This window comes from Haemaphysalis longicornis, unplaced genomic scaffold (genome assembly GCF_048455015.1).
Source record: "Haemaphysalis longicornis isolate Haplotype H1 unplaced genomic scaffold, Haemaphysalis longicornis Haplotype H1 scaffold_9, whole genome shotgun sequence".
Lineage (NCBI taxonomy): Eukaryota > Metazoa > Arthropoda > Arachnida > Ixodida > Ixodidae > Haemaphysalis > Haemaphysalis longicornis.
The window spans coordinates 17,720,562-18,008,919 of NW_027526460.1; the positions used below are offsets into that span (position 1 = coordinate 17,720,562).

A 288,358-nucleotide genomic window follows, 5' to 3' on the forward strand; every position below is an offset into this window, starting at 1 on the left:
ACGGAATCTACATGATCTACATCCACCTAGTTCAGGATCTTCTTCCTTGGCGGGCCGTTTTTATTTTCCCTGTTTAATACCTACATGCACTCACCCCCCCCCCCTCCCCCCAATTTTTTTTCTGGAATGGGATTCTGCCAGTAGGGGGTAGAGAGAAAGGAAAGCGCTAGCAAAATGTCACCGAGCTACCCTTTTCCCGTGCCGGAGGACTGATTACAACCCACGGGACGAGCACGCTTACCATCGGAAATACAGACGCCGGAAGCAAATAATACTCCTCTTCCGCCGCCTTCTTGCACCGCCCTCCCCTCATTTCACAATGATGTAAGTTACCAGAATATTCAAGTTTATTCACTTTTTCTCCAATCTGTGGAAAGCGAAGCAAAGCTAAAGGCTACGGCCTGACAGAGGCCACCTACATTCGTCAATCCCAAACAAACTCTCTGACTGGCGATTTTTCGACTACCGATTACTCATCCCTCCCGGGCCTCCCATACTGTTAGGTATGTGGCGTATACCCCAACGTATAAACATACACATTGGTCCTGTGACTCGTGCTTCTCAATCGCTTGAGTACCTCTGCACCGGCACTATCCCCCTCAAACACCCTCTATTTGCACCACATGTTTCCCACTCAATTTCCCGCCCGATGCACTTTTAACCCGAAAGTGTTTTATTCCCGGATACATCAAGAATTCTCTGACGTCATATCCGCCACGGAAGTGACGCCAGTACAACGAAGCAAGCGGCCTCTAAAGGGTGCACCCCTGAACACGGGGTCTTCTTGTGGGGTAGGAACCTTTAGTACTAAAGAGTACTTTGTACTTGGGGTTGTTCGTTTTCGGGGTTTATTTTTTAACACGAAAGTGTTTTATGCCGCAATACCCCACGATTTCACTGACGTCATATTCCTCACGGAAATTACGCCAGTACACCTTTGTTGAAGCGATCCGCCAGCAGGACGTCGCTCGCCAAGCACACCCACAAGACAGCCGCCAACCGCAAATCATACTCAGCTGCAGATTTCGCTCCACATTTCACTTTCGTGTTTTAGTGATTCCTATGACAGAGAAATCAACCAGTTTTTTTTGTTTTTTTTTTTGCTGTGAGCCTGGCACACTTGCCCACATTTTATTACAGAGTGCGCTTAACCCCGACCTCCCACCCTTTCCTTCCCCTCTCCCCCTCCATGAGCTGTGGGAGAACCTGATTACCAGCGACCACCTGGACGCCCAGCAACTACTGGCATCTAGGGCGTCGGTCGCCCGGACATCACTTGGATTCCCGGACTAGGGATCCACTACTACTTTACGGCTCATTGATGTTTCGTACTACTACGACTCGGGATATTTGGGTCACTCCGCCTGGGAATCTCCGTGGGACGCTATGTCCCCAACTCGTGCAGCACATCAATTTTGTGTTGGACATACGGAATAATTAACGAAATTTCCACTATTCGGACGTGAATCGTGTAGTAAAGTTTTGTCTCCCCCCTCCCTCCCTACTTTATAAAGAGTCATTCCAACCCCGCCGTTAAATAGTCCGTCGTCACAGAACCAGCCCAAGCCTTCCTGACAAAAAATTCGGCTGCCCTGCTGAGCATGCCAGGTGCCGGTTTATCGAACGAATGTATAATGTCCAGGAGGATGGCCGAGCTCAGGTGCTCAGCGATGTTTCATTTTGTTGCAACTTTGTTTTCTGTTTAAAGCTTTTTCTGTATTTTGCATTTGTATTCCCGATGTTCGTGTTTTACTCTTTCTGTGAAGTTTTATAACTGCCCGTTGTACGCAATCAGTCTGTGAAACCATCGCTGCTGCAGGGCGTCGCCACACAAGCCTACTGATAGCTTAGCCTCTCCCGCGTCGATATTGCTGTATATCGATGAGTTGAATAAACCTTATCTTATTTTATCTCATGTTATCCAGTCCATACGCCTCTCATTTGTTCGTCGGCGAGAGTCGGCGGCAACATCCCGTTGGAGTATAGATATGGTTGACCAGAACAGCGCGCCGGTGGTAACATCTGGTGACCTCTGCTGCTCGGGCGTGTATCCTCTTTGTCACTACTTCCTGATGTCCTGTTGTTCATCCAAATCGATTTCAAGCGTGGAGAACCTCGCCAAGTCACTGACTCTCCCATCTCTCCCGCCCAACTCTCACAAAATTCCTCTCCGCTCTTGGTCCTGCCATGACAAACGCATTGAAGGTTTTCTAAATTCAGATCAATTTTCCCGTATTCGCGCTGATGGAGCGTCTTCTGTTGAGACCCAAAAAAGGATGTACTGAAAGGCTTGTTAGTACATTATATCGTTTAAAAACAGCACGGCAGACGGGACTATAGGAAGGAACAGAGCTTTTCTCGTCTGTTCCTTCCATAGTCCCGTCTTCCGCGCTGTTTGTTTGTTTATTTATTTATTTATTTATTTATTTATTTATTTATTTATTTATTTATTTATTTATTTATTTATTTATTTATTTATTTATTTATTTATTTATTTATTTATTTATTTATTTATTTATTTATTTATTTATTTATTTATTTATTTATTTATTTATTTATTTATTTATTTATTTATTTATTTATTTATTTATTTATTTATTTATTTATTTATTTATTTATTTATTTATTTATTTATTTATTTATTTATTTATTTATTTATTTATTTATTTATTTATTTATTTATTTATTTACCTTAAGGGCCCAATAGGGCATTACATAAGGGGGGTGACATACAGCAGTAATGAAAACGAAAATTGCTTCAAATATGCAGGGTACAGCAAAATAATCAGTCGGACTTCCAAAAAAAAAATACAGAAAAGACCACAACAAATATTCACAGAGCAAACACACTGGGAAAGCCGTACTTATCGTTTTACACAAGCAAGAGATTACAATGACTAAAATTGGTTATCGGTTTCAAGAAAAGCAAGTAACGCAGTTTGGAAAGTTGATTGCAGAGTGTGTGCGACATGAAAGACTTCCAAAACCAAACCAAAAAAGACTTCCGCACAAGCCTGGCGCTCGTGCCATGACACCAACGCTCGTACGCGAGCCCTTTCCTGTAGTTGGTGGATAAACTATTGTTTTGGTCGTGTTTTCTTTTTGTTTACTACAGCAAAAATTGCGCTCTGGTCTAATAAAAAAAACATTGCATATGTACCGGTCGTATATTTACGTTTTACCTCAAATATCTGCATTTTTTATTGTTGTTGTTGTTCAACAATGCCCCGTAGTATGAAGCATGCTTCCAGATTCGGTTCTTCGGATATGTTTTGATTATATAAACGCCTCGTTCAAGAGTACTTCCAACTTCTAAACGGGCGGCTGAATCGAGGGACGGACGCACAGGCAGACAGTCCAAAATTTTCGCGTAGTGCTGACAAGGCTATTCGGTGATATAGGTTACGGTAAATGGCAAACGCAGTCACGGAACACAAAGCGCAACAATGTGCGCAAAGTTCACACAGAAAAGTCTTGCTATTTCGATTGATTGATTGATTGTAGAACACGCCGACGTAACGCAGGCTGCGAGGCGCGCCGTAGTGAAGGGCTCTGGATTAATTTTGACCACCTGAGGATCTTTAACGTGCACCGAAATATCGTACACACGGGTGTTTTTGCTTTTCGCCTCCATCAGAAAAGCGGCAATTTCGCTATTTCGCTTGGTATTTCGCTCACCCGTTTGCCGTAGCTATCTTGGTTATTACTAATTTCCCATGAACGGATTATACAGTGTTCCCGTTTAGGGGAAAATGAAGGTTCAAAAAGTAAGCTTACCGGTTTTCTTGGTTCCGTGCTGATCCATCCTTCGAGCCAGCCGCCGGCACGCAATTTCCGCAGGAAACTCTTTGCATCATCATCATCATTAGTCAACGCCCGACTCTTGGCGACAAGTCACCTATGTTGCTCCTCACCTGCAGTCTCCTTCACCACCACTGTGACTCACACAAAAACAGACCTTACACTCGCTGCAGCCCCCGCCATGGAATTTTTTTTGCGGCCAATTTGCTCACCATCATCTGGTTTGTACACGGTAAACCTAGCCAGACTGTCACCTTTTGGAGGCTCCAAACAGCAAGAAAGTTGTTTTCACCGCACTCTAGAGGGAAGCAGCGAAAACCGATGGAAAATGCTAAGGGCCGTCGACGGATATCAGTCGTCGTTTAGTCCACAGGGAACGGCCTGAACAACGTCTTTGTCACTGCTTCACACACCCTCACGATTCGCACACTTATCGAGAAAGGTGTGCCCAACAATTCGCACGACGTTACCGCGCAGGCACCTACTTAAAATGGCCCGAAATCCACGCACGCGATAGGGGGGTGCCCCAAGCGTACCGCAGGCGCGCATCTGAAGCATCGTCTGCGAGCGATGGCAACTGGCTGTCTAGACAGGCGTGACGAGGCGTTTTTGCGTGGCGGGCGGCGCCGCCGTCGAACAAAAAATGCAACTTCACCACGTCATGCTATCGCCAGCATTGTCGCCGGGAGCTCACGAGCACTTGCATCTAGAATTCCTGTATATAGCTCCCCTAGGGGAGCAGAGTTGCGCGTCCATCCACCATCTTGAGTTCCAGGTCGTGCGGGAAAGCCACCCTTCTCGCGTGAAAAAGCTGCCGCCGGGCCGCCGCGCCAGCGGCAGCGGCGAGGAGGAGTGGCGAGGAGCGGTCGGGCAAAAACTGGCGCACGATATTGGACCGCTTATCAGATGAGCGGCCGCCGCTGCCGCCGCTTCCACAACCGCCGATGCACAGTTGAGAAGAACTGACTGTGCGCAGCACTGAAAGCGGGCTTTCTGTCAAACTGGAACCCGCGGCATGTGGCAATCAGACGCGCAACTCTTGTGCTAAGCGATATACAGGAACTCTACTTGCATCTTAGAAGCAGTGCAAGCATCGAAGTCATTAAAATTACCGACCACGGCCACCATCACAGAACAGGGAGGGCAACCATCTCCTTGTCGAAACAAAGAACGAATCAACGGCTCTTGGGCCGCGTTTGTTAAAAAAAAAAAAAACAATGCAAGGATTGTGGACGACGGAGCAAAACAGAAAATTGTTCCCTCTCTCCATAGGAACCGGTAAATCACGAAAGGGAAATGTGCCTTCAAAGGAGCAGTTAAATGTTTATTGTGCATCGATATGAACTTGCACGTCGCTATTTATATTTCGTCGGTATGGCACCGTTAGACGCACCAACGTTCGACATTGGATTGCACGCGTAGGAGCATTGCGTAAATACGACTGAAACCACAGGTGCCCGCAAGCCGTCCGTGCGAACGAAACCAAACGGGTTTTTAGCGAATCGTTTGCTAAACACGCGGTCCGCTGCAGCGAAAGGAGCAGCGGACCGTGTCACGAGTGCGATATCCGCAAGTCATCTTCTCCGCAGCTTACGCTGCGCGTCTTCCGTAAACGTAGGCGCTGACATCGAGGTGCCAACTGTCGGCGCTTGTTAGCGTCATGATGCACTACTTGATTCGCCTCTCCTAGATGCCAGCACCATCTGAAGGGAAGGATATAAGGCGCGTATGTCGTCCTATTCACGCTCCTGTTCATAGCACAGTAGGGAACGCGTTTCGTACCTCCCGTTGCGGCGAAAGAGTTCGTGGCTCGAATCCCGGCACCGCTGCGTCCATCGAAGTTTTTCTGGCGATGTCATTTCCGTGACACATACGACGTCAGTAAGATTTGGTGGACCCCGGAAAAAAACACATTCGTGTTAAAATTGGCCGCGTACCTGCTCACTTCGCTGGAAATGTCGTTGAAACACCGCAGTCTTTCGCCGCCTCGGCTACGTAAACGCCTATCTTCTTTCGCCCGTCCACCTCCCGTGATCTTCCCCTCTTGTCTCGCTCCTATGACGATGGATACGGAGGAAGTTTGCTAAAGTCAATTGTTTTCCATCGTTCCGACGGTCGCTACATCCACTAGAACTTTTTGTTATTATTGAACGTGGAATACGGCCACGAGGTTCAGGCTCGCGGGAGCTCATTTTGTATTTTTGTGTCAAAATATTGCTTTCGACGCGTGTAGATTTATTTACTATCGTAAACATTTAACGTATGCTAACGTAAATATTTAACATAATATCGTATGCTGTATTTAACTTTTAGACAGGTGGCCAAATCGAAGGACAGCCAGATAATACACTGACAGGCAAATAGACAGGCAGACCAAAGTTTTCGGGTGTAAATTGCCGAAGAAAGACCATCGTCTTTAAAAGATGTCCTATAGCGTGTCAGTGACTGACTGAAAGAACAAAAATGAAGAAAGCTCGCTCTAACGCGTAAGACTTGGAGGTAGCGAAGCTGTACGCAACCTTCACCACCATCACGACGGTTTAAGTCGGCGATTGCAGCTGATTTGCTTCTCCTTCGCTGCCGCAACGACCTGGCTCTGGCACGAACAGTTGGATGCCTTTATAAAATATCACACTTAGTACCGCTATAGCTAAAAAGAAACATGTATTATTCTCTATTCTATTTAAAACTAACGTACGGAATCTTGGTGTGGGGAACAACCTCACGAAATAATTACAATAAGCTTGTTGTCCTGCAAAAAAAGATATTACGGTGTTTCGAAAATTTTCAAGGGAAATTCCAAGACCTGCCAACTTCACCTTCGTTTTCAAAACACTCAATACTTAGAGCTGACCAGCTGTATTACTTTAGCCTCCTGCAGATGGTATACAAAAACAAGTTATATGTAGATGGTGACGCAGAAAACCGTCATTACTGTGTACGGCGTCCAATAAGACGTACACCTAAAACTAGGACTAATTACGGCAAACAATCGGCCACTTATCAAGTACCACATGTCTTGAACATCCTAGCGGATAATTTAAATTTTAGCACCAGTGCAACCGTATTTAAGACTGAAACCAAGGTGATGTTTATAGAAAAGAAAGTGAGATATGACAATCACTAGGCGTGTCTCACTCTAAAGAATTTAAACTGTACTGTGTGAAGACGTGATTTTTTCATAGACATGAGGAACAATCAGTAAGGAAACATTTCGTGTTGTATTGTATCTGCTGGCAACAGGTATTGAAGAAAAAAGTTCTATGTATATTGTATAACTTGTGATTCTCATTATAGGAAATGTACGATTTTTTGTATTTTTCTTGATTTACTTTTTTTTTCTCTGTATTGCTGGATCTTATTGCTAAGCACGCATATTTGATTTGAACCTGTCCTCTACTGTGAACTGCTCTGTTGTGGACTCCAGAGGGTCAGGAGCCCTCGTCAGGCACTCAATGCCTTTAGCTCCTGCCCCTTCAGCAGGGATTGTAACAACGTCTGCTGAAAAATAAAGTCTTCTTCTTCTTCTTCTTCATTGTGGCTATAAGTGTGAGCTTCCTTCATTTTTTTTTTTTGGAGGTGATAATCACTGGAAGTCACCTTGGAAGTGATAATCATAGGAAGTCACCTTGAAGGGGCGTACGCTATGATGTGTCTTTCTCGTTCCGGGCAAGTGTTGCTTCGATTAGGGCGAACGCTTCAGTTTTTTTGCTTTTTATTTGGGGGGGGGGAGCAATGTTGGCCAATCTCCGGCTTGCACACCCGCGCCGGGGACGCTTGGCGGTCGCCGCGAGGCACGCACACACTAGCGCTTAGCCGGGCTGACATTGCACACATCCTGTGGGACTGTCCTCGTTTTGCCGACTGTCGCGAACAAGCCTTCAAAACCGTAGGATTGGCAATCCCACCGAGCCTTAATGATTGGCTTTATCCAGCCACTTCCAATCAGAGCGAAGAACGGCGCCTGCTCGTCGCTCTACGAAACTTCGTCGAGGACTCTGGTCTTCACCATTTCCTTTGATTCCACACCCAATTGGATGTACCATAGGATGTGTCCTACTTTTTCCCCAACTCCTATTACCTAATCCCTCTCCCGTAGACACCAAAATTCGCTAAAGCGTAACATGGCGTCTTTGTATCCCTTGTACATAAAATAAATGCGTGTTACCACCACCACCACCGGGCGATTGCCGCAATCTTGGCCAATCTGCCTATGTGGGTATGCCTCGCTTGACAAACATACGCCGGGGACGCGTTTCGAGACACGCACACACGAGCGCTAGGCATTTTCTTGGTCTTTTTAACTGCCGGATGATCGCCGCAATCTTGGCCAATCTCCCTATGCAGGTATGCTTGGTTTGACACAAACATGCGCCTGGGACGCGTCTCGAGACACGCACTCACAAGCGCTCGGCCTTTCCTTCACACAGAACACAAATAAGCCGGAATGGGAGTAAATGGCTTGTGTCATAACTCAGTACCAATTCGGAGTTTTCAAAACTTTTTCCAATGGGAGTTTCGCCTTACTCCCATTATTTCGGTAGTTTTTTTAGTAGCATATGGGAGTTTCATTTTACTGCCACTACAATGGGAGTTTCCAGGGGTACCATTGGGAGTGTATTGTTTCCTCCAACTGGGAGTTTTCAGGGGGCGCATTGGGAGCAGTGTTGACCTGCATTCGAGGTTTTTTTTGTGTGTGTTTTTGTGCGCTTCATATATATGCGCTGCAGTGGAATTTATTACTGCATTTGGGAGTTCTTAATAAGGGCACAGGCCGCATTTTTATTTTTCGTTGGGGATCACGTAATTTCTAGTCTTTTTCCGCTTCAAACGTTGAATGGCGAAACGTGAAAAGTTTGTTTTCTGCACAGTCAATTTATTGCATAAAAATTACATGGATACGATATACGTGGGAACCCGTTAATAAGACAATAAAAACACTGAATCAACAAAACACCTACATCGAGAACACAAGGTATCTTGGTAAGAACTTTATCTACTACAACACTCCTCAACGAAAAAAATTTAAGCCATTTGCAAACAATGAGGTCAGCATGTCGTCGGTGCGCTGTTTGCTTGCACCTGCCTCCCAAACGCTGACGTTGCCGCACCCCCTGGCACGTTCTTCTGGAAGCCACAGCAGCACATTCATTAGAGGGATAGCAAAACGCTTTAAATATGCGGTAACAAATACATAAGCATATTAGGCATCTGACCTGAAAAAAAAAAAAAAAAAGAAACGGCACTGTAAAGACGCTGAACTTGACACTCTTGTGTCCAACTTTCCGTAATGCCTGAATGTTTGTTTAAAGCTACTCAAAATTGCACTTCTGTCCGAGACACCTGCGCTCACTATTTCGTCAAAACGAAGTGTTCTGCTGTTCAAAAAGGTGCGCGACCCTTCCTTGTGGCGACCAACTTCTCAAAATGCTTCATTTCCCTCTTTTCCTTGCGTGTAGTGTTCTCGGAACGAGCTTCAGGTTTTACCACCCGCACTGCCCCTCTCTCCCCTCACCGAAAGTTAAGGAAAAATTTCGGTCGGTGTGACGCCTGCGCGTGCCCCCCTTCAAAAAAAAAATAAAATAAGCAGTCGTCTGTCGACTCTACAGAATGCTCCCTCGAATGGCGTTTGCTGGTTATAGTTACACGCGCCTATAGCGTACGGAGAGCTCCCACAGAGCTCCGACCTTCTCCCTTTCCAGTGAAAGCAATTAATCGCCGGCGGCACAAGGCAGTCACCCTCCTCGTAGCAGGCGCGGCTGGCACCACACCTACTTCTCAAGAAAAGCGGCTGCCCTGCGACGTTTGACCGGCCAACTTCACCCTCGCTTGCCAGTAAGTCACAGACACAGCCTAACAAAAACACCTAACAGCCGTCCAGAGTTCGGACAGTTTTCATTCTGCTTGCGAGTGTGAACCAGTGAGTGTTCTGCTCGAGACCCGCGCAAATACGCATTGCTTTCACACTTTTCGGCCTCCCCAATGACGTTCCGGGCATGGTGCCGTCTTTCACGCACAACGCTCACCTCCAGTGGCGGAGAATCGCCCGTGCAGTGGCGCGGGAAACACGTTGAGTTTATTTGACGCTAGAAGGGGCACAAGTCTGCCAAAATGTTGCGTACAATAAAAAACGTGAAAATCTTACCTTCAACCACCTCGCAGAGGCACAACCGCGTTGTTTTTAACGAGCCACTCTCAGCGATCACTGCATTTAGGCCTCGCCTCGGCTCGCTGGCGTATTCCGTCGGCTGGAAGGTCGGTGACACGGAGGCGACGTTGCAGTCCGTCGCACGTCAGTCCAGGCTGGTTCCACAATGTTCGCAACGAGCTTCGGTTGTTGGGAAGCACTTCACATCCGTTCGTCCGGCCGCAAGTTCACACTGGCAATAAATTTTCGGGGGCGCTGGAGCTCACACGACACACGACACCAACTGGCAGCCATTTTGTAAGGACGCGTAAAGGAGGAAGGGGTGAATGAGGAGGGGAAGGAAATGGAGGTGGCGTGGGAGTTTTTAATACTCCCATTAGGACAAACGCAGTAATCACAGCCAGATACTGCGTTTTGTGAAGAGGTACAACCGTGGTAAATGCGCTTATTTACGACGGCTTGTGGCCCCCGGTGTAAACTGGCAGTTTTTCCACCATCATACTACCACATGTGGGAGCAGGCCGCCTGTCGTGAGGAGTTTAAAAGACGTATTCCAGCCAAGAAACTCCCATTCAGGCTAACTTGTGTTTTGTGTGTTGGTCTTTTTAACTGCCTGGCGAACGCCGCCAGGCCTGCGCTCTAGTGCGCGCGGTTGGCAATTTCTTGATATTTTTAACTGCGGACGTGAAAAAGTACGATTTGCTAAACGGATTCGCTGTTAAAACAACAAAATCATGCGACCTTCCGTCTAATGACGACAATGGTTGAGGGCAAAGCTTTCTCAGGATGCATTCTTTGGTTGGAAAATCCCACACTGCGAAATATATACGCCAATCTGGAAGTACGCATCACTTTTATAGAATACCCATGGCGAATCTCGCGGGTGGATGCCGTAGGCCCAAAGTTTGGGTTTGACGCGAATCGGTACCGACTGCTTGGCGTTCAGTGAGCAATCTTTTTGAGTGGGTGCCGATTTGAGGGGGTAAAACCCAAGATGTGACGTTAGGCCTAACGTCCTAAACCTTAAAATGGGACTTCAGGCCTAACGTCTTGAGAATAACAGTTTTACGGCACTTAGAGCAACGCCATTCTCATCCTACGTCGGCTTGTGGGTAGCGTCTGTCGATGTTCACCTCACAACTTGACGTTAGGGCTATTTACGTCGCGCTGTCTCACGCCTGCGTCACTTCTTTCCTCTGGTGCACACCATCCTTTAGCCGACGGGCGTGACAGAGCTGTCGCCAGAGAGAGAGAGAGAGAGAGAGAGAGAGAGAGAGAGAGAGCGAGAGAGAGAAAGCGAGAGAGAGAGCGCGCGCGCGCGCGCGAGAGAGAGAGAGAGAGAGAGAGAGAGAGAGAGAGAGAGAGAGAGAGAGAGAGAGAGAGAGAGAGAGAGATAGTGAACAGACTTTATTGCCATCCCTTTTAAAGACCAATGCACCGCGAGAAAATGTCCGGTGTCTTTGCCCCCGCAGACGGGGAAAACGAACCCATAGTCCCTGGCGGCGTCATCGGCCAGTTGTAGCAGCTCGCATCTGGGGAGTATAGCGGAGCAACGTGGCCTCCCCCTTTTCATTACTTCTTATATGTATGCATGCTTCTTCAAAGGCCTGTGGCTTATTGGGGCAATGCCAGAGAACAGGCGCTGTAGTGCGGCTGCTGTAATGTTGCAACACTTGCAGCAGTCTGTGTACCTATCGGGATAGCTGCAGGAACACAGGGTGAGGAGAGGGAACGCATTTGATTGCGGCCTGCACCACGCAACTGTTTGCCATTTGTTTGACGCAGTGTGGGCAGCAGGAAATTTCAGTCGTCTCAACGCCAGGTGATCTATCGGTAAGTTTCCCGTCTGTCCCTCCCTCCGTCACAGAAGGCATGTTGTCGGATTCGAAGCCAGCCTGGTTCGTGCACCCTCGGGCTGCTTCATGTGCCGTGTCGTTCCCCAGGAGAGACGTGTGAGCTGGCGTCCATACCAGGCGGATGGGCCTAGAAACTGGGGTAGCGCTATTCTTAAGCATTTTGGCGGCTGTGATGGAGATCTTACCGCATGCATAGTCGCGCAGGGCGGCCTTGGAGTCCGAAATGATAGTAATAGGCTGCGTGCCCGTAATTGTAAAAGCTATGGCCACCTTTTCCCCTGTTTCTGGGTTGGACGTAGGGAGTTAGAAGGATGAGGTTGCATTTCCATGCTGATCTACTACCACGGCCAGTACCGCACGTTTGCCACGGTAGCCCTCTCTGTCGACGTATACCGCTGGGTTTGAGCTGTACTGCTTGTGGAGCGCTTTAGAACGAACTAGCCGTCGGTCTTGATGGTACTCCGTATGCATTTTTTTTTTTTTTGAGGAGCGGGGCGGCACTTATTTTTGGCGCATAGGTCGTCTTCAATAAGTGTCTGGTTTTTTTCTGGTCTGCGTAAGGTATGTGCAGCGACTCCAGAATGGCCAGCCCACCTGGGGTCTCAGCTAGCCTGTTGTATTTGGCAATGCGTTTGGCTTCTATAAGTTCATCGAACATGTTGTGAATGCCCATCTCCAGTAATTTTTCTGTGGAGGCAGCCGTTGGAACGCCTACAGCCACCTTGGTGACTTTGCGTATTAATCGATCTATTTTGCCTTTCCCTGCTTTCTTGAGTTTGAGGTACGGAGTAATGCAAATTATTTTGCTTATGATAAAGGCTTGAACTCACCGGAGGGGATTGTGTTTCGTTGAGGCTATGACGTTTATTGGCCATCCGGGCGATGAGTCTGCCCATCTGCACAGCTGTATTGTGCAGTGCCTGCATGGTAACCGTGTTGGTTCCTTTGTCATGTATTCTCAGCCTTATAATTCGTACGCATTCAGTCCTGGGTATTGGACTGCCCAGATAAGGATTTTTCTTACAGTCATGTCTTCGTCTTCTGCCGGGCCTCGCTGTATTGTAGAAGAAGACGTAATTTTTGTGGTGAACATGCGAGGCGTTTTGGGTAACGTATTCTTGTACCGTATTCTTGTATATCCCCATCGTTACCTCTCACGGTCCAAATTGTGATAATCTGCGTAAATGCTGTGACTTACATCCGGAATTGGTCGAAGTAAAACAGGTAGCTTCATCATCGCTACATTGAAAAGGAAGGGCGATAGGGCCTAGCCCTGTGGTGTTCCGCGGCAGTCCAAGCATATGGGGTCCGATTACTCTTAGTAGTGTGGTTAGTTGGGCTAAGAAATTCAAGCTTCGCAGGGAAGCGTTTTCATCTTCTACACTCTACCCATAAATCATCATCATCGTCAGAGAAAGTTGGCTTTCCTGTAGGGCACATTCGAGTTGCAGGCTCCACCAGAGAGAATACAAATGCTTCGCGTTAAAGGTCAGCGTTTAGGTTTGTCAGAGTTTCCATTTTTGTTTTTACCACTCATAATCATAAACGGGCTCCGTTTCTCGGAAACGACTTCTGCTTTCTGTAGTAAAGTCCCGTTTTAATAATTTTTTTCGCTATCTCTAGTAGCGCGTCCCCAGCGGCGACGCACTACGAGAGAACGCTGAGTACATCGCGTGCCTTCGCGTGTTCGCTGATGCCCCTATCACTATGTTAGACGCAGCAGGTATGCGCCGTCACCCAGAAGACTGCAGTTACCCCTGCGCACAAACTTTTTATTAGTGAGTATCGTAATCGTCACCATTTTTTTTTGTGTTTATGAATACACCTGTTAGCCATATTTTTCTTCTTTTTTTTCAGTTCATCGACGAAATTAACCCTCCATATTTTAGATGCGACGCTGAGAGCATCTCTTGTCGGCGGCCTTGTCCTTCCTGCGTGCGTGCGTACGTTGTTGTCCGCAGCACGAACACTTTCGCGAGGGGTATTGGATTGGATTGGATTGGATTGGATTGGATTGGATTGGATTGAATTGGCTTGAGTTGGGTTGGGTTGGGTTGGGTTGGGTTGGATTTGGATTGGATTGGATTAAAATGGATTGTGTTGGATTGTGTTGCGTCATAGCCGCGACAGATGCACTGGCGCCGGCGCGTGCCCAGGTGAGAGCGAACACACTCTCTCAACATCTGCGGGTGTGCGGCCCAGCGCGCTCTCACTCCGCCGGTGGGCGGCGCTGCGCGCGGTGCTGCGCATGTGCAGTACTCTCTCTCTCCACGGTCTCCTCTCCTTCGGGCGCGCTGCGCATATAACCGGTGTGCCGCTCTCCGGCGCCCTTTCGGTCGACGGTTGCGCTCCGCTTGCGCTTGAACCCCCCTCAGCGTCGCATCACACCAGGGTTCCCGCGAGGGGAGGTGGGCGTAATTTTTCAACAGCAGAGTTGTTTAAGCCGAGCGTTACCTGTCCATCGGACTCAAAAGCCTGGCGGAGCGATGACGTCACTTCGTGTTGCTTAGGAACCCCTGGCGCAGCTGTGCATAGCGTCGCTAGCCTAGGCATGTCTCGTCGTGCCTAACCGCCACCCGCCAAGCCGTGACGTCACATGGTATAAAGGCTCGTGTACAGTGGCGTCGACGAAGGGACAGGGGCCGCCAGCTCTGCTGTTTCTCCAACCTTGCACCACTAGTGCGAGCTGCGCATATTTTTTCCTACGTACCATCACTTCTTGCTTGCTTTTTTATGTCTCTCCGTTTTCCTTCTTTCCCTCCTACTCCCTTTTTTCCCTCCCTTTCTAACTTTCTTCACTTTACTTCCTTCCTTCTTTCCTTTCCTTCATCGTTCCTTCCTTCCTTCTTTCTTTCTTGGTTCCTTCCTTCCTTCATTCTTCGCTCACTTTCTTGCTCCATTCCCCTCTTTCTTTCTATCTTTTTTTCTTCCTTTCTCACCGTCTTGCTTCCTCTCTTCCTTCTCTCCTTCCTTCCTTCCTTCCTTCCTTCCTTCCTTTCTTTCTTTCTTTCTTTCTTTCTTTCTTTCTTTCTTTCTTTCTTTCTTTCTTCCGTTCTTCCTTACTTCCTATCTTTCTTTCTTCCTTTCTTCCTTTCTTCCTCTCTCGCTTTCCTGTTTTTTTCTATATTTCATGCTTTCTTTCTTCTTCCTTTTAGCTGTTTTGTTCCTTCCTTCTTTCTGTCTTCGTTCGTTTCTTTCGTTCTTTCTATCTTTGAATCCTTCTTTCTTCAATCATTTCTTTCATTCCTTCTATTTTACTTTTTTCTTTCTTTTTTTCTTCCTTTCCATCTTTCGTTCGTTTCGCCTTTCATCTTTTTGTCTTCGTTTTCTGTTTCCTTATTTCTTTTTTTCCGTGAAGTAGCAAACCGTCTAACATGGGCACAAAGATGAACATTGCGCATGCGAAACTGGACAACACCGTCTGATAATGTCAATGTCTGCATCTTGGTACATGTTGCGGGCGAAGAGGGAAAGTTGTGGGATGAGCAGGAATGCCGTACCCTGCTTCCCGCCGGCTCCATAATCACCGTCGCGGAATTCCTCCCTAGCACCTCCTCTCTTGTTCCACGGGGGCACTGAAAAGACATTTGGGCTAGTTACCACGCGTTGGCCTTCTCGAAAATTGAAAAAGCTGAGTAGAAGGACAGACACACACACAGAAAAAAAATGGCCGTGTATCTGCTCCTTTCATTGCAAATGTCGACAAATGACGATAGTCGACTGGCGCCCCTGCCAAGTAAAGGCCTCCTTTCTGTTTCCCGCTCTCCTCTCATGCTGTTCCTCTCCCGTCTCGTTCCTCCCAAGATCACACGCCAGAGTTTTGCTAAAGTCAATTTAAATTTACCGCGTTGCATGGGTCCAAGTCGGGTGCCTCGATGCCAGCGCTGCCATAAGGCGGATTCGCGCGTGAATCGAGCCACCCTACTACTACGTTTATAGATCCACGTTGCCCTATTTCACGAGTGTTCAAAGCGGAACGGGGAGCCAATCTAGTGGAACACTTCGTTACTGTTGCCGTTTGATTTCTTAAATGCCGCCACGAGCGCGAAAAACAGCAGGCGACGACTTTCAGCAATTGATGTAGTATTTCAGAAATCAAGTACCCATATTTTTTTTTTATAAACGAACACTGCAAATATCACTTATGTGTTTATTTTCTACCTTATATTTGCGTAATGCCTTGCTCATGTTCAACAATGTTGACAAGTACCAACGTTGCCACCGGACTTACACGTTTGAATTTGGCTGTGGGCATATAAGGCTATTGCGCAGCATCTATTTTACTTTGGTTGGCTGCCTGAATCGAGTGACAGACAGACAGACAGACAGACAGACAGACAGACAGACAGACTAAAATTGTTCAAGTAGCCCAAGAAAGGCTATCGACTTTAAAAAAGAGGGGGGGGGGGTGGAGACGGGACGGCACTACACTAACTAGGCTTGTAATGAAGAAGACAGGGCATTTAAAGGCTTGAATAAGAATGCGTGCGCAGCACCTTTAATAATTGCGAGAGAAAGCGAAGCACCTGGTAATAAATTATGATATGTCACAAAGTGTAACAGGAAGCATATGGAAGTCGACTCACATCCTTGCGCTGAGTAAAACTGGACCCGCCAACTCGGCAATGCCGCTTCGGTAACGCTGTCAGAATTCACGTGCATTTATCAATGTGGTCTGAGTTCGAATCTCTATAGTGGCACGCAAGTGTTTAATCTCCTAGGCATTAAAATATTTTAACCCACGCACGCACATAAGGACCACACGCGCATAATTTCCTTGATAAGCGCCGCAACCCGCCGCGGTGGCTCAGTGGCTAAGGCATTGCGCTGCTGAGCACGAGGTCGCGGGTTCGATTCCCGGCCGCGGCGGCGGCTTTTCTGATGGAGGCGAAAAGCAAAAACGCCCGTGTGTACGAGATTTCGGCGCACGTTAAAGATCCCCAGGTGGTCGAAATTAATCCGGAGCCCGCCACTACGGCGCGCCTCATCGCCTGCGTTGCGTCGGCGCGTTAAACCCCACAATCAATCAATCAATGATAAGCGCCGCAGTAACATCCTATGCCTCGGAGAGAAAAAACCGCTTTCAGGGCCCGTTAACGAAGCCAGACACCTCGCTTTTCACAAAGTTGCGCGCGAATTCCACTTCAACTGAGCCAGTCACTTGATAGGCCATTTTAAATCAATTACTAACCGTGTTCAGCTGTCATTCCGATGCAAGGGACGCGTAAGTACTGTTGCCATAATTCCCCGCAGCTCGGGTAATTTAATTACGTAATCGACATTCAAGGGTGACGAATTTAACGACGGTGACACCGAGACATCCTGTTCCGAGAGGGTGTCTAAAACGGTAACATGCTAACATTTCCCGCGCACTTTCGTCTCCACTCGAGTGAACCAAATTCCAGCGGGCGCGCGAAGCGCGCACCTTGCTTATGTCATTCGACCTGGAAACGCGTAGCTGCAGGAAGCGCAATTAAATTCGTCGTCTGGTCTGGGGGGCCTCGCGAGGAGACTCCTTTCACCCGCCAGGAATTCGCCCGCCAGCACCGAAACGACGTGAATACTCTAAAACAACGAAAAAAAAAGAGCTTAGACAAAAGCGAGGACGCAGAGGGGGCCGGGTTGCCTTAGAGGAGTTTTTTGAGACGACACCTTTCACTTTCGCATCTTCCCTCGCGCGATGTAGGCCGCCGAAAGACAAGGACGAGCGAGTTTGAAGCAGCGCGGGACAGCAAACAAAACAGAGACTCGCGGGCTACGCCAGACGATGAGCAAAAGGGTGCGGACGACGCCTCACCTGCCTCTCGTATACCTTCTAATGATGACACGTTTTCTTTTGTCTTAATTTCTCCGTCACTCGCGCTCATTTCCGCCCCTGACGTGTCTTTCTAACTTTTCCATTTTTTTTTTCGTTCGCGAGATACGTGGAAGACGAGGCGCCTGGGCAGAAAACAGCGTGCAGTATAAAAGCGCCAAGTCGCCAAGTTGTCGGCATCAGAGAGCGTGCGTGCGACGTGTTTTAAGGACTCGACGAGGGAACAACCTAAAGGATTGCAGCCGTTCGCCGAAAACAACCAATTTTGGCTTTTTTTCTTCCCCGAGTGTCTCCTGCACGACAATCAGCTTTCCCTGGTTTTAGCCCCACGCTGCGCTCCGAGCCAAGCTCAAAAATGCTCACGGTATGTAGGCAGTCTTCGAGCGTCAACGCTGCCGCTGCGCTCCTGTTTCTGCTATTTGTGTCGGAGCTGTCGCGTCTGGTTGTGACGGGACGGGAAAAGTACACGGGCCTGGGAAGCTAAGCATTCTGGTTGCTCCAAATTTTCTCTGTCACATTTTTGTAAACGACCCTTTCCGCAGAATAGCTTAGCCAACTATGCAGTTTTTTTTCCGCCTGTCTGGGTTACGTTTCCGTTTTTCTCAACTTCAGAAATTTTATTCAATTATTAGCTGCAATAAACCTGCATGTACTGGCGCTGTAATATTGCCGTAGCTTCTTGCAAGGCGGGGTTGACGAAGGCTCCTTTTTATACCTTTTTCTATGTGGAAAGGGGGTCAAGATATTCGGGCGTATTTATCGTCATACTGATATTTGTCCACCTTTTCTGAGCTATCGACAGCCCTGACATAATCATTCTTACGCACATGTCAAACATTTACCCACATGCCAAACTTCCTTCTGTCCCTTTTATTTATTTTTTTGCAAGCTCCCTGAGTCGTGCTTTGAAGGTTAGTTGGCTTAGAAACAAAGGAAGACTGACTTGGGGAGCCCGTCACAATAAATTATTGCATGCGATTGTTCGGTAATAGGGTCCATCATCTCTTGTTGCCGTAGATGGTGGTCCTCGGTGCGCTGTTGGCGACAGCGTCCAGCGACGACGGCAGGGGGGGCGAGACGCTGGACACGGAAGGACACAGCTTCGGCAGTCTCGGCCAGGCTACGACATTCCACCAAGCGGGCGTAGCCCCCGCGAACTATCTGCCGGCACCCACGTACGGACGCTCTACCTATGGCCAGGCGGGTGGACTGGTAAGTCTTAGTACCTAGACTTAAACAAACACAGATGCAGCAAGTACCGATGGCACTCAGAAATAAGGACTTCCTTTTTTTTATTTCTTTTCATTAGGTGCCATTAGCTGCAATAAATACTGCAATCACTAAGCATCAATCACTACATACATAAGCTGCAATCACCACGTACGGTAGTGACAGGCACTGCTCCCAGTGATGTTGTCACCCAATAATGTTTGTTTCAGTTTTTTGGCTGCGCTTCACTGCCTCTGTTTTTCGCACGCTTCTTCACGGGGCAGTTGTGAACAGTGTCGTCCGAAAGGTCTCCCTTGTTCTTCCCGATATCCCGCGCTCGTTATTACTCCTGTGCGGATGGGACAATTCCCAAGCGAGCTATAAAGGCAGCAATTTCTTTATCGAGCAAATGGTTCGTCAGCAATAGCCGGACACTTTTACGAGCTCTGTTGTTATCAGAATTAGCATGTTGTTTCCGTCTTCTATCTCATGAGAGCAAGATAAGCGATATTTTTTTTAACTTTTCCCCCCCATCTCGGAATATACAACTTTCTGCAGGCCTGTTAGCGAGCGCCGGACAGTTCGAACGTAAAAAAAAAAAAAAGATTTACAACAGGAGCAGAGTTCCACAGAGTTCCACAGGAGCGGAGTTCCACAGAGTTCCATACGAAATCCAGAACATGATGCATAATTGGTTCAGTTTACATACTGCCGAATGGGATCGGAAAATAATCGAATAAACACGCGGCTTACTGTGGTTACTTTTTAACACCTTATAACAAACACTCTGTGACCGTAAGGTGTTATAAGTATTTATCTAAATCATCTGTCATGTAGCTTTTTACCCAGCCCGAAATAATCGCTGAGCTCCCGAACACTCCACTGCAATCTAGCATTCAGAGGTACGGAATGCATTTTTCCGAAAATAAATCGATGTTTCTTTTTTGGTAGCCGAGTAGTCCCTGCCGCAAATAAATATCAATTCTAGTCGAATACGCAACGCGTTCGGGCGCCTTCGAGCGTTCGAACGCTTTCACTAAGTGTTATTTATCTCCATTAACCTGTGGCTAAGCTGGTAATGTTATTAAAGAACCACCGAATGTTGGCTACAATTGCACCGAATGTTGAAGAACTTGATCTAAGACTTTCCTGTGGACACCCCTGGGGGTAATTCGGATCATTTTAAAAATAGTTCGTTATGCTCATCCAACCGCAAGCTTCTGTGAATTAAATTACATCGGCCACTCCATCACATGATTGGTAACAAAGTACAAAAAGTGTTTTGCGGCCGTAGAATACACTGTCTTTCTTTTTTGTTAAGCTGATTACATGGCAGTTGAGTCCAAGTATACACAGACCAAAATATATCCCCATCCACCGACCCCACTACCCGCGGGACCTAATATTTTCAGCCCTACGTAGCCCAGTGGCTGTTTAGTTGCGGACAGCAGCAATATCGGTAAACAGCGTGCGGATTTATTTCCTGCAGATGCGACCTAATGTTTGCACCTTATTTGGCTAAAGCGTTGACTATTCACCGCTTCCTGGCTTTGCTAGCTTCTAGCCCATGGTAAATATTTTACATACTCGCCTCCCAAGGCACTCTTCCAGAGGTGGTGCGCGAAGGTGTGAGCCGGCTCAGTCCAGCTATTTCGCGTCGCTGCCTATCCAGAGCAAGATGTTCGCGTCACCCGGTCTGTGCCTCTCTATATTTGTGTTTTTTTTTTTGGTCCGCAGGACGAACAAGGCTGCTCTTCGCCTTCTGACTTCGGCACAGTTTCGCTTCCGCCACTTGTTCCCCTCAGGCGCTTCATATTTTTATATAAGGTTGAGGGTTTGGTGGGAAGCCATATTTGTAGGGTGTAACGCACCGACGGAACGCAGGCGATGAGGCGCCACGTAGTGGAGGGCGCCGGATTAATTTTGACCGCCTGGGGATCTCTTAACGTGCGCCTAAATCTCGTAAACACGGGCGTTCTTGCTTTTCGCCTCCGTCAGAAAAGCGGCCACCGCGGCCGGGAATCGAGCCCGCGACCTCGTGCTCAGCAGCACATCTTAGCCACTGAGCCTCCGTGGCAGGTGACATATAATGCCTTTTTAAAAATCTACTGGTGTTTAAAAGTGAAACCGACTTTTAAAAAATAGCTGTACGGTTTGTTTTTGGAAGCTGGCTTTCCCTTGCTGTAAGCTGCACAGTGAAGCCTACTCACAATCACCCTGAACGCTTCCCTGGCGCGACGGCGCTGTTTAAGCGGCACTTTGTGGCCGACCAATAACATAGAAACATCTCCCGCCGGTCATCGACCTTCACAGGGTGGGATGGCGCACATTTTTTAACACGTGTTTTACTCCCGGATACACGAAGATTTCGGTGACGTCATATCCATCACGGAAGTGACGCCTGTACAACGAAGCGAGCGGCCTATAAAGGGTGCACTCCTGCGCATAAGGTGTTCCTGCGAGGAAGCAGCTTTTCGTGCTAAAGAGGACGTTATGCTTAGGGTTGCTCGGTTTCGTGTTTTATATTTTAACATGAAAGTGTTTTATGCCGCGATGCCCCACGATTTCACTGACGTCATATCCGTCCCGGAAATGACGCCAGTACACCTTTGCCGAAGCGACTCGACAGCAGGACGTCGCTCGCCAAGCACACCCACACGGCAGGCGGCGACCCGCAAATAATGCTCAGCTGCGGATTTCGCTGCTTATTTAACCTTCGTGTTTTACCAATTCCCACGACGGAGAAATCAACCACAATTTTTTTCATTCCCCTTGCGCCCCTCCATTGCAGGACCGTCCCCAGCCGTTCGACTTCGGCTACAACGTGCAGGACGAGTTCGGCAACAGCCAGTTCCGCCAGGAGAAGGGCGACGAGTCCGGGTCGGTGCACGGCAGCTACGGCTACACGGACGGCCAGGGCGTCTACCGCAAGGTGCACTACGTGGCCGACCAGAACGGCTTCCGCGCCGAGATCAAGACCAACGAGCCGGGCGTCAAGCAGGAGAACCCGGCCGACGTGCAGCTCTCCGTCGAGCCCCCGCCGCAGGGCGTGTTCCAGCAGGCCCTGACGGGAGGCTCAAGGTCCGTCTTCGGCGCCGCCAGACTCCCCGTCGCGCCCGACGCCCACGAGAGATTCCCGCCCGGTCTGCACGCCTGATCGGGCGGGGCGCAGCTTCCGAGGCTTGAGGCACGCGCGGAACCCACCCCTGCGTTTGTGTGTGGGCCTGCGTCCAGGGAGCTCTGTACCCGCCTCCTGGAGTGGAAGCAACCACGTGTGTAGTGAATAGTCGATGGACACCTGTTACGCCCGCAGTTAGGCTTAAAGGTCTGGGACGTGCGATGTTCCTCGGAGTCCGTCGTGTGCTTAAAGGGTCTAACCGAATGCTCGCCCTTTTCTCGGTTTTTGTAACAGACGTTCCTTGTGTTCGGTTCAATGTTGGTGGAGGTATGGCGTACGTCGCCTACTTGCATGATCAAGAATGCTGATTCTTGATTTGTGTTTCTTTGTCTGGTAACACGCATGTTCATCGGGATCCTGGGTGGTGGCTCAATTTTCAATCCCTTCAGTTCAAATTCCGCTCACGTTTGTCGTTACGTCGCCCGTTTGCTGTTTGTCCTGCTGAAATTATGTGGCATTCATATAGCTTATTGAATGTATATCTTCCAGGTTCATCAGTTATACGTGTTTTTGCTACAACAGTTCCTTCTCCGAGTCACAGAAGCCGGCAATGAAAGCGTGGGTCCTCTGCGGGGGAAGCAGGAAGGGAAAAAATGTGGAAAACACCACTACACGGGCATTGAATGCAAAAGGATCTTCGTCGGAAGTGCCTCAGAGGCAGTTGCCTCTACACCGCAATGTGAATAGTGGAAGGCCCCTACTCCGTTTCGACTCTGCGCCTCTCTGGGCAACTACCGGAGACGGGAAGGCGTATCGTATCGTGATAGGTTCGTACCTGAGATCGAATGAAACATTCCTCCGCCGCTGCTACCGCTCAAGCCTGGCTTGTAATATTATGCAATAACCGAGTTGTTTTCCATGTCCTTATGACGCCTGAAAGCTCCCGTTTAATGTCCGGTTGACTTCACAGGCTGCGGTCCGGAATGGCAGACACGTCAGTCACTCACGCCATAAAAAAGAAAAAGAAGCCGAAAGGGGGTGGGGGAGGTGTGGGGGTGCCTTAGGAAGTATCTTTCTCTTTTTTTTACTTCAGCTTCCTCGGTTGATCGAGCTTCAGAAGCTCGCTTCATGCGCCATGTCTCATTCTTCAGGTAAAGTTCTCTTTATTTTATCTCGCGACGCTTAATGCCGCTTGTGTTTCGGTGCTCGCGCACTTCTCTATTGCTTCCCGCATAAACATAAGCATCAGTGTATAGGCTTCTTGGATAGTGCAACTTCTCGGTTGCGATCGTGTACATAGATCTGTTTTGTACCTCGGCTAATACGTTGTCATTGACGTTCGCGGCCGGGGGCCGCCTTCTACGAAATAAAGAACGTTTTTATTCCGTTGCCATGCATACGCTTCTTTCAGCAGTTTCTTGCTCTCAAGCGAACGCGTCTTCCTGGCTCTCGCCTATCTGAGCGCAAGGCGAGCCCAGGAGAACTAGAGAAACTAGGAATATCGAGACTTCTGTTTTTCAAACAGCTGGTTTCTCGCAGTGTGGCACTTTTTCGTCTTGGCAGCATACGTTTCCTTAAAGGGAGTTATAATGACGTCCTTAATCTGGCACACATCCCTAAAACATTTCAATTGCAAAAATGTCTAGTAGCCTACGCCTTAATAGTACCTCTTCAAAAAGACATAAGTGTGGACTCCGGTTTGTGAAACCAGAATGTCTACATGTATGTATGTATGTATGTATGTATGTATGTATGTATGTATGTATGTATGTATGTATGTATGTATGTATGTATGTATGTATGTATGTATGTATGTATGTATGTATGTATGTATGTATGTACGTGTGTACGTATGTATGTATGTATGTATGTATGCATGTATGTATGAATGTGCGCATGCATGCATGTATGAATGTGCGCATGCATGCATGTATGTGTGTATGTATGTATGTATGTTTGTGTGTATACCCGCCGCGGTGGCTCAGTGGCTAAGGCGTTGCGCTGCTGAGCACGAGGTCGCGGGTTCGATTCCCGGCCGCGGCGGCCACTTTTCTGATGGAGGCGAAAAGCAAAAACGCCCGTGTGTACGAGATTTCGGCGCACATTAAAGATCCCCAGGTGGTCAAAATTAATCTGGAGCCCTCCACTACGGCGCGCCTCATCGCCTGCGTTGCGTCGGCGCGTTAAACCCTAAAATCAATCAATTAATGTTTGTGTGTATGTATGCATGTATGTGCGCATGCATGTATGTATGTATGTACGTGCGTATTTATGTGTGTATCTGTACAGGTATGTGTATATGCATATGTATGTATGTGTGAAGGCATACAGGGTGATCAAAGTCAAGTCGACAGATCTTTAAAAAATTAGGCGCTTAAATGTACGTGAAAATCACCGCTACAGTGAGGTTTAGCGCTAAAGGGGGCACAGAATGAGGTGGTTACTAATGATGTCGGTGGCTTAATTAACTAAAATTGAATAATTAACTTCTTAGCGGTTGCGGTAAGCACGCATGTTTTTATTGAAGAGTTAGGCGCAATCTTGTTTCTAGCGGTTTCATTTGGCAGAATTCTTCTAGCGTATTCGTACTCCGAGATATCGAACTGCGAAGTTTAATTGCTATTCACATGATTGCGCAGGCTAGACAGTGAAGACCGGCGCAAAGCTCCTTCCTTTTGTGACATGCCTGTTGTGTACGGTGTTTAGTTTGGCAACGGGATGAAGGCATAGGCAAAAGTGATAACTGCCACCCTTTCAGTCTTGGCTGGCGCTATCACAATCTGCAGTAGGCGGAACGGCTATCAAAATATAGAACAAGTGGGAAGGGCTTCGCCCGAGTTTTCACTGTCTAGCATGCACAATCATGCGAATAGCAATTAAAATTCTCAGTTCGATATCTCGGAGTACGAATGCGCTAGAAGAATTCTGCCAAATGAAACTGCGTAGAAACATAACTACGTCTAACTTTTCAATTCAAACAGTCGTGCTTACTGCAGCCAATGAAACGTTAGTTAGTCAATTTTAGTTAATTAAGCCGCCAACATCAATAATTACAACCTAATTCCGTGTCCCCCTGGGTGCATAACATCGCGGTAAAGGCGGTCTTCACGTAAGGCTAAGCGCCGAATTTCAAAAAACCTGTCGACTTAATATTAATCACCCTGTATATGCATTTGGGTATATAAATTGATAATAGTCTCTAATGTTCATTTTACGCAGATAGTTGCAGAAAATTTGTAAGTTGTGAATCTGGTTATCTAGCCATTTTCACGCCGTTGGGGATACATGAGCAAACCAGGCTTCTTTTCTTTTTTTTTTTTTTAATTTTGCCCGGTGTCTGCCAGTACGCATGTCCGTGCGATAGGATATTCAACCCCGGCTGCCCTGCAGCATTGCCACGGCGCTGTTGACAAAAGACCAGGTATAGCCCGAAGTCCTCATTAGGGCTAATGTCCTATACTCCAACGCGCCCAAGAGCTTTGTCCGCCGTAGAGTCGCTGACGCGCGAAGCAGACATAAAACGGTTTGCAGTGCGCGCGAATACACCCTAGGCCTCCCAGAATACAACCTCCACATTTCAGCGCCGCTAAATTCATCCCTTTAATTATTCGCCGCTCGGGGTCCCTATCTTTATTTCCCTCTCGCCCTCCCTCGCTTTGCCTCCCTTTATTCGCAGTGCCAATTAATGCGACCGTTTCTGCAGCGAGGAGTGAGGCGGAAGAAACGAAAACAAATACGCCGGGGCGCCGGCTTACCGACCGCCACGACCCCGCAGCCGGCGACCGCAGCTCGCCCGCGTGTACGCCAACACTGGCGGCGATAACAGGCGAGCCCTTAAGGAAAAGGAAGCGCGCTCCTTCTCGTTCTCTGTTTTGTCCGAGGGGGGTCAACTCATTAGAGAGAACAAAGAGGGGAGGAGGGCGAGTTCCAGCGGAGTAATTTTCGCCTGAGCGCGCGCTATCTCTCGGACGCGGCGTGGCCCCTGATGGAGGCTAATAAGTCGCCAGGGTTGCCCGCAGGATGTGCGCGCAGGAATCCCATTCACACGGAGGCTTAGGCACCGACTTCTCAGCGGCCGAGGCTCTAGGTGCCGACGCTTAAAGGTTATAACGCTATTACTTCGCTCCGATTAGACGGGCGACGCCGAGCGCTGCAGTTGCCTGCGGCCGGGCTCGACGAGCTCTTTCTATTTACTGGACGGCGCGGACGAAAGCGTTTAGGCGAGTCGGTGCCAGAAGGCGTCATTCGGGAGCTAAGGAATTGTTGTGGCCCAGGTCGTGTGATGATTGATTCGCAAGCCACGAAAGGGGTGCAGATGATAGAGGCAGGCTGTGCCAGGGTGCAAGAGACACAACACTACATAAGTGGTCGATTAGACTAACCATGAAAAAAAACATGGTGAACTTCTAAATGCAAATGGCTAATCGTAATTAGTAAAGCTTGCACGAAATAAGCATTTGAATAGGATGACTGTGCTCATTGAGCTCGGTATCTGACTACCACTTTCCTTGGGCTGTATAAGGTATGGCGCGAATGGTATGAGCCCTACCTTGTGCATACCCCCCCCCCCCCCCCCACACACTTCCCTAGCCATACATTGTACATATCCCCCGCCCCCCCTTCCCTACCCGGGGCACAAGCCCAGTCACTGGGTGAAGCGGACTGCGGGATGTTCTTGGTTATAGTTACGATCATGATGAGTTGAAATTCCCGCGCATAAAATGCCCTCTTGCACCATAAAGTTTCATAACTTGCGGCTTCAGCGCACGATAAAATAACACGAACGAAGAATGTAAGGACAATTTTAACTTCCAACTGAATTATCTTGAATTAGGGCGAAATATATATGACTAAAATGACAGCTGTCACGAGATACACAAAAGATTAGAATAACGGGCCAAACTTGGGGCTGCCCAACTCATGTCAGTTACAACCACGACCAGTTCTTCCTTTTTTCTGACAAGGGTAACGGTGTCACACTGTAATTATACCTGTAATTACTGCAATTGTGTAATAATAATCTTTCGTATAACTCTTCAACTGTGTTCTTGTATATATATATATATATATATATATATATATATATATATATATATATATATATATATATATATATATATATACCCTCTTGCAATAAAATTCAGTTGAAAGTTAGCCTTCTTGATTAGTGCTCTTTTTTTCGTAGTACGCTTAAGCTAGAAATTATGGAATACCAACTAGCCCGAACGCAAGTCCTTCTGATAGTTCAATGGTGTCAGATTAATTAATAAAAATATGCCCCCCCAGGGTTCAGCCCTGAATTTACGATCATTTTTGTATTTTCCACCGTCAGCAGATTTTACTCGCCTCAAATCTTCATCGATAAATTTTGCGCGGAAATTGAATCTAGTTTAATCACAGGAGCTTTATTTTGTTTACTGCAAGACAAACTAAAGGCGAAAAATCCCACTTAAGATTTAGGCACAGCTTTTGTTACTCATTTCTCAATTTTCTGCGCTCAAACGGGTCTTTTTCAGAGCTAGTCTTTATTTAGATTCAACAACATGAAACCAATTCGTACCCACGCCAAATTCAGAAACCAGTTGCGCGATACTTGTGCTAGTTTGTAGCACAGCATTATAAACGCAACGTGTATACTCCGTACTGGGACGCATACCTACGCATCATGTTTGTTCTGACAGCGGCCTCCCGCGATGCGGTTTTCAGCCTGTTAGACGCGGCTGCCAAACGCATACTTACCGGTGAGCGGATGGTTGTTTTCGGGATTACGTTTCTTTCTGATGCCGCTCGAGATGACAGAAAGGGGACCAGCTGAAGTGGCTTACGTATCGAACAAGAGCACGGGGTCGGCCCCTGTCAGCTCCGTCGTCGCCGCTACGGCTTCCCGGTCTGTCGGCCGATCCATACGGGTCCCCCACTCCTTGGACTTTCTATAGCCCCGTCGGCTCCACCGGCGCTGCCCTTAGCAAATGATGCTTCCGCTCGTCAGCTCTGCCCCTCCGTCTACTTTATTTCATATTCGTCTCGTCCGCGATAGTCCCAATCCTTCGGAACCGGCATGGCGCTGAGACGTGCGGTCTTTGAATAGCAGCGAGGGGGGAGCCAGTGGGATGTGCTTGCGATATATAGATAGCAACGGACAAATAACCCTACCGGTAAGCTGCCCCGCTGCGGCCGTAGGGTGCGTACAAGCACGGGCAGCAGCGCTGATCGACACGTTGGCCTCGTTTTTGACAGCACCGGCGCGCAGAAAACCGATCCTCGTTGACCGGCACGCTGTGAGGTTTTTTCTTGCTTCGAGCAGTGCCGCTGGCGTGGTTGAAGAGCGGCTGCGCGGAGACCGGGCTACAGAAGCGCCGAAGTCGGACAGCGTATTTTTGCGAGCCGGACCCATTCCGTTGGATTCATATTTAACGCTGTTTGCGGGGCCGGTGGCTGCATTGCCCTCCCGTCTGCGGCGCGTCTGCTTCCTCCTGTGCGGCCGTGCGTGAAGCGTGAAGGAAGGACTGAGCGGTTCGGTCAGTAGCGGGACAGCCGCTACGTCGCCCGCTGGTTAAGGGAGACATACTGCATTTGAGCAAAAATTTTGCAAGGTCCAATTTTGGGGAAAAACAGCCGTAGAATACCGAACAGTACGAGAATGTGCGCAGATACCGCGTTGAAGGCGTTGTAAAAAAAATCAAAGCCAGGCTATACAACCTTTCAAGCCTGATGTCACAGCAGCGCTGTGGTAGCTACCAATTCTCGCTTGTGATTACATGCTCTTTCTTCATTCAAATGGGGAAGTTTCTAATTTACACTTTTGTGTAGCAGGGCGCATTAGATTCCTAACCAATCTCCCACGTGTGTACGTCGTTTGCCATTTTCTTGATATTTTTTCTGCGTATAGATGGCGCAACCAAGAGCTTAAATAGCTCTGCTGTTAAAACACTGCGTCATCATCATCATCATCATCATCATCATCGGCCTATCTATGCCCACTGCAGGGCAAAGGCCTCTACCATTATTCTCCAATTACCTCGGTCCTGTGCCAACTGTGACCAATTTATCCCCGCAAACTTCTTAATCTCATCTGCCCATCTAACTTTCTCCCGCCCCCTGCCACGCTTGCCTTCTCTAGGGATCCACTCCGTTACCCTTAATGACCAGCGGTTATCTTGCCTTCGCATTAGATGTCCTGCCCACGTCCATTTCTTCTTCTCAATTTCTAATAATATGTCCTTAACACGCATTTGTTCCCTGAGCCACTCCGCTCTCTTCTTGTCCCTTAATGTTACAAGTATCTTCAGTTCCATTGCTCGCTAAGTCGTCGTCGATTTAAGTTGAACCCTCTTAGTGAGCCTCCAAGTTTCTGCCCCGTAGGTGAGTACCGGTAAAATGCAGCTGTCATACACTTTCTTCTTCAGAGACATTGTCCCTGGAAACACTCCGTAGTTTAAATTAATTCGAAACACTTGACTAGGGCGCGGGTGACAAGCATTCCTGCGCTTAGTCAAGCTCCGAACGTTGTTTCCAAAAATGCTCAGCCCTCAACTACGGTAGGCTTATGGCTTCTTCACGTGAAGCAAGAATTCTATTTGAATGCAGTTTATGAAGATAGGTTGGCCGTTAATCGAAGATAATGATGTATATTGAATATCCCATGCAATATCGCTTATTAGAGCGCTAAAACAACCAATACCATGCCGGTGTACAGGCATATATAAAACATAACAGTGCTTTTAGTGCATCGTTGAAAGTAGACATGTGTAAACTAAATGTCAACCCTAAATCATCAATAATGTCGAAGCCTAGTTCTGACAAATAATTTAGCCGATTTCTAAACACCTGGAGGGTGCCCCGGGGGCAAAAGCTTTTTTGTAGATAAAACGCACGTACTATAAGCATGGACGATGTACTTATGACCATATTTAATTTAAGTGTGTTAAATAAAATGTTTCATCACAATTTGTGGCACAAATAATGGTTCTATCTTTGATATTTTCACTGATTGCCCGATCTTTACCAGTCACGTCCATCCATGCATGCATCGATTGAAGTCAGGATCTGTCTTCATAAGTTAAGCGTTCTCGGTTCAGGAAGGGCGCTAAACAAGAAGACACAATAGCTGGAAAATTGTTTACAGTCTGTATGCAAGGGGTATTTAGAAAGCCTGATTGAGAGAGCTCAGAGATACACGTAAATTTAAGAATATTTAAGCCTCTCGATATTTGCGGACGACATTACCTTGTACACTGAGTCGGAGACCGCCTGCAAAGAATAAATACTTCAGAAAATGTACTCGCGAAGCTTCGCTGTATACCATAGGGATAAATAAAATGAAGAGATCTAGCACCTTGCTGAACTTCTGTTTCCGCGTGTTTTTTGCGCCGAAGCTTTGACTGTGAGACTCGCCGTGATGGAGAGTAACGAATTAGTTTAGATCCCCTGGGTATAATAACGTGCGCCAGAATCTCGACCCCCGGACTGTTTTTTTTTTTTTTTTGCTACCGTCAGAAAAACTAGAGCGGTCAGGATTGAACCAGCGTCCCTTGTGCGAAGCAGCAGAATGTCATTAAGCGGCGTGGATTAGAAAGTATTGTTGCAAAGGCGTGAAGAAATTATTACCTTTAACCTACATAATGAAATGCTTATGTAGGTGAACGAATATAACTATCTTGGAAAATTTGTCACTACTCACACAAACTACGAGAAAAAAAATTCTGCTTGTAAATAGAATAGACTAAATGGCATTTGGCAAGCATTCTGCAATATTGAACTGTAGGCTACATCTAATGTTAAAAATAATGCTATACAAGCAACGCGTACTGCCGGTGACGACTTCTGAGTCAGAAACTTAGCGGCTTACTGAACATTTTGAAATAAAAATTTGGTCACCCCATTGTGTGATGGAAGAAAGGATGATGGGAGAGATGCTTAGGCATACAAAATGATTTTCTTAAATTAGAAAGCTAACTGGACTGTAAGAGAATGCTTCCTAGCCGACCGATTTTTCGAACCTGGAGGGGAACGAAATTCTCCTATGGGACAACTGGCGGTTCCTCGGGAAATTCTGAAATATCCAGCAAATCCGAATTTTCGAAGTCCTAAAAAAAGGTCGGCTACTTAGTATACTTGTTCCAAGCCGGTAATGTGGACAAGTAACAACAGGTGGCTGCCGCTGTGCCTCATTACCGCAGCCGTATGTGGCTCCGCGCGGCACAAGTAGTGCCTTACTGAAATGTTTTGAGTATGGCGCGAGGTGTTTTCGTGATATTTTGGACTCAATATGCTTACAAACGACTGCAGCGACGACAAACAAACTACTTGAGTAAATTCAGACGAATCACGCAATCATAGTAATCTACTTTCTAAACGCGCGGGCCCGCGGACATCCGGGTGCGGCGCTTAGGCGGAGTGATACCGCACATGAGCTATTGCCGTTCTTATTAACTTGTTCCCGAGTATAGGGGCCTATATGACTATAAGGATGGCGAAGACGACGACGACGACGATGATGATGATTACTGCTGTTGCATTGGCCACCCAGATACTTTTTATCGTAACATACTGCAACCCACAAAACCAAAAATAAAACGAGTAACCCTAGATGTCTACAGGTTACTAGGTTACCAGATCTAGGATTAGTGATTGAGGTAGTTATGTCACTCAAATGTTAATAACCAACTGGAGTCTCGTCGAAGCCCGCTTGCAGTGAGATAAACCGATTGGCGACAACGGCCCGGTGAAAAACAACACGTACTACAAATTTTTGCTGCAGTTCTTCCACAAGATCGGACAGGCCTGCCCTCCTACCATAGTACTCTTCTTTGTTTCCTCACTGTTCAATTTTCATGACTTCATTTTTTCGTTGCTTTCCTACCTCATTTCGCCACTCTTTTTTATTTCCTCAAACATTTATATTCCTCACGGCAAAGCCTACGCACCAAATAAAATAAAACTAGGAAATTAACGTGATTACGTTTAAAAAGTATTCATTTGTCCTTCGCTATCACGAAGCTGATTCCCATTGTTTGCAATGATGTATTTCTGAGCACAAGTCATGAAATTAAAGAAGGTTGTGATGCAGTAGGCTACCCAAGCCCAGGCAATGTTAGAGTAATAGCCTGCTACTGTGATACCCCCCTTTGATGGTCCAATGAAAACGTGGACACTATTATCATCAGCTATGATGACTCGGGTCCGCACCGGAAATTCTCACTGATTACAGGAAAATGATAGCGTTTTGTCGGATCACCTGGCTGGTATCCATCCTGATGCCTGCATTTCATATATTAGCACGTTACCTATGTAGCGAAGCCAGCATTAGCGCAAACCGTGCTTAGAGCTGATACTGAAGACTGCTGCCCTGAGTGTTGCATTATGGGGAACGGCGGGATGAGAGCAATGGGAGCGGCATCCCTTTGCATGGGAGTTGAGCTGTACTATTGCATTACAGTGGCATTAAATTACTGAGAATAGGTGCATCGGCATTAACTGGACCCAGATAGAATGCGACTTTTCGAGAAGGAAACCCCGGACCAAATTGCAACTTCAAAAGGGGGGAGGGGTGCGGTATCCATGGCGGTAACTCCCTAGAAAGATGTAGCACTGCCCACCCCTTCAAGCCTTAGCACAAGGGCTCGTGAAATTCGGTTCGAACAGAATATACGACTTCTTCTTGTCGATCTGCTAACACGCACATTGTCTATCACAAGTTTCTGGGAAAGAAACAAGCTTGGACAATTTCTGCGGCCTTCAGGGAGACAAAGAGCTCAAGAGGGAGCAAGAGAGGGGAGCTACACAGACATAGGAAGAGAATGGGAAGAAGGTAGGTAAGGGACGAGAAAGAGAAAGAGAGAGAAAGAAAGGAAGAGAGGGGAGGGAGGGAGGGAGGGAGGCAGGGAGGGAGGGAGGGAGGGAGGGAGGGAGAGGAAGAGGAAGAGAGGAAGAAGAAAGAGAAAAGGCGAGCACGCTTCATGTAGACAAGCGGGCCACGCCAAAAAACGACTGCAGCAAAGTGGTACACATAAATAAGTTTTATTGCACGAGGTTCTCGACACACTACAGCGCACCCAGACAGATACACGTTCTCAGCCACACCGCTCAGCGACGAGCATCCGCAAGTCTCATTTACAAAGCAGGCACTCACTCACGCACAAACAGGGAAAGTAACACGCGCATGCGCATGACACAGTTTGGCATTTTCATCGCGTACAGCCAGCCTATACCCCGTCACCTGTAAAACGGCTTGAGTATTGAACTACTAACAGGCGCCGTATACTCGCGGTGTTTTTCGAGCCCAGGACAAGCGTCTTGAACCGCAGGCAGAATATTGAAGACGGACACGCAGACACACAACACAGAACCGTCACGCTTCCCCGAACTATTGGCTACAGAAGCACCAAACACCCGACAGCGCACTCGTATCAGGATGAATACCCTAACCATTTATACTCTCGAGAAGGAACGATGGGATGGGTGCGGCATTCAAACGAAGTTTCCTTTACAAACACTGCAAGACACACAAGAAAAATTATAAGAACCCAAAACACGCCCTCAAACAAGCCCACAATGAAGACAACATAACCTGTCGTTGCCATTACCCGAAAGGCAAAGCCCAGCAATGCAAGGAGATTCCCGTCACAAGCGACGAGCAAGCTTGGGAAAAAACCCAATCGCTCTTTCAGCGCGGGAGACTCTACCCAGCGATGGGGAATTCTCGCGGAAGCTCCGGTTTAGTCTTAAAGGAGTGGAGGGGACAAACCTATACATACACCCTTGCATAATGAGCAATCACAGTTGGACCAAGCAACGATACCCATTCCCTTGCACGCAGGACAAGACACACAGACGCACACGTGCGAAGTTCTCGAGAATCAGTGAAAGCCTGAACGAGGCCCACCGCTCGTCGTAAGCTACGGCGCACCGCGTCGATAAAGCTTCTAGCACCCAGAAAGGCGTTAAGTGAATACGAAATAATTCACATATACCAATATAATATACATCGCCCCTTTAATGGCATCCCTTATAGCTGACGTCTCCCGTATCTTACCACAGAGCTCCCCTCCTGACGTATTCGTTAGTTCGGAATATTTAGAACTGCTTGTTTTTATTTAAAGCGGCAACATTGAAATCAAAGTAAAGTATGCTGGTTTTTCTGGGTTCCGGCAGGGAGAAATTGAATTTTTGTGACAAGCATCGAGCGTTTTCCTTTCGTACTCGAAGGCCGGTGACAAAAGCGCTGCTTAAGTGGACACAACTACGGGACAGATAACAATGGCGCTTTTCGGGGCGCATCTAGCAGAGCAGAAAGGAAGACATCTCTAGTACTTCCATGGGCCGCTTCCACCACCGGCGCCTCCTCCACCGCCGCCGTACCTGGTAGGCGGTGGGGAGTATCCGCCGCCGGATCCACCATGATGACCTCCAGCGCCACCCCCATATCCTCCCGCTCCACCGCGGTATCCACCGGCGCCGCCACCGGCGCCGCCACCGGCTCCACCATGGTGGCCACCCCCGCCGTAGCCTCCAGCGCCTCCGGCTCCACCGTGGTGTCCACCGCCGGCACCTCCGTGGTGTCCACCGCCAGCGCCACCGTGGTGTCCGCCACCGGCACCTCCATGGTGTCCACCACCATAGCCGCCTCCGCCGTATCCTCCGCCGCCGTATCCGCCACCGCCGCGAGCACCGGCGTACTGCTGTACAACACCGGCTGGCGGGGACTCCACAAGGAACTCAGCGTCAGCGGGACTTGCGGGGCCGACGCCAGGCTCGTTCGTCTTGACGGTGGCCCGGAAGCCGTTCTGGTCGGCCACATAGCTGACCTGTCGGTAGATGCCATTGGTGTCGGTGTAGCCATAGCTTCCCTTGACGGTGCCGCTGCCATCACCGCTTTCCTGGCGGTTCTGGCTGTTGCCGTATTCGTCCTTGACGTCGTAGCCGAAGTCGTATGGGGTCGGCTGCTCCTACACGGTGCGAAAACGGTACAATTACGTGAATGAGGTGAACGATAACAGCAACTGCAGCAAAGGTTAGAGGCGGATCACGAGTCTTAAAGGCGAAAAGCATGCAATGAAATATTTTTCTCCGCACCGATTGAGGTCAAAGGCTGTAAATACTTTACGGGTACTAAAACACCCACACGTTTGGGGAATAAGTGGCGCTTTCGGGGGCACTCAACTGCGGCTCAGTTTATAACTTATTTAACTGTCTCTTACTGGCTGTTTACGAAAACGGAAATGCAATACAATGAAGCAGGTATGTTTAAAGACCTTACGCTTGTTCCTGCTCGCTTCTTTCTCCGATGTCTCTGTTCCTATTAACAGCCAGTATGAACATGTGCCAGCTGAAATAAACATCCCACATCCTAACGGCATGGGTACAAAGGGCAGCGCGCGAGGTGAAAAAAGGCAGTCCCACCTGCTTTGCTCTATTACTTGTCTTTTTTTTTCTGCTTTAAAGCAGTACTCTGATCCTAGAAGCTACAATCTGTCTCCAACCTACTACTGCAATTCTGCTGTATTTAGTATTGATTTCTTGCATGTTGACCCAGGCAGTCCAAGAGCATTGGCTCTAAACGGAATTCTTGCGAAACGTTAGCATGCTTGTCCTCAAGAGAGAGCTGGAGCTTTGTGTACCTAAAATTTTGGCGTCACAATTTCTCACGCCACTACAGCAGAACCATAGGCCGTGTTCCCCCATTTGCTTTCTTATCTCTCCTTGAGGTTTTCTTCTAAGGCACACTTACGTATCCGCCACCACCGTAGCCACCACCGCCGTATCCACCACCGCCGTATTTGCCACCTCCTCCACCACCTGCGCCTCCGTGGTGACCTCCGCCGAAGCCTCCACTGCCGAGCCCGCCTCCACCGCCGTGGTGGCCTCCGAGTCCTCCTCCTCCGCCGCCGCCGCCGTGATGACCTCCTCCGAGCCCTCCACCGAGGCCTCCTCCGCCACCATGGTGGCCTCCAAAGCCACCGGCTCCACCACCGCCAGCACCACCACCACCATGGTGGCCTCCAGCCCCGCCACCGTAAGCTCCGCCGCCACCATAGGACCCGCCGCCTCCGCCACCACCATGGTGACCTCCAGCGCCTCCGCCGTACCCGCCACCGCCGCGAGCGCCGTAAGCGCCGCCGCCGATGGCCGAGGCCACCAACAGGCTTAGGCAGAGCCCCTGCACAGAGAAGAAGCATGGTGACCATCTCAGCATCTGTTTACTTCGGCGTTTTTTAGAACGAAATAAGTTGTATGGGGACCTTGTTGCAGCAAAGCGCAATTTAAGGAAGCTACGCCAAATTATGCTTCCCTTCCATAATGCTAACCGAAAAAAGGTGCTTCCGACGCAATAAATTTTGCCGCATGACCCTTAATAAACACAATTGCCACGGTAATCCCCTAGGGCACCGAAAGCTCAGCATGCGCAGTTTTTTTATCATCAAAATCGAAATACGGGAAAACTCGTTATTGTATGCCAACAATGTCTCCGTTGGCTCATCGTATCTGTTATACATAATATGAGGGTGACGATATAAAATTAATTGGGTACCTCGGTTGAAGTTAACAATACTGTGCCTCAACCATGCTGCGGGCCGTTGGGATAATATGCGCGCAAGAAATGTCAAAGGACCGTTATTTAAATATATTACCAAGCATTCGTATAATCTCGAGTACTGCGCTTACGTTACACCTGTTGCTCCTCTCATATCATTGCTGCGTCCTAGTTTGAAAACACCACATCGTACCCGGCAGGTAAACGAGGAATTTTTTCCGCGTGGGTGTTTGAACGGTTGGTACGCGTGTTACCATGGCAGATTTCCTGTGTGTCTCTTAGATAAAGCTCCCACAAAATCATGGCCCTTACTGCGTTGCTGAATTCTAATGCTCATTGTTCATCCTAGCAGTAACATCTAACTCCAGGCTCGCTAAACGTGCCCAATATAACGAAATAAATTACGCCTACAACCCGGAATCCGACCAGCTAAAGATGTACTGGTTTGTAATGCGGGTACTATTGGACGGAAACTCGCAGCTTTTTGTATATTTTCAAGGGTTATTCTTGTTTAGCAAATTACGTTACGCCATGATAAAATTTTATCTTGGAGCCGCTTTACGTTATTGATTTGATGGTAAAGGGAGAAACATTTTGCACTTAATCAGGCACGCCAGCAAATGAAGATCGTGGTGATGTTATCAGTTGAAAGAGAAATCAGAACCCTCCATTTCGTCGTACAAGCACTGGGAAAATGAGAGCCTTTAAAGGTTAGGAAAACTAGACAATAGAGCGGCAATTTCAATTCATTATCTATACAAGTATAGTGCAAGCTGAATGTGGCTAAATAGAACGCCCAGAAAGTGTAAGACACCACCAGACAGTTTAAAGCAACCCAAGTCCCCCCCTCCCAGTTCGCCCCAAACAAACTGGGGGGGGGGGGGGGGGGGCGGTATTCTTACTCTAAAGTGAAAAAATAAAAGTAGGCCTAACAAATCGCGAAAGAAGAAAAGTCACGGACATGAGAACCTACGCGGAACTGCAAGAGAGAGACAAAAACTGAGGGGAAGACGACGAGAGTGTGGCGAAGCGCGAGGCTGGGCATTTGTCGAGGTCGCTCTAAGTCACCGAGCAAAGAGCTAATCCGGTAACGCTCACAAAACTGGCACGGCCGGCGCGGCACCACGGCAACGCTATTACGGTCACTTGCCGAAAAGTCGTCCACACGACGTTGGTTGCGCACGGGGGGGGGGTCAGCGGCGAAAGTTGGGACACTCATTTTCGGGCTCATCACGGGGGCATTTGTCCGCGTGCGTTCCCAGGTTCCACTTTACTCTGCCCCTTCGCATGCTGTCCGAGTTGAAGAAGAACCGCACGAGCCGTATAAATAGAAAGGTGAACGCGGTAAGACGCACTTTGGTTCTTCCGATAGCAACTACGTTCGGAGCAGGCCACGCGAGCGGGCCCTGTCCGCCGCCGGTTGGTCACGAAAGCCTCAGCGCGTGATCCGGGAAATATGCCGGCCGCCGCTGCTCCGCTTGCTTGCGCTGATCAGGTCCGGAAATGAGTCCCGCCGAGGAAGAGCGCGCTGCCCGCGCAACTTTGACCGTCGCGCTGTGTTGCGCCTTTCAACGCCGGCTAATGGAGCAGCGTTCGTGGTTATTCCCAGCAGGGCAGTGATATAACGACCTAGTGGGAGCTACGTAGCAAGTTTTTTGTACTGAAAATTCGTTGTGGGGAAATCGGCGCTGGTACTGCGTCCCCTTTAAGCGAATATTTACTGTAGCCGAATCCACCGAAAATCTGCTTCCACAGTAGGTGCATGCGTCACCACAGTTTCCTGAGACATGTACGCATTACACATGTAGCAAAAAACTGCAATTTCGTTCGAACCTCAGTACATAAATAAGTTCATGCATTAACCGTTGTCATGTAAAGCATAGATATCTTTTAACCGTAGCGAATTTTATAATAATCAACACATACTTCCGTTAAGGTTCGAAATTCCCATAGCTTGGTTGACCTGATTTTAGCTATTCGGCAAGGTGTCCGAAGGTGGTTGCGGCTGTGGTTTACTGTTTTGGAGGCCCACTTTCTAATGGACGCAGATGGCAAAGACGCCTGTGGGTACGAGATTTTTAGGCACGTTAGTGGCCTATACAGGCGGTCTTAGTTAATCCATAGCGCTTAATCTGTTAATCCATGATCTAATTAATCCCCAGAGCCGACGTGTAGCTTGTACATGTTGCACTTATAGTCTCCATAAGGAGACCGTACGCCTTGCGCCAGCGTTATTATCCCCACCGTATAATTGCCAGGACATGCCTAATTTCGGCTTCCGCATTCTGACGTTTTTTTTTTTTTTTTTGCACAGAAGGGATAGATGCTCCACCTCCTAAAATTCTGCCTGTTGTGTGAAGCCTGCCACTCGAACTATAAATAACGCCGCTGCCGGAACAATAAAGAGTTTTGCCAAGAAGCTTCATTCTGTCTGAGTGTGAGGCCTTTCAATAAAAGAAACAAGGAAAGAATCCCCCGAGGGAAAGATAGCGCGTTGCTAGGAAACCCCTAGGAGAGTCGGTGTGTGGCACTGCAGGCACGACCGTTCGAAGCGCGTCGTCTGCTGCCGCGAATAATAAAGCGGCTTTTTAAGCTGAACGCTACCAGTCGCATCAATCTTAACGAAGCGACTTAAATTTTTTTTGGCAGATGCAACTTTTCTGGCCTTTGCCACTGTTATTATCATGAATGTGACCTCCAAATTATCATCAGCGTGACTTCCGAACAGCATCTGATGATGCTGTTATCTTATTTGATGATTAAACTCCGATTTGAAGTGATTTTAGCTGCGGATATAATTAAACACATGTTCGTCTGCAGGTCAAATTTGTTGCAATTTTAGACTGTAATAAAAGACATTAACTCCGTCGTTGTAACAGAAGTTTATATAATATCTCGTGCGCACGTGATTACGCGTTCTCATCGGGAAAAAGAAAATAAATTTCCTAAATACAGTGGTGAGTTTTCTGAATCAGCAATGATGGAGTTTGGATGCAACACTGTCTTTGGTTCCCTGACGGCGAGCCCTGTCGGTTGTCGTGGTAACTTTCCTTCTAAGCTTTTCCCGCCGCTTTCTTTTAAAATTATTCTCTCGTTCAGCTGTTCATCTACTCAGAAAAAATAACACACCGAGACGTAAGTTCCGTACTTTCGCCCTTTCAAAGTCCACTCTTGTGCCGCCTACTCTCTTAGTCACTCGAGCGCCACCGTGCGGAAGTTGGTAGCTGCCGAAAATTGTTCGGTCGGAGCTTTCAGAAGACGTAATTGATGTCTTTTTTTGGGCCATCAACATACGCTTGTGTGCAGTAGTTTAGGGCAAAAAACTGGGAGGGTAAGGTCACCGGCCGTCCCTTCCTGCATCACTGTCGATCATGACCGCTATATATAGTCGTCAGCGCGCGCTGACAATTGCTGCGGAGGCCAACAGCGAAGCTAAAATTAACGCGTGGGCATTCGGCGTGGCCGTATGTCTCGCTGAGCGACTCAGTATTCATAGCACTATCTGTTTTTTATCAATAATAAACTTTTGAAGAAAAAGTTTGGTAGCAACATCTGATAATTTTAATCTTTACAAGCCGCTTCATTTACCTCTTCTAAGTCTCATTTTCTTTATTTCCCTGTTTTTAGCTGCAGGTTTAACGTTTCGCCCTGTTACTCGTTAAAGATGTCGCTCAAACGCACATCGTAACGAGTTTTCAGTTTATACATTATGACGATGATCGCAAAACGCGCAGCAACTTTCTGTTGTAGCCACATCGTTGATGGTCGAGGTGCACGCACGTACTGGGTAACAAAATTAACTGGTTAGCTCATTTTGTTTTTCACCACAGGTGGAACCACTCCCTTTAGCAGTCTACTGTTCTCCCCAAATTTCTGTGTAAACTAAGCTTCTTCGTGTGGTATTCGTATACTAACGCTTCAAATTATATTCCAAAAACTCCCTTAATTAAAAAGAGTCAGCTGAAATTCACCGAGGTTCGCAAGGATAAAAAAAATGGCTGCATATATTCCTCCGTTCATTTGCAATAGTAAATTGTGTGCTTTAGATGAGTAGGTTGTCATTAAACGTTCCCAGCAACTCTTTTTAACTGCAGGGCTGTTTTAGCTGTTTAAGCCGAGCGTTATGCCCCCGTCTCACCAAAAAGCATGGCGGGGCGATGACGTCACCTCGCGTTGCCTAGCAACCCCTGGCGCAGCTGTGCATAGCTTCGCTAGCGTAGGCATGGCAACGCCGAACTTCACGGGCGCCCGTCAAGCCGTGACGTCACTGCGCAACTGTTCTGCTATTTCTCCAGCCTTGCAGCAATAGTGAAAGCTGCGCCAAGTTTTTGTAATGATTTAAGCGCCTCCGACATGTTTCTAGTGTAACCAATGGGTAATACGCATTAAACGTAGCCTATACCACTCCTCCAACGCTTTTTTCTGATGCCCTTCACCTCAAATGTTCATGTACTGAGTATAAGCCATGCCTCCTGTAGGATTTAGCTGATATTTAATTGGTAAGTGAAAAATTAATTGCCGATGTCTAGAGTTGTTGAAAGACTAGAAATTTTGACTTTAAAATTTCAAGAAAATGAAAGCCTGAAATTCACAATAGCTTGGAAATTTCCTCCTACTGATGTTCCTGAAGCCAAGGGATTCGAACGGAGGTCCACAGTAGACTGTCTAAACGTCACTAAATGTTGATTTTCCAGAAAAATCCCCCCTTTCTAGCCAACCAAGTAAAACCACAGCTTAGTAATCCCTTCACTTTTGCACATCTCATGTTCATGTGGAGTAGCAAGCCAAGCTCGCTGCCAGGCTGACTTCTCTTCATTCATTAAAGGCATTCCTCCTCCTCCTCCTCAATCCCACGGGTTTAAACCCCACTCGCCGGCCGACGCAGAATGTGGGTGGTAGCTCCGAGCCGTGGCACCTTACCTTAAACAGCATGGCTCCCGGTCGGATCCTCTAGTGAGGTGCAAACTCCAAGCGTGTCGGAAGAAACGATGACGGAGAAGGGTTCGAACGCCGCGCAAAACCAACTTCACTGCTGCGCTCGTGCTTCGGTCGCAGTGGGGTAGATCACGGTGTGTTTTTCGCGAGAGGAGATGGGAGAAGCTTGCGATAGGAATGATGCTCCTTGTCCAGAGCCCGAGAGCTTATATACCCACGCGACGGTTCGGCCCAGACCTCGTGCGTCCCGGTGGACCGTTACACTTTCACCCTCTCCCTTTCTCAACCACGTCCGTCGACTCAGCGTCCACGAGGGGCGGGCGAGAACCTTGCGGCAAGGGGCCCCCCTCGCGGCCCTTCCAGGAGGCGAAACAAAAGAAGAAGCAAATGAGAAGGAGAGAACCAAAGATGGACAAAAGTCGACGACGGAGGGGAGGGTAGCCAGTAGACAGACAAAGCACAGAACGACAAAGAAGGAAAGAAGTTTTCTCAGACGGACGAACGACTGGCGGCTGAATAATATCGAAATTCAGGACAGCCCTGGACGAAAGCGAAAATAATGGGCCACGAACGAGAGGTGGACGACGAGCCCTTCCGAAGGAAGAGAGAAGAGTAGAAGGAGGAGACTGCCGGAGAGGAGGCGCTAGATGCCACCGCAGGCGACAGCCATAGACGACCCCTTCCGCCCGCGCTCTCCGCCTCCTCTCACCTGTCTCTTCCCTCCTTCTTGTGAGGCGCCGCGGGACGTAACGGGAATGCCGGCTCCTCCTCGCAGCACCTTCGCTGTTGAGTGCCCTCCTCCTCCGGAAGGTCCTTTCGCTCTCGAAAGAGGAGACGACGTCACCGCCGTAGCGAGACGCCTCGGAAAGGAGGAGGGAGATGCCGACGTACGGCACAGGAAGAAGGGGGAGCGGACCGCAACAAAGCAAAGTCGTGAGAGAGTTCATTCTTTGCAAGTTTATTTATCCCGGCGCAGTAGCAAGGGCCTCCCGAGAGATGCGGCTCTCGGCGTCTTTGCATTTGTGCGTTACCTATTTCTTTTTTCCGCTTGATACACGCGACCCGAGAGAGGCAAGGGTTGAGAATCTTTACTGGGAGGTCCTGCGGAGGGTCCCCGTGGAGCATGGGTGGCGCGCGGATTGAATCGGGGTGCGGTCCAGGCGCATGATTTGTGTGCTCCATTATGCCGATAGGTCAGCCTTCACTTGAAAGTTTCCTTTCCTTTGATCTTTCCACGATCTATGATTCGCAAGGAAGGACAAGTTTCCGCGAAATGTTGCTTCTCGTCGTGTGTGCCGTAACACAGGAAGCTGTGATGTAATGTGTATGAGTGTGTGTGTCCGTGTGAGAACATGAGTTTATGCGTGTGCGCATGCGTTCGTGCGTGTATCTGTGAATACCTGTGTGTGGCCTAGTGTTTTTTATAGGATTAACATTGAGGTTGATACGATTACCAACGTTTCATATTATTTTGACTTCGCCGTCTTTTTTAATAGATCAAACGACATATTTACACTCAGAAAAATGGAATGGAAGGTAGAGGTGTGTGACTACCCCTTCCAGAATGTCTCGAAAAATTTGCTTGAAATCGCGTCTTGCAAGACAAGCCAGATCACCCGGAATACAAAACTCGCTTCCGGCGGTTGTTACGTTGATGGAGGTGAAAAACAAAAACGTCCATTTGTCTAGATCTCGGCGCATGGTTAAGATCCCCAGGGGGTCTGAGTTAACCGGTAACCCTCCCTTAGGCTTGTCCCAAGCCCAAGCATAGCTTCTGTGCGAAAAACCCAAGTTTTAGTTTTGAGACGGTCTTCTAAAATAGCACTATATGCAAAACCCCTTTTGCATTAATGGATGGAAAGCTCGTACGTCTTTCATACAGATGTGACCTAAATGAAACGAGAGTGCCAGCGGTGAGAAATTATATAACAGCCGACTGATTTCCGGGTTTTAGCAACAGTGAATGTAAAATGAACCTTCTTAGGTAATTTCATTGAATTCATTTGAGGCTATTCCTTGAATGCCAAAGCCAGTCAAGACTATAGCGAAGACTCGAGACCTGTGAACGGACCTTTCTTCTGCGCACTGTGTTTTTCACTCCGAATTGCCATTACTGCTCCCCCAAGGGCATCTTACCAACAATAAAGTTTTTACCAACCAAAAAAACCCCAAAGGCAGTGGTCGAAGTTCTTGCCAACAGTTCCCGCACTCCATCCTCAATGTTTACGCAATTGGGGTGGAATCACCGGATAAAAATTCTATTTTCTCTCGACTTCCGACGTGAGCACCGGGAAGGCGCTTGAATGACAGCGGCTTGCTGCGCTGGCATCCAAGACACTGTACCGAAGGCTTCACCTCAAAAGACGCGGTACATGTTCAGGGCAGGATGATGTTACCTATGAGGCCTTCACTCCTTTGAACTAATGTGAACCCACCTGCTAGTAGACTCAGTGTCGAGACAAGGTGAGCTTTCTCTCTCCCTGTCACCTCGCAGAGGACTCCATACCCAGTGTTACCTCAACACATTAGCAAAATAGCCCACAGAAGAGCGATGGGCTACATATCAAACAACCGAATGAATATCGCATGGGAATCAACAGGATCATCGTGAATATCGTATGGGAATCAATGAATAAACAGGCTCACGCCTGGGCTCGTGCCTCCCTTTTCCTATAGCTTGCAACACCCACACAAATTTTTCTGCTCCCGTAGTGCCCGCTCATGAGAAATCCTACGCTATAACAAAGCAACCCGAATTATATTCCAGCAACCTCATCATCCCAAATCGCAAACACACGAACAGCACTACTCTAAATTCAAATGAGCCCCTTTACCCACCTCTCCCGAAGTCGCCAAGCTTTCCATGGCATTCTTATAAGGCAGTGGCTTTCACACCTCAACCTTCACTTATTACGTACTCCTATTAGCCTAACTAGTACTAATAGTGTCAAGAAAAAGGGAAGCTTAGTAGCCAACGAACCAACTGTTCTACCAAAACACTCTAACTCTTGGATATGTCAGTGGGCGCTCCGCTCCATGCAGGAGTCATGTGACGACCATCGGAGACCTACGTCCGTTTCCTATGATTTGCAGCCGCTGGTTTAGCTTTGCGTGGTGGCGTGTCGCCGTTGTTTGGAGAAAAGCTATTTGGCATTCTCCGAGTAGCTCGTTGTTTCCTCGTTCCACCCCGGGTGTGTTCTCGTTTATGCCCGTCATTGTGGACCTGCGGTGCCCGCCAAGGGCGTTATTTCCCTGCCGACTGACGTTCTGCAGGCACGCTCTGCTTCGAAGGCGTCCTCCCAATGTGGACATCCTCGCCATGCAGCTGGCATAATAGATTATGCAAATAGCTGGCCCTCATTCCTCCTTCGTTCCAGCAACATATATCTGCGTGGGGGCTTAGCGTTGAATTATTAAGTAAACAATTTGTCGGTATTCGCAAAGCCATTTTTTAGGATGCAGTGCTCTGTCCATTGAAAACAAGGTGGAGGGGCTTCTAATTCTATTAAATTGAATGCCCATTCATTTCGCTGGCATTTATGTCAAACATGCGGGTTAAAAACCTTCGTAATCAGCTGAAAGGGTTTGTTAGGGCGAGTTAAGACGCACAACCTTAACCGGCATAGTAAACCGCGTTTTAAGCGAGAGCATTTGTTGGGATAGCTTTTTATTCCTTGACTTATTTTGTTGTTCAGAACCCTCACCGAGGAAATGCTGAAAATAGGGGGAAGCTCGAAAGCAATTAAGAGAAAGCTAGCCATCGGCAAACGCATTGAGAGACGAGAAGCGCAACATTACGCACAACTGGGATAAATTAATAAAGGTATCCGAACGATTCTACACCAGGCTGTACGCCAGAGACGTTAGACCAAGCAAAACTACTGAGAGTACAAGCTCAACTTGCGATGTCCCACTAGTAAGTAAAGAGAAGGAAAGTAGTGCTCTCAAAGGCATATGAAAACAGGAAAAGCTGCAGGTGACGACGGCATATCCGTGTACCTTTTGAAGCAGGGAGGCGATATTGTACTGCACAAGTTTGGCGTACTTATTTCGGTATGATTGAAGGCTCAAAAGTGACCATAGCCTGGAAAAACGCAAACATTATTTATAAGAAGGGAGATCGCAAGTACCTCAAGAATCACAGACCCATCAGCCTACACTAAGTTGTTTACAAGCTGTTTACCAAAGTTAGTTAGCCGCATGGGTGACAGCCTGGATTTCCAACAACCGAGAGAGCAGGCTGGGTTTAGGAAAGGGCACTCAACCAGGGATGACATCCATGTCGTCAACCAAGCGATATAAAAATCTTCAGAATACACTAAACCCCTTTACATGGCATTTATAGACTATGAGAAAGCGTTTGATTCCATACTCACCGCAGCCGTTTAATAAGCACTAAAACACCACGGAATTCAGGAGACCTACATAAGACTTCTAGAAGATACATATAAGGACTGCACGAGTAGGATAACCGTCCACAAGTAAAGCGATAAATTTCCAATACGAAAGCGAGTAAGACATGGAGATATCATCTCTCCGAACTTATTCACAGCATGTTTGGAGGCCGTATTTAGAGTGCCTGACTGGGAAAACATAGGATTAAGGATAAACACGGAATACTTGAGCCCTTTGAGCTTTGCGGACGACATAGTGTTGCTGAGTGAGACTGCAGAACATCTGCAAACAGTGCTTGTGGAACCACAACCAAAAAGAACGGCCGTGGGGCTAAAAATAAATGTGAATAAATCTCAACTAAAGGGGCATAAGCATACCAAAAACGTTCTCTTCGGTTTAGGAAACGAAACGCTGGAAGAAGTAAATGAATAGAACCACCTTGGACAGATAGTTAGTGTTGACCCCAACCATAAGAGAGAAATCCGGCGCAAAATAGGTATGGGTTGGGGAGCACTCGGCAAGCACTCTCAAATAATGAAAGGTGAGCTACCTCTCTCACTAAAAAAAAATCTACAGCCAGTGCATCCTCCCGGTTATGACATATGGAGCTGAAACTTGGGGCCTTGCTAAGCACCTAGAAAGCAAACTTAGGTCGGCTCAACGGGCCATGGAACGAATACTGTTAGGAATAACACTCGGCGACAGGAAACGAGCTTCCTGGATCAGGGAACAAACTCGAGTAGCAGATACCATAGTTCAAGTAAAGAACAAGAAATTGACTTGGGCTGGCCATGTAGTGAAACGAACCGATAACCGGTGGACAATGAGGGTAACAGAGTGGATACCGAGAGACGGGACTAGTACAAGGGGAAGGCAAATAACACGATGGATGGGTGAAATGGAGAGATTAGGGGTAAACTGTGGACTGGAGCAGCGCAGTAAAGGAGCGGTTGGATGTCAATGGGAGATGCCTTCGTCCTGCAGTGGACCTTAGTAGGATGATGATGGGGAAGAACCCCCAAACAGCATTAAAACGAATTACAGTGTCATACACGCATGGCCGATATGTTCGGCTCGGCAATGTTGTTCTCATAAAGCATTTTACAGAGGGGTGAGATCAGAACACCTCAGTAAAAGTTGTCGTTCTCATTTACGAGGGTTTTACGCTACTAAACTTTGATTGAGGAAACGGAGGCGCTAGGTCTTCCCTACCGCCCCATCAAGAAACGGCAGTGTCCTGTTTTTGAGATCATGGTGGCACTTTTACTTTCACTTTTATTGTGTCTCCCGGACACAACATTGCCTGCATGATGTGCGCCTAAAGCATCTCCCGGAAGTGTCGGCATCGCCATTATTCGCAACCCCACCCTATTCTCGTCAAAATCGATCAGCTATGTTTTGCCTATCAGGTCTGGGCCGGAAAACTTAATGTTGTCAGTTGCGGACTAAAACCCCCGCTCATGATATAGTTGGCGTTAATTTACCAGTCACGTTGACGACATCGCGTAATGGTGGTGACCCAGGGCTAAGGCGTTCGTCTTACGTTAACAGTGACGTCAGGGGAGAAGGAAACCGGACTCTGCGGTACGTGCGAAGTGGCACACTCTGGATATCAGTGTCGGAGATAAGGTAAACTGTTTGTGTACTCCTGTATTAACGCGCTGGATGTCGCATTACCCCAGTTATGTCATCGTTTGCAAACTATCAAAAAACGCCGCACCTGTTTAACGAATCTGGCCCATTTGAGCCCTTTGCATGTAACGGCAGCCACGGCGAGGAATTTTTTTTCGGCACAGTTTCGTTCCACTAAATTGCAGCCTTCGAATAGGCGGCGGCAAACCGCCGCGTAATAACACCGGTTTTCAAGGGTCACAACTAAAAGCGCGCCCAGAAAAATACAGCCCCGTCGCTTCACGCATATAGGGGCGGAAAATTGGAATTGCAAATCGCACGCGAAGCCCAAAGCGTTGAAGTGCGTGTCGGACAGCGTCAGAATGGTCGCCTCTTCGAAGGGGCGAATTAAAACATCGCTCGAGACGAAAGTTTGCGGAAATACCCCCGGAGCGCGTATTATTCGCTCCTTTTGGTATGAACGATTAGTTTTGTTATCTTTATTTTTGTTAAATCCAACGGGCTGTGCGTTTATGCCCCGTTGCTTCCTTCCGTTCTTTGGCCCTCCGTCTCTCCCTTCGCTCTAGAGCCATCATTCGAGGCCGTTATCCTCAATAAAAGGTGGAAATATTTTTGCTCACTCAAACCGGAAGAGGACGCTGGTTGCCGGAGAAGAGCGTCTTATTTCTTGAACTTGGGGTCTCGCGGGTGACTTTTGGACGCATTCGACGCGGTTCCTCTCTGGAGCTGAGGGTATCGGAATGACTTCTCAAACCACGTACATTTCTGACCTCAACTCATACTTGTTTCTCTCTCTTTTTTTTTTTTGTTTTTTGTTGTGTTACCTTTTTTAAACTTGTAATCTTCTTTTTCCGTACTGCCTTGGAGGTACTTGTCAATTTGGGCCTAAGGACTAGGATGTGTAGCGAGTTAAAAACCCTGCGCTTTTAAACCACCCTCACAGTTTTACACGCCCGTCCATTTCGTCTTAACAGGCACCCTTTCGCACGCTACAGTATATTTCGTGGTCTTACAGCATAACCGCACATGTTGCAGGGCGTCCTGGGATTTGTATGATCCTTTACGCTGCCTTCTCCCCCCCCCCTTCCCCCCCCCCCCCCAAAAAAAAAAGTTAGAAAGCGAAATTTTTTTTGGAAATGTGCACGGATATGCAGCTCTTGTGTATGCGTTTCTCTTATCCGCCTCTCCTTGATATGGTATTACAGGTATATTTTAACAATGCAATGTAAGAGCATCAGCCACTTCCGTTGACGGTACTGTGCAAAGTTAATGGGAAGTGTTATGAATGCTGTGCTATACAGGAACCACCCAGAAGACGGCGGGCAGACAGACGATCCGGCCAGTAGGCCTAACTAAAGACTCCCCGCAGGCAACAGGAAATTCCTCCGTCGTATTATTTCTAAAGGTGAAAATGCGAACATAAACCACGCGGAGAAAAGTACAAGCAAGACAAAAGGCCAAATGTTTTAAGTATATGTAAGCATAAATATTCTAACTTACAGGACTACCGTTGTTATAGACACTATGGACTGAGTCCCCTAGGGATCTTGGCCGGAAAATGCTTTGGGGTGCACGTCAATTTACGAGGTTGGGCCCGGATGTAGTCGATAAGCATGGGGCCTTCGTGTGCAGTTTCAATCAAAGTAACCTTACTTTTTGTTTAACAGGAATAAAGAGCCCCATTTCCTTCGGACGCTGCCTGACTTAATTCGACTCTGTATGTAGTCATGTCAACATGCATGAGGCCGCATGAGGTGTATCGAAGACACGTAATGAGTTGTATAGTTGTATTACGCCTACCGCATCAGACCTCGAGTAGCTGATGAGGCACTCAAATGACCTCATCCATGCAATGCTGTGAGAGCGCATGTAGTTGTGAAGAGCTCTCTTGAAGGCATTGCGTTAGGCACTAAGGACTGCGATAGCTTGCAAGCTGTGGCTCATCTCACACTACATAATGAACAAGCATGGCGCCGTTTGCATATCTGCCTGCTACCGAAGTACGTACTTTATAGCCGGGCGTCATGGCCGTACCGGATCTGGTCAGCACCAAGGCAGGGATGCAGAGGCAAAGCTTCAGCTTAGGTAGCCGTCAATGCTAACGCGGACCACGACCAATTCTACCGTCAACGTGTACAGTTGAAGGCGGGCATGGAATTAATGCGTGTCGAGAAACCGGAACCATTTCTTGAGGGCCCGCGATTTGGAGTGGCCGTTGGTGGTTGGGGCTGTCAAATAATCTCCATGGTTTGGATGCCAACGTCCTCGTAGCCTGCTGCTACAAATTGTCTGCATACTAAACTTTTTTACGCCCTTATCTTATTAAAAAGGGGCAGTATAATTTAGATAAGGGTGCTGGGAAGTCATTGCGCCCTTTTTTATTAGGCTCCAACGTCGTGATTTGTAGCTTTACACCCTTTTTGTCTGGTAAAAAGGGCGTTGACCGATTGCAACATCCTAGGTTTTCGGTATGGTGTTCAAAGGGTGTGAAATGAGTCTTCAGTTGCAAAAAAAAAAAAAAAAGAACAAGAAAAGAAGCAGTGAAGCTAGGGTCGACTTAGCTTTCTGGTGTTGCTAAGTTTTGCTAGCTTCTGCTAGGCTTCGCTACGCTTTGTTTGGTTTTGTGATGTTCCTGCTAGGCTAGGCTGGGTCATTCCCTGCAAAACGTCCCAGCCGTAAAGTCGACCATCACGGATTTCTTCAGTAAAAATTGTGGCTCATCCTTTCATAGCCCACAATGTTTCTTCAACGTAAGTTTGCCCCAAAAAATTGCTCTTTTCGTAGCCGCCTTTTTATCTCCAGGATTTAAAGCAAGGCTAGATCTGTCAAAAAATTCGTAAAAACGCACTGCTTTTTTCAATCGCCACCATTTTTTGTGACATCATGTTGAGGCCGAAGGCTGCCGTAGGCCGCATTTCAAAAATGTTTTTGCTTGTTTTGCTTTCGTTACGCCATTAGGAAAATACACGACGTTGCGCATTTTCAAATATCCTTTAGCAAATACAAGTAGTCTCTCTCAGCCAATGAAGCACTTCTTTCTGAATTTCAGCATTGTGGAAAATTCGTAAGAATTATGACACTGAAAAAAGGAGAAATGTGCGAGAAAATATCCGTCAAATTTGGAAAAATCCCCTTCTCCGCTCGTACTCCCCCATAAATTGCGCCTTTTTGTGCTCGTAGTAAAAATATCAAATGCATGGCATTCATTGGCACAAATCATGGCATCTTATTTCAAAACGTTTAATCGGAACAGTTCTTGTTTTAACAAAGAAAAAGTTTTTTGAATTTGTACACCGACACTTCATCACGTTGTTCCACAAAGCGTCTTCTCTGCACGGCATGCGGCTGCCTCCATGCGGCTGCCGCCATGAAAGACGTCTGAGCAAGCGTCTTCGCGCTGCAAGAGCACCTTTCCCTACATTGGTATTTTGTGACGTCAATACGGGGGAAAAGGGATACTAGTTCCCGCATTGGTGGTAAAAGTACAACGTGGAGCTAGCGGTAGTGCGTCCATTCTACGAGTACGTTTAGACTCAACGGTTGGCTGGACATCAGACGCGCATCTAAAGCATCAGTGTATCTGATTCCCGCTAACGCATGAAAAAAAGAATCCGTTAAAGTCGATGACTAGGCTGCTGTTTGCTTCCTAATTTTCAGCATACATGAGGGATGCCACGCATGATATACACTCATGCTTTAAATGCATGCCTGATGTCCAGCCAGCTGTTGAATTTAAACGTACTCCTAGAATCAGCGCATTTCCGTTATAGTTCCATGATGTACTTTTTCCACCAACACGCGAGCTTTCCTTCTTTCCGTATTGACGCTGCGAATAACAGTGCAGGGAAAGGTGTTCTTGCAGCGCGAAGCCGCTGGTTCGTGCGTCTTTTATAAAGGCAGGCGCATGCCTTGCAGAGAAGACACGCTGTGGAACAATGTGGTGAAGTATCACTGTAAAAATTCCAAAATAACCAACAACTGTTCCGATGAAAACTTCTGAAATAAACTGCGATAATTGGTACTAGTGAATGTCATGTATTTGATATTGTAACTGTGAGCACCCCAATTCGCAATTTAGGGGTAAATATTAGCCGCAAAGGAGATTTTTTCAATATTGACAAACATTTTCTCGCACATTTCTTCCTTTTTCTGTGTCAATATACATTTTTTACGAATTGTCCACAATGGTGAAATTCAGAAAAAACAGCTTCATTGGCTGAGAGGGTGCGCTTGTTTGAAAGAGCGCTAGAAATGTTTGAAAATGCGCAACATCGTGTATTTTTTTAATGGTGTAACGAGAGCATAAAATGCGGCGTAGGGCAGTACAGGGCCTCAACATGATGCCCACGAGAAAATGATGACAATTGATAAAGAAGTGATTTATTTTATATTTTTTTACAAACCTAACTTTGCTTTAAACACTGGAGCTAAAAGGGCGGCTGCAAAAAGAACATTTTTTTCGACAAAAATGTTTTGAAGGTGCATTGTGGGCTATGCAAGGATGAGCCACAGTTGTTCCTGAAGAAATCCACAATGGTCGACTTTACGGCTGGGGTGTTTGGCATAGAATGGCCCATTTTTATTGACACATTTTAGCGCACTTTCTTCGCACAAGGTGCATCTCGCCATGATAAGACCGGAGAAAAAACTTAGAAGACGGGAAGGGGACAGCAGGTAAAGAACAGACGTCGAGACTCTTGCGGAGGTAAGCGAGAGAAAATAACGTTTCAAGTCAGATGTGTTAATTCTTCATGGGGACACATTCCTGCTACAGCAAACGTCCAGATGTTGGCCGACCCAGTGGTTAAGTGGCAATGTATTCAACACCCTCCACGACGAAAAGCGGTTTGCGAAGGCAGTTCGAAAAGACCTACGGTAGAAAGATGCAATGATGTCAAGGGTAGAGGCGCAAAGTAAAACGAGAACACACACGCGGGCAAAAGTTCACAATACGGTTAGAAGATTCCGCAACAAGGATGGACTCCACTTTAACATCGTCAAACAAAAGCGTCCCGAGTCAATCTTCTCCCGAGGCGAAGAAGCGCCTGCAGACAAAGAAGCCCACGCGCGAGAATCTCGGTAGCCACTTCCCGGACGTCTGACCTCCGCCTCGCATACCACGCTAAATTCTTCCAGGAAATAAACAATGCCTTCGATCGGCGCCGTTTTAACCGCCGTTTGCTCGAGCAGGAAAAAAGATAGAAACGTCGAGGAAAGCAGAGAGCGCTGCCCGTGAACGTCCGTGAACAGCTAGGCCGGCTCAGGCGCTAAGCGCGGGAAGCAGCGCGCCAGCAGTGGTCCTCCCCTAATTGCGTAATTTCCGCGTTTTGAAGAAGCGACCGCCACCACCACAACCGGCTCCTAAAGACGTGGCAATCGGTGCGCACTCGTTCCCTTCCCGGGTGGTGTGCATCGGACAGGGCTGGGCCGACGAAGGAAGCAGCGCGTTCCGTCAACAACTGCTAGGTAAGGAGGACTCCAAATCGTCTTTCCCCACCTCTCCTTTATTTTTCTGAAATGGTAAGCCACAGCACTTCTCTAGAGGTGTACCACGACGCGGACTCACATATAAAAAAAAAACGAGAGTTGCTCATTGAATCCAACGTTACGAGAGGGAGGCTGGATGGACGCTTCGTTTCGTCAGAGAGGCGTTCGAGTAGTCCGCTCTTGTTTTCTCGCGCGGCCGGCTCGCAGGCGGCGGCAGGGATGTGCGATTCCTCTCGAGAAAGAAGGCCGTGCACACGCGGGTCTCAAGGCCGGGCCTTGCAGAAAGTGCACTCCAGCTTTGACACACTGTCCGTCCATCGTTCATGCGCCTGCACCGGCGCTGTTTTACACGCTGTCCCGAGCGTCCCTCGACGGCGGCCGCCATTTGGAGTGGGCCCTTGAATCGCGAATAGATGGAGATGGGCCGGCCACAGCGACGACGACGACGACGACGACGGAATGACAGCTGGGCTTCTCTCTCTCTTTCTCCGTCCCGGCTGCATGCAAAGCTACTCTGAATAACGCTGATTTTGATTCTCTCACGGCACCCGCCGACTCCGATCAACTTGATCTTCGTTTCAACGCAAAAAAAAAAAAAAAAAAAAAAAGAATCACGCATCTCCACGACGTTAATCACGACGAGTGGGCAAAGCACTGGGGATCGTTCTTACCATAAATCACCCGTGGCATTGCCCATTCCCGCATGTAAATGAGTGACAACAGGTGCTTACAGTATATACAAATCCAATTCAATCCGATACAATTCAATTAAATCCAATCCAATACATATCCAATTCAATCCAATCCAATGCTCCTCGCGCATCCGCAACACTTTCTGCGTTCCAATTCGCAGACAGCTTGGTAGACAGTCTACGCAGCAGTCTAACTAGACGTCTAAAGGAATGAAATTGGAACGGCGCCTCGGTCGCAAACGCAACACCAGCGCAGACGACCAGCAGACGACAGCGTCGTTGCAGACATGTTGAGATGAGCAAGCCGCAAGTTTCGTAACTAATATTACCGTTGTTATTACAAACGTTATGTAATTTAAAAACTAGGCAAAGTCACCTTCATGACTAGTAAATTTTACTAAATATTTAAATAAAGGAACAAGTGCTTTTCGTTCAACATAAAAACGCAAAAAGGTGGCGCTGGCGTCGCTTTTCAGTTTAGACAGGAAGGTAGCCTGCATCGTTGCTGACTTCGATGCTGTCTCCTCGAAGCAGTTTTCGTTGACTGCTTCGTTCGAATTGGAACGGGGCTTAACATGGCGTACTGTCCGCGAAGACGGCAACGAAGCTGTCTAAACGGTAAATTGGAACGCACCCACTGTGTACACGGACGCCAAGGGACAAGCCACGTACAAAGCGAGGTCCTATGGTAAGTCACCCCTAAAACATTAAATCGCCCATTGAGCCAAAAAGCCGGCGTTAACGACAGAAGTCATCAGATGGTTCCTTGAAATACGTCTTGTCGCACTTTATGGTATAAGCTCGGCAGTAGCGTTAGGAGCCCGCCAACACCAGTACACCGCAGATGAACTAAGGCAGAGTGAGAAGGCAGCCAAACGAGTGAACAGACAGGCAGTGAAATTCAATATCGTCGGCAACTATTTCACTACAGGTCGGCAGGGACGAAAAGCACTACAACGTGCAAAAGACAGATCGACGCAACTAGTAAGGAATCGCGAAGCGAAGCGTCCGAATTGAAGGACGAATCGCTTTGACAAAACGCGGTAAAAAAATGCGTCTCAGGCTTTCAGATACATATAATACTTTCGCAGTTACAACCCACCGGAAGTGTCTAGGCGTCCTCGGAGTATTGTTGTCAAGTGGTTCTAAGCACAAGAGTAAGCGAAGTTACAAAATAGAGTCAGATAAATGTGGCGTATTATACACCTTACAGTAAAGCAGCCTTTCTGTTTGCGCCTGTGCTGACCCGGGAATTCGGTATAGTCATCATTTCAGGGGTATACGGGGGGGAGGGGGGGGGAGGGGGGAGGGGGGGGCAGCGTTTTTTTGTGCTGCTCCTTACTTCTCCCGGGCCCCCCTCGTCATAGCTACAACTCGGCAAGGGAGGTTCACTGAAGCAAATGGCAGAGACGAGCTAACGCTGGTCCCATTCCCTTTCTCGGCCTTTTGTCAGTTCGCGCTTAAGTTTCACTCAAGGGAGATTCATATACCAGGGCAGTCATTGCTATCTGTCGCATGAGGGAGCGCCCAGTCGACGTATTTTGTTCAACGGATATTTCCCGGTAGCTTGTGAAGTGTGCAGGAGCGGAAGCCGGTCCACCAATCCCACTACCAAAGGTATGCGGCAGTCGCGGGCAGGTGGTACCGTGGACCAAGTGTTTCGCCTGGGTTGTGCCCGTGACTCTGAAAGTGTATTGCCGGTGTGAAGGCTTTGTTGCAAGAAATTAGGTGCTATTAGCGAAAATAAAAAAAAAATCACATAACCAGGTTTTCGTCCCAGTCCAAATGGTAGGATATCGCAATCTTAAACTTTTAATGGAGAGTGCAGGAGTTGTCGTAGCCGAGGCACAACCAACAGCAAAAACACCAACAAAGCAACACAAGCCACCCAAAGGAAAACAATCTCAAGCGGCTAGAGTTGACCGTCGTCACCAATCAGCTTTGCGCCAAGCTGGGAGGTCAATTTGATCGGAAGAGGCTATATCAGCGTAGCTGTTCCTGGTCGAGGCTTTCACGGGAGGAGACGTGATAACGCGGTTGCAGCGATGTGTCGAGGGCATGGCCTAGCGAGGTCGAGAGCAAGCGCCAAGCACACGTGCAGCAAGTTACAACAATGCTTGAACGAGACATTTACACGGGCAAAACATTTCCAAACCCTACTAAATCAGGTGGCAATGTTTATACATGTCAACACTGTTGCGCAGTAAGAAAACAGAAGCCATATTTGAGGCCCCTTTACATAAATAATATTTGCATTGCTCTCTTAATTAAATATACATGGCTGCTTGATTTTTGCGATACAAACAAAAAATTCTGCCTTAAAAATGTTTTGACCTCGAAATGCAAAAAAGTACTCGCGGGGCTTCCTCGTGCCACTTTTCCAAGTTCAAAAATAAGAAAACGTTCCAGAAGATGGCACGAGCAGTGGACCACGGCAAACTTGGACTGGCCTGAACGGGAATCGATCTGGTGGCTTCGAGAAGTTTTTTGAAGCTTAGCCTTGCGATTAGGGAAGGCCAGCAGCTGTGCTCATAACAAAAGCGTCAGCGACGTTAAGCCAGGGAAGCTGGGCTAATTCTTTTTGTATTTTATCTCACCCGAGCTCTATACGTATGGGAGCATCCTGCACCATTAAGCTCCAAATTAAAGATGTTTATCCTCTCTGTACGTATGGGCCACGCATCTGGCAAAATGTCAGTCTGAGTTTGTACCTAACCGACGAAACCGCTGCCGCTCACTGGGGCTCTTCGATTTACAGTACTGGACTCGCCGCAGACTTCCCGAGAAGCAGTCCGGCATTCTATTTTCCCATGTATTCCTATGACATTGGGGAATCCTCGGACTATCAGCTTTGATTACGATACTGTAAATCGAAGAGATTCACTGACTACTCTTAATAAGATAAATAGCTAAAACAAGGAATAGTAATAAAATCATGCACCCCTACGCATAACGACGACTATGGTTGAAAGCGAAACTTTCTCGTCAGGGGTTCCTGTGCTGTCATCTGAGTATGGACTATGGACTATGGACTATGGACTATGGACTATGGAGTATGAATTTTGAGTCGTTGAGCCTTGACGTTGACTCGCACGCAGCTTGGACTTTTGATCGCAGGGGCTGTGACTTTGACCCTTCGCCATTTCATTTCGCACAAAGAAAGCTTCGCGTTCAACCATCGTCGTCATTAGGCTGAGGCGTGCAATGCACCCCTCTCAAATCCGAACTCCTTCGACACTGAAATCGGATAGACGCCTGCTTCAAAACGCGAGGAACCGTTGTTCGATTCCGACCACTGGAAGCGTTTTTTTTCTTACACTTCGCGGACAATCATCATCATCGACAGAGAAAGTTGGCTTCCCTGCTATGCGTTTTCCACGTGACTTACGGCGTCAGTCAGACATAGGAAGCTACGCTTTAATAAATAACGGTCACTGGTTATCAAATTAGGGGCAACGTACCGAAGGTCGGGTAAAACCAGGATGGAGTGCTCTCTTGCAAGATGCGCAGCGCATGCGCAGAAAGCAATTGGGGTGACATCAAGTACAAAAACCTCTCCCCCTTTTCCTCCCCTCTTCTCCCGACCAGGAGCCTTCCAAAGATATCGTCCCTGTCGACTTCTTCTTTGTGGAAAGGCGTACGTGCCTGTGACTTCCCATCAAAGCGTTGATTTTCTTCCTTCCTTTACAAGCCATGTTTCTGCCAGGTGCGGTAAAATTAATCCCCTTCTGTGTGGGCGTTTCAGCGCGTGCCTTCCCCCCACCCCCATCTTGTCCCTTGTCATTCTGGAGAGACGACACTTTTTTTTTTTTTTTTTATCGGTCGATGCGCCGCGCTCCCCGCATGCCGGTCCTTCTTTTCCCGATACTACTATACACCACGCTTTGCAATTTTCCCTTTGATCGAAAAAAGAAGAAAAAGACGAACGAAAGAAAACGGCACGGAAGGTTAAACGGTGCAGTCATGACTTTCTCTGGCGGCCTTTGCAAGTCTCTATTTTAGAGATTACGTGCTTATTAGGATTAAATCTTTTTGTGATGTCAACGAGCAACATGACAAATACCGGCTGGCGGTAATTATCTACCTCACTATTCGGGGGCGAGCCCAGTTTTGAAGGGCCTCGAAACGGCATAGTGTTTTTTTATTGATGGCACCTCTATTCCACCCAAGACGATGCCCCACTGTTTGCGGCATCCATCGGAGGCTTTTCAAACTAGTCAAATTGATCGTGCAGTTTCACGCGTGTGAAAAGGCACTGTGTGGTGTCTTTTTTTCTGTCCAGCCAGTCACCTTTTGCATATTTTATCCTAGAACGTTTCCTTTATTGAAACTTCAGTTAAGTTCTGTGGGGTGCCTCTCACGGGGCGCTTGGTTGTGAGGTGCTTGCTTTTGCCGAATGCGCACCGGGGACTGTGTCTTCCCGTAACGCCACATTGCAGAGCAAGATGATATCAACTATGACTTGTTTTCGGGTAATATAATTAATATAATGTAACCCTGATTACAAGCACAGGCTTTTCCCTACGTACGTACGTCAGGACACATCGAGCTGGTCGTCATCATCATGATGACGACCAGCTCGATGATGAACCGAAGGAATTTCGTCGAAAATTGCTCTTAAAATGACCTCCCAACTTCTTTCCTCCCCTCCCCCCCCCCACCCCCCACCCCCACTTATCAAAAAAGAAGCAAAGCTGGCCAAGTGATTGTGCAACACAAAAAGAAAACCTTGGAGCTGAAAGAAACACACTGTGGCCTTCGGGGATTATCCCGAAAATCTGTCCGCAATATTTCAAAGCGGTGTCGAACAATGCTTCGGACATTAGCCATGGTGCAGATCGATACATAAGGCGTGCGGTCATGGTTAAACTTAAGAGACTACAATTAAGGGCGCTGGGAAGCGTCGCTGACAGTCCCTATCGCATTCGGAGTTCACGACGCGGAGCTTCAGCGGCGGGCCTTCTCTCAACAAACTGTCGTTAGATCGTCGCGAGCTACATGTGCCCTTGGGAGGTCGCAATTCCCAGCGCCGAAGACGTCAAGAAGGTAGCAATTCTGCGCTCATTTTCGAACTCGGGAATGCGAGGCCTCATTGCCTCAGTTCCATTCATAATTAGCGTTAAGCGCAGTGAGGATTCTAATGAGGCTGGCCCGAGTGCACGCACCAACCCTTGATCGATTGGTAGAAAAGTGGTTCGGTGACCTCTAGCTCTAACGGGTTGCTCGTTCAAGCGCTAGCGAGAACACCGGTCGTTTGGACCATTGGTGTCCTGCTCCTGAGCAGCCACCCGCACTACGTTCTATACCCCGCCACTACAACTATGGGATATAGGTGATGTCGACGCTTAAAGATTATTGCCTGATTGACTCAGGACCAACGCCGACGTGGCTTTCACACACGGTATAAATCTGGCGTGTACCAGCCAACGTGGAATAATTTCAGCGAAGCCTTTAGGGCTATGATTTTAAATAGAATGGCGATCTCGCGCACGTGTGGAAGAACGCAGTATGGGGAAGCCAGATTAGGAAGAACGAACTTATCACCAAAAGTGACCGCATAACGCCGCTCGTGAATGAGCGGAAACTCTTCTAAAAAGTGAACGTAAGAGCGCCAAGTGAGAGTAAAAGAGTCAAGTGAGAGTGGAAGGGCCAAAAAACAAACCCATATCGCCCAAACAAACGCATGTCGCGGCTCGCGTCACAGTTATTGTCTTGGTGAATTTATGACATAGTGCGTGATGTAGGGTGCGCCTGATAAGGCGACCAAGGGTGCGGAGTTTGAAAAATATTTATTTATTTATTTATTTATTTATTTATTTATTTATTTATTTATTTATTTATTTATTTATTTATTTATTTATTTATTTATTTATTTATTTATTTATTTATAAAAACTGCTGGCCAATTAATTCTTTGGGCCTGGGAGGAGGGGCATTACATAAATAATGATAAATAGTAATAATTCAAAATGAAAAGATCACAGTGGACTACGCTAGCACAATGGGCAGACATAGTGCCAAAACAAAAACAGGTTATAGGATCATCGTCAACACTGAGAGCATACGACCGTAAACTTAATAAAATGCAGAACACAAAACACACAACCACAGAAAACCAGACAAATAAAACAGAAGAAAAAACAGCATAAATGTAATAGCACCTTAATAACCACAAAATAGCAAGCACTAACGCAACTGCGGTTTCTACAGATCACAAAAGAAGCGTTCCAGCCCTTACGAAAAAATTTTGATATTGACAACGTTTGACATTGACAACGAACCAGTGTGTGTGGGCTATTGCAACGCGGCCACCGCCAAAATCGCACCCCGTCCGAACATGTTTTGGAGCTCAGGATTGTACGTCTCATCACGTGACTATAAATCTTGAGTGGATTAGTTATCATTAATAAGCGCAATTCTTATGATCAGTGTAGTGTCAAAATATAATTGCGTGCTTGTCTCTACGTGTCCTCGTACCTTTAATCTGCATTCTATTTTAAGTTTTGGTTTTGTGTGTTCTTTTACGGGAGTCATTTCAGTGCCAACTGGTGGCAGCGAATAGTGCGGCACTCGCTTCTGACGCTGATAGGGATGTGTGCAATGAGAAATGTTCATCATCACATTCATCAAATTCAGTTTTTTGTATACGTATCCTGTAGGAAGCTAGGCGCCTTTGCCAGGCTAACCTCACCATTTCCATTAAATCTCTCTCTCTCTCTCTCTCTCTCTCTCTCTCTCTCTCTCTCTCTCGGTTCCTCGCTACAGTGATTCCAATAAAAATTATGTGGATGTTAACCATGCTGCAATATCACCTAACTTCATGTCAAGGTAATATTGGCGAAGAAAAGCTCAACCCTTAGTTCAGTTCTAATGCTGTGTTCGATTCAACGAAGCAGTCATGGAAGGCGTATGACGGGTATTTTGTGACCTTGCCTATTATCCTTCGGGGCCGCATAAATAAATTAGAACGCTTCTAACTTCTCCGCGCGGCCATCGTCGGTCTGACAGACACCCCCGCACGAAGTGTCGACGACGCCGTACCGGATGGACATGCTTCTCGTGGAAGCCTTTCCTCCTAGGAAAATGAAGCTGTTTAAAGAGCGGCTAGTATAAATAAACACCTCAGTCAAACGGCGGACAGACTGCAGGAGGATAGTTTCGCCTCTTCCAGGCACCGATATTTTCGTCCTTCAAGCGCTCAGCCATCGTTTCTCCTCATTCCGCATACCTCAGTTTTTCTTCGCACGGCTCCTTTCCACCCGGAGTGTCGCTTTTCCACAGAAAGTAGCCGGCTGAGGGAAGCGTGAAACATTAACCATGCAACTAGTTATATTGGCCCGTTCCCACCTGTGCATACCTGTTAAGATGCGCTGCCCAAATTATTTATGGTTTTTTTTTTTTTGCTTTGTAGAAGGACAAAATGCGGAAGAAAAAACTCCATAAGGAAAAACATTATATTTTCTTATGAAATGAAGACACAGGTACCACTTTTCGCCATTGTTCTCTGTGGATCTACCATAGACTAGGGCGTGTTTTTAGCGCGGTATGCCGATTTTAGTGCGGTAAGCTCGGAAGGTTAGCACACGACGTTTCCTGCTTGCGTGTTAAACTTGAAAATCAGTTTATTGCGAAAACGAACCCTTACAAGAATTCTGTTTCGGTGCATAGGTTGCTAACACTCTAAGAAATAGACGCTGGTTGGCTTTTGTTTTCCCGATTTGTCTTCCCAGCGTCAATTTCTTAGACGCTGGGAAGACCAATCGGCTTGCCCAAATGTGCGAGTTTGGTGAATGACGAGGCGCAGAGCAGGATTTGAGTAAAAAGAACTAGAATATGCTCTGGGATTTGCACTGCTGACACTGTGCGGATACTGTTGTTTACTCAGATCCTATGCTGGACCTTGTTACTCGCCTAATTCGCGCATTTGGACACGCTGAGTTGTAGTTCCGAAGTGTTGCAGTGAAGCCAACCCACTGCTATTTCTTAGAGCGCAGTTTACCGCCAGCGTTGTTCAGAGAGGCGTAGTTATGGACTCCGCTGACGTATAATTTCGAGTTAGGTCAGACCGGTGCAGCGGTTTTCCAACAAATCATGTGCCGTCCGCGCATTTCATTGGAAGCAAGCTGTAACATACGGAAACCTGTAGCCATAAAAATCGGCGCTGAGCGGAAACACAGCTGATTACCAGTTTACCGTGGATGCAGTTGGTTGCAATAATTTCCCCTTTTCAAATAGCCTGCAGGAGACACCACTAAAATCCAGGAAGCAAACGATTTTTTTAAGTTTGGGTACATGAAAGTCAGTAATAAAAATATGCGTTCCGTGCTGTACACTTGTGCTAATTTACATGTGATAAGCAACTACTCATTTAAATTTAAATGTTACACAAAATTATTTTAGATGTTTATTATTCTAGAGACACTTCTTTCGGCGCCAAATGTAAGTACAGTACAACTGGGCGCCTGCATTTACGGGAGTTATATCGCTTACACACAGCAAGCACCCTTACCTTTAACCACGGAGTAGCCAGAGCTGCCTTAGTAGGGTCGGCTTTATCAACTCAGGCTCACAATCCATTTTTCTTTTCACTGCACTGTTTCTGGCACAGTTAAGGAAACTGTTATTACATACACCTTTTAATAAACAATGTAAACTGAACTTCAGGCTTTCACGCTCCTAAACTGCAACTCGTCAGTTCGACTTGTGAAATGAAGAGATGCGCTTCACTTGAGATCGCATAGATTACCTTTCTCACGCAACCTCTCTCAAGAGCCCCTTCCTGTGATCCCTTCATTCCTGTTTAGATATCCCTACCAATCGTTATTTCTCCGTGTAACAGTACAGTAACACCTCCTTAACTTGAGGTAGTAAAAACCGGGAGATATTTCGAGACAAACGGATTTTCACGATAAGCAAACTTGCGCGAATTGCCATGAAATATCGAGTTCTTTGCAAAAAAGGTGCTACTACTTACGAGCTCTTCAACAACAGCTTCCAATCTTTCTTTTTATAAAGGTTTGACGGAGAAAAAAACATACAAGGTACGTTCACCGGCCGGGTTTTGTGGCACTGCAATTTTGCTTAGCAGAAAACTGTTGAGTTTGGTTGCTTGACGAAGTTGATATGCCTCTAGGCTCAGAATTCACATTCGGGGAAAACATCGGCTTTGTGGTAGGCACGGCTAAACGAGAAAAAAAATTGAGGAGCTTAGGCGCGGCAGCCTCCGCGAATCTTGTGAAACGGTCCGCGGCGGCGAAATTTTCGTTCCACTCTGAGTTAAGATTTCGAGATATCCGCTCTTTGGCCCAAAAATGCTTCGAAATAAAGGGCAACAAATACATGGGGCGTATAGGAAATGGTTAGGTGCCACGGAAAATTTCGAATTAGACGATTTTTCGAGACATGCGAGTTAACGAGGTGTTACTGTATCCCATCCTCTTTCTGTCTCAGCTACGCCAAACCAAGGAGGATGACGAGGAGGAGGAGGAGGAGGAATAAATGTTTATTTGACGAGAACCAATAAAACAGTAACGGGAAGGGGCCCCACGTTGCTTTTCCTTGGAGCCGCTTAAGCTCACACACACCCGACTGCATTAAGTTAAAAACAACCAGATCACAGCGGTGTCGTGCTCCCGTGATGAACGTGGCGGAATAGTGACACAGAAACTTTGTAGCACGACTTCGCCGAAGGAGCACAACGTTGGTTCTCGGCCCACGTTCAGACAGTGTCACCACCCGGTTCAACGCACGTGCGACAGATCGAGAAAGCTCTCCTACAAACGCTTAACATTCCACAGGCGTGGCGTTTGAAGAGATTTCTCGCTGTGGCCTTACCGGTTCGAGTTAGCTAACCATCAAGTGGCAAGCAGTCTCGCGCGGTACGGTAGAGAGCTTTGCGGAGCGCTCCTGACGCTTACTTCCGGTGAACGACAGAATGCAAATTGCGACCTCGGCGACCCCTTCCGTCTCGCGAATGGGTGTGCTTTCTCTGACGAACACACGACGGCTGTCGGCGAGGCTTCGCCCTGATGCGTTGTTCCCGAGCAGCGTGGCGGAGTCGAGCGAAGCAATAACGAACAGGGACGGAGCGGGCACGTCACGGCATGACGGGGCGCGGCGGCCGGATGGCCCGCAAAGCGCATACCGTGGCGAAGTGCTTGGCCGACTACCTCTCCGTTCGACGCGCGACCTCCCAGATAAGGGAAGCCGCCAGTCCCGTTTAGTAAGCCACGCTTCCCGACCCATGGTGTGCGTGTGTGTGGATGACCAAACCACACAGGGACACCTCGAGACATACGTCGCCTCGAAGACGCTGTTATGATCATCCGTATCGTGAGCCGCTACGCGACGTCGGCACCGCTGGCGTGATGAATTGGTCGGGCGGGCGTGATTGATGGCCGGCAAGGAACCGTGATCTGTACGTTATGCGGATAATATCGTCGAATTCGAGGTACCAACAGGCCTTGTGACTTCACCGCAAACGAAACGCGATCGCTCCCCTAGGAGCTTCTAAACGGGTTCGAACGGGTGTTGCTCGGGTGGCGAGGCTGAGATAAGCCTGTAGGTACAGTACAAATAAATGGGGGTGCTAAGGGTTTCGAGGTCAACTTTTATTTCGAAGGGGACTGCCGAAAAGGCCCAACGCTCGCGGTGAGTGGCGCTGTATCATCGCGTGCGCATTCGCGTGCTGAGCACCTCGGGTGACATGACGGAGAGTGCCGTGGCAGCGGGCACGCACGCTGCGGCGGCCAAGAAGCGACTGGCACCGTTGCTAATAGGCACGACGAGGCGGATTCCCGGAGCCTGCTTCCGGTACGCTCATCTGTGTCTTACGTGAGCAGTCGCCGGTTCTGCCGCAGGGCGGAAATTAATACAAAACTGGCCCTAATGATTTGATTGGCCGGCCTTCTTACCAACACCGGCCGCAGACTCCCACGACTTCTGGTAACGAGAGTAAATTTGTTATCTCCGTGTCTTGGGGGGAAGACCCGCTTCGGTGGTTGAGTAGTCAGTATGGTTGCTCATCGTTTGAGCAGCTGGCTACGAATTCGATTCCGACGACAACTGCATTAATGAAGAAACCGAAATTAAGCAAACGGTTCTTAGTGTTGTCACTAACCAAATAATGGCCCGGAGAAGGGGGACGACATTCCACGCAGAATGACAAGTCAAAGGGGAAAATCATGACAGGCCATGACCATCATCAAGCTCTTTTTTTTTTTTTCATACCTAAGGAAACATGGGGTTCGTGCGCATGCGGATCCCACTATATCGAGACGCTGATGCTGAGAGTTTGGTGCGCCGTCAACGCCGAAAAGCAGCTTTGTGCTCTACAATTCCTTCGAATGACTACCCACACCCCCTCGGCCTTTTCCGCGGGGGGGTCAAGCATTTTTAAATCTGGCGCGCTCCTGCTAATGCCATTGGAGACGATATATAAACCCGTGGCACCGCCAGCAAAAGCTGAGGACGCCCTCCCTGGATGCATCTTTTTATGGCGAACTGCAGACTTCCGAACACCGTACCCGGTACCTCGCCTTCCGTCAGGTAATGGCTTCCACACTTCGACCTTGTGCGCGACTGCTCGGGGCTCAGTGAAATTCGCACCAAGCACCATGCGAGATGTGTTTTGACCTAGAAGGACTGGGTCCGGCCTAAAGGAGAATTCGTAGCGCGGTATTCTGAATATCTCCTTCACTCGAGTCTCCAGTCGAGGAGATCCTTGAAATCGATTTTCACGTGTAAAATCATTGCGGCATCCTCCCCTCAACCGAGTCGAGGAAACACCCGGAAAGGAGAACAGGCTAAGAAGACGTCCACGAGAGACGCTATAGACTTCCTATGGCTGTTTGTCATCGAGTCTGCCATGGAGACCATTATTAATCTCCTTTCTCACTTTATGATTTCGAGTCATGCATTATTAAGGGTATCCCACTCCACTCCCACTTTTTTCTTGCATAATTCCTCCGCGCCTCTTGAAAACGAAAAATCAAAATAAGTTCTCTAAGGAAAAACAATGCCGTGTAACCGGCTCAAGACAGATGAGAAGTGAACTCCTTTTCTGCGATATTCGATGGCCGTCACGAAAGACTCATTCCCACCTTGCGTTCAATCGATATGCACCATGAGAACAATTCGGCCATTAAACACGTCTTCAACTTCTGAAGGCAGCTACCATCATCATCGGCCAATAAACCTGAGTGGGTGCGCGCACATTGAGGAGGAGGGGGGGGGGGGTGAAGTGAATCCTCTTCAATCCGGAGCCTTGCGGAACCTCCGTTTGACAATCCCCCGAAGTGAGTATGCGAGGATAGCGTTCGAGAATTTTGGTGACCAGTGTCCACGACGACGACGCTCACAAAGACGTCGCCGAATGTGGTGCTAACAGCTTCACTGCAAAAAATGTCGGCAAATGTCTGCATTGCGTGTCCGCAACATTTGACGAATCCCCTGGTCGCGAAAATAATTTTGGCGCCGTCGATACAGTGTTACTCAGCATAGGGTGTTTACACGCTGCATCACAGATTAGAGGAGAGGAGGAGGAGCACTTTTATCGGTAAGGAGGCTCAAGATACGCTCGGAGAAAAAAAAAAAAAAAGGGGGGGGGGATAGGAACACAGATTTGAATTGCTACCTTTTCTTCAGAACCAGACACCATGCGTTCACAGCATGGCGCAAGAACCTCGTCTACGTCGCTTAGAAAGAAACACTCGGGTGGACTGAGAGTTATCCCTTCTTTTTTGCATGACATTTACACGGGAACAAATCTTGTATGCGTATGCAAAACAAACAAAAAGAAAGGTGAGCTGCCCAACATAGTTTTGCTTCAATTAAAGCGTCTCGCCATGTTGTTCCGTAAAACAGAAAGGGAACCGACCACTGTAAACATGACAACTAACGCACATGTTTTCCAACCTTTCTGCGACTGCTTGTGATAGTGAGAAAGATAAATAATTTGGGAAAAACAAATACCGCCATCTTCTTTCGCCTGCTTCGTACCGCTGCTCCGGGCCACAAGCTGCAGAATAAATTTGCTCGCAGGACACAGAGAAGAGCGGCTATCGGAACGTCTCCCTACATCCTTCGGATCGCCGCATACTAGCAAAGGTGGCCGCCGCGCTTATCTAGATCCCAGGCGACCACGAGACAATACCGCAGTGTCTCGCCCCCCGCGGTGAAGATTGACTACCCGCTGAGGCTTCACTTCGGAACGAACATCGCACGATAACACTTGGGGCGCTCGTAACAATGGGACACGCCGTCTAATCGCAGTATGCGAATGAGCAGGGCAGTGGGCCCCGGAGGAGGAGGGGCTTGCGCCATCGATCTAAAGAAATTCACCCGCTTACCACGCAGCACCCAGGGAGTGGGTGAACGAGGCGTGCAAAGGGAGGCATTACTTAGAGAGTTGGCGACAATTGACCAAAGTGGGTGTCAAAAGGTCGTGGAAACAAGTGGAAGCATCGGCTCGACAAGCGCATAGTCGCATCTCGGTCAGGATGCGGGAGCTAGGCGGCGTAACAAAGGAGCTGTCGCGTTTGCGGCGTGCCGCTGCAATTAGTGCGCGCGGCAGTGACGCGGCAGCAATCTCGGAGCTGTCCTCGGCGTGCACACTTCACCCGTGAGAAGGTTCACAATCAGACGCCATGGGTGTTGTGCGGGTTTCAATTTGCGCGGGTGTCTGTCTCGTTCCCACCTTTCATTAGCGCTACTCACGTTGCCAAGGCTCGAGCTGAAGAATTTGGTTCACACACGCATGGCTGAGTTGATTAGAGTACACCTTCGGAATGTAGGTGATTACCGGATGCGTTTGAGGCATCGAAGTTATTGGCGCCTTCTGGTTTGACAATTATTAGGGCACGCAGTTGCGAGCGCTTGCCTGCACAAGAACAGCCTACCGACATAGAGTTTCTTATTAAGTATACTAGAGCGGAAACTGCACCTGGGAATCCATATCGTCGAGGGAGGGGGGTATGGGAAGACCCCTTTTTCTGGCTTGGGCTTGGCATTAGAATTGGATTCCTAAGCGTTTTTTGGGGGGGGGATTTGCTTTCTTCACTATGCATTAGCACGTCTACGAGCTACGAGGTAGCCGAATTCCTTTCTATTATGTGGTAGCCGTCAGCCCAAACAAGTTTGTGTTCGGTGAAAGAGCAGGCAGGGCATGATCGTACCTATCGTTGGTCCTGCCGGAGTCGATGGAACGCATGAATGAGCGGGTGATATGCCGCCGCGTATGTTGTAGCTGACAAAAAAAAAAAAAAAGAAACCAAACGTACTTCGGTGAAGTCAAGATACGACAGATACGGGCGCCTGCATCCGTTCCATCTCGTCCTCGTCCACGACTGTTTAACGCCACGTTTTCTTTTTTCTTCAAGCATGAAGCAACTCGCTCAGCAACAAGTTTTGTTAAACTTGTGAAACGCCGAAAAACATTTCAAGCTCTTCAAGCAATTTATTATTTGAAATAATGGTAAAATAATAAAATGAGAGAGTCTAATGAGTTTCTCCAGAAAATTTAACTCTGTTAACCACCAGATTGGTCTGCAAAATATTAGGCACAACGATTCCGCAAAAATACGCTTTACGCCCTTTTTTTCTTGGCTTTAAAGTATCCTAGTAGCCTTTTTTATGTTTCACTTATATAATCGCACACTTCTCTTCATTTTTACGCCACTGTGTTCGAACATACGAGGACTAAACCGTTTCTGTCTAAGCCAATGACGAAACTAAGGTGAGCGCATGGTATAACTGAGGCCCATGACGACACAGACGGTCTTGTTATGAGCCGCATAGATGATAGCGCCACATTCCTTTCTGCTGTACTATATAGTAAGTACTCTATGTGACCCTACGTACGGAAGACAATGAACATTAAGCGGGCCGCACGATGGGAATTGTATTGTCGCCCGGAGTTCAAATTTGATTCAATGCGCTTCAGCTCTCGAGTTCGATTGATTGGTTGATTGATTGATTGATTGACTGATTGATTGATTGACTGATTGATTGATTGATTGATTGATTGATTGATTGATTGATTGATTGATTGATTGATTGATTGATTGATTGATTGATTGATTGATTGATTGATTGATTGTGAGGTTTAAAGCGCCGACGCTGCACAGGTGATGACGTGCCATGGTGGAGGGCTCCGGATTAATTATGACCACCTTGGGATCTTTAACGAGCGCCGAAATCTAGAACACAGAGTGCAATTAAATAATGTCGCAGCACTTGAAAAGAGGCGCAGGGATATTGATTATACAACAAAAAGCTGATGGTCTCTGGAGTCAAAACAGGTTATTTTCGATTCCGTTTAGCGACAGAGTAGTCCGGAATAATTTTGATCACCTGGGTATTTTTAATGTGCGCCGAAATCGCGCACACACGGGTGTTTTTGCTTTTAGCCTCCATCAGAAAAGCGGCCGCCGCGGCCGAGAAGCGAGCCGGCGTCCTCGTGCTCAGCAGCACAACGCCTTAGCCACTGAGCCACTGCGGCGGATCATACGACAGCCTTCAGCCCAAGGCATGCTTACTGGATACACAAGTAATGTATGCAGACACAGTTATATTCCTTAACCTACTTCAAACAAGGAGAGCACGATCATGCGTTTGTGACTCTACTTGCGGTGAACTTCCCGTATTGCGCTCCGAGGAACAGCGCGAAAGTCGATACTCTGAAGCACGTCAAATACAACTCACGGTGGCGAGCTGGTTAAGCAGTTTGCACAACAAATCGTGCTGTTTCCAAGCCACACTTGCCCCCTTGTCTAGGCAGGCACCCTTCATGCTTTGATCGCGTTACCTCGCTGACCATTGTGTTTCGCCCTTGTAGATCCCTCGCAATCCATTTTGTGGTTGTCAGTCAAGCGTATGAGCCCTCGTCTCTCCAAACAAGTGGCTCACGCACCGAACGTCACAGGCTGTCATATGTAAAACACCGCGTTGCAGTGCCATTTCCCATAAAGGTCACTTTCGATGAAGCTCGGCCTGTCTGGGCAAGACATTCTCACAGCAACCACCTCCGCTCGAATATCGTTTTACTTATGTTCGGTATTTAGTGGGAATACTAAAGCAGTGATGAAACCACCAAACTATACGGGGAAAACGATAAAAAAAAAGTAATCCAGGCGGAGCAAAATTACTGTTTCACTGGCAGTGGGATGCGGTTAATTTGATTGGCTACAAATCAGTTATAGATTGATCGTTTAGCTTGTAGCTTTATTACACAGTTATTGGTCCACCTGCAGAATTTAGTAACAGTTATGAACCACAAAGCGAGACTACTGCAAAAAAATCATGCACCCATCCGTCAAACGCGGCGATGGTTGGACGCGAAGCTTTCTCGTGGCGGATTGTTTGGTTGTCGTCAAAGTTTTTCAAAGCACTAGGACCGTGGCAAAATGGAGCAATCGGACTAACGCCAGACCAGGTTCTATTCCGTCCACCGGAAGCGATTTTTCTTTAACTTCGGCGTTTTCGCGTTGACGCCATCACTGAAGCACTGAAGCTTCGCTTAAAAAAAAAAAAAAAAAAACGCGCTTGCTGCAGTTGTTGAACCAGCGTATGCAAAGATGTTTAAGAACAGCGTGAGAGCCGCTTAAATTGAATACACTTTTCCCCGTAGTAGCGTGTTTGCATATATACGCATCGTATAATTCCTGGGCGCTCTTACTCAGGCTTTTTTTTTAATTTCTGAAGCTACGCTCCACAGCCCATCGGTTCTAACAATGGAGTTTTCTGCTTAAGATATTCATTCTATAGCTTCATCATATCCTTATCAACCATGATTTAAGAAAACGTAGCCCAAAAAGAGCTGGCCGAAAGACCTCGTAAACGCGAACCAACCCAAAAATGCAGTTCAAAGAAGGCTATCTCGTAGCACATTTTAATTGCGGATGTTTCTGTCTCGGAAGCATCAATGATGCCCTCGCTCATCCGTACTGTAACGGCCTCAATATACAGAAACCCGGAAACTGAGTCGAAGCCTGAAAGATAGGGGCAGCCGCGTGTGAATGGTGACAACACGGGTTTAAACAGGACGCTATCCCTTCTCTTGCACCAGAAAGACGTTGCCTTCGCTTAGTGCATATAAAGCACTTGCCGCCACTTTAACTGTACTCTCATGACTATCCGCACAAAATCATAAAATTGTTGTTATGATTCATTACAAGCTGGCGCTTCCTGTCTCAGTGAAGGGCCGCCCGCACGGCGATTGAAGAGGACGGGCCGTAAGAGTCTTCTTCCTGGCTTCAGTCAAGTACGGTCAACGCTTGACCACTCCAAGATTCGCGAGGGCGCTAAGAGGCACGCTAGAGCTGCGTGGATTGTGAGTGCTCGAGCACGTGGTAGCGCATACATCCGGAGAAAGCAAAATTTGCAAAGCAAACAAGGATTGTAGTTCCAACTGCTGAGCTCTCATCTTCGCCGACGAACGACTGCTACCCTCAGTCGCACTCACACGCTGGAAATATGATGTTTGCTTAGCGGCTCATCGCAGGGACGACGCAATCGAGCGTCGACGGGACGCCTACACTGGTGTGCTTGCGCCGAAGCGTCGAGTGTGGGAAAATTCCTTCGCAACAAGGTCGACACGCTTCCTTTGATCGCGTGACTTAGCTGCTATTCGTGTTCGTAAGGGTGACAACCAATGCACTTTCACCAGGATGTGTATCGAACGTAATTGAGGTACTACGCTAAAGAATACACTAGAATATCTTGCGGCAGATCTCAGTTGCTATGCAAATGGTGGGTAAGATTCGTAGTAGAACAACAAATAGCCTACGTCAGCGTCGTATCAAAGCAAACCAGCGAACATCCTACCTGAACACGCTATGGGTAACTTTTCAGGTGCCTCAGCCTTCACACGCTTCGGGTTCGGAAAAAGTGCTCCCAAATAGTTCACCGCATTTTTCTGAGGTGTTCGCACCCCCCCCCCCCTTTTTTTTAAGGTTTAATAAATCTAAGACAGTTGAAGAAGTTGGAATTTGTGAGTCCAGTGTGACCTTACAAGCGTTTCTCTTTATTCCATTCTAAATATTAGATTAATTATCTTGTACCTTTCAAAAAGAGACCAAAAAAAAGCAACGACACTTTCCAAGGTTCTTCTCCGTTGATGTGCTGTCCCATGTAAGGACTGTGCGTGTATGACGCAAATCAAGAATAGAAGCACCGCCTAGTTTCAGTGATATACCGAGCACCTTATAGACCTTACTAGTGATTAAAATATCCCAGAAGCCAGCTACCAAACTATTCTTGCCTTTATCCCCTGGCCGCTTGTCAGCAACAACGAAATATACATGTATTTGATCACCTACAAATACACCATTCTCCTTCCCGAATGACAATTGTCCTACCCGATTTAAATTACTGCCGTCGAAGGGCACAGCAGGTCGTTGAAGAGGCCCAGGGCACAATTTTGCTTGAAAAACCCATCGGCACAGCTACGTACATTACACAATGGAAGAGTGAACTCAATTGAAATCAGCCACCAGGCCTCGCCATGTCAATTGTGCTTCGCGGTTGTTCATTCACGGGTACTGTAAGGAAGCGCACCCATGGATTTTTTTTTTTTTTTTTACAGTTCCAACCAGCATATGGCAGCCAACTAGATTTGTGTGCACTAGATTGCCGAGCCCGTTAGGTGTAAGGACGTGACAAAGGCCAGCAATAGAATGACACCAAATTTAGTTGAGGCACAGCCTTGAGGATAACAAAGCGAGGGAGCTCTACTTGTCTAATTACCCGTTAGAGGCCATTCACGGTGCGTTGTAAAATATTGCCGCTTCCGGCAATGGCCAATACAAAAGCTCTGGTGCCACGTGTGCCACCAGCCCTTTGCTTTCAGTGTTTACGTTACTGAAAGCATAGCTTATGGAAAGATTTTTTTCTGTGAAATGACGCGGCGCGGTGGGTAAAGCTGCTCACAAAAGTTTGCTAATTATTCGGTGGCTTAGGTAGAAGTTGTAGTCTGCAATCTCCCGAAAGCCGTTCACCGGAGGCCTAGGAACCGCTTCCAAGAATAAGCTTCGGACGCGGAGCGTTTAGGCTGGAACGATGTCAGAATAACATTTTAATTTACTACAACAAAAGTTGCGTTGGTCTGAGAACACATTTGATTGATTGATTGATTGATTGATTGATTGATTGATTGATTGATTGATTGATTGATTGATTGATTGATTGATTGATTGATTGATTGATTGATTGATTGATTGATTCTCGGATTTAACGCGCCGGAGCTGCACGTGGGCTATCAGTTGCAGTTTAGTGGAGGGCTCCGGATTCCTTTCGACCACCTGGGGATCTTAAACGTGCGCCGGAGTCTCGACACACTAGCGTTTTAGCTTTTCGCTTCCATCATAAAAGCAGGCACCGCGGCAGGGAATCGGACCCGCGTCCCTGGTCTCAGCAGCATAACTCCTTAGACACTCAGCCGCCGCGGCGGGTCCTAAAGTGCAACAGATTAAAGTGCTACAGGTGTTGTGTCTGTCTGACAATATGACACTCTGGTGTTTTTTTTTTTAAGACGATAGTCTTTCTTGGGCTACTTAAACCCAGAAATTTTGGTCTGTCTGTATGTCTCTCTGTCCGTCTGTCTGTCTGTGACTCGATTCAGCCACCCGGCCAAAGTAAAACCATGCCTGCGCAATAGTCTTATATGGTCACAACTAACTGTGCCCGTCTAAGTCCAGTGTAATGTTCATACTTGTCAATATTGTTGAAGAACAACAAAACATTACGCATATACAAGACAACAAATGAATACAGAAGTGATATTTGCAGCGTTCCTTTATAAAAAATCAAACATGCTTGACTTTTGCGAAATTAAATACTTCATCAACTGCAGAAAAAGAATTAACTCCGCCGTCGCCTGCTGTCGCCAGCGCCACTATAGCTTCTGGCGCCATTTTAAGAAATCAACCGGCAACAGTTATGCAAGGTTCCACTAGATAGTTTCCACGTTCTGTTTGCAACGCACGTGGAGTAGGGAAACGCGGTTCTATAAACGTTGAAGTAGGGTGCCTCGATTAACGCGCGTCTTCGCCGTACGGCAGCGTTCGCATCGAGACACCCGGTTTGGAGCAGTGGAACGCTGGAAATTTAAAATGATTTAAGCAAACATTTGGCGTCTTTACCTTGGGAGGAGCGCGACGCAAGAGGAACAACATGAGAGGTGAGCGGGAAAGCAAAGGGAGGCATTTACTTCGCAAAAGCCGACAAAGGCTATCGTCTTTTGACGTCATTTGCAACGAAAGGAGCAGATACGCGGCCAATTTTTTTAGAATAGAAGCTTCACCGACAACTAAGAATGAGCACACACTCAAAAAGCGTTCTTCACTTGAAGAACGCATCGTTTTTTCAAGTGGAGGAACGAAGTCAACAGGAATGAAGACATGGACAAGTGAAATAACAAGTTTGAAAAAAAAACCATAAAAGGAAAATCAAATAAAAGATATTTTTTCGCCTACATTAACATTGCCGCCTCCTTTCTTTATTTTTTTTTCCCTCACGTTTCACAGCATCTTGAAATGTCAGCGTTCTTTTTTCTTTTTAGCTGATATTATCTATTTCCGAGTAGCCTTGAGTTTAGGGCTTCTAAAGGCTTTCTTCGTGTGTTAAGCAAATGCAGTAAATATATGCGCGCTTTCATGTTCTCGCCATTCCATGGCAGTTTAAGGGCATTTTATGGTGATTAAGTTTCCGGCGTGCGGCTTCTCTGTTTTCCTTTGGGCCCACGTATGCTTCCGTCTGGCGCTCAGTATATCACAATGTGTTCCAGCCTTCGCGGCAGGCGGGCTTCCTCCATCCTCTCACCGCGAGCAGTCGCGGAAAAGAGAACGCCTTGACGGAGGCTCACGAAGCCTGCCTGTCTCGTGCGATCACGTTTTAAGCGCGCCCCAAGAAACAATCACCGACTCGATACCCCAAGAGCTTCCAGAGAGAAAAAAGCGCTTGAACACACAATTCAAAGGCAACGGGCGCCGACCTGTACACACGATTTCACACTTGACGTCGCTGACAAGAAAAGGGTGTTGACGAGGGATCAATCTCCGTGTAAGCAAGCTCGTGTCAAGGAGTCCTCTCGGTGTTTTAGCAGGGTGTTTCAAGGCTGTCGTATATTTTAATATTACGACGACTAAAGAAACCCACATTTTATTCGTTTACTGCTGGCGGCGCACCACGCCAGATTTTTTTTTTTTTTTACTTCTGAGCAGCGGTGACTCATGTGGCGTCCTGCAGGCGGGTATACTGACGCTGGTGTCGTTCCCTCCTAAGGAGGCCGTATTTCTTGAAGAGACGGAATGCAAAGACACTCGTGCGCACGACGTGGTGTCCACGCCAAGGATTCCCCACAGGTGGTAAAACTTATTCCGAAGACGGCCGCTGTGGCGCACCTCGAAGCATCAGTAAAATGATTGTTTGTTATCTCTCACGCAGGGCGTACGTCTGCACAATGCACAATGTATGTAAACGACGTGCTGTGCACAGTTGGAGTGCATGCAAAGGGGATACGATTTCAGACTGTAATAAATAAAGTGAGAGCGAAACATACTTGAAGGGTTAAATATATCGCAGTTCAAGATTTCATTGATCGTTCCCCAGTCGGAAATGGCAAGAAAAATTTCTGTAGTTTTGTCGTATTTTTGCGTGTCGTCATGTCGTCTTGTATTCTTGTTGTGTCGGAATATTGTCGGGATTCTGATGTTCTGTCACGTGTCGTGTTCTTGCCCTCATTTTGAGGTTGCGTCATGCCGAATTCCTGTCTTGTCGTGATGCTAATGTTCCATCAGAAGTTGCACCTGGTTTGAATGTTATTGCCCATTGTGAATAGTAGCGTGAATGACAGTTCTGTTGGGACTACAGGAATGTTTGTCGTTACGAAAATTGACTTCGTCGTTACGACAGAAATGTGCGCCGTAAGAACACATGGCTTTGTCGTAACAACAGGACTTCTGTTGTCACAACAATGTTTTTGTCGTACGACAGGAATTTTTGTTAGATTCTAGCGATACTGCTGTTGTGATTTGAGACTGGGTTGCTTGTTCCTAAATGTCTTGAAGTGTCATTCGCTCGAGAAAAAGGGTTGCCGACTGCCGTTGATGCGTCCGTCACTGACAAAAGCGTGTTTGAATTGTCTGCGTGGTTGGTGTAACTTGTCTTGCTTCTTCAAAAATCATCATCATCGTATTCGTCGTCGTCGTCATCAGCGGCATAATAATACAATTATCACAGTAACTACCATTTTGATGCCTACTGCGACTCCAAATGAAGTTTACCGGCTACTGGCTGATAATCATTAACCGAAAACCAGTCGTACCATTAGTATAGGCTTGGTTACGCTTGGGCATCCCAGCTAAATAATAACCAGTAGGTTATCTCTGCTACTAAAAGGAAAGCTATACAACCAATGCGTGCGGCCACTGCTAGATTAGCCGGCAGAAACTTGGTGTAAGGCTAAACACCTGGAAAGAAAGCTCGGGTGAGCAGAATTAACTACAGAAAATAGGGTGATAGGTGTGACACGTATGGATAGGGGTCGTGTCCCACACGTTAGGTAACCAATTAGATAAATGTGCATTTATTCTGATGACATACATGTACCTCGGGGTCCATAAAAGTTAGCTATGCAGATATACTGTGTGTGGGGTCGACAGCTGATTACCAAGGAGTTTGAGTTGCAAGGAAGAGAATATGCATTCTTCTTCTATTAAAAAAAAACACTCGTTTGATCACTCATGGAGGGAGGGAGGGAAAGGAGAGATGCATTATGGATGCTTTAGTTGTCATTGATGAGCCCATATAGTCGGGTCATCGAGCCTGGGCCTTCCGTTGGCCGATGCGTTGGTCTCGTTGCGCGTTCCTCGAACCCTTTCTGGCACGCTGGACGCAGATTGATCGGGGGCACCTCGTCTGCAAATAAAACAACGCACCAAATATGCATCGTTTCAAATTTCTTGCGATGTAGCGTCAGCGTGTCACATCATGGGCTTATGTTAATGACAACAGGCGTATGCAGTGTTCTATGAGGTTAGACACCTGACCATCATGAAAGCTGCTAAAAAAAGACCAATAATTCTGACGGAATTTGTCAGGAGAACTTCGCGCTCGGTGCTTCTCACAACCATATTACATGGCATTATTTGAAAGCCACTTCTTTTATAGGCTGTTTAAATAGCCGAAAAAAAAGTTGCCGTATCGCAGTTAAATATCCCCGCAGTTTAAGGATTCACGCCTAAGCACGTTTAGTATATAACGTAAAACTTTCTTCATGAAAGTTTTACGTGAAATACTAAACGTTTCTCAAGTAAGATGCGTAACAAATGTTTACAAATGTTTAACAAGATGTTTACAAAAATTCTCCAGTAACATGTTTAACAAATGCGAGGTTTGACGTCACCTTTTGGTGGGGTGATAAGAGGACGAGCACAATGAATGCCTTTTTTGCCCCCTTTCCGTCTTCCTCCGCACTATTTGTACACTTTTGTTTGTTTATGGCCTTCCACATTTATCGGATATCAGAGGCTGAAACATGCCACATTTGATTGAGCTAAGGGCGATCATCTCTTTTGTAAATAACTATTTCACTCTTTTGAGTACAGCTCATGGCCTTTATGTGGAACAACTTTACCACGCTACTGGTATGTTTTAAGTGCAACATTCTTCTAGGGTGACGCGAAGAACTCTTTGCTCAATGCTCGGCTTACACCGATCGTCGCTGCATGCGCCCGTCTCAAAAAGACCCGATGGAAATTTTGCTTTATGAAGCGGATAGATAGATTTATACAGGTTTCCTTCAAGGAGGGTTGAGGAAATATCCTTTCCCTAATCAGCGTTCGCTTACTATCCGATTGTTTTGTTAAACGTACCAACCCTTACAAAGAGATTCACTGTAAAAATGGTCTATATGCCATTGCAACTTATATTCGGCTGTACAACTGTTTTTTTTTTTCTTTTTTAAAAACTTAGTTGCATCAAACTCCACTAATTAATGACTACGGGCACCTAACTGCGTGTGACAGCATAACTGCAGTAAATGGGAACACTCGACTATCCATATAAGGTTGCAGGTTGCGCTTATTCCTTTGCTTACCGTCCGCTGGGGCCTTAATCTCCCGTTCTTTCCTGCGCCCGCAATGTTATTCGTGGCTTTACTTTGCATAGGCCACTGCCGGAAGCGCAGATCACTTGGGAAATGGACACACGCAACAAGGTATTGCCCTGCTACTTAGAGGGACAGGTAATGAGGTTGTGCTAATTTGGAAAACAGCCTTAAACGCGACACAAACTGACTCCGGTCCCTTGCAAGACTACCCCGCCTCACAGAGCTCGTTCTGTAACCATGAGGTGTGCCGGATATGCTTAAGAAAAAGAATCCGCTTCCGAGATAGCGGATTTGTGCTGGCGGCCGAGAATTCCGTGCTTTTAAAGAAAACTATAGGTCGCAGTCACTATGCGGCATCTGCTCCACTTCGACGCACGCCGCTCATAAGATGCCGTTTTCTCGCTTATTCCGGAGAAGTAAAACAAAACAAAGAAAAAGCTTCCGCACTAGTGTGCAAGACTGACGCTGAGCTGTTCAAAAGGTTTCGTTAGCATCGCGGCACGCGCTCCTCTATGCGACCTTTCCAAAGTCGAGTCCAATTTAAAGCCGGTTGACGCCAGCGGCGGCATAACCGTGCATGCATCATCGAAATTAGGCCGACGGGACGGTGCATGCTTGACGTTTTACGACCCCATTTGTCGGCGTAAAAAAAGACCCGGGAGCAACTTCAAATTGTACGTGATTTTTATCGACTCATGCCGCGGAAATGGGGATATTTGACCAGACGCGCCATGAGTCGTGTTTTTTTCGTCATTCTTTTTTTCTGTCCGTCTGGCGTTGGCAGTCGATAACGTCGGCGCGTCATTCTCGGGTGCTCCCTCGGCGTTCGGGCAGCAAAAAGCGTCGTGCCAGCGCAATTTTGTGGCCACGTGCTCAGCTACAGGGTTCTGAACTGTGATGTGCAGTGCCCTTTTCTCAAGTTAAGATGTTGTAAAATGTTTTATGCGCCCCTGTGCAACTAAAGTCGTGAGACGTGACTGAACGCGCCTTTGTTGTTTGTGCCATCAAGCAAGAGCCCACAGATATTGACACGAGCTGTTCGGTGACCGAAGCCTGCTTGACAGCGTGCGTTTCAAGGTGAGAGGTTCGCACTCGTCTGCTTCGAATCGTGGTATTTTTATTTATACGTAACTATCGTATCATTTTGATCTGCACAGATTGACTATTGCGCTGCAACTTGAATACCTTTTTTTATATCTAAGTGAGAATTATTACACAAAACTAATACACGACATGTGCTCGAATATAAAAGAAAATGAGGATAACAAAGTATAGAATAGCATAGCATAGTATAGCACCATACAGTATCGTACAGTATAGTATAGCACAGTGTAGTACAGGAGTATACCATAGTATAGTATAGTGAAGTAAATTATAGTATAGTATAGTTTAGTATAGTATAGTAAGGTATAGAATAGTATAGCATAGTATAGTATAGTATAGTATAGTATAGTTTAGTATAGCACAGTACAATATAGTAAGTAGTAAATTAGTATGAGCTAGAAAAGTGAGCTAGAACATGAACTAGGAGACATCAGCTAGAAAAATCTGCAGAAAAATTGGGTGTTAGTAGAAATGACAGTGTACACTTGCTTATCCGGGAATCACTTGAACATCGTAGAAGCACCTTTCGCTTACTACGCTCCATGACATTTACTACTTAGAAATTGGCATACCGCGTAAAACTTGCATTTTCCCTCCATATCCGCCCACACAGAACCCTATATATGACGATGTATCGTATGCAAATCCCGTGTTTTTTTTCTAACTGGCGTTTCTCAAACAGCCGCGCGGCCTTGAACCTCGGAATTGCTTTTCTCCAGGAATAGAAGAAGGAGGCAGAAAAGTGTTGAAGTGAATCTCAACTTTCGCTACCGTATGACAAAGGGGAAGCGCTATTGCAAATCCCAATTCTCGACGCTCCACTTTTACATTTATTTTTCATTTAGTGTGCCTTTATTTTACGGAGCCTTCACGGGAGTTCTCGCTCGTGACTTCCTGTGTCCCACCGCCCAGGTCGTGCACGCCTCCCTGGCCGCACTGCTGTCTGGCAGATGGGCATCCATCGCGCTTCCAATGCGATTCTGTCGGCGGCACGTACGGCTCTATTTTACGGCTTCCACTCGGGCCCCTCTTTGTCCCCGATGCTCTTCATTTCATCGTTGACTGAGTTCACCGTGCATACCCGTCGGCCGTACCTTTGTTTTCCTTCGGTCGCTGTTTGACCGTGTTGTATACTTTCCGGATCGTTGTCTTTGGACGACTGTATGACCCTTATACAAATCTTGCGACATCAGCCGTTAAGGTTCGTCCTCTCCCGTCGCCCTCCTCGAGGGATTCTCCGTGTCCTCGGCGTGTTATTCCCCGGGGGGTCTCGAGTGCATTACGGGGCATGAGGAGCCCTCGCGTTCGCTTCGTTTTCTTCCCGCGCGTGCGAGGTGCAGGCGGCGCGGCTCAAGTGATCTATGACGAAGGTGCGGCAGGTCAGCGCGGCGGAGCGTCTGCCTTGCCACGTTTCCCGAAATTAATGATTTGGCTAATGACAAAGACGCCGCCGCTACGTTGTGCGCCCCAAGCCGGAAATGAGCTGCCCCGGTGACTAAGGAGTCCCGTAGCGCTCGGTGCGATCGATTTTCGATCGCGCCGCCTGCTCCGCGGTGCGAACCCGCCGGTGAACTTGGGAAGAGCGCGCGCGCGAAACGGTATCAACCGGTTTTTGCACTGTTTGTAACTTTGTCTTGCGTCGTTCTACCGAGGTGCTTCTTTCGTGGGGGTGTATTTGTTGCGGGCCTGGTTTTCTTATCGTCGTCACATGCATCTTTTTCTTTAGCTAATGGGACCAACCGCCGGAAGACGTTGATCGTTTAAAATGCTACTTTGTTCCACTGCCTGGTCTCACTATTACTTTTGTGACTCTTTTCTTCCTATAGTGCGTTAACTCATCATTGTTTGTGCAAGAGTTAAAGAAGGAAGTAGTCGGCGCGGGCCCAACACTAAACCGCTTAAGCACACCCTCTGGAGTAGGATTGCTCTAAGCAGACCAGGGTCCTACGTAGCCACTCATTGCGGCACTATTCGCGTTAAGAAGTTTTAGAGCTAAGCTCTTTGTGGCCAGAGTTTCATAAATGTTTCGTGTCCGTCAACAAATCTTGGAAGGTAAAAACCCCTTGCGGCAAAGCCAACTTTACCCATAATGCTCAGCAGTAAACGGCTTTAGCACTTGTTTTATCAAAACGTCCCCCAGAACAATTATATAAAAATTGTCGACTAAAATGACTCCATAATTGCTCCGTTTTCCATTTATTTTTTCTAAATATTTAGTCTACTGTGAAGTTGCCAACGCTGCAGAATTCCTGTCCACCGTCATTACACGGGCTTTTACGGAAGGGTATGGCTACGGAAAACAATTGTAACCCGTATTTCAGCGAAACGTTACCAACAAAAATGGCATAACAATTGTCCTCTAAGACGATTCTATTATTCCTTCCAGTTTCATTTACTTGTCATAATTGGGTCACTCATAGTAACGTTGTGAGCACTGTAGAATTCCCGTCTGCTGTCAAAACTTGGGCTTTTAAGGAATGTAAACGAACAGACCCATGCTTCTCTGATAGGATGAAACTTCTAGTCTTTCCAAGTTTCCCTAAGTAATCCCAAAGTCATAGTAACTACAATTACCAAATGATCAGAAAAAGCACCTGTTCATTCTCTGACTATTTGTGGGATGCGTATTTATACTGCTTCGCCGGTCATCCAACTTAACGGAGTGGTAAAAAACTCCCAATTGTCTTTCGTTACATGTCATTGATAATAACAATTAATGCTAAATTTAAAAGAAAATGACTTAACTTGTAAGATTCCTCGCTGATGTGTATTCACCGAAGGGTCACGGCGTTTGTGAAGGTCACACGTGCGTTGAAACAGACTATCTCTCTAATATTAAATTCTGTTGGACTATTTAGCGAGCTGTCGATGTCCCTAGCTCTGGGACTAGATGACTTACATTATTAACTCGGATTGTTTGTTCGTAGAATGCCAACATTGCATAAAAACTAAATTCACGGAAACATATTTGCAAATGCTACTAACTAAGCATTCGTGTTGTTTGTTGCTGTACGTTTACTTTTGCCTTGCACCAACTTGTATTTAGTTCTCGTGCCTATAACCTGTTGTTCTTTTTGTTTGCCATGTTTTTAATGTCTCCCACCCCGTGTGTAATATTCTCCCAGTTAGGTGCATTTGGAATAAAATATTCCCCGCATTTCCCCGAGGGGAAGAATGTGAAAGTGCGAATGCACGAGTTGAATTTGCGCGGTTCGGTAATGTTCGCGAAAGAGAGATCACACACACACACACAACTACAAAGAAAGAAAGATGCATTTATTCACAGACACCTATTTGTGTTGTCGTTGTACTTGATTGCTAGAGCGGATCTCAGCTTTGAAATTTCGTGTCAGTACTCCTTTAAGCAGGTGCATTAGCCCTTCTCACGCCCGATTCTTGGCCAATCCCCCACGAGGGTATGTGCCATGTCAGCGGCCAGGCAGCGCGCGCCCATCTCCCCCCGTTGCCAAGGAAGACGAGAAGATTCCTGGCCAATCCCCCACGTGGGTATGTGCCATGTCAGCGGCCAGGCTGCGCGCGCCCATCTCCACGTGCGCGGACATCGCCGGTGGACGCAGGTTCAGGGTCGCTTAAGAAGTGCATTGCACTTAAAATTTTAAAAAATCTTACCGGCGCGTTTCCGTGCTAATTATCTGCGCGCGCGTATTCAAGCAGTGTGCATGTGTGTGCGGGAAGGGGGGAGGGGGGAGAGAGAGAGAGAGAGAGAGAGAGAGAGAGAGAGAGAGAGAGAGAGAGAGAGAGAGAGAGAGAGAGAGAGAGAGAGAGAGAGAGAGAGAGAGAGAGAGAGAGAGAGAGAGAGAGAGAGAGAGAGAGAGAGAGAGAGAGAACTGTCTTCGCTGAACCAAAAAGCGCAACAACTTACGACAACGTGCATAGAATGTTCCCAATGGGCGAATTTCGCCAACACTTGTTGTCTGCGAGTTTTCCACACCGCTGGACAATGGGTGCCAGTGAGCGTGGCTCTTTCGCCTACTGGGCCACAAGTGTCATGAACGCGACGAGCACCCTTGCACCGGCGCGCGTCGGGTGTGACGCATCGAATGCGAGAAGAATCGGGATGACACTCGAGGCAGAGCACGCGGAGCATTAAAGTAAATTGGCAGCAGACGGCGCGGCATACGTGACATTTTGGTCACGAGTGCATTCATTGTCGAGACGGCTCACTGGCCTTCGGCGAGATCACCTTGGATAAGGACGTCCGCACTGACGGCGGGACCTTAGCGTCATTTGCATTCGAATCTACGCGCGCATTCCGACGTCTCGCCATGGGAGGTGCTTCCGACGAAGATACTGCTCAGTGTTTCCGGAGCACCGCAGTACGTTACGGAGACAGGAATGAGCAGGACGCTTTGTGGACATCCTGCTCGTTCCGGATTCGAGAAGCAAGCGGGCTCCGCGGCTCGCTGCGCTTGTGTTGGGGTCTGTCTACAGCGTCCTTATTGCCAGAGCGAATAGTAAATATTGGCTGTACGCAACTTTGTATATCACACAGGAAGGTATTGTGCTGGCAGTAAGTTTATGGGGAAAGCAAAGCGGTCAGGGTCCCAATCCCACATGCGCGAATGCCAGTCGTTTGGTTAACACGCACGTGAATAACAGATGCTGATGGCAGGATGACAATGAGAGCATTCAAACAACGAGGTGTGCCGTATTTGCTTTAGAGTAAAAATTAAGGAACGGTGAAAACACCCTCGATAAAAAAACTGATCTCTAAGTATTATTTTTCGTTAGGGTTAACTCTTTTCTTTATCCACCCTGGTGTAAACAACTTTGAACGCACCGTGGGAACTTCACACTTCCGGCTTTGATGGTAAAGCGGCGGCACGTCTACCGTCTTTTCGTAGATAAGGGTTAGTTGAATACACTTGCACGCGGCAAATAATAGTGTGCCTGTCACAAAATCATCCAACTCTATGCAGAGCGTCTTATTTCTGCCTGTCAAAACTTCCACGCCAGTGGTTCTAACGTAAACCTCACGCGAGAAAGATAACAGGCTGGTAGGAAAATTCATGACTGACGTGTAACCACACAATGAGGCGCCTTTACTGTTACCGGGGCATTGTTCGTAAGCCACGGAGAAGACGCGCTCTCGCTCGAGTTATTGTTCCTAGGCGGTATTTCTTTTAGCAAGTATTGTCTTTGCAGATAACGTCCGGGCCTTGACGGCCGGTCATGTACACAGCAGCGTCCTCAGTGCTTTGATGCGCCCGTAGACTAGAACGGCCGTTGGTGTCCCGCCCCTGACGCAACTGCCAAACTGTTCCCCCCGAGAAGGAAGGTAGGGCCGAGAGAAACGGCTACTCCGTCCTTGGGGGATGAGCCAAGGGCGTGGTTTTGACCCTCCGATTACACGTGTGACCCGCAGGAAGGAAGGAAAACGTAGAAGGCTGAAACGCGTGCAAGGTCTCCCGGATGAGTCCAGCACGCTCGCCCAGATGGGAGCCCGATTTACTTTTGTTAGCGACCGCCGCACCTGTCACGACAGGTACACTGGACGGGAAGGAAGACAAGGCAGAACCCCGGTCAGCGTGAGAATATTCAGCGAGCGGGGGATACCGCGCCGTTTGTGACATCCTGTAAGGCCGTCACGAGTGTGGTCCAGGTCATGGGCACAAGCATCGACGCGACGGAAGGCTGTTACACGGAGCTTCTTGTTCTCCTTCGTTTTTGATGTTACAAAGCTGGTTCTTCTGTGACTAGTCGCGGAGCTTTTTGATGCCGGTCTGGTGCGATAACCACTACGCTACCGGCGGGGCTGGAGCTTTTTGATAGTTGTGCGTCGACGCATGCGTAGTAACGTCGCTTTGAGAGCGAGAAAGCACCATGAAACCCCTTTACATTCTTATCGGAACACACAGTATGGATAACGTCCGTGTAATGGAAACTAACGTATCAATATTTTCCAACTTTAATGCATTCGCCAATGGTAAACAGTTTCCGTAGACCTTTCATGACGGCTTGCGTTAAATAAAAAATTAAAGCCATTCCACTCAATGTGCAAGCTGTCGGAAGTGCGCAGTGGTGATTCGCCGTAATGGGCTGTACCGCTGTTATCCGCTTACATGCTACCACCCCATGCAATTCAAATTTCCCGCCTTCGCAGAGCTCGCGTGCCCCCTGTATGAAACTGCACCAGCGAAAGTTCTGTTCTTTTTCTGCGTACTTTAATTTCGTATGCTGGAGCTGTTTTGCGTCATTGCGAACGCGCCATTTTTTTCTTGCGCGGCTGGAGCCTTTCTGCGGCATTTCGAACACGCCATTTTCTTCTTGCGCGTGGAGTCTTTCTGCGTCATTTTGAACCCGCCATTTCTTTCTTGCGCTGCCGATTTTTTCGCTTACTATCGCAAAAACCAACCAAACGAGCGTTCCTAACTGAATGAACGCGGGCGCTGCTGCCGGTTAATTACGTATATTTTGCCTCTAATGTGCCTATAGTTTCCTTTGCGCTAAACGACGGGGAGATGTATGACAAGCGCCAGCGGTTCACGAGTTTCGAACGCTTGTGACTATATAAACCGCTTGGCTTTCGAAGCCTCTGGGGTACGCCGCGAACGAGCTAGCGAGCCACCCAGCGAGCGAGCTACGACGACAAGTCGAGCGCCTATGCAATAGCGGCTAAGAAATGAAACTCATCCCAAGAACGTATGCTGACGGTACACAGGTTATCGACGCAAAACGTGTTCTCAAATGCAGTGTGCGCGACCACCACAACTGTAGCACAACCTACGCGGTGATGCTGCGTCCTTCGTCCCACTTGGTTTACTTTGAATTTTGAAAGAAAATAAATGTGCAGTTTATATACGTCGTGTGAGAAACCAGGGTAATACAGCTGCTGTACCTTAACACATAAAGTGTGGTGAAAGTTTCAGTTTCCTGCTGCTCCTGCAGCGTTAACCTACCCGGACCTTGGATTAGAAACAAGTGCAAGTGTTTGGCCGGAGGTTATTCTGAGTTTAAAACGCTAAGCAACTCGTATCTGTAAACCGAGCCTCATGAAGCGCGTTCATACCAATTCCAGAAGGAAACCCGTGTTGGTAGGAAACTTGCGAGCTACTTTGAAATTCGATTCAAGGCGGGTGCTGGAAATAAAAAGTCAAACGTGGATCGACAAGAAGCCCACAACTACTAACTTATTGCTCACGTAATTTTTAAAAACACAATATACGCTACTGGAAATGCACTGTTTATTACTACTTTCCCGGCACGTCGCGTGCCTTCGTAACGAAGAAGACGGATAACAATTAAAGAAAAGGCTTGTGTGTATTGGAAATCTTCAATGCGAATCAAGTATCTCACTCGTATTCTGTTCAGAAATTCTACAGTCAAAATATCGGAAATTTGGTTCTCACTTAATCATTCTACAAATACTAAGCACTGCATCGACTGCTTAAACATGCGGTAGCCCCAAAGCTGAGCGTCCTTAACTAAATAATTCCTGTTTCACAAGTTTCGACCGCGCACGACAGCATAAACACGAGTTTCGCGCCTTGTGGCCCCAGATAGTACTTACGCCTGGACACAACATTCCGAGATCATATAAATATTACTGCCAATGGAAACTATCGGCATTCGATTCGATGGCAGGCGCCGTCTTTTTAAAGGAACATTTGTATTCGATATTCGTGTTACAATATTCGTATTCACATCACAAGACAATACCGGACCCACGAATGCTTGATAGGAACTGTCAAGCAAGCCTATGTGGGCAGCGTGCTCTCTTCCGGTCAGCTATCGCGCACCCGATCTCGTTCTCATTGTGTTAAAACCAGAGCACGGTTTAATTGAACTCCGCGCTGGCTGCACGCGAACCAGTCGGGAGAGGTGTTTCGAAGGGCTCTTCGTTCGTTCTCCATTCGAACTGAGGAAACCGGAAGGCGGGCGTAGAAATAACCCCACCGGGTCACCATTACCATTGCAAAGGTTCGGTTTTGAGCGATCTTCAGCCGAAAACGGCGAGACTCTGATTGCCCAAATAATTTCCGCACGCCAATGCAAAGTATATGCGCTAATGCTACACAATGCCCTACTTTGAGTTGATACTCGCTCTTGGAGAGAGAGTTTTTCTGCTCGCAAAGCTGACAGCCAGAGTGGCATGATACCAACAGGATGTGGGATGCGCACGGGGTCCAGATCTGCCCGCGGCAAATAATTACGGCTTTGGTGTGGGAGGATGGATGGCTACCGCCGTTCGTAAAACAGGCTTACGTTTCCGGCATCGTGGATAGCCAAGCGATGCTGTGCGTTCCAGTTCTAGCAGAACGGAAACGTATGATTTAGAATAGCTTAGAAGAATGGTTACAGGCCACACGAGGAGTGCTAAGGGAGTTCCGATACTAACCGTTCCTAGGGGACTCAAAGGAACTCCTCCTTCCTCGCGCACTATTGTGCCGAACACACTTGTAGAATTTTACGTCTTTGTCCATTTCCTTCTCGTTTATACTACCTCTGTTTGTATCAGTTTATTTCGCTCACCCGCTATTCTCCAGCAAAAGTGTTTTTAATCTTTAAATTTATTTTTATTTAAAATGTTTTTTTCTCGCTTTTAGCCCGGTTATTTTTCATTTTGATTTAAATCTGCCATTACATTGCTGGAGTGCGTCTTTTTTCCCACGATATTTTCTCTTGTTTTACTGCGGCAGGTGGAAAAAAAAAACTAATTTTAAAGGGTTAAAGGCCGAAAAGGGAGAGCTTAGGGCGTAGCCGTTCCTCTCAATGGTGTCGTAGTGGTACCATCGTCTTACAGCGAAGCTGGTTGTTCACCTTACTAGATAGCTTACTATTACAGCTAAACCTTGATTTAACTAAGTTGACAAAAGTTCGCTATTGTTTGTTACATCCAGGTTTTCGTTAAATGCAGGCTTCAAGTTGATTGATTCTAGGGTTTAACGCGCCGATGCAGCGCAGGCGATGTGGCGCGCCGTAGTGGAGGGCTCCTGATTAATTTTGACCACCTGGGGATCTTTAACGTGCGCCGAAATCTCGTGCACAGGGACGTTTTTGCTGCTCGCCTCCATCAGAAAAGCGGCCGCCGCGGCCGGGATTCCAACCAGCGTCCTCGTGCTCAGCAGCACAACGCCTTAGCCACTCAGCCACCGCGGCGGGTGCAGGCTTCGAGTTAAGGCTCGCGGGAATGCAGCAGAAACGAAGCCGAAATGCTATACATCAGTGAAGGTGAGCTCACCCTTCACGGATTGATTTCGCAGTGAAGAACTGCGTTAGTTACGCCTCCTTCTTTCGCACGTGCTTAGGCACTACGCGGCGCTCCAAAAAAAGCAAGGTGACTAACCCCCGCATTAGCAAACGTAACACGTAACTTAAGTATCACTTTTGCCTTTCGACACTTTTTTGGTCCCTTAAAGCATTACTACAACCCAACTAATACTAAAAGGGAGCCTTTTATCCGAACTTGATGCTCTTTACGGCACTCAAGATTGGTGAGAGGGCTCTTGCTGAGATGCTGTACCGGCAACAATCTTCCTTCTCGCCAGCGAACACGGCATTTAAAATTGCGCGCTTTTCTTGAAAAGAGAGAACTTTTCACTTTCTGGCAGCAGCACGAACCGATACCTAAGGTACAAGTAGAGACACGCGACCACACGGCGACAGGACGGCCTAGCACCTCAAAACTGAAGTATGGAACCGAAACCGCTCTCACACGTGGAAGCACGCGGTAGTTAGTGGTGCGGGCGAAAAAAAAAACTTGAAAGGTAGTAACTTTCGCTAGCTGGTGTGGTATCACGCTACACAAGCAAAACCAGAAGTGAGTGCTACGTTAGCCACGAGAGGGTGCTAGCCCCTCCGTTCAACATGATTATGATCATCATGAGGAATTTCGTGTTTAGGCGATTGAAGACTTTCATTGTGGTTGGATCTTGAAGGTACGGCTAATATTCGCTAAATTAGTTCATTTCTCCAGTCGATTTTTGAGTGAAAGTGCAAAAAACAATGACTGATCAGCTCGCTCCACTTCGTTACGTCAAGGTTAACAGCCGCGACGTTTCGGTACGTAGAGGTCGCAAACACATGGGCTTCATTGGAGGGGGAAATGGGGAATCGAAAAACTTCGTTAAATCCAGGAATTCGTTATACAGAGGTTCGTGACATTCAGGTTTCACTTTATAGTATTTGTATAGTATTATAGTATTTGCATAGTATTATAGTAGTTATTTATTTACTTATTTATTTATTTAATTTGGCGACTCATTGTTACCTTAATTGGGTATCCCCTTATCCAGCCCTGGTTAGTCACCCTTTGAGGGTATGAGTTTCTCTCCGGCCATGTTTTCTCCCGCCATCCGGTAAACTTCACAGTATCAGCTGAAAGTTGGAATATTTACTTGTTGAATTATTGTCAGTTCACAGCATCTCCCAAGTTTCTCACGTTTTAACAACCCAGAACAACTGCGGTCATATTTGTATATGCGGGGCACTGGGCATCACAGTATTTAACAACTAGCCCTACCTATTCACAGTTTGAGGCCGTTTCTCTCGCACAACAGTTTTCTGCCCTCCGAACGCTTTACCGCAGACGCCGGCGTGGGTGCCGTTCACAGAACGACGTCTACGCACTGAGGGCCTCCCGGAAGTTATAGCGGGTCTTCCCGGCACGGCGGCGGCCGCCTCGGAGCTTTATGGAGCCAGGGGCCTGCGTAACTCCTTACTCCTATTTATTCGTCCGAACAAATACAAATTGCGCCGTGAGGGTAACGAGATGAGCACGATGGTGAGCGCACCACCTGCGGGCGCTCCAATGCCCGGGCGGTCGGTCTCTACCGTGCTCGGTGCGCGCGCGCGTACTGTTGGAGACGGTGTTAGCGATTCTCCCGCTCTTCTTTCAATCCGGCGCTCTTTCTTATTTTGTAGCGCTTTCTGGCGGGCCGCTTATTCATCGTCGGTCACGTCTGACTACGTTCGCGCGGCGTCCTTTCAGCGATCCGCTTAGTCACTAATACGGTTCCGGGTGGCGAGGTAACGCGTGCACATGATGTCTGTGTTGCCGACAGGAGGGAAAGGGTCGATGCAGTGCGCACATCACAGGACGGGGTGGGAGGGAGGGGTAGGGTTAAACGAGTTCAGCTCAATGCCGGTACTGAAAGGGAGCGGAGGGAAGCTATAATAAATCATTCTCTGTGCCTCGGCTTTGTATTAACAGATTCATGGCGTCCCAAACAACTCCATCATCACCATTGATATTGCAAGTGGGTAGGTCAGCATAAAATGTGAGTGACTTTTTTGAAAAGAAAGGCCCAGAGTTAGGTAGACCATATTATTTTTGATATATAAAATGAGTATATTTTACCGAAATTTTAGATATGTTAGATATGCCATAACGATACTGTGCGCATAATTATATTACGCAAACTTATCGAAGCTAATATTGCATCTATGGTAAGGCCAGATAGAGTGCATTTGAATCTCTTCAAAATTGTCTTCTAAAAATATCTCGCTCGTCCATCACCTGGGCTTCAAAAGAATGCAAGGCACCATCAATTTCCAGAAAATATTTCCGGCACACCATTATTACGTTTCCTCTCCTCTGCCTCAGGGGGTTTCATATGTCGCGACGCTAGTGAAAGGTTTCAAGGCAGATTTTGAATAGCGCGCCCGCCGCAGTTCAGTGCTAGCAGCATGATGTAAATACACTGAAAGCTCGTTAATGAGAAATCGGTTAATTCCAACTTACGGTTAATATCGAACTGACGCCATGGTGCCGCACAGCCCTGTATATTTCAATCGGTGAAAACTCCTGATAATTCGAACGCGCCGGTACCCGGAACGGTTCATTCGAACAGGGATCCCCTGGTTTCCATCGCTTCTCGCAGAAGAAGTCGGCCCGGGGATTACAATGTGTTGCAAATACAAACCAAACCAAATTTACTAGAGATGCAAAACAATAAAACAGAAAAACAACAGTGTTGCGCGCGCGCTACGCTGCAGCGACAGCTTTTTTCGCTTCCGCAGCGGACTGAGCAAATAATTTCGTTCTAGGTTCGAGCTCCATGAACATCATTTACGAAATCATCTGCCACAAACGTGTAGTAGCGCCTTATTCGCGATAACGTGTCCAGAGGTGGATTCTTGTGTTCTGATCGTGCAGTATGGTACGATGTCCGTTCATTCTAGCGCCCTCCCGCTAATTCGAACTCCGCCTAATTCGAACAATTTCATGGGCCCCTTCGAGTTCGAATTAGCGAGCTTTTACTGTAAGATGAACAATCGATGCATAATCTCTCAGTGGACAACATCTTCAGTGACTTATCCACAGCGACTTATCTAAAGCCTTTTTTCGGGGAACCTGATGCCAGTATATGGTATAGGGATGGTATAGGTACAGGGACCGGTATAGGGATAGGGACCAGTATAGGGATGGAGATGATCATGTACAGGTTAAGTGGACGAAGTTCTGATTATGCAAGCCCCGCGGGGCGGACAAGTATAATGCTTACAATGGGGTGTTCCGAGCTATCATGCCCCAAAACTTTAAAAATGAGCGATGGCATTACTCGACGAAAACCTAGTGCATGTTGTTTGCAGTGCTGTGGAGAAGCGGGCAGTAACTTTTTCGTTAATGAGACTTAATGAATATTAATTGATTATCTAACTCGAGAAGTGCTCTACTAATCATTAAAGTGTCAATGAGGCACTTGTAGGTACCCACGCGGGGCATCTAACTGCGGTATTTTTAGCGACGAACTAATTGCGCAGTCATTTCTTCTGACTGATAAAGAAACCCCCACGAAATATGAAAAATACCACGTGACGGCGCTCCCGCCCGCCTCATAAAGAAGTGCCCTCAAATAAGCTGATTGAAAGAAACTACTTCGCTTGTCGCCCGTCCGAAGAGGCAGCGCATTACCTTGATAATGGCATGCAAGGAAGAAGAAGCAGCAGCAAGTTTCGCGGGGCGCGTGTGCAGATAAGGCACAAACTCGGCCGCGATTTCTTCTTTCTTTCGTTTCTTCATTTCATTACGGTTAACTCAGAGGCAGCCTGTCTGAGGGCACTGTTTTGCAGGCGGGCGGGAGCGCCGTCACGTGGTATTTTTCATATTTCGCGGGGTTTCTCTATCAGTCAGAAGAAATGGCGCCTGTATCTGTCGCATCTTCTCTAGTCCGCGTCTAGTTTGCGCCACGTTTTCTTGTTTTTTGTAAGCACGTACCACCTAGCTCAGCAGCTTGTTAATGATTAGTATAGTACTTGTCTATTTAGATAAATAATTACAATTAATTAAGTCTCATTAATGAAAAAGTTACCGACCACTTCTACACACAACTGCAAATAATATGCACTAGGTTTTCTTCGAGCACGTCATTGCCCTTTTTCAAAATCTTGGTGCATGTTAGCTGGGACACCCTGTATATTTTGTTCTTTTCCGGAAGTTTCCTTCGATCGCTAACCTTTCGAAAGGCTACATCCAGGGAAAGTTGCAGTGCTTTGACCTGATGCAGCCGACCGCGTGATCAATGAGGTGTAATGCAACCTGGTTCGCGACTACCCTCCCGTTTGCGAAGCGACGTAAACCCACAAGAACAGCAGCGTATGGCTGCGTTATGCTCACCGTCTGAGGGCATCCGGAAATCGCGTAACACGTCGTTACACCTCGTGCCGGAGCTGGCCTAGCTCGCGTGAGGCTGCCATGGCACGGTGCTCGCTAAAAATACCTGAGTCACGCACGACTACGGTCGTGCTCTTGATCGCCGGTCGGCTCTTCGTATAAACCGGCTCTGGTTTAAAGCGAGCATGCCTCTTCCCCTTCCCATGTTTCTCGCTGCTGCCAGAGTACCACGTGCGTGTCACGCGAACCGCGAACTGTCAGTGAGCGCCGCGCACCAGAGTCTATCAAAGGCCACCCTCGGAGGTCGTGATGGCACCGAGTAAATCTTTATTGCGTGCTAGAGCTGCCGTTTCCTCTTCTTCCGGTGGCGTGAATCAGCTGGGCTGCTTAAACTGCCGACGCTCTTTTACCTGCCCTCCCGCCGTACTCGTTTGGAGGTGTTCATTGTAAGTCCTGTGAGATTCGGGATGAGAACAAGAAAAAGAAGCGTCAAACGTCGTTTACGCGTTCTACGAATGCCTGGAACGCTGTCCTCCTCCTCCTCCTCCTCCTCCTCCTCCTCCTTATTATTATTATCATCATCATCATCGTCATGCCACCACCACCATCATCATCATATTCATCACCATTGTCATCATCATCATCCCCGTCCTCGTCGTCATTAACTTTATTGAGAAAAATACAACTGGATATTCCCTTCAGAGCGGCGGTTGGGTTCTTAATTTCAAGACTCCATTGGATCTTCCCACCTCTCAAGCCTAAATAATCACTCTTCTCTGAAGCTTCAGGTCTGAGCTGGCAACAGCTGCCTCTTATTGTTCTGTTTTCCCCCGCGGTGTTGTACTGCTTGGCCATGTGTACACACATTCCCATGTAGCCATTTAACATGGTATGATGTTGGTTTACCACCACAATTGGGGCAGGCGTCTTGATATTGGTGTGGATACATAAAGCTATGGACGCATTCAAAATAAGTTGCGATACCGATTGTCAATGCAATGCTTGTGCCTGCTGGTTTTGTAGGAAAAGTGGTGGTATGATAAACTTAAGACGCGGTCTGGAACTTTATGGTTCCATTCTAGCTTTTGATTCGTAAGCCGCATTGTTTGCCGAGTACCCAAACGTGAAACGCGTAATGCCTTGTATCAGCACAAAATGTGTGTAATTTGTTAAGGAAAATCGTTGTACTATCGTAAACGTAGAAAATTGAAAAAAAAAAAACACAAAGGAAGAAAACAAATGATAACCAAACAGAACGAAGAGCTAATTCAAAACATAAAAGCAGCATGAATACAAAACATAAAAGCAGAAAAAAAAATAAAAGCAAAATGAACTCATGAAATCACACAGGTCTATCCAACTAGCGCCATCGCGTGATTAATTAAGGAGGCGCAAAAAGCGAAGGTGCTGACCGGGTTTACGCGTTCTTTCAATGCCAACAAGGAAACCTAACTTTGTTGAAAACGTGAAATGGCGTACGAATGCTTACGCATTTGTACACAATTCTCATAATTTATTTATCTACTTTTTCCAAGCCCGGTTGCAATGGGTTTACGAGTGTGTAGCTGGATATGCTGTACAGGGAGGGTGGGGGGATGGGGTGCTGTTATATGAGTACCGGTACCTTTGTGTATCTCGCGGTCCTTTCTTTGCTTCTTGTAATAGGTTGATGTTTGTATTAATTGTTGAATTGCTTAAAAATGTCGATTGATTGATTGATTGATTGATTGATTGATTGATTGATTGATTGATTGATTGATTGATTGATTGATTGATTGATTGATTGATTGATTGATTGATTGATTGATTGACGCTGGTGTGCACCGCGGGTTTTCTTCATAATTACTAATTGTTTAACCAAGGTGACACCAAATGACACACAAATATGGGTAAAAATTGACGGTGTATTTTGTCAATTTCGTCGCGACAAACGCATCTTTTATCGTTATACAAATGCTGAAATAGCTATGTGGCATACAATAAAACAGCGCAAAATGTAAGTAAGCTATAAGGTATCTACAATACGTGTTTGTTGCCAGTTCATTTGAAATTCCGTGAAATTTGTGTAAGCGTCCCGGGGCCCTATTATCCATTCAAGTATGATTGGTAACACAAGCGCCAAAGGCACATCAATTATTTTGTATTTTCTTTCCTTGCAGCGTGGCACTGAAATTTTTTTGCGTCAAAAGCCAGGTGAATGGGTGTTTATGTTCCCTCCCCAGCGTTCATTACACAAACTCTTAACGATTCGCCAGCTTAGTTTCAGCGCAGCAATTATCGATACACGGGTGTTTGTTCTCCCATTTCGGGACTTTTAATTAGAAAATACCGGAGTGTAAACATTTCAACGCGGCATCACAATGTGTGTCTAATGAGAAAATAATTTGTTCAATGTTTACTTTGTTCTTTCGAAGCATTCTCTTAAGTCCCGGTAAAACGCAGAAGTACCCCTTTAAATGATGAGGACAATGATCAGGAAGAGGATGAACATCCAAAACGCATTCGGGGAAGCGCGCTCATCGAATCGTTTCCGAATCCAATTTCCCTTTGCAAAAAAAGTACACGCCCCGCTTGCAATGAAGATTACTTCAACACATCACGCCACACTTCTGATTTTCTTTTGCGTGAAACTTTGGTTCGAGACCCAAATTTTCCAAGTTTCACTTGTTTTAGGGTATTCTGGGGAACGCGGTAAATGCAAACACCGCTTTGTTGATAACGATGTACGTCTAATTAACAAGGTTCAACTGCGTGGTATGTCAAAATATTAATTCCATCGCGAAAGCAGCTACAGTGCCGCAAGCCAACAAATAGGGAACGACGTACTGGGAGTATGACGCTAATCTCTGGGATTCGTCGAATTTTTTATGTAGGCTTTAACAATTCGAAACTACGCCCGGTTGGTTATATGTGTTGAAGTAAAGGGGTCCAATTAATTTGGAGCTAATTTGTTTTAAGGGAATAATTCGCCGGGGTGTGTTTGTAGCTACGTTCGTGCGCGACTGTGTCTACTCCGGTACCACGGCGGATGCGCGGGCGGGCACAGGTTTGAAAAACAGAATATTTTTGCCAGCTCAAAAGGTAAAAGGTCGGAAACCCGGGCCCTATAGTGTATATGAGCTGGCAATTATAACGACAGTCAGACAGTGTATCAAACACTTTTTTTTTAACCCGAAAGGGTTTTATTCCAGGAATCACGAAGATTTCACTTACGTCATATCCGTCACGGAAGTGACCCCAGTACGACGAAGCCAGCGGCCTGTAAAGGGTGCACCCCTGCACAAAGGGGCTTCTTGCGGGGAAGCAACCTTTAGTACTAAAGAGCACGTTACACTTCGGGTTGTTCGTTTTCTGGTTTTATATTTTAACGCGAATGTGTTTTATGCGAGGATACACCAAGATTTCACTGACGTCAAATCCATCACGGAAAAGATGAGAGTACACCTTTGCTGAAGCGACCCGCCAGCAGGATGCCGCACGCCAAGCACACCCATAAGACAGCCTGCGACCCGCAAATCATGCTTAGCTGCAGATTTCGCGGCACATTTCACGTTCGTGTTTTACCGATTCCTATGACAAAAGAATCAACCACAGTTATTTTTTGTATGTATGATGAACTGTCCTTCAGAGGGCGTATCCAATATTTTGTTTATGACCTCATTATTGTGGTACTAGGGAAAGTCAGTAAGAAAAGAAGAATATCACCAAGAGGTCACCTAGTTCGGCAACAAAGCAATCTTTAATTCAGCGTTAAGAAGGGAAAGTTGTTAATTTTAGGGAAGGACTACAAATGAAACCCGCGTCCAATAAAACTATACAACGTGTACGAGAATACGCGAATATATACGAGGCTTAGAAGCCAACACTTCGCGTACAGCCGTTTGATTTCCGTACTGCATAAGGGGTGGCGGGACAGTTGTACCTTACCTGGGGTGGTGAGTGCAGCCGTCGTTTTGGAAGAACCCTCTGTGGAGATACGCGCGCCTCTCCACGAGATTAACCCGCGGTGTAATTTCCGGTTTCCGCGAGCCTCTAACATAGTAAAATGAGGGTGTCGACCCGCGCCGATTGCGCCTCCGTGTTCCTTTTTAGTCTGGCTGGACGGATTCGCCATTGTGTTTGGTACGCTCCGTGAAGGGGGACATTAGTCACGTTTTGTGATGCTGCTAGGAGGTTTGCTCTGCAAGAGAGGTACACACAAGTGACACAACTACAAGAGTGCACGTGCGACTGCCACGAGGGAATGTGCTGGAACCGGGCACTTTCTTAGAGCACGGCGAAATCGTGAGGGTGCGGCGCCAGGGACAAACGCTGTTACCTCCCTCAATAATTTCCTCAGTATTGGACGACGTCCGGTATCTCGACATGATGGTGTTTTCTACCGTGTTTCACATGTTTGTAAGGTGTGCATCGGGATGTGGGCTTAATTGTGCGTACTATTACTTTTTTGTGTGTAGAGCCAGCGTATTTTAATTTTATTTATTTATTTATTTATTTATTTATTTATTTATTTATTTATTTATTTATTTATTTATTTATTTATTTATTTATTTATTTATTTATTTATTTATTTAATCTTTTTCGGAGGTCATTGAAATTCTTCCTTACCACCGCTTCTCTTTGTTAGTTCTCTTTACTTTTTTTGTAGTTTTACCTCATCCACTCCTGCCTGCACGAGCAAACCCTGATGTTAGTCGGGTTAACCTTGTCAGAATTCATTAAAACTTCGCGTCTCCGTTCAGTCATTATTTTGTTTTCCCCTGTTTCAATGCTCATACTGATCAAGCGGAAGCAGTGACACCGATCTGCCTTTGACCGCTTTGATTGGCTTACAAAAGCAAAACACTGTTATAGCGGGGAACGCAAAACAAGCAAAGCAGACCATCATGGCCCGCGTGCCGCGACCGGCAGACGTCAAACTCCATCGATACGCCGGCTATCCACCTTGCTTCATTAATACCGTCGCTTCGTTCCAGACGCACCGGTCCAATATTGACGTAACCTTTACAACACAGGCACATCTGTCAGCCGCACGCTGTTGCGCTCGCAACGAGGCTGATATGTCCAACACGGCGTCGACCTCTAACCGCCGCGCGTTCGTAATCGTAAGCCTTCGACGGCGGCGGCATCCCAACGGTCGTGCGCGTACTTCAAAAATACTTCCCCGTTCCTATCGTGAGTGACCGGGGAACCGCAGTCGTATAGGGCCGGCAGCAGCAGGCAGCTGCAGCCTTTCCGTGTTTTACTCTTCGCAGACCGCACGGTCTTCATTTCCTGGATATGTTTAATTACCGGCTGACCGCGGGTTCTCTTCCGACCGAACCCAGCACCTCTACCGTTACAACGTGCCGTACACCATCCTCCTCATCACTTCTCACCTCCCGTCCGGGTGACCAGAAAAGGAGACGGAGAATAGAGAGAGAGAGAGAGAGAGAGAGAAAGTAAAGAAGCCACGGATGCTGCCGGTTTTGCCGGACGACCAAAAAGCCGAGCTTAATTAGCCCCCCTCTCGCATCCTTGGCCACACGCTTGCATGTGCTTATCTGTGTCTCCCACTTTAGTTTTGTTTTTCCCGCGCACGCAACGCGGCTGTTTCCGTTTTGCTCTCCCCTTCTGGATAGCTAAACGAAGCCTTTCATGCTGATATACCGCTGTGCCGTATTTCCTCAAAAATGACTTTTCGACTGTCGTTTAGGTATACATCCGCGCCATTAATCTTGTTCGCCTACTTTACCTCAGGAGGCAGAACGAATATAACGTGACTTCTACAGCGTTGGGGCCTGCCTGAGGTGTAGAAAGTAAAATATAACTAGAGAACTGTGCTAGTTAGAATCTCGCGCGGTAGTAAAGGTGCTGTGGATGAACTGAGAAGAAAGCCGCGCTTTCCTGTGACTTTGTCTACTTTAGGGCTACTTAGTAGAAAGAGCACAGATGAAGGCATTGCTGCTGGATTTCTTAGTGTTTCGGGAAAGAAGCTCCTAGGGCGAGCCTATCGCTTGCTGGTAGTAGCCAATGAAAGCAACAAGGATGTATTACGTTAAACATGAACATCCGGAATCCACTGAGGAGTTATTGGGAATTCGTAAGTGTACAATCTACTTTATAATCCACGGTGAGTAGGGAAAAGTACACTCTAAGAAGTCCCCGCCGTAGGGCGTCTTCACCAGAATTCTTCAGAAGGACCAATCGAAGTGGCCTAGGGCCGCAGATTCGGCGAACGACGGGGCTGAGCATTCAATTTGAATGAAGGAGGACATCTGCGCAGGGATATTGCACAATGCACAACGCCTTGCAAACCATGCGTCTTGTCAATGAACACATGCATTTTTTTAGCCAAATCTTGTGCAGGGCTTCTTCATTCGCCGAATTTGCGTACCAGGCCACTTCGATTGGTCATTCTGGAGCATTGTGGTGAAGACGCACTACGGAGACTTCTTAGAGTGCATGCAACGTGACTACGCGAATTAAGTTGAAATGCAGAGTGCAGTTTAAAGATGACCAAGCTTGAGCGTTGTATTTTTCTCTCAGTGGGTCAGGCTTGGGAACTGCGGTGCGCCCCCTGTATATCTTCTCATGTGTTCGGCATTCCTAAGTTCACTAGTTTCTCCGTGAAGGTGTAGGCTTTCTTTTTCTAGGGTGGATACGATGGCAGGGCGATGTTCAACGTGGCTTTTTCCGTTGCCTTGAGGGTCAAATATGGCGTGCCATATATACGTGACTCGGCTAATGAAGATGGCTTGAACAACCGTCCTGAAACGTTCCATAAATACGGAATTATAGGAATACAGTACTCTTGCATTTGCTGTCCGGGTACCGGAATAAAAACAAGGGTGTGTGTAGGGAACGTGTGATACTAAAGAGCGGTATGACGCTAAACAAAATTGACACCGGTTTAATCTCAGTACGACCGCCAGAAACTTCCAATCATGGTCCGTATGAATTGCGTATACACGGAGTACGCGGAAAACATAGGGTGTCGTATTTCGCGCTTTAATTAATACAGAAACGCAAAGACTGTGTGAAACGTTCGTGTGTTTGGAAAGATTATCTTTATTAATAACACCTGGGTGCACCATACTCCGTGCGGATTCCGTATTCCCATACTCCGTATATACGGGACGTTTCACTAGGGATTGCGTATCATGTCACTTTTTTTGCGAGCCGAATTCTAGACCTCACGATCCCGTATAACGGATCGGGCCTTCGGGCCATTATACCCCTTGAAAGGACACTGACTCAGCCCATGCACCTCATGCAACGCGTTCAACGTGAAACATTCATGCCAGTGAAAGCTGCTTCATTGGAGTTTCTGATTGATTCAGGCTACACAATAGACGAAACTCAGAGATGGTGGAACTTATTCGCTAACAGTTTTGTTTCTTTGTATGTTGCTCTTCCACTTCTAATTTTCCAATCAACTGTGCCAACTGCTTGAGTAATATAAAGCAACCAACAGGTTCCCCGTCCTTGAGAGTGGGTGCCAGGATGTATTAGCAAATCGCAACCAACCGGAGCTTTCTACAACATACCATACCGTGAGTACCTTTTTAAAAAACAGTGGGTGTAATTTAGAAATGTACCATACGAAGGCATTGAATAATTAATCACGAACGGCCTCTGAGCCTCTGCAATCTGCTCTTGAAAAAAAAGGGGACAATCCAAAAAATAAACAATAAAAAGAACCTCCTTCCTCGACAAAGAAAAACAGAGAGGAATTGTTTGGAGGGATTTTACATTGGCTCAGTTTTTTTCCCTGTTTTTTTTTAGGATAGGGGAGGGGGATACAAAGAAAGACAGAGAGGAATTGTTTGGAGGGATTTTACAATGGCTCAGTTTTTTTTCCTGTTTTTTTTTTAGGATAGGGGAGGGGGATACAAAGGAAGAATAGCAACATGTTTTGATTAAGGGGCTCCTGTAGGTCATGGTTGCTCAAAAATCCATTTTACCCTATAAGCAATGAGAAACTTTCTGATCTAAAGGAAACTTTAAATCCAGACTTCGTTTATAGTCAAGGTGCAGAATCAGCAGTTCGATTAATCGTAGCTAGATGTGATACTAAACGTGCGTTAGGCTTTGCTACTATTACGTCTGTGGTTACCTGCCCACCCCCGCAACAAACACGTTTTTTTTGTGTGTGGCGGTGAGTCATTCCTCATGGTGATAACGAAGCGGGAGACGCGCGAACATTAGATTACTTTCAACGGTGTTAAAACTAGGATTGTGCACAGGTTGAGGGTCTTAACCTGAAAGCGTTACTTGGTTAGATTACCAAAATGGCGCACCCTGCTTGCACACAGCAGCGGTGTCTTCGACTGGGGGTCGCAAGAAAGCATCGATAAAATACGAAACCCTCTTCGCGCGCTGAATTCTTAGGGGCTGGAGCCCGTTCCATAGCGGCGCATGCACACAAAAAGTAAAACACAAAAACTTGGCGCACGATCTTTCCCTATTGGCCGCGGCGCGTTCAATAGAAAAGCCCATTCATCAGAAGTCAGCAGTCTCAGTTGGCCTTCAGCTTCTGCGGAAACAGCACGGATAGCGGTTCTGCAAAATGTAGCTGCTGTGAGTCTGGTTTCGAGGTTGTAAGCTATAGTCGACATCGGCAACATACTCCTCGACGAATCTATCCAAAAAAAAAAATGTTTTCGCACTCTCATACATTACGAATGTGTTTGGGGATCTTCCGCAACGTTTTATTCGATAAATCAGTACTTCGATCGATTAATGCGTTCACTATGACAGCCAGTAAAATTATAAATACTGTATGTATCCGCCACAGGATTGGTTTCAACGGCGCGCCTGCAATCTGACTTCCATAATTTCAAAATCCTATCACTGGTCTGAGCACACGTTAAAATATAATTTTAAGGGAACGATGCAAAGAAGAAGAACAAGGAGGAGGAGAAGGAGGAGGAGGAGGAGAAGAAGAAGAAGAAGAAGAAGAAGAAGAAGAAGAAGAAGAAGAAGAAGGAGGAGGAGGAGGAGGAGGAGGAGGAGGAGGAGGAGGAGGAGGAGGAGGATGAGGAGGAAAAGTTTTACATCAGAAGACCAAACTACGGAAAGGAAGGCAGAAGGTGTTGGAACACCAAACGGAAGCCAACCCTCCCTTTACAGTTGAACTTCATTATAACAAACGAGTATCGCGGAAGTATATCAGTTCGTTATATCCGATATTAGTTGTAACAGTAGAGGTAGAAATTGGCTTTAAAAATGGGCAATCTGGCTCGCGGAAAAAGCCTATATACATAATCGCATTATTCTAGGCTTCGAACCTACTATAAAGGACGTAATCCCAGCTTGTATCCTTGTGGCACTTAAAAAAATGGACCGGAACAAGGGAACGTGAAATTATGACAGAACAGAGTTCTTTGTCATGACAGAACAGACCTGTGTTCTTATTTATGTAAAGAAGAATGTGATCTTGCTCTGGTGGCGTTTCACAGTACTCAGCAGGATGAAGTTTTCTACAGTGTCCATGAACGAAATGGCCTTTTCTACGTCTACTTTGCTTTTTTTAGGCTAGCTTTCGAGCTTTGAGCCTCGCGCGAACTAGATATATTTTTGTTATAGCCGATATCACGCATGGCTCAGGGGTTCCGGTTTCGTTACATAAATAACAAGTATCACTGCAATGAAGCGTGACCAACCAAAGTTCGTAATTAGTTCGCTAAAAATGATAATTCGCTATATCAGTGTTCATTAAAACGAGGTTCTACTATGTTTTTTAAAAAGCGTAATTAAAAAAAGCCTAATTTTAAATGTTATTTTTTTTAACCTTTAGTTGGTTGGCTGCAAAACCTGGCACTACTAACACAAAGCCTGCATCATCTTGACAGGAGCTGGCGGAGAATATAGACTAGCCATTTTTAGAAGCTTAGCGTTTAAGCTGACACTCCTGACCTGTGCGCATCTGGCGCCGACCCGATACATTGCCGCGACTGAGAGAACAGGAAAAAATAAAAGAAAACCTCGACCCGCTTGTCAGGTATTACGTCGCTCCCATTACTGAGGCGAGTGCACTACCGATTGGGCCACGGAAGCAGCTTTCGGCTAGATTAAAGAGCTCGTGCTGAAGCTTCCGTGTCGGGCTGGTTGCGTGGCGGCCGTCAGTGCTGTGCAGTGAAGCGGCACGCGAGAGCGTCGTTTTCGAAGGGGTTTATGACGAACGGTCGGCGGTGGTGCTGCGCGCAAGCGCAGCACACTTTATTGCATCTTCTCAGAGGTGATTCCGCCGTGTGATCGAGGAACCATTTCTCGATGAAACACGACGACCAAGACAAAAAACCACTCGCGAAGTCTTCGCCGCAGAAACTGTAGACGGAAAGGGCAGCATCCGAATATGCAGTCGGAGTGAGGGAATCAGAGTTAGAGGCGGTAGATCTAACCAAGTCCGTATATATTTTCTTATATACACAGTTGCCAGGTTTTTTTTTTTTTTTTAATGAACCCTGCAACGCTATTTTTAGCTTTTGTTTTAACGTTAAATGCTTGCAGAACGTAGTCAACCAACACATCCAGTAGTTAGATACCCCAGCCAAGCACCTCAGCCAAGAAGTACTGCTGTGTGCCCATCAGATAACTTCGAAGCTTGCTCGAAATATTTTTCTCTCTTTCCCGGTCTTGACGTTCTTCGATCACTCGAATGGCGCCAGTAGAGCGGCACAGCGGCTATTGGTCGGCCTTCCTTCCGTTGCAGCAATGAACGCATTCGATAGCCACTTTAAAAAGAAAGTCACAAAGGCAAAGCAGAAAAGAAATCCATATCTGCTGCGACGAGCAAATCCCACAGTGCCGCTCCATGGTGGCGGCAACTATAGCCTTCACAATGCTTCCCGAAACAAAAGAAAAATGGAAAGCTTTATCGGAAGTGTTGCAGATTCCCTTAATGTTAACCAGCTATAGGGCTTTTGGTGCTACCGAAGTCTGGAAATCAAATACCATCATCATTGGGAAAGAATCAAAGTGAAGTTAAGGCGTAGATGATTCTTATTAAGTGCAAAATGTCGTAGCGAAAACGTTGCCGAAGGCCCCCCATCATTCCGACGCGTCTTGCTGAAAAAATGTTCTAAACAGGTCAAAGGCAGCTACAAAGACAATCGGTTCTCGTTTTTTTGTCAACCAATCGTGAAAGCTTGTCAGCACAGACAATTTTCTGAAAAGTTTTATGATGCACACCTTGAGTAACTCTGAATTCTCATGTCACATGAAAAGGCACCTTGGACCAAATGTTCACTAAAGGCAGGCAGCCACTGAGCAATGACTTAAGCAAGTAACCTTTAGTTTGTTTATTTATTTAAACAGCCCCGGCAAGATAAAGCTACAGTATAAAAATGCCGCAGCTCATTTCTATTTGGTTTTCAGAAGGCCCACTAACTTATTATTCCTGTTGTATAGCAAAAATGGGAAGTAAGAACTTCGATTTCATGGTTTTGTCGCAGTAACTACTATTGCTTGGCGCTGAAGCAGATCAAACGAGCAGTTCTGGTAAGAACGCATCAACAGCATGCTACCGTGTAGTAACATAAAACCTGCAGATGAAGGTTTTAATTAGCAGAACCCAACTAACTTGAAGTTGCCATTCCTTCAACATAACCCCACAATCGAATGCGTCATCCTTTTCCACAAGCTATTATATCGAGTTTGCCTACGCTGCAGATTTATTTTACCACCAAAATTGCTTCTTAATGCACACACTATACATATCAGTTTTTTAATGCAGCCTTGCTGGGCTGACACTTTCATTCCTTCGTTTATTCTTTTGGAACACTCGATGGCCGCAGCCATATCTTCCGGCGTCGGTAGTCAAGTCGAGAGAAAAAGGGGAATACATATCATGGAAAAATTTGACCCAAAGTAAACCACTCTTCAGGTGAACGTTTTTTAAAATACAATAGCTGTCATTTTTGGCTATATTTCTTATAGGAGGCTCTCCAAGCTATACCACCGCTAGTAATGCGAATTCGGGGGAATCGTATAACTCATCACCAGTGGAAGTGCATTTAAAAACTAAATCGATTCCTGCCGCCGCCGCACTAGCATACTACTACGACCCCGCATCACCTTTGATACCGCGTCCAGCTGAGCCAGCGCCATGGCACCGCCCACAGGCCACCGACAACCGGCCTCTTGGGCGCATAAAAAGTATTCGCCCAGGGCACCAGACCAACCCCCCCCCCTCCCCCCCTATCGACACACCAGATGACCTCCAGGCCCATGTGGATGCATGTGTGGACAATGGCATCATCCACAAGAGCCTAGTTTACCCTGCTATGCCGTCTGTAAACCAGGCATGCACTTATGTTACAGAGGCACCACTTTCGTCGGTTTTGCCAGAGCTGGTCACCATCCGTGACGGCTTGTGTGCCCTAGGCCCTCGGCTATGTGTTGCCCCACCGTCTTCCCTGATCATCTGCACCGATTCAACACAGGCAACTCGCGAGATGCGGCGTGTATACAACACATTGGACATTACATGCGATGTGCACCGGATACTGCAATCGTTCCCGTGCAATGTTCGCATCCTCTGGACCCACCGTAGCACGCCCACCCACGTCGAGGCCGACTTGGCTGCTCATCCTACGCAAGTTATGTACCCGCTCCCGCTTCTGCAGCTGTCCCTGCAGGACGTTCTTATAAATAAAAAAGAGTCTCTTCGACGCTCCACGCGTGCCCTTCCTCCACGTGGGACTGACCTTCCTGGCGGCTTAACCCGCCGTTAGGAGGTCACTCTCCGGAGAATTAGCCTGGGCGTTGCACTCACGCCTGCTGTTCGTGCAACATGGACTTCTAGCCTTGCGGATACCTATGCAACCTGCCCCTACTGCACTGTTTCCGCTGCGGAAGCGATATTAGACCACCTCCTGGGGACATGTCCAGGACTCCAACCAGCCCGAACCCGGCACATGGTAGCCCCAGGACCCCGACCAGGCCGCCCACCCGATATTCATCCGTGGACGCATTGTCCCCTTGACAGGCAGCTCACGGACTTTCTCGCTGAAACTGGCCAATACGGCATTCTGTAGTGCATAAAGCCGCTTGCCTCCCGCCACTTTCGTTTTTTTTTTCTTTCAATTCATTTGATGCCGTGGGGAAAAATGGGGAAAAATAGGGCAAAAAAGCAGTTTCTGCTTTTTGATCCGGTGGTTAAAAGGGTAATGAGGTAGAAAGGCGTTGTACGTATTATCGAGAGGAATTTGGAGGTCGTGGGCGTTCGTACGATGTAGTAGGATCTTGTCAGACGCCAAAAAATTGGACGTGGACGCGATGCAGGCGCTGCCGCGGGTAGAGAACGACGCGCGATGCGCCCGGCAGTGGGTGGGGATACGTGCGCTGGGAGCAGCCGTCCGGTCCGCCTATAGGCCCGCATACGGATGTTAGGCTTAACACTGCGTCGAATATTCAATTGCCGCTCTCGCAAGCGGCGCAGATGACGATTTTTAATGTAACTTTCCATCACATCATTACCCCCTTTCTCGTATACGCAGCTTTGCGCCTTGGGGAGCGTTAACAAGCTATCGCTCGAGCTACCTGCGCCGGTCTGCGCCACTTCGCGGCCGTGGCCGCATTTCGCCCAGCGACCGTGCTGGTGGTATACGCGTCTCCCTCACTGCACCTGTCGTGTGCGCGGCGCATTTTCGCGTCCAATGCAATGAGAAGCAATAAAAATAGAGTGCCTGCAACCGCTATAGCTCTTGATTCGCGGCCGGCTGCCCGAGGAGCAGACGAAATCCCGCCGCCTCCGCCTCCAAGCATCGGATCGTTTGTAGTTCGCGAGCAGAAGCTCCGACCTCCGATCGAAGCAGTGCGCCGGAGAGAAACCGTGACGTGGTGGTCCCGTGGCGCGCACTCCTAGGAGCCAAACGGCGGATTTCTCCGTCGTGCGAATACCCCTTTAAGGGCATTGTAAAGAGCTGGATATGGGAGTATGAAGGCACAGCCCCCTCGGGCCTCTATTAAATTACTACTTAAGACCTAGCGCCTCTATAAAGCACTCTATGGCAGGCCCCTTCAAAGTTGGCTCCACTAATAAGCACAGATTACCTGCCGGACGATATTTTTAGAGGCAATATAAGCATTCTGATGTGAAATTGTAAAAGCTGCATGGCGTATTATAAACTGGCTCTTTAAATGTATTCGCATGTAGCGCTATATACCGAGCCGTTTTAACGTCGGCTTCACTACCATACACAGATTAATTGTTGGGAAAGCGTTTTTTTGGAGAAATATAAGCGGTTGTACACGGAAATACAAGGGCCCTGGGGTCTTGGTATGCGGCGTGAGTGAGACGCATCAAGTGTTGCAGGCGGACATGCGTGTTATTTCTTTGAGTCCGCATATTAAAACTTAGCCTTTCTAAAATTTCACCCAATCCACGATGTGAACGTGGGTTCGGCAGAGTAATCAAGACAGTGCATGAAGCACAACACAAAAGTTCGGTGCGGTGGTCGAACGAGTGCAAGAACCTAAACACGATTGTTTCAAATTTGCAGTTTTGCATACATTTCAGGTAATCAGCCTAATGAAAATGCCAAGGTCTACGTTTTGTCCTAGCAGACAAAGATGAAACTGTCTGTTCCGTGTCGCCTTTGGGAACGGCCGCTTGCTGTTCTTTGTATTAAAACTGTGACTGTTAGATTTCCATGGTTCCTGTTAAGATGAGGCTCCCCATGGCTAATTAATTAGAGGAGTGCAGCTTATTTGTTTAGGCGCAGCTCTGGTAAAGCCCGAGTTACAAAAGTTTTTTTGTAATGATACACCGCCCTTAGAAGCCCTTGTCTTCACAGCAGACGGGTCTCCTTAATTGTTTACAAAGCCGTGATGAACTTACCAATTAAAAAGTTCGTAACAGGTGGCGTATTTTTATATCGAAAACAAAAGCGAACAAAAAAAGGACTTAACAGTGCTTCTAGGTGGCGTTGTAAAGATTGTTAAGGATTCGCATTCAACAAACAAAAAAATGGTGAGTTTATTTCCACAAAATGTCCAAAGCCTCCATTATGCCTGTCATTCTACAGAGAAAGGCGTGTACAGTGAACAAACAGAGATATCAGCGCTCTTGTCTTCACTCTTTCTGGTTTGGATTTTTTTTAGATTCGCTCTTTTCCCTCGTCTAGGTGAGTGCAACATCTTATTAGCCTGACGTTGGCTCCGTCACTTGCCGCTTTCGTTAATTTTCTCAAAACAAATAAGGCCAATAGAAGCTCCAACGGGGGTGTAATAGGTCACGAACTTCCAAACTGTTTTCGTTCACACAGAAGTGATGCTCTTTTATCCAGTGTAAACTTTCGATGGCGTGGCAATTAGCCACGGAAACACAGCCCCGCTACCGGCCTTAACTTTCAGACGGCTACACTAGGTACGGGAAATGTCAGCTTGCTTATTAAGCCTGACGAAGACGAGAAGTGAAGTTCGAGGTATTCCTAGGCTTCTCTTGTAACTTCGCTTCCTTCACTTGTAGCGTAAGAATACAAAAAAAAAAAGCTTTTGCTTTTACTGTCCAGTGTTTGGTCTGCCCCGACGACGTGTTTAATGGCAGACGTGTACCTGTTGGGATCGAGGCTCGGAGTAGTAGCGTGTCAAATGACAGCGCTGATCGAAGCTTGGCAATGGCGGGAGCCTTGAAATTACCAAAGGCTTTTTTTGCTTCATTAGCAGGTGGAGTCGGGAAGTCCGCAGGAGAAACGCAGAATGTTACCACCGTAAATCAGGCATGCTTAATAAATTATATTATTTCGGGTAAAAGGGCGCACTAAAAGTACCCTAAAAAAAGAATGTTACCACCCTAGGTGAGGCATGTTTAATTAATTATATTATTTCGGGTAAAACGGCGCACTAAAAGTACTCAAAGGGTACTGACAAAGAAATACGATCGCTCAGAAAGTTATTGAACCTACAAAATATAGAGAGTACACCGGGGCAGAACAGCACACAATGGAACAGCCCACGGTTAAAATAGCATGCGTCGAAATGACGCGGCGTTAAAACAGATACGGCGTAGAAACCGCACCGCAATGCAATAACACGGGGACGATACAGCACGGTGACGTAAGGTCTCATCATACTAGCTGATCATTGCAACAGCAGCACACGCTGCAGCGGCTTTATCACCGTCACTTTCCGCCACCGTGTAGTCACATGTGCGCACGTAGCTATAGCTCAGATGACAGAAAATAGATAAAAGGAGTTTGTCCCTCCGATCACAACCTACAAATTTAGAACTTGTTTTCATCCCCTACCAGTAGCTAAAGGTGTACCAGAAGGGTCAATACGAGGTCCATTGCTATTTATAATATACAGTAATACCTCGTTAACTCGAACTCGCATGTCTGGAAAAATCGTCTATTTCGAAATTTTCCGCGGCACCGAACCATTTCCTACACGTCCCATGTATGTGTTGCCCTTTATTTCGAAGTATTTTTGGGCCAAACTACGGATCTCTCGAAATACTGACGGAGAGTGGAATGAACATTTCGCCGCCGTGGTCCGTTTCACAAGATTAGCGCGATGGTGCCATGCCTGAGTCCCTTTTTTTCTCGTTTAGCCGCGCCAACCACAAAGCCGATGTTTTCCCCGAACTCCAAGTCTGAGCCTAGAGGCATGTCAACTTCGTCAAGCAACCCTGTGGCACGTCATGTGACGGTAGAGACATGCGCAGAGGTACAGCAGGATGTGCGCGTGACAGGAGAACTTACTTACGGACGCCGAAATCGTTGTAATGGCCACAAAAGGAGCGGATGGCGAAGACGAGGGCGACGACGACGACGAACCTCCTCGAAAGGTGCCGGCATCTGCTGAAACGAGGAATTGCTGCGCTTGCTCCGAAATAAGGTTGAGTGCAGCGGCGGGGAATATCGACTCATGCAATGCGTCAGGCAGATAGAGGACTCCTTACTAGGCCCGGGTGTGACCGCAAAGCAGAATAGCATTACGCAGTTCTTTTCTGCTAAGTAAAATTGCAGTGCCACAAAACCCAGCCAGTTGACGTCTCCTGTATTATTTTTCTTTCTCTTTCAAACCTTCGTGTGTTCGAGATTTCGGCGCACGTTAAAAATCCCCAGGTGGTCAAAATTAATCCGGAGCCCTCCACTACGGCGCGTCTCATCGCCTGCGTTGCGTCGGCGCGTTAAACCCCACAATCAATCAAATCAATCAAGATTGGAAGCTGCTGTTGAAGCGCTGGTAAGTAGTAGCGCCTTTTGTGCAAAGAACTAGATATTTTATGGCGATTGGCGCAAATTTGCTTACCTCAAAAATCCGATTTTTTCAAAATATTTCCCGGTTTTTACTACTTCGAGTTAACGAGTTATTACTGTATATTAAGAACCATCCGCGTTCTCCTCAGCTTATAAACGATGTGCTCTACCCCGATGACACCAGAGTATCTAGCAACCGCCATTATACAGCTACCACGGTTGACCACCTCTTAGCTCTGATTTCTGAAAATTTTCGCTCTGGTACATGTGCAAGCAAAAAAGAGTAGTAATCCAGCGAAAATCAAATTTATGCTTTTAAATAAAAGCTTTGCTAATCTGGGCGAGTGGTTTCGCTGTCGCGGTAAATTTCTGCTTCATTTGACCACAGTTGCGCCATATCCTGCATCACGTGACTTGCCGGGCCGAGCTCCGCCGACGGCCGCGTTCATCGCTGCCGCCGCAGCTGCCGGCTTGGCGCATGCGCTCTCCGCAGCTGGTGCGCACCTGACCACGTGATTCGCGACGTGCATGCGAGCTTGGCCATGAATGAGAGCGAGGCCGGGCCTTATTCTCTCAGCGTTGCGCGGGAGCTGGAGGCTTTGAGCCGTCGTCGGCAAACGGCGTCTGACCACACCGCGGATATCGCCCGGCGAGCTGCTGACTGGATAGGGTTCGAAATGCCAAGCACGGGAAGCTAGCGTCGGAGACTGAGAAACAGCGAGCCCTTCGGCTCGGAAAACGCCAGAAGCGGCACCACAAGCGTAGACTAAGGCAGGCTTTGGACGAATAGTATAACAAATAAAGGTAAATCAAAGGTTATCCAGGTGAAACCAAGTTTTACAAGGACAGACAATCGATTTTTGTGGAGTGCATGTCCCCCAGCTCATATTGTTGCCCCATACTGGGGCAACCGCAAAGAATTTCTAAATAAACAGACGAAAACAATTTTAATTTTGCGCTAAAATTTCCGAAGAGTGTAAGGTGGCGCCATGTAGTGTCTAAAAGTGACACTACCTTACGTGTACAAACAACTTCGTCGTTTTCGACGCGGGATTCAAAAAGGAATAAAGAAGGTAGCACATTATTGTTGTTTTAGCCGGAAACAAGTTTCTACCTCACGTGCCTTTAAAAGTATATTGCAGCACGGCTCACTGCCACGGTTGCCAGCACTCCTTTTGGCGGGACAAGTATGTCCGGTACATCTAGAAATCCCGGTTTCAGAAGTTCTAGGGCGCTATAAGCAAAACCACTTCGGGTTAAAGTGTTTTAAGTGGCGTCATTTCATTTGGGATAAAGATAATATTGCCGCGAACCATGCATTGGGTTTGTTAATTTATGTTTTCTTTTTGCCGACCGGCTGCGCCTGGCTGTGTTATCTGTGTTATCCGTGGGCCAAGTGAAGCGCGTGTTTCATTCTTTAGTTTTTTTATGCCGCACGTGTTACCTGTCTTGATAGGGAGAGTGTTTCGGACTAACGTCACCAGCCTAGAATAGTTTTCTGTGATCTACGGTGTTCTCGGCGTAATTCGACGGTTCGAGAAACACTCGCGCCAAGAGATAAATGCCCGCAGAGCAGACGCCGCGGTATTCGATTTAGCGACACTCGCCTGCGCACGTCACTTTGCTGACCGCTGCTTCGCCGCCTGTGTATTCGTTGAATTGTTAGGGGAGCCCAAGTTCACTCCAATAAACTTGCTTCTCCTTCAAGTCAACTGCGTCATCTTTCGCTTTGTGACAACATACTGGACAAAAATTGGTTGTCTGGCCCTTTAGCCAGACTAAGCCAAGCTTTCCAGGTTTACCTTAGCTAAGCCGCAGTCATTCTCTTTCGTTTTTGAATGCGCACTACCGACAGTGTCTCGGCACTAATATCAGGAACGTCTGCCAATCGTCTTGATCAGCGAAAAGTAGCTTTCGGAAGGCGTCACTGGACAATTATTTACATGCAAAAATGGTATGAAAAAAAGCTGATGTTGATTCGGAGTTCTAAAAGGAAAAAAGTCCGTATTATTACACGTGCCCTATCATTATTTCGCTTTGTCATGCTATCGTACACTGCCGGTTTCGCTAGTTTCCCTACGGCCTTTCAACGTGGGCCCACGCTTATGCATTGCATTGAACGAAGCCCAGCAGAACGAATAATTATATTTAACGCATTCATTGTTCACGCGTTGAGTATTTATTTTGACGTTCACATGTCCCCTTCGCGCTGTTTCGTTCAGCTAAAATTACCCTTTATAATTTTTGGTAATGTAAACTGGGATGTTTTTATTGATATATCCCCGCATTTCTTCGCCTTTATTCATATATCCCCCCACCAACAGCAGCTTTTGTAATACTAATTATCTCTAATTATAAAGAATACCAAGTAATTAAAGAAAATACAGTTCAATTTTGTGGTCATCACGGGGCCCAATTTTTTCCCAATCTCAAATAATCGGCGTCATTGTTTCTAATTAATAAAATGTTAAAAGCATCTCTTGAGCACAATGGTAGAAGTAGGGCTTTTGAAAATCCCTAAGTTGGGCTATTTTATGGCTACCTGTTCTGGTAACTTGTTTTGTTTCTCTATAATTATTATGATCATTATATGTCCAAAATCGGACGAGATAAAAACGTTCCATGCGGCTTTTGCTTAATTTCTACCTTTTTGGAATTGAATACTTGTTGATACTTATAATCAGAGTTTGACACACATTTTGTAGGAGATCTTCTTACTTCAGAACCGTCTTTATATCAACATATTACCAATAAACTATCAATTTACGGGCGTAGGAAAATTTTTCGTGAATTTTGCCGCCTGGCAGCTGGCCGACACGGATACGAATTTACTTGTATCCCGAACCGCACTGTTTAAGATTGATACAGGGCTGTTTAGGGAGCTGTTCGATTCATAGTTGTTATTTGGAAGCAGGGCATAAGGGGGCAGGCGACATGGCGGAGGGTGCGACCGCACTTAAGCCAGAAAGAAGGCTCGTTATCGATTGATTGTAGGGTTTAACGCGCCGACGCAACGCAGGCGATGAGGCGCGCCGTAGTGGAGGGCTCCGGATTAATTTTGACCACCTGGGGATCTTTATCGTGCGCCAAAATCTCGTACACACGGGCGTTTTTGCTTTTCGCCTCCATCAGAAAAGCGGCCACCACGGCCGGGAATCGAACCCGCGACCTCGTGCTCAACAGTGCAACGCCTGAGCCACTGAGACGCCGCGGCGGGTCGAACACTCGTTATCAATATGTTCGCCCTTGGCCTGCTTTAGTTTCGTTTTCTCAGCGCTTAAACTAACCGGGTCGAGAAATACGATCCGGCAACCAGGTTACGATAGGGCAGGAGGACAAACATAGAGTGGGTGCTAAAAAGCGGGGTGGAGTGGGAGAAAATGGGAGGAAAGAGCAGACCCCGTCCCGAATCATCGCTCGGCTGCGAAGCTGATGGGCGACGAGAGTAGTGATGAGCTATAATAAAGACAAGAAATGAAATTTTCCTTTTTCGTTATAGGCCAAGGGTGGCAAGCCGTACCTGGTACATGCCGCCGAGGAGCTGGAAGTACAGGAACGTACTGTTTACAATAAAAAAGAAGATATAAAATAGAGGAAGAACAGGAATATACATATATTTTTATGCCATTTCTGAACAGCACGACCAACGTAATTATCCTCTCCTCCGAACTAACTGTGATACTATGGGCGTTCAGAGCCTGGACTTGTCGTAAATGTCGGAGTGTGTGTGCACAGCGTGTGCTCGTGTCCGGAGCTGTTACGGCCGGGCTGTTACATACATCCGCGCAGGATTAGCTGCCGTATTAAAAGCCACATGTTCGCAGTCAGCACTCGGCTCGGCGCTCTATCTGCAATCGCGACTGCCTCGCGTCGCGCTCCCTGTATTACGCAGCGTGACATTGCCGCGTAGAGCGGAAGAAAAGAAGACACGCAAGTTCGGTGACGCGGGCTCGCCGCGCTCATGCCAGCGCTGCCAACGCCACTTCCAAACCGAACGCAGCCATAGCCACGCTTCATGCGCCACAGGTGTGTGTACTAGGGGCCTCTTCATTATACCGCGCGTCATGATTTGAATTTTATAAGTTTGGGCAAGCGCAGCACGGTAGCAGGCATCCAGCGGCCGAATGCGGACAGCCCGCGTACGGTCCCGCCGCGCGGGCTTCTTGCTCGCGGGCGAGCGGCGAACACAGTCGCAGTCACGGAGGCATAATTGCGAAGCCGCAACTCCACTGTGCCTGTTGTGTCAATGGCCGATGTACGCAGTCCCGTTGCGCCACAGCGACAAACGTCACCGCGGCGTAGAAGCCGCTCCTTCCTCTGCTACCGCCACAGTCCGTGAATCAGCGACGGGGGAGGCGTTGCCATCGGCTTCGTGGGGGGCTTTACGATGACTCTGCATTAAGGCTTAGCGCCGTTGCGTCAGGTGGCCGCCCGGCGCTCTCTTGCTACCGTCCGCCCCCCAACCAACTCACGTACTCACGTTGTTCGTGTCAGATTAGCTAAGTTTCGCCGGAGTTCCATCCACGTCGGAAAAGTTTCGCTTGGCTCAAGGTTGGTGCGGGGTGATTTGCGTTGAAGACCGACTATTTTCTGTGCCGCCTTTCTTGTTAGGCCGCCCTCTTCTCGATTTCGTTGCTTCTGGCGTCTCTCTGTAAGTGAATGGAAATGCGTGAAAGCCGGGCGCACAGCACGCCTACCGCGCACCAGCGTCGATGGATGAGCCCGACAAGGCCTTTTTTGTCTCTTTCTTGTCGCGCTTCGACACTCACCGGGGTCGTTCACGCCCCGAACCACGTTGCTGTTGAGTTTCGTTTCGGCCCACTTCTTCGGGTCCCGCGCCGCTGCCTCGCAAATGAGATTAGCAGCCTTGGCGAGTGACGAAAGCGCGGAGAAAAGTGGGAGACGAGAGCAGGCTGACCGTCGTCACTGCGGGGGTTGCTGCTTAATTCACGCGGGTACGCAAGCTTGATACTCTGTATCAATTAAATATGCAGCGATGATTGGTGCGACGAGGCTTTTCTCACGTCGTGCTCGAATCAAAGTTTAATTTATGCACCGATCTAGTGGAAGCTTTCTTTCGTCTTTTTTTTAATCCTGTTTGCGGAGAGTGATGACAGTTAGTTGTGTCTGTCTGAACGACCATGTCGGTGATACGTCATTATAAATTCAAATTAGGGAGTAGCCGTTACGCGCTTGAATGGCACCTGAAGGTTGCGCTAGGTTTATTTGCCGAAACACACGGACCCCGAGGGTTCGTGAAAACATTTACCGTGTTTACTAGAATATAGTTTGGGCAGGGTTAGATTAACCCTACAGCGAGTGGGTGAGGTTAATAGTAATGGGCTAATATTTTCCAGTCGCTGGTTTGGTTGCTCAGCTCCGGACATCGCTTAATATAGGTTGCGGTTCTTCCTTTCCGTTTATACTAACACTCCACTGGCGGTGATGGCGGTCAACGTTACAGAGTGCCAATGAATGCGGTACTGAAAGATTATTCCCGTCAGCCATTTCATTCGGCAGACCATTTGATAATGAATGTTAGCCTTCGTTAATGGGACTTTTCACAGCCATCGCGGGGTCATTTCGTAAACGTGAGCGGGAAACAATTTGCCGCCTTTAAATAGATACTGTCTAAGGAACCTCGAAAAATAATCCGCACGACCTCGAGATCCTGCTAAGCTCGTTGCAGTGCAGGGTGTGTTTATCCACGCCATTGCCGTCAAAAATTACTCACAAGCGGGGAAACCCTTTCGTGTGCTTTCAAGTAATGTCAGCGATTGGCCTATACTACTGAAACGGCCCAGACGTAGGAAAGCCTTCATAATTGACAGAAATAACCAGAAAAGGAGCTGCTGTCTTCAGGCCTTTCCTAGTAAAGTCTTGTTGCGGTCCCACAGTGAAAATCACTCACGCACACACAAAAATAAAACTCCGAGAACCACTAAAGGGACCACGAAGACAATATCAAACTTTCTTCAGTTTGAAAGAACTAACCTTTGGCAACTCGCTCAGCTTCATTCCAGGCACTTAAGATGTTTCTAAACAAACAAAATAACTGTAGTTGATTCCTATGTCATAGTAATCGGTAATACACGAAAGAGAAATGTTCACGGCGGAATCTGCTGCTGAACATGATTTGCGGGTCAGCGACTATCTTGTGGGTGTGCTTGGCAAGCGACTTCCTGCTGGCGGGTCGCTTCGGCAAAGGTGTACTGGCGTCACTTCCGTGACTGATATAACGTCAGTGAAATCTTGGTAAGAGAGTGAGAGAAAAACTTTTATTGAGTGACTGGGGTTAGGGAAGCGTGGTGGCTGCCGGTTGGAGGTAAGCGGCGACGATGGCAGCTCGTTCCGCCAAGGCGATCTGAACGTCCGGGTCGGAGCTACCCAGCGCACCCTCTCATTGCTCGATCATGGCGTATTCCCGCACAAAACAGCTTCGTGTTAAAATATAAAACCAGTGAACAAACTACCGTAAATATAACGTGTTCTTTAAAACTGAAGGTTGCTTCCCCGCAAGAAGACCCTGTGTGCACGGGTGCACCCTTTACAGCCCGCTTGCTTCCTTGTAACGGCGTCACTTCCGTGACGGATATGACGTAAATGAAATCTTCGTGAATCCCAGAATAAAACACTTTCGTTTTAAAATCTAATGTAAGAAATATCGAAAAGCCTTCAAATTTCCCTCTACACTGACGTAATATAGACAGAAGTGACGTATTATTGGCCAGCACCAAAATATAATTATCAGCTGGTAAACTGCACGTTAGCGTTCAAGTGAGACGACCAAACGGAGACAGAGGCCTCACCACAGTCGCCCGGTTATGTTTCTTTGGGCCTGCTTAGGCCAGCGGGCGGCAATCGGACAAACAAGATTCCGTGACGTCATTGACAAGTCTCCGCGAAGCGACTCGTGAGGCGCCCCGCCCCTACTTAAGTTTTCTGTAATATCTCTATTATTTGCCTGGCGTTTGCGATAAAATCTATACTATTGCTATCGGGACAAACGAGTCTTTTTAATGAACCAAGTTTATTACGTCGGGCAGGGCTACCCACCCTTCCAAGCCGCGCACAGCTTCTTCGACTGAAGTTTCTAATATCAGTTAATCCACAAATCATTGTGAATAAACCGTGATTCCTTCTTGACCTTTCGCGACGCTAGACCGACAAGGCAACGCCATTCTTGGGAATTAGAAGAGTATTCATTTAATAACAAGACTTTTAGCTATTCTTTTTTTCCACGGAGCATTTTGGAATGGAATGCATTAGGCCCTGTTATCACTCAAGAGCCAACCATTGAAAAATTTTAGGAGCTTGCTGAAAAAAGTGTGCTAGGTTGTGTATCTTGATGGATGGTGTTCATACTTACCTTGTATGTAATTGGTGTGGCTCATTACTGTGTGAATTGCCTGAATACATTAAAATCTATGTAATGTGATGCTTGTACGCATCATTGTGTGTGTATTATTTGAATATGCATACTTGTTTTCTTACAGTATTATTTTGATTACGCCTACTGTGAATGTGCACTGTAGTACTGCAAAACCCTGCTGCTTTGCCTGCGCAAGTTGCACTTCTTTTCCGTAACTTTGAATGTATATGCTCACTCCTGTAATAATCCCTCTTGGGGATTGACAGTATTGTGTAAATAAAATAAATAAATATTCAAGGCTCCTTTAACTACTTCTTGTGAGTTGTGAATGTGAAAGCATTGATGTCCACTTCAATGCTCTGGAGATGACGGGGGTCCGAACGAATATACCGGTGCTGTGGGCGGCGCCATGCTCCGCGGCAACCCGGGAAAAACAAAAGCGGCCGCAGCGCCGGCAGGGCGTGCGGCGGTGGGCCGCGCAGGACGCCCTGGCTAGGTTGGGACTGCGGCGCCGTTGGATGAGGCCAGCGCCCGCATGCTCGCGTTCTTCCGCTGCGCTACGAGACATTCGGGTGGCCCGTTGGCGCCGATGACGTGTCACAGCCAATGAGAACGTTACACCGATGCATACCTGCGTTCGCCGCAACTGGTTCTCATGTCTCACGACTATGCATACTTAAACGCTACCAGTAGAAACAGGCCGAAGGGAAAATGATCTCTTTGTACACTGGGACGCAAACTGTAGGATATGCAAGAAATCTGATCTCACATACAGCATTTCTTTGTGAACTGATGGGGTGCCGTATTATATTTAGGTGCACTGCAGCGTCCTCTACGGAAAGATTTTGACCGCTGTCATTCTACCATTACATTTCTCACAGGGATGAATGACAGCGCTGTTGCCAATGAATTTTTCTTTCCGAATGGCCTACATAGTCTCTGGAGAGAGCTAGAGAACAAATTTTATTTCGGAGAGGACCTAGGTTCAGCTTCCAATTGCGGTTTTTAGTTTGCCGTGCCCAAATAGTGTTTTGAAGAACGTTCATGCGGTACTACCTGGAGAGCTAGGATGACCGTGATTAGTATTGCTGCGTTGCTTCGGTTTTGTTTTGCTACGTCTGCTTTGTTGTTCGTCGAGTTGTGTTTGTGGATAGAGTCTGCTTACCTTTCGCTGGGGTTCATTTAACTGGCGTTTGGTTCCACGTTGCCATGGAGCAGTAGTTAAATTACTCGCCTGCAACCTCACGTCCCTGGGTTCAATGTTCGTCCTGCTACGCTTCTTTTTCTTTTTTTTTTTAAACTGAGGCTGTGGAACCTCATGAAGTGTCGCAGTCAACGGCAATGTAGGCGCTGGAGTTCTGCGACGGATGATTTTTAGCTCAATGATGCACCTAATGCTTTCGAATTAAGTATTTAGACAATCTGTCTCTAATACGTTATGGGCGCGTAAGCACAAATCTGTTTTAGAGCTCTGCCGAGAGCTTGATTGGCTTATGGTGCTTCTGTTCTACTTAGACACCTCTGTCTGATTTAGATAGTTCTTGTGAGACTTATGGCTCTTATACCCTCCGCCCAACGAACGACATAAAGCTTTACATATTGTATATTGCATATTGCATATTGCATATTGCATATTGCATATTGCATATTGCGCGCTCCATCTCAGAGGCCCGCGCGCCAGCGCTCTGCCGCTGACCTCACTATCTCCTACTGCGTGGGCGTGGCGGCCCGCTCGGAGAGTCCACGTTACGACAAACAGATCAGGCTGCTTTCAGCCTGTCATGGTCTGTCATAAAAAGAACGGCAGCACCTATTGAAAACTGAACCCGCGGGCAAAGGGGAAGGAGGGTGTCAAAGGTGATTTATGTGTGAGCCTTGCGCGAAAGTGAGGGTATTCAAAAGGGCGGAGAATATAGAATGCAGTGCGTGTAGGCATTAAAAGGCGGGGCCGAGCAGGACAACTAACAAGTTTTCACACCGTTCACCTGTTTCCGGCGCCCCAGTTATCCGTACATTTCCATGGTCGATTTCAAAGCTCCCCGTGCGCGAAGGCGAAACAGGAACTCAATGACCCTGATATTTTAGGATGATATATTTTAAGCCGTCTGTAGAACGAGTGCCGACAGCCACGTAAGTTTTACGAACGCATTTGGAAAATCCGGGAATTCCCATTTTCTCAGTGTTTCGACAGAGAGGGGGTGGGTTTCAGAGAGCAAAAGAGCGACAAAGAGTGCCACTCGGCTTGTTGGGTTCTTTTCGGCTTTTTTTTTTGTTTTATCTATTCACTTAGTTGATCTCATTCCCTGAATGCGTCCACCAGGCGGAGGCAGCACGCTGCGTTTCCTGTAAACGTAACGCGACGCCTGAATTGCGACTGAGTACCGTAGGACACCGCTCTTTTGTTAAGCGCTGAAGACATGACAGGCGTGGAGAAACAGCGAGCCATGTTGCGAGAAGCGGCAAAAATACCGTTGCGTCAGCGAATCCCTGCAGTGGCTGGAACTCGGAAGACAGTACAACAGCTACCTGAATGCAGCCCGTTCGTTGCGATGTTATTCTTTTCTTTATCGCATGCTACCCCCTCGAAATTCCCGCTCCTGCCTGTCAGGTTGAAACTGGGCCGTTATTTGCTTGCGTTAAACTTTTGTGGGAAATTTTTAGGCGCCGCGCCTGCTTATATGTCTTCTGACAAAAACGAAAAGCATGCTCCACGTCGAGCGTCAGTGCGGATTGCGCTAGCATTAAAGCTTTATAGCTCAGATACGTTTTCACTCTTTTCTCCTGGCGACGAAGCACTTATAAAGCTTTAGTTATCGTAAAACGCGAGCCGCACTGCGGGATTTGCTCGTCACAGCAGATGCCTCTTCTCGTTTCTGGTCTGATTGCGTTGCGATTTTCTTGGAAATGGATATCGGATGCGTTTATTGCTGCACCTGAAAGAAGGCCAACCAATAGCCGCGATATGGCTAGATTGACGTCACTAAACTTGGTGACGTCATTGAGTGACGTCACTGAAGCCCGCGAAATATGCCTAAACCAAGAAAGGCAGAAAAATCGTTAGGCGAAATGTCGAGCCGTCGCATGCCAGGTTCACCCCATCCCTCTTCTGCGCATCAACCTTTTTGCATGCGATTTATAAGCTGATAAATAGAGTAGGTTTCTCGAGTGATGCTTCATGAGTAAAGCCTCAACTCGTTCACAGGAACTCGCCCGAGTTGGCCTGTCAGTGCTTTCGAAATAAAAAGTAATATTGTATGTTGCAATTCTCTGTAGGCAGTCGATTCCCATGAAACGCAAAATGAAAATGTTTTATTACGTAAAAGACGAGGATAGTCAGAACCAGAACATGTTTCAAAATTATGGCGCAGCATTACAATTACAATTTAAGCGTAAAAGCAAAATTTCTTTAGTAGAGCAGTTCCGGTTTCTTGCATGCTTCGGCTAGGCATTTTGGCTGTGCTTGGGCGCCAGAAAAAAGAAAAAAAAGAGACTGAATAAGGGACGCGGGGCACAGAAACCGCAACATACACAAAAAAATATCTACATGCTTTAATCATTTTTTCCCGAACTGTTTCGGAAAGTACTCAAGCGCACAAGACTGAAATGATGCGGCTTATCTTTGTGTATGCCTCGTTGGACCTTTTATCACTTCATCGAATGGGTTTTTTGAAGCAGGTACTAAATTTAGACCAGAGGAAAGCTAATGGATCAGATGTAACAATGACAGTGTTTGCGAAGCCCCGTGGCAATTTTTTTTTTCGTTTCCTTAGCAGTTATTTTCTAGAAATCCAAACACATTCTCTACCGCAAGACTGGGGGAGCGCCGTTGTTACAAAAGAATTTAGAGAGAGATTCGAATGCGTTTTCCAGCTACCGGCCAGTATCTCTAACGTCGGTCTGTTGTACGCTTTAGAAACACGCCAGAGGTAAACCCATATTAATTTTTTCTACAGAAAATTGGGTAATATGTAGGCAAAAATACCGGTTCGGACGTGGGATTTTCATAGTATCGCAACAGATTGAAACTATCCAAGATTGGGCCACCCCCTGGAGATGTGAAGAAACAAGTGGGCGTTATTTGCATGGGTTTCGCAAAAGCTTTGGGTAAAGTTTCCCGCCGCAATTTCCCGCCGCAATGGCAACACTCTAAAGTGAGTTGAAGCATTTTTTTTTTGCTTTTTGAGAATCTGCAAGTCACTCGGCCGAATCAATGGCTCTGGGTCTCAATGAAACCATTCATGTTTTTTTTTTTTCTGGTGTCCAGCAAGGGTGCGTTTTGGGCCTGTCGTTGTTGAAACAGTAGTGTTATTGTTTTACCCCGAGAAGAAAAAAATTATAAGAGGTGTACATGAGGGGCCAAATGGCAGCACCCTTAAATTTGTAAAGTAAACGCATATAGAATTAGACGACAAACTACGCAGACGTTAAAAAGCATAGTGAAGCAAACCTTGGCATGTTCATTTGATCACTTATCATCATCATCTCATTATATACCTTCACTAGTCCCCTGCGGCAAGATAAGCGAGTAAAAAATGACACCAAACGGCTCCACTCTTTCATATAGAGTTAAAAATATAAAATTAGAAATAAGATACGAACACATTAAAAAGAATGACCCTTAATTTGCCTTTTTCCTCTGCTTTGTCAAAAACTATGTAGATATTTCGACACAATGTATTCGGCATTAGGATGTGTAGCATAGTCATCTCCCGACGGATCAGTAGATCATTGAAGCGCATAAATGTTTTGTACAACAAAACGCACTGTTCGAAGTGCTTCTTTAAACATACACGGAACTGCGCAAATTTCCGACAATTTCTGTCACTTAGGCCGGAAATGATGTCTATAAATCTTACATCACTGCTCCGGACTCTGGCGCCCGCTGCTTCGTTACAATTCCACGTTGCAAAAAAAAAAAAATTAAAGCGATTTTTTTTTTAGTTTACAGTACCCGGAAATGAAGATTCGTACTACTAGAATGCAGTACAACAAAAGTAAGGTCACTAATTCTAAAGAATCTGCGTATCTAATTGTATCTATACCGAGGATGTTCCCCGAATGCAGGTGTTTGCATTAAAGGCGCCGTAAGCATTTCTTTTTCTTTTTGCATACCTCAATCACTCATGGAACAAACGTAATCCTATTCATACCCGCCGCGGTGGCTCAGTGGCTAAGGCGTTGCGCTGCTGAGCACGAGGTCGCGGGTTCGATTCCCGGCCGCGGCGGTCGCTTTTCTGATGTAGGCGAAAAGAAAAAAACGCCCGTGTGTACGAGATTTCGGTGCACGATACAGATCCCCAGGTGGTCAAAATTAATCCGGAGCCCTCCACTACGGCGCGCCTCATCGCCTGCGTTGCGTCGGTGCGTTAAACCCTACAATCAATCAATCAATCAAATCCTATTCATAATCAGTGCACACGTAAACACCTTAAGTGGAACTCCCTTGGCACACGTTCAAAAATATATTTACGCACACTGCTTGCAAAGGACTATTACAGCATAATATTTCCTTTAAATTACTTTCGCTCGTTCGCTTCTTTCATGCCCATTCTTTTCTTACTGTCGTGCCTTTCATGTTAACCAGCAACTGTTTATTCACGACAGTCTTAAAGGGACCCTGCACACTTTCGATAAGTGCTTTCACTTTTTCCTTCTCGTCTGGAACCACTGCTAAAGCTATAGTTATCGCCAGCACGGAGTAGCACTGCGTGATTTGCTCGTCGCCCCAGATACGCCTTCCATTTGTGCATTGTTCTTGTGGCTTTTTTTTTTAAGTTGCTATAGAAAAATGTTCATTGCTGCAACTGAAGGAAAACCGGCCAACAGCCGCTACATGACCTTAGTGACGTAATTGGAGCTGTCGAAGAACGTCAAGACCGGGAAAGAGAGAAAAATCTTTTGAGCGAATTCACAAGTTTTCTCATGGGCATAGGGCAGTAATTTTTGGCTGAGGTACTTGCGACCCCCTAATCTATGTACTGGGTGTGTTGAGTGACTACGTTCTGCAAGCATTTAATATTTCAAAAAAGTTGAAGAACGTGTTGCAGGGTCCCTTTAAAAAACAAGGTCAACTGCAGCGCATTCTCGCCTTGGGCCCAGCAGTAACAGCGACAGAATGCTCTTCTGTCTTCGCCGCGTTATAACTTTTCGTCCCAGATGAAGGCCCATTTCTCAAAGCAAAATAGTGTCGGCCGGAGGGAGTTTATATTATTAAGTATGACCTATTCAAAAAAGCCCCTTAATACTGACTTTGGCGAAGGCGCAACCGCCTAACCCGTCTTGCGAGCACAACGGACAGATAACTGATTTGAAGTTGATTTGCAAAGTTGAAACACTTTTATACAACCCTTACGAATACAAGACGTACACGGTTGCGCCCACCTGCGTATGCATGTCCCGTTTTATTTATCTATTTTCAAGCGAAAGCTTTCTTAGTGGGACCGACTGCGCCCTGTCAAAAAACGAACGCATTTTATCATAGTCCGGTTGGTCCAGAGAAAAGGTCGCATAAGATATCTGGCCTGGACTCACGGCGCATGCGTGGAGCCGGGCTTCCATTGTGTCGAAACGGTTACTTGAAAATTGAAGAAGGAGTACAAAATTATACATTTATCTCATAAGCCACGTATCGGTGCACATTTACATCGTTCGTAGATGCGTTTACTTAGTGCGTCAAAAATTGTGGCATGGGTTCGTTTAAGGTTTGACGATCGATTGGGCGCGCATTCTTTGGATCGGACGAAGCTTTGGCGTTTCTCGCTGCTTTCTTTAGGAAGGGACGATGCAGGCTTTACTTATTGGCACTGCAGGAAACCAATTAGGCCCCGGCAGGAGGGGCAACAAAATAAACAAAAGACAAAGTAAAACAAGACTACCTTCGTCACAGACCGGGCAAGAAGTACATCAAATACATCGGAGGACATCAAGGCACATAGAGCAATACAGGAAAACACAGCAACGCGTTTATAGTCAGACAGCAATCCGAAGCAAGCAAGAAGAAACGCTCTAGTTCTCGCAAAAAAATTACCAAGACTCAGAAACACTTGGTGGCAGCGAGTTACACTCTGACGCTGTGTGTGGAAAATTGCGGTTTTCAGAAGCCGTGTCCTCGTAAAAAAGCTTTCCCTTTGCAGCTAAATTTTCATGCGTATTTCCTATAAGAACTACCCAGGAAAAAAGACGTTGGTGGACAGTTAAAAATTTACATTACCACCCAAATAATGGTTGGGTGGTCTAATACTAACCCCGTGTATACAGGCTGTTTATTTGGGAAAGGTATTTATTTACAGGTCATAGTCGGATAGTCAGATGTTATTAAGACGTTTGCGGGGATGTATTGGTCGCAGTTAGCACAGGACAGTCATGACTGGAGATCTGGAGAGGCCTTTGCCCTGCAGTGGGTGCAGACAGGCTGTTGATGATGACGACGACGATGATGATGATAGTAAGGCTGTAAACGACCGGAGTAGTCGAAAACAACTCTGACCGGACACATAAATGTATGAAAGCTCATTTGCTTTACTTGACTGATAAGCTGTGTGGACTGCTGGAAAGCTGTTAAAGGCGTCAAAGTACCAGGGGCGAGTTTGCGGTCCTGATCCAACAGCGGACAATGTGCTATTGTGCGGCTATGCCCGGACATGCTGGGGTTCTCACGCTGCTGGATACGCTTTCAATGGTCTTTGGTGGTTATACGAGCCCTCACTCATGTATTGCATTTTTCTTGTGGCTGTTGCTCTCTAAACGATTTTCCGTTTAACCCATAATACAAATTTACATGTTATGTCAAAGCACCAGCGTAGGCGACGTTGGGCGACACTTTAAAGGGCGGAGTATATTAAATAAATTCAACGCACGAGTCTCAAACGCCACACCTCGCACGTGTAACAGTATGGAAAAATTACACCGCTGTTCTGGTTTAGAAGCGTCGATGTGGTTCAAAATATGAAATTCCCGCCACGACCTGGAAACTTTTCAAATCGCTTAAAATTCTTCGCTTCACTTCCTTCCGAATAAAGAGCCGTAATGCGGCGACCACAGTGGCGACTTCCCTTCCATACTAGTGCCTCCCGTTCCCACAGTGCGCCGGCATGCCTGCGGACGTGCCTCGGAGTCGGGCAAGTCACATCGGTGAGAGCGAGCGGTGCCGAGTCCCGTGTCCTTCCATCCGCGGGTGGAGCAACCGACGCTGCGGCGTCGCGCGGGGGAAGTCGTCGCGAAGCGAACGTCGCGTGTCGAGCTCCGGCCATTAACCCAGATTGAGCCATTAGAGAGCTGGCTACGCCATCGTCGTATACCCTCGACTACCGGATTGTTTCTCCTCTTTCTAGCTCGACATCTTTTTGCCGTCCTTCTCTTTTCCGATTATTTTCTCCTTCCAGCTGGGATTGTGTTCCCGTCGGCCTCGGGCCGCCGGGCTCTTGTGATGTGGCTTGACATTCTGTTTTATTAGTTCGCCTCGCTTTTTATTAGTTTCCCGCCGTAAGGCGCCCAACCGCGTACCGTGTGCGTGAGCCCGCCTACCTCTTGGCCGGCTCATGCTCGTCGTCAGTGTGTTTTTCGATTGGGCATCCTCATAGGGATGGAAGTACTCTACGTATCGATACCGAGTCCCGACGCTTACTCTGAAAAAAAAAAAAGAAAGAGAAAACGCTGCTCCCGGCAACGCAAACGGGAGGAACAGGAGCGAAAAAGAAGACACAAAATAGGCGGGGTGATTAATGTTAACTTTCGCGACAAACCTTGTTCCAGCGATTCCTATATCCCTGCCGCCTTCTGCCGCTGCCTCGTATTTTCCTACTTTCTTGTTGTTTCGCTGAGTAGCTTACAAGGCAGGCCGTAAGAGCTAAGATCTGGCGTTCAGTGACGCTTGTTTCGTCTTTACCATCAATCTCGGCCGGAACTGGCACCAGTGCAGCCCGAAAGAAGAAAGGGTAATACAATCACCAGGGTAGCGCAACTTAGGACCCGACACTTCAGTTCGCGAAGACAAATAACGGCGACCAGCATAAGCGCCGCTGTGGGCGACGGTTCTAAGATGCGGTGGAAAGGCGTAGAAGGAAGATAAGAAAAAAATAAAGAAGCAGTGCGGGACGATGGCAGTTCTGAGTGGGAGCCGCGTCTCATTACCACCCCTCTCACCGGCGAAGTGAGAGCGCACGGGCTGTCGAGGTTGTAATTAGGCTTGTATTCACTTAGAGAAAACGCAAGGGGAGCGTGTTATGTGTGGTAGAAGAGTTGGCTGTTCAACACTGACTTTATTGCAGACGTCGACATTATAACTGTTTTTGAAGCATGGCGTTTCTTCAGCAGTACCTCTTACTCTTACCCTTGCTTTTATTTTATTTTCTGTAGAGTAAGCTACACTGGCTGAGGTAGAGCAGTTTCGCGTGGACCCTGAAGGGCCGTGCTGCGCAAGCGCAAAGAGCATTGGATCGGATTGTATTTTGATTGGATTGGATCAGATTATATTGGATTGAATTGAAAGTCCAATCCAATCCAATTGGATTAGATTGGAAATCCAATCCAATTGCAGTACGGTGTAGAGAATTTGGTCTGCACATTCGCCGGTCTGCGCATTCCAGAGGAGTGACGTCATATCCGCGGCAGACGCACTGGCACCGGCGCGTGCCCAGCTGTGCGCCTCCGTTGCCCAGTAGCCAAGACTGACGCTGCGCCGGACCCGCTTGATAGCCGTTTCGCGTGACTCCTGGAGAGACGTGCTGCGCATGCGCGAGGAGCAGTGACTGGACTGGACTGGACTGGACTGGACTGGACTGGACTGGACTGGATTGGATTAGATTGCTGAACCTTAGCTCACGCTACGTATATCCTGGCATAGCCGAGCTAAGCCACTGCTAATTTTTTTTTTTTTTTTTTGCTATGGCTACCTTCCGCTGTTGGCCTTGTTCGCTCCTCCCAGTTTGTTACTCCAATGACGTAAATATCGCGTATGCCAGAAAACTGAGTGTGCATGCTGTGCGCTAAATCTTAACGTTGCTGCCCATCCGGATGCCCACATACACGTGACACGTACTGTTGGGTCTTTCGATAGATTGGTTAGAAACGTAGAGTGAGTCCCTTGCTAGATAGATCTGGGGGAACGTATGAAGCCATAAAAACTCTACAGAACTCATACCTCTGTACGCATACACATCGCACCTACTACATGCTGGAGACTCAACTAGAACATGCAGGTTATGCGTACCGTGACGAGGAATTTGGGCTGGTTTTTCTCTTTGCGCTCTTCCTTGCTCGCTTACTGGCACACCCAGTAGCTTAATTTCGCATTTATGTCTCGACGACGTTCTCAGAGAAAGAACAAGTTCCGTTTACTTCTCTACTTTTTTTATTTTGTCGGTTTCACGCGTTATTTGAGTTGCCCACGGAGAAATGTGTGAGAACAGCTGCTGCTACTGCATTGAAACATTATTTTTCCTGGGTACCAGTCGCTCAGGGGCTGAGACATGCCGCTAAGCGTGATCGAAGTTAATATTACATAATCATACCTAAGAGGAGGAAGCAAATTATTTTGTGCTTCTTGGCACACTCCTTTTTTATGCGAAGTTTAACCAAGAACCTAGGGTTCTAGTTCCTGGCCCGGGTTGTTGCGTCTTACTTCGCAGGTTTTTACTTCTTGCCAGTTTATTTTTCAGAGCCTCGCGTTTGCGAAGTCTAAGCAAGCTAACGTATTTTCGCGGCATTACTATTTCTGTGGGTTGCATAAAGGTGCAACTTTTGTTGATAGACTGAGTTCGACGATGCGCTACATACCGCTTACGACGCCGTATTTCATATATCCGTGACCTTTATGAAATAACCTTGTTGACCTTCTCACCGTGTTCGGCCGGCTTTCCGTATGACCGCTGGCGTAAGGCGAGGGTATTTGCGAAAGTACGACATTGGAGGATGGAGGCAGCAAAAACACGACCTTTCCAACCATTCTTTTCCTTGCACAGTAGCGGAGTACAGCACCCGTTGAACGAAAAGATTAGCGTGTAGGAAACCTTCAAAGCACACTTGGGAGGGCATGTAAACCGAAGCTAATATCGGGCGCAAACCCTTATCAAACGCGGAAACGTAGCGTGCTTAGCGCGTAATGACACCGCCTCCCCTCTGCAACTCTGAGAGCTGTCGCGTGGGCGATCCTTTTCTTGCTGAAGATTATTTTCCGCATGAAAGGAGTCTCTATCAGCGCGGAATAGCATAAAAGGCCCGCGTCAGCCCGGCCGCAGTTTTCTCGAAGCTGTGGCGGCTTTTGTAGGGGCTCTGCTCGTCGTAATAAGTTGCTTGTGTGTGTTTTTTTTTCTCTGGTTATAAACAGCGCACAGGATTATGGACATGAATCACCGGAAAGAGGCCGCGATGGCGTCAGAATTGTTCTCAGCACCGCCATTGCAGCTCCCCACCCTTGACGATTCCGGAACTGTTTCCAGCGTTTGAATCAGTCACCGAATCTCCCAACATCTTTTTTTCCCTCTCCCACAGTCATTAAGCGCAATGACGTCATTGCATAGCACGTAGCTGAATTTTCTGGCCCTACATTGGAAGCCATCCATTAGGGAGCTTAATCAGAGACAATCCTCGCCTCCATGATGCTTCTTTTTATTCTTATTATGCGCGTGGAAGAAGTTGTTGGTGTCTATTTGCAGCCCTGGCTAATTTTTGGATGGGAACAAAATGAAAAGAAAAAGTCACATAAGGGCGGGCAGTGAGCGATTCGTCTGCAAGATTAAAGTAGACCAACCCTCGTAGTTTGTGCAGTACACAAAGAGGCAAACAATGACAAGCACATTAATAAACCAGTTTTCCCAAAATGTAGAGTACCGATTAAAACAATTCCGTGTACAGCAAAGTGAAATCAAAGCCAGCTTGCACAACGGGGCAAGCCTGATGTCACAGCAGAGCTCTGTTCGTCTCACTAAGCTAAACTCTACAAGTGCCATATAAGTCACTGAAAACCAGTTACCCTGTGCATCTGGCACTCATTAACAGAATACCAAATCAAACGCAAAGTAAAGTATATAGGGGCTTAATTTCTACAGTATCCTATTCAGTCTTCGTATGCTTCTTCGTATTCTTCTTCTTGTTCTTCTGCGTGATTGCATTCTCATCTAGCAGCGCGGCGCACTTCCTTATAAACCGCCTATACCCTGTGCGTCCGGATCTTCTTTGGTCGCCTCATCCCCTATATGCGCGGCAAAAAGTCGCGGAGGGTTTTACCGCCACCGCCTCCGAGTTTTATGAGCGCAGGTGGTTGCCCCTAGCAACGCGGAGTGAGTGACGTCAGAAGCAGATGACAGTCGTTTTGTCGGCGACGCTGTTTGCTCAATCGCTTGTGATTATACGTTCTTTCTTCCTTCAAACGCTTAAAAGGAGACCGAGGACAAAACCAAAGTTGGTCTAAATAGATAGATTGGCCTCCCTAGAAAACGAATATACCAATCTCTGGGACAGTATCTTTAAAGTAATCCCGTAAACAATAAAAAAATGAAGCTATCAGTAGCCCAGAAGAGATGACGTAAACGGCGGCAGAGCAAATGTGTCAAGAGTCACGTAAAAGACCACAGAACGAGAAGCGCGCTCACAAGCTCTAAAGAAACACGTAAATATTTTTTTGGTGGTTAAGTTTAATAGGTCTTAAACAATTAAAAATGTACAGGTGTAATTCAAGCCGTGCCGACATTCGCACGCTGCCAAGCCGTGGCGCCAGTGGCGGTTGCGATGGTTATTGCAGGTTCGGCATATTCACATGCCCGTTACCTCCACCTGTACGTATGACAAGGCTGCGCTTGTACGCCCATCTGTCAGGCCGTAGATTTGAATGCCTTTTTTGAGTTTTCGTATGAAAGTGCAAACGCACGTCTGCATAGTAATATCACGCAAATTCTCACGCACTGGCATCCAGGGGCTCGTACACAGGAGTACATACGCTTGTTTTCAAACTAGGCATTTGGCCGCGGTTACAAGTGGAACAGATGGCGGCACGTATCAAGCGGAGTGCATCGAGGCTACTAAAATTAGGCTATCTGTTATTAGAGAGCAAAGCATAAGAGCGCTCTGACGTCGTTCTCGCTGCGGCAGCGCTGTCCGATCGACATTTTGTAAGTAACTGGCCGTGCGGCACATTCATTGTTTAACCACCATCACACGTCCCAAGGTTGGCGCGCACAGAGCGGCAGCCTGTGGACGTGTAGGGCGGGCAAGTTGTGTTGGCGTTTACACTCTTCTTCCATTCCTATGCTGAAGTTTCTAATTTAGAGTTATGCGTACCGGGCGCATTCGCTTTCCTATTCCTGGCATATCCCCAGCATGCGTACGTGCCGCCGGGTGCGCTCACGAGACGCACTCTCACGTACGCTCGGCATTCTTTTGGTACCTTTTCTGTTCATTGAGGGCTAAACTACCTCTCTTCACCCCATTTACCCGTAACTGTTTAAACCAAGGATGAAGCTATGATCGCGCGTTTTTTCGGTACCACATCTAAGGAAAGATGTTGCCAGCTGCCGATAATAACCCACAGTTATTGCAGTAAGAACTCCAGGATTGGTGAATACTTTGATGCACACTCTTATACATCTCAAGATCCCGGTGTAAAGATATACATTTCAGTTAACTGCAGTGCCTTGAGAAAGGGAAACTTACCGCGACAAGCAAAACACCCTGTTTGCTAGTCGTCAAATAAAGTAATGCCGCTACTTCTCAGAACCCTCAATAACAAATAGCCTTACCCGTTCTGAATGTGCTAACGGGAAGGAGGGGTGGGGGTACACTGTGGTTTTGACAGTACACATAAACCTTCCTGCAGCTTTGGCAGGACATCTTGGTTGGCGTTTCTGGTGCTGTTATCCTGAATCGACTGCCGAGCAACTAGACAGTCCATTGAGTTTCTTGCGCGTCTTTCTGGACGTGCGAGATACTGCGCGAGTCCCACGAAAACGAAGACAATTTTAACCCGAAAGTGTTTTATCCCAGGATACACAAACATTTGAGTGGCGTCATATCCATCACGGAAATGACGCCAGTACAATGAAGCAAGCGGCCGTAAAGGGTGCACCTCTGCACACAGGGATTTGTTGCGGGGAAGCAACCTTTAGTACTAAAGAGTACGTTATACTTACGGTTGTTCGTTTTCGGGTTTTATATTTTAACACGAAAGTGTTTTATGCAACGATACCCCAAGATTTCACGGTCGTCATATCCGCCACGGAAATGACGCCAGTACACCTTTGCCGAAGCGACTCGCCAGCAGGACGTCGCTCGCTAAACACACCCACAAGACACCCGCCGATCCGCAAATCATTTCTCAGCTGGTTATTTCGCTGCACATTCCACTTTCATGTTTTTCCGATTCCCATGACAGAGGAATCAACCACGGTTTTTTCATTTAATCCCTGAAAAGGCTGAATATTGCTTAAAATTTTCGCTTAAACAGCGGATTGGGACAGACGCATTGTGTCCTCCTTAAATGTTATCCTTTAATTCCAATGAACATTATACGTATCAGATGAAAGTGGCACAGCCGTAGAAGCATACCAAGCCTAATTCCAAGAGCACTGCCCAACGGGACGCCCGCAATACCAGTCGCCTATGACATAGCTCTCCGTGAAAATGGGAGCCACCGCGGCCGACAAAAGCCTGCGGGCAATGAAGGTGAGAATGCTCCCTGCCAGTGGCTGGGGCAGGCTTCGCGGTCCAGCGCTTAGTTGAGCGAGCCGGCTCCCATTAAGCGGCCGACGGCACGACCTTCCCAAGTTCGCCGGTCGATGCGGAACCCATCACCCGACACAAGAAGCAGCCTCCTCGCCGTATTTTTACCCGCATTTCTTCTTGTTGTTCCTTGAGACACTGTCTGTAGGATGTCTTGGCACATACGGGGCACTCTTAGCTTATTTCTATTTTCCTTGGGGACGGGAGACAATGGAACGCATGCATGTGAGTCACAAAGTAATGGCGGGAATAAAGCGCCGTCCCGTAACGGCTACCCGACTCCGCAGAGGAATAAACCAAACACACTTGTGCGTTTGTCCTTGGATCGCTTCGATGTAGAGGGGTCTGCGCAGAAGCTTTGTCTGGGGAAGATACGGTTGCAAATGCGGGTTTTGGGGTGCTCATCTCACAAATACAGCGCTGCAACATACTTAACTCTGGAGGCTAGTGCAGGATTGGGGGATACATGAATAATAAGCGTGCTCTTTTTGAACAATTTACAAAAGCAGAAACAAGGGTCAAGGTGAAAACAACAATATCAGTCAAATAGACTACACACATAAACACGTGGCAATTCAAAGGATAACCACGATTAGGGAGTACAGAACACATATCAAGAAGGATTATTTAACAGAAAGTTAGACAATTTAGAAGCAAAATTATCAAGGTATGAACTAGTAACAATTTCATTAGGAAGAGAATTCCCATCTCTTATTACACATGGAAAATAAGAGTATTTAATTATTCATTGTCGATCCTGTACTCTATAATATGTTTTTCGTGTTTTGTTCTCGTAGACCTGGAAACAGATGGAGTAATGAACTTCTTACAAGGTATTTTTAGGCCGCCATGGAATATTTGAAACAAAAATTTTGGGATTAAAATTTTGGCCCGTTGACCTATTGTAGGTAGTTCAGCTCGTCTGAGTAATTTCTTGGGGGAGTCGTAGCGTTTATATTTAGTGTAGATAAAACGAATGGCCCTCCGCTGGACATTTTCTAGTTTAGCAATAAGGTGTTTTGTATGAGCGAACCAGCAGATTATACTATATTCCAGGATCGGTCATTCAAGCCATTTGTAAGCAAGAAATTTTCTTTCGGGTGAGGCCATACAAATTGACCTCCTAAGAGAATTTAGCGAAGCAAGTGCTTTGTTGGTTACACATTCTACTTGTTTGTCTCACTTTAAGTCGTCGGATATAATTATGCCGAGGTATTTATAGTCCCGAACCCTTTCTAAATGTGCTTGCTGAATTTCATAGGAAAAGATTAGTGTTTCTTTTTTCCTACTCACTGTAATGGTAACGGTTTTTGGTGCATTAACAGACATTTGCCATTCTTGGCACCGGCATGCTATTTTGGAGAGGGCCTGGATCGTCTTTGTTGTTAACTTTGTTTATAAATAATACAATAATCAGTGATCATGCGGACTGTAACATCAATATCGTAAGCAATATCATCGATATAGAGAAGAAACAAAATAGGCGCAAGGACCGAGCCTTGAGGCACACCTGAGGTTACTTCTAAGATGTCTAATGATTGATTGGCACAATAAACAAACTGTTGTCGATCTAAGAGGTATGAAGCAAGCCATTAAAAACCATTCCGTCCCCCAAGAAGTTGCGTAATTTATAAAGTAGCTTAGTATGAGATACGCGATCGAACGCTTTCGATAAGTCAAGAAATATTATGTCTGTTTGTCCTCGGTTATCAAGAGTCAAGGCATGATCGTGTAATGTTTCTGTGAGTTGAGTTACCGTGGATAATCCTTTTCGAAAACCATGTTGATTTGGATTGATTAGTCCATGATCTTCAGAGTAGGCAATTATGTGCTTGATGACTATGTGCTCTAAGATTTTTTCTGCTGTACACGTTAAAGAAATGGGTCGGTAGTTTGAGGGATGAGAGCTTTTACCAGACTTGGGTACCGGTGCAACTTTCGCTATTCTCCAATCCTTAGGGAGCATGCCCAAATGTAGTGATCTTTTGTATATTAAAAACAAATACTTCGAAACCTATTCCGCACACCTTAGTATTCGGTATATTGTCGGGGCCACAAGATTTCTTAGGATTAAGGTTAAGTAATAAAGAAAATATTGCGGATTCAGTTAAGGTAATTTCAGCTATTTGGCGGTTTGTAGCTTGTACTGGCCGTCTTATTTCCGGGCGGTATCCATCATCTACGGTAAATGCTGACTGGAAGAATTTATTAAACATGTTAGGTTTATATAAGGCGTCACTGGGGGGTATCCTATTCTGATTATTTTTCTTACAATTGAGGTAACGCCAGGACTTCTGGGGGCAGGGCGTTATAAAGTTTTTTTAATGTTACAGTAGTATATTTTCTCTTCGCTTCTTTGATGACAGCTTTTAATTTGATAGAAAGCCTTTATTTTTAGCGCATAGAAGGGCTAAGCACATTTTTTTTTTCAACTTGCGCAGTCGGCAGATTTTACGCTTTAAATGGATGATGTCTCGTGTAATACAAGGGTTGTTTTTTCTGACTCGTTTTACTTTTTTTGGCAACATACGTCGATAAGAAGCGTTCAACAGTACTTTTAAAGAATTCCCAATGGTCATCCGGTGACATGGAACGTTCACAAAAGTAGCTGGTGAAAGTGGAATTAGCTAAAGCATCTATAATACTTACATCGTCAGCATTCGCCCAATCGTGGACTCATGCCATCTCTTTTTCTGTGCGCAATGTCTCATTCAAGACTAAAGAACATTTGGCTGCGTTGTGGTCTGATATACCATCAATAATTTCCCACTCTATTTCTGTGTTGGTGTAGTTACCGCTTACGAACGTTAAACCTAGAATGGTCTACGAGTGGGACGTGACCTGTGGTCGTACAAGAATGACTTGTTTTAAGTTGAAAATAAACGCCGTGACTAACAAAGCCTGTCCAAAGGCGTTATCTGGTGATTCACAATTTGTGGCCTCCCATGTTATTACAGTCAGATTAAAGTCACCAGTAAGTATAATTTTACCGATGGTTGAAAATGGTGCTGCATATAATCTGACATTTTATTGAGACAGTCGATGCTCGAATTAACCTGTATCGCTTGTTCAGCTTGATGACTACAGCAGCGACTCTCTTGCTAATGCTGACAAATTCCACGTTTGCCGCTATTTCTCTGTGGTTTAAAAATCTCACGCTCTGTTCTTTCTTCTCTTGGGGTACATTGCAGCGCAGAATATGCCCGCTAGTGAGCGCGATGAAGCCTTCTCCTGTCCTCCTAAGTTCGCTTAACCCTAGAATACCCCACTTAATGCCAGAGAGCTACACTAGTAATACTCATAAGCTTCCATCCCAAGACAGGGGGCGTGCGTTGAGCGTTTCTAGGGTCAAGTTCCAATGGTGGCCTGTCCGAGTAATGGAATTGATTGATTGACTGATTGATTGATTGTAGGTTTTAATCTGCCGACGCAACGCAGGCGATGAGGCGCTCTGTAGTGGAGGGCTCCGGATTAATTTTGACCACTTGTGCATCTTTAACGTGCGCCGAAATCTCGCACGCATGGGCGTTTTTGCTTTTCGCCTCCATCAGAAAAGCGGCCGCTGCTGCCGGGAATCGAACCCGCGTCCTCGTGCTCAGCAGTACAACGCCAAGCTTAGCCACTGAGCCACTGTTGCGGGTGAGTAACGAAATGGCGTTACTCGAATAAAACCTAGTGCACAATGCTTCCAGTACAGTTTAGTAGCGGCGAGTATTTTTTTTCGTTAATTAGATTTAATTAATAATTATAAAATTTTATGTAACTAGAGAAGTACTATCCTAATCATTAAAGTGTCAATGAGGCACTTGTAGGTCCTTGAAAAAAATTTCCAGTGAACGATTTAAAAAACGCAATTTTCGCTCGCACCAGCACAGATTGTTAAAGGTGTTGCAGCAGCGGAAGCAGCAGCCTCGCCACGTCCAGCTCATCCGTTGCAACACGGCGGCTGAAGCTCCGCCAGGCCGATACTCTCAATCCGCCCGGCGTGTTCGGGAGCGTAGCGACGAGGAAACGCTAAGTGCCACCGGCGACCCGCAGCATTACGTGACAGCCAGCCAACGAGAAAGCGTCGGGGTCGCCAGCCCGGTCGAGTACGCACCCGGCGAATCGGCCGGCGCCACTTAGTGCGTTATGTCATTCGCTCGACCCTGCCTCTTCGATGGCGGCCCTCAAAGCGCGGGCAGGGAAGCGCACAACTCGCAATGCAAATGGTACAAGCGCGAACAGCGTCCCATATCGCTGTGAATGAGCGATTTACATTGAGAGAAGCCGGCGCTACACGCTTCGGCTGAGAATTTGCTTCTTGTGCGGCTTCTGAGGCGGCGGCGAGCTTTCGTAAGCCGTGTTCGGCTGCGGCGGCGGCGTCATGCTCGCCTTTTGTGCGGCGGCGCCTTCACAAGTTTTGCGTCGACCTCCGTCAGGGATGGGCTGACGGCCGGTCAGGCAATGACCCAATCACCGATGGAAGGGTTTTTGTGGGTCGGTCGAGGCTTGCGGTCGTCTCGAACGCGCTTTCGCTGCTTCCAAGCGCGCCGCGACGGAGGCTGTCTTTGTTCTCGCGGCTCAACGATGCCTTGTAATGCTCTCACCCGGCTTTATGCTCCGCCGCCACCGCTCCTTCGCGGTTGAGAAAAAATGGGCTTACGTGTTGTTACAAGGTAACATTCGCATCTTACGCGTCTGAATTTCACATCGCGATTTCTGTGGCTTTCGTTTCAGATTCGCAATGGAGTGCGGACATCAAGGCGCGAAGGCCCTTTGTGCTTTCAAACAGCTCGTGGCTCCCACAGTCTCGCTCTGGTTGCCTACTCAATTGAAGAAATGAGAAAATCTGGCAGTTGCAGTGTCTACAGCGATTAATAATGATGCAACTTTAGTGGCTTAAGCGAAGTACAACGTTTCCAGAAGCTCTTGTACAGAAAGTTCAGTTGAGGTTTTTGAACCTCAACGCTGCTCCTTGGTCGTGGTGATCTTTACCATGCGTTATACTCTCGTGCACATACGCCTATCTTTTTTTCGTGTCCATCAGAAAACAAAGCCGAGAATCAAACCGACCGTATCTGCTCTGTACTACGTAAGGCATTTACTTTTCTTGTGCGCTAACAATGCATCCGAACATAACGGGGACGCCATAACTTTCCGTCACCACCGGACCAGCCCCCTGGACAGTGCCCTCCGACGCTTGTTCTGCTTGCAAGCTATCGTAAAGGGCATCCATCCTGTTCACCCTTGTCGGTACCCTCCCCTCACAAGGCGACTAGTATTCCACGGGCGGCAGCAGCCTACCCTCCTTTGCGTATGCTGGTTCCCTTTCCTGGCGCGTGCGGCGTTATACTTTTTCAGAGCCTTCTTCCGACCCTCTTCGATGAGGGAGGCAATCAGGCCCCTGGACGTCGCGCGGTACCTTATCCGAAGGGACCTCCACGCCATGCACCCTGACTGCTGAGTTGCATCCGGCAAGCCACCGCACGCACTTCCTTCGAGGGGACTGACCCGAGCTGACCGTGCTCTCCTTCGTCTGTGAATCGGCTGTCACCGCTGCGCGAAAGGAAGTCACAGGCTTGGCATCGCTAGTTCACCCGCCTGCCCACACTGCCCTGCAATAGAGACACTCGCGCATGTACTGTGCGAGTGTCCATAACATTCGCAGACTCGATCAGCGCTGAGAGCGTCGTATGCGAAACTGGGACTGCCTTCATGCACCTCATCAAACCTGTTGTTCCCGTAATGTAACACATCAAATCGCGAAAAAGCGTTCCGTGCCCTGCTTGACTTTTTGAAGGACACGGGAATCCCGGACCGGCTATAATGTCGCCAGTGCTGTGTGAACTGTCACCTTATTTTCCCTTTCTACCTTTTTTCTGCCCACCCTTTTTAATGTCTATCCTCCTCCTAGACTCAGTCTTGGTTGAGGTGCCCTCAGCACGAGAGGGAGTTATCGGCTGAGTCGACTTTCATTTCTCTTCCGATAAACAGCTCTCTCTCTCTCTCTCTCTCTCTCTCTCTCTCTCTCTCTCTCTCTCTCTCTCTCTCTCTCTCTCTCTCTCTCTCTCTCTCTCTCTCTCTCTACTGTTTTAATTTCCCCACGGATAATCCCCGCCCGCCTCCGCTCCCCCACTTGCGCGAATTCAACGTTTTTTGGATTCTTATTTTTTGTACCTCACAACGCGCGTGCTTCAAACAGATTTTAGGCTTTCGCCTTAAAGTATTTTTGCCGATGAACGATTACTGGTAACTCGCCCCAGCGTACCGTCGCAAATAACTCACGTAAGTGTATAATTGCCGGCGAAATCGTTCTGCCTTCTTGCCTAAGTGTGAGCCCCTCTTGTATGCCGTAAGAACAACTTGTATATTTCACGCATAGTTGTGTTGTCGGAGTCACGTTGTTAGAATTAATGTTTCAAACAAGCGCGGCTGGACATACAAGTGTAAAGATAGTTTTGTCACTACGTAAGATGCTTGTAGCGTTCTCATCCACGGTAGTTAGGGAGCTAAAGCATTGCGCAGATGAGCGCGAGGTGATGGAGCGATTCTCTGCCGGAGCGTTCCGAGTTTCTGACGGAGGCAAGAAACACCTGTGTTTCTATATATCGGCGCACTTTAAAGATTCCCCTGTGGTTTAAATTAATCCGCATGTACTTGCAACAGCGCTTCTAATGCTCAAGTGTAAAAAAAATCGAACGTTTTTACACTTAGTGTGTGAAGCCTCTCAGGAATCTATTTCTTTCCTCTGACCGAAAGAGAGAGGGAGAGAGAGAGATGGCTCTTTAATGGGTACTGGTGGGGTGAGCCCTGCTAGGGACAAGGCTTGCTACACCAGATGGGGTGTGTCTACAATGATGAGTGGTGAATATTAAACATTAGGGGTACAGCAGGAAGAAGACAAACAAGAAACTTTAAAAACGAGAAACAAGGTAATGCGGCTAGTAGAGTCCAGACATAAAAATAAATACTCTGACCGAGCTTCCGGTCTTGCCTAGTCGCAAAGTTCTTCGTATTTCGCTATTCCACTACTTTGGCTGGGGTTAAGATGCAAAGACAAGAAACACCGTTACAGAAAAATCAGCGGGGTTCGCGCCTACTCAAGTCTCGCCAACGGATACTGTGCGGATTGAGGTACTTGAAAGAATGCTTACGATGGTCACGTGTGCGTTCTTATAAAACAAGGCATGCAATGCAAAGAGTAACGCAGAACTTGCTTCTTTTTACGACCTTTATTTTTTATTTCCGTTCCATTGGCCCATCTTCAAAGAGCGTGTGTTGCCGGCCACAAAAGCAGGACGTTTGTTGGCCGTTCGTTTTCCTGGTGACCTAATGCTTGCTGTACGCCCGCCCGGTAGTGGGTCATTGAAGTGATCACCATTTGCGACATTAGTGGCACTGCGCCGTGCATGGGTCACTGAGAACGTACGCGAGAATTTCCCACAAGTCTTTACCGGTGTCACGATTCGTAACGGCCTTGAAAGACATCCTACGCTCCAATGGTAGCATAGTTGGTATAGTGAAAACTTTAAACCAGTCTACTGCATTTTTTTTTAGAGAGAACATTAAAAACTATGAGCAGCAGCTCGCGCCGACGCAAACATCAATTCTCTCATCCTTAGCTCCGTCATTCTCGCCTTTCATAGTTCGCTGAAAGCTTGGAAATAATTCTTCATGCTCAGCACGCAGGAACAGGACACTCCTGGAACAGCAACGGGACAATGCAGTGATGACTAACAATTTAGTCGTTAGTCATTGCTGTGTCTGCGTCCCTTCTTTAGGTCCTGTTGCTGTGCGCTGTGCACGAATGTCGAAATATAAAGTAGTGGCTATTCGCAATAACAGCGGGTACACATGATGATGATAGTTTAAGATTTAATGTATTAGGAGTTAATGGATTGGGAGTACGGCCGCACAGTAAGCAGGTGCCTGAAACGTTTCACTTGACTCACTGTACGCCAACGCCCATAACTGGCATGCAGAATTGAAAAGGGAATTTTTTAATATGAACATTCGCCCCTTAAGTGCTATTAAAGGTAAAATTAATATAAATTAGAATCAGACAAATAACTCTAGATCCGCAAACTGATTTCACCCAAGACACACGCATACACGGGATAAAAACTGAATATATGCATGAAACCTAAGCATATATAGGCTACACATAACAAACCTGATCCAAAGAATTCAATTTACAAGAACAGATTTACAAACATTCGGCTATACCAGCAGCTCAAAACATTTACGTAAAATAAACCTGTGAACTGGAAATGCCTGCGGTACGTCCGTACCTTGCTTGCACAGACAATGACCCTACACAGTTGTAGCATAGTACAGTCGCAAGTACACAATACGTCAGCCACCGTACTCCGAAGACAAGCAATACATCCGTCCACAACGGCGGATGTAGCCGGCTATCCAATGCACCCAGAAACGTACCCCAAGAGAGAGAGAGAGAGAGAGGGAGATAGAGAGAGAGAGAGGGGAGAGAGAGAGAGAGAGAGAAGAGACAGGAGAGAGAGAGAGAGAGAGAGAGAGAGACAGAGAAGGAGAGAGAGAGAGAGAGAGAGAGAGAGAGAGAGAGAGAGAGAGAGAGAGAGAGAGAGAGAGAGAGAGAAGAGAGAGAGAGAGAGAGAGAGAGAGAGAGAGAGAGAGAGAGAGAGAGAGAGAGAGAGCCTTGTGATAGCCGTGGATCCTTGTTATGCAGTACTTCTTGCACATGACCATATCGATGGGGCATTCGAGTAGAATGTTGCCAAGACTTCCATAGCAATGTTCATCGGAGCAGTGTCTTCGGCGGACGAAACGCGGCATATCAATTTTCCGTACGCACATTGAGGTTGTGGCACTGTAACACAATAACAAGTGAATGGCGTTAGGAGAGGTGGGTGCAGTGAATGCAACAACTACTGACCATATATGTCAGTAAGCAGGGTATTTGTCGAGTCTTTTATTCTACGTAGCCATTATCCATTTGAATCGGCCTACACATCATCACTTTTCCTGGCGTTTTCTCATACGTGGCTCCTACGTCAGCGGAGTGGCCTCCAAATGATGGCTCTGCAAGCAGGCTTTCTTTTTATCTGAAAGATGTTGGGGTGAAATCTCCTGCTGTCAAAGAGCTTGCATTCAGTCGGCGCTTAGAATTAGTGAGAATAAACTCTTCCTGTGCGCCCTCGCTACCGGAAAAAAAATGTGAAAAGGAATAGTTGATACAAAAAGTGCGCAACTTGTAATCCTCGAAGCTTGTTTTGTTTTCATGCAATGCCCACGTTTTTGTTGTTGTTGTTGTTGTTGTTCTAGTTCTACTTCTGGAGCTATTTCTATCTACTTCAAGGCGCCGGGCATACGATCTACACCCTAAAGAAACGCGGCTTGCGCGAAAAACATTGCACTTAAGTGTTGTTCCTTTTACCACGCGTAGACACCTGTCAGCGCAGCTCATTTGCATATTGCTGTCGTTTGCATACCGTCCCCTAAATGTGCACTCACTTGCCTCCGAAGTCGTAAACGGCACGCTCAGCAACCCCCACTTGCCTACGCAGCAGAAAGGATTTTGCGTTCGCGCATAACGTTCTGGTGGCGAGCGGGAAGCTACGCATAATTTTCCCGCAGACATTCTTCACCCGTTTCCTCATTATATTGAGATTTTGCCGCATTACGCCTCGAAGGGCGCTACCGGCCGTTCGAGACTCCACTTGAGCGGGCCGGGCCATATTTAGTACCGCATTCAGGTTTCGCTAGACAGCTCAGCAGCCTCTTATGTCACGTTACGAGATTGCTCCCCCTCTCTCCTCTTAGGCTCTCTGCCGAGCCGGCGCAACACCTGACAAGTATTACGCGATACGCCAACGTGCGTGGGCGCTGGAAAGCCGAACTGTTACCTTCACCGGGAAGGCGATTCGCGATCTATTTTCTGCGGGTTGTGAGTCATCTAGGGTACCGAAGCGAGATGAATGCCGCTGTGGACGCACGGGGCGCAGCTTCCGGAAAAAAAGAGCTGAAACAAAAGAGCTCGAGTCTGGTGGAGGGGATGGGGATAACGCTCCGGCGGGCAGAGAGGGCTCAACTCAGACTGCACGCGGTGAGGCGAGACGCCAATGTATGGGCGCTCGCACCGCAGGCGGAACTTCCATCGCGAACTAAAAGCGCGCGAAAATAAGCGAGCGCGTCGCCTTTGTTAATATTTGTGATCGCCCCACTCCCGCCAACCTTTCGCGCGTCCGGCCACTCACTTTCCAGTTTCCCGCAGGCCCTGGGTGTGCGCTTCATTGAAAGCTGATCACGTGGTCAAGATTTTCGATGTGTTATAAACTTGCAAAACGAAAAAGCAGGAGGGCCTAGGCCGCCAGCTGATTTCTTGGAGAAAAAATAAAGAAAACGATATATCTGACTGGCACCACAGCCTGCTCACATCTTGAAGATGGTGGTCTGGTATGAAGAAGAGACTTGAGATGCAGAAAGAGGTCGCTCTCGTCCCACGAGGGGGCCCAGTTCTAGATGGGCATCGGTAAATTTCCAATAGCGTTCTATGAGCATGCCACTTTTCTGATTGATTTAAACAGTTGCAAAAACCGATTCCGGAAGATCCGGAGAAGGGAGGTGGCGTCGAGGAGGCCGGAAGCGACGTGTTCCGCTTCAAGCGTTGCGCTACTTCGAGGCGACCGGGTACGACAGTGGACTCCTCCGCTTCTGGCTCCGACTCAGAACACACGTTACTGGAGTAGATCTCTTTACTGAGCTAGTCGTTACAAAATATGCGTGAAGCTGCACAGAAAGGCAGCGACGAACAACACGGACGTAGCCCGGACATATTGACCCACGTACTCCCCAAGCTTAGAAGTGGGCGGTCTCATAAGGTTGGCCACTGCATTAAATAGGCCCCGAAAACCCAACAAATGTAGCGCATCTGACGCAGACGGTTCTGAAGACGAGGCTCAGTGAAGTTGAAAAATATTTTTGGGCTATCGCTCCTTTTTATTTATTTTTTATTGGCTGTTAACCTGCCATAGCTTTGCTGGAGCGGGTTTCGTTCCCCGAATTTTTTTTGTTTTTTTTTTATTATGGGGAACACGGAATTCATAAAGGAATAAAGGCTTTAGTGCAGCTCGAGGCCTGTGATCACATCGCTTACTATTCCACAAGCACAATTTTCCATTCCCTTCCGGACCATGAACAATATTGAACAAAATATTCAAATGAACTCTTTCTTGATCCATGTCCCAGGGTTTGCGATATTTTCCTTGACTATATTAATTACAACCCACCTTAGGCTAATTCAAATTAAACTATTATAATTACAACTCGCTGGCTAAGGCGCTGGCTGCTGATCCCAAGGACACCAGTTCGATTCCCGGCCAGGGCGGCTGCTTTTCTGATGGAGGCGAAAGGCGAAAACTCCGGTGTGTCGAGTTAGGTGCACGTTAAAGATCCCCAGGTGGTCAAAATTAATCCGGAGATCTCCACTACGCGCCTCATAGCCCCACAATCAAAAGCGTTGAACCCCAGAATCAATCAATCAATCAATTAATCAATCAATCAAACGATCGATCGATCGATCCTAATTATACTGGCATGCCATTATGACAAATTATGGGGTCAGCAGAAAATTGCCCGTTATTCTACAACATCGTTATCGGGGTAACCGTAACAACAACCAGTATACTAATTGATTGATTGTAGGGTTTAACGCGCCCACGCAATGCAGGAGATGGGGCGCGCCGTAGTGGAGGGCTCCGGATTAATTTTAACCACCTGGGGATCTTTAACGTGCACCGAAATCTCGTACACACCGGGCGTTTTTGCTTTTCGCCTCCGTCAGAAAAGCGACCGCCGCGGCCGGGAATATAACCAGTATACTAGAGGGCGATTATGGGAGTAAAAAAACTGAACCACACCACACCACGGCTGTTGGGTGGCTGACTTTTGTTAGTCATGTTTTTGGGGCGAAGCACCTTAGGACCTCGCTCCTGTCGTCCGTGTACGCAGTGTTGCGCATGCGCGAGAAGCATTGGATTGGATTGGATTTGGATTTGGATTAGATTGAATGGGATTGAGACGGATTGGATTGGATTGGTATAAATTGAATTGTATCGAATTCGATTGGATTGGAATTGTATATACTGTACACACAAGTTGTCACTCATTTACATGCGCGATTGGGCAATGTCACGGATGATTTACGGTAAGAACGATCCCTAGTGCTTCGCCCACTTATCATGATTCACTTCGTGGAGATGCGACAATATTTTTCACGCTGTTGTCATCTCCCGTAGAATGACCAGCAGGCCCAGCTACTGCACACGAGGTCGGAACCATAAAAACTCAGAGGAGACCCAATCCCTCCTTATGAGAACTAATGCGAGAGTATTGATGTCCAATTTTACGTTCTAGGATGACGTGGCGCCGAACGGGTATAATGTACTGGCATTGTGTGCGCTACCATGGAGCAGAAGCGGACGCAGCGCCAGCGGTGAGAGCGGCGGCGCCCAGCGTAGAGCACCCTGGCTCGCAGGTGACCGCTGCGCCGCTCAGAGCATGCCAGCGTCCTGATTCATAGTTCGCCGCCAACTGGAAGGGCTTTTTAGCCTCGATGGCGCACTTTCTGTCTGTGCCGTTGCTACGTGCGCGTTGTGTTTTTAGTGAGCTGGAGGCGTGCGTGCGTGGGAAGATACGTGTGTACGCTGCTGCTGCTGCTGCTGCTGCTGCTGCTAGCGCGCTGCTGCTGCTGGCGTAACACTACTGCTTCTAGTGCAGCAGACAAAGTCACTTTTAAAAGACCGGTTGCTGCGATCAGCTCTGAACACAATTGCGTCATTCTTTTTTTTTCTTTCTGGGGTTCTCCATCAATGCTGTGGTTCGAGATAGGTAGGCCGGGCGTCTCCCATGTTGCGTTCCCCAGCGAAAGTTCATACTTCTTGACATATTTTCCGGGATGTACCTTATTGTTATGGTACGTGAAGGTACATAGCCATTTGACAAACATTTTCCGCATTCGCGTACGTTTAGAATTCTGAATGCAGACAATGCAGTCAATGCAGTTCTCGTTATACACTGTCAGTGAATCCATCTGCTCCGCAGAGTCTTTCTTTTTCTACTTTTCCCGTCCTCTTCAGCTTTAGGAGACGTTTTTCTGATAGGCAAACAGCTTCACCGCTGATGGAAGCTTGTTCGTGCGTACAAACAATATGTTGTGTTGCACAAACACTCAAACCGATCTTCTCTGCATTATGACGTGATTGAGCTTATCTCTGTAGCTGTTTTCCCTATAAAAAGCTTATCTCTGTAGCTGTTTTCCCCATAAAAACAAACTCAACACGAAGAAGGAAATGCGACGCACGGAAAACAGTACAGTCCAAGGAAAGCGGGACGACACTTGCAACTATGTCTGCGCTTTTTATACTTGAAATGAGAAGAGGCATAGTTTGACCGTGCGGAAAGCTCACTTAATCTCTGGACCCGTTCGCTAGACGCCGTGTGTACGCGGTGTATGTGAGACACGAGGGAAGGGGGAATAATCTCTCAACAGTGAGCTCTACAGCACAGTTATTGCGCCATTTCCTTTCCCCAAATTCGGCCATCCCGAACTGGCCTAAACACAAACATGGCCGAACGCTGCCGAAGGCTCGCCGAACATCGTCTCCCAAGGTAATTCCGTCCTCTCCGGGGAAGCAAATACATCGCCGCATCACCGCCTCCCCCGTAATCGCCTGTACATTGTCGTGCACGCGACGTTAATGATTATGGCCGTAGCGGCTGCGCTCCGCGGGCTGTCCCGCCGTTGCCGACGAAACCTTTCGTTCTTTTTTTTTTTTTCTCTACGGATAGATACCTCGCCGCGCGCGGGGCTGCCTCAAACTGGCGTCGGCCGCGACGACGCCGTTGCCGAACCGGAAGCAGCGTTCCTCCCCGCTGAGTCGTTCGCCGTCGCTTACGAACTTGAAAGAAGGCAAAAAACATCGCCAGTAGGCGACGACTGGAATGCGTCCGCGCATTGTCTATTTTCTTCGCTGCGAGCGTATGCTATACGGGATTTAATCGGGCGAGTCACCGAGTTCGTCTGCCGATGCTTCCGGCGCGATTTTCTCCGCCTAGGCTTTTCCCTCGCAGTTTTCTCCCTAGCTTCTGAGGAGGGGGGAGAACATCCGAGCGGTAGTCGCTTATGCCCTGGGCCCCCGGAATTCGCGCATCTTTTGAACCGTGTTTCCTTTGGTTAGGCAGGCAGAGCGCCGACAAAACGAAGCCGTTCTTTGCCGTGCCGCGCATTCACCGCGCGCCGCTTGGCTGTAGGGCCTTGTTTGAGGAAGTAGACTTGGTGGTCGCTTGTGTTTGCTTCCCTTGCTCTCTCTGTCTCTTTCTTATCCTTCCCTACCGCAACTATGCGTCCTTTATACTCAAAGGGTCGTTCTTGCATCTGCTCTGGTTACGCTCTCTTGGCAAAGCATTGTACTTTGAGCAGAACAGACTACTCCACTACGCCGCGCGGATCTATGGCGGAACCTTCGGTTTCGCGGGGGTCTCATTCGACATCATTTGAGACAAAGGCCCATCCCCTTCTTTCACCGACAGAGTGGCAGAGTTCATGCGAACAAACATGGCGGCTTGTATACGTGCACCTGTCGTGGCACGGAGCATGCCGGAATAAAAAGAGGGCGTCTGTGCGTAAGCACGTAGGATTTTGAAAAGCAGAGGGCGTGGGTAGGCCCTTGGAGGATACCTCAGGTGCCGCCAAGAATCTAGCCCCTCTTTATTATCCTGCGGTTAGACACTGAATCGGGCATGGCAGTGATGGCATGGTAAGTGATGCGGACGTTGTTCTTCGGGAGGATCCTTGCCTGTGGACGTAAATAATAATGGGTAGAGATTATCCTGTTACATTTGACGGCGCCTCGGGGACGAGCAACTGGTGGGGCGCATGAGTATCCTTTTTTTTTTTCTGGGCTAAATTCATTAGGTTTGCGCCCTTTGTTTGCATTTTTACTTACCGAGAGAAGACACGGTAAGATGTCTCTGTTCTTCCTTCATGAAAGAAGATATAAAACTGCAGTGAAGAAAAGCTCTGGTATTCAACGAGGCCAATTATTATGTCTCTGTCTTTTTTTTCCACTGCTCCTGACGCGTCGGCATCCGCAACAATTGTTGCATCCGCAACAATTAGGATATTCGGGCTTTAGAGCCCCGTATTTCAGTCCCGAGTATGTTTTTGCCTGGAGGACTAACCTGGATAACGGACTATCCACAAAGCGGTTTTCTATCCCTCACGTGCGTATCATTCGAAAGTGGATATCGGTCTGGATCAGTTTTCTTGATTACCAACAATGCTTGTACCTTGGCCGTTGCTGGGTACAGCTGAGACAAATTCTGCGAACTCCAATGGATCGTTTCGCTGTTACTCCTGAACTTCATAGCAGCGCGTAAAACCAGGGTTTAAACCCCCGCTCTTTTGCTCGCGTTACAGCGAAAGACTCGTTTCGCTAACGAATACTTCAGTGTGTCAACAAATAGGAATTGCTTTTGGTCGCTGACAGGGGCCTTTGTCTCAGAGTAAAAGCCCATATGCTGAGTAAAATGGTAAAAGCACGGAGGTAGCAGCTTATTCATTGGTGCCACGGTGAGAATTAAAAACAAATCGCGCAATTTTTGCGTTTCTTGCTACGAGACCATTGCTTAAGCTACGAGGCCAACGAGAATTCCGTTTAAGTACAGGCCTTGCTTTGTTCTATTTTATTTACCTTGTATGCGCAAGTAAAATTCGCTGCATAGACGAAGATCATCAGTTTAAAAATTTGCGCTCTTTCTCTCAAACGCACTGATCTTCTAGTAATGGTTAAAGGTGTTTACTGGAGCGGCCGGTCGTTACACGTCACAAATACGCGCATGGAAAGTAGAAGGTACCGAAAGCCACATAAGCAGCTTATAACCTCGTGCATACGACAAGAGCATCCGGGACCTCCTACTTTTGTTATTGGATCAGTACTGTGTCCTGAAGGTTGTATCGAAACTCAGAGGAACTCCACGAACCAAGTAATCCATGAGTCGATTCGCCTCAAACAGCATCACTTAGTAGCTAGGGACGCATCCATTCTTTTATTCAGTCCTTCATTCATCAATTCATTCACAAATGAAAATGACGTTCGTGGACCACAATATATATAACCTGGGCCACTCAACGCTGCAAACTGCGAGTCCTTTGACAACTTGTGCCGCTGCGTTCGCGATCCCACCCTCTCTGCCAAGGTTTCCCAACAACGGTGAAGACAAAGAACAACTCGCGCGTGAGAGTGAGGAGAGAGAAAGAGGGGGGGGAGGGGTCGCACTGTCGTTCACCGGCTGCCATACAGTTCTCAGGCATTGTGCTTCAACGCGGCGCCTTATCGCGACCTTAAGCGCTGTACATTTTTGTTTCTCGGAGGCAGAGCTGGGGGGCGTCTCCTGAATCGACCGCACGTTTTGTTTGCATTCTCAGGGGGACCTTTGGCCGACCCGCGACGCGGAGTCAAGCCGTGACTGGCCTCACCTACCGAGTCTCGCAAGGCGCGCGCGCCGTGATCGTTCAACAATGGCCCGTGGCTCCTGTCTTATCTAACCGTTGTGCCGCCCGATTTCCGTATTTGTGTTGGGGGATTTTATTTAGCAATTTACCTGGGCTTTTTTGTGGGGCTGAGCTGCGCTGCTTGTTTACGAGAGGCGCAACTGTCTCGGGCGGGGATACACTTTTCGCAGTCCTTTTTTTTTCTGTTAAGAAGGGAAGTGAGCGAAGGCCTGACAAGACTCTGCCACAAGCTTTTCGTCGCTCTTTTAACCGCCTAGCGGCCACCTATCCCACCGGGAAACTTTCACAATGTAGATTCTGCGTCTATATTGTTACTCTTTTTTTGACGCGCTGTGTTGCGCATTCATGTCGCAATGTTTTTTTTTCTATTTATGGCAACATGAGCCTACCCGATGCACTATTAGTTTGGGGGCTGGGGGGGCAGTTTGGTCAGGTGGGGCTAGCCTTGCGTCATATGCCGGCAATCGCTCCACCCGGGTGGCTCCCTCCTTCACCAAAGTCCGCGACTTGTGTGTCCCAAAGGAAGCTGATAAGGGCGCGCGATATCTCTCTGCCGAGTGTCCAACGCCCAACTGTAAAGAGGACGTAACCCAGAGTGGCGTGGGGGCCTATTAACTTGCGGATCACCGAGAACAATGCTTGCCGCTCTGCACCATACTGTGGGAAGCACATTACACAGTGTTAAACATCTCCCGTATCATGTGGCCCACAACGTAAAATATCTGGGGTTGGTCGCCCCCAAATCGGGCGGTTGGGAATATAGATTTCCACACATCTGCGACAGAAAGGTAAAGCGTTTAGGTAAAGCCGTGATTTATTTATTGTTGCTACGATTTGTGATTGTTGTACATGCGCTTCAATTCCCTTAGGGATTGAAAGGACCCTGCAACACTTCTTTCAACTTTTAAAAAAAATCTGAATTGTTTTCAAAACGTAGTTACAAGGTCATTGAGCACCAGGGCCTCGCAAATAACCTCGGACAAAAATCACTGCTCTCACTCATCAGACAGTGTATACTTGCCCAAACGTTTTCTCCCTCCTTCTCGGTCTGAGCATTGCTTGCCCGCTCGAGTGACGCCACCCGGGCTATATCGTCGCCATTGGCCGGCTTCCTAAACCGCAATAAACGCAAAGCAGAGATTGGAAGGTGTATCTGCCCGACTACTAAATCACACACTGCTGTTCTGTGCTGGCGATAACTACAGATTTCGCAGTGCGTCCAGACACGAAGTAATGGCTGAAAACGTTTACCGGCAGTGTTTCAGTGTCTCTTTAACATACTGTTAACAAGCATCGCCGTCTGCTAAAGAGAACTGAATCAGCTTTCTGTCTGCTGTGTCAACGGCTTCGACGATTGTGTTAGCTGCCCGAGCTCATTCCCGCACCAGTTCTTGCATTTTTGTGTTCGCACCAGATCAACTACACTATGCGTTTTGCGCCAGACCGCGTAACGTTGCGTATGTTTCTCACTAGGTCGCTCCCACAATGTTGCCGTGTTCATCATAGCGCCGTGTTCTTCCTCAAAACCTGAAGCCAAAGGCGTCGGGCGAAAGGTCCTCAATCAAAGGATGCGTTGAATAATGTATAAGCTTGACTTTTGCACTCGGAGCAAATCGAGTGTGAAAGGTTAATGTGTGCGTAATCTAGAATTTAGTAGCTACAATAGAGAGCTGGCAGTTTTACCTTGCTGGATGCATTTGAATGGAAGGGCATGGAAGTTTTTAAGGTTGGTATTTTTTAGGCATTGTGTATAAAAAGCTTCCGTACAGCATAGCTGCCCGTGTCAAATACCACAGGCGAAAGCACGTGCCCCTGCCGAACACCAGAATTCGGCGAAGCCGCTCCTTCTGCCGTCTTTGTTTCACCTTCAGAAAAACTAAGTACTCTCGAACCGAAGCATTTCAGCTTCCCCTGCGAATTCCGGCAGCGCTTACGCAACACGAGGGATCCCTCCTCCTCATTACCCACACACACACGCACACACACTAAAAAAAGTCAGCTGCGCCTCCCTTTCCTGAACTGTTACCGAGCTCTCAAAAAGCTATGACGCAATGCGCCCTCCACCCAAGCGCTGCTTTCTGTCTTTTGAGTGGCACGAAGAAGCAAGTGTGCATGTTCGTGTAGGCGGGGGTTTATAGGCGGGAGATGATCAAGTCCATTACAGCGGCTTATACAATCGCGTTCCTGGCGAGACAAGCTACCAACCGGCTTGAAAACAAAAGTGGACCGGGCCCCCAAAAGAAGGTTCTGTGCGGGGACGGGTACCACCTCGACACCGATTGTTTCCCGCAGTGGTACTTCCTGCGCTACGCCCCTGAGGAACGGATCGTGAGCCCCTTCTTCTTAACTGTCCTGGCGTCGTCGTAGTGTGTAAGGGCTTGGTGGGGTGGCCCTTCCTTTTTCGTGCGTTTTCTGTTTTCATTTCTGCCCTCTATTGTGAGGATGCCAGATGGGGCGTACCGACGCATTATCTGGCTCGGTGTCGAGAGGTCATCTGCTTTCTCATTTCGGCGCCGGCCGTTTCATCGCTGCGCCGTTTCGCAGCGCCGTTCGATATCTATGATTAGCGAGCGACGACTGTGTGTGGGCGTGTGTGTGTGTGTGTGCCACGCTTCTTGGCAGCGCCATTGCTCCAATCGTTTCCGTGGGGGTGCGAGGAGTGCGGGGGAGGAGGGGGGGGGGGGGGGGGGGACCGGAAGTAGACGGAGATTTTTTCGGCCCTATCCGACGACAACATATGGTTCGAGCGCGTACTGCGAGCGAACTTAACTGCAGAGAAGATGTTGATTTGAGGCGAATACATCGCTGAACGCACCTTAGCCTCCATTTTGAGCCATTTGCCTTCCCCTCCTTTTTGTCATCTGTCCCGTGCATTGTTGCTCGGAGTAATAACGTGCTCGCCGAGAAATCTTTGCCGAGGATACGTCGAAGCTGTGCGCATTGTGGGTGGCTCGCCGAAACAAGGTCGTTGAAATCGTCACCGGCTCTGATGTAGGTCTGGAAATTCTAAAACAGAAATAGTTAAGGAAGGAACTGTAGTAGCATCACTCACATACCCCATTTTGGCGCCCCACTTTTATTTTCTGGTGGAGGGGGGGACAAACTCTTTCGAGTGATCCGCAGCCCATCCTTGAATTTCTTTTCTGCGTGTGTGCATGTCGTTTTTCTGCCCACACCGCTGCTGCTAGTGACTGCGGCACACAGCTCAGCGGTTTGGGTCGCTACAGTGATTGCTCCGTTTGACTTTTTTTCTACTTGTCCGCGCGCTCTCAACGCTTTAATCTCTGGAGGCCATGAAGCCCAGGGAAATGAACTCATACTAGCCATCTCACTCAAGCATCCTTTTTAGAATGAGATTGACGATCACTCACGGCACGTGTCTTTACTCGACTGATCAATTACACCCCCCTAAAAAACCCTTCAGGGAGTCTCCTCTGATTTCTTTAGAGAACCACAAAATGAGCTCATTGCGTGTTGGCGATGGTAATTGAAAGAGAGTTGGCACCTCCCGTGGTTCTACTGCATGCCGGAGGAAAATAATTATTCGAATTCAGCATGGAAAACCTTGTCGATCATTATAATACGAGAGACGAGGAGGGGAGGGGGAAACCATTTATTGTAAACATTCATGGTGCTCTTTAAAGGAGCAGTTTCCTCTTCACAGGAATCCGTGAGCCGTTTTAGCATCGACCGCCCTCCCCGTGAGCAGGAGCTGGTCTGAGAGGCGGGGGCTGGGCAGCAGTGTCTCCCAATGCTCTTGAGGGTTGGAGGTGTGGGGAAGGGGTGGTAGGTGCTTTTACTATATGACAGTATGTCTGAGTGTACCTGGCTGTTGGCAGTATTTGCATTCTGCTGAAAATTGGGTGGGCGATATCAGGTGTTTGTTTATAGCATTCTGACTGTTGCTTCGTGGGACTTTGTGAGCTTTGTGTGAGGTAGCGGGAGTGCCTGTCAATTAAGCTTGTAATTTTATGTAATTTCTGGATACTTTACAAGTAGTGTAAGCTTCTCCACTTCCTCTGAGCCCGGAAGTTCAATTTTGTAATAGCTTGTAACAGGTCATCACCAACCCATGCGTGTTGCTGACATATTTGCGACACGCAAGAGCCTTAAGCTCTGCCGCTTCAGTATAAATAAAGCAGAGTTTACCAATGCGAGCGCATGCGCATTACGCATTTAACGAATAAATCATTCACGGGACAACCACAGAGGCTCTCCGTTATAGATAAAAAATTATCACCCTATTTATGTCCGCAGCTGAGCGAAGGTTTGCCAAAATGAGGGAGGCTTTTGGCCCCAGAGCCACCACATGCTTTTGTGCTGAGTAGCGCTTGCGCTCATAAATTCTTTAAGACTTGTATGCAAATTCCCCTTTTAATCTATTTGTGGCTACTGAGGAGAGAGATTACACGTACTTGATACAGTACTAGCAGTAAGCCTTTTTTTACGTTTACTTATATAACATTGCGAAGGCCCTTGTAACTCATGAACGTTTTTTGACGAGGATAAGGAGAGCACGTATTTCCGGCATTACTAAGCAATGTTCTCATTCACCTTGTTATTAATCAAGTGCTATTGAAACATATACCGTTGGTGATGCGCATACTGATATGTGTGCATAGAATCATCACATCAAGGCGTGCCCAGCATGCAACATCCAGCCGGTGCTGCATGCGGCAGCAAAAAGTGGGACTTTTCCCATGTAGATAGATGGCAACCTTGTTGGCTTCGTGGTAGCGCCTCGTAGAACCTGTTGAATGTCCGTGTCGCGGAACAGCACATTTTCTAGGCAGCAGGAGCGGCATTGTACAATGAGCGTCTAGTAGAAGGGAATAAAGAACGATTTCGATGCCTCCATAAATTACGACGTGGATGTCGGTCTTTTGTGTGTTACAGAGCGTATTAGTTGTCGCGTGCTACACTGAAAGGTCATTTACGATGCACCCAATGAGTCTCGTTTAAATTTCCACGTGGCAAACCAGGCCGCTCGATACACATATATGTATAACTCCTACGCTCCGATTGTCGAATTGCCGTATTGTGGAGGAGTTCTCTGCATTTGTAGTGAGTGGCGGGAAGTTTAAAACCAGGAACTGAATCTCGAGCAAGACAGCGGCAAGTGATGATCGTACATCATGGCGGGCGAGCGCGGAACTCGTGCTCCTCCTATTGGACACGGGGCCGTGAATCGCTCCGTTGGCGCCGCCGCTGCTGCATGATGGGAGGACGTAGGCGGAAGAACGCTCACGTGAATGACCTGACAAAGTGGTGCGGCGCTCCGGGCGCGTGCGCGCAGAGGTCAGGTCAGTTGACCGCGCCGAATGAAATAGATGTCGATCAATAGGTGAAACCGTTTGCAGCACGTAGGAACCGTTGGTTAAAGCAGTCTGCGGGTACGCGGAGTTTCTATGTAGATAGAGGCGAATTGTAACTGTAGGTTTTACACGCGTGTGGTGTTTGTTGAGGTTATATTTTTCTTACGTTAGACAACCCCATTGGCCATTATATGAAAAAAATGACCTGATTAAATGTTTTGCCTCCCCCCCCCCCCTCCTCCTCCTCACCTGAGGCGAAGTGTCCTTTTTATTCGGTGAAATTGCCAAATTGTCTTTAGGAAAGCTGGTATACAAACTTAGAACAGAAAAAAAAAATGCTTTCAATTTTTGTTTATTACTAGAACATAGACACCGGCCAATCGGCCGACCAACTGAACAGATTGCAAAGTATTTTAACGGCAGAGCTATTCAAGCTTTTAGTTCCGCCGTCCAGCGTTACCAGAAAACTCAGCCCAGCCGAGCGCACTTGAGCGCGCGCCTCGTGAGGAGCGCCCGGCGTTGTCCAGACTTGCGCGTGCGCTTTCTCTACGTGAGGAGCTCGCAAAAAAGTACAAAAAAATACCAAGCGCATGTGGGCCTGTGCGTCATGAGGACGGCTGGCGTCGGCGAGTTCGGCCTTCGAGAACGCTGTGCACAGCATTCGTTAGTGGGATCTTTCGCGTGCTGTTCTTCTCGCCAGTTCACGCCCGTTCGCGCCTAAAAGAAGGAGGGAAGGAAGGAAGAAGTTATTTTGTCTATCGTGATCAGGTATTGGAGAGGAGGAGGTACAGAGGGCCGCCGCGACCGCTAGGACCCGGGAGGTGGCCAGGACTTACGTTGGCTGTGTGTTTCCAAACGCTTTGCTATACAGAGCACCCACGTGACATCTGTGACATCACTGCCCGCGCTATTATTTTGAGCCCCTGCTAAAAGAAGCCCACAGTTCGGGCTCTGTGGCCTCAATGTAGAGTTCTGAATACAGGCGCTGACGGCTTTGGTTCGAGCCTCAGCAGGTGCCTCTCTTAGGTTTCTTTCTTTTTTTTTTTCGTTGCTTAGTTTTTTTCTAAATTTATATATTTTTTTCTAAACTTAATTCTCGTGTTGTTTTGGTTAACAATAGTGACGGGGCCCGGCTCCTGCGGGTCACGCAACATCGGCTCCCAGAGGTGAGGAGGTGAGGGGAAGGAAGGAGGGGGTGTGGGTCTGCGGGGAATTCGCAGAGGGAATGGTAGTGAGTGTAGAGAGCGCCGCAGGCTGGGAAGGTAGGGGCAGTAAAGAGATGTGGATGAGCGTGTATCATTTTTGTTCTGTGTGGGAAGGTGTGTGTTTGTAGCATGCGCAGCATGCAGCCTGCCTCCAGGGACAGGTGTGGTTGCGGGGGTCGGCATCGGCGGCGGACATTATCCCTGTATTGCAGAAGGGAGGTTGGCTTGCCTGCAGGGGCACCGTGTGTAGGCTTAGTGAAAATGACGACTCGGTAAATACATTCACGAGCCCGTGTCTGCACCACTTCATTAGCACGTACTCCTGTGTTGGCTGGTGTACACCACAGGGTTACGATGTCGGATGGAGGATTTTCAGAGAGAATCTGCAACGCAATGGGAGAGAAAATTGCGCTGAAGTAGCGCAGTGTCAATGACTGCCTCCTCCACCGCGGTGGTGTTGGTAGTTAGGATGGTAGCCGCGGTGACGTTCGGTGGTGTGTGTTGGCAAACGACAGATACACAGTGAGCGGGTTTGTGAGGGTAGGGGGTGGAATCAGTGTATAGTGTGCATGGTAATGGTGTGTATAGTTTGGCGTGGGTGTTGGCTCGTGCTAGTCGCCGGGCTGCATGGGAAGTTGGGTGCATGTGGGGAGGAATAGGGCAGATTCGCATGTTGTTACGGATGTGAGGTGGATTAGGGAGGGGTGGGGGATTGGGATGGTGGGTGGAGGTACGTTTACAGAGCAGGGCCTTGTAGCGGAGGACGCGAGGCACGCGAATTGGTAGAGGTGGTGGGCGTCTATGTGTTTTCGTATAGTGTTGCGCATGCCGAGGTCAAGTAAGCGATGCGTTGAGGCGTAAGGGCGAAGCAGGAGTGCATGCCTCTACGTCTTCCGGAGGAGGGCATCAGGGCAATCGAGTTGGGTGGATGTAAGGTTAAGGTAACGTAGTTGGTACAAGATACGGCTGAGTAAAACACTGTGTACGAGACGTAGGCGGTCCTGTTCCGTGAATCCATGGTGTTTGGTGGCGATCGCCCCCACCCTCCCTTTTTAATTCCCGCAAGAGCCTTTAGGGTAACAAAAAGAAATAAAAATAATATTACAGCAAGAAATATCGAAGTGTGGCTCTGGGGTCAGACCTTTTGTAAAAAATCAAAGCCCTTTTCATAAGGCAAAGATGGTTAAAACGCGAAGTTTTCTCCGTGCAAGTCTAGTCAAAGTCCAAAATACAAACTGCTTCGACCGCGTCGCAATAGCGCAATCGGACAGACATCGGCAACGCAAGGTACCCTGTTTCGATTAAAACCACGGAAGGCGTTTTTAAAGACGGTAGTTTTTCTTGGGCCACTTACACGCAGACATTTTGGCCTGTCTGTCTGTCTATCTGTCTGTCTGTGACTCGATTCAGCCACCCGGCCAAAGTGAAACAGAGGCTGCGCAGTAGTTTTATATACTGACAGCCAAATTGAAACGTCTATGTCCGGTGTCAGTGTTCATACTTGTCAACATTGTTGAACATGAACAAGACATTACGCAAATATACGGCAAAAATCATACAGGAGTAATATTTGCAGTGTTCCTTTAATAAAAAATCCACAAATGCATGGTTTTTCCGATAGCAAATAAAATACTACAGTAACTTCAGAAAACCGTCACCTGCTGTTGACCGCGCTACCTGGCGGCAACAGTAACGCAATCAAACGACAACAGGAACGAAAGGTTCCACTAGATAGGTTTCCCGTTCCTCTTGGAACGTTCGTGAGGTAGGGCAACGTGGTTCTATAAACGGTGTGGTCGGGTGCTTCGCTTCACGCGCGTCTCCGCCGTACGGCAGCGCTGGCATCGAGGCACCTGGCTTAGAGCAGTGGAACGCGGTAAGTTTAAATTGACTTGAGCAAACCTCTAGCGTGTTATCTTGGGAGGAACGCGACGAGAGAGGAACAGCATAAGATGTGAGCGGGAAAGAAAAGGGAGACCTTTACATGGCAGGGGCGCCAGTTGACTATCGTCTTGCGTCGACGTTTGCAACGAAAGGAGCAGATACGCGGCCAATTTTTTCTTGAGGTGCTTGATGTGCCTTCGCTTACCATCCCCATTGTTTTGTGAAACACATTGTGCGAAGTTAGCTTTTCTTCAGTGCGTTTTGGTGAAACGACGGCCCAAGTGATGCACAGAAAGCATAGTTTTAACAAACGATTAAATAAATAAAAAAAATATACATTGTAGCAATCACAACAGAAGAAAATTGCAAAAGATGCAGTACTAAAATTGTTGCAGCATTACAAAAAAACACACACTAAATTATTTTGATCACAAAATAGCCCACATTTCCTAGTTACACGAGAAATTGCAAAGATTTATGGCGTAAGATATATGTAGCTGGGAAAAAAATGGGAAATAAACAGGAGAACAAAGTCGTGTAATCCAATGACCTGCAAGGAGGGGTTAGTCAAGGGTTAATTGAAGTGATTATTTCTGCGATGAATAACTTGTGACATTTTTAGCATTAATAGGTAAGTCGTTCCATAATTCAATGGCGGAAAAACCAATGGTCTGCTTACCAAAGTTCTTACTTAATGTAGTGAAAAAAATGTTGGAATGATAATCGCGATAGTTTGGGTTTAGTCAGATCTTTTTTACCGATTATAAAAAGAACCCTTTTGTCAGAAACAAGTCGAAAGGGGTCATTCCGAGGTTATATACAATAAATGTGTCTTAACGGGAAGAGATCGGAGTGTCGATATAGTGAAGTAATATGCGAGCTGGAAGAATTGAAATCTTTCGGCGTGTTAAAAAAAACGTTCTATTGATAGGGGTCTTTATGCAAGAAGATGCAAGTTCATCTAAGCGTTATTGTGATTGTTTTTTTTTATTGGTAGCCTCGAAAAATTTTTATCACTATCGTCTTAGAGCCAGGTTTATAAACAGGACGTTCCTGCAACTGTTCGCGGGTGCAAATGTGCAAATGTCTCGGAGGGCGATCTGGCTGCGCAAATGCCTTACACTGAGGCGAGAGTACGAGCATCCAAATTTAGGTTTTGCAGTGTTTACTGTCATCAAATTAGGAAGGACAGGGCATGTAATGTGAAGGCAAGATAACAGTTGGTCATTAAGGGTAACACAGTGGATTCCTTAGAGAAGGCAAGCGTGGCAGAGGGCGGCAGAAAGTTAGATGGGCAGATGAGATCAAGAAGTTTGCGGGGATAAATTGGTCGCAGTTAGCACAGGACCAAAGTAATTGGAGATTAATGGGAGAGGCCTTTGCCCTGCAGTGGGCGTGGATAGGCTGGTGATGATGATGACTATCATATCGACAATATCTGCTTTTCATCATGTCTGGACAGCCCCATAATGCGTCACATAAATCGCGCGGGGGCAAAAGTGCGGCTAATTACTACACTGATAATTTACAGTAGTTTATGCCGAATGACGCAGAAGCTGCGAGGCAAAGCCAACTCTGAAAAATCGAATGATTCGTGCTATCATCTCGTCATTCTTAAAACTCCGACATGAAATCCGTAAATTCTGCCGCGTAAAGTAGAAAATGAAAGTAAAAGTGAGGCGCCCCACCCGGTAACGGCATCCACGAGTTCACCCTACAGGCCCGGCAGTGTAAACGTAATAGTGCTGTGGAAGAAAAAAAAAAACAAATCAGAAAAAAAAACTACCTTCCTATAACACGGATCCGTCCACCGTACTTTTCTGCCGATATTGCGACGGAGCCTTTCGTGGCTACCAGCGTGGCGGTTCTCGCCGTTTTTGCGATGCTTGTAACACACATCTAGTGTCCGACGTCCTGTCAGCCTCCCCGGTTACACAGTTTCGCGATCGGCTTATAGGACACCGCAGACCGCCGTAACATCTGGGACTTGCCGGAGGAACGAGTACGTCGAATCCGCGTATCGCAGCTGTGACCGCGGGAGCGAAATTGCGTTACACGCTCCTCGTTTACCGAGACGGCGCGTACGTTGCCCGAAGCGCCTGTGTCACACGGAAACTGCGCTGGTGACGAAGACGACTTCGAAAATAGTTGCTGTCCAGCGCCGACCGTTTCCGGTTGGCCGACTGGCTGATTTGTCGATCACGGATAAGATGGCCTCGAGACGCCTGGGTCCATGGCGCGCATCTAACTGCCGGTGGGCTTTGGCTCCGCTGCCTATTTCCTTCAATGCCACGGCTGGTCGTCAGGCTCAGTTCTCCGTGACAATCCGTGTGAGGCCGTCTCATCAACCGGGCAAAGCTTCTCGCTATCAAACTTTAGAGACACCCTTCCTATTTACCAACTCTTTCTTTTTGTTCTCTTTTTTGCTTGGATGACGCAACTGCCGTCAGTGTCGTTCCGGCTCCGAGCTCTCATCAAACGTATGGCTGCCGACCGCTGTCGTGGCGTCTCGAAAGTGCGGGTACTTCTTTCGTCCATTGTCTCTGTAAGTGCCAGAATTGTTGAAGCACCGAAAAACACTGCCTGTTGCCCCGAGGGAAGAAAGAATAAAAAAATTTTGAAGGAAGCTGATTTTCTTTTATACCATCTACATATTTTGTGTCTTCATCTGCCAGAATTTATTTCTCTGTTTTTATTCCCAGAGGCCTCCCTTATTAAAAAAAAATGAGCTTCGAAAATGAGTTCAATCTGGTTGATTCGCGGAAACATTACTCTACCAGGAAAATAAATTTGAGGAAAACTTAGAAACGAAAATAAAAGTGACGAGAAGGCATGTAGAGTAATTGGTGGAGAAGGCGGGAATTCACTCGACAAGAGCAGGACGCTGACACACGACGACGAACGTATCTTTGTTCAGATAAAGATGCTTTGCCATATCCAGAGAAGTTTAAAACCTGCCAAAGCCCCGGAAAGAAACGCACACCAGGAGCTTTCTGAAAAATTTATCGCGTTTAAACAATAGGAAAAGACCGTTGTTATTCGGGAGTTCTGGTAATGAAAAGGGCACCCAAAAAAATGTTAATAACTACACATATAACTGCTTTATGATATTTTTTACAGACATTTATGCAAGAACACATTGACGAAGGTGTATACAATTCCAAGACAAATTTTGCGACACTATCTCAATGACACTTTTGTGTACCTGTATTCCTGCATTGAGATACATCTGCCCAAAATATTTGTATCTCTCTACGTAAATACTTTTAAGATATATTAATTTTATCGTGATACCTTGTCAGCCATTAGTGCCTCGGTTCCATTATTGCACAATATGATTTGAGGGGTTTTTAACGTGCACTTGTCTTCTAGCACTTGTCCTCCACGTCGGGATTTTTATCCTTACCCTTCGAATAATTTTATTATCAACTATCATCCATCTTCCGCATCCAATGCCTATATATTTTCGGTGGGTTCAACCCCAAGTCGGATCTCCGCTTCCTGTCTTACGTCACCATAATACGGCTGGTATCTCTTGAAGAGCAGGACATTTTTCCGGTCTTTCTCACAACATCTGCATTAACGGCGGTGTCGGGGTGTGGTAGTAACTGCGGACGGATTCTCGTCGTGGAAGATGTGGCAAGGTGAAAAAAGGGGTGTGGGGAGACCGGCGGGCAGCGCGGCTCCTCTGCCCTGGGTCCTCGAGAGGAATCTTGCCTTTGGGGTACAAGGGCACGGCCGTACTGTCACTTTTCCCCATCAGCCAAAGCTATGATAAAATCAATTCTGACCAAGTGGCAATTGCATTTAGCATGCGATACCGTTACTAAACAGGGTATGCTCGCTAATTAGGTTGTCCTGCAGAGCAGTTTTAGCTGCTTTGTGCAAACGCCTTCACTGATGTTAAGGCCTTGTGAGAGAAGACGCCTGAGTGTCAAGATTTAGGCACACGTTAAAGATCCCTGGCCGGTCGAAATTAATCCGGAGCCCTCCACTACGGCACCCCGCCTCGCTCTAGTGTAGCTTCGGCGCGTTAAAACCCACAGTCAATTTTTAAAGCCTTGTGTCAACAGCTACCAAAAACAAACCAAAGAATTGAAAACACGTTTATGCAATATCGTAAGATGGCACTCAGTAAACGTCGAGGGGCAGACCTATAAAAGTGTCATACGGGCATTTCCACATTTATGTGCCCTTGTGTACTAGCGCACTGGGATGTGCCATAAATGGGGATTTTATTGAAGGCCTCCCAGCACCTTTTCGCATTTGCTGAAGAAGACGTTGAAGCACCACCCATTGACGACTTTTGTCCCTCTAAAAAAAAAAAAAAAAAGAAACATGTCGTTACGCGTTCCCTTAGCCGTGGTTGGCCCTTTGGGATCCTCGTGTAGGTGGAGGTTGCATTGTCACAGAAAGCGTAGGAACCATTGAGTGGTCCTATGCGTGTTTCTCCTGTTGTTCCTTAACGGCTCCCTCCATGAGCGGTCCGCACTGAGTATGCGTGCACTGTGCCGAAAAAGGGCAGAAAATCTGAAGATAAAAAAGAAAAAGTTTGCTTAGGGCGTAGCAGTGATGTCGCTCTAGAGGTGTAACCGTCCCTCCCCACTCCCCTTGCTTTCTGCGAGTTAACCACAGTGAAATCGAATTAAATTTTTATACCTTCTCTACAATGGTCAAAAAGGAATAGATAAAACTTTATACATTCTACCGGCTAGCTCGCGCTGCCCGCGCTCTTATCACGATAAAAGGTTTAAGATTTTTCATGCAGGACCAACGTGTTGAAAAATTCTTTCTTCTTACGCACGGTTTCCGGAGGGAACGCTCTACCCGCCCCCATTGTTGACTGCCAAACTGCTTCATCATTTCTTTCTGCACTTTCGAATGAATCGTAGTTTTCATCTCCCGTCCTTCCCCGCAAGATCACGGCACGGAAAAATATTTTGTGCTGATCATTGTGCAGTTTCTCGTTCGTTGCCTGTTTTCTTGTTTAATTTTTGTTTGCTTCCGAAGTGGTAAGGAAAAATTTCTTTGTGCTGAATATTGTGCATTTTTTTTATTTATTGTCTTTTATCTTGTTGATCTGTGCTTGTACTGAATGTCCACTCCTGCCCAAGGCCTTGTAAAAAGGCTGGCAGTACTTCTAAACTAAATGAATAAAATAAATAAATAAATCCGCGGAGATACGTGCTCTCAGTATGCAGCTTTAACTGTTAAAATAAATGAAACGCTGGCGCCCACTTCAAGAATTTTCTCGTTGTGGCTGGAAGAATGGCGCCACGAAAATGACTAATTTATTGTTTGCATTTCTTGATGAAGCATTCTTTTCCAACTGCGGTTCCACAAACTCTTGCCGATATTCTCATCGACGCCGCCTCGCTTAAGGGAACGCCCTGAGGAATGTAACAGGCCATTCTACCAACAACGGAATTCTTCAAACAATCGACTTCATCGCTGTGGCGTCTAGCCCTTCAAAGACGAGAGTGGCTGCCTGCGCGGTTGAACAAATAGCGCGTTCCAGTAATTTGGCTCATGGTCGGCCGTAAAGACAGCCCCGGTCAACGTACGGACTTTGCTCGCGAGGCGTGCAGTGTTACGCGTTTGGCGAATGCAACTGCGCATTGTTCCAGGAGCGCTCACTCTCTTCTCTGCTTTCTTATTCTTTGACCCATTGCAGAAAAGATTTTCAATGACGCGCCTCTCCACGTTCACGGATGCGTGGTATTGTACTTATGGTTCCCATCAGGAGCCCCTACCGGCATACGGTGGGCAGTATACCAGGACGAAAGCCCCAGTATTCAGCGGAATTATTGCGTCAAGTGTTTCCTCGATGCTCCCGCACTTTTTCGCCCACCATAAACTGCGTGCAGGGGTGCACGCATCGGAATCGACTGCGCTAGTGTGAGGCAGCTACAACTTGCTCCAATTTTGATGATCGATGCTCCTTAGTTCTGTCGCAAGACGCCATCATTTCGCTGTACAAAAGTAATGTAATCGGCAGCAAGGCCTTCCTTGTTATATTATTGCTATACTCTTGCTTTGATAGCCGCAACGTCTTGCAATGTAAGACAACTTAAAAGGCAGACGTAAGGGCCTGCAGCCGCCCAATTTTTTATTAATATCACCGGATCGTCTACTGGTGAGTGGTTCAGCTCCTTATTACGGTGGAAAAAAGCGAAACTAGCGAGGGTAGTTCGCACGTGCAGAACAACCCCGCCAGTGCTACCGTCGTCTGCTAGGCTGTTACCGCAAGCATGACACAACCCCTTCACCTATAATGAGCGGGCTATGTTCACTGCTGGGTGGTGGCAGCGTTTTCGCGTGTGCTTGTTCATGGCGAGGCGGCCTGATTACCAGCGAAAATGGGTTGTGTCGTGATTGCTGGAACAGCCCAGCAGGCGACGGTTGCACTGGAGGGATCGTTCTGGGCACGCGAACTGTGCAAACTACCCTCGTCCGTTTTGCAGCTGTCTATCATGATAAGGCGCTGAACTACTAGCCGGTCGACGATCCTGTGATATTATTAAAAGATTGGGCTTCTGTACCGGTAACCACAAGTAACGTGTGATGGAGTTACCTTATGCTGCCTCTGTGAAGCCCTTTTGAATTAACTCGATTGATTGATTGGGGGGTTTAACGCGCCGACGCAACGCAGGCGATCAGGCGCGCCGTTGTGGAAGGCTCCGGATTAATTTTGACCACCTGGGTATCTTAACGTGTTCCGAAATCTCGTGCACACGGGCGTTTTTGCATTTTCGCTTTTCGCCTCCATCAGAAAAGCGGCCGCCGCGGCGGGGAATCGAACCCACGTCTTCGTGCTCAGCAGCACAACACCTTAGCCCCTTAGCCAGCGTGGCAGGTGAAAGAGATAACTCCATCCCTCTGAGAAAGCAATATATAAGCGAGAAAACAACATGTAAGAATAAACAACTGCTTCTTCTGCTTTTGCTTCTGTGTGTGCTGCTTTCAAGTAGCTGAAACCGTCCCATAGAAGCATTTTACTCATCACCTAAAACGCACTACAGCAACTCGCATGTTGCCTACATGCAGATGTGTGTCCAAGCGCTTCGTAGTCGTTGTGATTGCCTTAACCTACCCCCTAATGCCACAGTTTCGTTATCTTAGTTTACGCACGCTAATATACGCGTATGTCACAGCTTTCAGCCTTTTCATCGTTGTCACCGCCATCGTCATAAGAAGCGCAATGATGGGTGGGATGACGTTCCACGACCATAAAAACATTCAATCCGCCCACCTCCCAGATTGGGCGCGGAATGGTAGAAGGATCGCGAATTAACCGCGCGTGAGACTTTGCTCTATGACGCTCTGTTTCACGAGGCTGTGTTCTACAGGACCCCGTTCGAATGAGTATAGAGCGTCGAGTAGAGAAACACGATGTGATTGCCCTCCTCTTAAAGCGTATCTATTTTGGAGGTGCAGGGACGCGCATACAGCGGAATGAGTGGTGGTATAAGAACTGCTCGGTGTCATCGGTATCTTGCGTTAGTGAAGTCTGAATTGGGGAAAAGAGGGTTTCTATTAGCGTTCGTACGAGTCTATATCCTCCACCCGTCATCATATTGCACATCCTGCAGGACAACTCGCTCGGTGGGGCCTTCAGGAATTTGATCTCCCTATTACCCATAAATCAGGTAGTAAGCACAGTGACGCCGGCAGTGTCCCGAGCGCCCGTTGAACCATCGCAGCCGGATGCCGATGACGACGATGAAGCCTTCGTTGGGGCACTGCAGGTCCCAGCCATGGCCGCACAACAACGACATTATCCCGAACTGACAACATTGACTGCGTGCCTTGAAGGCAAAAACACCGTTATTACTCAATTACTCACCCGTCACTTATCGAGTTTTTGTGGCTGAAATGGCGTGCTATACAAAAAAGACTGACGCACGCAGCCCGTTTTATCTCCTGTTCGTACCAGATAATCTACGCGACGGGATCATCCAGGCCTGCCATGATGACCCAGCCGCTGGACACATTGGTTACAGTCGAACCCTAGCGAGAATTCACGAGTAGTCTTTTTGTCCCCATCTACCATAGACCATCCGCCTCTACACCAAAACATGCTGAGAGTTCCAGAGGCGCGAGAAAGCTGCAACGCGACCTGACGGATTTCCACCGTCCGTACAGCCGCCGATGACGACCCTCCAACAATTAGGCATGGATCTACTCGGCCCGTTTCCTAAAATCAACGCTTGCAATCGCTGGATAATAATAGCCACGGCTTATTTGACCCGATAGGCGGAATTGAAAGGCATTCATTCTGGAACGACTACTGAGTTGCCGCATCCCTCAGTCTATCGTATTGCGACATGGCGTTGCAAAGGATCGAATTACGGGCCGTGGATCCGTTTTCAGGTGTCACCTTACGCAGGATACCCTGCGACTGAGTAATATCACCCACAGCCGAACCACGGTCTACCACCTACAGAGAAATAGGCTCACTGAGCGCCTTAATGAAGCCATCACTGACATTATCGCCATGTATGCCGACGTGGAGCACCGAACGTGGAAGTAAGTGCTCCCCTTCTTGACGCTCGTGTACAACACGGCCGTTTAGGAGACAACAGGGTTCTCTCCATTCTACATAGCGCATGGCTAAGCGGTTACCAGGATGCTGGATGCGATGCTGCCTGACATACCCACTGACAGCATTCACGCGGATGCGCAACTGATCTCGCGGAGAGAGGAAGAAACGTGACAACTCGCCAGGGTCCGGATTCAAGACCAACAACCTGTCGAGGATCACCGTTGTAATCTTCGTCGACGGAGCGTTTCCTTCAGACTCAGTGATAGTGTTTCGTTGTGAACTCCAGCTCGCCGCCGGGGTCTCAGCGAGAAACTCTTGAAACGGTACTTCGGTCCGTACAAATTGCTGAGCCGCATCGGATACCTTAGCTACGGCGTCATCCCTGACGGAGTTCGCTCATCTTCTGGAAAACCAAAGGCGGAAGTGGTGCATGTTGTGCGACGTAAGCCGTATTACGAACGCTAACATTCCGGCTGCCGCATGAACCACGCCACATTTCGGTCCATCCTTCCCGGCGGCGTCGAGACGATGACTCTTAAAAGGGGAGAGTAATGCCACAGCTGTCAGTTATGATCGTTCCGACGTCGCCTGCACTGCCAGTGACACAATGAGGAATCCCCGATTGTCATGACCTGTTACTGAGGCGATCGAAGAAGAGAGCGCTGACTGTGCGTGTTCGCCGAACTTGCCAGCCGTTTTCACTCGCTTTCGCTATAGCGGTCCCCGGCAATTAAACACGTGGTTTTCCCTCTCAATTTATCTTCTGTCAAGGTCCCAGTGCTTTTTTGACAATACCATGCATTCTCATCTATTTAATCTACAAAGAAACCAAGCCTTTTTTATTTGTAGGCCGGGGGGAGGGGGCAGTGATTCACCATCTATTTGATCATATAATTTTTTAATTAAGTTTCACGAATGAGAATTTACCGAGCGAACGAGTACCGCAAAATTAGCCGAAGGAGGCTAACAGTGGCATCTCACTAAAACGAAAGCGAGGGATCAACGTTGCAATGAAAGCCATTGCCCTCACTGGAGATATTCGCCAACACGGCACACAACCTAGACTCTCGGCGGCCGTTTCCTCAGGAGAAGGTCTTACGTAAGGGGCCCACTCCGTTACCGGCCCAAAAGGCGACAAAGGCGCTCATACGCTTCCTGCGAACGACAAACTTGTACAAAAGGCTGTACCACAAAGTACTTTCGTGACAATCACTGAACTCGAACTTCCAGCGCCCCAACGCTGGGCGTAACTCTCGACGCGCTCTTCCTACCCTACACTTTGTTTTTCTGCTTTCTCATTGTTGCGGATCTTTTCTTCCCAACGTTCAGATCGAAAACTAGGGTATAGCCTGGTCAAGATTCCTACGTTTCTTTTACCGCCTTCCTTCCTTCCTTTCTTCCTTCCTATCTTTACCTGCTGCAAAACTGTTTCCGCTGTGTCGTGTGACCAGCACGTATCTCAATGCGTGCCAATTCCGAGTATCCGATCAGCCCTCGCGCGTCTGCTATTGGGTCACAGCTCCGATAGAATAGCGTGAGAATGAATCCAGACCCCATAGTAAAGAATCCTGCCAGGGCCGCGGGATCTCGTGACGGCGGCCAAGGGCCACCAGAGGCCCACGCACGTCCCGCGGAATCGTGTGCGTGCACACTCCCTCTGAGCGCAGCGCAAAACATCGCGAGAGCGGCTCGGCCAACTTGTCGTGTGTATCGCACTCGCCGTGGAAGCGTCGGAGTAGTCGTATATACCCACACTCCGCTCACAATGCGATCCTCTTCGAATGCAACTGGGCGGATGCCCTGCCGGCTAGGCTCGCACGGGCGAGCGGCACGCCAAACACACTCGCGCATAGACAAACGCCGACGCGTACTCGAGCAAAGCGCACGCCGGAAAAACAGTTGCCCGCCCCTGTGCATGCCAGCCGGCGGCACGCCAGCGAAGAGGAGCGATGCCGCCGAGGCCCCTTTGTGGCCGACCCCGTTTGTGAGGAGGCGGGCGAAAATATTTGGCCGTCGCTTCGCCGGTCGAGCCGAGCGGCGGCCGCCGCCTGTCAACCTTGCTGGCCCCGCATAGACAACGTGAAAACTCCGCGTCTTTTGTTGCTTCTCGGCACTTGATTCGCGACTCGCAGGTCTTCGATTCCCGGGATGCTCGCTGTTCAGGTGCGAGCAACATTTCCACCTCCGCTATTATTTGTGCCCGCGGTGTGCCGCGACTACGGGAACGGATCGATGATGTGCTTTGTCTCGGACGCCGTCACCAACCTTTGCCCGCTGCCCGTACGTGTCGTCGTTTGTTGTCCTAACGTCTGCAACGGAAGCAAACAACGGCTCGAAAGGGTGTGGGCGTCGCAACGTGCCCTGAAGGGCTTGTCTCGCGGTGTGTAAGACGGTCGTGAAGATGGCTCACCGCTTTGGGGACAAACAGAGCTCTATAGGAGTTCACCGTGATGTGAAATCACGCTTGTTCGTGGGAAGACGCGCGTGCAGGACGGCTGTATACACGTGGCCGAGAAGGTTATGCATGACCTCCTAACAACACAACATACGACCAGGTAAACATGGTGGCGATATAATTCGTCCCTCTGTTTACTACGGTCTCTACATCAACGCCGAAGGAGGGAATGTTCCGTCATAAAATTGGGTTGTAGACTTCCGTGGGCGTTTTAACGCTGCATATTTGAATATCAAAAGGCAAGGGGTAGTCGTGGTGACCATTGAGGGTTAACGTATTCGGTTGAGCTAAATTCACATGTAGGCGTGGTTCAATGTCTTATAACCCCCCGCCAATGTAAGCATTTAATCTCTCTCGTGGGTGCTAAGGAATTCCCAAAGGGAAATTTTTATCAACGATCAACACACACACAAAAGTGTGATAAGCGTAAATATTTGGGGAGGAAGTTCTTCACGCCCTACACTCTCTACTGTGCAAATTCTTGGCAAAAGTTATATGGTTCTAAACGAACAGCGTCAGACAATAACAACCACAATAACAGAAAACATAGACAGACTAGATGTCAAAAAAACTCGCGTACACCAGACCACTTCTTACGAGCTTTCAATGAGAAGCATGAAGGATCAATTCAGGACCGCCACAAGCTAGATCCCGACACACTTCATAAAAGAACCATTTATTCCCGTAGAAGCGGTCTAGCACAGGTATTGTGAGTACGGAATCTGTATTATATCCTTGGCTACGACCTGCAAGATCAAAACATGAGTGAACAAAAGGTCACTTCACGGTGCCCATGGACGGGTTGATGTCAGCGTTCGGTTGTTGATGGACAATGAGACTCGCGCACGTGAGAGGAAGAAGCAGCGTAGCAACACGTAGTTCCAGAATAGAAGATAACAGCATTTATGAGCAGACAGACGGAAGATAAAAAAACACTGTGGCTGATTCCTCTGTCATAGGAATCCGTAAAAAAAAAGAAAGTGAAATGTGCAGTGAAATCTGCAGCTGAGCAGGATTTACGGGTCGGCGGCTGCCTTGTGGGTGTGCTTGGCGAATGACGTCCTGCTGGCGGGTCGCTTCGGCTAAGGTGTACTGGTGTTATTTCTGTGCCGGATATGACGTCAGTGAAATCTTGGTGTATCCCGGAATAAAACACTTTTGTTTTGAACAACAACACCCGAAAACGAACAACCCTAAGCATAACGCACCCTTTAGTACTAAAGGTTGCTTCACCGCGAGAAGACCCTGTGTGCAGGGGTGCACCCTTTACAGGCAGCTTTCTTCGTTGTACTGGCGTCATTTCCGTGACGGATATGACGTCATGTAATCTTGGTGTATCCTGGAATAAAACACTTTCGTGTTAAAAACTACAGGCAGTAAAACGGAGGACGAAGGTCTTAAGAAGCCGCGATAGTTCTAACAGTAACAACAGTTACCAAGATGGGCACGTAAAGGAACGAGCTCACAGTTCACGTTGCCTGGTAAAGCTCTCTGGTTCTCTGGAAGAAGAAGAGGCGGTTGGAACGTTGGGAGCAAGCAAGACCGGCTGGAGCGAAGGGTTGCTCTTCGAATGCGACCTGGCGCTTCGAGGGAAAGCGCCAATGTCAAGGCGACCGTGCAGTAGCGCCTGGACGCCGATGGCTCCTGCCGGCACAGTGGGGCCCATGGCGTAGGGCCGGACAACCATTCAGTCACCCACGCTGTGCGCCGCGTAGCCTGGCTATGGAGCCACCATACCCTGGCCATCGTTCCGACATGCGGGGGCCGCCCCAGCATTTGGCGGACCACATGTCCCTCCCACACATCCAGGCACCCGTGCTGTGCGCCGAGAAGCCTCGCCTTGTGCGACATCTTCGGGGCCAGCACGTCTTTCGTTCCTGCCACAGTGCCAGATCATCCATTACTCTGGAAACAAAAACAAAAATGCAGAGACGGTACAGCGCCATCGCGTCACAGCCGTCTACGGCGACATCGCCTGCGGCACACGTCGGGGCTACAGAGTGGACGCCTGACCCAGAGAGCTCTACAGGCAACATAAACTGTGAGCTCGTTACTTTATTTGGCTAGTTTGGTAACTGCTGTTACTGTTAGTAAAACCACAGGCAGTAAAATGGAGGGATAAGGTCCCAGCCGCGAAAGTTTTGTCTTCCGTCTGTCTGTCCATTAATGTTGCTCTCCCGTGTTCTGGAACTACGTGTTGCTACGCTGCCTCTGCCTGCCACGTGCGCTAGTCTCGTTGTTGATCAAAAATGAAACCCTGACGTCGTCATAATGGAGAACTCCTTTGACAGCAGCTTCAATAGCTTTGCCTGCATTGATCCTTAGCTCATTCCTAATCACCCATTCCCCCCACTTGGACGATGGCTCTTCCTGTTCCATATTAAAAGTGCCACTATCTCTACTCCACCGCGGAGTGAACTTCCTACTGGTTTTACGCTGTGAGTAATGTTTTAAGGTTTTGCCGCGCGCTCTTTCGAGCTTTGAAATTAAATCACTTGGGATTATATGTTAAAGCTAGTACGTTAGCCTGTTGGCTATAGATCGGACTCACACGGAGGGTAATACTGACAATTCTACTGCCACGCCGAGTGACCTGGAAAGAGAGAGAGAAATAACATTTATTTGGTATCCGGCATGTGGGAAGTCTCCGGCCACGCAGGGCGCGGTTGATCCCTGTCTTTGAACTATGGCTAATACGCCCTATAGTTCCGGGCTTAGACCCCGAGGATTGTGGCTCCAGCTAGGCGTCAGGTACTCGGGCTCCTCTACTCCCGTTTACCGGTGCAGAGGTTCCCTTTCTCGTCTGCTTCGCTAGAGCCTCCTCGAGCCGCTGGATGGCCCTGCGTTGTGTTGTTGGATCTTCGGAACGTAACCACGCTCCCACTTCTTCGGGCTATGTCGCATCCAGGCACTGCGCATCCCCTGCGTTCACAGCACTGTCACACTCCCCCCACATGATGTGCTTGAGGGTGGCGGGTTCGCGTCTGCACACACTACACACGGTGTCCGCGAACATTTCCGGGCATATGTGTCGGGCCAGGGTGGGCGTCAACACACATTCTGTTTGTAGTTGTCGTAGTCTCACCGCCTCCGCGCGCGTGAGTTCACGGTGCGGTGGCGGAAAGGCTCTCCTGGCTTCCCTGTAGGCTGCTAGGATCCCGGTGTATTCTGTGAGGGGCTCGCAGTCTTGTTCTTGGTCTTCTCCGCTGGTGTCGAAAGACGCGGTCGCCTCGGTCCGGTCGCTCGGTGAGGCCTGCGTGGCATATGCTTGATGCACACTCCGCCTTCCACATTGCTCTGCGCATGCCCATGCGTTGCCTAGTGGCCCAGTCGTTTCGTGTATTTTAACGCAACGCACGCGCTTTGAAACCCCTCGCAGTCACGTGGATTTAGGCACCATTTCGCTGCTTTCAGCGCCGCCGGACGTCCGCTTTTAGGGCACAGCCCTTTGTCGTCCGTTCGTGGGCCGAGCCGCGTCGCCGTTGTTGTGACCGAGCGAACGATGGCTGGACCGAAAAGTGAAAGAAAGGCGAACAAAGAAAGAAAGCAAAGGAGGAGAGTGTCGCGAAATTGGGAGGGGAGGGTGGTTCGCCATGCGCCCTCCGAAAGTGTGCGGTGGGTGACGGGAGGGGGCAGTATGCTGTGCCCGCACGAGGCGCTCGACGGCGCGACACTTGGCGAAAACGTGAGGGGGGCGTGCGCGGGCGTTCGCTTAAGACGCAGTTCGCGGTCCCTTCATGAGACGCACTTCGCGGCGCCGACGCAGAGTCTCATCATCGCTGCCGTCGAGTGAGCCCACGAGTGAGTGCTGCCTCAGCACACTGATGCTGCGGCGCCCAAATATCGCATTAGGGAGTATCGTAATCGCTAGCCAATTTTTGCTCAACGAACCATTAAATGATTTCTAATTAGAATATCAGACGACCACATTAAGCCGATACGAAATACAGCGACAACTGTACGTACGATGGCGGTGGTTATTGGATATTTCGTTCTGTGTGCCATAGAAATGTTGCTTCAAAATAAAAATAAAATAAAAGGAGCATGGGCCAAAACGTAGTGTTCAAGGAGCAAGAACAAGAAAGGACGGGAAGCGTCGCGTCATAGTGCGGCCAGATAATGTCACATGCGATTGGCCTTGGTTAAGCTAGCAGCATCTGTGGCGAGAGAAGAAGAAGAGAGAAGAAAGAAAAAATAAGAAGAAATGAATTGTGGCTACTATCATTTCGTTCAGGAGTTGCGCTACCATCTCCTTCACCGTCAGTGCGGCGAAGCCTTCTAGTCCGCGTTGGTTTTCGTTGTGACATTAGAGAGTTTTAGCTGACCGTTTTTGACGCTCCGCTATGCTCCCGACGCCCCGCTTAGCACAACCGGAGCGTCAGCAGCAGAAAGGCTTTTAGCTAAGCGATAACCGTATCACCCTCGACGGGGAATCATTCGCGTGATTGACTGGTCATTTCGCGTGCGTGTGTAAACCAAAACTTTACCCAAGAAGAAACAAGAATTTGTATTTGGTCGCTCAGATAAAGCAAAATGCCGTGTTTTTTCGCTCATTTAACCTTTTTTGGTATAATGTAGTCGCTGACATGGTATAATGTTTCTAAATAACTTAAAAGAAGCCGATAAACTTTGGAATAGCCACCACAAGGCTTTCTTTCTCGGCCCTACATAGAAGCAGCCCCGCGCTTCCGTCGACGTTTTTGGCTTTCCTTCTAAAGCTCGTTGAGGTGTGTGGCACCTTTGCCTATTCGGAAGAGCTTTTGCGATGTCGTCGCTCGTGTTTCAACTGAAGATACGGAGTTCGCCATGCGCTCGCTCGCATCGCGGTGGCAGCCATCGTAAAATTCCGCACGGTAGCATCAGCTGCCGCGACGGTCCCGGGGCCCCGCTCCGGTATCGCCGCTAGCGCCCTAGCGCGCCACGGATGCGCAATGGCCCTCGCGCTCGCTATCGGGGCGGAGCGGCACGTGAAAAACGGTCAGCTAAAACTCCCTGATTGATTGATTGTAGGGTTTAACGCGCCGACGCAACGCAGGCGATGAGGTGCGCCGTAGTGGAGGGCTCCGGATTAATTTTGACCTCCTGGGGATCTTTAACGTGCGCCGAAATCTCGCACACACGGGCGTTTTTGCTTTTCGCCAGCTAAAACTCTCTAGTCGCTCGCCGCGCCCGCCCCAATGGGCCGTTTCGCTCCCATATACAGGGTGTCCCAGCTATCATGCACCAAGATGTTAAAAAAGAGTAATGGCGTAAGTCGAAGAAAACCTAGTGCATAATGTTTGCAGTACTGTGGAGAAGCGGGCAGCATTTTTTCGTTAAGAAGGCTTAACTTATTAATTGTAATTAATCATCTAACTCGATAAGTACTGTCCTAATCCCTAAAGTGTCAATGAGGCACTTGTAGGTTCCCACGAGGGACATCTAACTGCGGCATTTTCAGCGATGAACTAATTGTGTACACGTTTATTCTGGCTGATGAAGAAAACCCAGGAAATATGTAAAACATCACGTGACGGCGCTTCCGCCCGCATTATAAAGCAGCGTCCCCAAATAAGCTGATTGAAAGCACCTGCTTCGCCTGTCACCCGCCCGAAAAGACGGCGCATCACCTTGATAATTGCATGCATGGAAGGAGCAGCAACAGCAAGATTCGCGGGGCGCGTGTGCCGATAAGGCACAAACTCGGTCGCGATTTCTTTTCTTTCTTTTGTTTATTTCATTCTGGCTGACTCAGAGGCACCCTGTTTGAGGGCATTGCTTTAGGACACGCGAGGAGGCGCCATCACGTGATATTTTTCATATTTCGGGGGTTTTCTTTATCAGTCAGAATAAACGTGTACGCAATTAGTTCGTCGCTGAAAATACCTCAGTTAGATGCCCCTTGTGGGTACCTACAAGTGCCTCATTGACACTTTAGTGATTAGGACAGTACTTCTCGGGTTAGATAATTAATTAAAATTAATTAGTCAAGCCTCATTATTAAAAAATGATGCCCACAGTACTGCAAACATCATGCACTAGGTTTTCTTGGACCTACGCCCTTACTCTTTTTTTAAATCTTGGTGCATGATAGCTGGGACACCCTGTATATTCTTGCTCCGTGGTCATGTCTATGTGGGTATTCACTGGTTCAAATTACGTCCAAGATATACTTGCAAGGTATCAGCCCTGCAATTTTCCGTTAACCCCATGTGAATATTTGTCATGTGTCACGCGTGCGGGCATATGGGTCTTTAGACGGTTTGAACCGGTAATGTTTTCTGAATGCCGCGATTAACCACCGCAGCTTAAACGTTGAGGGCGCGTGAAGGATGATATTTTCAAATTTCCTGCAAATGGGAAATGTGTGCTGCATTCGGGTTTTTTGGGACACCGGGAAACCCTTTTAGGTGTTTCGTATACAACGTCCCTACATAGGGCAGAGATCCCAAAAGATCCCAGTAACCTACAAATCTTAAACTTTAACATATCGGCGCTCACATACCCTTTTTTTTTACAGAACGCTGAATAACAGGACGCTTTGAAGTGTATGTCTTAGTATTGCCTGAGCACGAGGTTGCGGGTTCGATTCCCGGCCGCGGCGGCCGCTTTTATGATGGAGGCAAAAAGCAAAAACGCCCGTGTGTACGAGATTTCGGCGCACGTTAAGGATACCCAGGTGATCAAAATTAATCCGGAGCGCTCCACTACGGCGCGCCTTATTGCCTGCGTTGCGTCGGGGAGTTAAACCCTACAGTCAGTCAGTCAGTCAGTCAGTCAGTCAGTCAGTCAGTCAGTCAGTCAGTCAGTCAGTCAGTCAGTCAGTCAGTCAGTCAGTCAGTCAATAAGTCATGTCTGAGTATTTTTTTTCTCGGAACACATAATTCCATCACCCTCTTTAAACGTTCGTTGCACATTCCAGATAACAGGACCCCTATTCGCTGCCATATCCTGTCATCTCAGGGCAGTAGGCAAACATTATACGCTCTTCCTGTAATGCCTAGAAATATGGCGAAACATCCTTCTTGAATGACTTCCCCCAAAAATCTGAAATTTCCTGATGATGATTGCTATTGGTCTCCCCTTTGAAGCGGGGTGATGACATGTCATCTTACCAAAAAGGACTAATATAATCATGTTTTACACTCTTGGTTTAATACTAGCGCTGCTTAGGGTAGGCACTAAAGCTTATTAGACCCGAAATACTTTCTTTTCCCTGTTACAGGTGGTAACTGTCCTAGGCAATATTCCCCTCTCTGCTTTTCTTCCACCAACATTCTAATCTTCTTTTCGTCCCCTCGACAGCCTCGAAGTTAACTTCCTCTGTGATACCCTTAAATCCTAGGGCTTCTGGAAGCCCAATATTCCCTTCATATAGATTTGGATGGATACCCTCACATTCTAACACTATGTGCCGCATAGTTTCTGTTTCTTTCCCGCAGACCACGCATACCCCATCATTTTGTGAATACTTCCCCACAAAACTCTTAGTTCGCAGGCAACCTGCTCTAGCCTCAAAAAGCAAAGCGCTGCCCTGGAAATTATCGTAGAAATTTTCCTTTCTGATGTTCAATTTCTCAGCCCTGTACATCTCTAACGACGTTTTAGCTTCCATTTTTTTCCCTCCATTTATTCGTTTCAATCTGCCTTGCCTCTTTTTTGGTTACCTTGGCTGTTTTGGATTCTCCACTGTTCTTTCCGTATTTCATCGTTAGTCTTCTAGTCTTTCTTAACCCCTGCGTGTCCACGCTTTTCAAGTATAGGTACCTAAAACCCTTAGCTGCCCACCTTCGTTGATACATTGCCCTCAACCTCATCTCAAAGCATATTTTACTCTGAGCTTCTCTAACTTCCAACGACGCCCAGCCCATCTGAACTGCTTCGTTAGTTGTTTTTCCATGCGCGCCTAAACGTCCTACCTTTCTCTGGTTTACTTCAAGGCCTGATAGAACGTCTGATTTTAAGCAGAGTACAGCATTCGCAAACGTGAGACCCAGAACCATTACTCCTTTCCACATTCCTCTCACTACTTCGTATTTGTTATACCCCCACAGAGATCTATGCTTCATTATAGCTGCGTTTCGCTTTCCCTTAACCTTAAGTTGCTCCTCGTGAGTTCTTAAGTAGTTATCCCCTTCGTTTATCCTCACTCCCAAATATTTATATTCCTTCACTCTAGTAATTCGCCTTGCTGGATAGACACTACCTCAGTGGTAGCGTCATTGAAAACCATTATTCCTGATTTTACTGCACTGAAATCTAACCCGAGGTCGGTGGCTTCCTGGCCGCTAATATTTATTAGCCGCTGCATATCGGTTTGGTTATCAGCTAAAAGAACAATGTCGTCTGCGTATAACATTCCCGGAATATGCTGTTGTAACACTTCGCTTTGCAGCATATGGGTTAGGCTAAACCCTACTTGACTTTCTTCCAGTTTCTTTTCTAACCCTGCCATGTAAAGCATTAACAGTATTGGGCTCAAAGGGCATCCCTGTTTCAGTCCCCGATGGATGTTGACCTGCTGGGCGCATTTCTGTCCTTCCCAAGTAAGGTGCACTCTATTGTCTTTATAGATTACTATAAGGAACTGTACTAACTCGTCACCTAATCCCTGGAGTTTCAGCATTCTCCACAGCCGTTCTCTGTTTACGTTGTCATATGCCCCTTTAATGTCCAAGAACGTAATTCATAGTGGTCTATTCTGTGCTTTCGTAATTTAAATGCATTGCGTTATCACGAACAAATTGTCATCCAGTCGCCTGTCTTGTCTGAATCCATTCTGCAGTTCCCCAAGTATTTCATTTTCTTCCATCCATGCTTGAATTTCTGATTTTATCGCCTGCATTACGAATCTATACACCACTGACGTTACTGTGAGTGGTCTGTATGAATCAATACTGGCTTTGTCTCCTCTGCCTTTATATATTAAATTCATCCTACTTTCTAACCAGTCCTCTGGTATTTGTCTGGTTTCTATCACCTTATCTATTGCACTCATAAACGATTCCTTACTTTTAGGTCCAAGCAGGTTTATCAGTTGCATTGGTATTCCGTCCGGGCCCACTGCTGTCTGGGGGGAAACCTTTTGCTCTGCTTTTTTGCAATCAAGGTTGCTCAAACTTATTTCTCTTTCCGCAGTCTTCTGTGGCGCTGATGTTATCGGTGCAGGTTTCCCTACTACTATTGGCCTAAACTTCTCACTAATCACTCGATGAATATGCACCAACGTGTGCTCTTCTTCTAAATGTTCCCCCTCCTCATCAATCAGAAATTTTTGGTGGTTATCGTTTTTTGAGCTTAGTGATTTTACATGGTTCCAAAACTTCTTGGATGCGCTTTTGTCCTTCTTCCGTATTTCTGCCATCCATTGTTCGCTTTTCTGCTTGATCTTTGCTTGCACCATTTTCTGCACTTCTAGTTTTTTCCCACGGTAGATATCCCATTTCTCCTTCACTACCTCCGGTTCCATGCCAGTTCTTTTTGCTTCTCTATGTTCTCTCGACGCCTTATCATGCACCCCTTATCATGACGCCTTATCATGCACCTTTATCGTGCACCCCTCCCCCCCCCCCCTTCCCCCCCAAGGTCATCATTTTGATTTTTAGAGCCGCGCAAAACATGAGTAGAATGTATGTGTATATATATGTATACACCTCGCAATAAATATCCAGCGTTGTCTATACTGTACCGACGTGAACGCGATAAAACACTGTCATAATTGACAGTTGGTACCTATGCATTCAGTTCAGTACCCTTTGAGAACTCCGATATCCAGAATTTCGCCGTTACGTCTGCAAAGTAAGTTTTACTCTTAAATGCGTTTCATTCTTTTATGTCTTGTCGGTTGTGATCCCTACAGCCTTCCGTCGTATGGCAGAAAAACTGGTAGCTATAGTCAGCGCCAAGTCTCCATAAACATGACAGGTTGCCAACCGCAGCCACGTCTTCTTCTCGCTCGTGAAGGGCTGTCAGTCTGCAGTGATTAATTGCTCAATCATGGCAAGAGTAACGTGCAAAAAACAAAACAGCCCGTCAGCGTACTGCTAACGGCCCACTTTGTGCAGGCAGGCCGCTCCGTCATGCGGGCGGACGTGCACAGGAAATGTTAAGCCAAGTTGTAAGATGCGCATGCGCAAGCGCCATTAGGGGCCCTTGCTTCTACAGCCACCGTACGAGCTGCTCGTCCGATGCGCTGTAGGTGTCAATCACGGACCGGGCTTTCAACGAGCAATAATTGCACGAACGGTTGCACAATACTGCGGGCTTTCATCCCGCCACCGACGTTGCAACATGCACATCGAGATATCTGTATTGAGTGTCAGCCGTCGAGTTGAAGTACGCTTCTTCCTACCAGACACGAGACGACGTAAGGTCGACAGGTAGACCGCCCGCACAGTGCTAACGCAGACGCTAATGAATTCTCTTTGTTCCTTATGGCTGAGGTGTTGTGCGAGCTGCTTCGTTATATGCTAGCGTGCTAGCGATAATATATGGCCCCCGTTTCCTGGAAGAAGCAAATGTATTCAGGCAGACAGTGTGTTATCTAAGTTTCCGTTGACATGAACTTTTTTTCTGCAGTACATTGACCGGATAGCTCTACGGTATACATCAACATTGTTTTTGAGGTCTACGCCAACATCAATCAGAGGCAGGAAACTGAAAACCTCGAAGAATTTCGTTTTACAGTGCGAGTTTTTAGCGGTACTTCAGGTGAGCACAAGGCCGTGTTGTTTGTAGACAGAGCTTTCCGGAGGGACGTACCTTTGCCATGAATTGGTTGCCCAAGAAACGGGATATAAATTAAAGGCACGTTGTGTAAGAGAATTTCGCGACCACACAAAAGCAAGTTTCAGTGTCATTCTCGCGATGGAACACATGTTCCTAAAGCTCTCCTAAAACCATGGCGCAAAAAGCCGGTATATGTGTCTACGCTCCCATACTAAAAACATTACGCAAAAAGCACACATCTCTGAAACATGTTGATTAAAGACATTTCGCGTAATGGCAGTTCCTACAGCAAATCTTTTTGATCAATAGTAGAAAATTATGCACCCCTCCGTCTAAAGGCGACGATGGTTGAACGCGAAGCTTTCTTGTGAGGGATTCCTTGGTTGCCGACTGAGTTTGGACTATGACTCTAGAACAGGTGGGAGTTTGGCTCGTTGAGCTTTGACTTTGACTGGCACGCAGCTTGGACATTGGTAGCACAGCTTTTACTTTGACTCTTCGCCATTTGATTTCGCACGAAGAAAGCTTCGCGTTCAACGATTGCCCTCGCCACACGGAGGGGTGCAAGATTTTTCTACCTTTTGCACGTCCATTCACCATTCTCCAACTCGAAACGGCTGCCACCGTTTCCGATTGTCAGAATTCGACGATCGGATGTCGGCTTTATCACGCGAGGGACCGAGATTCGATTCCAACCACGGGAGGCGTTTTAAAGCGAAGCTTTAGTGTCCTCCCTGATGCCGTTGTATGCCAATACGCCCCGTGGGAAGGCCACCTTTCTCTGACGATGATGATAAATGATCGTGGAGGAAGTGAAAGAAAAAAAAATAAAGCCGTTCCACTCAATGTGAAAGCTGTCGGCACTGAAGAGCAGTGATTCCCCATATTGGGCTGCAGCGCCCTTATCCACTCATTGCTGCCACCCAATGCATTTCAAATTTCCCGCCTTCGCAGTTCTCGCGCGCCCCCTGCCTATAACTGTCCCAGCGGGAGTTCGCTTCTTTTTTGCGCTTGCTTTAATTTCGTATGTTGGAGCTGTTTTGCGTCCTTTCGAACACGTAATTTTTTTTTCTTCCGCGGCTGGAGCCTTTCTGCGTCATTTCGAACGCGCAATTTGTTTCTTGCGTGGCTGGAGCCTTTCTGCGCAATTTCGAACGCACCATTTCTTTGTTGCGCGACTGGAGCCTTTCTGCAGCATTTCGAAGGCGCCGTTTTTTTTTTTTTTTTTTTTTTTTGCGGGGCCGCTTTTTTTGCGTACTATCGTGAAAGCAACCAAACGAGCATTCCTTACTAACTGAACGTCGGGGCTGCCGGTTACGTACAAAGATTTTGCCTCAAATGCACCTGCAGTTTTCTTCGCGCTAAGCAACGGAGAGATGTATGACAAGCGCCAGCGGTTCACGAGATTCGAACGGTTATGAATATTTAAACCGCGTGCTTTTCGAAGCTTCAGCTTAACTCCCTGACGCAGGGAGAGAATGCTCTACTTGGGTCCGTTATCTCGCTGCGCCGCCTGATTCCGGCAGTCGCATCCACCGTTTGCGAGCTAAGACGACAAGGCGGGCCAATAAAGTGCTCTGCACTTAAAACGCTTACTGTGGACGCAGTCGAACCCGGGTCCATCGCGTTATGAAGCCGGCGTCTATCCGATTGCTTCATTTCGACATGTTCGAAGCAAAAGTCAAACAGAAGGTAGAATTTTAGATGCGAAGCATCTTATGCTCGGGCTGTGTCCCTTCCTCCCTCGTTGTCCGCCGTCCGCACTCCACTTCGCATGCGCGTCTCTTCAGCCCCGTCAGCTTTTGGCTGACGTCAGCGCAGTCCACTATAAAAAGAAATAGTTAGGTGGTGCCCGGTTTCGAACCCACGATTGTCTGGCCGGAACGGGGGGTACGTGGTGCTCTTCCCGCTGCGCTACAAACCGAGAGGGGAGCATGTGCTACGAATGCGCCTTATGTCCTTCACTCATTCAAACTACGTCAAGAAGCTAGTGATACAACGAAGGCACGCGAAGCTGAACGTCAACGGAAACGACGAACTGAAAACTAATGGGAACTTCAGTCGACCCCATGGCTGCTTCGCATACTACTCAGGGTTCCCCCTACGGGAAGTTGGTGTAATTTTTTGCGCCGTACACCCCAAACTTAAACGTTAGGCCCTTGGAGTGCACACCCGAGAGTTGTGGGTATTCTAGAAAATTAGTGCGTATCTTTAGAAGAGCTCATACTCGCAGTGTGGGACTGGCCAACCAAAGAATACGTCACGAGAAAACTTCGCGTTCAACCATCACCATCGTTAGACGGAGGGGTACATAATTTTTTTTTCTTTCACCTCACCCACGATCGACATGATCATGCATCGTCAGAGAAAGTTGGATCTCTTGCAGTGTGCTTTCGACGCGACATACAGTATCAGTGAGAGATAGAAAGACCTGCTTCAGAAACAATTTATGCACCTTTAAAAAAATGCACTGGCAGCCGCAGTAAATCTTGGAGCGCTTGGAATGATCACCTCCTTTTTAAAATAAATTATCTCCTGCGTGTTCTACAGAAAACAGATGAGCACTTTCATAAATTTCATTGTGTGATACTCTTTTCGGATGTCCTTCAAATAATTATGAAAGACTTTGACTTAGACTTTCTCTTGACTTTTTTTCGTTTAAAGTTTCTTGTTTCATTCAGAAATTTGATGATGCGCCCCATGATTTCTTTTTTCTAATATCCTCGCGTATCTAATTGAAAGCCCGTACCTTAAAGTAGCCCACGAGTCGATGATTCTTCAGAACATAAGCTTAACCAATCATCATTTATTTGCAAGAGGTTTATGACTAAATTACCCCACCTGCCGATGCAGACTGGTGTGTCCTGCTTATTATATGTCAATGGTGGTTGCTTTTTTTTAAAACCGGGTATGTAATTATTAATTCCAGCTGAGTTTGCTTTATTTTCATCCTATATTCAACCCATCCTAACTTGGACAAAGCTGTCGTATATAGTTGTTGCGATCATAACCACCTGCTTTGCCTTGTAGCCTAAGAAACGCTTGAGAAAAAAAAAGTAGTTATTGTCCAGTCGTGGCGATTCCTGACTCCAAGACGCTGCTGGTGTACCCAGATTTGATACCCGGTGTGCTGCATGCTAAAATAGCCTGTGTAAAAAGTGCGGTTAATTTTTCAAGAACGCGCCAAAATGTCACCGCACATACAAACAAAATGCTGAAGAGTTTGCAACACCGAAAGTTCTTTATCACCGAAAAGGCCTCAGTTGACATTCACTACAATAAATGTCGTAAACAGTAACCCGTCTTGCAACTTTCTTTCTCCCAGAAGTCGCCCCTACCTAAAGCGTCCAACCCCCTCCTTCTTCCTCAAGGAGTCCAATAGCCGCTTTAATGCAATACTCCATTTGTCTTGTCCGTTTCATTTGTTCTTTCCGCGCACCTTCCTGATAAGCATTGTGCAATTTTCTCGGGGAATATTATCCTACCGTTAAAGATATCTGCAGTACCGAAAGAAGTTATCGGAGGCTTTGTAGACATGGCCAAACATTCTAGCATAGACTCTTTCAAGCATAACCCCTTCGTAGCAAAATGGACGCGGAACAAGCACGTAATTACTACGTGTAAACATCTCTAATTCATAACGCATGGGTACACTTCGGTCGTTTCAGTTCTCTGCCATATTGATGAAGAAAAAAAAACTAGTTAGGCGCCCTTGAGAGCCCGCATTCCGTACGAAATTTACTTGACCCGCACGACGCTCACTCATCTCCGAGCAGTGTTCGGAGTGGAAGAGGGCTGAGCTACCGGTAGTACGCGTTGCGCACACAGTGGGGCAAAGTTTACCTTAACCCGAACTTATCGGCACGCGACAACAAAGGACGCGCCTACGCACGGCCCGCAATCTGCTCTTTCGGAAATGGGCTTCAGAAATTATACGAGGACGGCGGAACGGCCGCTGCGCGTTCCAGCGCGGCGGATCCACCGCTTGCTTCGCTCTTCGGCAGCCCAGCGTGAAAGCGTATTAGCCGGAACCGTCCGGGGAGGAGCGTCTTTGCAAGGCGGAAGCGGCTGTATTCGATTCATCGCGCCAATGGAAGCCCCCAAACAATGAAGGCTTTGCGTGCTCAATACTGCCGCAGAGTATACGGCCGCGGGTCATTCGAGGGTCCAGGAAGCTCCAGCGTCACAATGAAAAGGACGGCGGAGTGGGGAGAGGGAGAGCGGGAGATTGAAAAAAAGGGTTCGCACTTGACACCACCAGCAGCGGAACGGCCCGGGTCTCGCTCGGCCGGGTTTGTATGGTCGAGGTCAGTACTGCCCACATCTTGGAGGGCAGCGTGTAAAGGGGACCCGCACCCACTACAGAGGAGGCGCGAGTTTTCAGAACGCTGGCTCTTTATCGGCGGTCGCAGTGGAACTGAGGAGAGTGACACAGAAACGCGTTGGAGTGCGTCATTCCTGCCAGCAGCGCCGTGGCAGGTGCAGGTATGAGCAGTCGAAAGCGCCGAAAGCATTACCGAAAAATGCGGGAAGCTCCCACTAAAGAGTAAGACTTGAAGGTAGCGAAGCTGCACGCAAGATTCACGACCATTATGACGGTTTAAGTCCACGATTGCAGCCGATTTGCCTCCTCTTCGCTGCCGCAACGACCTTTACTCCATCTCTCTTGCTATAACGGTGAAGTAGAAGCAAATCGGCTGCAATCGTGGACGACGCGAGGAGGGGGTCTTCTTCCAGGAACGAACGAACGAAACACGCCCACTTAAACTAGGCGCCGCAGGTGCAACGGGTGCACTATCACGTGATCTGGTTCGAGCAGGTGGCATGAACCCTCTGCCCAAAAAAACTCTACAGTTCTTGGACATAGAAGTGTGTGTTTCTGAAAAGCACTTGTGTTGGATGTACTATCCAAGAGCACCAAAGGATCTTCTACATTATGACTTCGCGCATTCCAAGACTGTGAAAAGAGGTATTGCTGCAATGTGCCTGGAGTCTTATCTTATGAAGGCGTGCCCGCGCAGAACGCTGGAAGGTTTCAAAAACCAAGTGTCGCGGTTGAACGATGCAGGCTTCCCCAATACCATCCTGGCGGCGGTGAGGGAAGCACTCCTCCAGAAGATGAAAGGAAGAACACGTTTTTAAGAGGGTCTCAAAGGAAGGTGCGATGCCAGTGGTGGTATCTTGCATGCAAAATGTAGCTCACCATGTGAAAAAGAAAAGTGTCTTGTAATGGTGTTTTCTGCTCCTGTGAAGCTGGGCCAGCTCTGTTCTTTCACTGCAAAGGAGTAAACCAGGCGGAGCGGCTGTGCCAAAAAGCATGCCAAGCCCTTTCTGAAATGCGCCAAAGGCGTCGTATATGAAATTCCACTCACATGTGGAAGGGCCTATATTGGCCAAACTTGGCGCTGCGTGAATGATCGTGCAGGGGAGCATGAGCGCACATTGGGAGATATAGTAGAACTACCTTGACTGAGCATTGCCAAAATTTCGAAAAAAGTGGGTGCAGGCCTCGACTGAATGAGATTAGGATTCTTGGCCAGAGCAGTAGCGTCGTTGCGAGTGACATTATGGAGGCGTTTATCATAAAGAATACACCCATTTGCGTTAGTGATACATCTTTGGATATATATCGAAGCGAGACATATTTGTTAAAGTCGTTCTTGTGGGGTATGACGATTGGTCATGTTTTCCTGGCGTGTTGTATTTGTATGTATGGCGCATACGCCAACGTTGTGTTATATATGGGGGCGTTAGCCCCTGAATAAATCAGTTGTTACTTGAGTTCGTCCTGTTGTCTTCTTTCTGTGTGTCGTCGTTTTTTCGCAATTCTCATGGCTTTTCAAGTTGCACACCAACTAGCCCGTCAACAAATCTTGCCACGTGCGGAGCTCGCGAAACACCACGAAAAATACCGAGCGCAAGTGACCGTGCGCCCCGTGAGGAGCGCCAGGCGTCGGCCAACTCGACCTTCGAGAACACTTTGCCCAACGTTCCTGCCGTGATCTCTCGCGTGCTGTTCTCCTCGCCAGTTCGCGTGCGTTCGCGCCTGAAATGTGGATCACAGACGCCTTGTTCGCAATGCCGGTTGCCGCGGCTTCTAGCGGGTGGTAACGCGGTCCACTTTGGGAGAGATATGAAAGCCTACGGACAAAACGATCCGGGCCTGCCGGGGGTAGGCAACGTTCAGCGGCAAGTTCGGAAATCCATGTGAGGTGCAAGAGCCGGGTCGCCGACGAAGGAAAAGCGGCCCCCAACACTGCTGCTTCTCCACCATTGCACCATTAGTGCAAACTGCGCCATTTTTGTAACCGCAGAGCTGTGGTGTGGCGGGTAACGAGTAACGGGTCAAAAAATACTGATAAAATGCCGAGCGCTCATGAGTGCGTGCCTCGCGTAACCGCCGAGCGTCCCCGGCACGCGCAGTGGCTTTAGCAAAAAAAAAAAAACTGGCCAAAACCGACAGGAGAGTGAAAATGCGGAGTGCTCGTAGGGCGTGTCTCGCGGCGACCGCCCAGCGTCCGCGGCCCGCGCAGTGGTGATGTGTCCTTCACTGCTCACGTAAAGAAATCCTTCAGCTTCGCCAATGACAATGACTACTACTAGCACAGTTCAAAGCGACCAGGGAACATGTAAATAATCAATTTCAAACTTCTGCAAATGCGTGTTGATGTGCCCTTCACTGCTCAAGTAGAAATAAATCCTGCAGCTTCGCTACTATTCGAGCCTTGAGCGACTTAGTGCAAGCTTCCCCAGTTTTTTTTTCTAATAGCTATTGGTGGTGATCCGTTTTGCCCAGCTGTGTTATGCGACCAGCAAAAGCTGGGCATCGAAGGCCGGAGCCCTCTATCGCGGGTGATTGGAGGATTCGCTCTTCCAACGGATATGCCTCGAACGGGAACAGACAGTGTGGTAGCCTGAAATATTTTTCGGGGGTGTTATGCCCCGGGGGCACAAAAACAAAAAGAAAGAGATTCTGCACCCAAACAAAATTGTGGTCGTTTTCAGGCCTTGATAAACCGACACCATTCTTATCTCTGTTTTTAAATTACAGCATATGGATTCGGTGTGGAAATAGCATTGGCTGAAAATAGGGTGAAAGTAAGGTGGAACGAGGAATGCGGTGCTTAGAGGGAAATTCGGGAGGGGTTCTGACACAAAAACACTCCCCCCCCCCCCCTCCTGGCTACGCCCCTGGTGACAGGGAGAGAGAGAGAGAGAGCAGATTTACTAGCGCAAACGATGACGTCAAAGAATTAGCAGTGGCTTAGCTCGGCTATGCCAGGATATACGTAGCGTGAGCTAAGCTTCAGCTAGTTATTTTTAGCTTTCCTGGTTGTCTAGGATTAGATTGATTATCATGCTTACTGCTGCTTCAATGACACACACACGGTATACGCATTATGTGACACATGTGTATTTATCAAGCGGCTCCCGCGCAGCACAATCGCCCCAGAGCTAAGCAGGTTCCACAGGCGCACGCCGGTGTTGCTGCGACGCACAAGCTATCGGTTCCACACCCGGCGACCCCTCGCATGATCATCAAGTGGATTGGGCCGCACGTGCGAAACGAAGGTCGGCGAAGACGCTGGGCGCGTGGGGTGTGTGAGAGACGCCGGGCAGCGAGTAACGTTCTGTCCACCCGGTGACGTCACTGCTCCTCGCGCATGCGCAGAACGGCTCTCCAGGAGCCACGTACGCGAAACTGTTCAACCTCGGCCAGTGTAGCTCACGCTAAAAATGTACTGTTGGTAACTTGTCATATAATCTATTACTTTTTGCTCATTAGTGTAAGAAAAATACACGCGGTCGCAAACGTGTTGCTTTCTCTTGTCAACAACATAGCTTAAAACTTGAGGAGCCATTCTGTCTTTCGGAAGTGAGTGGTCAGCGGAGCTGTTGGTAGTACCAAACCAAAGGTACGACGAAATCAAATCGACACAAAGAAATGCACCTTGGAAGAGTTTCATTTCGTGCGAGCCATGGCGAAACTGACCTTGTGGCCACAGTCTGCACCGTGGTTCGGAATTTCACAGGCGCGTTAAGGTCGTATCATTTATTCCAGATTTCCAGCCGCCGTGTGTGACACGGCGAATGTTCATGAATGGAAGTCGCAGTGCGACTAGCCGCCATCTGGGCAGGTGAGGCGGCCTCTTATGGTACAGAGGGTCTTGGGAAGAAGCGGATTTCATGTTTCAGATGCTGACGTAACGTTCTCCCGGCGTCCCAATGCGGAGACTTTGCGTGAGTCGCGGTGGCGGATTGATTCTTTTTGAGGTTGTTGTTTCTAACTTTTTATTTTCTTGGTCTCAGGGACGCGTGAAGGGTAGCGTCGTGTTCATACTTTCCGCTTTCACCTCGCGTCTGCTTCAACCCATTTTCTTCATCCCATGGAAAGCCCCTACCAATCGGAGGATAATAATTTGGCTGCAGTAAAAAATATATATATAATTTTTACGCGGCCACACAAGATGCATGTCATTGTGAGGACCGAGGTTACCGATGATCGAAGTGTAGGCATTAGCGACACCTGGGTCCGGCAAAATTATTCCAGATTCACTGTAAAACCCAGAGCAACGCTTAATCTTAAAAGAGAACCCTGGTTGATTTGTCTGACTCAAGAATGGGTAAAACACGAAAGTTAAATGTCCAGTAAAATCTGAAGCTGAGCGTGAATTGCGGGTCGGCGGCTGTCATGTAACTGTGCTTGGCGAACGACGTCCTGCTGGCGGGTCGCTTCGGCAAAAATGTACTGGCGTCATTTTCGTAACGAATATGACTTCAGCGAAATCTTAATGTATACCGGCATAAAACACTGTCGTGTTAAAATATAAAACCTAAAAACGAACCCTAAGTATAACTTACTCTTTAGTATTAAAAGTTGCTTCCCCGCAAGAAGACACTGTGTGCAAAGGTACACATTTTACAGGCCGCTTGCTCCGTTGTACTGACGTCATTTCCGTGGCGGATATGACGTCGGTGAAATCTTTGTGTATTCGGTAATAAAACACTTTCGCGTTAAAAAAAATCGCGTAGATGGAGGAAAATCCAGGAGGTGGTCGTAGACACCGAGGATGAAAGGAACGATATGACCCTGTAAACATTGATGACGCTGATCTTGCACACGTTGGTCAGAGTCACCACCAGTCGCAAAAAAGAAAAACCCCAACGCGGTCATAGCAACTACAAGTGTGCGATTAAGGTGGTTCTAAAACCAATTCAAGTGATTTCATTTTTCTTTTTGAAAGCAGGAGAGTGTCAAGCCGAAATAGAGGTAAAACGAAGTCCATGCTACCCGTGAGTGGTTCGCTCTGCAGATGTGCGAATTATAGCTAGATATAAGTGTGGCCGCATAATTGATAATGATAATGATGAGTAATGTAATATATTGCAAACTGTGATGACTTTAAAAAATCTCAAAAATGATATTGAAAGGCCTTTGCTGCACAAACTACTTTCTTTGTATTATCGAAAATTCTCTGACAAGCGGAAAAAGGTTACGAGAGAAGCTCAGAACTTTCAAACAATGTAAAGGCTAAAGCCTAGTTAGACCTTCCGTTGATCTTCTGTTGAGCTCTCGGTTAAACTTAGCGGCCGTTCCGCTCGCTGGACATCTCCGTGCGCCTCCTCCTTGGCCTCATCGGTGCCTTCACCTGTGAGTCCCTTGATAGAAAACCGGGTGTGGCACTACGACTACCGCAAACTAATTCATTTCCAAACCCATTCCGGTATCATAAGATGTATCCCGACCCATATGAACCAAAATGTAGATTCTGTCCAGGGTGGGCTACACTCTCGCACATCATGTAAAAGTGCTCGGACATCACTACAAACCCAAAGAAACAAACCACACATTTATTAAACATACTCCACGACGTGCAGTGGGCGGCCGCCCTGCCCAGCTCTACCTCTGAACATCAAGAGGTCCTACACAGAAAAGCAAGGGGTGCTGCTGACTCGCATGGGGTCGGCAAAGCCTTTGCAAGAAGGAAGACAAAAGGCAAGACTTTCTTTTTAGATGACGAAAGCTTCAAAAAGCGCAGCCGTGAGAAACGTAAGACAACCAGGCAACAGGACGATCGCTACTCTCAAATGAAATTTAATCACGAAAAACGACGAACATACAACTTCCCAGTGACCAGATCACATAATCGAGAGTTCGACGAAATATCGTGTGGTCAGCCATAAGAATGTACAAAAAAAAATCGAAAACTGGCCACTGACCAGGTCACGCAAGCGCCATAAAAAACAGACGGCGTCAACCCAAGTAAAAGACAAATCACAACTACTATTGCGTGTGTGTGTGCCACTCTCTATAGTTGCTGATATAGGCAACCTCTTTCGCGTATTAGAACTACACATTTCTCGCGTAACATTTTATTTGGGATAAATAACGTCCTTTCCTCTATTTCTCTCGAGGAGGCTCATATTGCACGTGCGGCAGCATCCTGGCCATGCGCGCCGTGTCGCACTTTCTCAGAATCCTCCCCCGGCTCTGCTGTCTCCCTTTCCCTGCGCGCAATCCCCGGCTCGCTCCCATTTTTGTACTTCGAGATTTACTTCATCTCACAACGCGCGTGCGCAAATATAGAAATCTTCGGCTTTTATTCTAAAACGTTAGAAGTCCAAGACCAGGAGGATTTCAATGGGCATGGCTATTTTTAATTTTGCTGAAGTCTGAGTGATGAGGGCTGTCGCAGTAGCCACCACTCCCGATGGGGATGTGAAATGAGGAAATCGGTCTGGTATTTTCTGCCTAATAAAGAATTTCATTCTCTCTCTGTTCAGCGACCTCTACAGCGGACGTATATCACTTAATCTGGCACTGCGCTGCATTCGCAGACCGTCGCTATATTCCCCAACGTACACTCCCACATGGTTCTTCACTAGATGATCCCCAATACCATGACACCCAATTCCTCACCGTGCCAAGAATGTTTTCTGTTGGGAGTGGTCTGGCACGTGTAGTGCAAACCAGGGTCCACATCCAGCTCGATTCTTCAAACTGGACCATTAGTTCCCCCTTTGGAAGCTGCCTACATGCCCTTTGAAGATTCAAGAAACGTTTGTTCTTCCATCCCTGCTATTCCCATTTCCCCCTCTGGCCAGCCTGCCTTCCCTTTGCCAAAAAGGAGCCTTACGACCACCACTACTACTACTACTACTACTCTCTCTCTCTCTCTCTCTTTCTCTCTCTCTCTGACGGATTGACTGACGTTAAATTGGTCGGTTCAATGGTCAGATTGGCTGGCATCACTGCCACGAGGAACCCGTCGCTGTGCTGGCTTTACTATTTCAAAGAATGGATAGTAACCGGCAAATTCATTTGCATATATATTGGTCTAGAAGGCAGGCTGGCTGCATACTCTTTCAGATTACCTGTACTATCGAACGCTCGAAATGTGCCGCTCTAAAAATCGTGGGTGGGAGTCAAACACTTTGCTTCCATTGACTGGAAAACGCCCTGCCCCCCGAGGTACAGCTGTAGTAGGCGTCCTTGCTCGTTTACCGGTATCAATAATTCATGTACGCTACTGAGGACCATGACCATACTTTGACGCAGCCGCTGCAGTGGCTCTGTGGCTGAGCTGTTGTTCGGCTGAAACCGAGAACAAGGGTTCGATGCCAGCCGCGCCGTGGTCGTCGCTGTCATGGAGGCAAAAACAAAAATGCACGTGTTCCGAGATTTCGGCGCACGTTGAAAATCCTCCATGTGGGGCAAATTAATCCGTAGCCCTCCTTTACGGCGAGCCTCGTGGCCCAGGTTCTAATTCGGAGGGTAAAGCCTTCAAGACGGGAAGACGATCTCGCTCTTAAAGGGAACCTGCAACGCTTTTTCAACTTTTTTTTTTAAATTCTACATGCTTGCAGAGTGTATTCAAGCAACACATCCAGCATTTAGAATAAGGGGTCGCAAAATACCTCAGCCAAAAATTACTGCTGTATGGCCATCAGACGACTTTGAAACTCGCTCAAAAGATATTTCTCTCTTTCCCGTTTGTGGTGTTTTTCGACCACCGGAATTACGTCATTACAGAGCTGTGGCACCTATTGGCCAGGCTCCTTTCAGCTGCAGAAATAAACGCATTTTGCGCCCACTTTAAGGAAATGCCACATTAGCAAAGCAGAAACGGAAGGTGCATCTGTTGCGACGAGCAGACCAGGCAGTGTCACACCGGGCTTATCCTGCGTTAGTATTATGATCCTCCGCCGAGTCGAATAAGGGGCCGCGTCATTCGGCGGAATGAAGAGTTGAATCTTGGCCCCTCCTCTTAAACGGTGAACTCCTCATGCCTTCTTAAATAACAGTCGAAGCGGTTCAGCGACGAATGAGCGTGTGTTTCCGCATACGCTGCCATCGCATTCCGTGCTGAGACCAATTTACTCTCAATTGTTATTAACCTTAATTATCTTTCACGCAGCAAATAATGTTAGTTAACAACGTCTCCGACACGGATAACTCGAGTCCTCTGCTCACCAAAGTGTCAAGCATTTTGTCATAAACGTTGTTCGTCAGCTCTCAAGGTCCCCCTTGACAAAGTCCGCCTTTGTGTCAAGCTTCTCAAGAGCGTATAAGAAATAGCAAGTTAAGCTGAAAATTCTTTGTTTTGCGAAGGGTCGACTTTGTGTATTCACAATGACAAGAAGACCATCTTTTCATGTGACATTTCAGTGAGTCCAGTTCACAAGCAAAACGCTAAATTAGTTCTTGTAAAAAAGAACACTATTCTCTTTAGGCCTGCCGACTAGTTTCCCGCATTCTCTATATTATAGCGTGCTGTAATGTGGAGAATGTGGAAAACCGGTTTAAGTTGTGCGGGCCAACCTTACGCAATCTAAACACGGTGCACGAGTTGGTACGTGCCTCTGCCGCAACATCTGACGATTACAAAAAAAGCACGGGCAGGGATTAACCGCACACAAAAAATAACGCGTTAATATAACGTTCAGTTCTTTTAAACGGACTACGTGACCATAAGCAGATAAAATAATTTAAGGAGGGGCAGAAGGCTAGAAATAAGCAACGCATTTTCACAACTTTACTTAATTTTTCACTGCAAAATTTATGATGCTGATTATGAACGCAAGATTCAGTTTTAGAGCATTCCATCCCGGTCTTGGGTGAAACAAACCTGAAATGTATGAGTGTTTAGCGCTCTACAGACTTTCAGTTTTAGTTACCAAGCCTCGCAACAGCTGTATTTAAGCAGGTGCTTTGCCGAAGCAAGCGAAAGGAGCCCTTCATTGCATTCGCTGTGCTTTGATACAGCCTACTGTCGCCAGATCCTGAGGCGAAGTGAAAACGTCCTAATCAAGACCGCCCACAAAAAAAGACGAGCAAGAAGCGCAAACTGGCCGACAGCGTCTTCTGCATACTACGGTCAGTCAGAAGATTGTGATTGCCGGGCAGAGAAGCGGCTGGTAGGCGATGAACGTGCTGGCGAAGAACATCAACAAATTCGCCACGGCGAGGCCCATGGTGACGAAGGCGTCGGCGGCGCGCGACGAGCCCAGCTCCCCGAAGGCGAAGGCCACGGTGCAGGGCAGGTAGCCGAGAGAGGCCATGAAGTACTTGAGCCTGTACAGCGACGAGTACTGCAGGTCCAGCGTGCCCAGGAGCACGCCCACGAGCATGAGCAGCGAGCTGACGAAGAAGGCGAACGAGGCCAGCAGCAGCAGGAGCGCGCTCATGCTCAGCTCGTAGCGGCCGTCGGGCCCGTAGCGGCCGGCCATCAGGGTGACGACTACGGAGAAGCACAGCACCACCTGCCAGACGTTCAGGACGCCCGACGCCGAAGACAGGTACATGCGCACGCTAGACATGGCGCGCTTCTTGCGAGGAGTCCAGACGGAGGTCTCGCCTGCAGCACTACACGAGGGTTCGAGGGGTGAGCTAGCGGGTTAGATGATGATGATGATGATGAAGGGGAGGATGACGATGACTATAATTAGGATGACGAGGATGATGGTGATTATGATCTTTAGTGATTGGCCAGTCGTCCTTTCCACTTTGAGTTGGCACGTGCCATGTTTAAGTATTCTTTCTGCTCCCGTGAAGTCTAAATAGCGATACATCAGCTAAAAACAACTGCTAAACATGTGAAATTTGAAGTGAAAGTTCAAGGTACAAGCTATAACGGCTGACTAAAAGAATACGCTATCTCCTTTTCATGTGGGTAATCAATGGACAGCCCTCCAACCAACTGAAAGGCGATAGTCCGTTTTGAGATAGGGGCAATCCAGGAACTTCATGTGCGACTGAGAACGTTAATTGATTGATTGATTGTAGGGTTTAACGCGCCGACGCAACGCAGGCGATGAGGCGCGCCGTAGTGGAGGGCTCCGGATTAATTTTGACCACCTGGGGATCTTTATCGTGCGCCGAAATCTCGTACACACGGGCGTTTTTGCTTTTCGCCTCCATCAGAAAAGCGGCCGCCGCGGCCGGGAATCGAACCCGCGACCTCGTGCTCAGCAGCGCAACGCCTTAGCCACTGAGCCACCGCGGCGGGTTGAGAACGTTAATTATACGTGATGAAAAGCTGGTGGAGCCAGCTCACACGTGGCGAGACAAATAGTGAGAGAAGTATTACAACTGCAGTTGGTCCACTCTGCTCAGTTCCAGCATTTGAGGGCAGCGCAGTGGGATCGAGTGGAAGCAATTAACAGGGAGGCCATGAGAGCAATTACTGCACTCCCACGCATCACCCCTATAGCTTCTCTCCAGGAACATGCCCAATTGAACACGTTGGATGAACTTGTTGATCAGTGTCGCAAAGATCCAGAACTGAAGGCTTCGTTGCGTGATTCTGCGCGAGCATTAATAGCTTACGCAGTCTCGCATACGCTGCCAGCCCTACCACCACAGCGAGTGGTTCCCCCGTGGCAGTTCGTTCAATTGAGTGGCAACAAGCCAACTGACCTTCGTCGCCCACAGTCGAACAATTAGGCGACTGCCCTTCAACATCGCATCACCGACATGGAAGCCACGTTCCCCTAGGTTCCACCATATTATATACAGATGCCAGTACTGAAGACACTGTGATTGCCACTGCCATTCATTGCACTAGCCGCCCAGCCCTCAGTAAGACATCGAGATTTAAGGTCCCGGAACCTCCACCATCGTTCTGTGCAGAACTTGTAGCCATTAAAGAGGCTCTCCTGGCAGTAACCGGACTCACTTTGCGGCCGGAGCTTGTATCGTAATTCGCACCGATGCCCTTCAAGCAGTCCGCTTACTACGGTTAGTGAGCCGTAGCCCTATGCTGGCCCAGAGTATTCACCACCTTGCTGCACGAATTGCTCACAAGATATTGACTGAATGGGTTCCTCATCACCTACTGACGGCCCACTGCAAGGCAGACGTAGCAGCCCATTCCATCTCCGTCTCCGACCTTTCCGTTAGAGCTGGATGATGCGACTCTCCTGCTGACTAGAAAGGAACACCTCTGGCGCCGCACACGTCCCTAATTCCACCGTGTGCTGCCACCCTTCCCCCGAGTCTTACCCGTGCCGAGGTGGTTGCGCTTAGGAAGATCTAGGTGGGGGTGTCCTTAACTCGTGCCATGACCCGCCAATGGCCTCACTTCAAAGATTGTTTTACAGACTTCGGTTGCCTAGTTTGCCACCGCAGCGATGCAATCGCCGACGTACACCACTTGCTGTGGTCTTGCCTCACTGCATCCTAAGACACTGCGACATCTTGCGGCGACGGGCCTCCGCGTAGATGACGCATCCGCATACAACACGTGGATATATTGGCCCCATCATCGTTCCCTCCTAGACTTTATACGCGAAGCGAACATTCTAATGTTCATCTAACAAACTTTCCTCATCATCAACTCATACCCCTTATCTATGCCCTGTGGCAAAATAAACGATCAAAGGAAAAGATACCAAACCACCATTATTTACGTAGAATACGCAAAATCAAGCAAACATAATATTGAACAATAAAGAAAACACGGAGGCTTACAAAATTTTAACACGAACGTGTTTTATTCCCGGATACACAAAGATTTCGCTGACGTCATATCCGTAATGGAAGTGACGCCATGAAAATGGAGCACGCGGCCTGTAAAGGGTGCACCCCTGCACAAAGGGTCTGCTTGCGGCAAAGCAACCTTTAGTTTTAAAGAGTACGTTATAATTAGGGTTTCGGGTTTTATATTTTAACACGAAAATGATTTTTATGCTGGTATACACTAAGATTTCACTGACGTCATATCTGTCACGGAAATGACGCCAGTACACCTTTGCAGAAACGACCCGGCAGCAGGACGTCGCTCGCCAAGCACACCCACAAGACAGCCGCCTACCCGCAAATCATGCTCAGCTGCAGATTTCCCTGCACATTTCACTTTAGTGCTTTACCGATGCCTGTGACAGAGAAATCAACCACAGTTTTTTTGCCCTATGGGGGATCGAAACAAGGCCATTGCCGCCAAATCCCGTTGTTCTACTCAGTAGACTACGGAGGCCGAGGAGCGGTTATTTTTAGCAGTTCTACTACTACTGCCAGGGCTCCACACGCTATAAGGAGCGGCACATACAGGAAGTACCTGGCTTGTACCCACAACGGAACGGGATCTCGCAAACTAAAACACCCTGACGTCACTTTTTCGTTTGACTTGAAGTGACCTACGCGGATAAAGTTGGTTAACTCGCACTGCCATCAGAAACGAAGGATTTAGGCGCGGACATTAGAAGATGTGTGTACCACTCAACTGAAGAAAGAAATAAATTTGGAGAAAAATTAAACTTCGAAGGCAGTAAACACACGTTTAAAAAGGAGGTTAAATAAATGTTACCGAAGGAAAACGCCTGCAAAACTCATATGTAATTAAGTGTTTGAAGTACACGCCGGTATGTTCCCGCAAAGGAAGAAGTTAAGAACATTTACTAAATAAAACACATTATTACGCACTGTGACGTAGTTGTGCAATCGTTGAAACTTAATGCGTGTGAATTACAACGTTTGTGTGGACACATTGATCCTTCTGTGCATTTTAGACCCATCCTCTGTATAATAAATAGGAAATGTATTAATGACTGTGATTTTGTGGAATAGTGCTATTATGATTGTGCGTTTTGTTTAAATTTGTTTAAATTTGTGAGCATCCCTTTTGTTGCTGACATGGTGAATCGGATGGTTGAGGCCTCTATCAGGTCACATACGCCCGCAGTCTAAGCTTCCCCTTGGTTTTCGTCAAGAAATAAAATAAAAAAAAGTAAAAGAATACAGACATTGCTAGTAAGACCTCTAGGTGAGCCAAATAAGAAAATGGCAGTCGAACGTTCCCTGAAAAGCTCGCCGGGAGCATTAGATGCGATAATGGACCTCCTCGCTGGACATTCACTAACCAAGTATGTGAGATAGCCAGCAAACAAGCCGGCTTTCATAGCCCGAGGTGCACAGCTCGTGTCCACTGTTTGCAGACGCACCATGTGGGTACGGAGTACCTGGTACAGCATGAGTGGAAACCCCTGAGACAGTTTCCTCTTCTTGGCATTACATGGCCCTCTGGCTCCATCTAAGGTCGTGGATCGATGTGTCTATTCTACGCTACTACGCCGCGTAGGTATGGCTAATATATAGCTGCCGCATTGGCCTGCTGTGTTTGTGCTGGCCTGAGGCGGCTTGCTTCCTTTTCCTTTTCTTTACCCAAGATCTTCCCCGAAAAGCCTTGATCAGCCTTACCACCAACAAATACCTCTCTCTCTCTCTCTCTCTCTCTCTCTCTCTCTCTCTCTCTCTCTCTCTCTCTCTCTCTCTCTCTCTCTCTCTCTCTCTCTCTCTCTCTCTCTCTCTCTATCTATCTATCTATCTATCTATCTATCTATCTATCTATCTATATCTCTCTCTCTCTCTCTCTGCCTGCTGCCGCCATTGAGGAGGAGGAGCACGAGGAGGAGGAGAGCGATCGGAGGGAAAAAAGGATGAGGAGAAATTCCTGACAGGACAATTCAGCAAAGCGTGGTGAATTGACACTCCCTACACGGGAGCTTGGTAGTAACCCGCGAGACTAGTACACAAAGCCCGGCAGCCGTACTTACGTAACAGCGAGGAGTGGCGGACTGACGGTTGCGAATCCCTTTCAGAAGTTCTGGGGAGTGTGTTGCAGCCACTAGTGTCACATGCATTTTGTTCAATTATCTAAGCTAGATATGCGAAGGCACGCACAGATCTTTCTAGGCTGGGCTTTTGCGCTGTTGTAGACGTCTTTATCACCAATTATTCCAGTCATTTCTGGTAATTAAGGCATTCAGATGCGCGTGCAAGAGCATTCACAATTTAGAGAAGAAATTAAATGGCCATTGCCCCTTCGCGATAAAGCTGTAGAGTGCATTAAATGCGATTATTACAACCTGACTGGGTACGTAAGCAAGCAAACAAGGAAGACGACGAAAGCCTTTAATAATAGTAGCAATCTTCGGTCAGTCCCACAAGTTGCCACGTCCTATGCGCTTGTACGAAACATTTTCTTTCTTTTTTCACTCCAGGAACCTTGAAGCAGTCTCAACAAATCCCTGGCATGGGCATGTGCCCTAGGAAGGGTACGTTCATAGAACTCAACCCACCCCGCTTTTTTTTTTTTTCTGGTCGCAGATTTGTGTACCAAGGCCTGTACTTTTTCGCTACAGGCTACAGCTGAGTAAAATTGCAGAAGACGTGGCGAAATAATCTTCCACTTCGTGGACCCAGTGACATCACTAAAACTTCCGTATAAAACACGAGTCTAATTCTTACCCACGAAGGCTTTGAGGCCGAGAGTTAGGGATTCAACGGTCGGAAGGTTTAAGCATAGCGTACGACACCTCAGCACTGCCAGCTGTGTTTTATTTTTCAAATCTGGCCTAAAAACCTCTGCAAAAAAAGTTTCTCCATCTTGGTGTTTATTGCACCCAATCTGCCAGACCAGTAATTGTTTCACATATACGCGGTATAACCCCTCTCGCGGTTTAGGAGTGGGGATGTATAAAGAGGGTTTCATAGAGGTTAATATACAATCAGCCGCTGAGCAGGTGCAAAAAGGGCAAAATTGTTTTTGGCAGCATGCTATGCTCACTTCTCATAGCAGCAGCGCCAAAGTTGGCAACACAGGCCGCAATTTACTTAGATACACGGACGCCCGGGAGCATAAAGAAGATGCACGTTGAAATCATGTCGTAATATGTTGAGAAATAAAACCGTCTGAAGCAAGAGTGTCATATCAATACACGGACGTGTATAAGGACAAACCTTTTTGCATGGCAAACGCGGTATTGGAACAATACGGAAACGTTCGGGCAGACTTGTATGAACACCTGACAAGAGGAGTATTCCTGACGTTTCAGCGGAATTTGAGAAGAAAAAACAAATATGGCCCTTTTTTTTAATTTACAAACGCGCGTACAAACGTGAACTAGCATATTTTTGCCTGCAGCCATGCAAAAATCGTAGTGCATGCTAAAATGCGATCTGCGTACGCATTCGGCCACTTTTTCGTCCCAACAGTAAGAAAAGGAACCCTCATTTAAACATTAATACCGTCGCCTCGGGACTTATTTGGAGTGAACATATTGTGCTGAAGCAATTCCTTCACTACTTCAGAAGAGTCGTCAATCACAACTTCCAGACTAACTTCCTAACTTCCAACTCAAATTCCTTAAATGATGCAGGTCTGTCGTCCACAAGTCCTGATTAACGTTGGTATTCATGAGTACTGCGTGCTGTGACAGGATTCGATGCCAGAGTTCAGTGAATCCTCAACATATTCGCTTCACATCATATTGTTTTATTCCTTCGGTCAACTCACGCGAGTAATCAGGGAAGCATCGTATTTAAATGTTACCCTAGCTTGGCACTAATGCGATTCACCCGCAAACGATCGCCGACGGTGTCCGAGCACAAGGCTCTCCGCGTCTTGGCAGGATAGCGTAACTATTATTTGCCTTAATGGCTCGGCGATCGCATTGGGCCGTGCTATACCGCCTCGAAGCGCCAATGTGGGGACTGACCTTGTGTTTGGTTAGGCCGGGCATGACATGGCAGGGAGAACAATGCGGCAACCTAAATGGCATTTGGTACGGCCGAAAACTGCTCTTTGTTCTTGCCTCATAGTTTGGACGACAATCAAGCCATCTCTTCCGCTTGAGAAGCCGACATGAAAAAGTCGTTCTGCTCATGGCTTTTGAGTTGCTTCACCGTTTAAAGTCAAGGCCCGATTTCATTCCCCGCCGCTGTCGCGTCGCTGAACGTCTCGCATCTCACGGTGACGACTGTCGTGAAGGCCTCTATCCTTGACCTGTGCCTTTTGCATTCATTCAAAACCGTGTGCATGTGATGGGTTTAGGGTGGTCAAACGGCACTAGAAATATAATGCAGCAACAGCAAGAAGACCATGAGATTACACATCAGAAAACAGATGGTCGTGAGATAAAGATGAACATCAAGCTTTATATAACTACACTCAAGTGAAAGATGCAAGTTATATTATGTTATACAGTCTAGTCCGCCTATAACAAACAGATCGGGAAACGGAAATAGTTCGTTATATCCGGTTTTCGTTATATCTGGACATAAAATCTTTGTATACAAATTGTAACGGGAAACGAAGATTTGCTCGTTATAGCCGGGATTTTGTTAAAACTGGGTTCGCTATAATCGGGCTATACTGTATACCCCAGAAGGTGGCGAAGACCCCAATCGTCAAATCGCGTAATCGGTACGGCATGGGACGAGTAATCGGGAGGCATGGGTTCAGTCACTACTTTGGAGGCGTGTTTTTCTTCACTTTATTGCCTAACATCAAAAATAGTAGACTTCATTAAACACAAAACATAACAGTCAAACTACAGTACCACGCTTTGCTCGGCGTTCTACTGCCTTTCATTTCTCTCTCTCCTTCTCCCTCAACACACATGCGCGCAGACAGACAGACAGACAGACAGACAGACAGACAGACAGACAGACAGACAGACAGACAGACAGGCGCCTCTTCACCACAGCCCACAAATGCTAAAGGCGATGTTAATGAAGGTGGTTTTTCGCCATTATGCCGAATCATCGTAATGATTCTGTCTGAGCATCACAGATACGAACGTAACTGCATGATAACCTGTCGGAATCATTTTCATTGCGAGGATGCTCTGCAAGCGCTGACTCCGAAAGCGAAGACGACGACGATGACGTTGACGGGCATGGGGCGGGGGGGGGGGGGGTGATGATGATAGGGTGCGATGCCAGTCTTGTTCAATAGTTCCCAGGCCACGGGTACTGCCAATTTACTTCAAATAATTTAAAGCAAGAACCCTAATTTCCATTGCAACTGGAACATTTTTCGCCACAAATCTGGCTAAACTATTTTATTTGTTACTGAATAAATACGGGGAAGTTATAAGGCCTTATAATATAATACGTGGGGATTTTTCAGCATAGGTGACGAGCTTAGTGGCTTGGGAACTTGTCGCCACGAGTAGGTATCTACGGGCGGAAAAGGTTTGCGTACGGCTAGGCATGCATCACATTCTCCCATGAAAACTTTCGTGGCTCAAACATTGCAAACTCCTCACGACGATCCAGTCAATTCAACGAGCACTTGAAGCGGTGCGGGTGGACTTGGCAAAGTAGCCATACGCCCGTCTGAATGCTTCAAAGGTCTATGGCGCCATCTGTTGTGCTCCCGCGAACGTCTTTCTTGCGCCTTTAATTCTCTCTCACACAGTGGCGCACCAACTCGTTTGCCCTCTAAAGAAGCCTCTCAAGCCGTCCTCGATCTCATCCGCTTCCTTTCCCCTTTCACCCTCTTGGTCGGGTGCTACTCATGTGCGCGTGCAAAACACTCCTAGCGCCATCTGTTGAGCCCCAACAGAGTTCCTTCTGGCGGTGAAGTTCTTACATACGCCGCTGTGTGGGAGGGGAAACGACAAGGTTTCTTTACTCCGTCGCCGCAGTTGGCTGGCACCGTTCTGACCCGAAGAAGTCCTCACAGATGGCTTGTTTCGTCGGCGTGGGCTTTTGCCGGGACTCAACCAGAGGTGGGAAGGCGGAATTGCCCCATTAATCCTATGGACACGGAATGGGCCAATAAAGCGCAGCAGCTATTTTCCTTCGCTTCAATTGGCGATTCACTCTAGTTCGTATCCTCTGTCCAAAGTAGTTCTCCCTTTCGCGATTCCTATAAAAAAATGAAGAAAATTCCTGGCTCAGCGGGAGCTCGGTCCCGGCGCGCCTTACCAGTCGTAAAAACTTGATACTGATCGAAAAGGTCGGATACCATTTAATTACAGCTCGGTGTTCTGTTACAAAAAGCAGGCCGTTACGCCCAAAGATATATTTACTGTTTACGACGGACCTTCGGATGTTTCCGCGATAAACCTAATAAAATCAAAAGTGGAAAACGTACGTTCTGTATTGTGAAACGTAATTGTCGAAAGTGGGAGTAAACTGAAACGACTTCCATCGCCCACCATGAACTAAGTACAATAGTTTATCGACACCCCAAGTACTCTAATAAGTACAAACTGTAAGGGAATTGCTACGGCACCAACGGTTGTTTTAACGTGAACGGGGTGGGGTCATTTGTGGGCAGCAAGGAGTCGTCAGGAAAACGAGAAAATAGAGAATACGTACTGCTCACGTGCACTCTGACGTCTGTTTCTTTTTAATATGACCTCAATTAAGCTGTCTGCTTGATTCAAATGAGCCGCTGGACGCTGAGCATTAGACTATAAACGCCCGGGTAAATTAGGCCTCGAGTTATTAGAGCTGAACTTCGATCCTCGCCAAGCTCGAGAACATAAAACTACCGTTAGGAAACGCATTGCATCAATGATAAGATTAAGGCCCTCCGAGTTATATGACTTCTATCGCTCCGCTAGGGTCCTTATCCCAGCTTGCCAATGGCCATTCAACCCGACTGCGCGTTTATTCTTTGTGGGGTCAGAAAGGCGGGAGCGCGCAGGTCGTACCAATGCGAGTTTCCCGGCCGAGAAGTTCGAATTTCGGTCCGCTCCAGTTGACACGAAAATAGCTTGCTTTCCAGCGTCGACTGTGATAGGGAGCGTGTTGGTTGTTCATCATCGGGCTTGTGTCGTCGACGAGGCTTGCCCTTAAAGAGGGCTCCATAGCAAATAACCTTGAAAAAACAACAAAAAAAAAAAAAACATGGAAGGTAGCACAAATAGGTTAACACTGTTACAACGCTGGCGGATAACTACAATAACAACCGCCGTGATGTGCGATAAAAATAATTTATGGTAATTCATGCCCGCTGAGGAAGAAGCTGCAAGGCAAGCCGGGGTGGAATAATTTCATAAAGTTTGTCTGATCACCAGTCATTCATAGGTAAGCTGCATGTTCAGATAGGGGCTCTAGAAAGCGCCAGGACCGCATTTTTCCGGTTCCCTGTACTACAAAATGACACAAAGTTTAATTTTAGAAACAACAGACTGAAGTCCTGTCAGAATGATTCGCTGTGACGGCTGAAGACTTGCTGTTTATTTATGTCACGTGCGGAAAATGACCGAATGCATGCTTTTAGGGGTAGTTACAAAGCTCGTAGAATGTTTGCCTTCTGTCCTGAAGGGCCAAGTGTGGGCAACATTGCGGGGAATATACGGGAAACATTTGAAGTACAAAGGTTGGCTATGGGTTTTGGAAAAAAAAAATATATTACGGCATGCACTTTGAAGCGTTTTGCTGGTGTTTCACGCAGATCTGGCGGAAAAGATGCTGCCAGAAATTTAAATTAGGACGGGTTAAAGAGACCGCCCATGGTGATGTGTGGTTTACCGTTTACGTTTAAAGTGGTGGGTTGGATTGACCCTTCGCCTAACATGACTAGATCTACGTTTTACGCCTAGCAGTGTGACACGGAAACCGTTGGATGTTCTCCCACTGTACTGATAACACGAAATAGGGCGGAGAGTGCAAATGTTCAGGGAATGTAGGGCGTGCAATGGCTGATGCCGGCACAGTCTAAAACTGCCATGAAGACGAAATAGAATTTTTGATTCATCCAAAATACTTCGATTGCCCCAGTAACAACTATGACAGTTTTAATGGCCACTTCCGACAACTAAACTACATATTAGGAAAAACAGGTAAAGCAGTGGCAACTACCCAGCCACTTTCTCACCCGCTCTTTATGACATCACAGGAACTTCTTTTGTGTGATTTGCAGCCGCCGATCACCGCCAGCGTCCGGGAACACAACCGCCCAATGGCAGTTCCGTCCGATGGCGCCGTTTTAATGCTTACGTATATTAAGCTCTCTAATAACTATAGCTTTAGTTAGCCTCCTCAATTTACCAGTCCTGGACGGTCCGCAGGCAGTCCGAGGACTGCCCTCGGACCGGTAGCTCTGTAGCGATATATGGGAAAATCCAGCGCCGGATCGCGTTTCGGGTAGTCCGCGGACGATCCGGGACTAATAATCGAGGAGGCCCAGTATTTTCCCTGTTACGTCACTGCTGACGTCATGTAGCGCGAAATTCGAAAAAGTGTAGGTTCGGGCTAGTTCGTTGTCCATAATCAATATTCAAAGCGCGAAAAAAAAAAAATTGGACAAAGGACGTGAAGGACCGGGAAAGGTGCGCCCGTCCCTGTCTTTCACGTCCTCAGTCCACATTTTTTCGCGCTTGAAAGAATGATAATTTTTTTTTTCATTATTTTTACATTTTCTCTTTTTTTAGTTAAAAAACGCCTTTCCCAGCTAAGATTAAGTTTAACGAACTACGAGAGATTCGTTCTTTCAAACTAAACAAGGTTGTATTTTGTCTTCACGACTCCTTTTTAAGTGCGTGGGCTAATGGGGTACTTGGCCACTAAGGGGAGCACTGAGTTAGTGATCGTCAAAAGGGATGAAGTGGGGAAGTAAAATGTTACACTGAGAATTAAAAAAAACACTTGATCACTTTTACTAGCATTTATTTTAGCAACAGTTTTAAAAATAAACTATGCGTGCCAACTTCCAGGCAACTGAGAATGTGGCAGACTGAATTTAATTATAAATCCATTGGAAGGCGCAGGAATTAATAGCTCCTCGTAGGCTCGTACTATTCCAGTTACAATGCGTTTACAGCTGCTAAAAATGACTGGCTGAAAAGCTTGCCTGGCCTAGTGGACACCGTTATTGCAAATATTGGGAACGCAGGATTATTTATGCCAGAGGGAAGGGAAGTAGGAGAACGTGTCAAATTGACGCTTTAGAAATGCAATAAGACTGCTGTGCAAAGCCATTAGCAATCTCGCGAATGGCGCTCCCATTGTTGTTAAAGCGGCTTACGGTTTCCGCCGCTTTCCCGGCAGATCGAGATCGAAGGCACTGCCTGAAGCCTTTCGGGTCGCCTACACGCTGACTTCGACTCTGGCTATGTCATCATCTATTGCCAGCACACACCTTTTATCGGTGAAGCTGATTAGCTAATCGTAGTTTTTTGTGTCCGCAGTTAAAAACACCAAGAAATTGCCGAGCGCTCGCGCACGTGAGCGCAAGCCTCAAGGCGACCTCCCGGCAGTTAACAAAACAAAGAAAACGCGAAGCGCTCGTGTGGGCGTGCCTTGCGACGATCGCCCAGCGTCTTCCGCACGGATGCCCGTCGCCGCAAGATGTCGCAGTCTCGTAAGACGCAAAGCGAGGCAAGACCGCAGCAAGTGGTGTTTGTCGGCTATTTGCATCGCTGCGGTGGCAAACTGGGCAACTGCGGCTTGTAAAACAATCCTTAGAAGTGAGGCCCTCGTCGTAAAGGAAAAATTTTGCGAAATTATTCTCGCGCAGCCTCGGTAATTATGACGATCCTGACCTTTGGCAAAACAGGTTATTCATTTTGTGATTAGCCGTTTCCGTTTTGTCGCGTTGATCGAATAATGCAATAACAATACTGTGGCTCCTTTTATGTCGGTTTGTTTCTCCCTAAGCGGCAATATTTGCGGTCATTATTGAGTTGTTGTAAGCGTCATCTACACTTACGCTACCCTCGTGGGCAACCTTCTCCCCTTCCCTCGATGAGTTTGATGTTTGAATACCAAGAAGAGAAAGAAAAGAAGAAGGAGAAAGAAGAAGAAGTACGAGTTCACGCTACCGCCCAGGTCTTCTCTTTAGGCTCAGAGGTAAATCAATTTACTTCCAGTTTTAAACATTTGCTGATGCTGGAAAGCGAATGCTACGTAATGAAGCCTGCGGCTATCATTACGCTTGGTATCAGTACGCTAGGTATCGCCGTGGGTTGTAACAGTTCCTTGCGGAGGCTTCGCAGTTGCGCTAGGTACGGCTATTGTACTCCATTTCCGGCAGTCCCTTTAGCCCTAATCGTGATTTGCGATTTAACGTTATTCAGCTTCGTTGACAGTGGGCATTCCGCTGTTGGCAAGTAAGTTGCTCCGGAAGATTCGGTTGATTGGCGGTAGGGTTTAACGCGCCGACGCAACGCAGGCGATGAGGCGCACCGTAGTGGAGGGCTCCGGATAAATTTTAACCACCTGGAGATCTTTAACGTGCGCCGAAATCTCGTACGCACGGGCGTTTTTACTTTTAGCCTCCATCCGAAAAGCGGCCGCCGCGGCAGGGAACCGAACCCGCGACCTCGTGCTCAGCAGCACAACGCCTTAGCCACTGAGCCACCGCGGCGGGTGCTCCGGGAGATTCCAACCCTGTCGAAATGCGCCAACCTTTAATGGACGCTAATACAAATATCGCAGGCTTAAATTTACGGACACATCGAGTAGCTCAACCATGCAATCCCTGTACTCTAGACCTGTAATTTCGGAATCTGAAAAAAAAAAAAAAAAAATGACAGGAACTGGTTGCTGCACCGACCTCGGCTTAACGCACAATGTTATTCGGTGATATGTTGTCATTGTCAATTATTGCGTTTAGTCATTTGAAGCTTGTAATTTAGAGCTCATCCTTGCTGATAGAAAACTAATATGCTACCCGCGCTAGGACAAGCAAAAAAATGTATTTTTTTGGCGCTCAAGTCGAGAAGGACCATTCCTGTTAACATTTTATTTTTGTATTAAACGCTTCGTTAATTTTTTTTCTGAAAGACCCCTTTTAGTACGCGATTGAAAGGTGTTTCGTACTGAGCCTCTTCTGGTTGTTACTTAGAGGGTTCGGGCGTTATGTGCCATACCACGCCTTGTTTTTTGTTGTTGTTGTTGTTGTTGTTGTTGTGGTTGCTGAACAAGAGACTTGCACTTTCTGTTCTCAAGCGCATCTCCACCCTTAGGTTGACGAGGCCACATTGGTGACCTTCACACCACACACTCAAGGCCAGCGGGCAAGCCCATCGCTTCTAAGTCTCCGCTCTTGCCACCTAACCCTTCCGGCCTGCGAGCGCTCCGCCACCAGCCGAGCCGAGTCGCATTATCATGGCTCCGTACGCCCGGATGACCCTGGGCATCCTCAACCTGGTCCAGCTCCTGCTAGGCCCGACCATCTTCTTCCTGGTCACCACTTCTTCGAGCCAGCGCGGTCGGTTCGTGGTTTTGCGCGTGGACGCCCTGTTCATGGTGTGGGTGTCGGGCACCTTCTTCACCCTGTCGCTCTTCCTGTACGCCTGCTGCACCCTGGACAACACGCTGCCCCTGCGCACCGTGTATCGCACCACGGTGGCCACGGCCACCCTGGGCTACGTCCTGTGCTCCATCCTGTTCACCAGCCAGGAACTGACGCAGGGACGCACCGTGTCCGGCCGCATCGCCTCGGGGCTCTCTATAATCAACTGCTTCAGCTACATCGCCTCGGCGGTCATTGCCTACCAGCCCGTCCTAGTCTGAGCTGTGCTACACCTTGACGACCTTTGAGACTCAACCGGGCTTCGGGAGCGGGTCTCATGTGAAAGTGAATGGGTGGGGAAACGCTCGATGTATTACACGTTATTTGTTATTGTGAACACTGCATTTCGCGTTTCTTTGGAACGTCATCACTATTTTAAATATCAAGTTACTCGAACGAGCTTTATTATTGACACGCTACTCGTTTGTACTCTCCAAACTGTACTTTATTTGTCACGCAAATGAATGGTAGGTTTTTAACGCATGGAGCACCTATACTTAACGTCACTTGCAACTAAAATTCGCGGCCGTATACGTAGGCCTAATTGTTTTGAGAAACTGAAACTAGAATTTCGAATTTATGATGCGTGTGTCGTATTGGTTAAGTAATAGGAAAAAGATTCTCGCAGAAGGCTGCTGAAGAAATGTGAAGCATGTGTTGGCTGCGTCACCGAAGGAATACATTCCTTGACGGATCGTTAATTTGACTTTCTTCAAAAAATCGTGTGGCGAGTGATACTTCCCTTCCACTAGCTTCTCAAGACGTATTGCTGTGCAGGTGCATATCCCGAGATTGACCGTGTCTGCGACGGAAAAAAAACGTCGTTCTCCAATTCCTCCTGCGGTCATTTCTAATGTAATAAGAATAATAGATTCAGAGGGCAATGAGCGGAAAATGATAGGTGTAACATTAAGGGACAAGAAGAGAGCGGAGTTGGTTAGGGAACAAACGCGTGTTAAGGACATACTAGTAGAAATTAAGAAGAAGAAATGGACGTGGGCAGGGCATGTAATGCGAAGGCAAGATAACCGTTGGTGCATTAAGGGTACCAGAGTGGATCCCTACAGAAGGAAAGCGTAGCAGGAGGCGGCAGATAGTTAGATGGACAGATGAGATCAAGAAGTTTGCAGGGATAAATTGGTCACAGTTGGCATAGGACCGCGGTAATTGGACAAAAATAGGAGAGGTCTTTGCTCTGCAGCGGGAGTAGTTAGGCTGGTGATGATGATGATGAAGAATAATAGAATTGTGCATGGTTGCGGAATATTTTTACAGGAAGAAGGCGTAGAAATATATTTACAATATTTACAGGACGGCGATCAAGCTCTACAAGCGGGCATTAGTTAGTGGCACCAACAAAGCTGGCGTACAGCCAACAAGCTCTTACTCCTCACTCCCGACCAAACAAATCCTTGTTGGAAGATTGTCCCTATTTTTTAGAGCCATGGTACATTATTCTCCAGAGCCACACATTAGAATGACAATTAAGACCGTCCTCGATAACCCTTCACTGTAAAAGGGCCATGAAGACAAAATACAAGTTTGTTTTATTCGAAATATTTCGTGTTCAATAGTGCCCCCAGCGCTTGACCGGAAGTAAACGATGCATATTCACTGAGAAATTATTCGTTTAAGCTAACATATTGATTCTCGCGCCAAAACGTGTGCTTGAACGACGTTTGCAATGCCGTCATAAGAACAGGTCTTTCATAGCATCCTCGATTAACCGCACCGGTGCGCACCATGTGTCCTCGATAAACTGGGGCGCACCGTCGCGGGGCAGTTCTTCGTTGCCCCCTCGCGCACCGTGAGAGTTGACGGTGCGACGGAGTGCAATCCCGAGATGCATCGCGGACGACGCCGGCGAAGCGGCTTCCTTCGCCGTCTGCTGCAGCGACGGCGCATCGGTGCCGTGAATTGTAGCATCGGTGCACTCGTGTGAAGGCGGAACGGGCTGTATATTGTTGCTGACAAGCATGAATTTCTTGCGAATTAATCAGACAGCGATGCGACGGGCTCATAACGGCCGTTAATAAGGGCCGGAGATTGAAAATGAGGACGCGAACTTCGTGTACTGCAAAGAAGGCTGAATGCATCGCCAGCCAGTTGGAGCTTTGCATTCGTTTCGTTCGATTGAATTACACGAACAGTTACTAGAGGGCCTAGACCACGAAGACCTACTTGCTTTACTGTGGCGGAAGGGCGGAACATAACAGGCACTCGCGTTATGGCTCTCAGTACGAAGATCAGAAGCAGCTTGTAGGCAGCTGTTTAGTGGAAGCGGTGAAGTACATTTTAGCGCATGTGTGACGGATATGGCTTGCGTGTACATATAATCATTAGATTTCAATAAATATCACTTTGTAGTGGCGCTGTGTAATATTACGCTGCTTTTTAGCCACTTGTGAACGTTTTGATGAGTTGCTTTCACAGCCTTAGAGATGGTGCTAGGGTAGAACCGCTCAGTTTGTCCTCGATCAATGCACCGTGCCGGTGCGCACCGTCGTTGGGCACCGTGCACCGCGCCGGTTTTGGGGGCAACCCCGGTGCGTGTTTATCGAGGATGCTATCAGCTAAACTTGGTGTGGAGAGGAGACTTGCTTACTGTTAGTCAACCTAGATGGCGCCACCACACCTCAGCAGGACGTTTTCTGTCTCTGCTTTGTTTCTGACTATTTTGTATCTGGCCTGTTTTTGTTCAGGGAGAAATAATCATTTCGTGAAAAATGGTGATCGCTCGACAAATATGGTCCCGTAAGACGCCATCGCTTGCGTCAATCGGCCAGTGTCGTCTGGGACAACCCGAAAGCCCCGCAGTGCTGTACATCTAAACAAAGCATAGTGCGCGCAGTATACCAACAGCAGTACAAATCAGTACATCTATGTTTGCGTGTCCTTTCGTAACTTCCACTGTTTGTCCCACCATTCTTACAGCTATAAAAAGAATGTGCCCTATTTTTAAGCGCAAATAGCTCGTACAGCAAGCTTATAAGTTCTGTCTAATTTGCGTTCGCTTTTTCCGGCCTCAGCCAATCGCAGAGCCGGCTGGCATGATATCATAGGTTCTGTGGCGGGAAATGAGCTAATGGGTCGCATGGCCATTCCATTTTTTCCTAATTATATAGTTTACTTGAGCGAACTTTACGTTAAAAGTGGTGTCAGCATAACGAGACAATCTTCTGAATGAACCAAACTTGCATTTTGTCTTCATGACCATGGCTCAGTTTCACAAGCATGCCCTGAGCAACGAACCCATGCCGCCAGCAAAGAAAACCTAGAAAACCACAGCAGCGAGCATGCCACTGGACTTAATGATGTGATCTGCGCTGTGGCCCAGCGGAAGGCTGGGCTTGCATTGCGTTACGCCACAGCACACGCTGAACTTTGGAGTCAAATCGTACGCTCGACATCGTCATTCGTTGAAATTTCGTTGCTGGCTGCATGTATCGGTCAATATAAGTAATTGTGAGAAGCTAATCCACAGCCGAGTCTACAGTGTACTCACCACTAGCATTTTGAAAGGTCCAACCCTGCCGGGCATTGACCCGCTATTCCTGAATAGGGGTTATCGGAAGGTATACCCCTGACAACTCGTGTACGGTCCTAAGTGGGCGTCTTTCTTGGCTTAACTTACGTCATATCTCTATCAGAAAGGCTCCCAGTCTACCTGTGGCGGCTTTTGCAAGCGTTTATTAAACTTGGGCTTTGGTTAGTTGAAGCAGTGCAACCTGCGTTCACAATAAAATTTCTTACGACCTTTTTAGCCAGTAATCCTTTACTTGAAGTGAACTGTCAGGTTTCTAAGCTTCAGCGATTGGAAATGTCCACAGTCAGTGAACTTGTTAACCAAAGCTATCAGTAAGGCTATTCTTATACCTGTTTGGGCACTGTACAGGCCGCCGCAATTTCTAGGTCCGGCCCGCACCCGGCCCGCTAGAGACACGGCCCGGGCCCGGGCCGAGCCCGACTAAAACACTAAGAAAAAAAGCCCGAGCCCGGCTCGAGCCCGACAATTTTTTTAAAACATGAGCCCGAGTAATTTAATAAAGTAAGCACGAGCCCGCCAGGCTGTTTTTAACTACCAGCCTGAGTTAGCCTCTACACATGAAGCCGAAAAAATTTAAATTTATTTTAAATTTGGACCTATCCTTGCGGAACATAATATCTTGACTTCGGAAGTGTATTGTCGATAATCGTGGTGAAATGTGCTTTTTATTTGTGGTGGTCTTCGAACTGAGGATCGGTTAAATGATATTGAGAAAAGTGGATAATCTGTTTGTTTATGCATTTCTTGAACAGGTATTGCACCTGTCGTTGTTTCATTCAATTCGTTTCACAAAGGACTCTCCTTCCTACATATTTTTGACGCTAACACCCTCTGCGGAGAGCTAGTTTAACTTGAACTTTTCTAAATTTAATTCTTACCAAATCCCTCTCCCCTAGACACCAAAATTCGCTAAAGCGTATCATGGCGGCTTTGTATCCCTTGTACATAAATTAAATGCGTGTTATCATCACTACCACCGCTAAAGTTTTCCCCAAACACCTATCCAACTTGTTCCCATACACACAAAGTTGTCTACTTAAGCAGTCGCGTTTATTAACAAAAAAATAATAAGTTTTCGAAGACCAAAGGGAACGTTAGCTTATCTTGGTGGTATGGTCTGCCCAAATTGCCATGTCACAAGCTGATGGAACCCATATGTTTTGTTTTACTGACGTTAGCACCTTATAATTGCAATACATCTTTTTGTTATTTTTAACGTCGCCGTAGTGACTTTGCACTTCGTTTTTTTTTTATTAAACCCAAAAGATCAACGAGCCAACTTTTCGTTATCAACAATTTAAAATTTGCGGCATGAGACTGCCCGCCGTCAGGCTCTACCCGGACCGGATCGGGCTGGCACGGCCCAATTTTTTTTTTCTTCAAGTACGAGCCCGGCCAAGATCCGAGAAAATACGTGCTACCTGTCCCGAGCACGGCCCGTGGGCACGGGCCTACCCGCTGGCCGGGTATATCTGCAGGTATTTACACAGGCATGCAGGTATATATACCTTTCGTGCAGAGACGTTGTTGGTGCTAAGGTTGTATTTGCCAACATGCAGTCCCATTCAGCTCAGCTCGACAAAAAAAAAAATGCGGCGCCAGAAGTTTGAGGTTGGAAAACAAAACCTCCCAACGTTCATAAAAAATATATTTACATGAAAAAAGACGCAATATTCATGCATAGAAGTATAAAAACCATGCATAAAAACGACATTTACGCTAGTGCGTAGTTCCACCACTATTTATATTAGGGGCAGCAACTTCTTGGAGCACTGACAGTGACCGGTATTTGTGACGCCATCCCCTAATTTTTGAAATCCAATGTGCCCAGCACTGAATTGTTTCAAAACGTCAAATCGGCTGTCCTTTCCTTCTCGTAAAGTATTAGGTGCTGCGTTGTGTTCTGGGGGTTACTCACGGTAATAAAACGTAAGGTGGAAGTGCTGGCTGCGTATGTTTCAGCTACAAAGATAAAGGCGCAATTTATTGCCACGTTCCAAGCGTATGCCTTTCTCTGCATCATACGGGATTTTTTAAAGGCGAATGCGCTGTTGTAAATGTGCTTTATCGTATGCAACGTATTCCTGACAAATGCGGGACAGAGAATGGATTGAGTAATCCCAAGACAGGAACGCCTGAAGGAACATGTAGTCCTTCCTCCTGCAATGGGCTCAAAGAGGCTGGTAATAATGGCGACGACAATGACGTTGGCGACAATGATGATGACAATGATGATGATGCTGCTGTCGTGGATTATCATGATAATAATAATAGTAAATCAATCAGTCCGAAAATCAGTCCAATATTTATCAAGCGGCTCCGGCGCAGCGTCACCAATCGCCCCAGGGCTAAGCTGGTTCCAGAGACTCACGCCGGCGTTGCTGCAACGCACTAGCCACCGGTTCCACACCCAGCCACCCCCTCGCATGATCATCAAGTGGACCGGGCCGCCACGTGCGGAACGGAGGTCGGTGAAGACGCTGGGTGCGTATATGGGGTGTGTGAAAGAGAGAGAGAGAGAGAATACATTTATTGAGCGTCTAAATTGGGAGTGGTTCCTTATTCACTGGAGCCCATATGATGTCATGGCCGCCTGCGCCCGGTTGACCAGCGCTAGCTGGGTCGCGAGTGAGGAGCTGGACATCAAAATCTCCCATTGCTCTCTAAAAGAGGGGGTGGGGGGATGGAGGAGGGGTGGATTTTCTGAGCTGAAGTCGAACTCCCCAATTATGTGGCGGAGTGATCCTGGTTTTTTACAAAATTTGCATTCGGCCGAGTTCTGTTCCGGGAACATGAGGTGTAGCCTTGTTGGGTGGGGGAAGGATCCAGATTGAATGATGCGAAAGACTGTCTGCTGCTCCTTAGAGAGGCTAGGATGAGGTGGAGGGAGTGTCTGTCTTTGTAGCCGGTAGTGCTGCGTGACTTCTCTGAAAGTGATAAGCGAGAAAGGGAAGCGAGCAACGTTCTGTGCTTCGTGTGACGTCACTTGCTCCTGGCCACCCCTCGCATGATCATTAAGTGGACCGGGCCACTACATGCCGCGCTTGCGCAGCACGGTGTTGCTGCGACGCACGAGCCATCGGTTCCACACCCTGGCACCCCTCTATTGATCATCAAGTGGACCGGCCCACCACGTGCCGCGCTTGCGCAGCACGGCTCTCCAGGAACCACGCGAAACTTCTCAGCCTCGGCCAGTGTAGCTCACGCTACAAAATAAGTGTATCATGGATAAAACCAGTTCAAAATAATCTAACATCATTTAAACTAATTTATTATACAGGAATAATAAGGCGTTAATTGCATTAATGACAGAAACTTGTTCAATTCCGTCCCAAAAATGATTTCAAATTTCAGGTTTTTTCTGTAAAGCATACTTCTTAGCATGCAGCGGTGTGTGACACGAACAGAACTTACGGCCAATCTGTCTCTCATTTTAATCGGAAAAAACATTAATAGCTTAAATACGGTTCAACGCAAGAGCGGGCGCCACCACCTGAGCAAGCAAGGGCGCTATTGCTCCTCCCACCAGCCCTTCTCCGGCGCCCAATCAGCGCGTGTCGTGTGGCCAGAAAGAGACTTACAATCTTTGAATACACTTATGCACACTGCATGCTTCGCCCCTTTCCAGGTTTCACGTTAGGGGAGATGGCCCGGGATGTTTTTGTCTTACCAAAATCAGCACATTTCCGTGCTTTTAGTGCAGGCTCATGTGTCAACCTCAAAATACTTTCAGCAACAGACTTTGCATCGGTTTGCGCGCATGTGACTTCCAAAGCCCTCGACCCGTGACACGCGCCAGATACCGAATATTATATCTATGTCCGTGTCCCTTGCACGCCGCTTCGCCGTTTACAGAGCACGATGATTAGCGATTTCCGCAATCTTATGTATCTCTTCTTTTCACCTTTCGTCATCACCGAGCAGCCCCGCATAGCGGGTATGCTCCATCCCGCAACGGTAGAAATAAAGGAAGAAGCTCAGTGCAGCGCAGCTATTGTAACGAAGACGAGTCTGTCGAGCACTGCCTTTTGATATGTCGACGTTTTTTCATGTCTCAGACGTCAGTTCCTGGAGGTGCCGCTTTGCAGTATGGGATATCCCTAACAGTGCCAGCTCTACTATCGTTTGGGGCATCCGAAATGGGGTTCTGCCGCCGGGATGTATGCTCTGCCCTCCTGCGCTTCATTGAAAATTCCAATAGATTCTCTTTATGATTGCGATTAGTCACCCTCGCCTTGATTTTACAGCTTTTTTTTTGTTTATGGATCCAAAACTCTTTCCGACCGGTCTAAATTGTATTTTCTAAGCGCCTTGTAATTAAATAAAAATTCTGTTTGTTTTCACTATCCTCAGTTGATTGGCCGATCCCCTGATTGGGTATGTGTCTATACCTAACAGCGTAACAACAACGCTCGTCCTCCAAGCAGTCCGCCGGCGTGAGTCGATGCCGCCGCCCGATGACCTTCAACATCGATTACGTGAACACGCCCATGGGCATGATACATGCGCTCCAGCTGGTCGGCGGCGTTCCGGCAGTGGTGCTCCTGCTGAGTGCGCACGACCTCTCCAGCATCGTGGGCCGCTCTGACGTCCTCCTCATGGTCATCGTGGCCGGCATCTGCCTGGTCACTTCGGTCGCCGCGATGGCCGCCTGCCTCGTGGGATCCCCGGACCTCCCGTACAGCTGCCTCATGAAGCTGCACTCGTCCATCGCCATGGCGGCCTACGTTCCCAGCAGCGCCAACTACGTGTGCACCGAGTCGAAAGAAGAGCTGTACTCGCTCCGCGCGTTCGCCGGCGTCTTCTGCGTCCTCACGGGACTTATGTTCCTCGCGCACGCCATCGTTGCCCATCAGCCCATCAGCGGGAACGTTTGACGGGGAACGTGTGTCTTTGGCAGTGGTTAGCTGCCTGAACCCTCGTCACTTCTACGCGAACTTCTTATCGATACAGCGGGTTTCGCTTTGATAAAAGGGGGAAGCGCCTTGACCGCACGATTTATTTGCTTATGGTCAGATTCGTGCGCTGGGGCAAGCGAAGCTACCGCTGCGGTTCACCGCTAGTAAAGGAGACTATGAGGACACGCTTCATTGAAGGGGTACAAATACATGTCGCTTTGTCCGACTTTATTGCGAGTGCTGCCTGCGTTGCCATTGCCGTGCTTTCTGAGCATTCTTGTAGGGACGAAAGAACCCTCTCATGCCGTGTGTTTGTCGCGAACGGCTTTCGGTTTCATCATTTTCTGAGAGAACAAGAAAGAAAGGCCTGTTTGAAATATTCAGTGTAAGTGATGAGTAGAAACGTGTGTAATTAAGAACCGCTAGAGACATCCGGAGTTTGAAACCACTTTGAGATTGAGCCCACGAAGGTGTGAAACACATGTAGTGTCGCGACGGTGACGGCACCGAAGCGAAAGGCACAGCAGAGACAACCGCTCACGTTGAAACGGGAAATCCAAGAGTTTTATTTACGGTGGCGTCCTCTTGTGGCAGCCCCCTAGTGGTAGACCACCGAAATGCTGGGATCCGGAAATTGCGATAGTACATACATACTTAAGAGAAAGTACCTGGTTAGTGGAGAACAAAAAATAACAGGCACGGGCGACACCCACAAACACGAGCAAGTTCATGAGAACTCATTCAACCTCACAATCCATGCCCGTTGACAAGTAATAGTTCTAAAGGGAAACCCAAAGCCAGTAGTAGTAGCAGTAAACTTTATTACTACTCCAAACGCTTCGCTGCACAGCGATCCACGTGACATGTGTCTTTGCACGATACAGAAAGTTAATTAAACGTGGTCATAGGCTGCGCCCCGAACCTCAAGTGACCTAAACCTTCCAAATAACCGCTATTAACAATAACAACACGTAGAACTGGGTTTAGAAATAACTTAACAAAAAAATAAGCAGTGGCTTAGCTCGGCTATGCCAGGATATACGTAGCGTGAGCTGAGGTTCAGCTGGTTATTCTTAGCTTTCCTGGTTGTCTAGGATTATCTTGATTATCATGCTTTCTGCTGCTTCAATGACACACACACACGGTATACTTATTATGCGAGACATGTATATTTACCAAGCGGCTCCGGCGCAGTGTCACCAGTCGCCCCAGAGCTAAGCTGGTTCCACAGGCGCACGCCGGTGTTGCTGCGGTGCACGAGCCATCGGTTCCACACCTGGCCACCCCTCGCATGATCATCAAGTGGACCAGGCCGCCATTTGCGGAAAGGAGGTCGGCGAAGACGCTGGGCGCGTGTTGTGTGTGAGAAACGCCAAGCAGGGATCAACGTTCTGTGCGCCGTGTGACGTCACTGCTCCTCGCGCATGCGCAGCACAGCTCCCCAGGAGCCACGCGAAACTGCTCAACCTCGACCAGTGTAGCTCACGCCACAGAAAGAAGAACGTCAGAAGTAGATCCGCTGGGGCTTTAACCTTGGTCATCAACGGCAGTGTACAGAATCAACGCCGCCTGCGGCATTTCCAGAGCTCTACCTTGAGGCCACAGAGCACGAGCAGCGGGCTGCTTTTAGCAGGAGCTCAATAAAATAGCGCGCTTAGTGACATCTCAGATGTCACTTGGGGCGCTGTGCACCGAAGCGTTTGGAAACACGCCTCCGGTTGGCTGTGCTAGAGTCCGAAACAGTAATGTAGTTCTTCCTCTGTATTTCCTTCCTTCGGGAACGATTCATTACCCGTAACAATGGTCTCTTGAGCTGTAACTAAACAGTGTGGAAATCCCTGGTAGGCACTGTCTTTGCCTTCACTTCACTTGACCTTTGCACGTCACTGCACTGCGCACTTCCTTGCACCCACACAGCACTCTAGAGAACAGCACACACACTTTGGGGTTCCGGGAACATCCATTTAGGTTTACTTTCCCTCTTTATTTTCCTTCTTTTTGGATGATTTCAGTACTTAGCCCTTTAGGTATAGGGAACTCCAGTTGTCTTACGAGGGCTTTTATTCCGCATGAGCTGCGATTCCATCTGCTGGCTTTCCTCGAGCTGAAATGCGCTTAACTGCAGTTCCCTGCTAAAGTCAGCAAAACCAAAAGTCAGCAGAGATACTTGAAACTACTACTACTTTTCTGTCAGCAGCTTCATTTCTTCGTTGTCTTGTTTTACAGTTGTGCAGCGTCCCTACAGCTGCGATTTGTGACGAGGATTCCTCCTACAAGCCGTCGTATAGTAGGCTCAGCTCATTTTGAAGAGGTCAATATAGGCGAACTGGGTAAAGTGATTTCTTGCCTCCCAGCGTCTGTGCCAGGCCCAGATGGTATTATCACCGCAATGATCAAATCGTTGTATAATGAAGCTCCGGCAGATTTGCTAAATGTAGTTAACGTTTCGCTTAGAAACGCATGGATACTACCTGAATGACGTCTGGCCAAGATTTTGCCTTTCCCCAAGAAGCCGGAGCTCGGTTATTCGATTGATAACATTCGGCCGATTTGCCGAACCACCTGAATGCAGCCGATTGGCTGCATTCAGGTGGTTGTCAAACTTTCCTTCGCAGTCCTGGACTTGGGTTATGTTTTGGGTGATTTGGATGGCGTTGTCTAACGTCGGTGTTGTGGCGTCTGCCAGCAGGCGCTCTCTGATTCGCCTGACGTAAGGTCTATGATGAGTTGGTCCACGAGTGATGAAGCGTCTTCGGAGACAAAGTTGCTCTGTCGGCCTAAATATTGATCTGTGCGCGCAAACTCGATTCCCGATTCGGTATCTTCTTGAAGTAAGCTTCTAAACTGGATACGGTTCGTCCGTTGTCATGCCACGGCGTCGAAGTGAGTGGCCGATGGTCTGTTCGACTCTATCATGTGGGCGATTCGACTTCCTTCTGCTCCTAAAAACATCTTCAGAACTGCCGCTTGCCGTTTCGGTGCGAAATCTTCGGGTCCGACAGAAATGGCAGTGGCTTCGCCGCGATGTCAGCCATGTTGCCTTTAGACGAGGACGGAGCAATGACGACTATTGAACGGCGTGACGCCACCTTTGCTTGGTCAATACAGCTACCAGCACACTAAACTTTCGTACCCCTTTTTGGCCAAGAAAGATGTAGTACAAGTAAAAAAAGGTGTTGGGAGGCCATTACACCCGTTTTTTCTTTAAACTCAACACCCTTATTCGTAACTCTGCACCCTTTTTGTGTGGTAAGAAGGGTGTTGAACAACTTCAACACCTTTGGTTTTTGGTAGGGTGTTGAAAAGGTGTGGAAAAAGGGTTCAGCTGTTGATTGATTTAAGCCGTGCATGCATGTATAATTGCACTGCGAAGTACAAGACATCCCAACATACCATCTTCCCCAGCTGGTAATAAATGATCAAAACCCCCCAAAAATTATTTGTCTGCAATGATCGCTCATTTCCAAGTACGGTGCGCCTATATAGGTCCAAGTTAAGCTTTGGCACGTGAAACATCAACTTGAACTTTCAAAATTAAAAATACAATATATCACACTTAACGTTTTGTAACATTACTGCCTAAAAAAGGCGTGCGGAGTAAGGATGTTGGGAGTTCATTACGCCCTTTTTCTTAGGTTCCAACACCCTAATTTCTAGCGTTACACACTTTTTGTGTGGCGAGAATTGTGTTGACCGATTGTAACGCCCATGATTTTCTGAAAGGGTGTGAAATAGGTGTACTATTATGAGCAATATGAAAGGGAACACAGGAACGCGTGGCAAACAGCCTCGAAACAGACTCGGAGCGACACACGGATGGCGCTGTGAAAATAAAAGGGGGAAGGAGGGCGCTCTTCTACTAACTGCTGGCCCTCCTGCCACGCTGGGATTTCTACAAAGCAGCAGCTTACGCCATTTCGCCGATAATATGGTATCGTCCGACAGCCGATAAGACGCACGGCGGGAATGGGAGCAGTTATTAGAACAGCGTCCCTCTTTCCACTTAGTTTCCGACGGCGGCCGCTCGGTATCACGCATAGCTGGGTCTGAGGGTGTTTTCTATGCGTTCCTGTGCTCCCTTTCATAATAGTACTGCTGAAAAAAAAACAAAAAAAAAACAGTGGAGCTGGGGGTCGATCTAGCTTATTCCGGTGTTGCCAAGTTTTGCTAAATCTTGCTAGGCTTTGCTAAGTTTTGTTAGGTTTTGCGATGTTATTGCTAGGCTAGGCTAAGTGCTGATCGGTGAAGCCAAGTTTAGCCGGGTTTTACAAGGCTGTTCCAGTGTGTCCCCCACGCTGACGGCGGATCTAAGTGGGAAACAAGCTAGGTCGACTCCCTTCTCCGCTGTTTCTCCAATCTTGCGCCGCTAGTCCAAGCCGCGCCATTTTTTTTTTTGCGTTTTAGGGTCTCAAGAAGACCAGTACCTTTAAAATAGTATAGCAAGAGGTGCGCATGCGCCCCTTGTGCTCACACTCGAACAGGCGCGAAAGCCGGCTTCACTGTTACAACACCTATCGGCGATGGGGCACCCTTAAAGGAGTACTGACACGAAATTTTCGTGTTAGGTTTTTTTCGCTGCTATGCGTGCCTACCAGCCCACTAATCAGAGAATGACACATTAGACGGTCGAGCGCAGCGTAAACATTCATTTACGGCGTCGTTTATTCGTGCCAGTTTCGGTTTCGACTGAAAAACGCCGAGCGGCCGCCATGACAGGATGTATCACATGACGTCACCATTCTTGCCGCATCGCTGCCTCTCTGGAAGCGCGCGCGAGCGAGCGCACGCGCGCGCCCAGACCGGCAGAGGTCTTCGCCGTCCCCACAGGCCCGGGCAGCATGACGTCAGTCCCAAAATCATGACGTGTACACACACCCGAGCAGCGCGCGCCAACCACAGCCAGCGCGTCGGCTTTGTCACGGGAGCCCCGACGTCGGCAGTTACGGGCAAGTAGCACATGATGTCATGTCGGCCAGCTCTGGGCTTTCTCGTGCGCGAAGATTAAAATGGATTTTAAATATGTTTCGCTGAACTATTGCTGTTGAAACTTGCTGGGAGATATCTCCTGATAAAAAGGAAGCGTTTTACATAGTTATCACAGCTTTGAAATTTCGTGTCAGTACTCCTTTAACAGGCGGTGCAGTAATTTTTCTTGGTATTTTTTGCTAACGTCCCCGAACCTCGCTCAAGCCTAAACAGCTCCGCTGGTAATAAGCAAACGGGTATAAAATACCTCCAAGGGTGAAGTTGATCTTTTAAACCCTTTTTTCTTAGTCGGTGGTCTTTCACACCCTTTTGCTTAGTTTCCAACACCCTAATTTTTAGCTTTGCACCCTTGTGGGAAAAAGGGTGCTGAAATAATGAACACCTTTTGTGGTGGGTTTAAAATATTGTGGAATATCTGTTGAATATTTAGTAAGATGCTGTGATTTATAGAAAATAATAATCAAATCACGATTAAAGAGTTTTCGTAAATCCGCAGGCTGAATTGCATATGCTCACATTAAAGCACCTAATTCCAGAATTAGCGCTAAAATATCAGATTTTTGCGACAAGCCCACCGACTCTATCAGAGGACTTTCCTCTGCTGGCTATAAAAGCAACAAGGGCAGATGTATTTCTAAGTAAGCGTGCACTCGCACTCCCCATGCATCCCGTTGGTTTTCTTGATCAATTCATCAGGAGTCCAAGTGTGACTTGTGCGTGTTTAATGTCATGCTGCGCGCTTAGCCGCTCCACGTTGTCACGCGTAGCTGCGCTGCCCACACCGACTTTTTAGGTCGTTAAGCAACCTTACGCCCTTATTTTATAGTGTTCACAAGAACACCCTTTCTTCATGCTTACACCCTTTTTCAGACAAAACCCCTTTCAAAGGTGTTCGCCATGGGTTTTAACACCGTTTTCGGCCAAAAAGGGTGTAAAAACGTTTAGTGTGTACTAACTGGCGCTACTTGTCACTGCCTTGAAGTTTGGCTTCGTCCTGGCGTTTGCGGAATCGGTTTGATGCTTGATGGAACGATTGGGCGACTGTGAAGCGGGCCGCCGTCTCCACCGAAGTGGAAGCCTGTCGTAGACCTAACCCCCTATCGAGTTCGGCGGAGCCTTCCGGGGCTGACCATGTTGAAAGAAAACTTGTGGCCAGTTTGCGCACAAAATATTCGAAAGCTTAACGCTTACTTTTCCGGAAGTTCTAGTGCCGACTGCGCCATTGCAATGTCGCGACGGCGACGGCCCCGAAGGGCACAAGAGACAAACGCCCACGCTGAAGGGGGAAATCCAAGAGAGGCTTTATTCAAGATGGCGCCGCCTTTTAAAACCGTGTTCCAGCCCCCGGTATCGGACCACCGAAATGATGGGGTCCGAAAATCCCGATACTACAACACACCCTTGAAAAGTTTTAAAGCAAAGCTTTCTACCTCTACTAGCCAACGATTCCTTCGTGGCGTGCGGGACAAGAAACTCCGAACGCGGATGGGGAGTGGGAGGGCGGTTTTCACTTTCGGAGCACAGTGCAGATGGCGCGGCGATGTGGCGCTATTAATGAGCGTTCCTCGCGCGCAGCTGCTGCTCCCACCGGCGTGCGCGTTGGAGGGACGACTTTGTCGTCTGCTTTAGCGACGGTTGTTTTTGGCCTGTTCTGGCGTGCTTCGCGTCAACTGTGCGCTTCCTTCGCACGGCTTGATTAACTTGTTCGACAGCACCTACTGGGTAACCCGGGCCCGACGAAATTAAGTGGTCGTACGGCAAAGATACGTTAAGTGCTAGTTTGCAGGGCGGGAGAACAAAATGTAGAGAACACATACAGACATCTGGCCGCTAGAGAAACGCTACCTTTCGCGCACCGCTTGCCACGAATGGGGCTCTGTCGTTTTCTAAATTGGTGGACTCCAATTCGGTTGTGTTTAGCAGGTATTACAAAAGGCGAAAAGAGCAACTGAATCTGATAAATATAGATTATAAATGTTCGCTCAGCTTTCTCGCAATTCTCAAACTTACTAAAGTAACTAGTTTTAATCGGTAATAACGGGAATCACTAAGCTCACATGCCGAATAGTTTCGGTGTCTGCGCTTGTGTCGTGCGGTGGTGTAGCCCCTAGCTAGCACATCAGGATGGCTAGGTTCCGCTGTCACACCCTCCGAAAGACGCTCCTCTTCGTTTTCTGCCGACGCACGGCCCGCTGCTCTAGCCCGGCCGTATCCGACGCTGCTGCTGCATTCGGGACGTTGCCCCCGCGAAATCCAGGAAACGGCTGGCAGAATCTCTGGTTTCACTCTTTGTAGAACCACGTGTGTGAATTGAAGTGACGTGGCATGGACAGTTGTTGTGGGTGTCGTGTAAAGCTTTGTTTCCAACCACCTTCACAGTGTGTATTGGAGCCTTTTTTTTTTTTCTTTGTGTTTTTAAGACGAGGAAATCCCGTTCCCCGAGCCACGCCAACTGCGCCGCTCTTGCGGGCAGTGGCAGCGGCAGTTGTTGTGGACCGTTTATTGACCAAACGAAGGACCAGGCCCGAGAGGGGCAATGTGTAGGTAGGAGGAAGAGGAGGAATCACTTTATTGAGCCTTAGGCTGGTTTACGGAAGCGGTGTGGCCGCCGGTGTGAGGCCGGCAGCGACGTTGGCAGCACGGGTGACCAGAAGTATCTGGACATTTGGCTCCTAGCCGCCCAGCGCTCCCTCCCACTGCTGTTCATTAACATGCGTGGAAAGGGGTCTTGAGGACAGGACCACATGGAGTGGACCAGCGTGGCTAGGTCCCCGCAGAGTGGACAATTTGGCGAGGGGAATTGCGAGGGTTGAATTCGGCGCAGAAGTGCTCGGTAGGCCAAAGAGTGCGACTGCAGGAGTCGCCATAAGCGCTCCTGATCGTTGGTTAGCTCAGGGTGGGCAGGTGGGTATTGACGGCACGCGAGGCGGGAATGCGCAGTGATATGATGGTAGGTGATTAGGTGATCCCTGTCTGACCTGGCGCCGTGGTAGGGAACGAGGCTGGCGCCGGCACGGATAGTAAATCGTCGTGCTGCGTTGTGTGCTGCCTCATTTCCCCACAAGCCGGTGTGCGCCGGGGTCCAGACGATGTCTACCAGGGAGGTCGGGGGATTTTGAAGGGCAATTTTGGACGCCATGGGCGATATGTACCCACGGGCGAAATTTTGAATGGCCGCTTTCGAATCCGTGATCATAATTGTGGGTGACGCCCGAGGCGTTAATGCGAGCGCTATTGCCGCCTCCTCTGCCACTGCCGGGATGGTGGGTGAGGATTATGTGCTAGGAAATGTAGACTAGAGAAGTGTGAATCGTGACGCTAGTCTTTGAGTCCTTTGAATAGGGGATCAGCTTTGTACGGTACTCAATTCTCTTCTTCCCTTCTTCAGTTTTCTCCCAACATGGGTTTGACTGGATTGATGCAATTTTAACCTGCCGAACGCTGTTGGCACCACTTGAGAATGCAGTGCTGGCCAGCGTCTTCAGTGCTGGCCACTGCTGGCCAGGTGCGATGATGATTATGATGATGAAGAGGATGATGAGGATGATGTTTCTTGGTGAATGACACATACCCAAACGGGATCAGTCAAACATCAGGAGTATGAAAAAAGATCTTATTTATTAACAGGCTCCTCTAAATTTCCTCTTTTAGGTGCTTTTAAGCCTGCACACTCCTGTGTGTTTTCTCTTCTTTCGTTCATGTTCCGCTTTTATCTTGCATATCTTTCAATCTGTTGTCTATATCGTGTTTCTTACTTATTTTTGTAGAAACCAATCCCTCGTGGCGTTAGCTCAAAAGGGCCCCGGAGTGTTCGTTTATGTATACTTATTCCCTGTCTCAAATATGCCCAAGATTTGGTTCGCGCTATACCTGCTGTCAGGTAAAGGCACGCCCCCAGTTTTAGTCTCGTTTAGGAAGGACTTGCCTAGACGTACTCAGTTATGGCAGAGATGGTTTTGCAATGGGCGCTGAAAACAGTTTAGGAGAGAAGCGGCGCGCCGAAAATTCTCCGAAGCACGCAAGCGTTGTGACGTGCTTTGAAGGCAAACACTGGCGATACTCGTTATTAACAACTTTTTACTGGTACATCGTATTTTAGTCTCTTTCACAGCTTTGATTTAATTGTATTTGGCAGGAATTACTTTGAACGCCTTCTTTTTTCCTATGCCGTATTTTCGCCTGTCCCTTCGATTTTGTTTCTTCGTCTTAGACGCGAATTACGTCAGCGAGCTGACTGGTCCACGCCACAGCTTCCCTAGAATCAAGGCTCTCGGCGGCTGGTGTATACCTTCTCTACACACGAGCCCACACGTTGTGTCACGCGGCATGCACTATTGGTTGATTATGAGGTTTAACGCGCCGACGCTAGATAGGCAGTGAGGCGTGCCGTAGTGGAGGTCTCCGGATTAATTTTGACCACCTGGGGATCTTTAGCGTGCCCCTAAATCTCGAACAGACGGGCGTTTTCGCTTTTCGCCTCCATCAGAAATTCGGCCGCTGCGTCCGGGAGTCGAACACGCCTTTTCGCGCTTAGCAGCCCAACGCCTTAGCCACTGAGCCACGCGGCGGGTGGCTCGCACTATTCGACTACTTTTAAGGCGAAACATTAGGTGTCTTATCAGAGTTCAAAAGTGACCGTAGTCGTGGTCGACATCAGCAACACGAATGGTACCAAGATGACCGCCGCTGTAAGAAGAAAAAAAAATCTCGGGCCATCTCCATTAATGTGAAACCTGGGGAGGGACGAAGCGTATTCTTGTCGCCTTGGCATTTTCCCAACGGAGATGAAACCGTTGGGGGTAAAGGCATACAGCTTTGCTGTGAAAGTCCGGTGTCTTTAAGCACGAAGCGTTCTTGTGCTAGGCGTAAGCGAGTGTCCCGGTGTTTTATTAGTAGGCTTTTTCGAAACGTTCCAGCGTGAGGCGTAAACGAGACTCCGGGTATTTTTTTAGTACGAGTTACTAAGCATTCTAGCGCGAGGTGTAAATGAGTGTCCCAGTGTTTTTTAGTACGCGTTACTAAGTATTCTAGCGCGAGACGTAAACGAGTATCCTGGTGTTTAGTACCGTGACTACATGAGACAACGGTTACGACGATGACATGAAACCAACAACCCGAGCCCCTAAGGGGCGTCGCCCCTAATAAATTTGATTGATGTTCGATTTGAGCTCGGGTCGCTAGGGACAGTCATGTGCCTTAACCCCAGCGCCAATGCGGAACCATACCAAACTACAAAGAAGCATTGACTTGATCGGTGCACCATGGCAGGTGCGCACGGAGGAGAGCTCTTACTCGTGGGAGTATGAATTCAGGCTGGTCCGCCGGTCGAAGTAATTCGCTTCATAAGACGAAGAAATGAGAGCGAGCAAAGAGAACGCAAACACGATGTAGCAGAAAAGAAGTCCGCGTAAGGCTTTCTCCTCGGCAGCACGTAAGCGGACGGAAGTTTCCGTTAAATGTTACCTTTCCGATTCATATTTTGGTGAATTTTGAGAAGCGGCCACATTCACCCCTAGAATCTTCCGATTCCTGGCCAATCCGCCAAGTGGGCATGGTTGTGCGACGAAGAAAGGAACTACAGCAAGTTTCATTCTTCTACTTCTGGTAATGTGCAGAGTTCGCGCATTGGTAGCGCATTGGTAGTGCATTGGAGTGCTCCTGGGGAGCCTCTTAGAGGCTGGGGCTGTTGGTGTCTCCTGTCGTCGTCGTCGTCGTCGTCGTCGTCGTAATCGTCATTCGTCTCATACAGTCATGGTACTAAAACACCGAGCAGCTCGTTAACGCCTGGCGCTATAATGTAACGCGTACTGAAAAAACACCGAGACACTCGTTTACGCCTCGCGCTGGAGCACTTCGGGCTTCAAAGACAAGAGACTTTTACAGCAAAGCTGTATACCTGTACCCCCCAGTGGTTTCATCTCCGTTGGCAGAAACGCCAAGGCGCCAAAAATAAACATATATACACTGCATGCTTCGCCCCTCCCCATGTTTCGCGTTGGGGCAGATGGCCCGGTATTTCTTTCACATCTCATGGGAATACAAACCAGGTTTTTATTTACTCTTTACAGTGGCGGCCGTTTTGTTGACGGGAAAACAACAGCAGCAGCAGCAACAACAACAACAACTATGACGGTTTTATTTTAAGAACGAAAAAAAAAAAAATTGACCCCGCATCTTCTGGCGTGGCTGCAAATGTCGTCCAAAGACGATAGACTTTAGCAGCCCCCGCCACGTAACTCCTTCTTCTCTCTACTTCCCCCCTCCCCTCCCTCTCCCTCGCGCTCTACTCTCCCTCTCCTCCAATGGTGAATGCAAGGAGGATATGTTCAATCAGTCAATTTTCCCGCGTTTGCACTCATCGCGCGCTATTGTTGGGAAAGCGTGTCTTTTCCTTCACCTTCAGTTTTTTGTTATGCTTGAAACAGCATTAGCCGACTGCTTTTTGTTTTTAGTGCACGCTTTCCTTTTTGGCCTTTCGTCAACCCCGCTTTTTGACGCGTTGTTTTTGTTTCATTTGCTATAATAACAATGAATCAAACTCGTATTACTTATTTAGTGGACCCTGATATTCTAGGTGCTGTAGTTACATTTTCTCATAAATGCCTGAGGTTTGTTTTGTGCCGAACAATGTGGGCATATATGAGCCAACCCACCAATTTCAGCAGTTCGGAATGGTTTTACCCATCTGTAGTTCTGGTTCAAAAATTATTTCAACATTTAGCCGGGCGGCTGCGTCCAGTGATATCTGCCTGTCTGATATCATCAGACAGGCAGACAGGCACATCAAAATGCTATTGTTGAGGTAGCCGAAGAAGAGCAGACTCCAGAAACTTTTGGCTGCTAGATTAGAACGGGACCAAATTAAACGTGAATCCTGAGTGACATTTTTGCTGCGGGTTTCCAAGGGAACCAAATGAATTCCGGAATTTTCTGGTCCAGAAACTTGACAAATAAACTAAAAGTCTAGACTACCGCTTGATTGAGAAACATGTAATAATGCAAGTGCGACTAGTAGCAGCAAACCCGAATTCACCTCATCTCTCCTTTGAGGTGGCCTCCCACAGTATGGGTTTCATTTGAACAAGGGGAATGACGGAGCAGCTATAAGTGAGAAAAAGCAGACCCCAATCTAGCAGAAGCATTGAAAAATAAGGAGCCACTGTAATGACGTTTACTTCTCTTCCAAGGCTGACTTACCACTGAAATATTCCGCTGGGTCAAATTGGAGGGTGCGCAGAAAAGCCAGTCATTCACAGAAAAAGTCGCAACAAACGTATAAGCGCACATCGCGTGCGCAGCCTCAAGGCAAAATGAGAGTTCAAAAAGTTTTCCGCTTTTATTTCCGAACACACGAATGGTTACGTTGTGTTGAAAATACAACCGCCTGCCTGCTCCAGCGCAAATACATTTCATGCAGCACTATGCTGAAGCAGCACCTCTTTATACTAAATATCGAAAGGGGCGTTCGTTGGGCAAACTTGTGCTCACAATTCATCGGGTAAGAGCACCGGGCATGCCAACCTAAAATTGGGTAAAAGCATGTTCATGTTATACATTTCAAGCAAAGTTTGTGATGTGCCGCCCTACGGCAAGGTGGAGGGAAAGGGGGCTCTGAACACTTGGTGCGGTGGTTTCTAAACACTAGAAGGGGTGCACCACGTTGAATGTCGCTCCGGTCTCGCCCCCAGCACTGACCCCTACTTTTCCCTTCGAACACGTGAAGCCACACGTTACGAATGGTAGGCTTAACAATATAGAAATTAGGGCGATTTGGCGGGTGTTCAACTTGGAGTGGTACAGCGCAAACACACGGAGTACAGAGAATTAAAACACAGAACGGACGCTGTCCTGTGCTTTATTTTTCGGTCCGTCGTCTTTTTGCGCTGTACCACTTCGACGTGAACCCTAGACGAGTTCATAAATGGTTTTTTTATATTAAATACATTTCAAATCGTCATCAGAAATGTGCGCGTTTTGTGGAAGCAGGGGTCAGGTGACCTATAAGTGGTGGCCGCTAAGCTGCGTTCTTGTCGATGATAATTTGCTTTTTAGAAGCATCTCCAAAAAAAGAAGTCTTCGTAGGACCCAAGCCTTCTTGCAGTACGTGAGAAATTAAGCTTGTGTTTTACTGGAAGCTCACCGTAATGGAGGGCTGTGGGTTAATTTTAAACTAGTTTTGCTTCTTTTGCATGGGCATAATTATTGTACACGTGGTGCACACCGTTTTTCTCATCAAGTGTAAAAATGTATGCTGCTGTTTGGAATCAACCATGTTACCTCGTCTCCATCTTTTCAAACGCTCTTGTCAATGATCCACTGCGGAAGGTTACAGGACATGTTTTGCTTCCAATGAGGTAAACAAGAAGACGCGCGTGTTGTGGCAGCCACGGTCAGAGCCAAATGACCGAAAAGGCCTAAATATAGATTTAGACATTTTGTCACCCTCTCTCGATACTTTCACTGAAGAGTTGAATGGCGACAATTTTTAACTTGTCCATAAATTAAATGGCGACTGTATTTAATTCTTTGTTCAAACTGGGTGAGCTTAAGCTGTTTGTCGTTTCCATGCTATCCAGACTTCAAATAATCTTAAACGTTTGTCCCTGTAGTCTGAAAGGTCATATTTAGAATACAATTAGTTTTGTTTCTTGCACGCAAAAAACAAAAAACTGGTTCATTTTTCTTAATACGGATGATTGGTCTATGCAAAATAGAGGCGAAATTCAAACGTGAGAAAAGTAGTATGTGGCTACGTAGGACTTTCAAAGACGCTAAATTACTTCGGGTGTAGGAACAATTGAGTTGGCTGTCGGAGTAACCAGTCAGGGTCCAATAGTGGAGGTGATCGGTAAAAACAAACTACGCGTTCTAATGCGCCATTTCGTTTTATTTTTATAATGACATTGACAATGTACACGGCGACACATGGTAATACAGGCGAAAATGTGAACAACACAGGTACTCTTCAAAAAAACTGTCTATCTTACAAAATACTGTACAAGGGCACTCTGGCGTTCACCCGGGCCACTCCTGAACGAGAAGCGCGTTTCGCTCGTTCGTTTTAGTCGTCAACAGCAGTGGCAGGGGGACCGCTTTCGGGTGGCAGCGCCCGGTCACCCTTTATTAGTTTTCTCTTTCCCAAGTTTTCATATTTTGGTCCATCTGCAAGTACAATCGACATGCGGTTATCTCATTGCGGTTATTTTGAGCACCCGACACACGGTCGCACACAATGGTAGAGCACAGCTATCACACACTGCTGCGAAATTTTAACGGTTTCACATTGTAAACGATGTTACTCTATTAAGAGGTTACATTTACTTTTAAGAAATCCAAGAAATCACCGGAAAGTAGCTTGAAAGTCACCACTGCTTCATACGTTTTCTTGAATGTCTCGATTTTTTCTTTGAAGCCCGCGACAAAAACGGTATCAAACCTTGTATCATGGTATCAAATGGTATCAAAATGGTATGAAAAATGGTATTAATCAAATTTGTATTTTTCTTCGTGGCCCCTTTTTACGTCTCGCAATTCGGAGGGCAAGCTATAACAAATGAACGAGAACTGCGTACTAACCAAGTTCTTAAATTTAATGTGATGTTTCCGACTTAACCACTGTTAAAGTTGGTATGGTTTACTTTCCCCCTCATTTTACGTTAAAACTGTCCGAGAACTAGATTTTTTTTACATTGGAGTATCTCTCCCTTTTTGAAGAAAAATCAATCCCCGCCCCACCTCCCCCCTCCACTCCCCGTTTGTCAAAGCACCTTGACATTATGTACTATGTACAAGCTTTCAAATGCGCATAGGTCACGGGCAAAGCAAACAGCCTTGCTTTAGGCCCTATTGTAATAATAAGTATTGCTAATACTTACTTCTAGCGTAATTATTTTCAATGGCTTAATACTATATTTTCCTCAAGTCTCTACAAAATATGGGAACATAATGTACAAATTATTAATCACTCATTAAATCTTCGTTGCTGCCACGCACGGGCGTTTTGTCGACAGCCATTCATATATTGACGCTATAGATGTTCAAAATCATTTCACTAATGTCGGAACTATATTTCCTATAATGCATTTCTTATTTCTTATAACTCTTGAACAGTTCAATATTTTATGCTCTAAAAGTTCGCGTCGAAGGCGGAAAAACAGGATCTATTATTAATAAAAGCTTCACAAACAGGTAACAAAGTTGCAGAAAACCACGGTAACCCTCCGCTTAATAAGACGTGAGAGCCAATCTCAGCAATCTAGTTTTCGGTAACAATTTCTAGTTGCAGTTCTGCATCAGTGCCACTTCGGTTTAGTGGTGCCGCCTAATGCGTGCTACTGTCCTGTCATGAGTGGTCGCGGATAGAACGATATATATTTCTACGCAAAGGAGCAAGTAGCACTGTAGACGTTGATCATTTCAAAATAGACAATAAATATCAAATAAAACTTTGGTTAATTGAAAAAAGCATCCTGTGATAGCTAACTAAACTCAATTTTAGTCCCGACTGACGTTTTGTAAATAAACAGATAAATAAAAAAATCACATGCCTGGCTAGACGACGTCTGAAGTGACGTAATGGGGTAATACTGAAAACAAAACCTAGTTATCATTGTGATAACTGTGCGTTAGCATTCAAGTGATATCAAAAAACCGAACTACAGGCTCATCTAAAATTACGCAGTCATTTTTCTTCGCGGTGAATTTGGTCGGCCGCCACGAGTCGCAGGAGCAAGTCCTCATGACGTCGTAAGAACCCACCAAGAACGCGGCCGGGGAGTCGTCACTGCTTCGTCTCTCTTATTCAATATCTACCTTAGTTGATGGTAGTTTTCGTCTCAACTTGCATCTTTGTTATTGTGGCAATAGTGTCTTGTATTTTGTCTTAATGGCCCCTTCACATAAGGGATCACGGCAATCGCCTCGTGTATTCGCTCGACCTCTTAGGCGGGGGTTCAGACTGTTGCCGCAACTGTCGTAGTAGCTTTAAAGAATGACGTCATTTCACGTCTCGGCCAACCAAACTGCGTGACACGCCGTTTTTGTTTTTTTTTATTTACGTAGATCACGATACGGCTTTTGCGTCGGTAGTCTGAACATAGCCTTATCTGCGAAAACAGCGCAGTTCTTTTTTGCGGTACATTCCGATAATAATAATTTTCTTTTTATTTTTTGCCAAGCGCGTCTGCATTGGCTCGCGCATTCCCATGATAATACCGACAAGGCTTGAGACAGCTGGTTATTTTTTTTTTACACCGGCATTATCGTGGCAGAAGCAATATTTGTGAAGTCTTTGTTGAGCGTCATTGCAATAACAAAGACAAGTTAGCGGTGACAATACCAGTTTCTCACGTGCTCTCTCCTCACAACTCGTTTTGCTTGGTCATTTAAATTACTTGTGAACAATTTATCTCGCAATACCTCACAACGCTTTTGTTCGCAGCAGCTTCATTCCAACTGAAGTATCTAGTTGAATGAGTGCATAAGTATAAAATGTGAGTGAGTGAGTCCCTGTACCTGTTCGTGTTGTATTTGTGTTTTGCATTAATTTTTTTCCGTCAATTTGTTGCAGCAGTTCGAACACGACGGCGATGGCGATCGCCCCACACTTTTGGCTTATCTGAACCTTTTCCATACTTTCGGAGTGACCGTTGCATTGCCAATTGGGTTGCCTCGTGTGACGACCCGTTGCATCTTCTGTTGCACTAGCCTATGGAGACCGGCAGTTTTCCTACAGTGTCATGTCTCCAGTCAGTAATTCTTTTGGAGACCCCTGCACCGGGATTACTGGGCGGCGCCGTGAATCATTCAGAGCAATGTGACAATAACGTTTGCCCGTCCCATTAGTGGCTGTAGCCGCACAAGTTTGGACTTTGTGTTATTCTCCTGCAGCTCGAGGTCCCCTTCCTGAGATTAGCGCAGGTAATGGCGTCGAATGTATTTCTGGGCGGTAAGTCTCAGATTGCAGTGAGGCAGAGCTCACTAAATTTGGGCAATGGATGATCGCATCGTCAGTGCGATTATCATTTACCATGCGTTATGTTCTGGAGGTGCACATTGCGATTATCAGGTTCATTAGGGCACGTTCTTTAAGCTCCGACTTGTATTAACGATGATGTGCAGTCTGCAAACAAACTAGAATAACAGTGCTGGAGTAAACGTCTGCTCGAAATTTGCTACTTAAATATTTCTCGTACTGGAGCACCCCTCAGAGCATCGTATTTTTCGGTGACTGGTTACGACGCGTATAGCGAAAAAAGTAAACGTTAAGTAATGCTTGTATTTAAAGCAATGTGCTAGTCACGACTACCATGGTGGCGCTTTTGTTCAATTGTAATCGTTCACAATACGCTGCGGACTTGTCTTAATGTTATTAATATGTGACACTGATTTTCTATTAGAAGAGCCTTCACAAGAAGGGGTTATTGTACTAAAGTGTGAAGACGGGCTCAGTTGTCAGTCAGCGCCCGTGTTTGTCTTTTCTCGTCTTCCGTGCCGTTTTTTGCGCTGTTTTTTGCCTTAAGGGGTTATTGCTTTCACGAGCATTCGCTCTCGCAAGCATGCCACCATGCCGGTGGCTTGCTACGATTCTCTGAATAACTTTTCAAAAGTGAAAAGCAGCTCCAAGTAATTTACAGCTGACTGCTGCAGGGAAACGTAACGATACCTTAAAGAATTTCCCACAGACGGGACTCTGTAGGTCAACTTACAGGCTCTGTGCGTTGACGAATGGGCCTATCATACTCGTACCCCTCCCATCCAATGCAACGCGATGAAAAAAGTTAATGAATCTGCCTAAAGTATCAGGATGGTTCCGTTCGGTTCGGCAGGGTGGCCGACAGCTGTCAGCATACTTGAATAGCCGAAAATGTTTCTGCAATTATGTGCCGTAATTATGCGCGGAGTTTCCATGCAACAAATTGACACTAAAAAAGCAATACTGTACTTGATAGTAAGCATTGATACATACAATGTCCGTTAAGGGCGAAATTTCAGTAACAGTTGGGGGACAGTTAAGGGTCAGGGTCTTAGAAATACCTTTCTAGCCAAATCATTTTGCTGTCGTTTGCATCAGAGCAAAACCGCAACTATATTACGAAGACAATACTACGAAGAACTGTCTCTGTCAAAGCTGCATTTAGTGAAATGGATATTTTTCCTCGTAATTGAATTACAGAATTATTTACATACGTCCTCGTGTTTCCCCAAAATTGTAATTAAGGACCTACCAGTTCCAAGGAATGTTGTACCTCGCCGCGACGGCTTTGAGATTCTGAGGGCCACCGACCATAGACGCCGCTCGACTCAGGAGGGCGTTGTACTTTTGCAAGGCGGCCCTGTTCGCGTCCGCGAACTGACTTCCAGAGTAGAACGACGAGGGATCCGTGAACCTGCTGAATGACTGCTGTTGCGCTCCGCTGTACTGCTGTGGAGAAGCCTTGTACTGTGGCGCGCCGCCCGCCGCGTACGACTGTCCTACCGCTGCGACGGCCTGGTACGCTCCGTATGACTTTCCACCTTCCCCGCCAGAGCTTCCGTCCGAGGTGACGATGATCGTCTGGCCTTCTCCTCCGTCACCTCCGTAGGTTCCGTATCCTTTCGCTGCGGCCGCTGCTTTGAAGGCCGCAGCGTTGACACCGTACGTAGGCTGCCCGGCCGGATACGCGCTAACCTGGTAGCCCGCCTTGCCGTATCCCCCTGGTGCCGCATAACTCGGCCCACCGGCGCCACCGTAGCTGGGCCCTCCGGTGGCTGCGTATCCGCGTCCCAGAACGGCGCTGTAGCTGGCTCCTCCGGGTCCACCACCGTAGCTCGGTCCTGCGTAGCCGGGGCCCGCGGCGTAGGCGCTGGTAGCCGGCCCTCCCCCGTATCCTCCTTTGCCCTGTGCACCGTCTGTCACCTCGTACGACACCTGCTGGCCTCCGATGGCGTTTCCAGAGGCGCCGGCCTCCCCGCTGTAGGACTTCGCTGGTGAGGCTTCCACGCTGTACGCGTCCTGGACGGCATATGGGGTGTAACTTTTCTGGGAGACGATGCTCGTGCCATGACCGCCATGACTGCCGTGGCCAGCTGGGCCGCCATGACCGCCGTGCGCGCCTCCCGGGTGGGCAGTTACGTAGACGTGCTCTTGGCCGTCACCTCCTTGGGCGACGACCTGTGACAAGTGTGCAGAAGTAGTACGTTGTTATTTCAACTGAGACAACAGTTAGTTGGACAGTTGTTGTCCAACTGTTGTCCAACAGTTAGTTGGACAACAGTTAGTTGGACGTTTCCATGCCGTCTACCGCAATAAAGCTACCCCTGTTCATCATCATCATCATCATCATGACGAATTTCTTGTTTAGGCGATTCCATACGTTTTCATTGCTGCTGGCTCCTTACGGTAGGGCTAGAATTCGCTAAACTAGTTCATTTCTCCGGTCAATTTTGAAGTAAAAGTACAAAAAACAGTGACTGAGCAGCTCGCCGACTTCGTTACATCAAGGTTAACCGCCGCGGCGTGTGGTTAGATAGAGGTCGCAAACACATGTGCTTCAATGGGAGTGGCGATGGGGAATTGGAAAACTTCGTTAAATCCAGGAATTCGGTACATAAAGGTTCGTTACATCCAGGTTTGACTGTACATCCATAAAACACCATATTTGAGCCCCTTAATGTAAGCTTCACTGTTATACACGACTGTTTTGCTGAGAAGACATTTATGTACACTGCATAAAAAGTTTATATGGAAATGCGAAAACCGTGGAGCCTTACAATAAATACCTTCATAAATGATATCTATCACCATGAAGTGCTATGAAACAGGTCTTTTAAGAGTCGGAATTACTACTATAGAAAACTCCATTGGTGGGAAAACGTTTTGGATAGCACAAAGTACAATATTCTAAGAGCCTTTTATTACCCACAGAACGCCCTATGCAAGCCTAAAAAGCGCAATGCACAGAGCTTCGTTAAAGTTGGTTTCACTGCTACACATAAATGCATTGCCATGACAAGCTATTCAGGTGGAGAATAGGGAGCGTGATAAGTACGAAAGCCCTCGCGCTTTTCATTGATTAAATTTTCGTATGCGTGGGAATTATGACGCACAGGCGGGCAGACGGGCTTTACTTGTTGTGTCCAGATAGAAATTTCTAAGCATTGGAAACCCTTTTCCCCTGGCACCTGGGTCGCGGGTCTTTCGCTACCCTGGCTGCCGGGGTACGACATAAAAGTCAATTATTATTTACCGCGGGGCAATATGGCAGCTCACTCGAAGGGGGGATCTGTGAACCTGAAAATAGCCCAAGGAACATAATGCGCATTTAAAACTGCCTTTAAATTTCACGCTCCATTTAGTGGACCAAATAAAAGAGGGTTATCAGGTTTTTTATCGCCCCGTGACGCGCACGTGTAAGATCCATAGTTTTATTTTTCTAAACGAACCCCCAAAAAGAAAATAATTGTAGCATGTGTTTGTATCAATTAGCCTTCCTTTGAGAGGGCACTTCGTCTTCTCCACTACGCTGTTTCTGACTACTTGTACCGAAGTGACATGCGAATGACATTGCATAAGACCTTCAGGCAACAACACCAAAGAAAGGACGCGGGTAACGCAAACACATGCAAGTACCGTCACTTGCGGAATCTCTAAATTGGGTGCGCGTTTCTTTTTGTTTTCTCTTTCATGTGTTCTTCGGCTACCACAAGGTAGACCTCTTTTGTCCCCAATGAAGTTGTTCTGGTGTTGCATGTGTGAGTTCTGTGCATAGAACCGCAAACAAATTAATCGTAATAATGAACGATTGTAGAGACGCTATGAATAAAAACTGGCCCTGTTGCACAATCATACTGGTTACAGTGAATGCATAAGCTTGCACAGTTATATCGAAGCGCACCTTGACGCCACTGCGCGAACACAAAAATTGAAGCAACAGCAACAACTATAACAACAGGACTTTACAGGCACAGAAGTACTTTTCCCGAAAGCATTGTGTTAACAAAGGTGCCGGGATCAGCTTCCAGAGTTCATCCCCTGTGGTGCGAAGCATTCACAACATACCAAATACATAGACAAAATAACCAAATTAAATAAAATATTTTAGGCCCAGAGCACAACACAGCAAAAATTTGAAACCCAAATACATGCATAGCAACCACACACGAGCTTTTGTTTTAAGCTCTCACAGACTGCAAAGCTAAGGAAGATACTGGTATGTTTACTCTGGGGATTTTTACTGTGCTTTAATAGGTGCGGAGGGGGGGCGCGGCGGGGGGGGGGGGGGGGGGGGGGAGTCTTTTTAGTCTTGTGGCGTTTGATGGTCGCATGATCTTTATATTGTTACGGGGCATTGAATAAATTCCCCGCAAAGAGGACGCTACATGTACTCCGGGATCATCATCAAGAAGAGACATGAATAGGACGCTGACGGTGAGGCGCGTGGCGTTCGTTTCCTGGCTTGCGCGGTGCTCTCTTCAACCCTGTTTTTGTAATACCTAGCCTCTAAATAAGTATTGTAAATACAACGTTGTGAATACCACTTTACCTTGTATCAATATCGCCATACCGGCGATGCGCAGCTGTCTTGGCCTTTATGTCACATTAACCACCCGCCCAGAGTATTCGTGTATGCTGCATAAAGGAATTCTTAGTGGAACACCCACTGTAGTCGTATTGAGGAGCGGCACAACTTTACAGGATGTGGCGAATATTGCAAGGCACTGCTTTTACGAAGGCGCGGCCCTTTATGCAGCTTCGGCTATACATTTAGCTTGTAGAAAGCGATCCGTAGGGCCTCTCGCTTGCGTCCTCCTCAGCAACATCCCGTTGCTTCCTATACATCCCTGGGTAGAGCTGGTTGGCGGAGAAGTTAGGGGCTGCTCTTCTGGGAGATTGCACTCTGTAAATTAATAGGTGGGACCAGTGGTGCCTGTGTGAGAGCTCAACGAAGAGATTTTCAGATAGCAGTTGAGAGCCGACACAGTGAGTGTCGGCTGTGAGAGGTCATTGTGCGTGTATTGAGTTTGTGGAAGCCTGAAAGCAGGAAAGAAAGCCTAGCCGTTAAAGCCCTGCTTAAATTTCTTAGTGTCTCCTCTCTGGATTCTCGGCTGTAGGTTGCGACAAAATTTAGCCGACTGCAAAATAATCTCTCAATGGTTTTTTTTATGGACGATAATCATGTGCTGAAAAGTGACTGTAATCATCTGATTCAGCGCCCCGTTGCATGTGAGACGTTTATTGGTTTTACTGCTTGTACATAGTTCACTTGTCGATTTGATTGTCATTTATCATACCTGCCATATTAATTCCTTTCTCTGTTTATCCCTAGTACCCTCCCCCCAGTGGGAAATACCAGTGAAACTCTCTTCTGTTGAGCAGAGCAGCATCCTCAAAGAGGCCTCTAACGAGCGCCATAAAAATTCCAGCCCTGTGTGCAGATTTATTCCTGACCGCACAAAATGAGCCTTGCTGGACTGTTTCAGGAAACTATACGTACTTGCTCACAGTGGAGGAAGCTGCAGCAGGTAGAACTTACTTGCTATACTAACGCGCCATCTATCATCCGTTTAAAATACTGAAGGAGTTCCGGTTCAGTTATCGGTCTGGTAACCGCGCCTATCAGGAATATGCTGAAGAGCTATCGGAACGATACAAATCTTTGTAGCAGGAAAGCACTTGTATCAGCGTGGCGAGCGTGTAGACTCTCCGTAAGCCTACCTGGTAAGCGTGTCCATTCCCGTAGGCGGCTGTGGTGTAGCTTTTCCCGTTGCCAGTAGCCTGCTCTGCCGAGACGTCTCCGCTCGGGTAGGATGACGACGGGGCGTGGGCGACCTGGTAACCTTGCTGGTAATGGGGACCCCCGGCTCCAGCAGACGGACTGGCGTAGGAGACGTACGACTTTGCGTCCTCCTGGGACGCCGTTGCGGGCACGGCGCCCACAGGAACGGCGTACGACTGACCGTGGTACTGGAACGTCCTGGCCGTGCCCGGCGCGCCAACCTGGATCTGCTGGCTGACGCTGTAGCTCTTGGCGGCCGACAGGGCGTTCTGGTACGCGGCGGGCGAATAGCCGCGTCCACCCCGCGATCCGCTAGAGTAACTCCCGACGATGCTCTGCAGATGTCGGCCGCCGTGGACGTGGTCTTCTGGGCAGGGCTGCTCGCGGCCGTACACGACGGGGCCGGTGGTGACGCGTCCGCCCGTAAAGTGGATGGGCACCTGGGCGGCGTACGTGGGCTGCCCGGAGCTTTCGTCCGGGTTCACGACTCGGATGGAGAGCAGGATGCCCTTGGCCACCTTGGACGAACCCAGCGTCACATCTGCCCCTTGGAATTGCGTTGGTAGGCTGGCGTACGGTGATTTACTACCTGCATGTTCCGAGGGAAAAGCGGCCACAAATGTCGGGGTGTACAGTGGCTTACGTGGAATGTAGAAGTTTATTTCTCCGCAAACTGCTAAATTTTTATCTCTCTCTACATGCTCTAACACAAAAAAGAAATCAAGATTAGGACAGCCCAATTAAGTTGGCAAGAACCGGGACTAGCAGAACGGGTTTGTCGATGTTACTCAATGCGAGCAGAAGGACTCAAGCGGCCAGCGAATGATCGGTGCCTCAACACCTCTACCCATGTAGATTTGCAGGCCTTGAGTTGCCCCCCACCTTTCAACAGCACGCGCAAACCCGCTTAAATTATTTGTGAACGCAATAAGAGTTTTATGAGTGTGCACTGCAACACATATGTACATCAATTTACAAGTTTCAGGAACAGAATCGCCTCGCAGAAGTTAAAGAAAAGCACCAAATGTTTAGCTGAGTGCTTCAACAACATAGCAGTCCCTAACGCAGACAAGTGCTTGTCAACGTTAGATCATGGCTAGGGTGCTCCCAACGAAGATTGTATTCGAAGAAAAATAGAAAGGAAGAAAACAGTAACACTGACAAAAGCGATCAAACGGACTAACACATTACAGCATCATGGCAGGCAGACATAAGCCTTTATTTTCAATAAGATGGGATGCTAGTTGGGCCAGTATCTGCTCTACCGGGGCGCAGAGTGAACGTCGCCTTGGTAAATCATTCGGCGAGTCTGTATGCCGAGCACTGGGATTTGGCGATATTACCCATCGGGTTTCTCATTGAAACTCGGGAGTGAGCACTTTCTGTGTTAAGACTACGATAGTAAGCACGATCTGGCAAATATTTCAGCCCACACAAAATCAGCTGCTGTAGGCCTTTTCGTTGAAGCATTAAAGAATGCAAGGCCTATCGAAATGCTACCAGAGTAGTCAAAGTACAAAGATGCAAGCATACTCCATTTCCTCCCCCTCCTCTGTGACTTTCACCGTCTAAACTATAGACAGTTGCCATATAATCGTGAGATCTAAGTTATGGAAATTACATTGCTGCCAACAAGTTACCTATGCGTCGAGGTATCATCGAGTCCTCACGCGCGCGTAATATTTATTTATTTATTTATTTATTTATTTATTTATTTATTTATTTATTTATTTATTTATTTATTTATTTATTTATTTATTTATTTATTTATTTATTACAATACTGTCAATGCCCCACCGGGCGTTATTGATAGGAGTGGGGAAAGTTATACAACGGGTAAAGGTTCCTGGTGATGGAGGCGGGACGGGCTCCACTGGGCGGCTGTCTTTGTGTAAAAGGAATTGAAATGCACATTTGTTCGGCACGTTAACTTTAAGTCTGGGGTCGATGCATTCTTTAAAGTAAGCAGGAGGCAAGAGAAGGTTGTGTTTTATGTCAGGAATTTGTGCTCGAAAGCAGATTCCAGAGACTTTCCTTCTGACTAATAATTAAAGCAACCCAAGGTTCGATTTGATAGTAAATACGCTTGCCGTGCTGGAGTAGTTAGAAGCAATAAAAAATAAAATAATGGTGCCTAATTGGTCGGCCCACCTGTATTTACAACTGTGGTTCTCGTGGTTACGGCTTCTTTTAAGGGCAGCGCAAACAGGAGCGGCTGGACATTCATGGGCCCTCAAGTTGGCTTAGATAGGATGACTATGATGATGATGATGATGGCGGTGGTGGTGAAGATAATATTAATGGTAATAGTAATAATGTGACGATGATGGCGCTGTTGATGATAAAACGAGCTGTCGCCGTAGCATGCGATAGCCATTACAGCTGTAGCGTTCACCCAGCCTCGCTTAAAAAAATTTAGAAAAACTATTTCTCAGTGATTAACATACGGAAACCTGCGCAACGTCGGCTGTTTATGAAAGGAAAAAAAACCGCGTGAGAATGCTCCCAGCTGTAGTTATTCCTGGGTACGGAAGTGCCCCTATAATTTGACATCGCATGCCTAAACCTGCGGCGGATGGATGATGTGCGGCTCTTATTTAAAACAAACCCACGCTCGCGGTTGAAATGAAAAATGTGCGTGTTTCTCGGCAGCGCCGAAATAAGCCTGTAACAGCTTCCCAGTGCCCAGATTTGCGGCTTATTTTCCGAAGATGAATATTTGTCGATGCTGCGCCACGGCGGAGAAAAAATTGAAAAAAAAAAAGTTATTCAGAATAGATGTTCAGCGTCCCGCAACGAGCCTCATACAAGTTTTGTTGCGCCATTCGCACAAATTATTTTTGCCCGCCATTTCCGGATTCGTCTTCCGCATTTACCGCGTCTTCCTTCATTACTGAAACGGCAGCCGAGCCATTTCCTTCCCCAGCATCGATTGAGCGCGCGGACACCGGTTCATGAAGGGGCGATAAGGGGGACAAAAACAGATGATGCTCGCGCACCCCGCTCATTACGAGTGGTGTTGCTTCTTCGCCGAAATAAATATGCGGGTTCGATCCGTGGGACATATTTTTGGAACAGGAATTCATTCCCAGCCGCTGCACTTTGGTGGCTGCCCTTTGAGCAGGTTTTAAGTAGATGGCACCGCAAAAAAAAACAAGAAGGAGACGACGCGAGCGTCATAGCTGGCTCGTTTGTGCAACATGCCGTGACGTCTGAAAGACTTTGCTTCCTGCAGGTTTCGAAAGCACCTGCGAGCGTGGCGCAACGCTGACAAGATGACGCTGAAGTTTCTCGATTGCCTCACCGTCTGACCCGTCCTCCCTCTTTTCATATGAAAGCACTAAGTGGTTCATTACGCGCAGAGGCCCTGGTCGCTGAAGCACAGCCAATAAACTCAAATTCGCTGCGACTCGTTCTACAGAACTTTCATCAGCTATAAAACACAACGAAAGATCGGATCACGCCTTTCGTAGCGCGTGCGTCGGAAATATGTGAAGAAATGCAAAGAATAGATGCACCCCTATTGGCTGGGGCACGTTCTATAGCGTGTGGCTAAGACATAACATACAAAAAAGGAGCTCGCTCATTGGCTGCGGTGAGTTACACACCACGCGCTTCAGATATAAAACACACAGCAAAAAGTGTGCTGCATGTCTCGGGAAGAACTTCCCAGTGGGGCCGCTTTAGCCCCCCTCCCTCGGCATCGCAATGGTCACCAGCACTTAAAGGGGTGCAGAATGCCCTGCGGGCATGCCCTGAAAGCTTATGACGTCATCGAAGCTTCGCTGTGAACCTCTTTACCTTTGTACGAGCTGTAAGACGAGTCACCGTAACCAGCTGTCGGCGTCGAGTAGCCACGACTCGAACTTCTCGAGCCGGCGGCGGCGATCGCTGCGCAAGCCAGCAGCGCGAGGACCTGCAAAAACCGACGAAATAAATGAATTCCATAAATAAAAGCACTGCCAACTAAAGTAAAAGTAAATGAAGACTGTACCAATAACTGAAAATCAAGTCAATTTTCCCTATTTCTGATACTACAAGTGATGGTCGGTGGTGCGCGCAGACGCAAGCACAAGCTTCTAGCTGGGTTCCTCATAAGAGCGAGCGAATCACCAATATGTCATACTCTGGATGACGTAGAATGCTTCTTAATGAGGTATGCCCATTTCACGTGCTAGACAAGTCGTCAAGGGTCCAGCTTTCCAAGATGCACACTGCTTTATAAGTTACCTATAAGGTCATTAACGGCTGCACATTCAAAGCAGTCAACAATACGAAACTACGGTGGTCCTGTGCCGTTGATCGCGACCTCTGGCAATTTTCAACTCTCTTCTCGTGCTCGCATTGGGTATTTCCGCATCTATGTCAGCTGCCACGTGGCACTAATCTGGCGGCAAAAAAGTTGGCTAGGTGCTCCATTTCATCCGGCGTACTTCACTGAAGTATAGGGTCTCTACTTGGACTTGGAAAATCGGACTTCTCCTGATTCCGTCGATTCTTCAGCCACTGCTTCTCTATCAGGATAAATCTCCTGGTGCATGACCCACGTGGAAACAGCGTATAGGTCTGCAATGTGCACCATCACCTTCCTCCATTAAATAACACCGGCACCATCCGTTCATGCCGAGGCTTCGGCTCAACACGCTGGACCAACTTGCTCTCCAACATTGTTCATCCCGTATGCACGAATTTAGTTTTGTTACGGAGCGACGGCCTTAAGTAGCTTTAAGCTAGCTTTAGCTTAGGTCACCCTCTCAGAACCATAAGGTGGCCGATAACAAGTTACGATCTTGATTTTATGTTCGAACATCCGAAAATACGTACGCGCATCTCGAGGGTATATCAGTGCTGGCGACTGACACCAGGTCACGGGCAGAACATGGCTGTCTGCTCACCGGGACCCACAAAACGTTTTCATTACACTGGTGCAGTGCCTCGTCTAGCCAGAGGCCACTCGAACTTGGTTTTGTCAGACGCTATGCACACTATCGTGTATGCTGATGGCCTACAGGCGTTTGCACCGTCCGTCTCCAAGCTAGTGAAGGTTCAGGTGCAGACCTTTATCAGAATTTCACGGCGGCAATACGAAACTTGCGCCGTGTCGATTACAATGGCACTGTCTCGAGAGACGACCGCAGTCTACTGGACATAAGCCCTCGGTTATGAATTCGCCGGAAAACTCCCCCCGCTCACATTGCGGCGGGCAGTTAATTCCTGCTATTCCACAATTATTCCGCGCGAGAGCGAAGGCTCTTTATTAGAGGAGAAAGCCGAGATTAATTATTCCGCGGCCACTATTGTTGCTCACAATAGCCCAGGTGAACAAGTTGAAACAACAGGTGCCTGTTCGTCGCGCAACGCGTCCTTTCATGCTACCGTGCGTAACAGACCTCCACATTATATGTGTTCAGCGGAAGGAGGTGTTGCTGCGGAGACTTGCGTTGTAATGGCCCTGTTACCCGCTGTGACCCGGCGTGGCCACCCTATTACCGGGCCACGTTAACCGTTATCTGCCTTTTCTGTACGGTCCCCGCTGCAGAAGCCCATTTAAATCACCCGGCATGGACACGCCGGTCACTAGAAGCAGCAAGGATGCGTCGCCTTCGAAGCACACGACTCCATGGCGCTGTGAACCCCATCACAACTCCCTCCTTGTATTTCTCCGAAAGGCGGCAGCAAGATCGTGTCTCTGGTGGCGTCTTGATTGTTGCGAGAGAAAGTGTTCCTGAATTAGGAAGAAAAGTCCGGTACTTTCTTGTAAAGTAAGGCGACGTCAGGGCCTTTGGGTTCAAATTCTTTTTATTCTTATCAAGCCCAGCGTGTCACATTTTCCAAATATATAGAGCGTTAATTTCACGAAGTTAATTATAAAAATGAAGCAATTCGCACACGTTGAGAGACTAAGCGGAACATTCATCCCAGCCCGAGTTGGAATACTTCTTATATTGGGGGACCTAGCCAGTCTGCTTCTCTGCAGAAAACATGGCAAATAGGCTTCAAGATGAATTATTGGGAATTTGATAGAAACGTTTAATTTACCTACACGGTGGGCGGAAGTAGTACCTGAATACGTGAGCCCGCTGTTGATTTAATGAATGGTTAAAATTTTTATTCAACAAGAGGTGCTGCTATTAGGGCACCCGTCCGGTGGAGGGGATCCTCAGTCTGGGATCCCCCGACTCTGGCTGGCTGCGCGGCCCCTGTTCATCAGGTCAAGCTGAATCGCAGAGTCCTGGCTGGCCAACCGCGCCGTTCACTGTTGAATGGAGGGATTGGAGATTGGTTGTTGACCTGGTATTTTCTGGCACTCCCATACCTGATGGTATAGGGTGCTGAGTGCTGGGCAGTGGCTTGATATTCGGTCCGATAAAATGGCATAGAGGAGTGTGCGGTTAGGATAGGTGTTGGTTTGAAGTCTTCTGAAGGTGGTAGCTTCATCTTCTGTGAGTTGCGGGTGTGGATGGGGGAACATTCGCCGTTGGTGTCGTTGGTGGGCCAAGATGTCCGTGTAGCGCAGGAGAAGTCGTTGATTTGATTCCAGGGGTGACGATCATCCCTAGAAGAGGGGAACGGCCCGGTGTATATAAGCGCGGGCAGCGGCGTGAGTCGCCTTGTTTCTCTGGAGGGATTCGTGACTAAGAACCCAGACTATGTAGACCTCGGGAGTGTTCATCCTTTTAATTGTTTGGACAATATAGAGGGCCATTTTGGAAATGCGTCCTCGTTGAAAATGTCTGCAAGCGGTCTGTGAGTCTTTGATTATGGTGACTGTGTCGTGGGCAGTAGTTACATGGGCTATTGCGGCTTGTTCGGCAGTGTTGATTGATTCTGATTCTGACTGTAGGGTTTTACTCGCCGACGCAACGCAGGCGATGAGGCGCGCCGTAGTGGAGGGCTCCGGATTAATTTTGCCCACCTGGGATCTTTAACGTATGCCGAAATCTCGTACATACGGCCGTTTTTGCTTTTCGCCTCCATCAGAAAAGCGGCCGCCGCGGACGGGAATCGAACCCGTGACCTCGTGCTCAGCAGTATCGATTGATGTGGTCTTGACCGTGATGGACGTTATTTCCTGTCCCTGTCCATTTACTACACAGGCTACATGGGCGGGATGTTGCGGATAAGGAGATGCGTCCACATAGAACGTATTGTGGCGAGGTGCATATAAATTTTGTATTCCAAAGATTTGTATCTTTTTGTGGACTACAACTTGTCTGCATTATCTTATTTCCATGGCGGCGCCGTTATTGCACCCTATTCCTTTATTATATCATTAAGATATTAAGTAAAACAACAACATTAGGTAATTAATTTATAATATATGCAGAAGACGCAGGATAATTAGGTCTATCGCTTATTTTAAAAAAAATCAATATTTTCGTTGGTCTGCTATATTTTCAACTTATTTTAAAGCCGCTTAATTCAAACTGCTTCATTACGTAAATTAGGTTCAGTCGTACTTTTTTTTCTCCTTGGCGGAACATATCTGCGGCATTTTACTCTTCTAGGTGCACATTTACATCCTTGTGTCACTAGCAGTCACAAATAAAGCCGATAAACTGCATATACCTGTCACAGGAATTAATTGGTTGCTCTTTCTGGCATCGGAAACTTTTTCAGCTCTCATATACAGACAAAGCAGTCATCCATTCTTCGGTTCTTTTTTTTTTTTTTTTTGAAGTGTGAATAGCCCTTCAGTATTTTGTGTGCATGCTGTATCATTAAATACATGAAATGTTTCATTAATACACAAGTTGGTATTTTTCCCCCTAGCCATATTTTTGAGTCACACTTCTGTTAATTCCGACTTCTGATAATTCAAACAAAATCCTGGAGTCCCACCGAGTTTTATTTATCGCGAGCTTAACTGTAATAAAATAAACATAATATAACATTTTTTAATAATGTAAATTTATGGCCAGAGGAAATAAGAAAAAGAGCTCAGCATTCCCTCGAAGCTTTTATTTATGAAACGACTTCAAAGTATCCCCTGTCACAAAAAATGTCGTCCCATAAGCGACCAGTCTGCTGACTTATCACGTGAAATTCGCCCGAAGTCCATGTTAAGTGTCAAGCTTTCATAAAATGACGTGATTGGCGGCATGACTGGTGGGGCATGTTAACAAGCAATACTTGTTTCCCATGTGAACCAGTGGGCCACAGTAGCAACTAATTTACATTTCCGGGAGCGAACTCCTCGAAGTTGTAGGTATCATCGTAATAGAAAAACCAGGTTGATGTGGTTGAGAGCCGAGTAGTCATTAAATTCGCGCATCTTGACCTCTGTGCGTAATTTCAGTGTAGCGCCGTAGTTACGGCGTCCTTAAGACATAACAAGGCTACACAACGAGGTCACGGGTTCGCTTTGCAAAAAGGCTGTGTGTCTGATGGAGGGAAAACACGCAAACGTCCGTGCACACCAGAATTAGGAACAGGTTTTAGAACATCAAGCCGCCTGCATCAATTCGTAGCCGTCCACTTCTGAGCGCACGGGTCTGGAGTTCGTTGAATAGCGAGTGAACATTTTTCACTGTTCGAGTGCCAATAGGCCAGCCTTGTAGACAAAACATTCCTCTCCACGAAGCGGGATTTCTGTAGGACCTGCGCAACCATCGATGAGAGAGACACGTGTTGTGCCTAAGGTTCTGTGAGGGCCCAATAAAACCTTGATCCGTTTGAAAAAACTAGCCTTTGGTAACTCGCTCAGCTTCATATCAACCACAAAAGACGCTTTTCTAACCTAAAAAACGCCAAAACTTAGCCGTGGCTTATCTCGGTTATGCCAGGATATACGTAGCGTGAGCTTGTGTTGAGCTGGTTATTCTTAGGTTTACTGGTTGTTAGGATTAGCTTGATTATCATGCTTACTGCTGCTAAAACGTTTTTCAATCCAATCCAATCCAATCCAATCGAAGCCAATCCAGTCGCGGTGGCAGCGGCTCCGGCGCGCCAGCTGTGCGGCGTGAGACGTCACTCCTCTTCGCGCATGCGCAGCCCGGCTCTCCAGCAGCCACGAGAAACGGCTCAACCTCGGCCAGTGTAGCTCAAGCTACAGAAATATTGAAGAACTTTGCAATTTCGCGCCACACTGACGTAATATGAGCAGTAGTGACGAAATATGGGCCAGTTCTAAAATCAATGTTATCAGTTTTTTAACTGGACGTTCGCATTCATATGATACGATCGAACGGAACTAGAGGCCCCACCGGCCACACGACAACCGCCCAGTCACGTTTCTTAACGGCGCCTGAGGTCGGCGGCCGCCAATCGCACCAACAAGATTCGGTGACGTCATAGAGATGTCACCGGAAAGTGCCTGGGGAGTCGTTACTACGTCGTCTATTTTCTTTAGCATATCGATTATTTGTTTGAATTTTGGAATAAAATTAACACGATTGTTATTGGGACAAAACAGTCTTTTTAATGAACCGAACTTGTATTTTGTCTTTATGGCCCCTTTAAATCATGTACCGACAATCTCCTTGGGACGCTTGATAAAGGAAAATGCTCAGGGAAATACGCCGACTTTCCAGGAAGGAAAAAAGGAAAGATTCACTGCGGTTGGTTTTCGCGGACGCCTGATCCGTAACGTGTATGTCTAGTCGTCACTTCCTCTCTATCTTTTCCTTAAGTGTTACCGACTTAGCCGCGGCCCAGTGCACTTGTACTGATAGCAGACGGCGTTAAAAGCGCCACGGGGAAGATGCTGCTTTTTGCTTTTTTTCAGGAAACATACGAATTCGGTATGCTGCCCGTCGTAAACTGTCTTTCCCGGACGCTCTTGTATAACCCGTTGGTCTTTTACGGGTCTTTGTTCCGGGAAGCCGGTTAGTCGGCAGAACCACTGGGATGCGGCGCGGACTAACCTCTTCTTTGCGTATACAGTGAACACGGAGATAAGATCCGACAGAGGAAGGAAGATCTCAGAAGCAAATCCCGTACTTGGCAGTAAGACTGCTTGGTACTGGGACGTGCTTAATGCCGGCTGTTTTTAGCAAAACCGTGGAACCCCTTTGCGCACCCAAGAAAAGGTCGGCGAAGCTGCGTTTAAAAGGGGCTTTTTTTTGAAGGCGAGAAACTTCAAGCACGAGGGGACAAAGAAGTAGTAATTCGAACATACCGCTGTAGGGCAAAAATTGATGAATAAGAAGCTGTGTTCGGAGCGCAGTCAGCAAGTGCTCCGTTTTGGACGCTTGTAAATATATCGTCTCATTTTCTAAATACGTCGCTTCATCATCGGCCATGGTTCGTGTCATCTGTTCTGACACTACGTAAAAATATATCGCTTATCTCACAAAATAAATTTGTTGTGAACTAAAATATCTATGTGTAAGTACGGTTGATAATGAGCCCTTCCGCTGTGTCAAGGTGGATGATCAGCGAACCTGAAGCACGTCAGACAGGATTAGACAAGAGTACAGGTATACCTTTCCATTATTTAGTAGTGGGAGTGGTGACAACTTTGGGGTTACTGCAATATACATTGATTGGTTTGCTTGGAACATAGCATAGAAAAAGTATTGGCCAAAGTTAGATATATACACCCTGGCTGTTAAGTACTTGACTAACTTGGATTGGTGTGACTTTTCGTACTAAACTCCTTATAGCGCAAAGTGAGTAAACCATTTCTTGCATGGTTTTTACATTCCACGTTGAAGTATGCAACAATGATCACAGGGGCAGTGTCATCACGACTGACCCGAGCTAAGTGTGTGGGGATCAGCTTCTCAATATCACACATGGGTGTGCCTGATGATATATAAACAGTGCACATCACAATGCCTTCTTTAGTTCGTTCTGTACAGACGTCCCCACAGTCGGCGTCATTTTCCTCTTGTGAGTCAAGGGTGTTCCACTTTTTAGGTATGAAACCTCCACTCAACGAACTGAGATTGAGCACGTTATGTCTGCCATTCCTTCAAACCTCGCGAATTTAGTCGAAATCTACAACAATGGCCTAAATAAAAATTGCAAGAATTTTTCACGCAGAACTATTTTGCATACCGAATTCCGGGCTTTGTGAGGACCCACCAACAGGGACGGGAAAAATCAAAGTTCTGCTGTAAAAAGCCTTCCAACATTTGCTGGAAAAATCGCGTCTTGCCTGGTTTGGATACAACGATATTACAACTGTAGAGCGATTCTTTGCGAGAGCTAATCGATAAAGGACATATTTACAGAGGTTAGTTGATGTGAATCATTAGTGTGCTGTAGTACAAAATATTCCTAAGTAAACTGTATGAGCCACTTTTTGGCTGATTTGCAGACATCCACATGGTAGTCACCGACGACTACCACCGGAGTATGCCACCCCTGCCGCTATAATGTATGGTCGTCTTTCGCCCAGCATCTAATCGATGTCGTTGCCATCTCTGTTCCCTTCGTCACTCTCCATAACCACATCACAGCCACTTTCCGAGTCCTAACTATACGTGGACTTCCCATAACGTCACTAGAATTCAAATAGAATGCCTGTGTAAATTATTAATTCTAGACATATATATTATTCTTTTAATATTATAGTAGTATTGTTATTATCATGGTTTTTCTATTTTATTTTATTGTTCTATTGAAATATTATAATCCCATAATTATTTATTAATTCTAGACCAATTCTTCACAAGGCATTCTTGCATAAGTTATGTATGTATAAGGAGCGAGTTTCCGTTCGGGTACACGAAAAATCGTGCCGTCATAGTCATGTAAAGTTTGACTGTAAAAATAACGATTAAATTATGCCACGTTCCTATCATTACATGATGACCCGTAGCTGAAAGCCACCATCGATATGATGACACTGTGCTACCATATTTTTTCATGTAATGCCCTCGTCGTCATGCACATACTTTCATTGAATAAGAAACCCATCCACCGCTAGCCAGCTCACCCCTAAGAAAAACTCGTTCTACGGCTTGCATCACAGAGCCCGGAATTCGATATGCAAAATAGTTCTGCGTGCAAAGTTCTTGTAATTTTTATTTAGGCCATCGTTGTAGACATCGAATAACAGAGGAGTCTTCGCGAGATTTGAAGTAATGGCAGATACAAAGTGCTCAATCTCAGTTCGTTGAGTGGAGGTTTCATCACACTGTTGAGATATTCTTCCTATGAATGTTTCAAGGTTGCATGTCTGACCATGAAATAAATCATTTTTCGTTGTGGCGACGGGGCTTCAATCAAAGTCCGCATCTTCCCCAGCATCTTCTTGGCTTTAAGAAATGTATTTCATAGTTTCAAACCAAAGATACGACACTGCATGCTTCCTTCGGTGCTTTAGAGCTAGAAAGGTTTCTCTAAACATCGATCGTTCTCGATAATGCGCCCCTGAGAGCGTATGGGAGCCCATTTTTAGCAATGATTGATGATTTCTCTTGACAGCATTGTAGATGAGTGTGGTACTTATAGAAAATTGGTATGGAAATACGCGCATATTGAACTGGGATCACCTACATTATGACGTCACACTTAGCTCTACAACTAGCACTGCGTAAGTGACCTAAGAACTTAAACTAAAGAATTTTGAGAACGTGAGCTTCTTCATACCCGTACTTTTCAGAATCTATATATAGAGGTACCTTAGCAATCCTGTTCTTTATTATTTTCTTGAACTTATATTCATCCGTCCATTTAAATATATACTCAGATAAAATTAGAAGCGAAATTTGTCTTTCGTCTAGTTTTGTGCGTTTTTGTTTCCTCTAATGTGAATCATTCGATAACCATCCTAAGTTACAACATTTCGCAACCTGCTTTAATTGGACTCCGTACCTCCATAACTATATAAAATCTTGGAATTTTAGAAATATCCGCGCCGAAGAAAGCGGTGTGAGGGCAAATTATCGCCAAATGTAATCGCCGCTGCAACAACCACAAATTCGTAAACCACTAAGCTGGTATTTACTGTACTACATTGGCAGAAAAATTCAGTGCTGGCGTTATAACATTTCTATGATATATGAGGATGTAGATATCAGGAAACGAACGGCAACGTACAAACTCTTATCAAACACTCTGCCCGAAAATAAAACAAATGCGATGTCATATGGCAAGCATCCCTTATGTATGCAACCGAATATTGTAGTTGAGTCTGAATTCCTTAAAGTTTCCGTGCAATTTATATTCAATGCGATCCATTTTTTCGCCTACTAACCGCTGTTTCAATGACCTGTCCGGCTGGCTTGATAGCACCGAGCAAGAGCAAGACAGGAGGGGAAACGGCGCTTGCTATGACGGCCAGACAACGTCACAAGCGCCATGCCTAGGTTAAGCTAGCGGCATCTATCGCGGAAAAAGAAACAGCACGTCCGCCGCAATCGGCATTAGGCAGCGCTGCCACGGAATGAATTGTGACGGCTATAATTTTGTTTACCCAATGCCGCTACCCTCTCCCTCGCCGTCACAGCTGAGAAGCTTTGTAGTCCACATTGGTTTATTGTGACATTATCTGGTCCCTCACTCACGGCAGCCGGGATGGGCCGTTTCTCCTCTTATATATGTTCTTACTCCGTGCATTATAGCCTCCTTTCACTTACTTCCCTGTAAAAAGGGGCTTTGAAGCACAACGAATACAATGGCGGCGAAACAAACGTTAGTTTTCATCCGCAGCAAGCTCCAACCACTCGCACTGCTCACCCGTACAAAATCTTTCCTGTACAGATTCAGGGAGTGATATTTGTGTACACGTGTAGGGTAATAGTGAACAATTCTCCCAAGCCGAAGAATGCCTGGCATTTATAAACTAGCAAAAAAGATGAGGAGTAAATTTTTGGCCCCAATTACTCTTCGTGTTGCGTAGTGTGACAACACATCGGCTTAACACCTTCGTGCGTCACACTGCCTCTACCGTTTTGACCTCCTTTAACTTCTTGCCAAAATATCTGCACCAACTGCACCAACCAAGGCAGAAGTAACATTTGTAAGAAGTTGATGCGCGACTGTGGAGCCGCCAGTGACTGTGCACAGTCGCTGATTTAAAGCTAAACGGCAGCCAGAGTTGCGCAGTTCTGTTTTGATTTCCACAGGATCAGGTCAAAAAACAAGAGGCACACCTATAGCCGGGATCCTTCGCTGGTGAAAGCTAATCTCGAACTCAAGACGACATACGCTGCAGACACTTGACAGTCGCATTAGGAGCAACAAAAGGACGTTCCAAACAACATGAGTGGACCTACCCGTCTTGCACCAGTTCATGCCGAGTTCCCGAGTGTCCAACAAGATCTGTTTAGTTTGTATATGTGGTGGTGGTGGCAGTGGTTGCTGTGTGGGATCAGGCGAGGTTAGCCTGGATGAATATGCCGGCAATTGCCCCGCCCAGGCTACTCCTAATTAGTCAATGGTAGTGTCCTTTCACCACGAGCTTGCCAGTGCTGTCTCGGGAAACTAACTCTACTTGTAGGATTTCTAACATAATTTAGTTTATGTCGGGCTGTGAGCCTTACTACAGGTTCGTAAAATGCGCGTTTCAGGTCTTCTACCATTCGTAATATTATATTAAGAGAATCGACCAAACATTTCCCTCTCTTTGCTGTGGAGTTCAGGCAGAGCTATGCACCTCTCCACGTGTTCTTTCTCCACACGCATGCATTTAGCCTTCCGATACGAAAATATGAATGAGCATCACTTGAACAGGCAAAAATAACAGGCAGATCCACTCATGCGGTGGCGGATCACACAACGAAGCTTATATGGTTGCGTTGAGTTGCATGCAATCACGAAAGAAAAATTCTGAAGACACCTACGCACATCTTACGGGCTTTGTGTGGGCAAGCATGAATGCCCGGTTGACTCCAGAGACGCCTTGCTTCCGCCTCGCGTTGTCGAAGGTTGTTGTAATCTTGCCACTTGAGACGCTTTCCCTTCCGATCCACCTTAACGCTTTCGAATGGCTTCGATCTGTTTCATACGCGTTGCGGCGCTGCTTCTTTTTTCCGCCGTGTAATGGGAGGGTTGACGACAGCGGCGAATTTACCTGCTTGTCTATTTGCTAGTTCTATTGCATTCTTTCCCTCTCTGTGCCTGCGGAGTACTGGCGTGGGCGACCACTCTTTACTTCCGCGTTCAAGATTGCGCTATGGAGTGCCTCCTGCTATGGAGCTCTTCGTGGTATGAAACTTTCTCGCCGCGCTTTCTTCCCCTACCACAATTTTTCTACACGAACATTTCCCAGCTCATGAACTCCGTCCCCTTCCTTCCCGGGGAACGCATGCGGGTCATTTATACAAGGGGCTGGTTTAAAACAGCTTTACTGTAAAACACTTAGTAGGGTGATCGCTGCTAGGACTACCATGTTAAGTACGAGTGGTCGCCTTATCCTCCGCAGTTAGTTTCTCGGACTACGTTCTGGTATCGACTTTGCTCCGGCACGCATTCTCTCGCACACCTGCACGCAGTCGCTTCCGCACCTGTGTTCCTAAATCTGGCATGAGCACGATCCCGACACACAGGTGGAACCCATGATTGGACGTATTGTTTCTCACACCTGCCGCGTGCTCTCGCTTCTTCACCTGTCTCTCAACTCTTAAACCGTAATCAGCGTGCCCTGATTACGATCAAGAACCAAGGTGCATAAAAAATGCGGCGAAGGCTCGCCAGAAGCTTATGTGAATGAAATATAGCAGCTCATTGCGCTTCTGTGTCGTTATCTATGGTGCGGAAACACTTCCGTCTGAGAAAAAAATTAAGCAAGAGTGACGCCAAATCAATTCAAGATAAACGGGACATGATGCGTATCTTGATTTCAATCTACTTCCTCCCTCCCTTATTACATTGCTGCCTATTCGAGTGACTGATGTGTATATGCGAGCGCGAGTGGTACGAGACACAATTTTAGGGCTCAAAATTGGTGTTGTCGACTGCAACAAAAAGAACATCTGATTTTTATTGTTTCCAAATGCAAGCGATTTCTTTTTCACGTTTTAAATATTTTTGCCAGTATTCTTCCCAAATCCTGCGGTCGTTCTTCATTGCCGCGCTTGAAGTTCGTGTTGTTGGTAATTGTTTTTAAACCGTTTTCTTCCAGTCTTTGCGAACGATATAAATGTGCCTCGGAAATTCCATTCAGCTTCTTGAACAATCCCATATCGACAAAGACGATGACTACAACGACGACATTGAAAACGGCATCGGGGACCTGCAGCGGCGGACACCCTCTGAGTGGGTGTCCGCCGCTGTTTTACGGTCGCAACCAGCCAACAAACCACGCAGCACGTGATTGCAGACAACGTGAATCCCTAAACTTCATATGTACTTCTTACGTTCACGCTCTCTCTCTCTCTCTCTCTCTCTCTCTCTCTCTCTCTCTCTCTCTCTCTCTCTCTCTCTCTCTCTCTCTCTCTCTCTCTCTCTCTCTCTCTCTCTCTCTTACGCTTCCTACCCCTCCCTCCTTTCAAACTTCATGCCTTTCCTTGCGGTGGTGATGCTACATTGATGATTTAACTCAATCCCTAGTTCAATATTGGCACAAACAAGGGCGCATTGCTGATTTAGGTTAACTGATACAAGTGATGTGGCGACGCCAGAAGCCCCCTACCGCCTGCTGACTCTGTGCAACCCGTCTTGCATCCATCCTCTCCGAGTAATAAGTGCTCAGATTGCTGCATTGTTGTCACAGAAGTTTAATTTTTAGTCTCCCGCAGCCTCACGAAGGACTGTAGAAAGGTTAGAACGCTTAAACGAATTGGAGTAATGCGGGGCTCTTTTTATAGTTGCGTGCTGAGGACGGCGTTGCCTCCAGCTGCTGCCTCGTTGTGGGAAGCACCAAATGCCTCCCTGTTATGTTTCGCGCTGGAGCGAAACCCACCGTTCCGAACACGGAGAGAGCTCTGCGTGCGTTTCACAACCGCTACTGTTCCAGCTCGCCCTGGGAGTCTGCCGACGCAGCGGTTCCAGAAAGAAGCGAGGGCCCAATTAGGGAGCGAATTAAGACATCTCTTGCTCGGAGAACAAACAGGCTGGAAGCGAGAGAACGGAATCCCCGTTTGTTCTAAAGTGAATGCGCAAACCGAGCGTCGGTTACAGGATTGAAACAAAGCATGGGATAATTACCCGCTTTAAAAAGGCACAAAATATAAATTCAACTCGGCGCGCGCTTTTGGTTCTCTATGCACGTACCAAAGTTGATTCTCCAGCCACGAAAAAAACAACAGTTTTTCGAGAGCAAGGCAAATCGCATCTTTGTAAGGATGCGGCCGCCTCGGCTCGGAGGGGCTTGGAAGCAACGACATAATGGCGCGACCCTGATTATGATGGATCCTAGTCACGAAAACAAGGGGCCGTGTTATCGGCACGAACTTGATCCGCTACGAGGAATTTGCGCTCGTTCGCGCAGACCAACGGGCGGGCGGTTTCTAAACGACGTTAAAACTGCGCAACCCCTCCTTGCTTCTTTTCATTTGTTAGCGTCTTCGAGTGTAAGGTTTCCGGATAAGGTCTATATTTAGGCACCGCGTACACGCATCTGTCTCGAGAACCCTTTGGCCTCTTTATAGGCCTTTCTTCTTCCTTTTCACTCAAACCCCAACGGCAGCCTCTGAGGAAGAAAAAAAAAACATTTAAGCAACCTGGGGTACGACAGCTTAACGACGCCGCGAACGGTCGCTGCGAATGTTAGATACTTCAAAAAGCGGGCGACGACGCTCTCGGTCTATACTAGCGAGAAACTAACGTCGCCGTCGAAGGCCGCCAAAACGACCGTCTGGTTCACACAGTTTACTTTATTTTTCCCTCCCTAGCCGCTCGAGCCCTACGATGGTGCGGCACTTTACTTTCTCCTTCCCCTGAACTTGCCTCCCGCGACCTTAGTTTGAGGAAAGGGGCAAAAAAGGAATAAACAAATCGGGCCGCTTCGACAGCCGCCGTCTCGCTAATCAGCGACTGGTCCGCGGCGCAAATGTTTTCTGTCGTCTCCTTCACGGGCTGGTCGATGACGAGCGCGCCATTTTTTTATTAAGTTTGCTGTCCCTTTTCTTGCCTGAGTGCATTCACGTGAGTTTGGCAGCGAGCTGGTGAAAGCTCATACTTCCAGTGCGCACGCAGGTCGGATCGAAGTCTCTGGGCCGTTGAACTATGCAATAGAAAAAAATACAAGCGCTGACAGAATCAAGGCGGTATTTTTTACTCGTGGTGTTTTAGCCTTACAATAGGTGCTGCTGTAGCTTGTACGGTGAGGAGGTATAAACTTTAGCGGCAATGATCATAAAAAAACCTGGTGCAGGTGACTCGGCAGCCGGATTAAATTAGATCAGTGCCGGAAGCTTTTCTTCAGTAGCATAGTGTAGTTAAAGGACGTCCTAAGCCTCTAGGCTTAGGCGAATGCTGAAATATTCTTAGAATAAAATGTTCGTGTTCGTCGTTGCTCTCGACTTTTTTTATACACGTACAGTGTATTCTGATGCAGCTGTGGGGCCGGAAGTGCTCGTCGCCTAAAGTTCTAACGCTATTCTGTCAAACTGCTCCTCTGATATTCATAAATGGAATATATTAGAACCCAAGAAGGCTGGTTCTTTCCTGCCAGCACCCCTTGAGGCGATCCCGTCTGACGTAGATGGATGAGTTCGTTACGATACTAATTTTCCCGCGCGTCGTTCACGTAAAGGAAAGGCCAGCAGCTACTCTGAGCACGTTTCTTGCAGGTAAAGCGGTCGAGTAGTGGTGCCTAGAGTGACTGAGGGACCAAATTTTCGCGCTTTCTCGTTACGGACGTTCCAAGGTTCTAAATACACTCATCAGACACTAGGTTTTAGCAATTCTGTGACTACAAGTTTTGATTACTTATGGGGACCAGATGACAGCCTTTTGGTAAAAAGACGCTGATTATTGGGAACACAACATTTAGCCGCAAGCGAAGGTCGTCTCAGAATGATAGAAAAGGTGAAGCAGTCAACGCTATGGATAGGGGCTCAGAGAAATTAGATAAAAATTTTTTAAACTTCCTGCTAACCCATCGGAATGGCTCACAGTGGAGCTGCGACGTCTGTGGAGTAGACGAGACTGGCGAGCGCCTCTTTTTGTATCTGCATCACCTTTACATCCCTGTGGTGCACGCTGTCTTCCGCCCTTCGCAGAGTGGACTACCCGTTCGTTCTCTGAAAAGACAGCTCTATGAGTCTGGTTTCAGCCGTCTCTATTCAGGGAGGCATTAGAAGCTCTCCTTCGCTTTCTCAGGACGTCTTGCCTGTGCGAACGGCTCCCTAGGACTGCCTCTCGGGGACCGCTTTGAGTTTGCCTCTTATGTTTTTCTTTTAGTGCAAAGCTGCCTTGGTCATCGTTTTCCGGTTAATGTTTGCGTTATCATCTTTTCTGGCATGGCGTTTTCAATTTCTATTATTTTTGTACACTCTTGCTTTCTCAGTCAATCATTTTCGCCATCTATTGATTAAGGCGACTGGCTATAACCTGGTACACATCCCTGCCTGCTCTGTTAGGCATGAAACGGCTGTACCAGAAACCTTCTTTGATTATTTTGCACGTGAGTGTAGACGCTTCTAGCTGATAATTGAACAATTATATGCGCCTGCCAATCACTACTCTAATCTAACTAAAGCCCAAGGATCTCGAAGCGGTAGGAGAAGGAATACACGTCTATATGGAGCAGTCAACCAGAGGAGAAGAGAACGGGGGGGGGGGGGGGGGGGAGGAGGAGAAGGGGTTCTGATCACAGCACCACATAACGTGATGAAGGATGCCCAGAGCATCGCAGATGCGACATCATTTCCTCTCCGTCCCAACTCCGTAGTTGATGAGTATTATATTTAGTAAATTGTTATGCCCACACGATATGTTATGGTGCATGGTTCGGAAAGTTTTTCTCAAAACCGAAATTAGCAGGGATGCAGCCGTTATTTGGGAGGCTCGTAATGTCCAAAATGGGGCCCAGGCTCAGACCCGTTTGTGGCTATACCTGTGTAGGGGAAAGCACAAGGGATAGGCCAAAGCCAATCGACTGCTAATCAGATTTGGAGGGCCAGCCAGTATCACAACAAAGCTGCGTTAGGTCGTCTGGTGTGAAAAAATTACGAGCACACCTGAGCCCTCCTTTTGATTGCGAAATGAGAGTCTGCCTGCACGTCGCTTTCGCAGCACCATGAATCTTAAACAGCTGTTCAAACGTAATATGACGTAAAATTCAGCCTTACATAAACTTGCCCTTAACCTAATTGCACCATAACCCTACTCTAACTAGTTTTTTTTTTTTCTTTTTCAATTTCATTCCATTCAAACCAACGTGCTGCGTCTGAACTACCTGCAAAAAGCCCGCCCGATTGCCCCGATGGTGTAAGCATGAGCGTGAAATTGTCGTACGTGTCGTCTCATTAGTACGACACTCGTCTATCTTGTGCGCCTTTCGTTCTCTCCGTTACGGTGACTCGACGCATACTCGCTAACGCATCTCCCAGAAAAGGGGACATTTATCTGGGACGTGCTTTGCTACCTTCCTAATATCTGCTTTTGTAATTGGCGTCCACAAATTACTCATGTATGCCTTCGTACATGTCTCCCACACGGGTTATGAAGTCAAAAGCCACAACGCATTCTCTATGTGCATCTTTACCATTATTCCTTTCTCGTTTTTTTTCCTCTCTCCGTTAGTGCGAGTAGGCGCCTACTCGTGTTGGCATCGCCTAGAAAAGAAGAAATTTAGAGGAAGCGTGCTTTGCTACTCGCCCAATGGCTACTTTTAAAGCGAAGCTTTCTCGGCCTCACTGGTGGCGACCGTCTGGACGCTAAAACGCACTGCGGGAGTGTTAACTCTACCGAACAGGAGGCCACATGATGATGGTGATGATGATGACACAAGAATAAAATGGCGCAGCTTGCACTAGTGGTGCAAGGATGGAGAAGCAGCAGAGCTGGCGGCCCCTCTCCCTTCGTCGGAGACCCGGCTGGTGCCCCGCTCATGAATTTCCGAACTTGCCGCTGAATGTGCTTCATGACTGGCAGGCCCGGATCATTTTGTCCGCAGTCGTTCACATCTCTCTCAAAGTGGACCGCGTTAGCACGTGCTAGAACCCGCTGCAATCGGCTTCGCGAACTCGGTGCATGCGCTCCTCACTTTAGGCGCGAACACGCATCAACTGGAGAGAACAGCACTCTGGAGATCACGCCACGAATGTCGGTCCGAGCTAGCCGACGCCGGGGGCTCCTCACGAGGCGCACGCTCTCGTGCGCTTAGTTGAGCTGAGCTTACTGATAACGTTCCACGGCGGAACTGAAAGTTTAAATAGCTCTGTTTTCAAAAACGCGTCCCGTGGTCGGAATCGAACCTGTGTCTTTCGCTTTGTGAAGCCGGCGTCTATCGCATCGCCCCATTCCGACACGGTGGACAATGGGTGACAGGTGGAAGAAATGCGGCGCGGGGGGGAGGGTGGGGGGACGTTGAGGGCGGCGCTCAGCTTTCTCGTTCGTGATTCGTTTGCAGTCGTATGAGTTTGGACTTTGACTCGCACGTAGTTTCCACTTTGATCGCTGACGCTTTGACTTTGGCATTTCGACGTGTGATTTTCACACGCGAGGAAGCTTCGCTGTTTAACCATCGCCGTCGTAAAAGGCTTTTGATATTTTTAAATTAGCATACTGAAATTACACCTGTAGACCTTATTAAATGGCTTTAAGCACACGCATCCAAGTCAAAGTCCTCAACGCATCCGCTGGGTCCATCTTCAGTCAGCTTGATTCGCCGATCTGTGGGTATGCGAAGAATTCTCGCATTCAGGAGGTTCCTGGTTCGAATCCCGCCCGGAATACAATATCCCTGACTTTATTTTGTACTCGATTACCCTTCTTTTTATTCTTATAGCAGGCGGCCATTTTGTGTGCCGTCTGTGAGCTAGGAACGCTGGAATTTCTGCCTACCCAGTTAACTAATGCTTTCGCATAACAAAGGCACCTGCTACGCACCCCCACGTGGCGCTTACCCTCGGGGAGGGGATTGGCAGAAATCAAGAAAAGCTCCGCACCTTTGCTGAAAACGCCGGATTCCTTTCTTTATTGCTTATTCAATTCCCCGCTTACGGTATTGCTCAGGCAGACAATTAATTTTCGCATTTTATTTACTCTCTCAAAAACATGGCAGGTGTTATTTTTCTCTGCTTAGTTTCTTTCCTCCCTCTTCGGGTGCTTACTGTACCTAGCTCTACACGTGGATGCGTCTGAAGGCCGTGAGCTTTCCTAAGGGAATCCCGTCCAGTCGGATAAAATTTAAGGTTTCCAGAAGGGGTGGTATCAGAGCACCTGAATAATTATCCCTGGATGGTCAAGCCACGAGATTATGGCTTTGCTTCATTTCGTGAGGAGCTCGACACGGCAAAAAGCCAAACACGCACCTTTATCGTGGGCATCCTTAGCCGGCGGGTGTCCTTCCTTAGGAATACCTCAGTCAGCGCACGCAGCAGTCAATAGTCGAACACTGTCCTCGTCACCGAGGATCCAAAGCGTGCCACGGCCACTCAGCTCCGGATGTCCGTCGAATGTCACAGCACTGAACCGCGTGAAACGTTGGCCACCGAGGACTGCCGTGGGTCGCGCAGCCACCACCGGGCTTCGTGGACGTCGAGGAACGGGCGACCGTGAGCGGGCACTCAAATCCGAGCTGGTCGTGGTCTACGATAGCCTCAACGGTGCTGCTGTCCACGGCGTGTCCTGCAAGCTACGCGTCGGTAGGGCGCCGCCTTCGCCCGCACTACGTTCACTCTCTTCAGTGAGAGTCTAGCGCGATAGCGCATTTATACGGCGTCCCTCTCCCAGGGCCTTTTTTTGGGGCACCACCCGCGAGAACATCCAATCCAGTTAGGTCTTCCCCGCGCCCGATCCTGGACCGCTTCGAGATGCTCGCGCCGAGACGAGGAGGGTCTCCGATGCGCCTTCCCCCTCTCTCCCCTCTCTGTACCGCTTGCACCGAGCACAGCCCGTCCTCTTCGGTGGGCCTCGATGCGCGAAAAGACCTTGCCGTTCGCTTTCTGTGCCCTTGCATCCTCCCGTTGTTGCTGCTGCTGCTGCTGTGTGGTTCCTCTTTCTTCACTGTCGTTCGCTCTCGTTCATCGTCTTGCAAATCGACCGGTCGAGTCAAGGCGGACCATGGATACCTGAAATAGGGGACTGCCCCACACACATACGCTCCATAAAGAAATTTCGTCGGCCTATTTCACAAATCATGCGTAGGCCCAACAACAAATCCAGGTGACTACACCGCTGCTCTCGGTATTTTGCCCCGAAAAATTCATTTGTATTGCTTTCATCAAAGCTTTTCCGCCCCACTCTATGAAAACAAGTGTTTGAACGTCTGTCTGTTTCAGAGAGAGAGAGAGAAAGAGAGAAATAATTATTTATTGGAGAGTTAACCCTGTAATGCCCACTGTATAATATGAGATACGCAATCTTTCGGATTTTTTTACTCCCACCTGTGCCTTTCGACCGCCACGAAACGCCAACTGATACCTTTCTGATACCTCCCGAGCGTTCTTTCAAAAAACAATAGTTCCATAACAGGCTGCATGGAGTCCCACGTGCAGTTTGAAATACAGCACCCTCCACTGTAAGCGTGCCCGGTGGGTCCACACCTGCTTTTTATGCGTTTGTGATACACGTTTTTATTGGTATGTGATACATTATATACCTACTTTTAAATGTAGATATACATATACCTACATATAAATGGGTACATGATACCATATATACCTACATTATATATGTAGGTGTACATATTCTTACTTTTTATGTGTATATGATACAGTATGTGTTTTCATAACCTCGGGGGAAAAAATTTTTTTTCGCGTTTCTCAGTTGTTTCAGTCCCAAATTATAATGTAATAAAGCATTGGAATTTTTATCTATTGGTTTATTTTTCTGGGCATTACAGGGTTAAACTCCAACCCAAACAGGAGCTGGCTACTCCACGCATTGGAGTATACAAAAGGTACAATACTTGCCCTAAGGAACCACAAGGTTAGCTTAAGTACATTGAGATAGCAGCGGCTGACAGGTCGCATGCGCACTCAGTAACTACTCTCTCTGTACAGTACACAAGCGTGCACACACACACACACACACACACACACACACACACACACACACACACACACACACACACACACACACACACACACACACATATATATATATATATATAGTTGAGAATATGGTAGACGCACGATTAAAAACAAAAACAGTGGTTTACTGCCGTTTCGACTGGACGGCCAATCTTCATCTTGAGTCATATATATATATATATATATATATATATATATATATATTTATATATATATATATATATATATATATATATATATACATATATATATATATATATATATATATATATATATATATATATATATATATATATATATATATATATATATATATATATATATATATATATATATATATATATATACATATATATAAAGGATTTTTAAAGCAGCGGAATATAGTAAAAAAACGTATATACATCTATACACAAACGATACAAAATATCCACGACGTGACACATACTTTCGCCCATATACAAACACCGTTGTGTGTTTCCACACCCATTCAGAGGATTCGTCAATTTTCTAACCGAAGGAGCAGGATTATTTTATGGTCATGCTTTATGGTCAAGCCCCGCGTTGCCTCCTAAATAATTTTTCACTTCATGTTTGCACTGCTGGAGCCCAAGGGCTCTTGGCCAACGCCTAGGATCACCAGCTTCTCCAAATAAAGTTCTCTCTCTCTCTCTCTCTCTCTCTCTCTCTCTCTCTCTCTCTCTCTCTCTCTCTCTCTCTCTCTCTCTCGATATTGACATGCGCCTGTGGTGCCCTGGTTTCACGCGACAAGATAACTTACCCCTGATTTTTTTCACCTCCCCGACGAAGGCAAAATGCAAAATATGCGTCGATTCATTTCGATTTCTTTTGGAGGCAAACAATATGGTGTCCAACATAGGTCCCAGTGCTGATTCATCCGCAGAGAACCCAAAGAAAACGAAGCGAAGGAGGTAGGTGACGGAGAATCCGTCTCAAGACTTTCTTCTTAAGCCTCTTTTCATGGGCACTTTGCCTTTATACGGAAACGATTAGCACACCGCTATTATGCCTACGCTCAGTTTCACGGAAGCGTGGCTGTTCTACGCAATGCTGTATCACACGCTTCGTAAGTTTTATGTAAATGTTCGCTCTTGGGATGACGTCTAACCCTCTATTCTCAAAAACGCGTTCATTTTGTCGCACCTTAATCCTCTCAGCGATGTCGCTATGTATGATTCACAACGACTGACATGTATTCCGCTTAAGAACGACTGAAGTGTATTCCACTTGAACGCATCGCGATCTTCAACCCACAGGAATTTGCTTATCCCTTTCTTCCATGTTTTATCTCAATCTGCAAGCTGAAGATTTTTGATAAAATCTAAATTCATATATAAGTGTATACAAATTTTCGGACCCAATTGATTGTCGAAGAGTGAGTCTTCCTGCAGGCAAAGATGAAGCTTAGAGTGTCGTAACTGTGCAAACCACTATAAAACCGTTTTTTTTTTCTCCTCCGTCGATAAACTGCCAGCGTAACTTCGCGGGAACCAATGAACGGCGCGGGGAACGTCCTCACATTGTACCCGTATGACTACAAATAATTAATAGTGACGCACTGCGACAGATACGCTTCTCAACTTGCGAACAGATTATGAAAATTTGAGCTTTTATGGGCAGGCAAGACAAAGCTGGGTCCCGAAGAAATCCACTTTATGCCACGAAATTTATCAACCACGCCTGAACAGGAGTTTTAGCAAAATGTTTACCTTTACCATAATTTCGTCCAGCCGAAGTCCGCGAAATATTCCCACATTGTTCGATGACTGCCATTTGTTTGTTGGAATCTACTTCGTTCCGTACTTGCATGGTGAGCCACGTTCAATAATTTGCAATTCCTACGCAGTAACACTTATTCTGAAAGGACACTGAAGTGGATCTATCGGCCTCTAAAGCTGCAACGTGTAGTTTGCGCATATTTGTCTGCACTTTTCTATATATATATTGAGCAGATATTCCTTAACTGGCCACCTAGTAAACTACCGCATAGACGTTGCACTCTTTTTCGGTGTGGTTTGATATAATCTTAGCCCTAGAAACTTCGTTTTATTCCTGTGTAACGGTAAATATCAGCTTATGGTTGTTCTCGCACAGATTTATACTCGTTAAACATGCTGGCAATCCGTCAAATCATTCCCTCCGATCTTGCGAGTGCGATGTCATAGGTGTAAGCAATTCGCTGGAGAGGATTGTAAACGGCAAGCAGCCCCAATAATTGCACTCTTCATATAAGTAAAAATTCAGGCAAATTCGTTAAAAACACACCCAAAGTCCCCTAAAAATTGCAAAGGTTGTGTAAGGTAATTAAACAATGTTTATTGCTCCCGTAAGTGTCCTCGAAGGAGGGTAGGTTCGATCTATACCACTGCAACCATATTCAGGTAAGTCATGCTTTCAAGTTCGGCGCACTCTATGTTTTAGATGCGAAGCATCTCATGCTTGGGGCTGTGTCCCTCCCTCCCTCGTTGTCGTTGTCCGCCGTCCGCACTCTACTGCGCATGCGCGTCTTTTCAGCCCCGTCAGCGTTTGGCCTGACGTCAGCGCAGACCACTATAAAAAGAAATAGTTAGGCGGCGTCCGGTTTCGATCCCACGACTCTCTAGCCGCAATGGGAGGTACATGGCGCTCTTCCCACTGCGCTACAAACCGAGACGGGAGCACGTGCTACGAACGCGCCTTATGTCCTTCACTCATTCAAACTACGTCAAGAAGCTACTGATACGACGAAGGCACGCGAAGCTGAACGTCAACGGAAACGACGAACTGAAAACTAATGGGAACTTCAGTCGACCCCATGGCTGCTTCGCATACTACTCAGAGTTCCCCTACGGGAAGATGGTGTAAATTTTTTTTATATCAGCACAAAGAAAACAGTTTTGGTGCTTCCCTTTCGCTGAAAAAAAAAAAGCCAATTCTCTCTTACCAGTTCTTCACTGTCTCCATCCTGCGGATAGCCTTCTACTGACTATGCTGCAATTTTATTTTACAGCATGGGTGGGCCGCCCATCGTCCTTTTTTCTTCACGAAGAAACTAATTTCAGTGTGCGTTAACACCTCGTCCCGCCTTCAAGATGTCCTTCCTAATGCTGTCGCAGCACCCGCCGCCTTCTTTCGCCCTCCGTCAAGACCGTACCGTAAAATATCAACCCGACTTCAAAAGAGCAAGCAGACCAGAAACACGATGGTTGGCTCACCCGCGAGCGCGGTGCCGGTCACGTACGACCATCAAAGGGATTGCGAGAACAATGCGACACGGCGCTTTCACTTCTACCTGTTCGCTTCCGCGCCCGCGGGGCCTCCCTGTTTAATTAATCCACCTCTACCGAAATGCGACAACTCTGACACGTTTTTCCTGGACTTTTCTCACCTCCGATGACAGGCGAACTTCTTTTACGTTCCTCTCCGCCCGAGGCGGTGCGCATGCAATTAATGAAGCAACGCTCGGGGCGACTTCGACGCGTCCGCACTTCCCCCTCTCCTCGCGATCCACACATCCCCGTTCGTGTCAAAGCCCTTCGGTGTCCGTGCGGTTCTTTCTTTCCTTTACCGAATCATCCGTTCGTCGCCTTTCACGGCCGCGGCGTTCGTGTATTACCTCTGCGGTCAGCCGCTCCGAGGCCGGAGCCAATTAGGGCTCGCGGGCAGAGACGCTTATGAGCACCTGTCAGGTATCTGGCTCCGGCACGACTGCGACGTATCCAGCGCGCGCTCGTCTCGCCTCCAATGGGCTTACGCTGCGTGTGTGGGAACTTCGCGGACGCGTAGTTATTTTTATAGCGGGGGCTGCGTCGTTGCGACGGCCCTGATGAATACTACAGCCCGAGCTGTTTGATGACGATCAGGGACACTACTGAGAGCTGATGTTTTGAATTAACCGAGACGGCACTCCCAGGATTCGCACGCTAAAGAGGCATTCGAAGGGGGGTCGTAGCTGCTTTAGTGTGTGTATTCTATTGTTATTTATGTAATTTTGGCTGCTCTTCGATTCGGTCGCTCGACTTGCTGTTTGCTGCACGAGATTTTGTTCCTGTTGTATTTGCTATGACGTTTATAGCAGGTTTTTGTTGTTTTCCGCGTGTATTTTCAGGTCTCACCATCGTGAAATGTGAGAACAAAACTTTCTCGAACTGATATCTCAAATAATGCTTCATGAATTGCTCCGCTTACTAAATATGCCACGATTTGCTGCATTTTATTTTTCATCAATTTATCACGAACTTGTGCGCTTGATAGGGCAGACCTAAAGGGGGCGGGCGAAGTATTTATAGCAGTATAGTTTGCGCACGAACCATTTATAATGTTCCCAGTGAATGCATCATCTTACAGTCTTCGGAATTCGGACATCGATATGATATTACTCAACTGTGGAAACATTGGTACGTGTAGTAGAAATCAATCCGCAAAATTTAAAGCCACTTAAGAAAAGACGCTGGAAGGCAAGTATTACAGACGCAGGACAGTTCATATGTTTTTCAGTTCGTTTAAATGCTGCCTGAACTGCGTAGATTGGGATCTGCACCGTAATCACGATACAAGCGAGCAACTTGGTCAACAGATTGTCTCGGCCCTCCGGTGTCATCTTTCCGCGCTTGCTGTCTAACTGCGGAAGTGATCTCCTTCCGCCTCGCAATCACATACAACGCACTGCTCTTAAAAGGGACTCCGGAAGACGAGTCCCGTAAGTCTATACGCCCGAAAGTTTAGCTTTGACGTGAGCGGCAAAGGGGACGTTGTAACTGCTCAGAGACGACGACGTACAACTCAAAACGATCGCTCCCATTTCTAAACGCCTGGAAAACGGTTGACACAAGCCAGGCCGGACGTAAACGCCGCTCAAAACGGCCGGGGAGACCTTTGACACTCGCGAGATGGCAGCCCCGTCAAGTCCTTCCGCGTATCGTGGCGATACATGGGTGCGCTACATGAGCGACATGCGTGTGTTTCCAGGTGATGCAAATTAGGCTTACCGGTAGCATTGGTTCGTGCAAGTGCCCTGATTGGTGAAGAGGCTTGGGAGGCCCACGTGCCGCCAATCACTGATCGACTGCTAATGGCCAAAGTGTTCGCTCTCAGGCCCTCACGTCGGCAGACACGGCTGATTTCGGGACCCCCTCCTGGGGGCGACTGCGAACGAGCGTTTACCGTCTGTTATTCATTTTTGCTTCTCATTCGTTTCTTCGGCGATGACGCCGCACCTCACGAGCCGCCTCGACAGTAGCACTCCTGCTGCGAGAAAGAAACTGACTTTCGACGGCTCTCGTCGACTGACTCGTGGGCCGCGATGCGCAAAGATTTTGTCAGTAATGGCTGCACTGCGTGTGTTTACACTCATCGGGAGACAATGAGGGTGCATACCGGAATTCTCGCATTGCTTTGTTCGTTAGCGCCGGTGGCGCTCGGTGTAGTTCGAGTCCGTGCTACCCCGCTGGTTCGCCACCGCTCGTCTTCAGTTCCCGCTGAGGCGGCGACCAAGTCGAACTCAGAATGCACCGGGTTTGGCGAAACAAGCTCCGTGGCGTCGCGTGGCCGATCGAGCGAACGCCTTTGTTCTGTTGCATCTGCGAAAAGAACTTTTCTTTGTTCACTAGCTCCACCAAGAGCGAACCTTCTGAAGACGCGGATGTCTTGTGTGTATGCGTTTGTCGCGCGAGCGAGACTGATGAGCTGCAAGGCTGTCTGCCTCGCTTCCTCGTTCCTGTCTCATTTTAGTCCACAAGTTAGTTGGCGATTAGAGCCGTTGTAGCGCAGAAGCGCAAAAAAAAAAAAAGAGAACGAAACAGACGCTTCGCGCGCAACTGCGCGCTTGAGAGGCGCGCATCGTCTTTGCTCGGCAGGCGCGGGACAGCGATTTGAATGAGAACAGGGGCCGTACTGTTTTTAACTTTGGGCGAATCATTCGTCGTCACGCCTGAGTGGATGTACGGTATACGCCGCTTTAGGCGCCCAGGATGCAAATGAGGCCGACGTTTTGTCTTTCGTAATGAGCCGACTAGCCGTGTACCACGTCGTGAAAAGTTGTCTTTTGTCTCGGTGGCTCCGATATTTTTTTTTTGCTTCTCCTTGAGCACTGCTTCCTAGAGTATTTATTCCTGGATCTCTGCGGTCTTTGTGTGGCGATTTTTACTTTTTTTTTTTGCTCGGTAAAGTAACCATTCGGCAGTTGAAGCAGTTTTCGTTTGGGAATATGTGGGTCGTGGCAAGCTTGTCTTAGTTAAACTTTCTCCTGGCTTTAAGGGGACATAGATGGCTCGTTCTGAGAAAATCCGGCGAGAGCATTGTCGGCGTTGTGGGCGCGCCTACGCTCTAGGGAATCGCCGAAGGCGGGCTTCACCACAACTCCCCAGAACGACCGATCAGCGTGACCAAATAGACAGACTTGGCGAATGACGATGCTAAGCATGCGATTAAAGTAAAAAAATAGAATCTGCGCAGGTCCAACAGGGCAGATTCTATATTTTTAATTTAACCGCAAGCTGAGCCTCGGGTGTTGTGGAGAAGCCCACCCGCAGCGATTATTGAGAAAGTATTGTTGTACCAAAAATCCCATTGGCTGAGGCGCAAGCACACCCGCGCCAAATTATCACACCATTGGCTGCGACGCCGGCTATTTTTTTTTTTTTTTTGCCATGGATGAAAAATGACGCCGGTTTTGAAGACTCCTGAAGCATAAAATTCTTTCACATTTAATAAGGTGTTTTTGCATCTCACGCACTTGTGGAGAGGCAGTGCCACTGCAAATGCGGTAGACAATCCTGACCCTTCTACGCCTGCGCAGTGTTGGTGCTGCTCCACTTAGCTCTCGCAGGTGGGCCTGCAAGGCACGCTTGCCCAATACACCTTAGCATTCACTTCGTTTATTCTTCTTGGCTTACGGTGTCTCAGATTTCAGCTTGGGCAAACGTTTCGAATATAAACATTTATTTTAACGGCTACCTGCAATGGACATGCGGAGACCAAGACATCCTTGAACACCAGCCTCGCACCATTCGCAGAGGACGCAGGAAAATATTTTCAAACTCTCGAGCATCCCTGTTCGACTTGCACACACTCTGAATGAGGTTCAACAAGCAGGGGAGACTAACTTCGTTTCGTTGCTTCAGAAGCTTCCTGCTCGCGTTGCGGGTCTTGTGCTTTTCATGCATATTCTCCGACTTTCCTGGTAATTTTTAGCCTAGCTGTTTCCTGACGACCCGCGTATGTCCGAAACGAAGCAGCCCATAACCGTAAAACTAAACAAAGTTACAACTCGCTCGAGTGAAACAAGTGAAACGTAAAAGGAAGAAGAAGCGGCGCGGAAGGCATCACCTACGAGGCGGTCAGTTTAAACAGAGCCGTCAAACAAGCGAGCTGCCAAAGTTGGTTGGCTTCTTCCTGCTCGCGTGGTCAACGCTAAGAAATTAATAGCAGCATTGAAAGGAATGCTTCCTGTGCCAACAGTAGAATTATGCTATCCATGGTACGCAAGCTTTTCACCGTGATATCTGAATCTTCCGGGACAGTTAAAAAAAATGAAACATTCTCAACACGAAGGCGATAGCGGAGCGAATCTTTTGCCACTTAAAGACGCCAAATTGACGGCCGTCAGCTCGCATTACCTTGCAGGAAACTGTAAGTGACGGCCCAATTCACTTCGCGTGTTTGCCGCCTTCCTCGGTGGAAGTTTTTCGTGTTTGGTCTCGCGATGCCGCGGCTTCTCGCGTGGAAATCACTAAAAAGTTTGAGTGAAAGCGGAAAACATCCATCTACGAGCCAGAGGAGAGTTGGCGCATGCATTATTACTTTTCCTGCCGCAGTTTAAACGCCCGTTGACGAGCGTTGGTCCATGGTGGCGTAGCTTGACGTTTTAACGCTTTGGTTGTTTGTTGGGTTGGTTGCCAGAAAAGGCTACCGCATTTAAGACTGACGGCGGTGGCCCGTCTTCATTTTTTTTCCTTCGTTAGGGGAAGAAATGAAGACAGACTGCCGCCAGGAAAGGAGCGCAGCTGCTTAAAATATCGGCATTAAAAAGCACACCTACACAGACGCAAACGAGCTTATTCATGTCTCAATTCCTTGGCGGTTCCTACCTGTCTTACTCAACGATCGACACATGCTGTCACAATACCTGAGCTCTGATCTATGCGCGCTGTTCGATGACAAAGAAAATGAACAACGTAAGAGAAGCCGGAGTGGTTTATTTATTTGTATAGTTGCATGTTTCTTCGTGTACTACGACGAAGGACCAAGTACTTATTTGATGGTCTGACAGGGCGTGAGGATCCATCTCACATAAGATTTCCAGCGGGGACAATGCGCCAGAAACTAAGGGGCAGTAAATGTTGAAAATAGTGGGAATTCGTATTTTGCTGACATTTCTTCACCGGCGCTTCGCTTTTCTGGAATAGGGGCTCTTCATTCCGAAGCTACAGGTGAACGCGGCGTATATGATACGAAGGGATATTGATTAATTTTGGTCTCTAAGGGTAATTCTTCTTCTTCTTCTTCTTCTTCTTCTTCTTCTTCTTCTTCTTCTTCTTCTTCTTCTTCTTCTTCTTCTTCTTCATCATCATCATCATCGTCATACTATCTACGGCCACAGAAGGGCAAAGGCCTCTCCCATAGATCTCTCCCATAGGGATAATTAACGAGCGTCAAAAGCTCGCATATAGGCACGTTTTTACAGTGCGGCTGTTGTAGGCTAACCGTACAATATCTTATTTTGTGTGTGCGTAGGATGAGTAAAGCCAATCCTTTCCACCTCACTTCAGCACACCCTTTTTCTTGGGACACTTGTTCGTCCGCGGCGTTTCATATTTTGAAACAAGATGTCATATTTTGCCTCTGAAAAAATGCCTGCCCACCAATGCAATTGTGATTAGGAGTAAAGCCGACTTTACGATCGGTGTAATCTTGGTCTTTCCAAGCTTGCTTTCTCGCATTGTGCGTGCACAGCGAAGTCTGCTCGCAATCCTGCTCAATCATTCCCTGGGGCACGACGGTGAGATTTAAGCGGGAGTTAGTGGCCAGCCAATAACCCATAAACTGCTCCTCTGGTCATCCACTTTCACAGAGCGGTGTATCACCAAATTTTTGTTCTACTCCATGAGAACAGCATCCGCATCCGCCGAGACCCGAACCCACGCTCTCGTGATGAGCAGCACGATTTCTTGATTTCTTGATTGATTGATTGATTGATTGATTGATTGATTGATTGATTGATTGATTGATTGATTGATTGATTGATTGATTGATTGATTGATTGATTGATTGATTGATTGATTGATTGATTGATTGATTGATTGATTGATTGATTGATTGATTGATTGATTGACTGACTGACTGAACTTTATTTCAAACAGTGAAAGTAATGTTAGAGTGCTCAGCCGGTGAGAGGCGTCCTCGTTCCAGAATGCGTTGTGGTAGCCTGCTGGGACTGCCCCCTTCATCAACTTGGCGCATCTTGTGCAGGTAGCGGCGTTGAGGCGAATGCGGTGAGCTTGCAGTGTTCGTGAGGACACTGAACATGTGTTGTGTGTGTGTGTCCCCGTTTTGCTGCTACTCCACGGCTAACCATGGAGCCCACTTTGGGACTTCGGGCTAATGCACCACTGAAACTCAGCAACGTCATCGGTCCGTGGCCCTCAACTGCCTTGGTGTCATTTCTCCGGGACTCCGCGGCCTGAACAAAACTCTTTGAACGTTGGCCTTATTTTACTACTGGGCGTGTGCTGTGTGCGTTTTCTTGCATCTGTCAGTTTCTGTGTGCTTATCTTCGTTTGTTAGTGTTTGTATGCGTTTGTGCGTCTTCGAGCAAGCCAAGGCCGCTACCAGACTGAGTTTACTTTATCAATGAAGGCATCCCTCCTCCTCCTGCTTTTTATCAACATGCACTGAGTATAGGGGTCGGCGCTGAATAGATACTGTACCCACGGCTGTGTGTTAGTGTTGAAAAATGGTGGTTGGGTAGGAATGTTAGGGTTTCGACATGTGGCTGGGCATTTACATTGACATGACATGTTGACATGTGGCTGGGTATTGGGTAAGAAGCATGACGTAGTAGAGTGTATTGTGAAAAGCGGTTGTCTGCAGCTTCCAGTGTTAAGTGCGTCGGATCTATAAAAAGTACAAGAGGGGATATTTGAGTCGTTGTAGCGTGTAGTGGGTGAGAATATCGGCGTAGATAGGGGAAGGGGTGGATGGGTTTGGTGTGTGGCAAAGTGTAGGAGGTCATTACGGTATACGTGTAGCGGCCCCTAGTTAGCCCATAAGAAACGCGGCCGGCCACCTTCATCTTGTAAGCAGCAGTCACAATTTGAGAAGAACGCAACCAAAGTTCAAAGTTGCAGGCAATATTCAGGTATCTGGACGGAACTGTCCTATTGTTTGACCTATAGTATTTCCTTCCGTTTAGGATCAGTTTGGTTAAGTGTAAATCCTCATGTACCACGCAGACAGCATGACCTCGATTAGCGTAGTATTCCGCACTCTTTTTTTTTTTAATTCCGAGAGTTTGCTCTCCAACATAAAACGGTTGGGATGAGTGAGGCTAAATTTGTGTTTTTTAAAGGCCTTGTTTATTAATAAACTCACAGGTATAGAAATGTTTTTATGCCTGCGTACACTCTGATGAGCGTGTCTTTAAGAACAACTACCTGCTGTAAACAACTACCTGCTGTAAAACAGAGCGCGAGTGCGACAGAGCATCATGCACGTCATGAGAAAAGGTTTGCCGCGCACATAGGACTTTTTTTTTTGTTTCATTTAAACGCACACGAGTTACATTGTCCAAAAAACGCGCAGCTAGTTACAAGATGTGTTAGTGTTTCGCTGGGACGCCTCACGCCGGGGAACCTCGGAAGAAATTACCAACAATTCGTTCTTCTTTCTCCTTCACCAGGGTTACCGCGCGCCAGTGTGAAAGGTGGTAGCTAATACATAGTTACTCCTAGGCCAACTGTGTAACTACCTGATTATCGCGCGCCCGTAACCGCGCAGTGCACTCTGAACCGCGACCCTTCGCCCCCGTGCCGCCCCGCTCTGGCGCAACCGCCTTTCTCGCTGCCCTCCGGCCCCTGTGGCCAAGGGTACGCGCTCGCAACGTTTTTCTCCCAGTTACCTGCCCCTGCGAAAGCGACGAGACGAGAGAGGCACGTGCAGGCGGGCGTCATCTCGAGGAAGTGTAGCCTGTTTGATCAAGAGGTCGTAATCAGGATTCACCCGCCCAAGCGCGCAGGCACGTCTGACGCCTTTCCCCGACCGGCACGTCGACGAAATTGCGGCCTCCCAAGTCTTCTTTCTTCCCTGTCTGGCAAAAAGGAGCGTGCACCACTGATGCCCGACCGCGTAATGGGAGCCCCGAGCGAACGAGACGGCTCTGATCAGATTAGATTACTACACGTTTCCTGGTCTGAGCGCAATGCCTGCTGTAGAAACGGCTCGTGTTGACCCAACAGCGGAAGGTTTCTGCCCGAGGAAGTGTTTTGTCTAAGGAGTCGCCTCCTGTGTTCCTGGCCCGGTCGTTCGTTGTGTTGACAATGTCTGCTCGACGCCTACGCCTGCAACAACAGAACTGCACAGACCAGGCGAACCGTGCATTGGTGGGATATACCAACTTCTCCTCTGAGTCTTATGAATGAAAGCGACGGAGAGTGGTGGTTTCGATATACGCGGACTGCCAAAATCTGGGTGCCTGAAATTCCGACTGCTGAGTGTTTTGTGTTGCTGTGTACTACGTCGCGGCGCTCGCAGGGTGCAGAGTCTTCCATATTTCGACCTTTCAGTTGAACTCGTTGGCCCTGATCTGCCACGGACGTTCACATTTAGGCTTTCCGCTAAATGGTGTGTCTGCGCAAGCAACGACGTACACGCTTTCTCCATTGCTTTTTCCGAGTTTTGATACATTTGGAACAGAGTACACGCCTTAACCGAGCTTATGCAATCCGGAGAATTACCAATTGCCCAGGAATGACTGACTGACTGCCTGAACAAACTTTATTAAGGAAAAGGATAAAAAGGGTAAGGGCATAGAGTGGAGTGGTACTCATGGGCGAAGCCTATAGGCCCAGGGCCCCAATGGCTAGTGCGCCTGTCTTCGCTCCCTCCAGCAAGTTGAGTTTGTCCTTTAGGGATGTGGTTGACAGGGTCGCCTCCCATGTATCCAGTGTAGTAGGCTGCGTCGAGGTATTGCTGGTGCGTGTCCCCCTATGATTGGGTAGGACCATGTGGCGTGGAATAGCGTGGCCGCCTCACCGCATTTCTTGCAGTATTCGTGAAGGTCTTGATGTTGATGTTGGTGTCGCAGCATCTTGGACCATTTGGATTTGTGTATGTAATTATTGATCTGGATTTTTCGCAGGATTTGCGCTTCCGAGGCCGTACTTCCGGCCACGCTGCTTGGTCACGCGGATCTGAGGACACTGCGTTCTTCGCCAACACAGTCAAGTAGCGCGTGGTGTTGATGCAGTAAAACTGAACCTTGTTATCGGGATGAAGGTATTATAATTGGCGGATGATCGTGTTGCATATTCAGACCCACAAGAGGAGGATGAGAAAAGCGAGAGGAAAGGCCGAGAGGTTATCCCGGCTTAGAGTCCGGATTGCTACTCGGCACTGGGGAAGGGGTGTTCAGGGGATGAAAGAGAGGGGAGGCGAAAAAGAGGGAAAAGGAGCAGGGCCGCGCACACACTTTAGTCCCTTTGAAGGCACTATAGTCTTTCATCCAAGCGTGTGTCCTTCATGAAACGCAGAAGGGTTTTTGCTGCCTTCTGCGAAGTTGGCTGTAGGGGTCGATGTCCTAGAATAGCCTCTACTTTAAACGGTTGATTGTCCAATCGGCTGATCTCGGCGGCCAAAACGCGTCTTTCCGATGAATACTAGATGCAACAACGAAGCACATGTTGGATTGTCTCTTCAGCCTTGCAGGCGTCGCAATGGGCACTACTGGCCATCCCGATGAGGAAGGAGTAGGTTTTCGTGAAGGCCTCCCAACCACAGCCTACAAAGTAAAGTAGACTGTGATAGAAGCAGCCCACACGGAAGGCGACGCTGGAGTGGGGGGTCCTGGTTGTGGAGGCGCAGATGCACAAAGTCCAGTGTATTCCATTGAGGAATGGAGGTCCTGCGCACGTACTGTCGAAGCAGCCTAGCGGTATCAGTCCTTGAAAGCGGAAGGAAGATGGTCCTTTCACAGTCATGGCCTGCCCGGGCAGCGGCATCAGCCAAAACATTGCATGGCCTGCCGGGAAAGCGGCATCAGCCAAAACATTGCCAATGATTCCACAGTGGCTTGGCAGCCACTGAAATAAAATATTATGCCCCTGTGTGACGGCCTGGTGAAATAATTCTCGAATTTCTGTCACAAGTTGGTGGAAAGAACCGCAGCGCAAGGCTGCTCGAAAACTTTGCAGGGCGCCTTTGGAGTCGGTAAAAATGGATCATTTTTGGGGTGGAGCTGCCATAATGGATTGAAGAGCTTCACGGATGGTTGGAAGTTCAGTAGCCGTCGAGCTCGTGGCATGGGCAGCACGGAATCGAATTTCGGTTGATTCTGATGGTATAACCACCGCACCTGCCGTGCTTGAGGACGTCACAGAACCATCTGTGTATATATGCTTCCGGTCATTGTGTTGCTCGTGCAGTAACTGCATGGAAGACTGTCTGAGAGCCAGTGTTGGCAAGTCAGCCTTTTTTCCAATTCCCGGAACATGGAGATCTCCGTTGTTGCCAGACACCACAACGGGGAGAACGGTGTGACCGCCGGCGTGTAACTTGACGGTACTTCAGCCCTATGCGCTGCGACAATGGCTCCAAAGGAAGAGCGTGGTCGACTCTGAGGAAGCTGCGCAAGGTGGTGACATGGTAGCCTCGTGAGGAGCCTGGTCTGTAGGCTAGTGTCTCAGTGGTCACATAAGTTGCTGTAGGATAGTCTTGGGCAATGTATACTGTTTTTACTGTTGACGCACATCGCGGCAAACCAAGACACGTGCGGAGAGCCTGCGCTTGGAGGCTCAGGATCGCCCGAAGGTAGTGGAGCATGTACCGGATATCGGTGGCAAGTTGTAGCGCAAAACACACAGGAAAAGTGTCTGGTACAGCTGCAGCATTCCTCTGACCGATGTGCCCCACGTCTTTCCAGGGAGAAATTTGAAAATGTGGGCTATGGCGGTGAGTATCTTTTTTAATGAAGACACATGTGCCTTCCATGACATGTCCCTGTCGATGACCACGCCAAGAAATTTGTGATTTCTGGAGTAAGGTATCGACTTTCCATTCACGGTTATGGGATATTGAGACATGGGTTTGCGGGTAAATGCAACCACCGCGCACTTGTCACTAGAAATGCTGAGTCCTTGCTTTCGGAGGTATGCCCTCGTCACATTGGCTGCTATTTGAAGCCGTGGTCGCAGCTGAGGTCGATTAACACCCGAAGCCCAGAGGCAGATGTCATCGGCGTAAATGGATACACAGTCTTCCGTAAAGCGCGGACAAGCCCGATTATCGCTAGGTTGAAGAGGGTTGGGCTTAGCATCCCACCTTGAGGAGCACCACGTTGAATAATGTGCTGTGATGTTGGGCCGTCTTCTGTCAATACAAAAAATGATCTTCCGGACAATAAGCTGCGTATCCATTTGTAAGTTCAGCCACCGAGTCCAAAGTGCTGAAGGGCGTCCAGTGCAGCCTCGTGAAGCACATTATCATAGGCCCCCTTGACGTCAAGAAAGAGGGCTGCTGAGAGCCGTTTTCGGCTTTTTTCGTGCTGTACAGACGTGACTAAATCTACTACACAGTCAATAGAAGAACGCCCTCGTCGAAAACCGGCTATAGCCTCCGGACATGCGTTGTGGTATTCGAGGTACCACTGCAGCCCCGTGGGGATCATTTTTTCCATGACCCCGTTAAGGCAGCTTGCCAGGGACGGTACGACGCCAGGTCAAGGGGAGATTTACCAGGCTTTAGCAATGGAACGAAATGGAATGGACAGTGGAAAACAAGCCGTCTGCAAACCCACAGCTGGGCCAAGTGGCTAAGGCGCTGTAGGGGCAAGCTCAAGGTCATGCACTCATATCCTAACCATGTAGGCTGTACTTATTGCGCAAGTCAGGCTTTAAAAAGATGGCGTGTTCGATATTTAAGCGCACGTTCAAGAACTGACGAGTATAATTATTCTGAAGCTCTCCACTATGGCGCGCGTCAAAGCCCAGTTGTAGCTCATTTATTGGTTCATATCTATATCCTCATTTAGAATAAGTACCCAAGGGGCGCAGTCAACAGTAGTAGAATCAATAAATTTGCTACCCACAAAAAGGGGTGGATAAGGCCAATACAGAGTACAATTAAGCTACTCGCAACAACATGCAGAACTTATACAGAACTTATCTGCGCTGCTGATTATTTCGGGCAGACATGCCCGATTATTTAATTGGAAGTTTACTCAACTTGACCAGAAATCGGCATTAGGAAGTTTACGCGCCTGATTTAGAGCCTGTATAGACTCACGTGTATCCATCCGTGATGTCTTTATAGGAAACATCATATTCATCGCACAATACATCCATCTTTTCTTCGGTATTTTATGCTTGCCAGAACTCGCACATGAGAATCGCGCTTGCAGCTAATATTTCTGTGTCACGGTAGCTTTATCCACAAAAATCTACAATATCTGGGCTATGTAAGGTATTCACTAAAGTCGGAGGGAGCGAACTGATTTACTCGTAAACCACCTGGTACCCTTCAACACGCCCGCATATATATTGGACTGGGGCAATAGTCCAGCATTGCTTAAACACAAATCCATGTTATTTTGCCTCCATCTTTCTAAATTACCGAACGATGCTAGTGATCGCGACCGTTTTATAGAGCCCCACACTTATTCGAACCAAGACCCTACTTACGACAGCTTTTAAATAGTTTTACTAATGTTTCCGTGTATGCTTACCTTGTCTCTAAATACCTATACCTTACGCATAACACTCTATTTGGCAATAAATGTGTCTAAACTAGTCATTAAGGATCTATTTTATCAAAATGAATGCCCAAGCGGCACGTCAGCGAAAATCTACAAAGTGCAGACCCGTCGAAGCTTCTAGCATTCGCACTATACAGGACTGCCGTAGCACCTAGCTTCGTAATATCACACCTTTGCTTCGCACTGTTCAGTTTTAGCACTCATTTTTCGTACTTTGTCATAACTGCCATCATCGCATATATTGCGCGGATATTATCTCGCGCCTTCTCTGTCCGTAAGCCACCGTTTGCTCCCGCGCGCTGCCAACCTCCACGCGGGATGCACGAGCTCGAAATGGAAGTCGGCGCTCATTCGTTCTGGCGTATTGTTCCTCCTTGCCTAGGCCAAACACAAAGGCGGGCCGAAAAATACCTGGGGTGCCCGAGCGATTTACCCTTCATTCGGGGCCATAATGCAGCGGCCTATGCTCCGGAGGAGAGAGATCTCTGTCACCATCTTTCAAAGCGCGCCGAAAAAGGCAACGCGCCGCGAAGCGAAAGTCATTTCTCCACGGTCTCCCCGCGGCTTCCAGCGCTTTGATCCGCGAAGCGAACGCGTGGCTTTCGCTGCGCTAGATCAAAAGCGACGCGGAGGCGCACACGAAGAATGATTCCCCATACGGGCTCGGGCCAGCTATGAGTCACGGCATATTTTTTCTACGTTAGGAAGGTCGGCGGATGACCTTTCGACGCTTTGGCAAAGAAACCAACATGCCTGGTCTATCGCAGTGCAGAAGTTGTTTTGGGCATCGCTTCTGCAGGATTGATCGTCGTAGAGTTCAAACACCCGCATGTGCTCACCCCGTATCTACAGAAAAAAAAAATAGGGGGGGGGGGGGGGGGTTGATCTTGGATGTCACGGTCGGCGGCTTCAATGTATCAAGTACAGCGCTGCAACGCAATGTTAAGCGAATGGAAACAAAAAACAAGCGGAAAATAGCGCTCATTTTAGCGTTCGAACGTCGCCTCCCTGAGATGCGCACAGGCGGACGCTGAATGCGCATGCGCGATCCTCGCGGGATCTTTCCTCTTCCTCTAGGCGAAATATTCGGTTTCGGACGAGGAGGGATAGGAAGCGATGCGCCCGTGGACTCTATAGCGGACAGGAAATCGAGCAGGTACTTTCGGCGCGCAGCGGAAGAGCGACTTGGGGCCGGCCTAAACTTTCCTTGTGTCCGCTTACACAGCCGCGTCGGTATATTCCCAACTCCGTGCTTCGACTATCCCGAGCGACGCGGCCTTGGTCGAGGAGTGAAATGCAGACGCGGTCCCAGTAACGTCTCCGCGATGAGCAGCTTCCTCAGGAGGAAAGAGGCCTCCCGAACATTGTCGTCGAAGAACAGGGCCGTTGTTTCGAACGCATGTGTTTTCTGCGCACGCTGTCGCCGCCTCGTGTTCTCGCACCCTTGTACTATAGGGCTTTCCTCGGCGGCGCCGCATCGACCAAGGGGTCTTTCTGCCTCGCTGCGCCTCGCCCGTATGGATATCAAGATCGGCCATCTGTGCTTGTCGTGCAGTCTAGGTCGTGACGCGGTACAGACGCCTGTCTTGTTCCTTTGTTTAGACACTCTGAGAGTTCTTTCTGCGAGGGTGGAGGACGATCGAGCACGGTTGAGCTGTTGCGTGGCGCACGGGCGGCAGCTCAGAGCGGTGGGCAACGCCGTTACGCCTCCGCATTTCTAACTAGTGCTGAGACGAGTCCGTCGGAATAGCGCCGCGTAGTATGTAGCAGAAACAATTTCATTTTTATTTGGTTTGTTGGAATTGGATCAGTACTTTTTAATACATCGTAACTAAATTGCGAATATCCCACTAGGGTTTTCCCGTTACATTTTCGTGTTAACCAGTCACGTGCCCTAATCTGACCCTTGAAACAACCATGTTTACCGTATGTTAACGGGATTTCTCACGGCCTCAACAGCCCTGTCAAACGGCTGACAGTTTTTCCAGCTTATTATACACTTAAAGCTCTAAAAATCAGTGTCCTTCAGCCCAAACGGCAGACAAGAAAACAAAGGTAAACGCTGTAAGCAGGCGGAGACATCTGTGCCCTTTTGCTTTGGGCGAATGAGGCACGTGCGCCTAACTGAGCGTGGGCCGCGAGTTCGATTTTCCGAATAAATTGTGCGAATAAATTGTTTTCGCTGACTGAAGCCCTCCATATAAAAAGAAAATGTAACCAAGTTGATCTAGCTTACTGTCCCAAAAATACTATTTTCTTAACGGCGCGTACCCATCCTCCATCTTCCACATCACGTGTTCCTTTCATTCTTTTGTGATTTGTTTCCTTGTTTTTAGGTTGATGATGTAGTGGTCGGACTTTTTTTTTCGTGTTTTTGCCGCGCGGCCTATGAAACGAGCTTTAAAGAAGGGAAGACGGTAAAAAATCGTCGCGTATCTTCTCTTTTCGTTGCAAATGTCGCCGAAAGACGATAGTTGACTGACGCCCCTGCCACGTAAAGGCCTCCCTTCTCTTTCCCGCTCACCTGTCATGTTGTTCCTCTCCCGTCTCGTTCCTCCCAAGATAACACGCAAAAGGTTTGCTCAAGTTAAGTTAAATTTACTGCGTTCAACTCCTACAAGTCGGGTGTCTCGATGCTAACACTGACGTGCGGCGGAGGAGCGCGTGAATTGAGGCAGCCTACTGGAACATATATAGAACCATGTTGCTTTAATCCACGAGCGTTCCAAGCGGTACATGGATTTCATCTAGTGGAACCTTTCGTTGCTATTGCCGTTTGATTTCTCAACTGCCGCCAGCAGGTAGCGCTGGCAACAGCAGGCGACGGTTTTCTGACGTTGATGCAGCACTTCATTTGCTATCGCAAAAACCGGCCTCCATGAATCTTTTAATAAAAGAGCACTGAAAATATCCCTTATGTACTAATTTACTGCCTTATATTTGCGTGATGTTTTGTTCCTGTTCAACAATGTTGACAAGTATGAACATTAACACTGGACTTCAACGTTTAGATTTGGCTGTGAGTATATAAAACTATTGCGCAGCTTTCGTTTTACTTTGGCCGGGTGGCTAAATCGAGTCACAGACAGACAGACAGGCAGACAGACCAAAATTTCTGGTTTAAGTAGCCCACGAAAGACAATCATCTTTAAAAGAAATAGGAAAGTAAGCGAAAGAGTGCATACGAGAAGCAGGGATAGTAAGAAAAGCTATGAGAGTGAATATGTCCCTACGTAGAAATGCAGTACATTTTGGTGCAGGAAGCTCATTATCGACCCACAATATCTGTCTTCCTGCACCCGACGGTGTGGTCATCCGGTTTATTTAGCCGGATACCAGCTCTTCTGAGCGCGTTGTACCGAGCTGTCCTTGTTCCCGTGCACATCCACAGAAAATGCTTGGCATAAGTGGCCGGGTTCCCCCGAGTAATAATCTGCGCTGCTCTCCCAATAGAATTAATTTGTCAATTTGAGTGTGTCCATGATGTTTCCCATCTGGCCTGGTCTTTCGCGCAAGAAGTCCTCGAAAGATAAAAAGGTAGGAACTAGCTCAGCTTCGTTGCGTTTAGAGATGATGCACGGCCACGGCTGAAAAGGTAAGTTACCACCGTAGCCATATAGATTGATTGATTGATTGATTGATTGATTGATTGATTGATTGATTGATTGATTGATTGATTGATTGATTGATTGATTGATTGATTGATTGATTGACTGACTGACTGTAGGGTTTAACACGCCGACGCAGCGCAGGCGCTGACGCGCGCCGCAGTGGAGGGCTTCGGAATAATTTTGACCACCTGGGGATCTTTAACGGGCGCCGAAGGCTCGTACACACGGATAATTTTGCTTTTCGCCTCCATCAGAAAAGCGGCCGCCACGGCCGGGAATCGAACCCGCGTACCCGTGCTCAACAGCACAACGCCTTAGCCACTGAGGCCACCGCGGCGTGTTCCTCGCTGAAAATGCACTGCAGGAAGGCCAACTTTACAAACGGGATTCACAACATGGTGATGATGATAAGAGAACGTACATGAAGACTCTCAACAAAAAAACGCTTCCTGTGGTAGGAATCACACCTGGGTCCCTCGCGTTAGGAAGCCCACGTCTATGTGATTGCTCCATTCCCACATGGTCGAAGCAGTTTGGATTTGGCCTTTGACTTTGACACAGGTTGCATTGGAGAAAACTTCCTGTTTTAACCGCCATTCCATTAAAAAAGGGGCTTTGTTTTTTAGAATACTTGGTTGAGAAGCTCAACTAGGGAAGGCATATCGTTTTGTCAACTAAAGCCAGACTCAGCGTCCTCGAGACGTAATAGCAGTTCTCATACCGACAGAAAGTATTGTTATATTCGACATTTCTAGAAATTGATGCTTTACAATAGAGCCTGAAAAAACCTGAATAATACTCCTTGACAGCGGCTGGTTCAGCTGATAGGGAGAGGCTCGCACCCGTCAAGTCCTCCCACACAACATGTCCCAAATTTCGTTGCCGGAGGTTCCGCTGCGGACCCGGCAGTCGGGTCATACTACTGCTAGTTCGTAACTCTGGCATGCCGACCCACAACAGTCCGGAAGGGCTGAGTTATGCTACGGTCAGCCGTAGAATCAAGAAATGGCGTTTCGCGTAGTTCAATTGGCTGAGGCTTCAGATTACGTCACTGTTTAAAACAGTTCTTCGCCTGTTCACGTTCGCACATTTTTTTTTTTTTTCCATGACGCCTAGGCTGAACATCACAGGTGGTGAACGGCACAATCGGTCGTAATTGTCATAACCGTATCATTCCCGTCAGCTTCAACCGTACGTGGTTGCGCAAAACCAAAAAACCAAAAACAAAAAACAGCAGGCTCCCCTCCTCTTTTTAAGGTTTCAGTGGTTAAGCAACAAGGTCATGCAACACACCTGGTTGACTACACTTCTCATTGAGACAAAGCTCCCTGCACTTTCCCCTCGCGTCATGTCGCCCTTATTTCTTCACTGCACAGCTCGGAACCATTACGTGCGGACGACGTGACCAGCACACACCATTAGGGAAAAGAAAAGACCCGAGTGCTTCCTTCGCTCCAAACTACAAACGTCACGCAGAGACACCGTTTACGCGCTTCCCATTGGTCGGTGTCTCTGGTAGCTGCGCTTCTTAACGACGGCAGCAAATGTAGGCTGGAATTCTTACGTGACCTCTGTCACGAAAACCCAGGAAGGCCCGGGATGCTGTGTTACAAAGCCCGAAGTTATAACACGATAACGCAATTCACCCTATTACACGAACTGTGCGCGTAAACTGCTGCATAGCCAATTTACTTCTGGGCTCGCAAAAGGAAAGAACCGGCCAAACAAGCGCTATATCTCGATGCAGTCCGTGTAAAAGGTAAAGTTGTCCGACTTGCTTTCGTCGGCTGCGACTAATTCATTCACAAAGAAGGACCGGGAGCCTAGATTTCGTCGAGGAAGAAACATGGCAGGATACGGTACAGCCATAACCCAGAGATAGTGCGCAAACACCGTGGTGCTTCAACCTCGCCGAGGTAACGTCGAGTGGCGTGCACTCCAGAAGTGGTCCCCTTCCAGGCGGAAGGAGGCGAAACAGCGGGAGGTGGGGCGCTGCTCCTTATAACTGCCTCGAGAGATGTCCGGGGCAGATAGGACGACGAGCCAGTCAGCCGCTTTGCATGACCCGTACCGTTCTCGGCCCCGCGCAACAGCGGCAACGGTTCCCCGAGAGGGCGAAAAAAAACGTAATCGGAAATGTAGGTATAATCGGGCTCCCCTGAGTAGGCAGTTGCGTCCAGGTGCTCGGCTTTTAAAACTCGGCTATAAATCGCGACAGCCCTCGTTTGCGTTTAGCTTCCTCTAGAGAGGACAACTCGAGCATACTGCTACGGCCTGCCACCGCCGCGTCCGTAGCGCCACCGCTATTCTTGGAGTTGGCGGCGGGCGATATTTAGCGTTTAGCGGGTGTGCGCGCGAGCGCCTTTTGTTTCATTGTACGAGCCGTCCGCCTCCCATTCCCGCTTTCTGCCCTCCCGTCAGAACTTCGTTTTGCTTGATATCTCGTTTCGTACCTGCGCAAACTACAGAGCCGAGATTGCCACTAAGACGTAATGCGACCGTCACGCAGAGCGCTTTTTCGACGTCCATATACGACTAAATATAGCGGCCTTCGCCGCCCGCTCAGGGAATCTCAGAGAACTCGAAACTGGGGATCTCGCACGCTTTCATTCTGACACCCCGCGCCCTGTCCTTTTAATGTGATCGTTATCTTTTTTGTCCCGCTAGATGACCTCGACGTCGTCACCCTCATTATCATCATCATCTCGCTCACTCACCTCGGAAGACGCGAGGCAACAACACGAAAGGTCGATTGCTCATTTCGCCTCTCACTCATTCTCTCTCTCTCCGCCGCTTCCTCCGCCCTCCTGCTCTACATTTAATAGCGATGACTTCTTTCATCCAAGCTTCTTCTGCATACCCCCCCTACCTTTCAGGACCACTCTTTTGTGTTTCGCGCCTCTCTGCTCTTACTCTCTCTTTCATCTCTCCCCTACATTCACTCGTCTTTCCGGGCGCGCCGTGCAGGCAGCCGGGAGGCTAAAGAAACGTTGATGCTGATGGCTCCCATCACGGTGCTCTATAACAATGGCTGGCCACGGGGTGCTCTTGCCGTCGGAGACAGCGGCGTGAGCGGTAATTTAGGACTGTACATGATGAAAGGGCCATTCACGGCTGCGTTGTCTGTTTTATTCCTCAACCTCCGGCTCTGGGTGCCCCCGCGAAAAAGCCGAGGGTGTTGGATCGCTCGCTTGTTCGCTCACGCGTGTGAACGCCTTCAGCGTCTTCGGCGCTCTTTTGCGTTTTCCCTCTCGCAAATCTATTCAAAACAAACCCAGACAGCAAAGGACCGCGCGAAGGAAGGCGCTGGATAAACGGCTGGGCAGAAAGATATTTTTTTTTTAGGCTGAGGTTAGCGCAGGTGAAAAGCCCAATCAAGTCATGTAAATGGTTTTGTAGAGAGCAGAGGGGAATAAACATTTCCAACTGCTGACAGCAGACGCAGCTATGCTTTAGTGAGAATACTGAATAAGATTCGAATAGAATGGGGCCTAACTTGACCGAAGGGGAAGAACTCGAATCTGTGCTCAGTGAAGAAAATCAAACCAAGGTAAACAGAGCTGTAGTTAACCCTCACAGAGTGTGGGCTATATTTAGGTTATGGAAACGGTGACGCTAGGGCTAGGTTGTGTTCAATGCTTGATAAAACGCATCCAAAACCAACAGTACGTGGCGGAGCAGACCACGGAAGAGCTGCATTGTCTTCTTTCCCAGCCTTGGCCGCGCTGTTTTAATCAAGCATAGACTGCGCTGTTTTAATCAAGCATAGACTATGTACATGACCCGATAATTACGTGCAATAAACGTTTTAAACAATGGAAGCATTTTACAAACTTGAAAAATATTCCGCAGTGCCTTCAGTTTATATTCACTACCGTGTGCGCAGGTTGTGAATTTTCAAGCCAGGCTTGTACATGGAATTTTCAAGAGAAGCTTGCATTGTCTGGCTTCGCCGCGGAGGGGAGGGTGGAGGTGGGGGGGAGGGGGAGGGCGTACGCCAAAAAGCCTTGCGCAAAGCCAACTTTATCCACGAGCTCTAATGATGATTGAATTGAAGTTTATTTTCTGAATACAGAAAAACGGAGGGAAAGCAAAAGGCGGCTAGCCTTACAGAGGCCTTCCCTCCGAGCACAGTTGACACGCAGGTACAGTTTAATACAAACAAAACGAAACATGGCAATTAATTTGCAAAGCAGAACACATTAAAAAGATATTTTACAAGGAAGTTGATTTACATACAGACGCACTGTTATCAAAACAAAAAATTACACCAACAAAAAATTACACCCTGAGTAGTATGCGAAGCAGCCATGGGGTCGAATGAAGTTCCCATTAGTTTTCAGTTCGTCGTTTCCGTTGACGTTCAGCTTCGCGTGCATTCGTTGTATCAGTAGCTTCTTGGCGTAGTTTGAATGAGTGAAGGACATAAGGCGCGTTCGTAGCACATGCTCCCGTCTAGGTTTGTAGCGCATATACATCAAAATTCAGGCAAACACACACAAGCGTTCAAAAGAGGGAACCAGTCAGGTGGTTGGTCAAGCGAACTTACACACTATGTACAAATACCACAGTTACTCGGAAATATGACTTAGTTGATCTTGGTGGCTCAGCATGCCTATCACATAAGCGGCATCACCACAGACTGTACAAACCAATCAACACAAAATATGTCATAACGCGGCTCACCAGGATAGTCGAATGGCAAAAATCGGATAGAGAAAAGCGTAATATCCATGTCTTTTCTGAGCGTTCGCTGTAAATTGCCCCAGAAAAAGACAGCATCTCTGCAGTCTACAAAACAGGGTTCAATTGTCTCTGGTCGAGTACAGAGCCGACAGTCTGTCCACCAAGCTTAAACAGACTCCGGTCTTTCATCCAAGTTTTAACAGGGAGCGTGCCGGTGTGTAACTTAAAGAAAAATGTTTTAACACCTGGCGGAACACACATTTTACACACTCTATTGAAGACACCCTGGTACCGACACTGTAGGTACGAAACACGATATAAAGGTGTGGGAAAAAGCCCAGAAACCAGGGCATCAAAAATAGACTCGCGCGAAGCAGTAAATATGTACTCAAGGCTAAACCGAGCCTGTAAGAAGCGGAACGTGTCAACCACTTCTTGATGTATATGTGCTTCTCATAACTTCAGTGTATTCTTTTGTTTGCTTGTATTCCTCGTACTGCAACGTCTGAGCGTATTCTCCCATGTAATAAAGAAAAAAAAAGGTTTGTAGCGCAGTGGGAAGAGCGCCACGTACGTCCCGTTGCGGCCAGAGAGTCGTGGGATCGAAACCGGGCGCCGCCTAACTATTTATTTTATAGTGAACTGCGCTGACGTCAGCCCGAACGCTGACGGGGCTGAAGAGGCGCGCATGCGCAGTAGAGTGTGGAAGGCGGACAACGACAACGAGGGAGGGAGGGACACAGCCCCGAGCATGAGATGCTTCTCATCTAAAGGACACCGCTGTGTATTGAAAATAAAGGCACATATCACAACGTCACTTATATTATTAAATCATTACGGTAAGTACAGGATAACAATTACAACAAAAATACCAGTAGTACTTGCGCAGAAAGAAACTAGTCGGCCCATATTAGGTAAATACAAGACACAGAAACAGATTAGGTACAATGAACGTTACTTTACATTATTATAGTTTTAAATGTGTTATTCGATGTCTTCTTTCTGAAATCTACTTGCATCCCTACCAAATTTAAAAGAAAGGGAATTTCGTATTCTAAATTTTGTCAGCCCTAATTGGTTCTTGTATTTGGCAGCTTAAGCTGTTGCCAGCGAAAACTATATAAAGATGTTTCAGATACGTTATCAGTGATGTAGAATTTATTTTTGTATATATATTGCAAAAGCCTCAAATAAAAAACGTGGTTAGCTTTCAATAGGGAGTATTTTATATAGGGGGGGGGGGGGGATGTTGGCAAATATTCCGCACGACCCGTGTAGCACTCAAGAATGCGCAAAACCTTTTTCTGCACTTTTATTAGCCCGTCATAATTCGTATTGGTGGTTATGCCCCATACCAAAATGCGATAGCGTAATCTTGCCCAGAAAGTGAGTAGTACATGGAAAGTTTCAGCCATGTGGGAATCAATGAGGGTAACCTATACAGGCAGCCTACCGACCTACTGAGATCAATTGCCAAATTATCAATGTGAACGTTCCAAGAAAGATTTTTCCTTAAACCAGACAGCCAAAAATTTTTGTTGCTTTTCTTGTTTTAGTTTCACACCTTGAAAAATATTTCGCCGCCATCATTTTTTTGGCTTATTGATAGGAGCAAATATTATGCATTTAGTTTTATCAGAGTTTAGTCGGAGCTTATTTAAGGTCAGCCATTCGGATAACTGATTTAAGTACGTATTGACCATGTTTTCCAGTTCAAAAAGGCTAGGGCCGTAAAGAAAATGTTAGTATTGTAAGCGTACATAATGACTTCGGGTGTATTGTACGCTACAAAAGTCGTTCACATAAATTAAAAACAGCAAAAGTCCAAGGATAGAGCCCTGGGGTACGCCTCTTTTCACTTTCATTTGGTCTGACGAGTCACCGCATACACTGACGTACTGACATCGATCAGTGAGGTAACTCTCTATTAACTTCAGTACCACCCCCCGTACAGCATATGTTTGAAGTTTCGACACAAGGACATCATGCACCACACAGAGTCGAACGCTTTGCGTAAGTCAACGAATAATCCTAGAGTATATAATCTGCTTTCAAAATTATGTATTATGTCATGTTTAATACTAAGTAAACCGGCTTCAGTAGATTTTCCTTTCGAAAAACCGAATTGCACATTGCTTATAACATTAAATTTACGAAAAAATTTCTCCAGTCGAGTGTTTATGGCACGTTCGAATACGTTGGAGCACGTTCGAATGATGATGATGATACCTTGAAGTATTTGGTACTACGCACTTGAGGGCATTGGCCAGGAATAAAGTGTTGACTGTGGCCTTGTTGTAGCTAATAGATTGAATTCACGTACTCTTCGGGCGCCGCTCTCGATCGCCGTTCGCAGCTAGCGGGGGCACGCGCGCACAAGTGTAGCGATGTATCACGCCACAATGGAAGCCAATCAGCGTCTTAGCTCGTATCACGCCACATCACAGATGTGGTCGCTCGCTCTCGTCGTGCAGTTCACCTTCTAGCGAGGCGTGGTTCGCTCCGCGGGAGAGCGGGTAACCACTGAAGAACGCAAACGTTTCCGATAATCGCAGAAGCATGATCTACGATAACGTGTACCAAACTTTTGCGTTCAGGTAAATCTCGCGATATGAAAGAGTTTCGTTTTGGTTGATCGATGCTTTTGCGTTTTCCTGAAGTCATTGCCTTTTGATTTTGAAAGAAGCGTTTTCGTTTTTGTTGTGCAGATATTGCGTTTTCATTTCGGTCGTTATCGTTTTCACTGAGCTCAAGCTTCGCGTGCATCCCTATTTCCGGAGGGAAGGCGTTGGTAATTTTTATTACTACGTTATTGGCTGCGTTGCTTAAGCATACGTCCCCTCGACCAATATCAATAGGGCTTTGGGCCACCTTCTGTGTATTTCTCCCCGCATGTTGATGGTTGCAAGAACACAGCAGGTGTAGCGCACGCCCCATCATGGTCACCTGCTTCGAGTGTGCGCACAAATCATTAAATCACACGGTTAATGCACAGTAATCCCGGTACAG

The 288,358-nt window shown here is 47.5% G+C and overlaps 4 protein-coding genes across 4 annotated transcripts; 2 read left to right on the top strand and 2 right to left on the bottom strand.

The window, feature by feature from the left end:
• The first annotated feature begins 17,829 nt into the window (after positions 1–17,829).
• Positions 17,830–23,260, top strand: LOC144151755 (uncharacterized). The gene is made up of 3 exons (XM_077682889.1): positions 17,830–17,984; positions 18,638–18,832; positions 21,621–23,260. Exons 1-3 carry the CDS (start codon positions 17,976–17,978, stop codon positions 21,984–21,986), a joined length of 570 nt encoding a protein of 189 aa, XP_077539015.1. The 5' UTR covers positions 17,830–17,975; the 3' UTR covers positions 21,987–23,260.
• A 9,719-nt stretch (positions 23,261–32,979) lies between these two features.
• On the bottom strand, positions 32,980–169,468 carry LOC144152538 (uncharacterized). Its single transcript, XM_077683832.1, has 3 exons — positions 169,355–169,468; positions 35,677–36,105; positions 32,980–34,894 (listed from the first exon to the last, which is right to left on the bottom strand). The coding sequence occupies exons 1-3, from the start codon at positions 169,466–169,468 to the stop codon at positions 34,253–34,255; spliced, it is 1,185 nt and encodes a 394-aa protein (XP_077539958.1). The 3' UTR covers positions 32,980–34,252.
• Positions 169,469–205,676: 36,208 nt separating this feature from the next.
• Positions 205,677–206,153, top strand: LOC144152147 (uncharacterized). The gene has a single exon (XM_077683360.1). The coding sequence runs from the start codon at positions 205,677–205,679 to the stop codon at positions 206,082–206,084; it is 408 nt and encodes a 135-aa protein (XP_077539486.1). The 3' UTR covers positions 206,085–206,153.
• Positions 206,154–227,270: 21,117 nt separating this feature from the next.
• On the bottom strand, positions 227,271–259,958 carry LOC144153902 (uncharacterized). The gene is made up of 5 exons (XM_077685653.1): positions 259,370–259,958; positions 240,852–240,966; positions 236,990–237,639; positions 232,521–233,446; positions 227,271–228,456 (listed from the first exon to the last, which is right to left on the bottom strand). Coding segments are annotated over exons 1-5 (1,707 nt in total). The 5' UTR covers positions 259,385–259,958; the 3' UTR covers positions 227,271–228,455.
• Positions 259,959–288,358: the final 28,400 nt, after the last annotated feature.

Coding starts and splice junctions, on each gene's coding strand:
- LOC144152538 (XM_077683832.1), bottom strand. CDS start 169,468: ATGTCGCACAAGGCGAGGCTTCTCGGCGCACAGCACGGGTGCCTGGAT. Junction 36,106..169,354: donor ATGTCGGAACGATGGCCAGG/GTATGGTGGCTC, acceptor TTCTCTGTGCAG/GGGCTCTGCCTAAGCCTGTT. Junction 34,895..35,676: donor GCTACGGTGGTGGCGGATAC/GTAAGTGTGCCT, acceptor CGCACCGTGTAG/GAGCAGCCGACCCCATACGA.
- LOC144151755 (XM_077682889.1), top strand. Junction 18,833..21,620: donor ATGGCCAGGCGGGTGGACTG/GTAAGTCTTAGT, acceptor CCTCCATTGCAG/GACCGTCCCCAGCCGTTCGA.
- LOC144152147 (XM_077683360.1), top strand. CDS start 205,677: ATGGCTCCGTACGCCCGGATGACCCTGGGCATCCTCAACCTGGTCCAG.
- LOC144153902 (XM_077685653.1), bottom strand. Junction 237,640..240,851: donor GTCTTACAGCTCGTACAAAG/GTAAAGAGGTTC, acceptor CGGAACATGCAG/GTAGTAAATCACCGTACGCC. Junction 233,447..236,989: donor GGAATGGACACGCTTACCAG/GTAGGCTTACGG, acceptor CACTTGTCACAG/GTCGTCGCCCAAGGAGGTGA.